The sequence below is a fragment of the Peromyscus maniculatus genome, chromosome 2 (assembly GCF_049852395.1).
Source record: "Peromyscus maniculatus bairdii isolate BWxNUB_F1_BW_parent chromosome 2, HU_Pman_BW_mat_3.1, whole genome shotgun sequence".
NCBI lineage: Eukaryota > Metazoa > Chordata > Mammalia > Rodentia > Cricetidae > Peromyscus > Peromyscus maniculatus.
This window is the reverse complement of record NC_134853.1, coordinates 76798783-77071631: the sequence shown is the minus strand read 5'-3', so window position 1 is coordinate 77071631 and position 272849 is coordinate 76798783. Positions and strand designations below refer to the sequence as shown.

The 272849-nt window shown below is 42.5% G+C and overlaps 4 protein-coding genes, 1 long non-coding RNA gene and 1 pseudogene across 8 annotated transcripts; 3 read left to right on the top strand and 3 right to left on the bottom strand.

Annotated features, from left to right (window-relative positions):
- The first annotated feature begins 50053 nt into the window (after positions 1–50053).
- On the top strand, positions 50054–176253 carry Abca1 (ATP binding cassette subfamily A member 1). 2 transcript variants are annotated; one of them, XM_006995104.4, is made up of 50 exons: positions 50054–50364; positions 67208–67373; positions 79048–79141; positions 82204–82345; positions 83378–83496; positions 103670–103791; positions 105985–106161; positions 117718–117807; positions 120525–120765; positions 122931–123070; positions 123430–123546; positions 126925–127122; positions 127810–128015; positions 128564–128740; positions 129193–129415; positions 130850–131071; positions 132027–132231; positions 133319–133432; positions 136952–137123; positions 138044–138175; positions 138783–138925; positions 139114–139251; positions 139772–139992; positions 141290–141362; positions 142259–142461; positions 143909–143957; positions 144149–144262; positions 145228–145376; positions 146936–147060; positions 148202–148300; positions 151702–151891; positions 152705–152799; positions 153872–153904; positions 154934–155039; positions 156468–156542; positions 157028–157197; positions 158402–158579; positions 161151–161266; positions 161376–161520; positions 163142–163265; positions 164635–164764; positions 165014–165134; positions 165852–165914; positions 166599–166705; positions 168933–169074; positions 169364–169498; positions 170706–170809; positions 171329–171421; positions 172069–172312; positions 172937–176253. In XM_006995104.4, the coding sequence occupies exons 2-50, from the start codon at positions 67308–67310 to the stop codon at positions 173075–173077; spliced, it is 6783 nt and encodes a 2260-aa protein (XP_006995166.1). In that variant the 5' UTR covers positions 50054–50364; positions 67208–67307; the 3' UTR covers positions 173078–176253. The 2 variants fall into 2 exon arrangements, with proteins under 2 accessions (XP_006995166.1, XP_042127115.1); XM_042271181.2 differs by lacking the exon at positions 141290–141362 and adding an exon at positions 141390–141468 and having other exon boundaries at positions 50135–50364.
- A 9970-nt stretch (positions 176254–186223) lies between these two features.
- Positions 186224–198432, bottom strand: LOC102903480 (protein NipSnap homolog 3B). The gene is made up of 6 exons (XM_006995103.4): positions 198278–198432; positions 193610–193820; positions 191627–191785; positions 188290–188439; positions 187119–187205; positions 186224–187033 (listed from the first exon to the last, which is right to left on the bottom strand). Exons 1-6 carry the CDS (start codon positions 198335–198337, stop codon positions 186957–186959), a joined length of 744 nt encoding a protein of 247 aa, XP_006995165.1. The 5' UTR covers positions 198338–198432; the 3' UTR covers positions 186224–186956.
- A 3546-nt stretch (positions 198433–201978) lies between these two features.
- Positions 201979–222915, bottom strand: LOC102903170 (protein NipSnap homolog 3A). Of its 3 annotated transcripts, none has more exons than XR_013049108.1 (7): positions 222701–222913; positions 220279–220489; positions 218366–218524; positions 216404–216553; positions 214506–214592; positions 214245–214418; positions 201979–202344 (listed from the first exon to the last, which is right to left on the bottom strand). XR_013049108.1 is itself a non-coding variant. In XM_076564210.1 (6 exons), exons 1-6 carry the CDS (start codon positions 222758–222760, stop codon positions 214342–214344), a joined length of 744 nt encoding a protein of 247 aa, XP_076420325.1. In that variant the 5' UTR covers positions 222761–222913; the 3' UTR covers positions 213700–214341. The 3 variants fall into 3 exon arrangements, 1 of the variants encoding a protein (XP_076420325.1); XR_013049107.1 differs by lacking the exon at positions 201979–202344 and adding an exon at positions 213700–213798 and having other exon boundaries at positions 222701–222915; XM_076564210.1 differs by lacking the exon at positions 201979–202344 and having other exon boundaries at positions 213700–214418.
- LOC121827232 (uncharacterized) lies at positions 212327–219052 on the top strand. Its single transcript, XR_006069395.2, has 2 exons — positions 212327–212647; positions 218602–219052. It is a non-coding gene; the product is annotated as an uncharacterized LOC121827232 (long non-coding RNA).
- A 7868-nt stretch (positions 222916–230783) lies between the features above and the next one.
- LOC121827776 (U6atac minor spliceosomal RNA) lies at positions 230784–230883 on the top strand (annotated as a pseudogene).
- A 12807-nt stretch (positions 230884–243690) lies between these two features.
- Positions 243691–244706, bottom strand: Or13d1 (olfactory receptor family 13 subfamily D member 1). The gene has a single exon (XM_006995101.4). It carries the CDS (start codon positions 244704–244706, stop codon positions 243768–243770), a length of 939 nt encoding a protein of 312 aa, XP_006995163.1. The 3' UTR covers positions 243691–243767.
- Positions 244707–272849: the final 28143 nt, after the last annotated feature.

Below are 272849 nucleotides of genomic sequence, written 5' to 3'. Positions count from 1 at the left end.
GTGCTGGCCACTTCACTGTGGCATTTGGCTGTCAAGATGCACACTGCTTCTCTCAAACCAACACGGAAATGTGAATTCCCTTCAACAACATTTGCCTTTGTACTTTAGTACTTTTGGGCAAAAGCAAAGACAATTATTCCATGTGAGCTGGAAACACGAATAAATGAATACTTCGAAAATAGACAGCTAGATCTTAAATGTCCCTCATAGGCCCTTGGTGTTCCTGGGATGTGAAGGAACTTTGGGAGGTAGGGCCAAGTAGGAGTTAAGTCCTTGTTGGTGTGCAGGATCCTAAAGGGGACATGAACTCAGGTCCTTTCTCTTCCCATCTTCTGCGCTGGGCCTCTCCACTTTCTGTACTTCTGTCCAGATCAGGATTTTGTCCTGATCCAGCAAACTCCCATCTGTCCTTCAGATCTTAACTCTAGTGACTCTTGACCTCTCGAGGAGCTATGGTTGATCCTCAGACCCTCTATGACATAGAGGACCTTGTCTGTGTCAGTATTCACTTTCAGGGACCACGCAGCTCACTTTGTCATTCTGTTTATAGACTCTGTCACAGAAAAACCATTGATCTTTATAGTGAGACACTATAGTGATGAAATTAAACAATGACAAATAAGTTTTGTCATTTGTAAGACCTAGATTCAAATGTGTCCCCCAGTTATTGGTTCTGTGGCCTTGGGCAATTTCTTAAATCTATGGTTTGTTACTTTTCTCCTTTTCTAGGTTTTGCTTGTTTGATATGAGCTCTCACTCTATAGTCTAGGTTAGCTTTGAGCTCATGTTCCTCTTGCCTCCGTCTCCCAAATATGGGGTTGCATCATATTTTAAGTGAAAATATGACATCCCCATCTCAGAGTTGTCACAAGGGTTATGAGAACTGATGAATCACTTAGAAGAATGCACTGAGCATGTAGTCGATGTACAATAAAGATGTGCAGAAGGAAAGGCAGGAAGGGGAAAAAGAGAAAAGGAAAGAGAGAAAGGAGGAGTGAATGATTCCCCGTGGGAAAAAGCAAACAGAACATCTCCACGACTGTTAAGGGATTTTGATCTAAAGACTGCTCCTTTCTATGTGGCTATGGCTGAACCAGAAGGATCTTGATGTTCTGCAGTTGAAAGGCGTATGTTTAGACTTGATGTCTCCTGGTGCCTGGAGAAGACCCTGAGCTGGCTCCCCACTCTCCTCATGGGTTTTCATCTCCCTGCTGCTCTGTACTGTCTTTGGGCTTATTACCCTTGGTGGGTTTCATCAACTTTATTAATTTGAAAATATGCACTGCATATCTACTGGTACAGAACACGATAGCCAACATAAACATGAAATGTTTTAGGATGTTTTCAAGTCTGTCTTCCTGTCATTTGGAAGTGAGTACCATTAAGCACATACAAAGCAATTCTAGGTGTGATGAGATGCTGGATGTGGAGGTCATGTGAGTGGACATCTCATCACTGGAGTGAGGGATCTGGATGATGTATAGTTTTGGCTGCCCTCAGGGAGCTGAATGCCAAATATGGAAGACTGGACAATGAGATATGTACAACCTAGAGATAAGGACAGAGAAGACAATAAGGAAGTGCCTGAGGTTTCAAAGTTGTAAATGATAGAGCAGATTGGAAACATTGTGGAGTACATTGGTGCCATTATCAGGCACTATACCAGCAATTAGGAATAAGATACAATGAGCCAGTTTCCTAACCTCAAAGACTTAATAAAAAAGGCAGAAGGGACATAAGTGTAAAGAAACAATATAATCCATCCATTCAACGCTTCTTGAGTATCTATTAGGTTCCAAGTTAAAGGGTAAAATGAAAGGAAAGAAGGACGGACTGTGGTAGAAGAATCTTAAGTTCAAGGGATCAATGAATAAACAAACCTTTCAATAGAAGGTATTAAATGTCAAAGTAGGTAAAGTTTACATTTCCAGAGTGCTGTGGGATGTTCTGTATGGCAAATGTGTTGCTCTGATTGGTTAATAAATAAAACACTGATTGGCCAGTAGCTAGGCAGGAAGTATAGGCGGGACTAACAGAGAAGAGAATTGAGGGAACAGGAAGGCATAGGGAGAGACCTGCCAGTCGCTGCCATGACAAGCGAGATGTTAGGTACCAGTAAGCCACGAGCCACGTGGCAACTTATAGATTAATAGAAATGGGTTAATTTAAGATAGAAGAAGTAGATAACAGGAAGCCTGCCACAGCCATACAGTTTATAAGTAATATAAGAGACTGTGTGTTTATTTTATAAGTGGGCTACAGGACTGCTAGGGCTTGGTGGGACCTGGAGGGAAGCTCTCCAGCTACATCAGAGTTAAAGATGGAGGGTAAAGGGGCAATAAATTCTTTCTGCAGTCAAGGAGGCTTCTGAAGGGGACGGACACACACACACACACACACACACACACACACACACACACACACACAGAAGCTTTTCAAATAAAACTAAGAGGTGGAAGGAAGAGTTTTTGAGGCAGGCTGCATGGTACAGCTGGGCACAGCTGGAATAAGAAGCAAGTGTAGAGATGCTCTGGAGATGAAGGTGCCTTGGTGGAGGGCTTTAAGCCCTGTGACTGACAGCACAACTGTAAAGCTGCTAAGGCCATGGTGGGGAACAGATGAACATCCAAATACACCCGGATGTGGAAGGAATGCAGGGAGAGGCTCGCGGGAAGCAGGTGTCTAAGAGTCTGGAATGATGGATAGGAATTAACAGAAAGATGAAAAGCATTTAATTCAGGGGCAGAAGCATTGTCTTCAGGGACAATGACCCTCTCCTTTCACCTTGTAGGTGAAAACAATGGAGAGAAGGAATTCCGGAAAGAGAAAACAGCTTGCATCAGAGACAGCCAGCTCACATCCAGGTAGTCAGGAGGAGTTAGTTCTGGAAGCTCTTGTGTGTCTCATGTCATGACTCTTTGGCTATCCTGACTACCCACTGTACAGACTAAGAGAGGTGTCTTCCAGACAGCCCTTTCTCTCTCCAAGGCTGGCTCTAGGGTATTGTCTTAGTTAGGGTTTCTACTGCTGTGAAGAGACACCATGGCCATGGCAACTCTTATAAAGGAAAACGCTTAATTGTGGTGGTGCACTTACAGTTTAGAGATTCAGTCCATTATCATCATGGTGGGACATGGTGGTGTACAGGCAGACATGGTGCTGGAGAATGAGCTGCTACATCTTGATTTGCAGGCAACAGGAAGTAGACTGAGACACTGGGCAGTATCTTGAGCATATATGAGACCTCAAAGCCTGCCTCCAATGACACATTTCCTATAAGACCACACCTACTCCAAAAAGTTCATACCTCCTAATAGTGACACTACCTTTGGGGGATATTTTCTTTCAAACCACCACAGCTATCCGGACCTTTTTGAGTTTGGGAGACTGTACTTATTTTTAAGCCCTCTAAAGCAGTAGTGGCTGCTTCAGGTCCTGTGACAGAAACATCCTGGGGCTCTGCCCTACTTTGCTTTCTATTGCTGTGATAAACACCATGACCAGAAGCAACTTGAGGGAGGGCTTATTGGCTTTCGCATCCCAGGTCATGGTCCATCACTGAGGGAAGTAAGGAACCTAGAAGCAGAAACTGAAGCAGAGACTGTAGGGAAATACTTCTTACTGGCTTGCTCCTCCTGGCTTATTCAGCCTGCTTTCTTATACAACTCAAGACCAGGGGTGGCACCACCCAAGTGGGCTGGACCCTCCCACATCAGAGTCAATCAAGAAAACAACCCACAGGCTTGCCCACCAGCCAATCTGATGGGGTATTTTCCAGTTGACCTTTTCAGAGGACCTCAGCTCCTGTGGAGTTGACAAACACTAACCAGTGCCGGCTCCCATTTAGTGATGACCCCAGACCCAGCGCTCCTTCTAGACTGACCCACCTCAAGATTTTCTTCCCTGGCTTGGGATGGGATGGAGAGGCCAAAGCAAAACAACAACAACAACAAAGCAGTCTGTTTTCTCTTTCAGAGTTTGGAGTTTGCTGAGAGGTAAAGCCAGACAGCAGGCCAATAAAGGTCAACATTTCAATTTTACTTATTGATGAAGCTGACCTGGACACTCCAGCTTGATCTGGAGCCAAACAGATTTTCTGAAAGCCCTCCCCAATCTTTGATTACCCTGCAAAACCTCTGGCTTCCCTACATAAAACAAAAGCTGCATGGTCTCTCATTATGGAGCAGAAACAATGCCAGCGACCTATGGCCAGGTGACTCCATAAGTGACAGAGAAAGGAAGGGCAGGGTCAAGGTCACTGGTCAGGCTTCCACCCGTAGTGGGAGAGGCTCCATGCTTCTGCCTTTCAGGAGAGCAGAAATTCCCTCTCATTATGGAGCATGAAAACCAGGGAATGCTTCCCACCCCACCCCCACCCCCACCCCTTCTGCTTCCTTGCCTTGGGAGTTTTAGTTTTTAGCAAGTGACTAAGCACTCAGCCATTTGCTTCCTTAAGTGGGAAACCTTTATCTCAAGTTTGTATGCTCCTTAAGATTGAAGAGCATCATTCTGTACTTTTCTCTTCTCTCCCTCCTCTCACAGATGAGGAATGGAAAAAGAAGGCAAGGAGGAGGGAAGGGGGAAGAGGGGAGAAGGAGGAACAAAGAGCATAGGTACACATTTCACCTGAGCAGACCCGAAACACCAAAAGTTACTGTTCATCTAGGTCCACAGCAGCAGACCTTGACACGGAAACAGAGCCCAGGATTGGCTGATGTCCACTATTTTTCAGAGACTAAAAAACAAAAGACACATACAAAACAAGACTGTATCATGATAATGAGTGCTTTTATGCCTCCAAACACAATGGTTGATAATGAAAAAGGCTGAAAAATGTATTGATATTTGTTCTATTTTCAGGACAATTACCTACTAAAGAGAATATATGTAGATAGAGGAATATGATTGAGAACCAAGGTGCACATTTTAGGTCGCTACCTTAAAAACATAAGATGTGCATAATGCTTACATACTACTTTATAGTTTCTTTTATTTTATGTGTTTGATCATTTGCCTGCATGTGTGTATGTGCACTCTGTGTGTCTGGTGCCCTCAGAAGCCAGAAGAGGGTATGGGATCCCAGAAACTGGAGTTAAAGACAGTTGCAAACCACCTTGTGGTATACCACCTGGGTCATCTGCAAGAGCAGCATGTGCCCTTGACTGCTGAACCATCTCTCCCGTCCTGCATAATGCTTTTTTAAATCAGATTAAACGTTATTTCCTCAAACATTTGCCATTGATTATGATGAAAACTTTCATATGCTTTTCTTTGAGATTTAGCTTGTTGAGATCAGATCTTACTCTGTAGTCCAGGCTGGCATGGAACTCACTGTGTAGCCCAAGATGGACATGAATTCATGGCAATCATCCTCTCTCAGCCTTCCAAGTGCTCAGATTGTACGCATGTGCCACCATGCCCAGATCTCTTCTAATAGTCACTACCTACACTGGTCCTGCTGTGCAACAGTACCCAACAACTACCCGCTCCTATTTAACTGTAACTAAGTAACCATGGACCAGTGTTTCCTAAATCATTTTATTTAAAAAATCGCATGCTAAAATATGAATCTAAAAAAAAATTAACCATATTTATCAATGGAATCAATACCAACAAACATTTATCCTTAGAAAAATTGTTTAAGCTTTCAGGGGGGAGAGAGTGGGAATGAACCCACAGCCATCAGGTAGCTCCTAAGCTATTCCCCAACTTCGGAAGGTCACCAGAGTCCTGTCTTCTATGGCTAATGGCAGAGTCGTTAGTGCAGGCTCAATCCTGAAGACAGCCTCTGCCCCTAACAGCATTCTGCTGCCCCTTCCAGACTCCCTCTTATTCCTCAACCCTTTGTACCACGCTGTGCACAGGAGGGGAGTGTGTATCTCTGTGACCTTCAAGGCCAGCAGAGGGACAACCCCGGGGAGGCAAGAAGGCAGCTTGGTTCAACATAGCTAAGTAGCTGGTCGTCGGTTCAAACATCAGGAGGCTGACCCCAAGTAATTTATTTCAGGCATATTTAAGCACAGCACAGTTTGGTCAAAACTTTTCAGGTGATAATGAACCCAATCCCATGTGCACAATAAAGCACATATAAATGTCTTTGAGGAACAAAATAAGCTAAGTAAAGATCAGACATGACTGCTCTTTGTGAAGTACACGTGACATCTTCCATAAGGGTTCTATAGATTGACTACATATGACACCTCCATAATGAGAGGGAATTTCTGCTCTCCTGAATGGCAGAAGCATGGAGCCTCTCCCACTACCGGTGGAAGCCTGACCAGTGACCTTGACCCTGCCCTTCCTTTCTCTGTCACTTATGGAGTCACCTGGCCAGAGGTCGCTGGCATTTTGACTGAGAAAAACAAGCTTAGGATAAGGGTCTGGGAAGAGGGTCTCACGCAGCACACAGACAGTCCCTGGGCTAGAACACCCATCTGCTCCCAGCCTTCTGGGCGGATACCAGGTAGTGCATTCGTTGGCTTGGAGGAACCAACCCTGTGTGCTACTCTTCCTGGTTCTCCTAGTGCTTATCTGTGAGCACAAGGACCTCTGTGCCTCCTACAATTCTGAACAAGTCCCTCTGCTGTTTGAGCCTCTCTGCCTTCCCTCTCTGATTAGGCCTGCTTGATGTCTCTAGACTCCTCGTTCCAATACCAGGATGCTGATGTCTGTGATCAGGCACATCAGTCCTAAATCATCCAAATGAAGATTGACATTTGAGAGAGTCACCTGGGAAAGCTGAATTACCTGCTTGGCCAAGGGATGTTTGATTTTCAAAAGCAAGCTGTTGTTTCCTGAATCTTCTCTGCTTGGATTTTATGGGATTAAAGAGTGTGCAGGATAGTTTTATGTCAACTCCACACAAGCTAAAATCATCTGAGAGGATGTCTCCATAAAATCATTGGGAGGCATGCTCTTTTCTGAAAGGAAATGGAGGAGCAGTGGATCTGGGGGCAGGGAACTGGGAGCAGCGGAGGGGAGGAAGGCTGGGGTTGGGATGTATTGTGTGAGAGAATAGAAAAACATCAGGCTGCAGGCAAGCCTGTAGAGCATTTTATTAATTAGTGATTGATGGGGGAGGGCCCAGTCCATTGCGGGTGGGGTCATCCCTGGGCTAGTGGTCCTCCACTCTATAAGAAAGCAGGCTGAACAAATCATGAGGAATAAACCAGCAGGCAGCACTCCTCCATGACCTCTGCCTCATCTCCTGCCTCCAGATTCCTGCCCTGTTTGAGTTCCTGTCCTGACTTCCTTCAATGATGGACTACAATCTGGAAGCATAAGCCAAATAAACCCTTTCCTCCTCAGCTTGCTTTTTGGTCATGGCGTTCCCGTCACAGCAATAGAAACCTAACTAAAACCTAGAGCAACTCAGTGTTGGAGACACAACTCACCCACCCAGTTTGCATGTAAGGACATGGAAGTTTTGGGAGTTCTGGAAACCACTGTGACCACACATCAAATTACAGGTGAAACTACAACCTGCGCTCTGCACTCCTGACCCCTGCTCTCTTGACCCGTGACTTCTCTCCACCACCCACAGAAAAAGGACCTTATATCATTGACTTTTTTGAGTTGTAGAATCACTGGGAGATTACAACATCAGCTAAAAACATAACCCCCCAAAAACGTTACACCCAGAATCTCCACGCTCCAAGGTGAGAAGCCCTGCCTTTCATTCACACCCCAAAGCATCTCTCAGATTTCACCAGCAGCGATTCTGTAGCATGATAGTTTTCCTTGTCTTCCAAACGTGCATCCAAATGACTTCTGGCTGTTTCCAAGTATCAATCCCTGAAGGAACAAGATGTTCCAGTGCAGAAGAGGCTCAAAAGAATGTGCCGTGTACTCAAAAGGCATTTTCACAGAGCGTTCCACAGATGTTTCCAGAAAGCCAGGGTCTCTGAGCAGTGCGGTTTCAACAGGTGACCACCGGGGAGAAGGGAGCATTGTGTGCCCATGGCAGACTAAGTAACCAGCCCCTATTCCTCTCAGGCAGAGCTCATGTGGGGCTTTGAGATGGGGGACACCTTTCTTTTCTGCTGATAAAAGAAGGTACAATTCCAAGCTCAGCAGAAGTTCCGCATAGCAAATACTGCTTCACACACAGATTTCTGAGACCCCCTCCAACCAGCTTGGTACTCCTTGTCCCCCAATTTTGCATAATCTATGCCTCTGTTTTCATCTCCCTATTTCCCGACACACACTATGTGCAACCTGAAGGGATAGCTACAGAATTCCTGCACTTCATTTTCTTTCTTGTTTGAGACAGCTTCTCATTTTCAGCCCTGGCTGACCTGGAACTCATTATACACACCAAGCCAACTTGGAACTTGGAGATCTATTTGCCTGCCTCCCCAGTGCTGAGATTAAAGGTATGGGCTACAGGCCCAGGCCATTTCACCACTTAGATGCCGATTTGACGTTTATATTAGCATTGCTGATACCAGGAAGAAGGAAGAGCCGCTGAAGAATGGGAAAGAGCAGACAAGGTGTGGCTCACTCTTCCCTTCGAGAAATAAAGGACACTTTAGAGCAAAACCTGGTCTGCAGCGAGGTGTTACTCCCTTAGTTAAAAATCTGATGATTATCTTTCCACCCTCTGGCACTACGTATTGGCTCAATCTTAAGCATCTCTCTAGGCAAAACCCTCTGTGTTTGCTGGAAGGAGTCACTCACCAAAGGGCAATTGCTCAATAATTGAAGGGTGGCTGTGGTCTAGACTGGCCATTCAGAAAGGCAGCTAACATCAGGTACAGCTGGTCACCTTTACTTCTGTCTATGTGGACACGATGGAAAAGCAACTTTAGAACTCCTCCTATAGCTCTCAGTTCGAGGGTTCTGGCCCTGACTACAGTAGTCATAGATTCTCACCTGTCCTTTTGTATAATGATGCCACCTCAAAGAGCACAAGAAGCTATGAAAGGCCCTTTAAGAATCAAGGACGTCTAATATGTATCTAATCTACCTGGCCGGTTTGCAGTTTGCAGTTTGCCGGAGGAGGAGTCAGGGTAATCGCGACTCTGGAGATCTGACAGTAGCACCTCCTGTGGAGCCAGCGCCCGGAGCCTTTTGCTGCCTGGAATGACCTAGAGCTGGCAAGAAGGGGCAGTTTGAATTCCAGGCAGGCTCAAAGGCCTTGGCTGAGGAGCTCTAGTGGATTTCACAACGGCAGGGAAAGCCTTCCCACGGAGAGATGAAGGGGTGGGGTATGGGGAAAACTGCAATTCTGCAAACTGGGAGAAGAGAGGAGGTGGGGTTGTCCTGGAAGTCAGGATGGGGTGCAAGAAAACTTCCTGACCACCGTCTGCCTTTGTCGGTTAACTTCGCGACCTACTAACCATATTATCACAAACTTGTACCACAGGGCCTAAGGCCCCTGCACCACAGCTCTGGGAGAATCACAGGCGGAGCTGCGGCCCCTCAAAGGCACCCAGGCGCATGCGTTTCGCTTGCTCTCCCTCCAAACTCTTTCTAAGCATCATCCGCGGTGCCCAGATCCTCCGATTAAAGAAAATGTCTCTCAGTTTATACCTTGAAGTCATCAATGCTCAATCTGCAGCGGTTTCAGAGTCTGTGGTCTGCTGGGCGGCAGTGAAAAGGGGGTGGGGGTGGGGGGACGAGTCATGAGGTGCTACGGCCTGGAACTACAACTCCCGGCAGACCTCGCGCGGTCGGGCCTTCTGGTGGGCGGGCCCAAGGCCTTAAAGCGGCGAGAGCTCCTGGGCCAGATCTCCGCAGAGTTTGGCAGCCAGGTTCTCGGTTCAGCTCAGGGAGGCCTGGGAACAGAGTCCTTCTGAGTTGTGTTGTCAATGAACTAGCAATCAGCGTAATGGAAAGGACACTATTTAAGCACTCCAGGCCTATTCTGAAGTTCATCACTTCCTTCCTTCAGCTCCACAAATCCTAACTTGTCCATTCAACAAATGAGATCCTGGAAAATACCATCGTAAAATGGGTTATTTACCCCATGGTGTCAAAACAATTGTTTTTCTGTTACTAGGAGGTGCTTAGTGCCACTTACTAAGACTGTGCAACACACAAAGCGGAAGTCTTTAAAGAGACCCCGCAGTCAATTATGCTGATACAGTAAAAACTTGGTTTAAAATTTTGCTTTAGTCTTTACTTACTTTAATGGAGTGTCTTTAAAATATACTTGAAACTCCCTATTAAATTGTAGATTTTTTAAATGGTTTAAATTGTAATGTACCCTTTGAATAGAATGCATTTGGGCAGGGGCTTTAAACTGTTTTGCTTCTTGTTGTAGGGAAACCACAACAAAAATGTTCTCGGGCAGCGTATTGTAGAAGGTGCCACTGGTTCTAACAAAGCAATGATAGTTTCCTTGAGCTGGGTAGTCACTGTAATAAGAGCCTTCTTGGCATTTTAGTGCCTCAAGGCACTAAAAGTGAAGACACCCCCCCCCAGCTCTCTATCCACTCCAGCACCTAACCCTGATTTCTTACTGCTACCCACAAACAACCTCTCCACGCTGCTGAGTGCCCCCTTTTAATTTTGCAGACAAAATGTAAGGACCCCAAAGGGAACCAGTCTAGGACCTGAATGCAGAATAGTTTTAGAATTGCACTTTCTGCTTCGCATCTGGATTTCTCGCTCCAGTCTGCTGCATTTGATGACCGTGTGTACATTTATTTGTTCTGTTCAGTGTGACATTTGTGAATAATATGAAATTGGCCAACTGTGCCCAAAATTAATAAGATCTATATTATTTTTGACTTGTCCTTTGTGAGCAGCAGCCCAGCCATAGGCACGCTGGGAAATGGAAATAATAAGTGATGTATAGTGATTTTCGAGATGACTAGAAATGCCTATTGTGCTCAAAACAAACCCTCCATACATTCTGAATCAGGCGAAAGCAAACCTCGTTGTATTTGGTAACACTTAGCTTTTCCCAAAATTCTTAAATATTCTCTTTATAGTCTCAGACAGAGGCGGTTTTTCGGCTACCAACTTTTCTATTAAACATTCATTTTATCCAATCCCAGCTAGCATAGCAAAATAAGAACAGAAGATAAAAGACAATGTTGTTGGGCATAGGAAAATTGCAAGGAAATGTATAATCAGGAAAAAGACAGGAGAAGTAAGTGAAAAGCACAGCAATTAACTTTTCCTTCTATCACCAGCAGCCAAAGACATACATTAACTGGACAAAAGATACTACTTACAGTAGAACAAAAAAATAATTAGGAATGCAGAATAAATCTTTGAAAAAAAAAGACCTTTATGGAGAGTGGCATAAAGCTTTATTGAAAGACACTGAGAAAGCCTTTAAATACATTGAAGAATACATTATGTTCCCGATAAAGTGGCTGTGTTTCATATGGCGTTCTAACTTGACCTTTGCACATTCCCTGCAACAAGACTCAAATGGTCACAGTGGCACGTGCATGCGTCCACAGAAGGCCTATCTCTCACACTATGTAGGTAATCTGTCGAGAAGAAGCACATGTTGCCAGAGTGAGATATGAGTCCTCTGAGATGGCCGTCAGCATGACAATGTGGTATTGTTCCTGAGGGTAAGGAGAGCACACAGCTGGGGGGTACACTGCAGGAATTTACGTCCTTGGGAAGAGGTAGACTGTGCAGTCAAAGGTGCTAGAACAATCGACTAAACACTTCAAAACATCACAGACAATGAGTAAATTGATAAAAATTCGATTTGATTTACAACATTTTAGGTTGGTGTGTAGATTTCTTTGAGCTTGATCTTAGGAAAGCTCTCCTTTCCCCTTATCTGTCCATTGTTTTTCTCCTTTTTGAGACCAGGTCCTTCTTTATAGTCCAGGCACTCATCGAATTTGCTGTGAGTCCAGGCTGTCCTAGAACTCATGATCACGCAGCTTCAGCCTCAGGGATTCTGGGATTGCAGGCATGCACCATGCCTGGCCAGAGGTTTCGGTGTTATGTTTTGTTTTCAGCCTCAGAAGCATTGGTTAAACAGGCATTTAAAGCTCAAATTATGGAAGAAAAGATAAGTGACCCTGGCCACCCTGAGAACAAGCAAGTACTTAAACAAATAAATAAGTCAAAGGCAAGGCCCGGGATGGGAAGGCATGTATGACACAGAGAGACACAGCATTAGTATTCTTTCCTTAGAACACTTAATTCCTACTAATCAGTAAAACAAAAACAAATGATGTAATGTAATAACACAATATAAAACGAACCAGATATGACATGGTAATTCCCAGAAGATGAAAAGTGAATAGTTAATAGGGAAAAGATGTTCAGTCTTGTGGATAATCAGGGAAATGCCAATTAAAACAACAAAGAGACACTGTTTCTCAACTTACCTGATTGGAAAGGTTTTAAAAGCCTACACTAGTCAGTGGTGGTGAGCAGCAGAGATTCTCAAATACTGCTGATGTCAGTGAAAGTCAGCCAGCTAGGCAGGGCCATGAGGAAAGCAAAGATTATGAAGCGAACACACTCTTGACATACACTCCAGTGAACGGCTCCTATCTATGCACACAGGACCTGTCAAAATACACTGGACAGCATTGATGCCAGCCTAAAATGGAAAAGAATGTCAAGGTCCCTCAAAGGAATGGTTAATTAATTGGCTGATTCAATGGAACACAACAAAACTATAACAATAAACAAGACCGTCATTTATGCAAATCTCAAAAACAGTTTGTACAAGTATAAGCTACAAATTGATGCGTCATTACCAGTATGATTCTACTTAAAGTTTGAGGTATATAAACCTGCACTGTTACTAATGTTCATAAGTAGAGAAAGCATACAAAACACACATGGCACCAATCAACACCAAATGAAGGAAGAATAAAGAGAGGGAATAGAGAAAGATTCAAATGTATCCATAAGATTAATTTAATTTCTTGCAAGTGTCCATTGTTGGTGTGTAGTGCAAATAATAATTGGTCTTAATAATAAAAACCTGGGGTCAGATATCAGGGTGAAAGCTGAAAGATCAGAGAAGCAAAGTAGCCAGCCACTAGTTCTTACCTCTGCAGAAGTCTCAGCCAAAAGGGCCTGTGCTCCTGTCTCCTCCTGCTTTATAATCCTCCCTCTGCCCAGCCATATCACTTCCTGTTTCCTCCTCCCTAATGCTGGGATTAGAGGCATGAGATCCTGAGTGCTGGGATCAAAGGTGTATGCCACCACTGCCTGGCTCTGCTTTCTCGTTTAGACTGAAATCAGTCTTGTGTAGCGCAGTGTGGCCTTGAACTCACAGAGATCCACCTGCCTCTGCCTCCCGAGTGCTGGGATTAAAGGTGTGCGCCATCACGGCCTGGCCTCTATGGCTAACTAGTGGCTTAGGTCCACACTCTGATCTTCAGGCAAGCTTTATTTGTTAGACCATAAACAAAATACCACCACGTTGGTAAGTATGGTGATGTTCCTTTGTTAACCCATCCACTCAGGCCTGAAGCCAGAGAATGAGTATGTGGAGCCAGCCTGAGCTGGTTAGAAGTTCCAGGCCCAGAGTAGCTACAAAATGAGGGAATGGGGATAGGGAGGGGGCAGAGAGAGGGAGCAGGAGGGAAGGGAAGGAGAGGGGAGGGGAGGCAAAGAGGGTAGAAGAGGAGAGGGGAGGGGATGGAAGGAAAAGAGGGAAGGGGGAAGGGAAGGGAGTTGTTCACTAAAAAGAAAAGCCAGTGATTGGCTGACTGGGAACTGAGGGTGCACTTACATGTCTAATACCTCCCCTTATAATTTAGTCCAGTGAGCCATCACTCTAAGACCTGGTTGGCATGGAGCTCTCAGGCATGTAGATGCTTGCCGACGGCCATCTGCCTGACTTTCCATCTCCATATCCCTGCAGCCCAGTGGTGCTGGTGCAGATAGCATGGTTAGCTGGCACCAAGGAGTCCAAACCGGGCCAAGAATCCTCGCTCTAATAGCAGGGCAGGTGCAGGCGAGAGTATGACTCTCCACCGCTGATTTGGGTGGGTACCGAAAGAAGGTACAGTTATAAGCATCTCTCCTATCTGTTAGCATCTTCCAATCAAAGTGAGTAGATTGTTCAATCCGAGTCCCACATACTAGTGGGTTGGCAGTTGCTCCACGTCTTGGAATATGGGTCTTTTACTGCTTGTGCAGTCAGTTTAGTGTGAGCACATTTTATTTAAGGATTGGAACAGCAAGAAATTCACCTGCAGAGACCACATTTGGCTTTATTAATGATATTTAATTGAAGCCCAGCATGATGGTACATGTTTGTAATCCCACCACTGAAGAGGCTGAGGCAGGGGAATTGGGAATTTGAAGTCTGGGTTACCTGCTGAGAAACAAACAAAACAAAGACATTAGTTGTAAAAATAAACTAATTCTGCTGAAAATTCTTCATTTTTATTTTCTTATTATTTTGTGGCACACCATCATGATTATAACTGGCTATTGAAAAAATGTCTGATTTTTTTTTCCATAACAAAGACACACAGGGCTACTGATGCTTTGCCACCGTAAACTTTATACCTTGACTCACAGGTCCTGCTGGATTCCCCAGTGATGTGTGTGTGGCCTTGGAGTGTCTTCCTGCTTATCAGCAGAGCTGATTGGTTGGGCAACCATGATGACACATTGATCATCTAACAAAGACACTTTAAAAAGACGCCATCCTTGGTCAACAGAGCGTTGGTACTGTATGGGTGTTTCTGGTCTTTGGCTACAGCATCATTGGTACCCCTGTATGGGTGTTTGTGGTCTCTGGCTACAGCATCATTGGCTACCCTTTTTTTTTTTTATAATCCTCAGAGGATGGGAGGACTGTTGTCCTCTGTGTGGTAAGTGTTCATTTTGTGCTTTGGCTGAAGATGGTAGGAAAGGGTTTCTCTGTCCCTACAGAGCATCTATGAAGCTGTTGCCATGGGTAACTGGCTTTCTACCTGGCTGAAATGAGCAGTTTTCCATGAGGCAAAGACAGATAGAGCCTGTCTCAGTTGGCTGCCCCTAAGGAAGGTTGAGTAGGCCAAGCTTAGGCCACAGTATACAACTCCAGCAAGCAAACTCTCCAAGGCACTGCCAGTAGTTAATAACACCCCTACACACACACACACACACACACACACACACACACACACACACACACACGAATCTGTTTTATGGGACCTACTCCCATCAGCAAAGCCAAAAACACTCACCTGTATAAACATGATAAATGTCTACTGCCTTGTCACTGGCAATAAATAGTAGCAGGTGAGAAAAAAACTATTAACTGAAAGAACTATGATCAACAGAGGTCAGTGTGAACAGAATTGAATTCCATTTCTACCAAGAGCAGTGATTTAACAATTGTGTTTCTCTCTTGAAACGTGTCATTTTAGCCTGTGTATCCCTTCACAAGCCAGGCTGCCTCTGTCTTGGTAGCATGATTTTTTTTTGGTTTTTCGAGACAGGGTTTCAGACTTCAGGCAGGTGAAAACTTAGTCTCCGGAAGAAAAGATCTGGGAGGATTTCTAATTTGAAAGATCAGGAAATTGGGTACTTGTTCCTGGGGAGGGTCACAGTGATTCACTCTGTCGTAGATGTGAGGGTTTTACAGAGACGCTTGTGCAAGGGGAATGAGGGGGGTTCTCAGTAAAAGGCTACTGGTGTCTCATTGCCTTCCCAAAGGACCATGGGAGAATTCATTTTGTTTCTCTACCTTTGGTTGAAGGCTATTGCTTTTTTAAAGATTTATATATGTATGTATGACTATTTTACCTGCATGCACGCATGTGCACCATGTGCATGCTTGACACTGACAAAGGCCAGAAGAGGGTATCAGATCCTCCGAAAACTGGAATGACCAATGGTTGTGAACTGCCATGGGGGCACTGGGAACCAAACTCAGGTCCTCTGCAAAAGCAGCTAAGTCCTCTTAACTGCTGAGCTGTTGCTCCAGCCCAGGAGGATATTAAATACTGCTAATCATCAAATATTGACTATCCTTATGAATAGTGGGATGCTTGGGGATTTGGGGAGGGGAGAGTTTATTGTTTGGCTTCACTCTCCCACCCAAATAGTCATGTATTTAAATTCTTCAGAGCATGTCATTTCTGATTTGTAAGTGCTCTGCCCACAGAATATTAAAAATGACTACACGATCATTTCTTTTCTTTCTTATTTCCATTCTCTTCTTTCTTCTCTCTCCAACTTCCTTTCCATCCATCTACCCTCCCAATGTTTACTGAGTAGTTTTTATGGTCAAAATCCAAAGGCTACTGACTGTGGTCCAGGAATGAAGAGGCATCCTGGTTAGTTTTAGTTTTATTGTCAACTTGACCCAACCAAGAGTCACCTGGGAAGAGGGAATCTCAGATGAGGAACCGTCAAGGTTAGATTAGCCGTTGACAATGTCTCTGAAGAATTGTCTTGATTGTTGATTGACAGGGGAAAGTCCAGGCTGTGGTGGCTGGTGCCACCACCGGGCACGTGGGCCTTGGTTGTATAAGAAAGCCGACTGAGCGTGAGCCAGTAAAGAGTGTTCCTCCATGATTTTGTTCCTGTTTGAGTTCCTGCCCTACCCTTCCTCAAGGATGAACGGTTACCTGGAAGTACAAGTCGAAGAGACCCTTTCCTTTCTCAAGTTGCTTTGGTCATGGTGTTTATCACAGAAACACAAAAGGAAAGCCAAACAAGAGGGTCGAAGTGTGCTTGCAGGGATAGCAAGGACGGGACTAGAGACAAGGCAAAGAAAAACCGGGTCTGCCGTCAGTAGGCGATGGGTGCCTTGAGAGGGAGAAGCCAAGCAGAATTTCTGGGCAAAGGCTTTTTTTCTTGCACTTGTAGAGGTCTACAGTCTTTGTCAGAAACTTTGAAACTTGAGTTCCACCCAAACAAAGAAAAAAAATGTGATCAGTTCTCGCTATACACTTAAAATTTTCAGGTGTCTTATTGCAAGGTTCTTCCAGGGAATTTTTGCTGGATAACTGTAGTCAGTCAAATGCCACCATCCAGTAATACTTACCCCTTTTCATAACTATGTTAGAAAACTTTAAATAGCTTAACTATGCAAATGAACCCAAATACCATAAGAAATATAATAGAGTGTAGAAGAATCAGACAGTCCACAAGGACTGTTATGAAGTCAGGGGAAAACAATGATGAAGGAGAATAGGAATTAGAGGTGAGATATAGGAAAACACCCTGATCCTAATCATATATGAATGCTGAGGGTAAATTGTGAACAGATCTGAAAAGCAGAAGGTACTAATTAGATTCCTCTCTTGCTGTGACAAAACACTGACCAAAGCCAACGGGAAGGAAAGGGTTTATTTCATCCTACATCTCTCAGGTCACACTCCATCACTGAGGGAAGTTAGGGCAGAAACTTCAAGCAGGAACCTGGGGGCAGGAACTGAAGCAGAGGCCAAGAGGGAATGTTGCTTCTTAGCCTGTTTTCTACGGCTTGCTCAGTGTGCTTTCTGATACAACCCAAGACCTCCTGCCTAGAATGGCACACTCCAAGTGGGCTGGCCCTTCCCCATCAACCATTAATAAGAAAGTGCCTCACAGAGGGACTTGAAGAGGTCAGTCGGATAGAGGTAATTCCTCAATTGAAGTTCCCTCTTCCTAGGTGACTCTAGTTAGTATAAAGTTGGCAAAGTTTACTAGTATTCAGAATGAATACTTTTTTTTTTTTGGTTTTTCGAGACGGGGTTTCTCTGTGTAGCTTTGCGCCTTTCCTGGAACTCACTTGGTAGCCCAGGCTGGCCTCGAACTCACAGAGATCCGCCTGACTCTGCCTCCCGAGTGCTGGGATTAAAGGCGTGCACCACCACCGCCCGGCCAGAATGAATACTTTTATATTAAAAGCATCCGGTACATGATGAGGATGCATGAGCTACACAATTGGAGGGTTCCCCTTGATGCACTGTTGGAAACACCTATTCCTGCATGCAGGCTGTTTATAGGGGCAGAGCTGAGAGCTGGAGGTGATTTGTACAGGAGGATAACTCACCATTGACATTTCTGTGTTACAGAATCCTGTCATAGAATCATCTGTTACTTTTTCAAGACCTTGATTATTGCATTTATTAGGTGAATCTAAGAATTTAACTGTTAAATTTACTTATCATGAAATGTATGAATAAGTAAATGCACCAAGACATTAATAATACCCATTAAAATACAAATTTTTGGATATTGGTACCAGGGCATGCTAGAAAAGGGGAAGTATTCATCTGGCTTATAGCTCTGTGTTCTGAAATGTTCCACTGAGATCTCAAGGACATTGAAACATGGGAGGGATGACATTTGCCCCCCACACACAAAAAGGGGGATTCTAATTCCTAAGGCAACTGCACATTTTACAATGGTTTTTGATAACTGAATTAAAAGCCAAAATAATGCTTACCAGTAACGCTAGGAAGAAAAACGGAGTTGGCAGAGAAGGCAGTCAGGTCACCAGAGCACCACCTTCAGACATCACATTAAAAATTTTAAGCCGGGCGGTGGTGGCGCACGCCTTTAATCCCAGCACTCGGGAGGCAGAGCCAGGCGGATCTCTGTAAGTTCGAGGCCAGCCTGGGCTACCAAGTGAGTTCCAGGAAAGGCGCAAAGCTACACAGAAAAACCCTGTCTCGAAAAACCAAAAAATAAAAAAATAAATAAATAAAAAATAAATAAAAATTTTAAAATTTATTATAGGAAAATTACCCTTTTCAGTATAAAGTTCCATTGATGTAATTACCACCAAAATTCAGTTGCTTAATAGTTATATCAACCAAAACAAAACAAAACAAAACAGAAATCAACCCTTTGAGGCCATGTGTGCCTGTCACCCTCGGCTCCTGGACATGGCTATTGTCTGCCTCTCCAGCTTGGCCTTTTTTCCAGTAATATAAAAACAGAATCATACAGCCACACAGGAACTCTTTAGTTAAGGAATTCAAAACAAAAACAAACAGAGGGAAACAAAAGACAGAGTTCATTTCCTAAGCATTTAAGAGATGTGAAATCTACCATGTCAAATTCTTCACAACTTCCTAATGCTTCTGTTTCCTGATCAAGGTGTCTTTGGCATTCCTTTCGTCAGTGCTCACCCCAGATTGCTAAAAACACTGAAGGATAACCGCACTTGCTTCCTGTGTGGACACGAAGGAAGCCTGCACTTAGGATATTGCTTTGTGGTATACTGTCTGGGAGAGAGCCACTGTGGTGTTTTCCTAGCAATTTTTGTAAATATAATCCAAACCAAACAGGAGAAAGCGTTCTATGGGGTTCAATTAGGATTTGTGTGAGGAGAGCATATAAATCACAGAGCTCCGAAGACCTCCTATTGGAAGGTCAGCTTCCTGCAGACAGGAATCTAAAACTCCTGAAGCACAAAACACAAGCTACACAAGAGAAAACCAAAGCTGTGACAGTGTTGTGAGGTGAACAGACCTGTCCTAGACACTTTGCCATTCCCTTTTGGTCCTTGTCTTCAAAATCTGAAGCCCACTCCTGAGCCTCCTGCTTCCATTTCCCAATAGCTGGGATCACAGATGCGTGGGTTGGAATACAGGCAGCTCCTGGCACTCCACGCCTTCCTGCTGATGTCTGTTAGGCACCCATGCCAGACTAGAATAGTTGCTATCTGGCTCTAGTCTATCTTGATGTATTTTCTTTCTAGATGGTCACCATCCTCGTTTGTCTTTTGCTGGGACCACAGAACACCGCAGATTGAATAATTTATAAAGAATGTCTTCTCTGACCCAGGAGGCCAGAAACCACAAGAGTATGGTGCTGGAACCTAGCAAGGTCTTTTGTGCAATGTCTTGGTGTGGCCGAAAGGCAAGTGGGTGCATAGAAATACAGAGAGAGGAAATTGAGCATAGTTATGGTTTTATCAGAAGCCCACAAGCAGGTCACAGTGTTAATCCACTCATGAGACCAGAGTCCTCGCTATTTAACCATCCCTTCGCAGTTCCACCTCTCAATACTGTTGCGCTTGGGATTCAGTGTTCAGGACACAGACTTGGGAGACATCTTCAAACCATATCACTCATCTAGCTTTTCCTTACAATGCATGACCCATTTGCATCAAGCCCCCGAGTGCGACTGATGTTTTGGACTCTGCCTTGGTGCTTATCACCCATGTTAGGAGTAAGGATGTCAAGGGAAATATCATCAAACACAGTGATGGACACATGGCGTAGTGGCCCTGAGATAACATCCTCATGTTTTCTTACTTCTCAAGTTACGGTCCAATCAGAGCCCTGGCAAACCATAAACATTTGTTGTTTTTGATTTAGATCATGTTTTATGTAGCTTAGGCTATGTAAACTTGAATTCCCGATTCTCTTGCCTCTACCTGCCAAGTGTTGGGATCACTACCAGAGTGCGTGCCACCATGGCCAGTTTAAACATGTGTATTTATTGATGGGTGCATCCATATTCAAAGATCTGCCAGAACCTATCATGCATTATTAATAAAAATAAAAGAAAGTTTATTTCCCCATGCAATAAATCTGATTTGTTCAAAGGTAAGAAGTAAATTCTCAAAACTGGTGAGCATGGTGTTTTAGCCTTGGCATTGGGGGAGGAACAGATGGCTCAGACACCTCTCAAGGCAAACAGAGTGGCTTTGCTGACAGCAAGCAGTGCTGAGCTAACCTTGTTTCCTTACGACAGGATTGGCATGGGCAGGGAAGGGAGTTCTTAAAATCACAGTGTCTTGATTTCAGTCTGTTTAAAGTGCTTCCATGGGGACAAGGTGGATAACTGCAACTGAACGGTGGTGTGACAGATTTTCTGCTGGTGGAACAAGTGGTTAATGCATGCATGTGGGGACCAGAGGCTGACACTGATGTCTTCCTCAACCACTGCTCCACCTTATATTTTGAGATGGCGTTTCTCACTGAACCTGGAGCTTCGAAATCTGGATAAACTGGCTTGCCAGCAAGCTTCTACCTCCTCAGTGCTGGGGTCCCAGATACACTGCAGGGCCCTTTTTATCATGGTGTTAAAAATCCGAGTTAAGGTCCTCATACTTATACAGCAAGCACTTTACACCCTGAGCCATTTCTCCAGCTCCCCAAGTTAACGTGTGTGTGTGTGTGTGTGTGTGTGTGTGTGTGTGTGTGTGAGATGTATGCACGTGCATGTGCAAGTGCTCATCATGTACATTTCCATGCAGAGGCCAGAGCTGGATATTGGGTGTCTTCTCCTCTCATGCCCCCACCTTATTGCCTTGAGACAGAGTCTCTCACTGAGCTGAGTGCAGGCCATTTCAGCAGGGCTAAACAAACGGCCAACAAGCTCTGGGGATTTGCTTGTTTCTGACTTCCAATGCTGAGGTGGCAGGCACATACAGCTATGCTCCACTTTTTACATGTGTGCTTGTAGAACATGAGCTCCAGCCCCAAGCCGACAGTTTAATTAATCCCTTTCTGTATGTCTGTGTCTGTGTGTGGTGTGAGTATCACAGCGCACACGTGGAGATCAGAAGGTAACTGGAGTCAGTTCTTTGTTTTCACAATGTGGGTTGTGAGGATCCAACCCAGGGCCTCTCAGGCTTGGTGGGAAGTGCTAAGCCATCTCACCAGCCCCAACTTACATCTTCTAAAGAAGAACAAATAATACCATGCTAGAGTACCACTAATTTTTGGTGAAGACATACAAACTTTTGGTGGACTGTACAACATCAAGCCTGTACTTTTTTTTTTTAATGTGCAAGTCTAGTACAAGGGAAAATTCACTTCATACTAGTTCATGGAAGAAGATGAAGACATTTTGATCAGTTTCATCAGTAATGAGTAAACTGTGTAACACTGTTCCTGGGTAGTTGTAGCGATAATGCCCACGCTACCATCACCGGTTCACAATGTCGGAGCCAGGGGCTGTGGATCGAAAAACAGAGACAAAGACAGCGGGTCACTCCCCTCAGCAGAATGCCGTTTATTGAAAGAGGGAGGAAACCTTAAATACAGGCTTATAGCACAATGGGAGAATCCCAGAGGGCAGAAGTTGCTACTGATGTTTACAATCTTGCATCTAAGCTGTTAATGCCCAATATGCAGGATACACAAACAAGGAACATCCCTTAAGCACTCAGGAGGGTGGATACTGGCAGGGAATTAGCATAGGGGGGACATCTGGTCAAGGTCAGCAAGCAGGCAATGGCTTTACTCAATATGGGAGGAGACCAGGGCCCTACAGGTAGTTAGTGCTATCCTTACCAGGTGGAAATCCCTGTTCACTTTCTCTACTCACAGTAGTACTGTTTTTAGCACCATGGGTCTGGCTTTAGGAAAGACATTAGCAAACTGGAGCAGATCTGCAGAAATCGAATCAAGTTAGTGAAGGCATAAGAGTTCACCGTGCGAAGAGTGGGGAAGGCAGCTATGGGTATGTGGTGGTCTGACTAAAAACAGCCCCCTTAGGCTCAGGTATTTGAATACTTGGCCATCAGGGAGTGGTACTACTTGAGAGGGATTAAGAAGTGTGGCCTTGTTGGAGGAAGTGTGCCCCTGGGGATGGGCTTTGGGCTTTCAACAGCCCAAGCCAGTCAGTATCTCCCTTTCTTTTCCTGCTGCTTGCAGATCCGTTTGTAGAACTCTCAGCTACTCCAGCACCATATCTGCCTGTGTGCCACCACGCTCCCTGCCATGATAACGAACTAAGCCTCTGAAACTCTAATCAAGCCTCAATTAAGTGCTTTCCTTTTAAGAGTTGCCGTGGTCATGGTGTCTTTTTTCAGTAATAGCACATTGACTAAGATAGTCTCATGCCCATTTTGAGCATGAGAGAGGAGAAAAGGCCAGGAATAGGAGGGAGGATGGAGTAAGAAGAGGTCAGCTGCCAGGGGTCTGAACAAGTAAATGTAGAAGGGGCCCGAGAACTCAAGATGTGAAGGGTAGACTGTTCTACACTATAGCTAGTGTTCTTGCCCAGAGTAAGGGTAAGGTGTGTGTGTGTGTGTGTGTGTGTGTGTGTGTGTGTGTGTGTGTGTACATACTTTCATACATATGCACTTATATGTATGTGTCCAGAAAAGAATGCAGTGAGAAGGTGGCCACAATGAACTTTCCTAACCCACTAATCAGAGTAACTTCTCTCAAGGAAGAGGGAGCTCTATGATGTCTATTCTTGTCTCCTACTTTAGACCAGTCCTTGTGGCCAGAATTGGAGGCACAAGGTTGAATAGATCTAAACTATACGCAGAGACAGCTCACAGCCTAGAGGGGTAAGCAGTCATTGTGGCACAGGTTAGCTCTCGGAGAACTTGAGATGTGAAGTGCCAAGTCCAGTTACTTAGACATAAGTGAAGTGAATAGACTTTTGTCTACTTTCAGAGAGGGAGAGAATTACTTTTACAGAGATTTATTTGTGTATTTGCATTTTATTAGTTCCTTAAGAATTTCACACGATGTGTTTTGATCATATTCACACACCCCCCAACAATTCCTCCCAGATCCATACCCTTCCCTACCCACCTAACTGTTCTTTTTTAAAATCCATCAAGTCTAATTTGTGCTATTCATATGCTCTTAGATGTGTGGCCTTCCACTGGACTGTGGTTGGCTCAACAGGGGCCACATCATTAAATAAAACAGATGCCATCTCTTTCCCAATAGCAATCCATTTCCAATAGCTCTTCAGCTAGTGGTGGGACTTCATTCCCATATCCAGGTTCCTTGGGGGGATTTTGTCTGGCTGGGGCTTGCATAGGTCTTGTGCATGCTACACATTGTTTGAGTTTATATGTGTTGATGCCCTACTGTATCTGGAAGGCACGGTTTTCTTGTCGTCCATCACCCTTGGCTCTTAGAATATTTCTTCCCCCTTTCCACAATGACTCCTAAGCCTTGAGAAGAAAGGGTGTGATACAGATATCTTGTTTAGGGCTGAACATTCCACATTCTCTTATTCTCTGCACTTTGACCAAGTGTAGGACTCTGTGTTAATCATCATCTAACGAATAAAGATGATTCTCTGCTGAGGGTTGAGAGATGCATTGATCTATGCAAATAACTATAAATCATTAGGAGTTATTTTAACTCTGTATTCATCTGGCAGAATAATAATTCCAGGTTCTCCCTTTGGGTCTATGACCTGTCCAGTCACAGGTTCTTGGACCAGTTACAGTGACAGGTGTGAATTTCATCTTGTGGAGAAGGCTTTATTTAAATTGAGTCAGAAAGTGGTTGGTCACTCCCATGACAGCTGTACCACTACTGCCCCAGTGGGCATATCTTGCTGGCCAGACACTTGCAGCTCTCAGAGGTCACATCTGGGTAAGACTGATGATTACTTTTGTTCTCTGCTATCTCACATAGCACTTTCCAGCACCATGATAACCAAGCTTCTAGGTGAGTACCAGCTTGCTTATCCCTCCTTGAATTCCCTCTATTACCTTGCCCTTCTTTGTCAATTTTGGGTACCACTTAGTACAAGGTTTTCAAATAGTGCCTTGTGCAAACCCAGAATATTTGCAAAGCTTCCTTATGGAGTGCTGTGGGGCCTCTGGGACACATCAAATCAAAAGGCATCTGGGATCTTTTTCTGCTCTGCTTCCCTCCCTATGACTTGTTCCTTATAATTGTAATTATGAAAATTAGCTTGAAGGTGATGTCCTGCTACTGCTTAGTACTGAGTCACAATGATGAATGTCATGGAGGAGACTGAACAGTGGCTAAAAGACACTGTGTTTTGTCTGAGTTGGTTCAAGAAATATTATTTGCTTGTTCCTGAATGTATTCATTAAGGACTATGAAATCCATTCATTTTGTAATTTATTAAAATATTAAATAAACAAAAAAGAAATTCCATATGCTTTCTCACCATTTCATCCTAACTTTCCTTCAGATGTTTAACATTTTCAAACTTCCCAAGGATGAGAACTTTGTCCTGGTCATTTTTATTCCTCGGGGTTCAGCACAGGGCTCATGTGTATCAGCTTTTCAAATGGTTGCAGAATATGTTAATAAGGAAGAAAAAATCAAAACTCACCGACCCAGGACCTATCTTTTGATTGATTAGGAAAAATCAAATAACCTTACTAACCCAGTAAGCTGAAGATGGAGACTATAGATATCCATGTACAGTCATGTGTCACTTACTGATGAGGATGCATTGTAAAACATGCCTAATTGCACAAGTTGGTCATTATGTGACTATCATAGAGGGAACATGAGTGGTATAGGTCAATCACTAGATGTTGCCTCTTGAGCAAATCAAGAGATATGCTACATATAAAAATGTACAGGGCTACTGCTGGCTTCACCTGGAGTACAGAATGTGGCAGGCATAAATAAAGTGGTAGTAGAAACTCTGTCTTAGGGTTGTCATTGCTGTGACAAAATACAATGACCAAAGAACTTGGGGAGGAAAGGCTTTATTCAGCTAATGCTACCACAGCACTGTTCATCATTGAAGGGAGTAAGGACAGGAACTCAAACAAAGTAGGAACCCGGAGGCAGGAGCTGATGCAGAGGCCATGGAGGAGTGCTACTTACTGGCTTGCTCCTCAAGCCTTGCTCAACCTGCTTTCTTATGGAGCCCAGAGCTACCAGCCCAGAGTTGGTACTACTCAACAACGGCTGGCCCTCCCCCATTGATCACTAATTAAGAAAATGCCAGAAGATCCACACAGGTGGCCTCCCTGAAGTAGGCTGACCAACTCAGCTGCCATCGGGTCCCTGCACTCCCAGTAGGTCCACCCTAACATCTACAAGCTCCTGAAGCGCATGGAGGAGCTGCTGCTGCAGAACCAGATCCGGGAGCATGTGATCGACATCAAAGATGAAAACCTGAAGCACAGCTATGATCAAAGATGGCAGTGGCCACAGGCACCTGCAGAGCGGCTCTGAGGAGCCTGAGAGACCCATGGAGCCTCTGAGAGGAGACCAGCAGGTGGTGGTGGAGGAGGAGTCTGCTGAGCCCCAGGGTGATGTGCAGCAGCCTGGAGCTGGCACAGGCTCTGCCCCTGAACATGTCGCCCCACCACACACGATTGCCCTGTCTTGGAACAGTGACAGGGTATCTGAGAGGGAGAATAGTCTATTTTCTGGACTGGGCCTCCTTGAAAGCCTTCTATGGTCCATGCTGCCCCTGGAGGCCATGCTGGTATCCACGATCCATGCTACAGCCAGGGGAAATGCTGGTGTTTATAGTCCCTGCTGCCTCCCAGGTGGTGCTGATACCCAAGATCCACGTAGATGTGCACGGTCTGTGCTGCTGCAGGAGCCAAGTCAATGTCTACGGTCAGTGCTGCTGCTTCGGGCAACGTTAGTGTCTGTGGCTCATGTTGCCACTGGAGACCATGTTGATGCCCATGCCCATGGCCCAAGTTGCCACTGAAGGCCATGGGGATATTTGTGGTCTGTGTTGCCACCTGAAGCCATGTTGATGTCCATGGGCTGTGTTGGTGACTGAGACCATGTTGATGTCCTGGGTCTGTGCTGCTGCTGGAAGCCATGTTGAAATCTATGACCCGTGTTCCTGCTGACAATAAAAGTCAAGGGAGCTTCTTTTTCAGTGGTATTGGTGACTATAGACTCACAGCTGAGAATAAGAGACATGGAAGGCTTCTGTGACAACTCTCCACATACCCTACCCCCACCCCAATAAAAGGAACAGTCTAGATAAGAAGCCATTGGAGAGAACTTTAAAAATAATGATAGGGATGCTGAAATGTATTTTTTTCACAGTTGATGGCTTCTGGTGGGAGTGGCGGTGGGAGCCCACAGAGGTTTCCTTGTGAGGTCTGAGCTTGCTTTACCAGCAGGGTTTCATAAGAAGATTATTGGACTACAGGTCTGAGTACCAGGTGCTTGGAAGGGTCTATACTTGGCTGTATCTAGCAATAGGGAGGTCTTTTGCCCCCTTGGCATTGCTATAAAAATCCTTTTGAATAAAGTTCTGGGCCACTGGGTATTGACCCAGGTCCTCCCAAGGCTATTCTGTGTTTCTGTCTTTCTGCTTCTCGGCTAGGCCTATCATTCTATCTATCTATTCCTCTCTCCTCCTCGTAGGAACTCTGGAAAAGGTGGGGGCTAGCTCCCCACAGGTGGGTGTGGGGAAGGACTCAGTTTTCTTTAAGGGGCTGGCCACTGGGCTTTGGTCATGCTTCAATGAGTATATGGGCAACACAAACTGGGCTTGGTATTTCTTTTTTCTTTTTTCTTTCTTATTTCTTTTTCTTCTTTTGTTTTGGGGGAGGTCACAAGGGTGAAGGGTGAGTCTGTGAGGGCTGGGAAATGAATCTGATCAGGGTACATTATGTGAAATTTCCAAATAATTAATAAAAATATTATGTTTTAAAAGAAAATACCTTACAGCCAGATCTTGCGGAGGTATTTTTTCACCTCAGGCTCCCTCCTCATTGATGACTCTAGCTTGTGTCAAGTGAACATCAGACTAGCTAGTATAAACTCTAAAATAATTTTGCAAAGTATAGTTTGGTTGTCTTAGTTACTGTTCTGTTGCCAAAATGAACCACCATGACCAAGGTAACTTTTTTAAAAAATCATTTAGTTGAGGGCTTGCTTATAATTTTGAAGGGTTAGTCCATGACCATCATCATATGGACTGTGCAGCAGGCAGCCAGACAGGCATGGTGCTAGCAGAGCCACTGAGAGCTTTCATCTCAACCTGCAGGCAGCAGGTAGAGAGACCCTGGGCTTGGAATGGGCTTTTGAAACCTCAAAGCCCACCTCCAGTGGTGTACCTCCTCCAACAACACCATACCTTTTAATCCTTCCCAAATAGTTCTACTAACTGGTGATAAGGCATTCAAATATATGAACCTATGGGGGCCATTCGTTCAAAACACCACAATAGTAAATGAATTATCCAATAACGGTCATTTTTTTTTCTTCATCAAGTGTTATGTTCTGTTTTAAAAGAAGAAAATACCTCACAGCCAGATGTGATTGTGATCATGTGAGAAGTGATTCTGTATCACCGGTGGCACGGTAAGTATGACATCATCACCACAAACAGATGAGTCATGCCTTGTGCGATGCTGTTTGCCATCCTCTAAGGGGAAACCGCTCTTTGCAAACACTCGTGATAACAATAGCAATCAAATCATATATTGATTGGTGCTGAAGAGCTGAACACTTGGCTCTGATGCAGTGTTATTTCTTCCACGCACAAACACCTCAGTCTCCCATCCCTCCTCAGCGGATCCTGGAATCTGACTCATAAATGATGATAGAATTCTGCCAAAGATAATTCTCGGAGGAGGGGTAAGCAGCCCCCCCTTCCTTCCCTGCACTGACTCACTGAACAGCTACCCTCATGAATTCCAATTAGCAACATTTCTTTTCTTCTTAGTCTTCCAGACAAAGCTCTAGCTTTAGGAGTCCTTTGCTAGCCATTTCTAGATATGGAAGGAGGCACAGACACCCCCCACCCCCACCCCAGCATCATTCAATAACTAATCCATGACTGTCTGGATTGGACTTGAGCCCATTGCAAACCAGGCCTTGTGACTCTCCCTAGAGATGGTGTTTTTGTTTGTGTGATGAAAGCAATAGAAATATATACTGCACCAAGAAGGTGTGATTTTAGTTTTATTGAAAGTACTGACTTGTACTTACTCCACCTGAACACATATACAGATAACCCCTGACATAACCACTAGAAACAGTCTTTGGTAAAAAATGGAAGCAAATATTTTATATACTAGGGCAGGTGATGGGTAATATTCTTGGAAAGGGGTTGACAAAGAAAAGCTATAAATTAACTTGCCAAAGCAAAGCAAGGACCCAGAAAGCTATAAGAGTGGTTAGGGATCTTGCTTTTGATTAGCAAGATGTAGTTCTTAATTTTCATAGTCCATAAACGGTGCCCCCGCCCCTGCCTTAGCTAAGATAAATTGTGAAAAGAAAAGCATTGCAAAGTATTCCTCAGATCCAAGTTTGTTCATATTGACACCACAAGTTTAAAGGAAGGTGTGATTGTTTTCACTATGGCCAACTGAATTCAGTGGGTAAGGACACTGAGAAAAGCTCTTGATCATTATCACTACTGGACATTTATTTCCTCTCCCATGAATGTCAAAGGGTTCAGTAGGCAAAGGCTGCTGTTGGCTATGTGATTATGCAGTTCATCCCACTGGAGGATGCAATTGCAAGGTGCCATCTTGGGAGCAAGGAGGAACCCTCAGCAGACAACTAGCCAACTAATGTCTGGGATAAGAGGCTTTTCTGCCTCCATTTCCTCACAAACAAGGGCTTTTGTATTCATGTGGAGAAAGGAAGACAGGACTCTCTAAGTTCAGGCATACTACAGGCTAAGAGGGAGGTGGCGGGGATACAGCAGACCTCAGCTCTCCAGCAGAGCTCAGCCTTCCTGAGCTGGACCTCATCTGTCTCCACTCCCCACTGAGTGACCTTCCTGAGCTACAGCCACAGTAAGCAGTGTGGCCTGTGCTCTCCTTGTTTTCCTTGCTTTTCTGCCTTCACACTTCCTGGAGAGTACTTCTAAGTTTGGAAAAACTCTCAGTGGCCTAGGCTGAGCACACTGTCAGCTTCTTCTTGGGATGCTCTCAGACCTTTCGGGTGTGTGTGTGTGTGTGTGTGTGTGTGTGTGTGTGTGTGTGTACAGGCTCCATGGTAGCTTGATTCAGCTAACAGTAATGTTCTTTCTGTCCTCATGTGGCAAAAGGAACAGAAAGCATGCAAAGGGACAAGCTTCTTGCCAAGCACTCTCACAATGGTATTAATCCTTGCACGAGGGCAGGGCCTTCATTGCTTAAGTCCTCGCCTTACAGCATTGTCACACTGGGGATTGAGTTTCCAACACGTGTGTTTGTGGACATTCAGACCACAGCGATGGCTGTTACTGGTGTTTTGACTCTTCTCGCCTCACCTACTCCTTCACTGGTCCATTCTAGAGTCACCGTTCCATATAATCATACCTGCTCCTTTTCAGTTCCTGCTTCTGGGAGGCTCCAAAGTAAGGCACGTACTGCTTAGAGATTATATGGCCCCAGCCCCAAAGCACATGGCAGAGATTTACATGAGCCCATCATACTGCAGGTCATGGTTCAAACAGTTGTGAAGACTGGAGCTCAGGGACTCAAGGTGCTCAGGTTTTTGTAATTTTTCTTCCCAAAGACATCTTTTTGCAAGTTCAGACATGTGTCTGTGGGTATTTGGGGGGTTGTGAGCAAGGAATAAGATATTAATTAAGTGCTACTCTCTCTCTCTCTCTCTCTGGTGTGTGTGTGTGTGTGTGTGTGTGTGTGTGTGTGTGTGTGTGTACATCTGGGGTGGTGTGAGAAGAAATGGAGATCATTGGAGGGTAGGAAGGCAAGGCTCATTGAGATAGTTGTTCCAAGCTTTCCCATTGCATGCTTACTTCAGGACTCAGGGTCTGGTTGTGAATCTCTATGGAAATGGTACCAGGCGAGTAACAGAGGTGTGGTGTTCATGAGAGCTAGGGAATATTAGAAAGTCCTGCCTCAAGATCAACATGGCCGAAGGCAACACTGGGTGAATGACAGGTGCTCTGTGCCCTCCTCCTATCCTATCCCAACCTCTGCCCGGCTCCGCACACCAGAGCGCTTGTCTAGTTCAGAGCCCATGGCAAGAACATGCAGGGCTTGGTGATGTCTCAGGGAGACTCAGCAGGACTGCACTGTCAGCAAGAAAGGAAGGGCAGCTTGGCTGAAGGGATCTGCACCTGCCCTCTGAGCTCTTGGCTGCAGATGTCTCTGAAGAGGACAAAACAGGAGGCTCCAGGGAAGGAAGTCTTTAAGATGGGAGAAATTTCTTAGTAAAGGAATTTCCTGAGGAGGTAGAGGCACAGAACTAACTTTTCATAACCTGTAGCCTCAGGCCTATGAGCCTGGGCTGCTGAACAAGGCACCCGTTGCTTGTGGGCATTAGCATGACTTGATAATCCTGTTGGGCAGAAGGCTTGGCAGCCAAGTGTTCTGGGCTCTCTCTACCTGTCGCTGACAGGAATCTTGGACTCGTCACTTAGCTGCTCTCTGCCTCAGTTTCCTTCATCTTAATCATGTTCTCACTGTGCAAGGTGAGAGTCAAGGCTCTTTTTGATGCCAGAGTTCTTTCTCCAGCAAGTGATTTAGGGGAGCACGGAGCCAGGGAAGGCTCCATTGTTATCCCATGGGCCTGAGATCATCTTTAAAATCACTTTTAAAAACTGCTGGAGGGTGGCATGTCCAGTGATGGCCAGACACTGTGGAATCCTAGGAGAAGCACTAGTGACAGCCATTCTATGACTTTATCGTAAACACATGAGTGACAGCTCTTGGTTCATTGCTTTATTGTCCTTGAGCCACGATGCCTTTACTAGGTTCACTCTAAGTCATACATTTGACCATTAAACACTTTGCCAAATTGGCAGCTAACCACCCCCGTTTGTGGTTAGTTTGGAAGGAACTTGAAAGTGTCTCTCGCAGCTGTCTGCTCACTCCCTGCCTGGTCTCTGATTTCTCTCCCAGGATTTACGACTGGCACCTTTTTATTATTTTCGCTCCACACACACAGCTGGCACATGGCTGTGTCGGAAGGTTTAACAGAATGCCTCCCGGGCAGGTGTGATGTTAGGGTGGCCAGCTTTCTGGAGTGGGATAGTCTAGCCCTGGGCTGGCCTTCTCTGGGAGCCTTAGCGCTGACTCCTGGTGCCCAGCCGGACTGGCTGCGAGCTGTACACTCGTTTCTGAATAGTAGCCAGCCTGGATGAAAATCACTCAACTCCAACCAGACAATGCTTCTCTGCTTCAGGAATAATTTTTTTGTTTGTTTGTTTTTGTTTTTGTTTTTCGAGACAAGGTTTCTCTGTGTAGCTTTGGTGCCTGTCCTGGATCTCCCTCTGTAGACCAGGCTGGCCTCAAACTCACAGAGATCCGCCTGGCTCTGCCTCCCAAGTGCTGGGATTTCTCTCCCAGGATTTATGACTGGCACCTTTTTATTATTTTTACTCCACACACAGCTGGCACATGGCTGTGTCGGAAGGTTTAACAGAATGCCTCCAGGGCAGGTGTGATGTTAGGTGTGCACCACCACCTGACCAGGAATAATTTTTAAGGAAGGACATTGTCTTCCAGAGAAAGGAAAACAGAAATCTCACGTGGCGAAAGCAGAGAACCAGTGGGAAAAGAACATGATGAAAAAGAAATTCTATGTAAAAAACAAGTTACTACTTTTTTTTAGTATGTGCATATACCATGGCCAACATATGGAGGTCAGAGAACAACTTGAAGGACTCAGTTCTCTCTTCCCATCATCATGGGGCCCCAGCGCGGAGGTAAGTGTATAACATGCAGAAGCCAGTTGCTTCCTTCCACCTCCTGGTCCTGGGTATTGAACTCAGGTCATCAGGTTTGACAGCAGGCACCTTTATCCACTGAGCCACCTCCCCAGCCTTATATAAAAACTTTTAAAATTATCTTATCAATTTTGGGATATTCTAATACTCTATGATAAGATCTAATACTTAATTGATTGCTAACTACTTCTCAGCCATGAGCTAAGTCTTTCTACATATGTTAGGTAGATAATCCTTAACATACAGCTATGGGGCAAGTGCTATTATTATCTTTGCATTCTGAATGGGAAAACTGAGAAAGAGATGGTAAATAGATTGTCCAGAGTCGTTCAGCTTAAAGGTCAGGATCGGGATCAGAAACACGACCACCCGATTTCAGATTGCTCACACTTAGCTACTCCACTGCTTCATAAACAAAGGATTCCACTCTTGTGAGAAAGGAAGACCGGACTCTGAGTTCAGGCACTTTGCAGACTAAGGGGGAAGAGGCGGGGACACAGTAGCTCTCAGATCTCCAGCATGGCTCTTCGGCATTCCTGAGCTGGACCTCATCTGTCTCCACTTCCCACTGAGTGACCTTCCTGAGCTACAGCCTCAGTAAACAACGTGGCCTCTGACCACCTTGCTTTATCTTTGCTTCTCCGCCTTCACACTTCTTAGAAAGGCGCTTCCAGGTTTGGAAAAATTATCAGCTGCCTAGCCTGCACACATGTCAGCACATTTGAATGTTCTCAGACCTTTCAGGTTAAGTTGTTGCTCAGCTGTGCTTCCTGGATACACGTGCAGGCTACATGGCAGCTTGGATCTGGTAACAGTCTATCTTGATTTCTTTCAGGCACCTCCAAGCTGTGAGTCACCTCAAATCATATTTTAGATCTAGCACTATTTCCAGCACATTATTGGGTCCCTATCAATGCTTTCTGGGAAAAATAAATATCCATTAGAGAATTCTAAACACTCATAGATTTTTACTTCAAACTTAGGTAAATAATTTGACTTTGGCTATAAATATGCTGATAATTTTCTTAATCCTTTTGTTTATCTTGGCTATTTAAAACTTTTCAGTACTTAATAAATACTTCATTATTTTCATTGACAACAATAACAATAGCATATGAATTAAGCACCCATTATGAAGATAATAATACGGCTAAGTCCTAGGCTACACTTTTATTGTCAAGACCACGGACTCCTCCATGTAACTTCTTCCTGGTAGGCTAGTGTGTAGAGGGAGACTATGAAAAAAATATGATTCTCATTCCTCTCAGGAGCACGACAGGAGTTTGGAAATTTTCATGTCTGGTACTCTTACGAGTCTTTAAAATTGGAATAGGTTTGGAAATACTGATTTATGACAGATAGACAGCCAACTAGCTGATTTTACTAAAGAGTTACAATTGTGAAGCACATTTCCTACAGCCTCATCTCTCCTTTAAGAGCTGACGGAGTGAAGGCATCAGCTTCTTTTTCTTCCTTCTTTGTCATGTGGGGTCATCATCTCTTACTGCAGTGAATTAACATTCAGTCATTTTCTTTGTAGAACATTCTTTCTCACTCAGAGTGTTTTGCTCCCTACGGTGTGTGTGTGTGTGTAGGTGTACATGTGTGAATGTGAGTATGGAAGTCAGAGGTCAACCTTGGATGAGGTTCCTCAGGAACCTTCCACATCGTTGCTTGAGACACTGTTTTATTGGCCTTTAAGCCCACAAGCCTTAGAGATCCACAGGGTCAGTCTGTCTCCACCTGCTCAGTGCCGGGATACCAAGCACTAGCTGTCACACCACACTTTTTCACACAGGTGCTGGGGGTAGACCCAGGTCCTCATACTTGCTCGGCAACAGGACACTAGCTGAGCCGTCCCCCCAGTTCTCATTGTCTCTGTACTCTGCTCTTGGTCTCTTGTGTTGTGCCCCATCTTGTGTGTTAGAATTTGGTTTGTCATTAATTTCCTTGTTCTTCCCCACACTCACCCTCCTTGTGGAGCATCTCCGTCTCCTCCTTTGTCCTGAAGATCACTTTGGGTCCAGTCTCCACTTAGCTCAGCATTTTTACCGTTTACTCACTCAAACTGGTTTTGGGATATATGATGTCATTTGCTTATTGGAAAGGCCATTTTCTTCCTCCCTTGGGGTGAGGGGATAAAATCCTTGGCAGTACTTCTCACCACTACCCTTAATCCTTCCCAGGATGCACAGGAACAGTCTCCCTACCCATGATGTATCTTAGTTCTTCATATCTCTGCAGCTCATTTTGGATGATGTTTTGGTGTGGTATGTGAAGCAATGCCTATTATAGGAAAACAGTTTGAAAAAGGTTTTCACCAGCAGTGAGTACAGCCAAGCACACAAATGCTAGCTAGGGTGAGGGCAGGCAACTGGCAATAATAATGTAGAACGTTGAATCATTGTTGTAAGTTCTTGAAGCAAACTTGTCAAATATTTCTATAATCTTGAAATGTAGATGGAATCTGTTAACATCAAAGCCAACAACCCTGAAGGAAGAGATTTTTAGATTAATAACAAAATGACAATCTGGGGAAACTATTTGTACCATATGCAAAAGTCAAGAACTGAAATGCTTGGCTTAACAAGAGCTTTAAACAACAAAAGGATGAGTACTGGATTAAAAGCAGCATTGCAAAGATGCTCGATCTCACTGGAAGTGGAAGGAAAATGAATCAAAATGATTATAATTCTATTAGACATAATTTAAAGACTAATGAGAACAATGATAGAGGGATGAGGACCCAGGGATACATCTATATATATCTACTAGAATGACCAAACAGGAAAATAATGAACAAACAAACAAACCAACAAATGCTGAGGGGGATGGATAGCATTTGAAATCTCCGACACAACCACCAAGACTACAAAATGGCACAACCACCTGGAAATTGCTTGTAGAGTTAAACACACACTTCCCATATGATCCTGTGGTCACTCTCCTGGGTATTTGCGCTAGAAAAATGAAAATTTGTTTCTACACTCAAAATATACACATGTGAATATTTATAGCTGGTCTTTTTGTAACTGCCAGACACTTAGGGGGAAACGTCCTTTAGTGGGTGAATGTGTAAACTCTAGTACATTCATACAGTGAAATAAAAAATTGACACAAAAACTATCACACCAACCCCAGAACTATTGAGATATGTGATAATGTGGATGAATTTCAAAGCCTGAGCTGAGTGGAAGAAACTAATGTCAAAGTGTTCTGACCATGTGTCTCCATCTATTTAATAGTCCCGAAAAACAACAACAACGATGATGAGGGTAGATAATGTTAGTTATTATGCAGCCCTGTGTTATTCATTAAGCCATGCTGTTTGCTGTGCAAGAAGCGAGAAAAGCCACGAGGCACACCAAAACCCACTATAAGAGTTTATTAGGGGGAGGGGAGCAGAAGGGATGTGCTTAGGCCTATTGAAAGATTGTACAGGAAGAGAGGGGAGGGATATGTAGGGACTGGCTTTTATGGATTCCCACACCATGCATGTACATATGGCCTTACGTAGCTACGCCATGCATGTACATAGATTAAGTGACCACACAGCGCACGGATTATGGATCACATAGGACATAAAGCCTTAAGTGTCTTGCCAGTGTATGCACGGTCATGGGGGAGTGTCTAGGAATTTACAGAATTTGAGGTGTGTAGAACACATGACCGTAAGGGGCGATAGCACAGAGACTTTTTTGAAAGGTGACAGTCTGTATCTTGATTGTGGTGACGACAGCACAAATATTTACATGTTAAGATGCACAGAACAGTGTGCCACAGGAGAAGAAGGATATCTATTCTAGAACAGTCGAATCTCTCTTCTACATGCCCCTCCCCAAATGCAGCCTTTCTTACACTCTGTGTATGAGAGGACACACTGATGCCAACTTTCACGGAGGATAATTTAGCTCTATGTCTCAAATGTAAAGTTTAAAGCGTCTTTGGTAAAGGAAGGTGCTCTGCCCGCTACCAAAGGAAAAAAACGTAAATACCAGCCCAGCTACAAACCCTTTGATCTACAATGGTGAGCTGCCTGAAAGATTGCTAGTGCACTGGTGGCACAGAGCTTGTGGGAGTCACCAATCATTGTCTGCTTCAACCAAACCCATCTATACTCGACACTGCTTGGGTGACCAAGAACCTGAGACTAGACAGCCCAGGGACTGACGGTAAAACAGTAAAAATACTACTGTTTTAAACAACAACAACAAAACATAGTAATTAGGAAAAAAAAAAAAAACTCCTAAGGAGCTGAGCTGTGGTGGTGCACGCCTTTAATCCCAGCACTCAGGAGGCAGAGGCAGGCGGATCTCTGAGTCTGAGGACAGTTTAGACTACAGAGTGAGTTCCCGGACAATCAGAGCTATTCAGAGAAGCCCTTTCTCAAAGTAAACAAACAAATACATAAATAAGTGAAATGAAATGAAAAACAACAAACAACAACACACACACACACACACACACACACACACACACACACACACACACACACACCACCACCACCACCACCACCAAGAAAAAACTCCCAAGGACATGCTGCTACTCAAGGATCAGTGCCTTGCTCAGCCACCAGGGAAGCTTCCTTCTGCAGCAGCAGATGGGAACAAATAAAGAGAGTCACAGCCAGACACTGCAGAGAGTGAGAGAGGCACCATGGAACACTCAGCCCTAAATGGGATGTCTCTATCAAACACCTCCCCTCAGGGCTCAGGGAACTCTGAGGAAGAGGAGGCAGAAAGAGTGTAAGAACCAGAGGGATTGGAGGGCACCAAGAAAACCAGACCCTCTAAATTAACAGGATGGAAGCACATAGGAACTCCCAGAGACAGAGGCAGCATGCATAGGGCAGGTCTGCACCACGTGAGGTCCCAGAGCTGAAAAGAGGAGATACCCCCTCCCCATCCCTAACCCAGAAGCTATTTCCAATTGATAACCACTTGCAAATGAAAATTTTGTTTTCTCCAAGGGAGTATAATTGGGAAAACAAACTACTTTTAAGGATAGGCTGCCGTGCCCAGCAAAAACAAACAAACAAAAAAAAACTCTCAATGACATCTTTGGAGGTTCCTTGTCTCATAATGTATTGCCAGGAATTAAAAAAAAAATCTTATTTTTAATTTTTGTTTTATTTATACATACTTTTTCTCCCACTTTTTTTCTCCTACTTTTTTCTCTTTTGGGTATATATTATGACTTCCAGTTTAGTGTTTTTATGGGATTGCTCAGTATACAAGCTAGAGGGTCTCTGTGTCTATATCTGTTTCTTGGTCTCTTTTTCTTCTGTTTGTTTTGTACTATCCTGATGTGTTTGTTTCTGTTTTATCTTATTTTTTAAAAAAATTATTTGTCCTTTCTTTCTGTTTTATCTTATTTTTTAAATTATTTGTCCTTTCTTCTTCCTTCCTTCTTTCCTTCCTTTTTCTCTCCCTCTCTTTCTTTCCTTCTTTCTTTCTCTCTGTCTCTTTTTCTTTCTTTCTAAGATAACTATTTATTTTCTAATGAGAACAACAACAGGTGTTGATTTGGGTGGGTGGGGAGGTGGGAAAGATCTGGGAGGAGAAGAGTGAAGAGAAACCGTAACCAGACTATATCGTATGCAAAGTAAATCTGTATTCAGTAAAAACACAAAGGTAAGAGTACTGGACTAAGAAAAAAATAAATGTCAAGTTCATCTATTCAACTGTTTAGCAATATCACTCTTCAAAAATATTTTAATGACTCTTTGACTATGTGTGTGAAAATTAGACCATGTCTGCATTTTCAGGAGTGTATGAGAAAAGACACAAACTATAGGGTGTGCCCTATGGCATGATACATATTTAAAAGAACGACAGAAATTTGGATTTGTTTGCATAGAAAAAAGTTGATATATTATACAAGAAAGAAAAAACTTATGTAGCATAGATGCCAAAAGAAGAATATTTCCAAGTACATACATTTTATTCCAGGAAAAACTCTGAAGGAATGGACACCAGAGACTGGCATAAGTCATTGCTGGATAGGGCCTAGAAATGATTCCTTTTTCTTATTTTTTTAAAATTAATCATTTTACTTTGTGCCTTTGTTATAATCTGGACATTTGACCATGAGCATCTAGTACTTATGTGTATTTAAAGCCTACTTCTGCTTGGGGAGATGACTCAGTGGATAAAGGCTCCCATTGCTGAGCCTGATGGTCTGAGTTCGAGCCTTCGAACCCATGTAGTAGAGGGAGAGAACTGACTTCCAGAAATTGTCTTCTGACCTCCACATACGTACTGTGGTGTGTACATGCCCCCCCCACAGATAAACAAACAAACAAACAAATAAATAAATAAATAAATGTGTGAAGAGAACCTTAAAGTTTTATTTCCATTTTCACAAGACTCATGTAAGTTTGAAGACTTGATTTTTAGTCTATGTTAAAATTTTCCTGAGTCAAAATAGATTAATTTAAATGTCATGCCACTCTAAAAATGTCCTGCCTGAATATACTACAAAATATCACTTTAGCTACATACTCTAACACTACTTAATCAAATATTAATTCTGTTTAACTATTTAACTTTCCACCTTTTAATGTGTGAGGATTATAGACACAATAGAAGCATATTTTTAAGTAATTGCCTTTGATAAGCAAGATGCAAATTCTTGGGTTGGAGAAAAATAACCGCAAAATGTTTATGTGGTTGAAAATTAAATATTGCTAAGTATAAAGTATAACTTTATGTATAGGGTGACTGAGAGAATCTTCTTGAGAAGGCTATTTCTTCCTCAATTTAGAAATTATGTCTGGATAAGTTGATGGTTGACTTAAAAAAATTTCTTTTCAAGCATCCATTTTTACAATTAAGTTACTATAATCTGTAGTTCCATTGAAATCTCATTCTCTCATCTGGGTTTGCCATTGCATGGTTTTAAGAAAATGAAGAATGTGAAGCTTCAAGTTTGGTCTTCATTGTATTGTATTGTATTGTATTGTATTGTATTGTATTGTATTGTATTGTATTGTATTGTATTGTATTGTATTGCATTGCATTGCATTGTATACGTATAGCACACTGGTCACTTCTCAGAACATCAGATGATACATTGTCTGAAGAACAAATGATTACTCTATCTCATGGACTCTCAAGTCACTGAAAATGCTCTCAGTCACACACTGAGGGTTCATTCACCCAGGGACTCTTTGTCTCCCTAGCAGCCCACACGTTTTCCACCTTCACCTCCTTGTCCCCCACCCCCACCCTCCCCTTCTAGTATTGTTTTTCATCTTGAATCTTTTACCTCCAGGCTTCAGTTCAATTAACCAAGTGACTTAGATCAAACTTTGGGCTCTTATGAGTTGTGTTCTTTGGTCTTATTTTCGGTGCCTGAAACAGAGGGTTGTTTCTGATCTCTCTGACTCCTCCTTGCTGATTTTACTAGGCCTTTGATGCTGCTGAAAAGTAGAGATTTTTTTAAGACATTGTCTTTTGCTGCTTTGTGACTTAAGTTGGGTTCAGTACCAAGCCTAACCGTGTATGCCTATAAAACTCAAGCTCAAGCTAGCCTCACTAGAAACCCAGAGCTCTGTAGGATGTTCAAGGGAAGATGAGTGCCTGATTATTAATGTAGTAATCAAAATGAACTTATAATGTAGGATTCTCGGCCAGATTCAGCGCAGTGAAGATGTAGGGTAATTCACTATCTGCCATACTCACACTCCCAGGATGTTCTCAGAATGGAAGATACACTGCCGAATGCCATCTTGCTTCCACTCCCCGTTCTACCCCCTAAGAGCTTCTAGTCTAAGGGACTACCAATGCAGAAGGCTGTAGAGGTCAAGCATGTGGGTCAAATGCATACTGCTGTGATTTAGAGAGGGTTTGGGAGTGTAGAAAGAGCATCTCTATTGAGAGAACCCTTGTCAGCACCAGCCCTTGTTGACAGTGTTATCACATTTTTCACCTTTTCAACAGAAGTGATAAATAGAGACTTTTGGTTGACATTTCCATTTGTGTTAACTATTTCAGATAAAATTTCAATACTCTTCTGCCCTAACCTTGTGTCAAAAGGCTGGGTGTAGTCAGGGGACCCTCAGCATTGAACCACTAATAGAAACTGAAGTGCTACACTATTAAGAGGCGCAATAAAGGGTGTTCTGTTGTTAGGATTAGTGTGGACTTCATTGCCAAAAGTGACAAGGGTATGTGGGGCTTGGTTGAGCCAGTCTTTAGTCATGCTGTTTTGTAAAAGTTGTAACACAAGTCACTAAAAGTATGGCCAACAGCCTAACCTTTCTAAATCTCTAGCACCACAGAGCTTTATACAGGCGGTGTTGAGTGGGAAGAGGAGCATCTCAAGATACTGGACTTCCTACTAACAGACAAGTATATGAATGACTAAAAAAGTTAAAAATGATCACGTTTGTTCCTCAGGTTGATGAGTAGTGCACGTCATACTGACTCATTTGATGGAAAACATCATTTTTTTTTAAATCTATACATAGAAATTTAGACGGAGCCATATTAAACAAGTTCTTGGATATTGAGGAACATTTACATTATATTTTAACACGATAATAACGTTGATGGAACTCAGTGGCAGCAACAATAACAACTCTGATTTATTGAACAGGACATATTCCAAGAAGTTCCCCAAACTTACACGAACAACTCATAAATACCCAGAGCAGATGCATAAACAGAAACACAGACATGGATACACAAGACACAAAGATAGGCTTTACAAATATGAGGGAAGACATTAGAAGACCAGCTTAAGTTAAAAAAAAAAAAAAAGGCTTAACATGTTTGGTTGATATCCCTAGAAAGCCTGTCCTTTTCTGAAGGGAAAGGAGGAGGGAGGGGAATATATGAGAGAAGAATTTTTTAAAAAGGCTTAGGTATACTGGGCTCTCCCACAAATTATCTATCTATCTATCTATCTATCTATCTATCTATCTATCTATCTATTTAATGTTCACTGCATGCATGTCTGTATGAGGTGTTGGCTCTCTGGAACTAGCTGTGAACTGCCATGTGGGTGCTGGGAATTGAACCCAGGTCCTCTGAAAGAGCAGCCAATGCTCTTAACCACTGAGCCATCTCTCAAGTCCCTGGGCTTTTCATTTACCTAATAGAGGCCTAGGATTAACTCAAAATCCCTATATACTTTCACAACTCATAAACCCACCCACCAAAGATATCTAGCTATCTTATGTAACAAGTCTTTTTCTACCCTGCCAGCCAGCTCCCATACAATGACATGGAGACTTCTTATTAATTATGAAAGCTCATCCTTAGCTTAGGCTTGTTCCTAACTAGTTCTTATAACTTAAATTAATCCATTATATTAATCTACATTCTATCATGTGGCATTATCTCTCTTCCATCTTATACTTCCTGTGTTTCCTCTCTGTGTTTCCTCACTTCTCCAGCATGCCTACATTCCTCCTCCTCTTCCTTTCTCTCCTGGAAATCCTGCCTATACCTCCTGCTTAGCTATTGGCCATTCAGCTTTTTATTACACCAATCACAGCAAATACATCTTCACATGGTGTACAAATATCCCACAACAGTCTTAACCATCTTTATCTCTTCAGATTCTCTCCTGCTTTTTGTCAGTGTACACACATGCTTATAAAATATGCTAGGATGACTGTTTCCATGTGGTAAATTACAGTTTTTCCTTCTGAAGTTGTGAATTCTCTCTTCCCACTACTTACCTACAAACTGTTTTTCATAGTGTTTTTTCTTAGCTAAAAATTGTACATGCTTATCCCAGAAAAACTGAAAACTACAGATATGTGTGAAAATATTACTCATAGTCTTACCACCCACAGAAAACGGCTGCTAACAGCTAGGTAGGAGTTTCCAGTGTTTTCTATGAAAACATGTTCAATGAAAAAACAGTAAATATATTAAAAATCTTCTAAATATGAGTCACATATACATACAACTATAGCTTTGTCTTTACAATTAACATTTACTATAAACAGTTTCCTGTGTCAGTAATCTTTGAACAGAATTTTAATTTCTCATGGATGTCCAATATTCTATCATGCGAATTTAGCAGAGTTTATGTAGAATTTTTGTAAAGTTAGATGATTAAATAGTTTTGAAATGTTCACTCTTATAAGAAATAAGTGAAAAATATTCTTGAAGAAGTCCTGAATCATACATATTTTTTAATTCACTAATTTTTGGAGTGTGTGTGTGTGTGTGTGTGTGTGTGTGTGTGTGTGTGTGTGTGTAGACTCACAGAAGTTTCCCAGTGAGAACTTACTCAGGGTCAGAGAATCTGGGCTCGCTTTACCCAGCAGGGCTGCATAATGGGATGATTTGACCACAGCCGTGTTTACCAGGTGTTTGGAAGGGTCTCTACTTGGCTGTACGGTGTGTTTTGATCTTGTAAGAGGGAGGTCTTTTGCCTCTCCCCTTGGCATATTATAAAAAGCCCTTTTCAATAAATGACGAGGCTGTTGGGTATTGATCCAGGCCCTCCCGAAGCTATCCTGTGTTTCTTTCTTCTCCTCGGCTAGGTCTCTCTTTCTACCAATTATTTCTTATCCCCCTCTCCTTCTCCTAAGAACCCTAGAAAAAGTGGGAAAAGTAGGAGCTGGACTCCCATATTCTCCAACAGGTATGCACATGCATAGACTTTAGAGGAGAACGGCTTCATCTATCACTCTCCACCTTTTTTTTTTTTTTTTAGGTAAGGACTCTCACTGGACCTAGAGACAAGCTTCATTGACCCTCTACTCTCTATCTATCCCTAACCCCAGCTACCCCTAGCTTTTCATGTGGCTGCTGGGAGGTCCTCATGCTCGAGCGGCAAATAGTCTGAGCCATATCTCCAGTCCCTTCATTGTATTTTTTTTTTTACATTCTTTTATGACAAATTTCTCCCAGTAAATTAGTGGGTCTGAGTCTCCTGGTCCAAGCTGCCTGGCTGACGGTCACCTTGCAGCCTCCTGTTTCACACCATCATCGTACCACCTTCCCCTTGCTTTTAACCTATGCTTTTTAGATGTCGCGACTCCTCCATTTTGTTTTCTTTTCTCCTTTAGGCACCAAGTCAAGGCTTGTCTAACCCCAATGTGAAGCAGACAGACTTCCTGCTGAGTTGAGATGGGTCCAGTCAAGAAATGATTATGTGAGATTGGCATTAGTGTAAGTTTTGCATCAGGCCCAGAAGAACGGAGTACGTTCCCTTCTGATGTACAATCTGGGACCAGCTAAACATAGGACCCAAGTTCCACATTCCAACTCACTGGAAGCATGACCACAGAGGTGGACCCAGGAGGGGTCCCAGCACTGTTGGACATTTGGTCTTTCAATAGCATGAATGTTGGTTCTGTCTAAAGAATTGCTGAGAATCCATGTAGGGTCCACAAGGAAGGGGCCAAAATAACCATGAAGACAACAAATGCCAGCCTGGAAGGAATGGTCCCCAGGGTCCACAAAAGGGAAGGGAAAAGAGACTTGTTTCTTCAGAAGCTAGGAAAGGGGATCTGGAACATTTCTTAGGATTTATCTTTTAACGACTTATTCTTTTGTGTCCCAGAGAAGGACAACTCTTGGCAAAGGCATAAAACCTTCCCTCATCTCCAAAATCACTGCCAGGAATGTGGATTCCTCAGTGTCCGGAAAGGACTCTGAATAAGGGAAAAAATGCAGATACAAGAATTCTGCCATAATAAAGGCCTGGTTTCCTTTAATCTCCCAAGTCCAATTATTTTCTTCTCACACATAAAGGCTATTTATGTGTAAGTGTCCTCGGTCAATCTGTGGAGAGGCATGTTGGTAGATTTGAGTTGGGGATAAATTTGATTTACGATTTGGATACTTTAAAGGTTTCCCTCTTAACTACTCTTAATGCTATGACTGACTACTTCTTCTATATTCTGGGGTAACAGTGGAATAGGACAGTTGAGGTAGAGATGATGGAAAGGGTTTCCAAACCCTGGGGAAGCAGATGATTCAGTCTGGGGGGTGGCAGCAGGTAGCTGTAGACTGGAAGGGGAGGATGAAGTCAGAAGCAGGACTTACAGTCAGCTCCAAAGGCCTGCAAAAGGTTCAAAACACTTCCTAGCTCATCTTAAGGAACTGGAGTGCAGTTTGTTTGTTTGTTTGTTTTTTGGAAGCTAAGGCCAACAATACCTAGTGTGTATGTTTCTTTTTTTTTAAGATGAAAGAGATTTAAAGGGAAGCTAAGAAATTTTGAGTTTTCTTGTGTGTGTGTTTTGGTGGCAGTTTGTAACTTGCAGAATGTCCTCATCATTTTGTGCTGATAAATGTTAATTAGTGGTTTTCTTAAGGAAAACAAAACAAAATAAAATCAAAGCTAGGAGGAATGACCAAGAAAAATCAAGCAAACAAGTTCTGATTTATAATTTCCAATGGTATAAATCTTCATGACACTGATCATTTCAAGTTAGACACAGGGATACCAATTGCTGAGTTCCTGAAGGGCACAACTGGCCCTTCTGAGCTGGTATGAACTGGCTGCTGCACATCCAGACAGGGTTCAAGTGAAAGCAAGGAGTGGAGAATGGCCCTGAGATCCTGTCTCTGCCTACTTTTTATTCCTGTCTCCACCTCCCTAGTGTAGCTGAAAGTTTCCTGTGTCCCACCCGGTCTGCAGCTGCTCAGACCTAAGTAAACACACAGAGGCTTATATTAATTAAAACTGCTCAGCCATTAACTCAGGCTTACTGCTGACTACCTCTTACACTTAAACTCAGCCCATTTCTGTTAAACTGTATGTTGCCATATGTTCCGTGGCTTTACCTGTGTGTCATTACATGTTGCTCCTTGGGTGGTTTGCTGGTGTCTCCTGACTCAGCCTTCCTCTTCCCAGAATTCCCCTTGTCTGCTTATTGAACCTACATTTCCTGCCTGGCTACTGGCCAATCAGCATTTTATTAAACCAGTGTACAAAAGCATTATTCCATAGCACCCTAGTGCTGGGATTAAAGTTGTGCACCACTTGGCTCTGTTTCTCTTTTAGACAGATTCAATCTCATGTATCCCAGGGTGGCTTTGAACTCCCCATCTTCCCGTTTCCTCCTCCCACATGCTGGGATTAAAGTTATGTGCCACCATTGCTTGGCCTCTATGTTAATCTAGTGGCCGGCTTTGCCCACTGATCTTCAGGCAAGCTTTATTTGTTAGAGCATACACAAAATATCAGCACAGAGAATCTGCTTAGAGGAAGATGTAGAAACACAGGGAAGAAAACCTGTGAGTGTGTGCATGTTGGGTGTTCAAGTGCCTGTGCAAGAATGTGTGCATGAGAGAGAGAGAGACAGAGACAGAGACAGAGACAGAGAGACAGAGAGACACAGAGAGAGAGATTAGATAAAGTATGGTTAAAGTAGCAGAACAGCCAGAAGAGAACCAGATTCATGCAACTTAAGAACTAGCTACAGGAAGGCAGATGTGGCCAGCAGTGTCAAATACCAGAGATCAAATAGTCTAGGGACCTAAAAGAGGTCATCAACATTACCAGTTACAAAATGTCTGTCTGAGTTTCTGGAGCTTTTCTGTGTATTTTCTGCAATTTTTTTTTTATAATAACAAGAGATATTCTTAATTCTTTGCATCACTAACTTTGACAGAACAGCACTGTGGAGAAGTTAATGAAACACAAGAAATAGGCATCAAAGTTTTCTTGTAGTGTTAGTGGAAGGGAGGTTTGGAGGAAGGCAGGCTGAAACCGTGTCCCCCTTCCTCAACCCCAAGGCAGGGTTTCTCTGTTTAACAGTCCTGGAATTAGCTCTGTAGACCAGGCTGGCCTTGAACTTACACAGATCTGCCTGCCTCTGTCTTCTGAGTGCTGGGATTAAAGGTGTTCACTACCACTGTCCAACAGAACTGCGGCTTTAAGGGAAAAAAAAGCAAAAAAACCCCACATTTTTTACTGATATTCAGAGAATATATTTGTTTACAAATTGGCCTCGCTGGTTGACCTGAACAAAAACCTCAAACAAATCTTTCTCAAGGCCAGAAGTAGTAACAGTTTTGCATCTTGCCTGGGTGTTAATAGAATTCACGTTAATACAGAAGAGATCTCATTGGTCCATTTAAAAAGAATCACTGCATTCAAAGTCTACATGGTTTAGGGCCTGTTCCACCCATAGTCATTTGATCACTGATGGCTTGAGGGTTTGTTTCTGTGTCTACACATGGATTGGAATTAAGCCGAGTCAAATTTGAACTGAAAGTCTTTTCATCTATCCTTATTAAAGATGGTTTACTAATCTTTTGGGAAGAAAAGTTGTGTGGGTGTAGTGTGTGTATGTGTGTGTATGTGTCTCGGTGTGTGTGTGTGTCTATAATGTATGTGTGTGCATGTAGTGTGTGTGTGTATGTGTGTGCATGTGTATGTGTGTATAATGTGTGTGTATGTAGTGTGTGTATGCATGAGTGTTGTGTGTATGTAGTGTTTGTGTGTGTGTGTGTGTGTGTGTGTGTGTGCATGCATTTGAAAGCTAGAGATCACCATCAGATTTCTACCTCAATTGCACTCCACCTTATTTATTTGAGGCAGAGTCTCTCACTGATCTGAGCTCACTGATTCTGTTAGACTGGCTGGCCAGTCGGTTCCACCCATCTTCCATCCCTATCTCTCTAATGCTGGGATTATATTTGTACACCACACCTGCCTTTCTGTGTGTCTTCGGGGGATGTGAACTCAAGCCCTCAGGTTTACATGCTAATTTCTGTACCGACTAAACCATCTCTAGTCCTCTTCTTGAAAATCTGAACTGTGTTTCGTTTTCTAATATTCTGACCAGTAGGTTTTTCTTAATCACTACCAATTCTTGAAAGATCATTTTGTTTATGTTTTTAGAAATTCTTCACTGAATTTCTGCAATAATCTATTTTATTTTATTTTTTTTAGCTGCTGGGAATCAAATAGTAGGTGTACCAGTCAAGAAACACATGTGGTGAAAATCATCCTATTCTTTAAAAGTCTCTTTTAAATAAGGTGTATATAGGCTGGCTGCTAGAAATGTATTAAAGGTATCCTCCAAGCACTGCCTTTCAGGGAATCTTGATTTAAAAGCCTCCATGGAATGATAAAATTGAGCTTCTTGTATCTCTATGACCTCTAAAAAGGTCTGCCCAGCCACAGCTGCCTGAAGGTCATGTCCGTAATTAGAAGATCCCAGGGTCATCTCAGAATAGAACGTCAAGCCACCCAGGGTCAGGCCACCCAGGGCACATTTACGGAATCTACTATTTCAGAGCAACAGCAAGAGAGAGAGACCTTCCCGTTTATGCAGACAGAGCTTCCTAGGAGAAGGTGTGGGGTTTTGGTGAAAGTGTTCAAGGTTTCAGAAGATGTGGTGGGGAAAGCTCTTGGAAGCGTGCTCAGGAGCAAACCAACCAGAGACACTCAAAGGCGGGAAGAGAGAGATTCCTGCTTTGGAATTTCTCTCAGAAGTGTGATCTCCTCAAAGTTCTGATTGCTGAAACCCAGCAGTTGTGTTCTATGATGCTGCCCCACTGGCAGAGCGTGCCACGTGGTCCCAACAGACGAATGCCGAGTGTAACTTGGATGAAACATAGGATCTCTGTAGGGGTTGAAGGATGGAGAGTTACAAATTGTGTATGTACACAGAGTCTCAACATTGCAGTGTGTTTGCGTACTCACTGTGGTCAAGGCTGAGTGTGTGTGTTTGGGGCGGGGTGCAGATTCTGAACCCCACAGGGGTTCTTAGTTAAAGGGATTGAGTTCGGCTTCAGAGCCTTTGCCTTCACATAGTGAGCATCCTGGGATGCTCTGCCTGGGGCTTTCTTTCTAGTCTTTCTTCTTTCTCCAGCACTCTAACTGCCGGATGTGTGCAGTGCCTAACTGTGGCCGACTCCCTAGTAGAGAGCCCCAGGAGGTTAGCTTTTATTTTTAAGACCAAGAAAGGATTTGTGTACATGAGTGTTTTGCCTGTATGCATGTGTGTGTACCAATACATGTCTGGTGCCTGTGTGGGCAGGAAGATGGTGTCAGAGCTCCTGGAACTGGACTTACAGAGGGTTGTGAGCCCCTATGTGGGTGTCAGAAACCGAATTTCAGAGGAGTACTGTTGGGAACCATGCCCTTTAAAGTACAAAAAGAATAATGGTGTTAGGTGATGTGTTAGGATTTAAACGTCGTAAGGTATTAAGGAAGTGGGAAAAGAGACAGATCTACTCTCTTCATAAAATTGTGTGAAGAATGATAGCTATTCCCTTAGGCATTTTTCTTTGTACACAGATGGCCACAGACATTATTTTAAATTCATTGCTAGTACTGGACTTTTGAAAGTCTGTCACAGGAAATAGTTTATAGGCTGTGGATGTCGCTAAAAAATGCCACTGATGCTCAGTCAGGAAGATTCTGTTTATGGTGCCCTTCTTCCAAGGACTTCAAAGGTTTCAACAAATTCATTTTTCAGAAAACTCCTCAGAGACAAAGAGAACATTCTCTCTTCTTGAAAGATGAGGAAACACAAGGACTGAGGATGTGGCTCAGTGGGCCCAGTGCTGGCCTAGCATGCGAGAACCTGGGCTCATCTCCCTGCACTGTACAAATTGGGTGTGGTACCCGGCTCCTGTAATTTTAGGCCTAGGGAGGTGGAGGCAAGAGGATCAGGAATTCAAGGTTACTGAGTTTATGACCAGACTACATGAGACTCTAACTCAATTAAAATAAATAAAATAAAATAGAGGCAGAAAAACTTCACCTAACTTTGGTACAGTTTGACATGGAAACCCACTCTTGTGACCACAGCTGTCCTTTTTTGTGGCTTACAAGTACCTATTGTCAGTGGAGGGAGGGTGTGTGTGTGTGTGTGTGTGTGTGTGTGTGTGTGTGTGTGTGTCTTTCTGCAGGCATCGCAGTTCTGGAATGTGATGGAGCTTGGGCTGAGAAGAGAATGGGGTTAGTAGCGGATCTTTTACTCCACCCCATTCCTACCCAGGTTCCGATCAAACTGAGGAGTTGAAGTATAAACCTGCTTTTTGATGCGCTGTCTTTGTCAAGGAAGGAGATATTTATTTGTTTGTTAGCTTAATGTAGGATGCACCATGTAGGCTTGTAGTGTGAAGCCTCTTACCTCCGTCAGTCTGCTGTGTGGGGCAGTCTGTTACCTGATTGCCCATGGAAATAACTAAGAGAGAAGCTGACGACAAGCTGGATTGGTTATATAATTTTCCAAGGCAGTCGAAAAATCCTTATGAGTTAAAATCCAAGCCCTGTGCATTATAATGAAAACAAAGCCCCCTCCAATTTAGAAAGAGATGAAGCAAGAAACTCTTCAAAGATCTTCTGAGGGATCTGTCTTTCTGACCCCCGCTCCCCGTGTGTGTGTGTGTGTGTGTGTGTGTGTGTGTGTGTGTGTGTGACTCTGTCTACCCCCCACCCCCACCTAGGACTTTGCAAGAAAGAGACAGAAGATGATAGGCATCTGGACATCTGGACGGGTCAGCCTTCCTTCCCAACCTGGGGGCCTAGTAAACTAACAAAAGGAGGGTGAGGGAGGGAGGGAGGGGTGTATGTGTGTTGAGGGGGAACAAAAAACCCCACCCCTCAACCGACCAACTAATCAACCAAAAATCCCAAACTATTGCAGAAAGCAAGAGTTTACAGGAAGCGTTTTTTCCCCAATCCCTCCATTGCTGGGAACGCGGGGTCCTTGGTGCACCTCAAGCCGGGAGTTTCCGGTTCGCCCGAGGCTAGCAGGTCAGGTCCGGGCGACGGAACCGGACCCCGCGAAGCCTGCACGGTGCGCCCCCGGTGCTCGCCGCGGCGCACTGTCGCCCGTTTAAGGGGCGGGCCGCGGCTCCACGTGCTTTCTACTGAGTGACTGAACTACATAAACAGAGGCCGGGAAGGGGGCGGGGGAAGAGGGAGAGAACAGCATTTGACCGGTAGTAACCCCGGCGCTCGGCACAGCCGAATCTATAAAAGGAACTAGTCGCGGCAAAAACCAGTAATTCCGAGGGCGAGCGAGCGGGCCGCGACCGGCCAAGCCCACATCTCTCTCCGCAGCGCAGGGCTGGGCAGGGGCGCCGCGGGACCCGCTCAGTCACAGCCGGTTTGGGGCGCTCCTCTGCTCCCTGGTCCCCCCACTTTTTTCCCCCTCCCCCTTTCTGGAAGGGTTTGTGCAAGGTGGGAGAACACAGACACAAACACCAAACTGGAAAACAGGTAAGAGGTTCTTCAGTGACTTGGGTATTTTGTTTCGGGGCCAAGGAAGCTTTGGGAAGCTCTCCGTTTCCTGGACTTGGGTCCTTGAACCCCCATATTTCCTACTTCTAGGGATGCAAATAGGACAGGGGCAGCATAAATTGGGGGAGGATGTCTGGGAAGGGCCGTGGGAACCCTGGGATGCAGAACTGCAGCTCTCGGGTCTCCCCAGCCGGAGACCCGGGAGAGCATCTCTGGCCTGGGAGACCCGCCTCGGGAGCAGTGGGAACCAGGGTTCTCGGGCGCCCTAGGGGCGCAGTCACTGGAATGGGGAGACGAGGATCGTCTGTGCAGCGTCTCCCTTTGTCTAGCACCGGGTCGGCCGTCGCCCACAAGTGTCACATCAGAGTCCCCACTCCTTTATTAAAGTGGTCTGTGTTGGCCTCTGACTTGGAGACTCGGGACTGGGGCGGCGTGTCCTTGTTTCCAAAGAACTCGAGTAGGAAGTGTCCCAAACGGAATCTTTTGTGTCTTTGCGTGCTCGAGGGCTCGCGGCTTTGTTTGTGGGTCCTACCCACAGGCTTGCTGCGCTCCAGAGAGCTGCAGCCCCTGGCGCAAAGTGGGAGACGAGTGTTGTTCCCTCTAAAGACAGAAAACTTGAGAGAGCCTGCAGAAACTCCAAACTGAGGTGTCCATTTTCCCCTCACCCTCTGACCCATCTTCCTGCTTTTTGCTGCCCGTCCCTTGGGGCGGCTTGGGGCCGAACACCGATAGAGAAGCTGGGGCTAGGTAGTGCAGCCGAATGACCGCGAGTAACCCCGGCGGGCGGCGCAGAACTCGGGGCTCGGGTGCTGGGCCGGGCTCTGCCGCCAGGGGGTGGGGGCTGGGCGGCCTGCGGGTGGCCCCTGGAGACTAGCCCGCAGCGCCTCCTGGCCGGGTGGCCTAGGTATGGCCCGGTGATGCTAGACAGTCTGTAGTCCTTCCGCTTCACTGTGAATCTGGTCAGAACTGGTGCTTCCAAACTGGGAGTAACCCTGGGGGCCCGGGAAGCCAATTTTTTTTTTCTTTTTTGTCATTGCGTTTCCTGACTCCTGGGCCTTTACAAAATGAAGCAAGGTTCTTGAGGGTGCTCGCTGGTGACAGGCTTGTGGGTAAATGTTTTTTTTTCTGCACTTACCGGAAAGGAGAGAAATACTATTGCTATTGAACTTTTTTTTTTTTTTTTTCTTTTTTTTTTTTAGGGGAAAAAGTATCTGGCACTGAAAATAATTGGTTTCCCTCATTTGCTGCATTGGTATTCAACAATTTAAAAAACAAACTAACCCAATACTTGTTCAATGACATCCTCAAAGGGCGTGGGCAGAATAGATATACAACAGACTGCTATTTAAACAAAAGGAAAACTTCTTGGCTTAGGATATAGGTCAGTGGTAGAGTGTTTATCTAGCTTGTACAAGACCTTGGGTTCTAGCCCCACTCCAGCAGAAGCAAAACAAAGCATAAACACAAAGCTTCCTTGAACAGATTGGTACATCACTTTCAGTGTCTCAATCCTCGCCTCCCACAAAGCACACCTGACACACGCCCCCGGGCTCAAAATCACACCCTTACTAGTGCTGTTATAGTCATACCTTTTGACCAGGACCCAAGTATCGATACCCTACAGGACATAAATGTCAATCAAAAAGAACTTGGTTTCTCATCTCCCCTTTTCCTTCAGCCCGGGTTTTCATAGTCTGACTACAAACCTAAGGACAACGTAGTAGTTTTGTTCCTATCTTTGCAAAAACTTCTCCCACATTAAAGAAAGTATGACAGCACAGAGAATATTTCTGAGTTGATAGTATACACAAAATAATAAAGATAAATTTTACTTTCTTTTGTAAGCATGTTTTTTTCCCTCAATGCTGTCATAAGTCATTAAAGTAGGTAGGGATATTTTTTAGAAAACATGTGATGCCCAGAGTTAATTATTATTTATGTGAGAACAGGTTGAATCAGAGGGGCCAGGGAAAAAAATTTACAGCCAACATAATGCTCATAGTCCCTTTTTGGAGCAAAATTTGCTGCCAGAGAATAATTCATGTGACCCTTGTAAAAGTCACTGATGTTCTGAACTGACTCACTGGTGGTGACTTGGAGATCTGATGTGTGTCTCTGTGCAGATGAGTATTTGAAATCCAGCCGCTTCTAAGTATTTCTGTTAGTACCTAAAGGCAGGCCTGTAGTGGACCCTGGGTGTATCTTGATTTGGAACGTGCTGTGTTTTGTGGGAGACGGAGACAGACAGCATTGGTCTGGAATTGGAAAAGGGTGATTAGGGCTTGTTAGTTTTCCGCCTTTGCTCATGGAAGCCCCAATGCAAACACTGTTAATAATGAATGACACTTAGCACCTCAGCTGTGTGCTATCTTACCCTATTTGGAGAGGAGTTGGAATATTTTTACACTTGAATGTTTTCTTTTTAGGCTTTGTTTTTCCACTTCATAAACCAGGATGCTTATGTCTGTATTGTAGTGATTGAAAATGGTTAGATCTTTGCTTTTTTCCCCCAAGTTATTTTTAGTTTCTAAGATAGTTAAATGGGCATTTCTTTAAACCCTTAAATTAGGACCTTTCTGGATTTTTAGAAAATACCAAAAGCACATGTTGCTTTGGCATTTCTAAAATATGTCTTTATGTATGGTCTAGATATTAAATAAGTAATGGGATTATAATGGTCAGTCATTCTGGCATCAAGTTTAAAAGATCATTCTGAATATTTGTTTGATTTAGTTGCATTGGGAGAGTGTCTGCACTAAAAATAAATTAGAGACTGCCTTTACATATGCAAATGAAACATCTTGAATACCAAAGTTATAGCAGGGTTTGTGCCTTAATAATAGACACATGGTGCTGTATGCCAAGTGCTTTTCCAATGTTTCCCCAACACCGAGTTAATCTTCAAAACAAGATTATTTTTTGTATCTACTCTGCAGATTAAGAAGGTAGGAGGCTACCCGGGCTTTGGCTCTCCAGTTTTCCAGCTAAAAGTAGCTGGTTTTAGATTTGAATTCAGTTCCAGAAGTCTTTAACTGTCCACATTAAGGGAGACACTGGTACAATTTCAGATGCGGTGAAATGGAATTTTCTGTGTATTCATTTGCTGACATTCTTATCAGAAACTCTAATCGTGTTTCTGTTGTTGCTGGGGGGTAGTCAGCCAAATTCCCTCCTCGAAGAGACCTTGGTTGCAATGCAATGCAGAAAACCGGCAGTAACATTTGCTCATCTCCCTCTCATTTTTTTTTTTTAAAAGAAAACTTGGTTTTAAATGAACACAATACTCTTGCCTCAGTCAGTTATTTGTGAATAGTGTGTGACCTCAGAGTAGTTTTCTGTAGCTCTTGGGGCCAGGCAGTACGTTTTAAAAGTACAAGAAGTCAGAAAGTTAGTCTCAGAACTAAAATGGCTTTCACAGGCAGCTCTTCAGTTACACCACATTCTGCATAAAAAAAGCAGTGTGTTTGTGTTTATTGTTGGCAGTTGTGGAGCATCGAATTTGTTTTCTAAAACAAAGAGGAAAAGAAGAGTTTGAAATCCTATTTTACTTTTATCTATCCATTTTGGAAAATAAATACAAAACCCTCTAGATTTGTAAGCCGCCTTGAAGACTGACAGGAAGAAAAGTCCCCTTCCTCAGGAGTCACCTGGACCCACAACTCCCTCCCATTCCGCCCTCCATAGGAGCTGATATCCTTGCTCATCCTTGTCATGTACGTTGTGTAGTTTCCAAAATTATAATTAAACATCGGTCTTCTTGTGGCACACATGCCTTTCTAAAGAGAGGTCGCTGACTCAGTTTCCCCCTAGCACTGGTCACCATCTCTCTAATACCGAAATTGACAAATACTGACTAGAAGCGCTCAGGTAAGGGGCTGGGTGCTGCTTGCTTCCCTGTGTTCTAAAATGGCCCAAACAAATGAGACATTCTCAGAAAAGTGTTAGCGAATAATATGGCAGTGAACATTGATAAATTTTGTACGTGTTTACATTATTTAAGTCAAGCAAACTCAGTAGAACGAAGAGTTCTCCGCACCCAGTTCCATTTCCCCTTTTGAGGAAGCTGTGATTTGAGACAGTAGTCTGTGATGGTCCACATTCGAATTAAATCAGGCTTTAATTTATTTTTATGGATAAGAATACTTCATTAGGTGATTTAGATGTTTAAACACTTTAAAAAGTTACAGTAGCCTCTTATGCATTATTTCTGTTTTCCACGCTTTTTTTGGTGCTTTGTGCGTCATTTCCAAGGCTCTGAGGACACACAGTAGTCAGGAATGGGATCAGTCCAGGTGTTAACAGCTGACTAGAGGAAGGAAGGGGAAAGGTACCCCGGCCCTCTTTGGGGACCTATGGAACTGCTAGGCCAGGCTCTGCATCACATCTGTCCCACTACCTCCTAATTACAACACTCTGTGACTGAACCTTTAACTCATGGGCCTTTAAAAAGACATTCAAGACCGCCAACACAACAACATTTTTCTTGCTGTCTCCTCCGGGACATTGTTCCTTGAAACTGTTAGGAAACCCACTCTCCTGTGCTCCTGCTCCTAGAAGCATTTTGATATTAATTCCCAAAGTGAACGCTGTGCACCCTTTCTCAGTGTATGAGGAAGCAGACCACCCTTTTTTTTTTTTATACGTTGGGAGTAGGGGTAGTGCCGTGATTTCTCAAGCTGGTTAGATTGCATTTTCTATGGCTTCTGGGTATTTCAGGCCCTGGCAATGTTGTTTTGCTTTGTTGTTTATTTTTTAAATCTTTATTAACTTTTTTAATTAGATTTATTCATTTTATGTGTGTTTTGCCTGCATATATGTCTGTGTACCAAGTGAATGCTTGGTGAGGTCGGAAGAGGGCATTGGATCTTGTGGAATTATGGATGGTTGTGAGCCACTGTGTGGGTTCTGGGAATTGAACCCAGGTTCTCTGCAAGAGCAACAAGTGCTCTTAACCATGGAGCCATCTCTCCAGCCTCATTTTGTTTTTAACATCTTCTGTTCTAGTCTCTTCATAATAAAGATCTGTCTTTTGTTTTGTGTCCCAAAGTGGTAGGACGCCTTGCCTCAGTTCACTCTCTAAACAGTCATTCATGGGAAATTAAATTGTTAGTCTGTTGCTTCTTTAATCCTGCTTCTTTATCCTCTGTCAGAATTTGGAGAGTCACAGTGCCCTTTAGGAGAGAAAAGAGGAATTGTGTACAGAAAAGGCTAAATGCATGGCTTAAATGGACACTGGATTCCTAATATTGGCCTGCCTCGTTTGTTTGTGGTCTCTGTCGGGCCAGTTTTAATCATAAGGAGTTTCCCACCTGGAACTCTCCTTGTTCTCTCAAATACAAAGTGTCCTTTAGCTCTAAGTTCAAATGAGAAGGAAATTTCTACAGAAATCCTTGAGGGTTTTCTGGGCGCTGTTTTCTTTATGCAAAAGTACAAATCCTGACACTAATTTTGGTTGGTTAGTGTTAATTGTTATTTGAGGCAGGTGTATTTTTTTTGAAAAATGTTAATGATGGTGTTAATTGTAGTAAGATTTTGAATTAAAAATAAAGTAAGCCTTTGGTCACATTGTATTTATTCAGTTGTCAGTCTTAGGGGATTTGCAAATTTAATGGCAACATTGCCTTTTCCCTGTTTGCAGCGCTGGCCACATTTCACGTGATCAGAGCGTGGCTCTGTCCCCTGCTGAGGAGTGGACTTGGTGGCTTTCATTAAGGGGAGTGAGTGGATGTGCCTGCAGAGACCAACGGGGCTCTCTGTCCTCAACAGCTCCATTTGGGGACTCTGGCTCTCACCTGATGGAGCCACTTAGTACGCTGTTGGCTTGGAGACTGGAGTGTGTGAATTTTTTTTTTTTTTTTTTTTTTTTTTTTTGGTTTTTCGAGACAGGGTTTCTCTGTGTAGCTTTGCGCCTTTCCTGGAACTCACTTGGTAGACCAGGCTGGCCTCGAACTCACAGAGATCCGCCTGGCTCTGCCTCCCGAGTGCTGGGATTAAAGGCGTGCGCCACCACCGCCCGGCGAGTGTGTGAATTTTTAAAAGGCACATAAAATCACAGTTTCTTCTCCCGCCCACCCCCGTGGGGTGTGTGTGTGTGTCTAAAGCAGGCTAGCTGAAGTCCCACCCAGTTGTTTAGTTCCATTTCCCCTGCATACTTTTCTTTTGGTACACTGAATATTTGATGTGTGGAATCTTGTTACTTTTCAAGAAAAATGCATAGAGTCTTGATAATACTGGGCTCAATTGAGATGGATTTCTTTTTGCAGGATCCTCCCAAACCTCAAATAACAGTGTTTGCGTGGTCAATACTAACAAATAAAAACGTGAACACACCCATAAGGTTTTGTTTTTCAGAATCAATTGCAGACTTACTCCTTTTTCTACTCTTCCTCTAATTAGGTAGCCAGCAAAGCGGCTTGTTTGGCCTTCTGTGGAGAAGGTGTCTGTATGTTTGGAGGGAAGGAGTGTGCCTCTGTGCCTGAGCCGGCGACCCCATGGAATTCTCACTTATCTAGTTAGTTGGCGCTTGTTGTGCTATGGAACTGACGTGTTTGGGACACATTGCATCTGTTTACACTGCTTCAGGAGCCGGCTGGGGAAAAGGCAGTCTGGAGAAGGGTCCTGGTGTCCGTCACCTGCTCTCCAAACTGGCCGTGGATAAATAAAAGCTCAGTTTGGATGCCAGACGGGTGGTGGCGCACGCCTTTAATCCTAGCACTGGGGCAGAGACAGGTGGATCTATGAGTTTGAGGCCAGCCTGGTCTACAGAGTGAGTTCCAGGATAAGAAGGGCTACACAGAGAAACCCTGTCTTGAAAAAAACCAAACCAAACTGAACCAAAATCAATCAAACAAAAAGCTTAGTTTGGTAGAAGTGGAAAAGCTGTGTCCAGCTGTTGAAAGGATTCCTTAACCTGTGGGCTTAAAGCTCCAGGGTCCTGAGCAGTTCTGAATGTTTTATGTTTGGGGATGAGCTCCTAGGAAAAGCATCCTTTTTAGCTGGTATGTTCACATGGGTCCTAGAACATCACCCTGGCCAGTTGCAGACTGTATTGCTTTTTTGAGAGGGACGGAATTCCTAATAAATGAGAGACACATTGAGGAAAATCAAGTGAAATGCTATCCCATTTGAACTTAGTTTTGTTGTTGTTGTTGTTGTTGTTTTAAACACAGATGGCAGTATTGCTGTGACTTAGGGGCATTTAAACAACTTATCATTCAGCAGGACCCACTTGATAAGTCCATCCTGGAGAAGACCGTGGGGAGATCTGAAAAGAGATACAGGGTAGGCCCAGATTTCTAATGTAATTGATTTAGAGGCTGGAGAAAATGGGGCAGAGGAAGCCCTGGGCAGGACCCAAGCAAGACTTGACGGAAAGCAGCAGTAGTCTATATAGAAAAACAGCTGAATGATGGGACAGTGTGGAGAGAGTAGAGACCCCATAAGGGGATTTTATAGCAAAATGTTGGTATCCTGAAGTGTCACCAGGGATACCAAGGTAAGTTTAATTTCTTCCAATGCTCTGGGCACTGGAGAGAGCTCCAGTGTGCTCTGGAAAGGCCCTGGAAGGAAGTGGTACACTCTCTGTGGACCAAGAGAGGAGAGAGATTCCTTTAATGGCCTGCCCACTCTCAGCCCCACCCTGGATGAAAGCTGCACTCTGTGAAGTGAGTAGCGCTCATCATTATAACAACAATGCGTACTGTACTTACTTTGTTCCAGGAACTGGATAAATGTTTTATATACATTGTTAGCACTGTTTTATGCAGAGGATGCAGGGCCTCAGAGTCTCTAGGGTACCAGAGTCAGTGAATGTTCTCAGACTCCAGCACCAGAGCATCCTTCAGAGATACAAGCCAGATACAGTGATTGTTGCTAATATGCCACTGAACCACACCTCCCGAGATGTTCTTGGAAAACCTTCTTAGAGCAACAGGGAGCATGATCCAGTCAAATTTGTCTGCAAGCTTGCAGGTAGCTTGTAGATGAAAGTTAAGGACTGCAATGCTCTCTTGCATTATGATCTAGTTTTTACCCTTCTCCTTATGACGAATCAGTCATGCTGATATGTTGAGCTCTTGACTAAGAGAAGGTTCATCTCCCTATGTGCTACCTACCCCTGACCAGGGAAAAAGCAAATACTGTATTATTTGCTAAATTCTTCCTTTGAAGTTTGCTCTGTTTTTTTTTTTTTTTGAATCAGTGGGAGGTGAGGGGCGATCTCTAACATTTGGTTAGAATTTTGCTTTAATTTTACCACAGGGAAACAAGGATTTGGGTTTGATTCAGATCTGCTTCCAGAAGAACCTGGCTTTTAAGTGTTTGAAAAAGTCCTGAGATCGTTTGTTTAGCTGGTAGCAACACTGGAATACTGAGGGTGATAAATAGGGCCATTGACTGTCTAACTTCCAGTGACGTGATGGGGGTAGCTTTAGACATTTAGGGTCTCTTGTAGAATAGAAATGTCAACATCATGAGGAATTGCTTCTCAAAGGCGCCTTACAGATTGGCACACCATTCAAGCCTTTCTTACTTCAGCTTTTAGTTTTCATTTTTTATTTCATAGCTCTTGTACTGTAAATTAGGCTGTTAGCAAATAGTTTTGTCTTGGAACTTGGATGTGTGTTCCAGGTTGGAAAAAGAAATGTGTGCAGCTGTTTATAATCTTATTGTTATGAATAAGGAAGTACCCATGATGCATTGGTTACTCTGAGCCCTTCTACCTCCCTAGTTATAATTACTAGGGTTGATAGCATTCCATTGAATCTGTATTTTTAATTGGGTGGCCTCCTGTGAAATAGTGAAGCTTTCCTGGAATGACAGGATGAATTTATTTGGACGTTGATTTTTGGTTTGAGGACCTCTTGCGCATTTTGTTTTCACAAATTTCAGTGTTAAAATATTACCTTTAGGTAGCAACATCATTTCTGGCGTAGCTGAGTGCCAGCTTGTGGTCCATCTGTAGGTCTCTGTTACTCAGACCTGTTCCATGGGGACTCTATGATATGGTTGGAGGGTTCAGGATGGGGGCAGCATTTAAGGGACCACTAAGGAGGATGGCTTTAGAGGGAGTGAGTCAGTGACTGGAGGCCAGGAAAGCTACATCAAGGCAGTCGGCTTAGCTTCAGGCATGTAGTAAACTGGGGGGTCACCCTTGGAGAAATTTATAGGATGTCTCACAATCCCTCCCACTCCACAGCAGCCTTGATTTAAGTCTGGTCTTAAATCATGGGTGCAGCGAGCCTGTGCATGCAGGGTCTCCTGGCTTTTAATAACCTCATTAGGCTTCTCCCTGAACATGGCTACTGATCCAGAGACAGAGGCTCAGAGAGGCTATTAGAGAATAGGCCTTTTCTAAAGCAAGCACACTCTGTTGGACTTTCCGGGTTTCACACCCGATATTACAGGACCTTGCACAACTCCCTGGGGATGGGGCACGAGCCTGGTCTGTGCCTCTTGTTTTTGCATCAGTACCGCATGAATGGGCAATCAGTTGAGCTTGGCCCCTTTGCAGATCTGCTACGGTCGGGCCTACCTGCTACTTTGGAGTTGACTGCCTCACCATTTCATGATACAGAACACCACAGATATGCAGTCTTTATTTGCCCCTTTTACCTCATCTAAGAAAAGGAAATTTACAGACCATTGTATTAAGACGTGCCTGCAGCTATGGTGATAAATTTCACCGTGCATTTTGTTTCTGCAAACTGTGGTGGTGGTGGTGGTGATCTGTTTTAAGAAAGCAGAACATACATGCACAGAGAAGCATACTCATTTATTTATCGAACGTTTGGGAGACTAACTCATATAACAATTGTTCCCCCCAAATGACAATCAGTTGCTAGGTGTGCATCCTGAGTTGATTAACCGTTTGGATGGAACTGGTAAGAGAAATACATTCAGAAGACTAAACAGAGTCATAAGAGAAACAGCTTAGTGGGGAAAGGCATGTGACTGTCCTCAAAAAGGTGATTGAAGAGCCGCCTGAGTGCCAGCTCACAAGTGTAGGTTAGGCATTTGCTTCTGGGGGTCCTTAACATCTCCGCCTGTAAGGTTGCAGGAGAATATGATGCGGTTGTCTCCTAAATCCCAAGGCATTCAGTCTACAAGTACAGAGATCAAATGTAACACAGACTTAGGAGCCCTCACTCTTTTTTTTTTAATATATATATTTTATTTTACAATACCATTCAGTTCTACATATCAGCCATGGGTTCCCCTATTCTCCCCCCTCTCACCCTCTCCCCTTACCCCCAGCCTACCCTGCATTCCCACCTCCTCCAGGACAAGTCCTCCCCCGAGGACTGCGATCAACCTGGTAGACTCAGTCCAGAGCCCTCACTCTTTTCCTGTCCCAAAGGACCGACTTCTCAGTGCCATGACCTGACACTTGTGGTTACCGCTGGGGGACTTTTGCGACTGGGAAACAGGCACTAGCGAAGGCATTGCCGGGCGTGGGATGAGTGACTCCCTCTGATGGAGCCTAGCACCGGACTCCTGACTGTATTCTTGCCAGAAGGAACAGGACAGGCCCAACCTTTGTTCCCATACAGCAGTGTTTTCTAGTAACAGTGTGTCCACACACACTTCCTCACCTGCATTTCCCTTAAGAGCCTGAATGCTTCAGGGTAGAGGTGGTCTTGGGAAGGAGTTCTTGTTTTTCTTTGGACTGTGCCAGCTGAGGGGGAGGAATTCTTCTACTTTGCCCTTTATTACATTTCTTCCTTCTGCTCTTTGGTAGTTATCTGGTCTCATCTCTCTTTGAGGTACACATGTCAAGTTCAAAAGGTCAAAATGTCCTGGTCAGAAAGGGGGTGGCAAGCAGAGTACAGAGTGATGAGGATCGTCGTTTTCCCTTCCCATCAAGTTTCCTATGAAGTTCATTCTCATTCTCTCTCTGTCTCTGTCTCTGTCTCTCTCTCTCTCTCTGTCTCTCTCTCTCTCTCTCTCTCTCTGTCTCTCTCTCTCTCTCTCTCTCTCTCTCTCTCTCTCTCTCTCTCTCTCGTGTGTTTCCTTTTGCTAGAGTCTTATCTTTCCAGTTTGTTTTAGGGAAAAGTGAAAAAAATTTGTCATGGCTCATTAATACTTACGTGACCCTTGGTGGCAGCGGAAGGTCGGCTCAGTCTCTCACTTTTTCATTCTAGAGATGCTTCATCAGCGGGGACCTCCCTCCCATGCTGCCTTTCCCACTTTCTCTCGTAAAATAGAGGGGTCCTGAGAACAGGATCTATGCTATTCAGGATCTGGAGCAGCACATGACCTGTGATAGGCACCCACTAAATATTTGTTGCGGTTAATGGGAGCCTGGCAGAGTTGCGGTTGAGGTTGACTGGCAGAATTATTAAGTAATGACTGCATATTTACCGACAGTACCCCCTCTCAGGGAATCCATAATCAGGCTTCATATTATTCAGTCCTTAGATCTAAGGCATAGTTGGACTCGTGGGGTATGCTAGCTATTATAATAGAAAGATTGTCTGATGTTGGGTTTATTGATGTATGATTTACATTCTGTAAAATGTACCCCTTTAAAGTATGCAGTTGGATTTTTCACAGATGTACACAATGGTGTAACTCCAGCCACTTTCCCAATATCGAATAGTTCATGCTCCTTTGTGGTCTTATCTCCTCGCCACCTATAACCTCTGACCCCAGAGACCTGGTTTCAGTCTCATTTTTTTTCATAGTGTTTTTTTTCTTTCTTTCTTTTCTGAAACAAGTTTCTCAGTGTAGCCCTGGTTGTCCTGGAACTAGCTCTGTAGATTCATCTCAAACTCAGAGATCTGCCTGCCTCTCGAATACTGGGATTGAAGGCATGGGCCACCACGTCCGGCTCCATGTGTCTAATAAATCAAATCAGATAGTGTGTCATTGTTTTCTGTGTCTGCTTTATTTCTCTAAGAGTATAGCTGTTGAGATTTGTCTGTGTTGTTGCGTGTGCCAGTGATTTACTAATTTTTGTTGTTCAGTAATACTCTGTTTACATTTATTCTTGTTAATGGACATATGGTGTTTTCAACTGGCTTTTCTGTATAAGGCTTCGATAAATATTTGCATATGTCTTTGTGTGGACTTTGGCTCTCATTTCTTTGGCGTAAAATACCTAGGGAGGGATGGTTGGATCATTTTAGAACTGAATGCATAACTTTATAAGAAACTGCCAAACTTTTCCAAAGTGGCACTTGCGTCTAATGTTCCTGAAGTTGGTGTACTGCGTTTGATGACTTCACATACTTGCTAGTGCTTTTAAGTTTAGTGTGTGCATAGGGATATCTCATTGTGTTTTTAATTTGCATTTTCCTATAAGTAATGCTGTAAGTATCTTTGCATATTTAGGAAGGTTATGTTTAGCAGACTTTTTTTTTTTTTTTTTTTTTTTTTTTTGGTTTTTCGAGACAGGGTTCTCTGTATAGCTTTGCGCCTTTCCTGGAACTTGCTTTGGAGACCAGGCAGGCCTCAAACTCACAGAAATCCACCTGCCTCTGCCTCCCGAGTGCTGGGATTAAAGGCATGCACCACCACCGCCCGGCATATTCTATTGATTCTAAAAACTTGAAAATGCCAGAGGCATTTGAAGTGAAAATTGCTAAACAAATTAGTGAAAGGCTAGAGCAGTCACTTTGTCCAGATCTATCTTGGACAAATCAGAGTGGGGATGTGGAAATTACCAGACTGGTAAGTGGACTAATGATGAGAACTGGAGAGATTGCTCCAAAGACTTGATCATGAGGCTTGGCAGGAAGCCAATTCTGTGACTCCGGTGGTCTTGGGAGATCTCCTTGGTTCTTAGCTAACCCTTACGTTTATGCAAAAGTAGACTTAGACTCACTGTTGTTTCCCAGGATGCCTGAGGAGTCACCAGGGAAGCTCTGCAGTCCTTTGTGAACTTCTTGAGTATGCCAGGGAAGCAACTGAACACAGGACTCCCTCTCTGGGGACAGTTTGCCTGAATCAGTTAATCAAGCTCGAGAAATCAGTTACCACAGGCCCAAGAATGCCACCACCCTTAAATTCTGAGACCCTGTTTCTCATGGCCATCTTTTTAAAAATTAATTGAGGCCATATCTCTGGAGTGCTCGCAACAAGCCAGTACTGATTTTATTTGCATACCAGAGATAACAGAGATGAAGGACCAGGAATACCCCTGTCCTGACCCAGAAGGGGACAGACCCTGCAAGGGAAAGCACTGGAGACACTCTTCTCATTCAGATGTGGGTGGAGAGAGGCGATCAGGAAGGATTCCTGAGCTCGTAGCAGCTAGTGGAGGCCCAGAATCGTGGAGGAGTTAGGAAGGCACACAGTGCTGGAGAAAGTGTTCCAGGCAAAGCAGCACAACAGTGAGGTCCCAGGATAGGCGAGATTGCCTCGTGTTCCTAGCCTGCGAGTCCTCCAGGGCGTTGCCAAGCAGGCGAGGGGAGGCGACAGCTGTGGGAGGCCCACCACGGAGGTTGGGTAAACCTTGGTGAGGACTCCATCCAGGGTGGTGGGAAGCAGGTGGAGGGGAGGCAAGTGCCATGTTTATTTGGCTTAGTCAAGTGCTCTGGGTGCTCTGTATCAAAGAGGAGGAGAATGGGGCGAGCCTGGAGCTAAGGAAGCTAGTTGGAGTTTCTACCTGTAGGCATACAGGATCAAGACAGGAGCGGCCTATTGAATGGCAAAGATTTTAAAGTGGGATCTTTTCCAGCCAGTGCCTGGAAATTCGTGCAGGGGCAGGAGCAAGTGTGCTGTGCTTTGAAACATTGAGAAATCCACTGCATCCGCTCGCCTTTTTTTTTTTTTTTGGTAGTGTTTGTGGTTTGTTCACTTCCTTGGAAAATTGATGTGGAAATGTCCCATTGCCTTTTGGCTTTTGTTACCTGGGCAGAAGGGCTTAGGCACTGCTCACCTCCCTTTGGGTAAAGTTGCCCTCAGCATCGATCTCTGTGTTCTGAGATCGAGGCATGGGTGAGAATTATGCAGGTGTCCAGGAAGTGCTGAGGTGGGCGGGAGGGGCTGGGCTGGAATGTCGCCTGTTTGCATATTGCACAACCAGAGAAGAATGGTTCCTCTAGCCTCATGACATCCTTCCGGTGTCCCTGGGGAGCCTGGGGTCCAAACTGGTTTCAGAGACTCAGAAACTCTCAACTGTTTTTTTCTTCTCTGATCTCACAGGCACCCTATGGGGCTGGGTTCTCTTCTCTCATCTCCTAAGCCTTGTGGAGGGCAGTGCTTTCTCCTCTTATGGCGTGAGTGTTGTGTAAGGCTCTGCTCTCTTCTCTTTCTCTGAACAGCTCTGCTCGGGGGTCAGGAAACAATTCCAGACATGGATTTGGCCCCATAGACCAATGCTAAGCTATTCAGAGGTTGTCTTTCCTGCTTTACCCACCCCTTACCATTCCAGAAACTAGAAATAACAGAATGTGCTCTTTGGATAAGATATAGCCATTTCTCTGCTGAAGGGTACCAGGAAAATCAAGAGTGGGAGTGTCTTAGTTTGGGTTTTATTGCTGTGAAGAGACACCATGACCATGGCAATTCATAGAGAAAGCATTTAATTGAGGGGGCTCACTTATACTTCAGTCCATCATCATCAAGATGGAGAGCATGGCAGTGTGCAGGCAGACATGGTACTGGTTACATCTTGGCTTGCAGGCAACAGGAAGTTGACTGAACACTAGGCGACATCCTGAGCATTGGAAACATCAAAGCCTGCCCCAAAGTAACATACTTCCTCCAACAAGGTCATACCCACTCCAACAAAGCCACACCTCCTAATAGTGACATTCCCCCTGAGCTTATGGGGGCCAATTACATTCAAACTACCACAGTGTGAGTCCTACTGATGAAAAACCGGAGTTTCTTTGGCATTTGAATTACACCTTGTACTGCATTCTGAACTTATTTCTATCACCTCGTTTAATACTTAGAATACCATAGAAGGTAGATACCCTTGTTAGAACAGCACCCCCTCGTTAGAACAAGGAACTTGGTGCTCAGAGAGCATAAATCTTGTTGCTTGTTGCGTTGACACAGCAGGCCTTTGGGAGTGAGTGCCTATCAGGGTCTTCCTGAGGGTTAGTTTTCCTTTTGTTACAGTGTATTGTATTCCAGCTTTTCCTCCATTTTACAGTGGGCTCTGAAAAACATTTCTGAACCCTATACCTCAGCTAAGTGATTCCTGGAGAGTGGCTCTAACAGGAGAAAAATCCAGTTAATTCTTGACTTCAGTATTTTAAGTGCCACTTAAAAATAATTTGGTCATCGGTCTGTCAGTGCTGTGAGTCCAGTTGGCATCTTTCAACAGGGAACTGCAAGCCAACTGGTACTGGCTAGGGCTTCTTCTTGATATTGGCATAAGTTGTCTTCTCTTTGCAGGGAGGAACTGTGGGTAGTCTGTGCCCTTTTTGGGTTTGCCGAGCAACAATAATGAAGGCTTTAAGGTTTAACGGTCTCAGAATTTCCAGTGAATTGTATCACTAATAAATGAATTGAATTAACCATTATAGGGCATCCATTTTTTCTGGACATGGTGATTTCTCCAACTATCTTTTTGTTTTTGTTTTCCCTAGAAATGTTTAATCTGAGTCTTTGTGTATTAGGGAACAAAAGGGTATCAGAAGGAACCACAGTGCTATCAGAAACCTTTGCACTGATCAAGATTGGAGGGCAGCTTTTGGTTGTCTCCAGGAATGGTTCTTGTATTCTTAGCACTTGATGCCAGATTTCCCACCTATTCACACTAGAAGGACACTAGAAGCCACAGTCATTGACAGTCATTTCCTAATAATGGCTTCTGCTGATGGCTTGTGACTGCCAACTGTTGACAGGTCCCTGCTTTAATAACCTGTGTGCCCCTCTTCCTTCCAGTACACCTCACTTTCCATCTATTCCTTAGCTTGCTTTAGCTGAATTCTTTGGAATTTCCCCAGCATTAAATAAATACATCTGGATAGTGGGTAGCTAGGACACATTGACTGTTGTACTGCCTGTTCGTGAAAACCCCTAATATGGTGAAACGGTCCTCCAGGGAGGCCTTTGGGACACTTGAGTAGAAGTGGCCATGTGCTCAGGTGTAGGTAGAGCATGGCACCCGTGTGCTGCGTATGTCCCCACCGTGGGAGCCTCCCATTTCACAGATGCCATGCCACCCTCAGGCCTTGGCTGGCTCTCTTCTCTGTGGGATACTGTTTTCTTTCTGCAGAGACGCATCATGAGGTTTGTCCTCATCACCTGGGAGCCAGGTGTTGGTGGCATTTCTTCCGTGCGTACTCACATCATCTAAGACAGTCCTCAGCTTTCCACCCTGGGAAACTGCCTTGCTAATGATGCCATTCATCACTTGAAGGACCCAGCTTTGTGGCCAGATGAAAACATTGTCCGTAGTGAATCTTAGGAAATGGTGTAAGTCACTCCAGGCTTGAGGGAGAATTTGTAGATGCTGCTGACATTTCCTGGTAGGATACATATGTTCGTAGGGAAGGGACTCAGGCCTCTGGGATTCCAGGATGCCATTTCTGGCCTCTCATTTGGCTGGCAGTAGTTGCTCTTTCAAATCTGTTGTCACAAACACATTTTTCATTCTTAAATGATCACATCAGTGGCACCCACGTGATGAGGACCATTGCATCTAGCTCCCAGCCTATAGCCAATAAGCTTCCTGGAAGCTCTGTCTGCCAGAGATTCTGGAGGTTAGCAGTCTAGTGTAACTCATGACCCTTTGACGAGGATCCAGGGCATAGTTCTGGGTGTTACAGGTGCCTGGTGAGAGGGCTGGAGCCACAGCTCCCCCAGGCATAGGGTTTCAGAGCCGTGACTGACATCTCTCTCCTCCTGCTTTATCTTTCAGTTAATGACCAGCCACAGCGTCACTGCTGTGTGCTCTGGCTGCTTCCTCCAGGGCTCGCGAGCCACACACACAGGTCGCTGTGGCTGCCAGCGGAGGTAACATGGCTTGTTGGCCTCAGTTAAGGTTGCTGCTGTGGAAGAACCTGACGTTCCGAAGACGACAAACAGTAAGCATGGGTTTCTCTATGGGGTTCTTGTTGCTTCCTCCATGGGGCTCATAGGGCTGGGGGTTGGAGGGGCGGGGGAGGAGGAAGGGTGTGCTCTTGGTTTTCACATGGTGGTTATGAATGAGTCTGGCACTTGTGGACTGTGTGGTTATGATGTGGTCCCATGGCTTAACATGGAGAGGTGTTTAACCAGGCAGAACTATTAGCTTGGGTTTCTGTTCCTGGGCATGAATTCTGACCTCTGCTATCTGGCAGATAATGACCCCCGATCACCTGATTGCCCCCCCCCCCCTTTTTGGTTTTTCGAGACAGGGTTTCTCTGTGTAGCTTTGGTGCCTGTCCTGGATCTCGCTTTGTAGATCAGGCTGGCCTCGAACTCACAGAGATCCGCCTGGCTCTGCCTCCTGAGTGCTGAGATTAAAGGCGTGTGCCACCATCGCCCGGCATGATTGTCTCCTTTTACTGAAGTTCTGGTAGCTACCTGGAGCCACCACCCACAAGCACCCTGTGGGCCCCCGTGTTTCTGTGAAGTGAGGTACTGAAGCAGCCCTAGAGATGTGCCTGGAGATCTCAGCATTAGGCTGGACTGCCTCCTTCAGCTTCGAAAGCAGCCTGGAAGGTTATAGTAACTGAGACCTGTCCTTGCTGTGGAGGTAGCCAAGCCACTCACTTCCCACGTGGGCCAGCATTTTTTGGAGTACTCGGACAAGCCCGCCATTGCTTTGTGGCGGGTGAATGTCCTTTGTCCATGGAGGAATGTGAAGCCTGTAGGGCAAGGTGAGCTCCCTGCGGTCAGCCTTCCCTGTGGTGCCTTTATCTCCCACCATTCTTTCCGAGTCTTCTCTTCTAGCCCTCTTGGCTTAACTACTTCTCTTTAGCTCACTTCTAAACCTGTTTCCTGTCTTGTACTTTTCTCGGACCCCAAGCCTTCATCCCCACTTGCCTATCTTTTTTTTTTTTTTTTTTTTTTTGAGACAGGGTTTCTCTGTGTAGCTTTGCGCCTTTCCTGGAGCTCACTTGGTAGCCCAGGCTGGCCTCGAACTCACAGAGATCCGCCTGGCTCTGCCTCCCGAGTGCTGGGATTAAAGGCGTGCGCCACCACCGCCCGGCTCCACTTGCCTATCTTAATGACGTCCAACCTGTCCATAACCAAACCAACCTTCTGAAACCTCCAAGACCTGTGGTGAACCTCAGTCAGTGATTCTGAACGTAGACTACTCAGTGTCACTGGAAGTTCTTTTTTAAGAGAACATACCAAGGTATCCTTTTTTACTAATGTTTTGATTAGAAAGTGACTTAATTATGTAAGTAAAAATAGATTTAAACCCTGATGAGAGAACCGTCGTTTCCCATATAGATTTACAAATCAAGTGCAAACAAAATTGAGGACAACAGTGTTGCAATGCAAATTATCACCACAAGTATAGTAAGAACACTGACTTTGTTTAGCTGAAATCCAAACTATGAGTTGTCACATGAACTATGGTGGTGGATGATGCAATGCTGGTCATTTTGAATTTGGCCAGTCTATATGACTTTGTGCTAATGATTTAATTCTTAGTCAACGTTCTTCTTCGGCAACACTCATTGGTACGATTTGGTTTTCCTTTAGTTCGATGCTATCAGGAGCCTGTTACAGTCGGACAGTTGCGTACACTAATACAAACCCGAGCTTTGACGCCTTGTGCCAGAACTTATGCTAAAATAAGTAAATCCACATAAGTGTACCAGAATTTGTTCAGACTATCATTGAAATTGGAAACACTGAAAATGTAAAGGGTTTATGGAGAACCCAAGCATAAGCCTTCAAATGCTCACGTGAACCCCCTCCGAGAGAGAGAGAGAGAGAGAGAGAGAGAGAGAGAGAGAGAGAGAGAGAGAGAGAGAACTTCCAGTTTTAGAAAAGTTTTTGTTCAGCTTTTCATGTTACAAATGGGGAACTTGAACTTAAGGTCACTAGTGAGAGAACATGACTAGAATCTATATGTCTTTTCTTCTTAGGAATAATAGCAAAATATAATGCACATTACTATAGTACTACAATAAAAGAACATGATTAGAAGGTGCTTCTGTGAACTAGGCACGAAGTGTGGTATTTATTTATCTAGATTGCTGCAGGTTGACCCAGGCCTTGCACAGGCTAGGCCAGAGCTCTATCACGGAACGAATAGAGCTTATTAGTTGTATTAGTTATTCTTAAACCCCATGAGGTCCTGTTTCTTCTTATGGAACAGGTAGCAAATAGAGGTTGAGCAGTTTTCCAGAGGTCTGCATTGCTAGACTACAGGTAATTTGACGCCAGTAGTAGTATGTTAGACCGCCATTTATATGTTTTTTTGAGACCAGGTTTCAGGTAGTCAGGCTGACCTGAAACTCACTATGTAGCCAAGGCTGCCTTTGAACTCCTGATCCTCCTGGCTCTGCCTCCTGAGTGCTGAGATTACAGGTGTGTGTGCACCACCATACCCAGCCTTCTATTACCTTTTAATGGTATCATTTAATAAAAAAATTCTCTATCAAAAAATCTTGCCATTTCTGACTTGTCCGTTTCCTGACTCCCACACCTTGCAGTTCCTAGGTCCTGATGTTCCTAAGTCAGTTCCATTTGCTTTGATGCTTTGGCCCACATTCCCTGCCTTTCCTCAGCATGTCAACTTCCTACCTGGTGGGAAATTGTCTCTGCCTTGATGTGTCCATTAGCGAGTCACAGAAAGAAGCACCACTTTAGCAGTGAAGAGTGGGTCTTGAGGGTAACCTGTTCCAAACATCAGACTTTACAGGTAGAGAAACTGAGGCAAAGAGTGTGGAAGAGATCCTCAAGATCCATCAAGCAGAAGCCGATCTGGGACCAGAGGCTAAGCCCTTCTTCCTTACTCCAGTTCTCAGGGGCTCTTCTTCCCCTCTCCCAGTCCTTCAAAGACAGCAGCACCCAGTTTAGGGAAGGAAGAAGTGGCAGGGAGTGGGTTTCTGTGCCCAGGCAAGAAGGAGTCAGGAGCACACTGTCCAGGAACACAAGATGCAGGGTAGGGTCATTTCCCCTGAGCCAGTCTTTGCTGGATTCGAGCTTGTGGCTTCTTGCTCAGTGCTGTTTATACATTTAAAAATATTAGCATTAGAGAGATAGGCAGACTTAGTCTAAGGCAATTTAGGGAAGAGTTCTTGCTGAAGTAGGAAGTATGGACACGGTCCTGCACAGATGGCCTTTGTAATACACTACACCACTTCCTACCAGCCATCTGAGTCATCTCCCTTCCCGATTTCTAAAGTAAATCCATTCTGAGGAATCGGAAAGAAAAGCAGTTGATTTCAAGTCACAGATACTTAATGAGCAGAGCGGGTGCCAAGATCTGGCCTGCCTCTTGTACAGTTGATGGAGCCGGGGCTCTGATGGACACAGGGTCAGTCCTGAAGGTAACACAGGAACCCATCTCCTGGTGTCCTCACAGGCCGAACCTCTTAAAGCAGAGTTTTCTTTATCCTCAGCAACGGCTATGTGTAGCTACTGTCTAGTCCACCTGGTTATGCTGTTTAGGAATGGAAACTGTGTGGGTCTTTTTGGTACCATTTTCTTAACTCACAGAATTAGAACCATCCCGACCATTATGAAGGGGGTGGGGGAGTGTTAGAAGCCCTTGATAGCCTCAGTGCTTGGAAATGCATTGCATATTCCCCTGCTCCTGAGAGCATCTATATACATGGCCCAAAGCCCAGGACAGAGCCTGGCACTTATGACATGCATAATAAGAATTTGCCTGATGAGTGAGTGCTAAATGTATTTGCTGGTCTGTTATTTAAAAGTCTTGGAGCATCTAGGAGGGATAGAAAGATTATGTGAAAGTCTGGAGCTGAGCAGTGAACCCCAATGTAATCCCAGCTAAAGGTAGCTTCACCCTTGCGTCCTTGTTGCAGATGACTGTCATGGACCATCTCTGTCCTCTTAGTGTGCAGACTCATGGGGTCCATCAACCAGAGTTAGTTTTCCGGTGTTTCTATTGAGCAAAGAATACATCGAATTGAGTTGCAAAAGGGTACAAAGCTCAGTTTGGGTCCAAAGTGCTCAGCAGCTTGTGTGGGCAACAGTTATTCTATGCAAACAGGGACAGGAAAGGGGGTGGACTTCAGGATATCAGGATCTTCCTCTGACTTTGGGCTTGATCCAGAGGCCAAGGTCTCCACGAAACAGAGGGGACAAAGTGGGGTGACCAAGTGGACTCTTTGGTTTTTGCCTTTTAAGAGAAATAGCATACTCTAACTTTTAAATAACTTATCGAGTACTACCACTGGGGTAGTCAGGAATGAAAAGGAATAAACATGAAAACAATTAGAACTCCTCCATCCTGTGCAGCTCTTAGAGAAGTTCACAGAGCGTGTGGGAACTTCACCTCCCTCTCCTCTTTCCAGTGCCAAGGACATTTCTTCCCTGTCCCTAGTCCTGGCTCAGGAACCACAGTCATGGTTCTTATCCCAGCTTGGCCAGCCCTGTGCCTCGGTGGCTGTGGTCTTCTGTTCTATAGATGACATAAACTAGAACAAGTCCCTGTTGATTGTTTCACTTAGATAAATGTTTGCTTACCATCCATGACTTGTGGGGTATTGTGATGGATATGTAGTGGTAAACTAGGCAGGCTCCATATCTGTCCTTGTGGAGGTCAGAGTTTATTGAGGGAAGAGGATATGAAACGTACCAGCACACAACTGTCGTTACAACATCCATGTCAGGAGTAAAGCGGTGAACTGTTGCACTCAGGCATTGAGTAGGCACTTCATTTAGAATGGGAGGTCATGGCTTTCAAGCCTAGAGCCCCAGAACGGAAGCAGCTGTGTTAGCATGCGAAGATCAGGGGCTCAGACCTCAGAGGCCTTTTATCCTGGGCGGAGAGACTGGGCAGGAATGTGTTTCTCGCTTAAGGAGCAGAAAGAAGCCAGAGGCACTGGCTCACTGAAGGAGGACTGGCTGGAGATGAGTTGGGGGTAGACAGGGTCCAATCATACAGCTAAGGAAGACCAGTTGAGTTTAATTTTGTATCTGAAAGGAGCCCCTCGGGAGGGCACGACATGGCTAATGAGGCTCATCTTCTGGGTCTTGATGCTGAGGTAACTTGAGTGTTGGAAACACCAGGAGGCATTTGTCATTCTGTGCAGACACCAGCTGCTGCTCCCTGTTCTTGTACTTAGCATTGTTTGAGTTACATGTTCTCCTATTTGTAAATAATCTTTATAGTGAAGAGTTCTGATGTGTAGGCTGCACTTGGTAGCTTTGAAAGTACTTTTCTATCTATTATGCCTCCATTTTCACAATAATTCTGTGAAATCTGTTTCACAGATGAAGAAAGTATCATTAGTAAGTTAGTAAGAGGGACGTCAGACGTTCTGGTTGTCAGTCTATCATGAAATGATGGCATTGACCTCCCAGAGGGCTGCGTGTTAAGTCGACAGTGCAGGTCTGCAAGCTCACACCTTGTTGACAGCACTTAGTTTGCTCCTAGTGTTTTCTGTCTCAAAGGAATTCCTCTGAGGATTTTATGCATGTAGCTTCTTCTCACTTTTGTGTTATTTTCTTAGGCCAGGATCTCAGGAGCAGGAATACTGGGCCAAAGTGAAATGGCCCTTGACGTGTGTGACCGATGTCCTTCCCAAGGATGGGACCAGTTTTAACAGTCATTATGAGGGTTCTCAGGGTTTTGCATCAGGCTGACATGGGTAGTAATCATAGAGTTAGTTACCTGGTTAATTTCCTCCGTGTTTCTAATCCAGTCAAGCTGACATGGGTAGTAACCATCGAGTTAGTTACCTGGTATTAACATAGTACACAGTGCTCTCCTTAGATGAGCAGTCTGATGTTGGGGGGTGGGGCGGACATGGGACGGGACAGGACGACACATTGTCCTACCTTCCTTCTTAGCTTTTGAAAAATGTTCTTTGGTGTTTTCATCTCTTTCTTTTTCTCATTCTATCTTACTACTGAAGTTCCCTAAAGTGCCCTAATCATTAAGTAAAATTGTGTTACATCTATAAATTAACCTGGTTAACTTGAATGCTGCTCAGTGTTCTGATCAAGAAGCACAGCTTACCTGTTATTAATATGAGTTCTCTAAAGATGTGTTGTTTTCTGCAGTGGAAGAATTACATATTTGGCATTAAATTAATACCTATGTTTTAAAAATCATTTTAAAGATTTATTTATTTGATACATATGTTTTGCCTTCTGTTGTTGGAGGGCTTCTCTCCAGGTTCCACCAAGCCCCGAAGTCCCACAATCCACTTATAAAATAATCACTCAGACGCTTATATCACTTATAAACTGTACGGCCGTGGCAGGCTTCTTGCTAACTGTTCTTATATCTTAAATTAACCCATTTCTATAAATCTATACCTTGCCATGTCGCTTGTGGTTTAACAGCGTCTTTACATGCTGCTTGTCCTGGCGGTGGCTGCCGTCTCTCCTCCTTCTTCCTGTTTCCCCAATCTCCTCTCTCCTTGTCCCGCCTATACTTCCTGTCTGGTCACTGGCCATCAGTGTTTTATTTAGAGAGATATCCACAACAGCCTTCATTGTGTATATGTGTCCCATGGAGTTCAGAAGAGTGTGGTCCATTCCCTGGAACTGGAATTAGGGATGGTTGTGGGTCACGTGTGGGTGCTGGAAACTGAATCCAGATCCTGTTCTGCAAGAGCATCAGGTCCCCTTAACTGCTGAGCCGTCTCTCCAACCCCAAATAGTACTTTATGTTTTATTTATTTATTTATTTTGAGACCAGGTCTTTCTATGTACCTCTGGCTGTCCTGAAACATGATAAATAGACCAGGCTGGCCTCGAACTCACAGAGATCCCCTTGCCTCTGCCTCCTAGAGTGCTGAGATTAAAGGAATGTAACATCACATCAGCCATTACCTAAAAGTTTTATTTTCTTTAGATGTATGCTCTTACTGTCAATGCTTTTGATTTGCTTCACATTGTATCCACTGTTCATTCAGTGATTATTACAGGTGCATACATCACTGTTGTTAGAAGTCTTTCCCTTGGCTCTGATGAATTCACCACATTTTCAGTTCACTTGGCTTAATTCTGCCTTGTTTCCTAGCTTAGTGACTGTGCTGGAGACAGAAAGCATGTCTTCTTCCCTCTGTCTTGGTGTCTTTCTCTTTGACTCCTTGTCTGTGCCCCATTGCAGTCTCAGGCACCTTCAGCTCAGTGGTGAGAAACAGTCACTTCTTTTTTCAAATATGTATTTTTTGATGGATATTATTCAGAAGATCTTTTCCCAGGGCCAAATTTTATTCCATTGATTTTTGTGTGTGTGTGTGTTCGTTAAACACAGCCCTTGAACCACCCTAGCCTTGAATTAATAAGGATAAATCTTGCATGTAAGAGCACCACTGCTGTGTCCTTAGGCTAGGCAGCTAAACGCACTCATGCAGTGACTAGGCTGTGGTGTATTAGCTTCTGCAACCAAGAACAAAAGTTAGACAGGAATACCCAAGCGGACAGGGAACACTGTGGTGTGTGCAGTTTGGCACAGGCCTAAATGAAACTGCAAACATGGTTTGGGGCTTGTGGAATCTCCTGACGACAGCAGCCCTATTGAGCTAGGTTTACGCTGCATCTTTACAAGAAGCAATACTTGTTCCTTCCAAGTAGAGCAGCAACTCTCAACTGTGGACAGAGCCCTTCTCCCATCCTGGGCCATTTGGTTGGCACAATCCTGAGTGTGCCTGTGCTGCTGGGATCTAGAGGTAGAGGGCAGAGGTGCTGCTAAACACAGCGTAGTTTGTAGGAAACTATCCTATAACTAGTGTCTGCCCTCAAAGCCAAAGGTACCGTTGTTGAGATGTCCTACTGCAGAGGTGCCTGCTCCTGATCCCCGAGAAGGGAAGGACGGAGTGTGCTGTGGGGTTCCCCAGGGCAGCTGTGACCGTGGAGACTCACTTCTTGAAAACGACATTCCCCATCATTGTCACTCTGTGGAGGGAAGGTACGGAGTTGGTGTACCCTCGAGAGATTTTGACGAGTTTTCTGTAGGAGCTTCTAATGGTACAAGCAGAGTCTCTTTTCCTAAGCTGTTTTCCTCGAGCCTTATGCTTAGGACAGATGGCATGGTTAGAGACGGAGGAGAGAGCTGACTTTGACGAATCGCATTCCTGAAGAAGTCAAGTTCAGTTTCTAGAGGGAGGGTACGTGGAAAAGAAAGACATGGAGAGTTCTGAGCTTGGACGTGGGTTTGATGTTTAGAGACAGAAATACTTTTGAAGGTACAGGGTACAGAGACATAATTAAATTATAGCTTTCATGAGTTATATGATTTTGGTGGTGTGAATGTTGTGAGCAGTGTCTCATTCATTCATTCATTCATTCATTCATTCATTCATTCATATTAGTGTCTCAGCTCAGTAGATACTCTGAAAGATCAGGAGTTCTCTGCAGGTTCTACATGGTGAGGGAAAAGGGCTACAGGAAATTGGTGTGTATAGAGAGGCCCTTAAGTTAGATTGGCTTTGAGTCTAAGCTCTCTCATATACCAGTACTCTTGGGTAGTTTATTAATCAGCCCTAGTTTTCTCATATGTAAAGTCAGTACTACAATAATAATACTAATTTGGTTGTCTGACTATGAATATATATATAATGCATATATGAAATAGATAAAATTTAGATGAGTGTTGGCTATCATAATTGTCACGGTCTGTTTCCTTCATACCCTGATCTGGTCGCACACATTGGCTTCACCTCCTGAAAGTGATGTATAAGATTTTCTTTGTGTGCTTTGCTACCAGAACTGTATTCTGATTCATTCTTCCAGTTGCCAACATAATCTGAGCACCTGCCACTTTGTAGGTCCTAAGAGTGAGGCTGCAGAGGTGTCCAGAATCACAAGGCTTGCTTTATTGGGCCAGTTCAGTGTCCTGCAGAGCTGGTCCGTGCTAGCCTCCACCTAAGGGCATAGGATGTTAGGTGTATGTCTCCAGTACAGCTCTGTGAAAGGCAGCTGGGCAGGTACTGCACAGATGTACACAGGGAGATTTGAGTTCCAGCAGCTCATACTTTGTCTGAACCTCTGTTCTTCACTTATAAATTAGTATCCTTGTAGCCTGTATGACAGGGTCACTGTGAACTAACTCCTGGGGATGAGAGGCACACAAATCCCTAAGTGTGCTGTAGACATCCAATATTAGCTGTAACTGTTAAACATCTCCAGGGTGTGGGTTCATCTTGTGTCTGTGGGACCTGTAGACAGTTTTAGTTCATGCTGCATAGGGGAGCTGTGTTGTTTCCTACTGGAGATGCCTGACAGGTCAAACAGAATTTCGTGTGACCTCTGGAATCAAGTACGGCTGGCCACTGGTCTCAGTTCTGCTGCTGACTAGTTCCTTGACTCGAGCTTCCTTAAAGGCTTTTCAGTGTAAAAATGGAAACAGTAATGGTTCTAGCTCCACAGTGATGTTCTGAGGATTAAAGGAAGTGAAGGCTATAAAGTGAGCCTGGTACATATTGGACTGTCCATAAATGATAGCTGCTATTTATCCTGAAAGTTGAAACAATGGCTCCAGAGCCTCAAGATAAATGGCTGCTTGTCTACGTTCTGTTTAATTTTTCAGGCCTCATTATTATTCTTTAATTTATTTGCAGTCATGCCATTTTTAAAAGCTTGAGTTCTGTTTGCTAAGTAATATGTGCGAGTGCTTTTGTAATGCTGCAGGCTTAGAATGCAATGGTGCTGCATCCTGTGTTCTTGGTTGGCGATATCTGTGTTTCATAAACATTATTATAACGACCATGTAATATACTGCCCACTAGATATGCAGTAATGTAATCATTTTCCCTTTGCCATACAATTAAGTTATTTATTTACAATATTTTATAGTTATAGCATTTCAGTGAATGAATATGTTCATGTATGCAGCTTTTTGAGTTTTGCTTTTTATTTTTTTTTTTATGCTTTGCTTCTTCGGATGAATTCCCAGGAATATTACTTGGTCAAAGGGGATAAACATGCCTTTTGAATGCATATTGCCAAACTGCTTTCCCAGAGGGATCAACTGATTTTTGTTTCCCTCTTTCTGATTTTACAAGCTTCAGTTCACTCTCTTACCCAATGAATGCTGACCACGTTTAGCCCTTACATATTGCAGACTAACTGAGAAGACAGTGGCAGAGCGGGACACTCGTATGTAAATACATTCTTGCTGTACCAATGCTGCTAAGGACACAGAGTACCTGGGAACTCAGAGGGAGGGCTCCAGCCTCCCTGGTAGAGAAGTGATTTTCAGTGTCCAGGGAGTCCAGGCTGGGTTCTCTGGTAGAAAGTCATGCCTCCCCCGGCCCCCAGCTTACTGAGGTATAGGTACCAAATAAAAATTGTACAGGGTGATGATTTGCTGTCCCGAAGAGAAAGGACTGAATGTCATGTGCAAACTTGGAGGTCCTGTTGCTTCTGTGGGATTATTGACAGACATCGCTGTTCTTAGCGACCCGTTTTCAGTATGGCTCTTCCATGGTTCTTGCCATCTCTGTCCCGGTATGCTGTTTGTGTAAACTGCTTTTTATAGTTTGTGGTAGCAGGGGTTTGTTATGGAAAGTTAAAAGAACATAGGAAAGCATAAACATGGAATGGTTTTTGTTCTGGAACATTTACAGCTATCATCTTGTTTCAGTTCCTTCCTGAAGATTAAAAAATGAGCTTGGTTGCCGGGCGGTGGTGGCGCACGCCTTTAATCCCAGCACTTGGGAGGCAGAGCCAGGCGGATCTCTGTGAGTTCGAGGCCAGCCTGGGTTACCAAGTGAGTTCCAGGAAAGGCGCAAAGCTACACAGAGAAACCCTGTCTTGAAAAAACAAAAAAAAACAAAAAAAAAATGAGCTTGGTATGAAGAAGCCATACCAAAGTTCTTAGAAAATTATAAGCTACTTTTTTTTTTTTTTTTTTTTTTTTTTTTTTTTTTGGTTTTTTGAAACAGGGTTTCTCTGTGTAGCTTTGCGCCTTTCCTGGAACTCGCTTTGGAGACCAGGCTGGCCTCGAACTCACAGAGATCTGCCTGCCTCTGCCTCCCGAATGCTGGGATTAAAGGCGTGTGCCACCACTGCCTGGCTAAGCTACTTATTTAAGCTAGGGGCAAAAAAAAAAACAGGGTAAAAACCAAAATGCCCCCAACACTCCAAAGTACCAGTCATCCTGAGATTTACTTATGGTCTCTTCATAGAAGGGGATATCAAGGGGCCATGACAAACCGTGGTTTAAATGAACGTATTCTACAATGAAAAGTGCTCCCAGTGAGATGTCAAGGGAGCAGTGTGGAAGCCAGTGATTGACACAGATCATCTCCAGGGCTTGGGGAGATGTGCTGAGGAAGGGTTCGGGTTCCTGGGGGTGTGGGCTCAGGAGAAGGGCTTCTTAGCTCAGACTGAAGGTGTAATGGCTGAGCCTTGAAGACTGGGTAGAAAGGAGCCTGAAGAAGCAGGCAGGAATCATTTTTTCTGCCTTAAAGAAGACATAGGTACAGAATGGGATGTCATAGGGTGGGGTGGTCACGCACAGTTTAATGTAAAAGCTCAGAGTGAGGGAGAGGCTCAAGAAGTCAGTCAATTGTTGAATTTCTCTGTGGATTTCTCAGCCCAATAGCAGTTGGCCACCATGTTGCCTTTAAAAAAAATTCACCCTATTGTGTCTTATTTTCTATTCAGTGTCAGCTGTTACTGGAAGTGGCCTGGCCTCTCTTTATCTTCCTGATCCTGATCTCCGTCCGCCTGAGCTACCCGCCCTATGAACAACATGAGTGTGAGTATCTATGGATCAAGCCCGAGATTCATTGATGGCCGGCGAAATGTAGGGAGTGAATGTGCCCTCAGCAGAACCTTTTCCAGAGATGCCGTCTTCAGGAAAAACACCACAAATGGCTTGGGACAGAAAATCTGGACTTTACATTTTTTTTGGATAGGGCATGAACTCTGGAGATATTTGTAGTCCCAGTAAATGATGATGACAGTAATGATAATAATAGCTAACATCTGTTTCACACATTTTTAAATCATGATAATAAAATAACCTTAGTCAGAGTTCAGAAAGTGATGATTAAAAATCACCCTTAAGGCAGCGATTCAAATTGCTAGTATGTGGTTCCCGGTGGTCCTTTCGTTTGCACTGTCTTTTAATCACGTGGTTGAAAATCATGGAACACATATTGGAACATAAACTTTCTAAAGATTTAATAAAGTACACGTATGTGTCTGTGTGTGGGTATGTGCACATGAGTGCAGGCACCTGAGGAGGCCGAAGGTGTCAGAGCCCCTGGAGCTGGAGTCCCCGGCAGTTGTGAGCCATCTGATGTGAGTTATGGGAACCTCACTCAGGTCCTCTGCAAGAGGGCCTCTCCAGCTCCTAGAGCATGCACCGCCTTTGTGTATAACATCTCAGTTTGACTAACATGATTGGATTTCATTTGGTTCGTGACAGTCTTGTATAATAGACTTAATTATCATTTGCTTTAGTTTCTTGGTGACTAAATTGAGAGTCATGCACCTATAATGACTTGTCCAAAGTCACATACATATCTGGTAGAGGTGGAATAGAATTCAGGTCATCTGGCGCTCACTCATGTGTTTTGATGACAGCTTTGACAGTGAGCATTGAAATACAGTAATGACTGGAAACATGGTTATATGGGTATGGCTCCTGGCTTCAGTGTTCTCCACGTGTGTCACCATGATCAAGTGATTTTAGCTTCTGTATAAAGGTGAACAGTGACACCCAACAGTTCTTGCACTGTTGTTACCTCAGTTACCATTTTACAGTCAGGCTGTGCTTGGTGGATGGATGGAACAACACTCTAAAAAGTCCCAAATCTGAAGCATTTGTGTAGGAGTTTTGGCTGGGACCAAAGGCTTTCCGTTCCACACACCTTTCCTACCACTCACCAGCTCCAGCAGACCCTTCTGATTGGTTTCTTCGTCTCCTTCCCAGCTCTTACAAAGCGTGTAACTTTCACATTCAGCAGGCACTTCCATACTAGTTTGCTAACAGACATTCTATAGATTCAGGTTACACCCACACGCCTCGAGTACATTTCCTCTGGACTTTCTGATTTCATTCGTTGGAATAGCAGAGCAGCAAGCTAAGGTGAAGCTTGCAGCTATGTTTGCACTCTGGAACAGAGGACTAGTGTGAAATTCTTCCCGTCAATCTTTGTAGTTCAGGTCAGAGTCATCAAGATCCTAAGGACTCCTCTGGCTCCTTGGCGTCCATTCCGTTCTTTGACTGACATCCTGGACACCAATGTCTAATCCTCATCCTGTTCTTATTTGCACGTAAGATGGGGTCCAGCAGACGAGGAAGGGTCTTCGCTGAAATGCCTTCCCCATCTCTGCCTTTGACCTGCACTATCCTGTGCCTTTGGCCGGTATCTCTGCAATTTGAAAGAGGCAAATCCTGTGGTCCTTGGAGTATTATTTGGTTGGGTTACATAAGTCGCCACTGAATGAGGAGCAGCAGCTCATTAGGCAAGGGGCCTTGTTTGGTTTTCCTTGAACTGTTAACGGGGAGATAAAGAGATTAGCTGAGTAAATGTTCAACAGGCCAGAGTCCCTACAGAGACTGGCCATCGGGATCAGGTCTTGTCACATCTCCCGTGTTGCCTCTTTGAAAAGATTGAAAAGTTCCCAGGACTGATCTGTAAAGTGAGGCACAACTTGGCCTTTGCTCTACTTCTACAGAGCCTCTGTTAGCATATTTACATGAAAATAGACCGGTGAAGGAGGAAGGTGAGCACTGCGAGATGGAAAGAGTGTTCTGAATGGACAGTAGCAAAGGAGCACTGTTGTAGGTGAGCTGCAATGGCTCAGAAGTACTGATTGGACCAGTCATGAGCTTTTGCCTTTTGCTGGGCACTCTGGGAAAGTGTTCAGCCTTCTAAGCCAGCCTGGGCTACAGAGTGAAACCTTGTCTCTTAAAAACAAAAATGAAACCACGAGATGCTTTGCCGATAAGAGCTCATGTAACACCACATGCATGTCGATTTTACAGGTGAGAAGGCAAGGCTTTGGAGATTGGCTGGACTGTGCCTCGCACATGGCAAGGACTGGGTGTAAATCTCAGTTGGTTTGACTCCAAAGTCTATGGCAATACAAGCTAGTCACCACCCGGGGCCATGGTTCTTAGTGCTTGCCAAGTCTTCAGATAACACTGAGAATATGATGAGAGCCGGAGCCAAGACCTGTTTGTCCCAACATGAACAGGCTTCTGGATTAAGAACCCCTGACCGAGAGCACATTTATCTTGATTCACATAGGCAACACTTGTACATCCTTGCCACAGACCTTCCCGAGCCTTTGGAGGCTCTGACCTCACCCAGACATGCCTAGTCATTGTTTGTGAGGAACTACTAGATGTAGGAAAAAGAAGTGAGCTTGAGCTGGGATCATGGTGATGAAGTTTCTAACCGAAGCCATGTGCGATGCTAAGTTCTTCATCAGCTGCGGTGTGAAGGTCACTGCATCAGGTCACTGCCGAGGCCCTTCTCTGTCTCCTAGAGATGAGGCTCGAGGCAGAGATTCAGCAAATGGGGACCAAGCACTTGCTGCTTGCCAAGCACTTTGTGCCCATGGCCTGATGTACCCCGTTTATTACTTTCCCAAGGTTGGTGTCACGAGTCCCAATCTACAGGCAATACCAAATAGAACCATTGTCACCTTTATTTGGTGTCAGACTCTTAACTCAGGGCCAGTCACTTCAGAGGAGGCAGGTCTTCTACGACATGGTAAAGGAGACAGATGTGAGAAGGACTGTGTCAGGAATCACTTCAAAGAACTAATATTTTCCCTGTATCTTCTTCTCGATTTCAACAGGCCACTTTCCAAATAAAGCCATGCCTTCTGCAGGAACCCTTCCGTGGGTGCAGGGGATTATCTGTAATGCCAACAACCCTTGCTTCCGTTACCCGACTCCCGGTGAGGCTCCCGGTGTTGTTGGAAACTTTAACAAGTCCATGTAAGTACCAGATCGGGTTTTCTTACCCAAACTTGTCAGTTAATACTTATCCTTCCCCTCTTGCAGAGGTTTGCATGAGAAGTCTACAGAATGAATGAAGGGGGAATTGCCACCAGGATTTAAGACTGTGGGATTTAAGAGTCATTGTGATTATTGTGTCCCAAAGTTGTGTACTCAGAGTCAATGGCTCTGGGAGACAACAGCAAGCTCACTCCATCTGATCTACTCTGAACATTGACTGTACCTTTGACATGGCCGGTTCTAGAAGCCTGGGTCACCGAGCTGGAAGGGTCTAGGCTCCCCAGCAGCTTAGAGCCCCGGCCAGGAGAATTGTGTCCTCAGCTCCGCTCTCAGGTCACTGCTCTGACGTCTGAGATGACTGCAGTGCCACTGCTGTTTACAGGTCTTTCTCTCCGAGCAGGAGTTGCCTGAGAGCATGATGCTGCTTTCTTAGTATTTGTGTTCCTGGCTCCTGCTCAGATGCTGTGTGTGATACGCATCTGCCAGATGAGATGGTGATCCCTCAGATGTGCAGAGTCAGACTTAGAGTGGATCAGGGACTGTAGGATGTGCTGCAGGAGAGATGGTGCTGTAGTTGGCACAGGCAGGGCCACATTTATAATGTCCATGGGTAGGTTGGGGAGCCTTTGTGGGCCCTTTCAGACATAACACAAATATTGAGAGTTATTGGTGGACAGATGCGTATAATCGAGGGCAAATTCATTACTGTACATGTATTCATATTTGTTTTCAATTCATATTTGTAATCAATGAAAACATTTTCATGGATCATTAAGCATATTTTGGCTATAGGCACTAGGTTTATTGTGGGCAATAGGTAGCCGTGTGTGTGTGTGTGTGTGTGTGTGTGTGTGTGTTTGTGCACACACTGGCTTTGGTGGGTAAACTGGGCCTGGACACATGGGTGGACACTTGAGGCTGGAATAATGGCTAGGTAGGAGGGGCAGCCAGGCTGGGGAGAGGCAGCTGGCCTAACCAAGTCTTTTTGACGTTTTCTTGTTCCCTTTATAGTGTGTCTCGCCTGTTCTCAGATGCTCGGAGGCTTCTTCTATACAGCCAAAAGGACACCAGCATTAAGGACATCCACAAGGTCTTACGAACGTTACGACAGATCAAGCATTCCAACTCAAGTAAGCAAAACACTCTTCCTGTTCATGCATCTCGAAGGGGACATTTCCCTGTCTGTGTGTCCTGGACTTGTTCTCAAGCTTGCCCTAGAGCGGTTTCTTTTTCAGTGGCTGGGTGGTTGGTCTCCTCTGAAGGAAGCATTGGCAACAAAACTCGAAAAGCTGGTTGCTATAGACAGTGGCTCTGGGGACACAGATCCCTGACAGGAAAGGCACAGGCTTGCCATGAAGGCCAGCAGGAGCACAGATGACTGCCAAGGGCATTTTTGAGCTGCCCATAGGATTTCTATGGATAGACAGATTTATAAATGAGGTATTTCTGTTTATGTGAGAGCAGCTAGAGTTCTAACTTAGTATGGATAAATAAAAGTTAGGCACATTTTTTGGAGGGGGAGGGGGCAATTATTTCTAAAGGGAAACTCATTTTTCTTCCTCGGAACTAGCCATTTGGATTAGTCTGACAGGCATTTGAATTCTGATCTTGAAGCAGTGAAGTCTTTACCTTAGATCTGCTAAGTGCCCAGGCCGTGAGTTCCTGGCATGCCTCTGAGAATGTGTCTGAGGAACATACAGTTTGCTGACCATGACATTGGCTGCATTGACCACAGCCTGTCAAGGGGGTGGGGGCAGTGTTTGATGTCATGGTGCAGGTCAGACTGGTGTGCACAGTGAGGACTGAGAAGCAGCCAGGAAGCCTTCAGAAAGCTGGTCTTGTCACCATGTGCAGCTGTCCTGAACTACGTCAGTGATGAAGTGCTCCTCCCATCATGGGCCAACAGTGGCCACTGCTCCGAGAAAGTCCTTTTTACCCACTTTGACATTTGAGGAGGGAGTGGATTGGTCTAGCCTTTCTTGAGAGGCCTCCCTCCCAGTTTGTGATCCATTTGGCATGAGAAGAAATGGTGTAAAATGTTAGCGTTTAGATGGATTGGGTGGGAGCTCGTTCGTGAGGATGCAGAACTATGGTTTCCTTGGGTAGCAGAAGAGGCGTTTGGGGGTGCTGGAGAGCTCAGAAGTGACCCGTGCATGGTGCCTTTCCAGAGGACCCAAGTTCAGTTCCCAGCCCCCACCTTGGGTGGCTCACAACTGCCTATATCTCCACCTCCAGGGAGTCTGATGGTTTCTGGCCTCTGAGAGCATTGCACTTACATGCACCCCCGCCCCCCCACCTCCACACACACAAACCAAAAAAGTTTTTAAAAAGAGGTGTTGCTGTAGGGGACTCCTCCATGACAAGGAGGGTCAGAGCTGATTGGGGTGGCACAGAGTGGGTGTGTGGCATCAGCAGAGAGGCATGGGCATGCTCTGGTCCCTGAGTCACCTGTGAGGCACTTGCAGCTGGTCTGTTCCTGGATGTGCAGCCAGATTGTCTTGAGTTCTCTTTTCTGTCATGGAGGCCTCTGGTCAAGGCCAGGCTTTTCTGTCATGGAGGGCCCCTGTTAGGTTGTCTTGCAGCAGCAGAACTGGGTTATTTTTTCTACCTCCAGGAGATGGTGCATTGTAGAGGAAAAGTGCCAGTGCATTACTGTGTGACTTTGTGAATAACCCGTGGTCCCTTGGGGGTTATCTCTTCTTATGGAAAAATGGGTACAGCGCTAAAACAGTATTTGATACCTAAGAAACATTTAAGGAATACGAACCATGATTATTTTCCTAAAAATTACTTTTAGATTTATTTATTTTGTTCTATGTGTATGGGTATTTTGCCTGCATGTTTGTATGTACGTCGTATGTGTCCCTGATGTGCATGAGACCAGAAGAGAGCATCAGAGTCCCTGGAACTGGAGTTAAGGTGGTGAGCTGCCATGTGAGTGTTGGGACTAGAACCTGGGCCCTCTGTAAGAACATCCAGTGCTCGTAACCACTGAACCATCTCTCTAGCCTTGCTTATGATGATTTATTTTCAAGCCTGGACAGCTCAGACAAAACGTTTAACATGTCTGAGACTTAATTTCCTGAGTTATTTAATGTAAATAATATTACATTATTATGTACAGTATAATGATATACTATTATATCATTAGTACGGTAATACCTAAGATGCAAAGTCTAACACAAGGTCCGGCACATAGTAGGTGCTTTAGAAACAGAAGCTAGTGCTGTCCTCACACGACATTGTTGCATTTCTGACCATCAGACCTTGTTCGTCTGCCTCTTCATGTGTGAGGCTGGCAACATGGACGGGAGGCATTTCCAGTTCTTAGTGAAGGCTGCCTAGAAAGGAGGGTCTTCTTTTAACAGCTGGTGTTGTGAAGCAGGATGGGCAAAGAAACCAAGAGTGTGTGCACAGCTCTTGAGAAGGAAGCTGGCTTCCAGTTTTCAGTGCCCCCTTTGCCCAGCAGCTAGTTTTGCTTGGTTTTAATCTGTGGTCCTGTGCTGCAGATGAGACCCAGGAACTCGCACAAGCTAGGCAGGCACTGAGCCATTGAGCTACATCTCCAGCCCCAGCTAGTCCTTGAATCGCTGTCATTTTTCTTCGTTTATCCTGAAGTAGAAAGCCAGGCCACAGTTATAGAGGAAGTGCAGAGAAACGCTGCTTCCTTCTCTAGGAAGTGGTAGCCTTTTGCCGGTTTTGGAACCGCTATTGGAACCTTTTGCTGATTTTGAAAAACACCCCACTGGTCTGAACTGGAGGCTGGGAATGTCACTGTTGTTCCCTACCAAGATACCTGTAGTATCCTTCTACTTCCGCTTCTCAGGAGGTAGCTCATCTTGGGTGTTGATAGCTCGAACTGTCGGGAAGTATTTGCCACCATGCTGTACTTTGGAGGGAATCAGTCTAATTCTGAGACCCTTGACAGTCTGAGGACAGTTCTTGTGTCTCTTCCTGGATTCTTTTGTTTTTCTCATCTCAGTGGCCTCCAGTTCTCTTATGCAATGCTTTCCTCCTGACTTCTGCCTCGGCTGGTTGCTTCTCAGGGCGTTTGTGTCATTCCCAAAGTTTACCAGAAGTTACAAAAGGGTTTTAGCGTAGAGGAGAAAGGGACTTTTGCCTGTTTGAGTGCCGTATTTCTGTCTGTGCAGTCTGAGATTGCATGAGGCTTTTGATGTGCTTATCCTGTTGACTCATCATCCATGTGCAGCCAACTCAAACTGCAGGTCTTACGAATACGCAGAACTGCAAGTAACTTCTCTTTCCCCTAATTCTACCCCTGGCTTTCCGAGCCAAAGGGAACATGTCCGTCTCTTCTAATATACGTTATTAAATCCCCTTTCCTTCCTTATCTTACTCTAGCCACCTCAGATCCCGATTCTGCTGTGTTTATATAGCTGCTGCTTGTTGCTAGGGGTTCAGTGACTCTCCTTTGGTGTTCCAGACAGTGATCCCTATGAGAACAAGGCTTGAGGCTGCGATTGGTCCCTCAGAGACTGCCCACTCCTTAGGGTCTTAGAGAGCTACTTGCCTGTGTGGTCATTGCTGGAACCACTGGGTCCTGCTTTGGAATCCACTTGGAGAATTCATTTTGTTCCTTCCTCAGTGTACCTCTGCTAAAGCCGTTGGCCTGTCCACAGGGACTCTGTAGATACAGGAGTCTACTCAAATACTCTCGTCTTGCCTCAAAGTGTCCCGGGCTACAACATTGGTTTGTTGTTTAGAAACTGTTTAGTTCGGGTGTAGATTCATGGGGCAGGCTACCTCTGTTAGTCAACTCTGTGCCAACCATGCTTTCGTAGGTGCTGAGATGGGGGGCAGGGGAATTCGGGGTCGGTCTTCCTAGAGGGAATCTGATGCTGAAAGTGGAGGTGACTCCTTCAAGTTGATGCAGTCATGGGAGTGATATCCTAGGAATGAGGCACAGCCAACCCTAGCTCCCCTGTTCAAGTCTTTCTCCAGAGTACCATCTCATGCTGTTTTAGTGTTGTTCCAACTTTAAAAGTTAAGTCACGGATACCTCCTCTATTTATCACTGAATCCATCCGGATGAGAAGTCCCAGGATGAAGCCTTACAGGTCTGCCTCACCCCGTTTTCATATTGCTGGAACATTTTGGTCACTTCATTGGTTCTTCTCTAAGCCAGGGTATAACCAGCAGGTTGAGTGGTGGCTGAATCAGTTTGGGGGAGTTAGTGTGGGAGCTCATTCTGTCTTTGCTATCGTGATCACAGCTCAAAGGCAGTATCAACGTTGGCTAAAGTCCCAGAAACCCCAGAAAAAGTGACATGTCAAGATTCTAACCCCGTGACATGTAAACTTGGAAGGACATTGCTTTTGAGTTTGATGTGGTATTTGAGATGATTTCTGATACTACAGCAATGACAACTTCTTTCTGACCCACGTCAAGTTGCGGTTTCATGAGTGTGATTGCTCAAGTGGCTATTAAGAAAGACAAGATAAAGTTAAGGAAGGCATTGTTTCATGTGGCTGTGGTGAAATCTTGGAGAGCAGTTGGTAAATGACTGAAGATTGGAAGATGCTGGTGGAGGAGAAAGGCTTGAGGCTGTGTGGAGACCGTTTGGGTCACGCTCTCAGGTTCTCGCTCCCCTTAACTGTGACCGTTGGGTAACTTTTGATTCTTCCTGGCCCGCTACTCATTAGAAATTGGACACTAGCTACCCTGTGGGTCATTGAGCATTCAGTGATGTGCTTCCTGTGGGTTTCCAACAGTGAACATGAGCACAAGGGCGACACGCAGAGAGTCAGAAATGCTTCCCTTCCTTTGTATTCCAGGGAGTTTGACATTTGCCGACTTGTTCACCTTTTCTGGGCCTTACATTTTGTTGTCTGACACTTGAGATTTGGTTAAGTGACTTGAAGGTGCTTCATCTTAGAGTCTGGGTTGGCCCGAGGATGGTGATACCTGTGTGACAGAGGTGGTGTGGGTCACTAGGTTGCAGCCTGTTCAGGGCGGGATGAGGCCACGTGGGTGGTTCTGCTCGGAGCAGCAACACATTAGTGATGCATGGGAGCCCTGAGGGCGTCTTCAGAGGATGAAATGAGAGCAACTCTAATACCTGCCCTTTCTCCTCACGTGACACCGTCAACTCAAGTGAAACTGCTCTGGACGACATCAAAGCCAGCGCAGGCCACTGTAGAACCACTTCCGTTGTGTAAACCAGGCCCCAAAGGAAGTCAGTCTAGATTTTCTTTTACGAAATTTACCTCCCACAATTTCACTGGAAGGGCTCACCTGAGTCCAGGGGTATAACATGTTCTGGAAAGGTAGATTCTCACTTCCATGGAGGGCCCTCTTGAGGAGGCCTTAGCAGTGGGCTTACTCCCAGGTATGTTTTTGTAAAATCTGCAAAGGTTAGATAGAGTCTTAAAAAAAAAATGCAGCCCCTGCCCCTGCCCAGTAGGAAGCCCCTTCATGCCCTCAGCCTCCTCTCTGGCCCTGTCTGTCCTCCAGCCTCACTAACGGCTCCTGCTTCTCTTGGCCCCGGTCTCGTGCCTCTGGCCTTTTCTCTAGGGATGGTGAGAGGAGCCCCAGGGAAGCCCTTCCTGGCGTTGTGTTGCCGGTAGTGAGGACAGGTTAGAGAATAAGGTGACCAGCCTTTTGCTGCTGCTGGTGTCCTCGCTGCTTCCCTTTCTGGCTTTTAGCTCCTCAAGATGATTTGCGTAGTGACCATGAACGAACACGCTCAAAGCCGCTTCCCACCGAGCCTGTCTCCTCCGGTATCTGCCTTTTCCCAGTGCCTGCTCCTTGTCCCCTCCACCATGGACGCAAGTTCCTGTGACAGGTCAGGGCTTCCTACTGGGCATGGAATCCGTGCAGTGCTTATTTGTGCAGGGGGCTGAGGCGTGTGGCCTTTCCAGGGGAGACCATCCTCAAAGCCTAAGAACATGCACATGAAACACACACATACCACCTTGCCACAGTTAGCTCAGCCCTTGTCCAGGGAATTCACTACGGGCTCCTGGAGTCTCACCATTCCTTATGTTGATCTAGGGACAGTTCCCCTGTTTGGCTTGTATGGGTTCTGTAGCGGTTCTGCATTCTTTACAACTGTGTATGACCCAAGTGGTGTGGCTAGGGCTATCAGTTCCTGTGGTGTGGCTGGATGCCAGACAGCTGATCTCCTGTGTGCATGGGACTCAGCCAAGATCCCAGCTCTTAGCCCTTAGCTCTCTAGGTGTCTGGCCCTGTGCCAGTTTATAGCCACACTGGCATGCTTTAAGTACAGAAGTCCAGAGGGTACTTTGGGGACCACAGAAGACTATTTTCTGGTCCTTTGTGTTTGCTCCAGGAAAGGCAGCAGGGACAGCTGAGGGGTGACCTCAAAGCTCTGCCTGTGTGTGCATGTGCTCCATGGTCCATGGGAGTGACACTCTCCATGAGAACTGTGCTCTTCCAGGTCAGGCACTAGCCACCCCACTGGGCTCTCTGCTGTGGCCTTGTGTTTTCTTCAGCTTCCAGTGATGAAGACTATGGTGATAGCTCACAACCCCTCCTCCTGCCCTGTCTCTGATTCAGGGGCTTTTCAGATGCAGAAGCCCCTGAAGCTCCTCAAAACTTTGCCAGCAAAGAACCAGGGTGCCTATTGTGCATGTTGGCACTGGACTGGAGATGTCTCCAGGTTATGGAGGTTGAGACTGAGGGTGATCCAGGGCAGTGGTGGACATGTCATTGTCCTCAGTGAAGTCTGCTTGTCTCTGTCCCTTCAGCTACGTGTCATGTTGAGGTAATAGCATGGCTGCCATTTTTCGTCCTATTCAAAATGCAGGGCTGGTTCGGCCTCTCCATTGTGGCTTGGATCAATGCGTCTGTGCATTTCTGTCTGCAAGCTGTGCTGGACTTTGCTTAGGGAAAACGGCCATACCGTCTTTGCCTGTCTGGTGATACTGACAAGACCTGATAGGAATCTTTGATTCTGAGTTAATCTTTAAAAGTCAAAAAGAGCTGAGCTCGGGGCGGGAGGGGACAGAATGGTTGTAGGGACATGGCAAGGAAGTTGGCTGAGGCAAGGATTTAAGGATAGGTCTTAGCCGGGCGTTGGTGGCGCACGCCTTTAATCCCAGCACTCGGGAGGCAGAGGCAGGCGGATCTCTGTGAGTTCGAGGCCAGCCTGGGCTACCAAGTGAGCTCCAGGAAAGGCGCAAAGCTACACAGAGAAACCCTGTCTCGAAAAACCAAAAAAAAAAAAAAAAAAAAAAAAAAAAGGATAGGTCTTGATGAACAGTGAACAATTTTTAAATAACCCCCTGAACCGGACAGTCAGAATAGTTGAGTTCAAATCCTGCCTCTGCTGCTGCTCAGTTGTACCCATGCCTAATTATATACCACCCTGTGCCTCGCTTTCCCCCAAATGGGCTAACAAGAGCACCTCCTCAGGGATGGTATAGCAGTGAAATGAACCAGTGAGAACAAGGCATTCCATACTGACCTAAAACACAGTAGGTAGCAGACCTCGTCTCTTGTCTGCTGTGTTTTCACTGTTATCGCGGGAGGTAGGGCATTTCTCTTTGCCTGTGCACATGAAGTTCAGAGAGGCTGATTACCTTGCCTGAGAAACCACAGTTGGTGACAGGTGACAAGACTAGACTTTCAGTCTTTCGTACTCGGTTGCTGTCACATTCTAGAGAGAGCTGCCCTCGACACCTGTAAGGCCCCTGTGGTCCCTGCACAGGCACAGACAGGCTGAGAAGAGAAAGGATAAGAAGGCATCTGAGATACGTGCCAGATTCCTTCACTTCCAAGCTTCATATGCAACAGGCACCAGGGGACTTTTCCCCCCCGAGGCCTATCTCTGAAGACCATCTTGTGACTCACAGCTACTTCTCCTTTTTCGCCTGAAGTTCTGCCTTCTGTTTCACTGGGGCGGTTGCTCAAGTTGGGTTTAAAGCCCCAAATGTCTGGCTTTCTGCCCTTACACCTGACATGCGCATGTCATCTTATTGGGAGATCTGAGGACATGTGTCAGCATGTCATCAAAATGGAAAGCCTGTAAAATCTTTGGGGGATGGTGATTCATGTCCTGTGTGGGCTTGTCTAACGTGTTGATTTGAGGCTTTAGAGTTCCGCAGTTTGAAACCTTTCTACCTCCATGAACATTTCCCCAGACCTGTCAAAGCCACACTGTGTCCCAGAGCCCAGTCTGTTGGTTGCCATCCAGGGCAGAGGCCTGGCTCCAGCTGAGTGGTGGTCAGGGGACGCAGAGCTCCAGTGCAATGTTGAAATATTGCTTGAGCTAAATCACACCAAAGGTCAGCTTTCCCAGACAAGCATAGAAAACACAATTGCATTCAATTACAGAATGCCATGTAATCCCACAATATCAGGCTGCTTTTTGAAAAGCTTGAAATGTGACCATCAAACAATAGTGCTGTATGTCTCCTGCCTTTCCTGTGTAAGATTTGTTTACCCTGTGGGTGGTAAAGAGCAGCTTGGGAATAGTCTTATCGAAAACTTCGTGCTTCTAACCCTCAAAGACCTCTGTTGCATGGAGGTGCTGAAAGGCAATGTTAAATTTACTCTGTCTACAGACAAGGTCGTACAAGGTCGTGATGACATTTTGCAATAAAAGATTGTAATGCATAGTATATATTCATTACATGGTCTCAGGTCATATAGGGGTATACTCACATAGGTATGCTTTGTATGTTTGTTGCTGTGTCATGGAAGGGTGTACTAACATAAATAGGCACTGTATGTTCGGTCCCATATCATATAAGGGTCTACTCAGGTATGCACTGTGTGTTCCATCCCGTGTCACACAAGAATATACTCACATAGGTATGAATGCATTGTATGTTTGGTCCTGCATCATAGAAGGGTGTATTCACATAGATGTGCACGGTATGTTGAGGACGCTCCTCCCGTACCCTTTCCTCTTCTTTTGCTCAGCTCTCCCTCTCATTAATTCTCTTTATTTTCCTAAACAACTCTGCTTCTACTTTTATGTCATACATACATGGTTCTGTTACATACATGGTCCTAAGTATCTGTATCAAATCCAGAGAAAAACACAGACTGTCTGTCTTTCCGAGACTAACTTAATTTGATTAGTATGATTATCTCCGGTTGTTTCCATTTTCTCCAAAAGCCATAGCTTTGTTCTTTGTGGCTGAAAATGTTCCACCTCTTCCTCTGTTGTTGGACACCCAGGTTGGTTCTATAACTTAGCTATTATGCATAGAGCTTCAGTGAATGTTGATGTGTATGTCTGTCAGTGTGGAATTTTACATTTTGCATGGACTCTGGAATTTGGTTTTTTTGAAGCAGCATTAGCAGATCAGTACTGTCCCCATTTGATTGATGAGAAAACTGAGTCTGAAAAGGTTGTGCTGTTGCTTGGTGCCACAGAGTTGGAACTTGGGTCTGGGTCTGTGAGACTTGAAGTTCCACATCTTTGTACCACACAGTGATGCCAGGTTGCCGCACTTCAATGTGAGGAAGCGTGGGTGACATCACAGCTTTTGATTTTAGAGAGTAGAACAATGCATGCAGTTGCCACTAGAGTGGAAAGAACTGGAGTTGTGAAATCAGTGTGGTTTTACACTGTGACCTTGAGCCAACTGCTCCCTTCTCCTATCTGTTTCCTGGTTTGGAAAAACGAGGATAACAACAATGCCTTTCTCGGAAGCTGTTTTCAGAGGTTCTGGAAATTGATCTGCATAATGTGTCTGAGGCTTTGTAAATACAACTCGGTGTTTCCTGCCACAAAGTGCCACTACGTCCTGGTAAATTTATTAATTTTAGACGTTAGAAGAAATCAGGCGATGGACGCATCATGTCTACCCATAGTTCTCCCTAAACCCGCCTGGAGAGAATCCCACCTCAGTGTCTGACTTGTGTGCTCATCTTCCTCTCCTTCTCTTGTTCCTAGTCTGTCTGTCTTTCTCTCTGTGTCTCTCTGTCTCGGTTTTTCCATCTTTCTCTCTGTGTGTGAATTGTGGAGGCTAGAAGTTGATGTCGGCAGGGGTCATCCATGCTCTCCACCTCATAAATTGAATTGTGCTCCCTCACTTAAACATAAGTTGAATGGTGCTCCCTCACTTAAACATAAGTTGAATGGTGCTCCCTCACTTAAACCCAGGACTCACCTGTTTGGCTAACTTATCTACCCCGCTTGCTCTAGGGACCCTGTCTCTGTCTCTAGTGTACCTCCTGAGCTACCTCCCCAACCCCTATTCTCTGTGATTTTCAAGTCCCCACAAACTGATTCTAGACCTGCATCCTGTCTGGTCTCAGTCAGTTAGAGACAAGTCATGCTTGATAACTGGGTGGTTTTAACTCTCCCCTCCCCACAGACCTCCTCACCTCTGCCCCTTCTGCTGCGTGATTCAGTCTTTCCTGTCTCTAAATCATATTTTCCTGGTTGGACCTTTCTCTCCTTTCTCCTTCTGTCTTTGGAGCACCTTTTCTGCTTTGCACCCCTCTGGTATTCACAAAAGACTCCCTAGGAAGTGTTTTCTTATCAGCTGTTTTCATGGTTTCCCTGATACTGGCTTCCCATTTCTTGTTTCTTTTTAGATTCAGAACTCTTCTGGGCCAATGTTAGCAACTCAGCATTACCTTTCATTTTCTTCTGAGCTGCCTCTGCCAGCCTGCATGTGGTCACCACCTGCTGGCCAGGGAGAGCCACAGCCTACTTTGGCTCCTTGTTACCATTCAGACACTTACTAGATGACGACCAGTCCTCATTCCAGGGGCTTCTAGCAGCTTCTCCCACTTCCTTCTTGTTAGTAAGACATGCATATTGGTTTAGTCCATTCTAGCTTCCATAAGAACATACCCACGGCTCAGTAGTTTTACACAATAGAAATTGTTTCTAAGGAGCCTGCAAGTCCGAGGTTGGGGTGTCGCAGTGTCATCTCTTGTGGGCTCCCCTCTTCTGGATGGGGAATCCCTTTACTCTAACTTGGTAGAAGGGACGTAGAGGAATGAGTCCACCCTTCAAGATCTACAAATAAATAAATAAATAAAATTATATTATTATTTTTACTTTTCATGTATATGAGCATTTGCCTGCATCTATGTATGTGCATCATCTGTGTATGTGTGTCTTCAAGCTTTTTTAAAAAAGTACTTCAACGACAGTCATAATCCCATCCAAGAGGACTCTGCTCTGATGACTGCTTTACCTCATAGGCCTCTAATTTCCCAGCATCTTATCCTGTCAGGAGAGCTACTGCCTTAGTGCGTGGATCTGGGGAAAGATGTTCCCTTCTCATCTTATCTGATTCTCTATTAGTAGACAGGGCTGCTCTGCCCCCATACTCTGTACACATCTCCTCTTAGATGGCAAGGGCAGGGATTACATTGTGTAATATCTCTTTTGTTCCTGCCTTTGGGACACACTGAATAGTTTTATTCTTTTGAATTTAGCGCTGGTATTTTGGTACAGTAGACATTTAACTAATGCACATTTACTAACACCAAATACTTTACAAAACACAAAGTGTCTAAAGTTTCACTACTTCTGTTGGTGCAGAGAGAAGATTCTGGCATTGCTACTGTTTGTCCCAAACAGTTCAAGGTGTATAGCCATGAATAGTCAGGTCTCTAGGGAACTGTTCACCTAACTGCCATGACGATTTTATCAGCATGCATTTAGAACATATTTATTTAGTCTCCAGTTTGTATTATATCTGAATACATTTTTTCTTATGCATTATATCTGTATCATGCTTAGTGCCATTAGTGCTTGCTCGACCCACACTGGAAGGTAGACTTTTGTTTACAAAATACAGAGGCTCAGAGGACCTGAAAAGTGAGTTCCAAAGTCCACAGAACTAGAAAATCCTGGAACTGCAATATGGCACACTTCGTAAAATTCCAAAGCTGAGCTTTCTAAAGTTTCTTGGAATTCTCCAGAAAGCAGAGAAACTTCTTCAGGGCCCTATGACTGACAGTGAGGTCTTAAGGTGTGTGTACCCCACAATCTGGCCCACCCTCGTCCACACTAGCTGTTACCCCACGGTCTAACCACCCAGCTGCCTCTCCTCTCCAGAGTACCTCACAAAGCCTTCTGGAGACATCTCACCCCTGAAGAAAGCACAGCCCTGCATCACTAAAGAAACCCAAGAAACAGATTCCCTAACGCTGGGCATGGTGGCATGCCTGTAAATGCCTGCACTTGGGAGGCAGAAGCAGGAGAGTGAGGAGTTCAAAGCCAGCCTTGGCTACACGAGACTCATTCTCAACAAAGGAACCAAGTAACCAACCACCCGAGAAACAGGTGTGATTGTTTCCAGCCCCTTGGTTGCTGAAAATATTTCAGTCTTGTTTATAAGACTGATCACATAGGCTAAGTAAACCACAAGAATGCCATCCAGCCCCCCTCACCCCCACTTCAAGCCTTTGCTCATTTGGTAGAGCCGGGGCGAGGAGACCCCCACCCCACCCCACCTCTCCCCTCCCCTGCTGCCACCCCAGGGGGTCCGTTTGAGAAGAGTGTGCAGGCCAGGGATGCTGGTGTGTCTTTTGTCTACTTCTCCTTTTCCTCTTTGGCCGCCTCCACCCACTTCTCAAGCTGCTGATTGCTGTGGTTCCTTTTTGTGGAGAGCACAAGACTGCAGAGATCTTGAAACTGAAGCTGGGGCTTGGAGAGGGCACTGACCGAGAGTAACCCCAGCGGCTGGTGCCAGGGCTTCCCTCCTCCTCCTTCTCCTTCCTTCTCCTCCCTCCTCCTTCCCCCTCCTCCTCTGCTCCCAAGCCTGGGGTCCAGCAGGCAGGCTGGAGAGAAGGGAGGGAACACTTCTTTGGCCCGGAAGACCCCCAGGGTTAGGGCTTCTCTTTACCACCCGCCTCTCTCTGCCTGTGATGCTTCCTTAGCTTGGGCGCAGAGGCCTGACCCAGATGACTAACTAGCAAGAAACCCAGGATTGTGTCTCACTCTTTCCCAGCCCACGGACGCAGCTCATCTGTTTGTTCCCTTTAGACGCCAACCTCTGATTTTGTTTTCCCTTTCACTCCCCCTTTGCCCTGCTTCACTGTGCCCAAAGCTCCAGGGACAGGGTAGGTGGCTGTTTGCCTCTCAGGCCAATCAGGAAGCTGGGCTCAGCAGCTCAGGTGCTTTGGTCCATGCTGAAGGGATGGCAATGAGAGAACTCCTGTGGCCTTTTATTGCATACAGCTTTGTGTCATATTCTGTGAAGGTTATCACACCTTCTCATGTAAATACTCTGAGCTAGTCGGCTCTTGATCTTGTGTGACTGTGTGTGTGTGTACATACTAGGCCAGAGGTCAGCTATGAATTTAGGGTCTCTCTCTGAACCTGGGGCTCACTGATTTGGATATACCAGCTGGTCAACAAGCCTCAGGTATCGGCCTATCTCCACCTTCCCAACACTGGGATTGCAGGCGTGTTCCACGGTGCATGACATTTTACATGGGTGTTGGGGGCGGGAGTTCAGTTCCTTGCGCTGGCCCAATAGGTATTTTATTGAGTGGGCCATCTTCCCAGCCCCCCTGTCAAGTTTACATTCTTAATCTTTGCTTTCCACACCAACCTCTGAATGTCATTAGTTCCATTTTATTTTAAAAACATTTTTGCACTTGATGTATCTGTTTTGTGTGTGTTGGGATGGGATGTGACGGGAGAGGACAACTTGTACAAGTCACCCCACGTGGGTCCCAGGATTGAGATTGGGTGGCCCGGCTTGGTGGCAGGTGCTTTCCCTGCTAAGCCATCTCGTTGGCTCCATTTGATGTCTAAGAAAACCGAGGCCAGGAGAGACCAAGGAAAGGAGCCAAGTGAGGTTCATAGGCGCCGAGGTGGAGAGTGGCCGAGCTGGTGTTTGAGTCTGGCCTTTCTGAAGTTCACAGTCACAGAGCCAGTGTTTGACCCCAGCCTTTCAGATATCTATCTCTGGTGCTGGATCTCTTGGGCCCTGTGTTCCTCTCAGAAACATGGAAAATAGTTTTTCAGAGAACATTTTCCCCAACCACATATTCTACAGAAGCCAGGCCCACGTCAACTCATTTGGTTAAGAGTTAAATGACTGGGTGGGTGACTGTCTTTCCCAGCAAGTGTTCTTTGTCTTCCCGAGAATTCCTGCTGTGCTGCTATTGGTCATCTACTTGTGTCTAGCCTCCATTGTCTGGCCACACTGTGATCCTTCTTGTTGATTCTCTAGAAAATGTTAGGTTTATTATGTTTGTATTTTTCACCATCCTCATCCTCCTTCCTTCTCTCTCCTTTTTTTTTTGTAGTACCGAGGATTGAAGGGGGAGGGGGGCGTGGGGGGTGGGGGGGTCTTTACACGTGAGAAAAATGTTCTACCCCTGAGCTATTTCCCCTGCCCATTTCCCCCTTTTCTTTGTGAGACAAAGAGTTGTTAAGTTGCTGAAGCTGGCTTTGTACTTGTCATCCTCCTGCCCCAGAGCCCCAGATAGCTGGGTTATAATGGGCCCGTGCCATCAGGCCGGGCTTTTATTCATTTTTTTCATGAAGTTCTGAATAGACACTTGAGTGAGCCTTGACCTTTCCTTGCACGCAGTATCAGCAGAGGCAAAAAAAAAAAAAAAAAAAAAAAAAGGGAAAAATAGTTCTGTTCCTCCTGGGAACTCAGCCAGGCAAATGCAGAATGCACACATAACTCTGTGTGCACACACATGTGCTCACACAGAGGCATCTTCTTATCAGCCATGAACTTGGCATCCCGATGTTCTTGGCAAGTCCCTTCTCTCTTCTTATCTATTCTGAACACAGCAGCTCAGCTCATGAGAACGGCGGACCAGGATCATATGAGCAGCTCTTTAGGGAATAGTTCACTCAGCACAGGCATTCCGCCGGCTTGCCCGCACCTCTCTCACTAAACCCTCACTGTCCATCCGGGGAGGTGGATGCTATCGTCATCTTTGTTGTTTGTTTGTTCACGTATTTGTTTACTTTCTTATTCTGGTACTGGGGATGGACCTCAGACTTTATGCCTGCTAGGTAAGTGCTCTAACCACGGAGACACACCCACAGCCTTTTAAAATTTTTATTTTGAGACAGGGTGTCTCTCACTGGGTTGCCCAGGCTGGCCTTGAGCTCATATTGTGGACCAAGAAGACCTTGACTTTGTGGTCCTCCTATTTCAGCCTCCTGAATAGTTGGGATTGCAAGGGTGAGCCACTGTGTCTGGCTGTGTTTCATCATTTAATTAACTTGGCCTCCCTCTGTGTTATTTTGCTGTGCTTCCAGCTGCTGTCTCCCAGATGCTTCTCCTCCTCCCTTGGGCTGATGAAAGCAAGTGGGTTTTCGGGACACTCTCGCCATCTTGACTCCATTTGCTTCACTGTCATGTCCTGATTGGTCTTTCCCCTTCCCTCTACAAGATGAATTTATCTCTTTAAAACTGGCCATTTCCCAGGTCACATCAGCTTATTTTACATTCATGCATTTGTATCCATCTACCAACCCATCCATCCATCTACTCATCCATCTGTCTGTACCCATCCATCTACCCCCCACCCATCTATCTCCTTCCATCCATCCATCTACCCCCACCCATCCATCTCTCCTTCCATCCATCCATCTACCCCTACCCATCCATCTCTCCATCCTGTCATCCATGCAGCCATGCAGCCATGCAGCCATGCATCCATCCATCCATCCATCCATCCATCCATCCATCCACCCACCCATCCAGTATCTTCACACAGAAAGAATAGCTGTTTCTGTCATCTGGCTTGGTCCGTTATTTTTATTTCCTTACCCACCTAGCTGCATAATGAAGACAGAGACCAGCAAGGACAAAACCACTCTACTTCATCCTTAATACTGTTTCTTTCCCACCTCTCTTTTTTTTCCTCCCACTTTTCAGATCTGGAGTTTTGTGGAATTTGTTCTCTCTCTCTCTTTGTTCATAGACATACTGAGAATTTACTGTGTATATAACCCCCTGAGTACAGAATTTCTGGGTGCCTGCCATCATGAGAGGGATTGTCTTCATCCTACTAAATTCTAGGGGTGGTTGATTTGTGGTCTTTTCTACAACCGTAACGTGATTTCCTCCATGATATTCTTGCAGATAATTTCATCTTCTTCTGACTGCTTTTAAGGACTGTCTTCCTCTACCGGCTTTCTCCCCCTTTCTTCTGTTTTCTGTAACTTGTGCGCCTCTTCATCCCTCTTACTAATAACCAAGAAAACCCCTTGAGGGCAGAGCTGTGTTCTCATTTTTTTCTGCATGTTGCATGTAGTGTAGCAAAGCCAGGTAAAAGAGCTGTTCTAATGACCATGAATCTGTTACCATTGATAAGCACTGGTCACAAGTCAGTTACTCATTGCTCTGGATTATAAACATCTCTAGTCTCCAGGTCTTCAAAATGTAGGTTCTGCTATCCTCCTTTATAGATAATACTTGGCTTCACTAAGACACGGTGAACCTTCTTATGGCCACACAGCTAACTTATAGCAGGACACACTGCTACATTTGGGGTTTTGTGGTTCCAAACTCCTTTTTGCTCATATAATTTTGTTTCTGAGTTATGATCTGTCTGTGTAACCATGGCTGAAACTTACTTTGTAGCCCAGGCTGGCCACTATTTTGCAGTCCTCTACCTCCCACATACTGAGACTACAGGTGTGCACTGTAGCAGGAGACTTAACAGGTCTTATTAATAAAATCAAACCTGAAGCCAGTTATTGGGGTGAATGCTGGAAGATCAGAGAAGCAGAACAAGCCACAGCCACCTCACCTCACCAATTCCTCAGCTGATCCTGTTTCCTCAGACTGGAAGCTTCTGAGTCCTCATCCAGAAAGAATCTCAGCTGAACTGTGCTACTCAAAGCCTAAAAGCTTAACCAGCCAAATGCTTCTAGTTTCTGGTCTTCACGCCTTATATATCTTCCTGTTTTAGCCATCACTCCCTGGGATTAGACGCTCACTTCTTGGGATTGAAGGCGTGTGTCACCATGCCTGGCTGTTTCCTATGTGGCCTTGAACTCACAGAGATCCAGAGGGATTTCTACCTCTGGAATGCTAGGATTAAAGGTGTGAATGCCACCATTTTCTAGCCTTTGTATCTAGTGTCTGTTCTGTCTCTGACCCCAGATAAAACAGTTTATTAGGGTGCACAATATTTTGGGGAACACAATACCACCACAATGCACCACTACATCCACTTATTTTTTTCTAACGGCTGGAAAATTTTGTTTTTGTGTTAATGTCTGAGACCCAATCCCTATCCCCAGCCATTCTGGTTCATTGCTCTGGGGTGCGGTCTAGGCTTTCTGAGTTTTTTAAAGCTCCCGAGTGGGTCTAGCAGCATCCAAGGTTGAGAACCAGCATACCACACGCTTTTGCCTTCCTGTGTGTGTATGAGTTCCAGCTGTTGGTGGTGATGTGACAGTAGAAGATAATGTGTGTATAGCCACGTGACCGGACTGTAAGTTTGAGTTGTTTGGAGCCAGGGATCTTTGGCCCTCCCGGCAGCTTCCCCACCCAGCTCGTCTGCCACACCATCCTCCTGCACTGCCAAGGGCAGTTGACTGTTTAACCGGCTTCTTGGTTTCTGTGTCTCGTCCAGGGGATAGGCAGTTAGACTTTGACCACATCCAGCTGTTTTTTTTTTTTTTTAAATCTCTAGAGCCTGTTGTATCCTCCAGTCCTGTTGACATAACAGGAGCGTCTTATAAACATGCCAAGCACATTTGCTGGTCTCCAGAGTGTTGCTGGGTGACTGAGACCCATTGAAAGTGCAGCCTGGGTCAGCCTCCCACACTTCTGCTGCCCCAAAGGGAGGGAGCCGCTCTCAAGTGTCTAAATAGGATGCTGTGTACCGCTGTGGCTTTGCTTAGGAGGAATTTGTGTTCAACTGTTTGATCCGAGTGTTAGTTCAGAATTTATTGTGTTCTACCAAGGGTTCCAGAGGCCTCTTTTGACCCTCATTTTATAGGGAAGGTCATGGAAGTTTAAGTAGGTCAAACAATCTGGTAAATAAATGGATGTAGAACCCAGGTTTTGGATTCCCAGTATGAGTGAGTGAGTGTGTGTGTGTGTGTGTGTGTGTGTGTGTGTGTGTGTGTTATAGGGTCTTGCACATACTGAGCCCCAGTTCTCCTTTTTTTTATTTAGTTATAAGTGTGTCTGCCTTTCCTTAAGCTTCAGCTGAAGCTCTCTGCCTTCCTTCCTCCTTCCCTCCCTCCTTCCCTCCCTCTCTTCCTTCCTCCTTTCCTCTTTCTCTCCCTCCCTTCCTTCTTCCTTTCCTTCTCTCTGTCATGAGAACGCTGGGGTGTTCAAGATGTTATTGTCCTTGGGAACACAATTCTAGTGGTCAGAGTTCTTATTTACTCCTGGGCTGTGGTTTAGGGATGATCCTGACATCTTTAGCCTCTTCCTGGACCCACTAAGCGGAAAGATACTTCTGGAATCTTTCTGGTAATCTCAACTAGTACTTATTCAACTGTCATTAATAGCAGTAATTCTGTGTCAGGCCTAGTTCTACTTATTTGGAACACTGAGATAAAAGGCATTTTGTATTCTTATAGGCAGAGTTTAATACAGGCAGTATTTAAGTAAAATAACATGTCATAATTTATGGGTCCTAGACCTAGTATACTGGAAGTGTCAAGACTGCTTTATTAAAATGAAGGTTTGTGAATGGTCTCCCTGAGAACCACTGGTTTAGGATCTGAAGGGATGAGACCTGGAGGCTAGTTTTGCATGCTTCCTCAGTGAGTCTTAGGAGCTCTGAGGCTTGGCAACCACAGACTTGGATTCAGTGGTACTAGTGTGTGTCTTGTATGATGGAAAGAGCAGGCAGATGACAGCTTGCTGGAGTGCTGATTTCAAGAAGGGGCACTCACAGGCCTATGACCAGCTTCTGGGTGTCATGAGGAACCGTAGGAACCAACCACAGAGGCGTTGAGGAGAACCACTTCTTATCTATTCATTCTGGAGCTCCCTGAACTTTGCTCAAGGCAAAGTCGCTCAGGCATCTTCTGATGCCTGGGTCATTTAGTTCTTTTGAGGGCGTGCTTGGGCTGTTTTTTCTCCATGTTGGGAGACCCTTTGAGATCCCAGGATAAACCCCAGTTCATATCAGTACGCCCTGTATTTTTGTTTTCAGATGAAGCCTCTTTTTCTTTGGGTAAGTGATTTGTAAAGTTTGCCCTCTAGTGGTCAGATTGTGTGTGGGCCTGTGGGCTCAAGTCTGCAAATACAAATTGCAAAAAAAAAAAAAAAAAAAAAAAAAAAAAAGAATTCAGGTTATTAGAAGTTTAGAGTGGAAAGAGAAGAGAAATATAGTCAATAAAATAAGGCAGGAAAATGATGGTGTTGTGGAGAGGGTCCCACCCAGCATCCACTCAGAATTCCCTTGCTTCAGAGCTGAAGAACTTGAGGCTCAGAAAGATGTTAGAAATATTCAAATGGTACCATCCTATGTTGCTTCCACCAGAGACTAAAATTCTGAATTCTTGGACAGTGCTTTTTCTATTTCATGACACTGGGCTGAAACCTTTCCTGAATGCACTTGGAGAGCTAATTGCTTAATGAGAGTCAGTGTGAAAGCTTTCAGAAGTCAATGCATTTAGGGTGTTTTTTTTTAAACATGTTTACATATTTTTCTCAGTGTTTGGAGGAATTGGGGTTTGCATCTCTGTATCCCATGGCCAACCATGTCTGTAAAAACACCTGGATATGCATCAGAGGTCACCCCAGTGATTCTTGAAAGTGTGGTCCCCATCCTGGCAGCATCAGCACCACCTGAGAGCTTGCAAGATGTGCAGATGCTCCAGCTGTGCCACAAGCCGCCCGAATCAGATGCTCTGGGGCTGGTGTGCAGCAGTCTAGGTGAAGCAGCCCATCAAGCGATTCCGAGCCACAGGAAAGTTAGAGAACCGTTGCCTGCTGATTCAGGAGCTTAGCCCCTGTGGCTTGTGGAAATAAGGCTTTCAGTATTTTCAGTTCTAGCTACGTGGCAGGGCACTGGGGCGTCAGGAGCAGCAGGGATCGTGTCACAAATTTCAGGGAGGATGGATGAGATCATTTTAAAGGTTTGGATTTTCAGTTGTAAACAAGGAAAGACCGTGTGTGTAACAGCACTGTTATGCCGTTGCAGTGTAAGAACACACACTGAGTGTGGCTCAACATGTCACCAGAAAGTAATCTTTCCATGTCTTTCCCAGTGAGACAAGCGCCTGCAACTCACTTCTCAGTGTATGTAAGCCAGAAGCCTGTGGTCACCCATCCGTTTAAAATGAAGCGATCAATATTCTATTCTTCTCCACCTGCCCCATAGTGGTTGTCCCCCCCCCCTTTTTTTGCTATTAACTGTAAACAAAACACCATTTTTCAATAGACTTGAAGCTCCAGGATTTCCTGGTGGACAATGAAACCTTCTCTGGATTCCTTCATCACAACCTGTCCCTCCCAAGGCCCACTGTGGAGAGCCTGCTGCAGGCTGATGTCAGTCTCCAGAAGGTAAGCTGCCACCCTCAGTTACATCACTGGGCCTGAGCACTATTGTATTGTTGGCTTGGAAAACAAATAAACCCCTGTCTTTGAAACAGCTATGTAGAAAGTATTAGAGCTCACATCTATTTTTGCCTCACTTTATATGACCTGCTCTGGTTGGCATGGACAAACCCTGCAGTGAGGGGAATGTGTCGCCCAGCATCGGGGCAGGCCAGCTTGTTGAAATGAAGTTGATTTTGTGTCTGCCCTTTGGCATTGTAATGACTTCCTCCTAAAGGGGTTATATTATGTTAAGGTGAATTAAGCTTTTTTTTTTTTTTTTTTTTTTTTTTTAAATGTAGTTCGGAAATAAGAGCCAAAGGTGTGGATTCTTTTTTTTTTTTTTTTTTTTTTTTTTTTTTGGTTTTTCGAGACAGGGTTTCTCTGTGTAGCTTTGCGCCTTTCCTGGAACTCACTTGGTAGCCCAGGCTGGCCTCGAACTCACAGAGATCCGCCTGCCTCTGCCTCCCGAGAAAGGTGTGGATTCTTGAACTAGAATCTATCACAAAAGATTAAACAAAACACCCAGTGCTTCATTTTAAAGATAGGGAAGATGTGTAAGGAGAATTCTATTAAAAATTTAAGTGTAATATTAGTGTTTACATAGAATTTTCATTTTAGGGTCCTAGAGAACTTCCTGGCATCATTTATTTTCATACATCTCCTGGGCAGAGTGCATAGCTATAATTTTTTTCAAAGCTTTTTCTTCACTTGGTTCTCTAGCAGAAAAGAGAATTGACCCCACACATGGCCTTATGCCTCTAAACTGGCTTGACTTTACAGTAAGCAGAAGTAGTGGGAGTGTTGATGCTTGAAGAGATCTCTGCTTCACATGGCTGAGAATTTTTAAAATTAGAAAAATGTGCTTGCTGCATGCTCTTATGAAACTAGGAAAATATGCCTTGTGTTTACCAATTGTGTGGTTGGGAGGTGGGCCAGAGGCAGCAGGCTTTTGAAATCGTTGCGTTTAGCATAATTTCCATTGTCCCCTGCCAATTTCATATCTGTTACATGCCATCAACTTAAAATAAGAGGCATCCTGGGCAGGTCTTTGCATGGTAATTAGAGTTTCTGTGTTGTCAGGGTTCTTCATCACAGCATGGCAACAGGGACTAAAGACAGGAGTAAGCCTGAAGTGTACTTGAGTATCTGGCAGAAGGTGAAAATTGAGTGGACACCGTGGAGGGTCAGATACTCTGCAGTGTTTACAATCTGCGTGGGTGCTGAGAGGCACTGGGTTCATCACTCATGTTCCTCTACAGGGCTGCTCTGTGACCAGGGTGGACTGTATTCATTAAAGCTGATAGAGGGGTTGGTGATGCTGTAATAAGAAGCCCAAATCATTCATTCGTCCTTACAACGAATGCTGTTCTAGTGATACGAGTGCAAATATGAGCCCCATAAACAAAGGCAGCTCCATCTTATTCCACAGCATTCTGTTGGCTGGATAGTGAGGCTCACATCTGTACCTGGAAAGGCTAACTAGGTAGAGGTGTATGGCCAGAGAGAGGTTCCCTGCTGGGTTTGCTATAGAACAGGCAGGAATGACTTAGAACTGGTCTACCAAAGAGTTGATAGGGGCCTGCTTTTCCATGTTCAGTTTTTGGGCAAGTAAAATGAAATATTCCTGATCCCGGCATTCCTTGAACATAGTTCTATGGATTTGTTAAATACCTATACAGATTTAGGGTGTGTGTATATATATATATATATATATATATATATATATATATATATATATATATATATATATATATATATTTGTGATTCAGCCAAATTTCAGTGTCCAGTGTCATAAATTCCAGAATAGTTAGGATGACTTTAATGGTTCCAGGGGTTTAGACTCTGGGGTTCCATTAGCTGAATCATGTGTTCCAGTCACATTGCAAGAAAAGACTTGCATTAAGAATTTCCCTGTGCTAGAGGGGACAACAGCGTGGAGATACTGAGTCATGATTTCAATTTTGAAACGTGTAGCAGATTGTGCCTTGATTCATTCCCTGGTTTGGTAAAGAGACTTCACCCCTGGGGTGACTGTGATGGTGATCTGCTTAAGATCTTCCAAGCTGTGTTGATGTAGGTTTCCCCCCAAGGCTCCCAGGACCCAGCTTTCAGTCCTGATAATCTATTCTCCTCTCTCTTTACATGAAACCCTTCCAGGTATTTTTGCAAGGCTACCAGTTACATTTGGCCAGCTTGTGTAATGGATCAAAATTAGAAGACATCGTTCGGCTTGGTGAGCCGGCAGTTTCTGCCCTTTGTGGTTTACCAAGGGAGAAGCTGGATGCAGCAGAAAGAATGCTGCGTTACAACATGGACATCCTGAAGCCGGTCGTGGTGAGTGGACATGCTCTGTGCAGAGGCTTCAAGCACCGCTGCCTCGGAGATGTGAAATCTTTTCCTGGGCAACATGACTTGTTTTTGTAGAAGCTTGGGGCTGGATGGGACTTGGTGATATAATTTAGCCCAGTTGTATTCTGAGTGTTCTTTCAAATTTCAGTCCGTTTCCCAAGGGGTGAGTTGGAGAAGAATGTTCTGGGTGTGGCTGAGTCCAGGCCCATGGTCTCTTGTGCCTGTTGCAACTAGAGAAGACCCATCGTTCATGTTTTTAATACTGTATTTCTGAGGATGAGTCCATTTGAAGAAACACACACACACACACACACACACACAGTTAAGAAAAGAAAAAGTCTTGAAATAATTAATAGTCGATGACTACCAACAGAAGGGGGAGATTGTGGTTAGATAGTGAAACATTGGGATTGGGCAAGACCACATAAAATTAATTAGCTCATATAATGACAAAAATGTATTAGAAAAAAAAAAACACTCAAAACAAACCATAACCAAAGAATGCAAGTGAGCCAGTCTTCAGGGTTATGTCTATAGAAATTCTAGAATAAATATTTCTGTGAGTTTTCTGAGATCTCTGGCAAAATGCTTCCAATCATATTCTGCAACATCCAGCACTCTTGTTTATTAGTTTACCAGAGAAAGCTATTGTGTCAATAGGTCCTCTGAAAAGACATGTTCTTTTTATTATGATGTAATCATGTTGAACTCTGTGAAGCTGGATTGCTTTATAGAGAACTCTGCCTTCTTAGGGAGTCCTAAGATGATCAGTTTCTGTCAGGATCCTGAGCCTACTCCATACCTTGGAGTGTGCTTTAGAAATAGCTCAATGTAGACTTTCTGAACTGTAAAGAATTTCTTGCATATGGCTCAATTCTGTGACTCTAGCTGTTGCCTGAGGCATAGTTGGTAGCAAAACTATGCATTTTTTCTAGGTGCTTCTATGGTGTGTATACATGCCAGCTGTTGTCAACAGCTTAATGTTTCCATACTCCTGAAGTAGTTAATTCTTTTTCAGGGTTTTAAAAGCTATCAAGTGCTTGCTTCGGTGGTGTGTGATTCCATTGGTTATTGCTTCGATCACTATAATTTCCAGCAAGATGTATTTCTTTATTGGAGACGTTTGTAAATACTCCAAGCAATAGCCCTCCATAGTTAGATAAATGTACTGCTGCAGATCTTGGCAGACTGTTGACATTTTGTGAGACCTAGAGGGTCAAGGTCATTACAAATGGTGTGAAAGGTTTGATATGAAATCATGCTGGGAGCTGCTTTACTTTACTATAAGATATGGAGGTAAGCATTTGGCCTTCAAATTTAGGGATGATGAGTTATTTTAGAAGACACAGTAATCGATTCTGGTGCCAATCCATTTGCTTTCTCTTCAGTTTACTCACTGAACACCTGTAGTGTTTACATCCTAGTAAAATCCCTCCTCTCTTAGAGTGTTGGGACTATTTTTAAAATAGAATGACACCGTGGCCCTTATCATCTGTTCATGAACAGCTCAGGTTTCAACTTGAAATTGTCTGCATTTGGGTGGGTTTGCAACACCATGGAGATTCAGACCTGTCAGCTTGTGACATCCTCTTTTGTTACGTCCTTGTAGATTAGTAGGTTCATGAACCAGTGTTGATTAAGATGGCTTCAGTGTGTCTCCTGCATGTTTTCTGGAATTCTGCTTCTGCCCCATGGCTTCTGCTGAAATCAAAACATGGGGCTCTTAAAGTAGACTCTAGTGAGTGATCAGGATTGTGCTGTGTGTGAAAATGTTTTGGAAGATGCCTCTGGGATGGAATGGCTTTTAGACATTTGTGATGTTGTTTATTGAATTAATCAATGCCTTAATTGGAACACCAGGACTGATACTTGCGTTGTAATAAGTACACTTTTTCTTTTGCTACTTGGCTGAAATTTAAACATTTCTGATGGTCAGTATAGGCAACCTGTGCTGTTAATTGTGCCAGTGAGCAGTTAATTGTGCCAAGAACTACAGTGAGGACAACAGCCAGATGCATTACACAGTATCGTGGAGCAAGACTGTTTTGTTAATATGCATTTCTGTACCAAAAGTGGCTCATCAGAAAATACATGTTTTGAAATATTTTTCCCTCATGTGAATATTAGCTTTGGTGTAGATATTTCCCTATTTTTCAGCCAAAATATTCTGACTCTTTTTCCTGGGTCTGCTGTAGGCTATGGGTGATTGGACAACATGGGGCAGTGTTGCAGAGTTAGAAGGGCCTGGCTAGAGATCATTGAGGTCTGGTTTCGAATATTGGTTTAGCTTTTTTATACATGTCATTGACTTTGGAAAAATTATCTTAAGCTCTACAAGCTTCCACCACTTCTTATTTTATATGGAGGTAATATAGTGTACCATTTATTATGATTATTTGTTTTATATATTTCTGAACGGATATATATCAAGGGATTGGCACATACTAGATGCTCAACAAATCAACATTGATCATTTAATTGACACAGGAATACAAGTTGCATACTGAAAACAGTGACTGAAATTTAAATGTTTATGGTGGTTAGTTTATGGTTTATTCTGGTAAGACAGATGTTTCCTTCTAAAGATCAGTATTAGGAATCAGAGACAGAATAAACAAAGCAATCCTGAAGAATATGTCAATGAACAATGACATCGTTGGTCCAGATATTGCCAAAACCCCAAAACAAAACCACCAATCTCCAGACTTACTCATTTACTGAACAGCATTTATTAAGTGTGTCTTATGTCAGAATTGTTCTGGGTACCCTACTTACAAGGATGGATTGATGCATGGAACTCTGTCTGTAGGGTGAACTCATAGAGGTCATGAACATAATAACAATAGTGAGTGTCCATAGTGTCTGGACTGTCAAGATAATAACCCTTAGGACCACCTGGCAACAACTTGGTTTGTGTCCCTGGTCATCGGGGTGGATTTGGCTGTGCATGTGGGCGAGGTGGAGCAGGTAAACTTTCTTTCACCTTCTCTGAACTTTTCTGAAGGTCCTTCCTGCACTTCTCCCAGAGAGAGGACGGAAGCGTATGTGGGGATCTGTCTGCCTCCTCACTCCAGCCTCCACTTCCCTTAGCACTGTCGGAGAGAGCCATGGTATTGGAGCAGCAGAGTTGGCCAGAAGAATTTCTTTGCCTCAGTTGTCAGGGTCCCTGCTGTTGCATTGGCTTTGTTTTTCCTGTTGCTTCTGTGACAAGGTACCTTATACACAGGAGCTCAACAGTGCATGCATTTATTAACTCACAGTCCTGAAGGTCAGAAGTCTGGATCCCTTGAGAGTGCATCTAGGCTGAAGCCAAGGTATTGGCAGGGTTGGGCTTCTGTTCAGAGACTCTGAAGACAGATGCCCTTTGGGGCTTATTGAGGGTATCAGCTGAGTTCAGCTCCCCACAGTTGTGGGCCTGAAGTCCCTCTTCTGGCTTTCGGCCTGGGCATGAGTTTTTGCTTTTAGAGGCAGTGCAGTCTCTCTCATCCTTTTCACACATCTCTGTTGAGCGCCTGGGCTCTCTTTCGAAGTTTAAGTCTCTGACTTTTACCACATCTCTTTGTCTCCAGGCAGAGAAAGTTCTGTGCTTTTCAGGGCTGCCGCCATTAGATCTGCTCATCCAAGTAATACAAGATGATTTCCTTGTTTTGAGCTCCACATACCGAATTACCTCTACAAAGCACATGTTGTCCTATTATGTAATGTATTCAGGGATCCCAGAGAGTAGGGTGTGACCATCATTAGGGAGTAATGCACCTGCCACAACTACCTCTGATTGGAGAGCATCTTTCATTGTTTCTTTGTAATGCTCTCTAAGTGCCCTGTTGTTTTTATTGATCCCTCGTTAGGTCACTGCTTTTTCTCACTCATGCTCTGATGCATGATAAACAGTATCCATCTAGGGTTCCGATGCACAGGGGGAAGCAGAGCTTCTCTTTTTGAAACATCCATCCAATAAGATCTGACTGTTTATTGAATGTCTGCTCTCTACGTTGCACTTGGTTTAGGCACTGCAGTCCACTCGTGTGCAAGGCAGATGATATGCCTGTGGAGTTTTCATTCTGGTAGGCTTTGAGGACCAATTTCAAATGCTGAGTCATAATACTTGAGAACTTTGTGGGTTCTGTAAGTGTGGCTAAAGTGAGGCTTGTCCTAGATAGTTTGGGGCTCCAGTCCTGGTTCACTATAGTCTTAGTGATGTGGGAATGGTGTCTGGTTCTTGAGGTTGGAAGGTAAAGCCCACAGATTTATCTCATGCCAACGGTACCTTGGATACTGCACACATGACTGTGGGTGGATGGTCTTGACCTCTGAGAATACCTTCTGCCTAAAAGGGAGAATTCTGTTTCTGTGGAATGAAGGACTTTCTTCAAATGCCTTGTGGTTCATGCTACATCTTCCCACCAGGGCAGAACTTGTTTCAAATGTTAGGTTGCTTCAAGGTTCCCAGAAGACCAGTGACCTCACAACTGTGTTGTCTACTTTCCAAGGTACAGATGAATAATGGGTGAGCGAAGCTTCCTTGTCCTGAAGATCTGAAGGGTCTTTGTTGGGTCTATTCTTGACTTTTGTAGACAAAGACTGACAAGTACAGATGGAGCTTGGTATTATCTTTAGATCTGTGACTTTTCTCCCTTTTGGCTGTGTGCTCATATGTGTGTGTGTGTGTGTGTGTGTGTGTGTGCGTGTGTGCGCGCGCGCGGGTACATGTGTACATGTGTAGGCATACATGCATGTGTATATGGAGGCCGGATATAGATGTTGGGAATCATTCTCTTGCACTTTTCCCAGTGAAGAAGGGTCTGTCATTTTGGCTAGTCTCACTAGATAGCCTACTCTAGCGGGGCACTTGGCTATCCCTTCCAAGACTGTAATGACAGGCAGGATGTCACACCGACCTGATATTTATGTGAGTTCTGGGGATCTGAACTCTAGTTCTCATGCTTCTATCATGGGCTCTTTAACCACTGAGCCGTCTCCTCAGCCCTATTTGTGATTGTTCAGGGTGCAGCACTCCACCATGTCCCATGTAGCATTTGGCTTAAGGCATTTCCACAGGTTTTTGTAGAGGAGAATTTATGTAGTTTTTTTTTGTAGGGGAGAATTCTTGCTTTTCCTTTCCCTTTGCCTGAAAGATTCAGACATTTGTGGAAAGTACTAGATTTTATGAACTTGGTTTGATTTTTACCATCCACCTGTTTACACACTGTGCTTTTTGTCTTTAAGCAACTGCGGTCGTCATCATTTGGTATTTGGTACAGTGACGTGCTGTGATGATTTTGTTCTCAGACTGTATGTTTATCTGCACAGAACTGAGGGATAAGTTGAATTTAGTGTTACTAAATATGACTGCTCAACTCGTTTTGCCCAAACATGTGTGCCTTAATTCTACCATGTTTGTTCTTGAGAAGTACTGTAGTTTCTAAGGTAAAGGCTTGCTATTAAATTATACTAGTAAGTGTTTTGAACTGTGTTTAGAAGCAGCATACACATGAAACATTTTAATGCATGAGACACATTTAATATAAAAGTTAACATTTAAATTGTTAAATTATTTTTAATAGATTAGTATCTTCTTCAGACATGAGGCTGGTCATTCCCTGTTTTAGTAAAAATATTAAAATGTCCCTCAAAGGAAAGCTTTGCTGTCATGGAAATAATAGACCGTGTTGGGCACGTTCAGGGTAGTATGGCCGTAGATGTCATGGGAATATTAGAGCTGACTGGTTTTCAATTCAAAGCTTTTTTCAGATTCTATTTTGTGTGTATGAATGTTTTGCCTGTATGCATGCCTGTCCACCACGTGCATACCAGATGCCCATAGAGGCCGGAAGAGAGGAGGACATTGGATCCTCTGGGACTGGAGTTACACAGGGTTATAGCTGCTGTGCTGGTACTGTAGGCCCTCTGGATGAGCAGTAAGTGCTCTTAACCACTGAATCATCACTCCAGCCCCACGTTTAAAGCTTATTAATTCTTAATCTAGGGTCACATAAGGGGTGGGGGAGTTAGAGTTACATCTACTTTTAAGGGAACGGTTGTTATTGTTAGGATAGCATCTTGATAGATACTCCAGATTGGTCTTGATCTTGTGACCCTCTTCCTTCAGAGCTGGGATTATAGACAGCTGCTACAATGCACAGCTCTGAAGGCAAGTCAGGCATGTGCCAGGGATCATCTTGTAACACGCATTTACAAGAGACATACAAAATTGCATACTATCTTTAAAAACACCATTCATGTGTAAGTACATTTATATTAATGATAGAGTCCCTGAAAATTTTGAATGTCAGATTTCTGTAAATTGAAGATAGTTTTCAATCGCATTTTAGTTGGAGGGTCTGTCCTGTATTCTTATTTGATGATAATTTAGGATGCATTGGTGATAAATAATATTTTCCACTTCATTTTATATAGTCATTATATACAAAAAAATTGATTCCGCCAGTATTTACTGAGCTGAATCAGTACTATGAGCAGGGACAGGGAGGCAGTAGTGTGGAAGGTGCATTGCTCTCTGAATTTCTGTTCTGGAAGAGAGGAAGGGGCGGGATGAGTCAGGAAAGGTGCAGTTGCTGTGTAGCAACAACAGATGCTAGGTGCTTTGAAGGTCGTGATGACCATCTAACCCAGGTTAGGTTCAGTAGGTTAAAATGTCTTCAATTTAGAGGCCTAAACAATGGATGTTGGCCAGATAAAGAATAGGGAATGTTGCCAAAAGAAAATATGATATCTGCAGGGTCTGGAGGGGAATGGGAAGAAAAGGTGATATATGGGGAACTGTGCATCACTGAGATCACTCAGGGTGGGCTGGACTACTGCTGGGGTCATTGACAGGAGGAGCAGTGATGAGATGTGATGTTGGGGAAGGAGACAAAGTCGATCAGAGGCAGACTGTCAGCCATGTCAGGGCACTGAATGTCATCTGTAGATCAAGGGTAACCATGGCAGGTTCCAGAGGTTAGTGAGGGGATGCACAGCAGAGCACTTCTGGGGATTTGCATGGCTTTTGAGGTAGGATTACACCGGCTCGCTTCTCTCCTCTGAGATGTGTCTCTTCCCCTTTAAGCTTTTCTTCTGGAAACATCTACCGAGTGCCTCATTGTGATATGCTAACAAGTGTGCACTACCCTGTGTTGGAAAAAAAAGAAAGAAAGAAACAGCTCAGAAATGAAAGCCAAGTGGGCTTTGTTAGGTTCATAACTGTGAAGCTAGCTCGTAGAAGAAGTGATGATGTTGTCAGTGAGACTCTGAAAGGAAGGGGACAAAATAGCCTTTGCCATTTGGGGGCTTTTAGGAAATATTGCCCTGATATAATTAACACGTGTTACAGAAAATGGGTGGAAGTCTTTGAGTAATAAGGTAAGAATTTGTGAATAATGTTCTATGATATTATGGTATTTAGTTATGTTCTAAATATATCGAACAATACATGAATTCCCGTTAGACTAAATAATAGAAAGTACAGTCCTTAGTTAAATGTTTTATTTTTCTGTACTCCTTTCTTTACTCCATGCAAGAAAATACTTTTCTTACTGTGTACAATAGGGACTTACTTGAATTCATAGTCAAGAGGATGTCCCCAGTCAAGAAAAAAAAAACAATAGGAATTCCGAGCTGTGCATTCCTGAGTACTTTGAGTACATTCCTGGAGATTTTTGGAGCACTGTTGTGGCAAACTTGGCCTTCATCAAGGAAGTGTGAGCAGGAGGTCACAGTCAATGGCAGATGAGGACACCATTCTGTGTTCAAGTTTCAAGGCCTGATTTATTCCTTTGGTTAACTGTATTTAATGGAGTTAGCTGCCTTTTAGATCTGCCGTGCATTCCACCCTTCTTTATCCCCACTCTGTCAGACTTCCCCTTTATTGTAATTGTATTGAATTAAAGAGAAAATGAGGAAAAAGGAATAACAGAAACATCACCAGTGGGTCACTAGCCGTCATTCAGCCAGACTTACTTCAGATTGTAGTCAAGACTTAAACTGTAGATGCCATGGCTGCCACCCAGTTTCCTCAAAGGCACCCCATTCCGAAGTTGTGTGTTTTTATACGTTATACTGTATATGTTTAAATTCTGTCAACAGCGGTGCGCAGTATAGGCTTGCATGTGTTCACTTGTATATATATGTTTGTGTGTGCAGAGCTGTCCCTGTTCTTTCTCGTGAAGCCCTGTGTTTTTGGAGATGTATCAGTGTTGATGCATGTGGATCTAATTCATATTAACTGCTATCTGGTATTCCATTTTATACTAAAATAAAAAAAAAACATTATTCTAGTCTTTGACTTAATTTTTTAAGGTCATTTGTGGTATCATTTAATACACAGATCTTAAATTTAAAATGTAGATCCCCTTTCTTCTTTTTGGTTGGATCCTTTTTTTGTTTTGTTTTGTTTTTTGATACAGGGTTTCTTTGTGTAGCTTTGCGCCTTTCCTGGATCTTGCTCTGTAGACTAGGCTGGCCTTGAACTCACAGAGATCTGCCTGGCTCTGCCTCCCAAGTGCTGGTGGGATTAAAGGCGTGCGCCACCACCGCCCGGCTGGATCCTTTTTTATATTAAAATTCTTCCTTACCTCAAATTCATAAATAATATTTTCTCCAATTTGTTTTAAACTTTCATTTTTCTTTCAGCTCTTTCATCTGCTGAGGATTTATTTATAAATAATGAGGTGAGGTGGAAAACATGACTATCTAACAGATCCAGGAGGAGTTATCAAATGGCTTATCTTTTTGACTGTCAATATGAAACATGTCCTTCTGCTGATTTCCATCAGCACCGTCTCTGTATCCTGTAATATCCAAGCAGAGAAAAGTAGAATGAAGTTTGGAGCAAAAAAATATTTAGATAACCCAAGCTTGGGACTGATGCTGAATTTGAATTGTATGCATGTATTTTAATTAGCTCTATCACATCCGTCTGTGCCTCCAACACCAGTTTGTATCAACTGCAGGTCGCTGATACTGTTAAAGTATACTGAACATCTGTTTAAAAATTATTTTAAAATTACATTTTATTTATGTGTGGCATTCACTTGCCATGGCATACGCGTGGAGACCATAGGACAGTTTGTGGGAGGCGGTTCTCTCCTTCCACTGTGTAAGTCCTGGTGGTTAGATTCAGGTCATGAGACTTGGCAATAAGCTCCTTCGCTCATCTCATCAGCCCTGAGTTGTTTTTAAAAAACAACTGTTGTGAAAAAGTCTGCACATTGACATTGACAACTATACCTTATTATGTATGGATCGGTTTAGCCAATAGGAGGCCAGGACCCCAGTGCATCTGTTAAGTCAACAGACCAAAGTACTGACTATTGACAGTCACATTGTCTCCTAAGGTCCAGTGCTTATGGCAGAGGTAACCAGGGTCTTGTGTTTGCATCTCATTCCACTCAAGGGTTACGTAGGCAGGTGGAAGCTTCATACCTACAGTCTTGAACTGTTGAAAAACAAGGAGAGTAAGTTTACCCCAAACTGTCCGAATTAAAAACCAGATAGAGGGAAAATCACCACTTATAAAGATGCCAATTTGTTTAGATGCAGAAGCCACATAGGGCTGACTGCTCACTATGCCACTGAGGGTAGAAATAGCTCTTGCACTTGGTGTCTTGTGGACCTGATTGATTGACACAGGGCAAAGCACAGAGGCAGGGCTGCTGTCATCTCGAGCTCTAGGAAACTGTCTGCATTCAGGAACAGCTGGCAGTAAGATTTGAAGGAAGGAAAGAAGGGGGAGATGAACTTGTTTATGCTTGTGAGGGCTTACCGTGTGGCAAGCTCTGCTCAGAGAACTTAGAAGGTGTCTTTTCAGTGTTTATGAAACACTGTGATGTGCAGATATTACTCCTCTGTGGCAGAATAGCCAAGGGTATGGGGACATGGGGGATTTGAGTTACTTGCCTAGGGTTCTGTAGACCTCAAAAGAGAAATGTACCCACCTACATTTCAGATTTTAGAAATGCATATAAGGTTGGCAATTTTGTTTTGTCCAGTTTGTTTTTGCTTTATAGTCCTGAACGTCACTTATCATGAGGGTAGGCCACGTTGAACACAAAACCAGTTTACTGCCCATCGTTTCTGATTGGGACCTATCAGTATGTAAGCATTTCCTTGACTGTGGAAAACCACAGGTTCAACTTCTGCTGGGCTGATCTTCAGTTATAAAGTGAACCTGAAGAGAGATAGTGAAAACAGCTGCCCACTGTTCCTAGGCTCCCGAGTTCCTCTCTCATCATTGCCATGATCTGGGAGGTGTATCACAGACATCCCTGAGTATGGCGTTTACGGGTGACCACAGGTCCCTGGGAAGACTGAGCGTGGGAACTCTGGGACTTGACTTTTGATAAGCCTTCCCAGGAGAGCCCGTGTGTCCAGCTGCAGCCTGGTCTTTCATAGGCAGATTTTCTTAGTAATGCGCTTCCAGGACTGTGTCAGCCACTGAGATTACGATGATCATAACTCAATACTCTGTATTTGGAATTCACTTTAAAATAACACATCCAAAAATACAGGTAGAGGAATATCTCCAAGGCTGTTCCTTACAGTTAGTCCTGTCCACCTCTGACCCTTTCTGTGTAGCTTCAGTGTTACAATTTCACAGCAGTCCCTGACCTGACAAGTGTTGTCAAAACAGTCTGGAACTCTCTAGGTGTTTGTTACAATGTTGAATAAAACAAAACAGAATCTGTAAAAAAAAAAAAAAAAAAAAAACCCTGAGAAACGCTGTATTTCCCCCTGGACGTTTTCTTCCTGGTCCTTCCTTCCTAGTCATGGAATTGAAGTTGGACCTCCTTCTGCAGCTATTCTGGTTTCAGAGTTTGTGGGTTTCCTCCCTTAAGTTTTCTGTCATCATTTATCTTTCCTTTAGGTCTAATTAACTATTTTCTCATGTTTGCGGTGCAGCTAGGTTATATATCACAACAACTAAATACATTAATTAGTAAATACAAGGTGTTGACTAACACTTAATATAAAAAGTGTTCTGTGTTAAATTTTCAGTGTTCAAAACAGTGAAAATAGTGCTGACTCAACAGAGCAAAAAAGATAATTCTTCTCTTGCTTTGGTTATTGTTGAATTTTTTCCTTTCCTTCCTTCCTTTTTTTTTTTTTTTTTTTTTTTACAAGCCATCAAAGACTTTTTTTTTTTTCTTAAAGCCATGTCTATTAAAATGTGGCTTGCAGAAATGTAGATAGAGTTGGGACTTTCTGGTCAGAACTGAATACACGTGCATGTGCATGTACACACACAAGTGTGTGCACCACGTGAGATATTTTTTGTATGTTGTCTGCTCCACTAGCTTTGAATTTGTATTTCTGCAATCACTCATCAAAGAGAAATCCTTATCTGAAGAAAAATAAACATGCAGGCATGCAGTTAGAGTAATTGTACAGTGTTCTCTATTTTGGTTAGAACTTGGTTTCTTGTTTTTTTTTTAAATTCAAGATTGGGAATGGTTTTGATTTACTTGTTTATTTTCTATTTAGAGATTTCAGCCTTGTATCTGAGCTCAGAGACAAAGGATTTTTTTCCTCCTCTCTTTCCAGACAAGCCTAAACTCCACATCTCTCCCGACCCACCACCTGGCTGAAGCCACCAAAACATTGCTGGACAGCCTAGCGGGGCTGGCCCAAGAGGTGAGTTGTGTCCTTTCAGCCAAGTGAGCAGACTAGCTGCTGCTGTTTTCTTTAGTTAGTTCTGAGTCTGGCTAACATGGCCCTTTCACTTTGAACATCATATGCTGTGCTGTTAAATTTTAGAAGCACAAGTCATCTAAAAATTATTTTGGTTTCCATTGGAGAAGAAGAAATTAAGACGCATCAGTGTTGCAGAGGTAGTTAGTGGCTTAGGGCCCCACGTCTAGACTAGACTTTTCTCTGTGAGCTTCTGCCCCTGCGCCACTGCGCATTTCTGAAGAGGAGAATCCTCTCTCATGCCACCTCCTACCCTGTGTGTTGACTTTGCTTGACAGCAGCTTCTGCGTGAGGTTTTCAACCAGGCCATGCATTCTGCCATTGTATCAAAACAACAGGAATGGTGTGGCTTTCCTCACCCTGCCTTTTTGCCTTGTGAAATCTGGCCTTTGAGGTTGAACCTCGGGAAAATGGTCTCCTAGTGAACGCTGAGCGGCTTTGGCCTTTAGGCTACATGTTGTCACGTGTCAGAGTGGACATTGTCCTGACATCACCTTTTCCACCAATCCCAGCCACTGTCTGTTCCAGCTGTCATACACAAAGCAGACTACAGTGTTTCAGTACACTGGAACACAGTAATTCATGGGGGAAATTTTCTCAGATTTGGTCCAGCCTTTGATCCTTTCGCTCATTTCCCATGCTTATATCATCCTTTTCCCTCCAAATATCAAAAGATACTTGGTTTTCTGACAATAGAAGTATTTCACGGTGGTCGTGGAACAAACAACACATTTGGGGAGTTCTGAAAACCCTGGGATTGAGCACAATGCATCACTGTGTATCTTTCTCTCTTGTTTTAACTGTGTTCATGCGTCTTTGACAGAGGGGCTGGCTCTCGTGCCCACTTTAGGAGCAGACCTTTGTCAGCCTATTATTTGTTCCTCTGGTTCTGAGGGCAAGTGACCTTTGGATAGGTGGAGAAGGTGGACCAGTTGGGGTTCTGCCAGAAGACAGAAAGAGAAACTGCCCTACAAGTCCCTTAGGGCCCTGTGAGTTGACATTGACATGTGTGCACTGCTCTGGAAGGTCTGTCCCTTCCTTGTCCCATTGCCTGCTGCTCATTTCTGGCCTTGGAGAAAGCAAAGCAGGAGTAGTGATGGCCGGGTGGCTCAGGGGTGGGGGCGATGTCTCTAAGCTCAAGGTTTGTTCCAGCTTTTTTCTCTTCTATCATTGTCTCTGCTTTTATTGTGGGGTAAAACAAAATAATTAAAAGGGCATGATGTGCTCCATGGTTGATGTGATGGAAAATGTCCATCTGAATTGTGTACATTATTTTTGCCTGTCTCTTGGAGTCCAGTTACTCCTGGTCAAGTATCAGCAATGGGTGTCCACTTCTCCTGTCAGATCACGCTCATGTCACTTTGGTCACATGTCACTTAATTGCTTTTCCTGAGTAATGATGAGGAAATACATTTTCTTGGTCCATGTTTAGAGAGAAAGTGAGTTGCTATGTTCAAAGCCCAAGTGTTGACAGGAAATGACAAGGACACCACAGGTGGATTATGGTACTGGGACTTCATTTGCCTGCATTATCCACAGGACACAGTGAGGTACCTCTTGTTGTGCCCATTTCACAGATGGCACTGTGGATCACAGAAGTTAGGTGCTGTGCCCACAGTCATCGAGGAGAGAGTTCATTGGTCAGAGTGGAACTTGAACTTGGGGACCTATAAACTCTGAGGCCTATGTTCTGGTTTGTTCCATCCAAGAAGTCATCACAAACTCCTATGATGACTGCAATAGGCTAGAGACCCTCAAAAAACATAGCCAACTGGGCAGTGGGGATATGAGATGAGTGAGAGCTGACGTGAATGTCTTTTCTGGGTCAGAGGGAAGGTATACCGGACAAGGCCGAGAAAACAGGTGGTATCGCAGACACTCACACCGCACAGGCGAGGCTCTTGGCCTTGCCAGTTATTACAACTCAGCAGTGAGCACAGTAACCTCACTGTGTCGTTTGCTCACGTAAGGGTAGACATCAGAGATAAACAGGTCAGCTGATGCGACAGCATGGGTCTGTGCAGCGGAGAAAACAAGAGACCATGCAAGGAGGGCACAGAGTGATGAGATGCCATTTTGAAGGGAGTGGGATAAGTCGCCTCCCAAGACAGTGCTGGTGTATTCCTAGAGAAGTCAGGACACTCCTAGCAGGAAGAACAGCAGGTGTAAAGCACTGATGCTAGGCCATGCTTGAAGACGTGCTTAAGATCCATGAAGGAAGCCAGAGGAACTAGAGCAAGGGAGGTAATGTGGCCTCATGTTTGCAGAGTGTCTCCACAGACTGTTGGACCGAGGAAGAGACTGCAGTGAGGGTGAGGGAAGGTGAGGAACATTGAGACAGATGGAGAATGCAAGGTGCGGGTCCATCCGTTCACTCCGGTGATCTCAAGTACAGCCACCCTTCTTGGGCTAGAAGATTCGGTAGTTACCCTCTCCTGTGAGCCAGGCGGGTGCTGGGGAGAGCCCCGAGTTTGGGATAACTCCGTAACCAAGTGCTGTAGGTCCCAGATGGAGGAGAGACGACGACGGCAGCTGACCGCCACAGGGCTTCACAGTGATGTCAGACACGGTGTGCTCTGGGACGTAGCTTTTGGGTTAAGAAAATGAAGTGTTGGCTTCTCTTCTCTTTCCTCTCCTTTCTCTGGCCGCACCCCCGACAGCTGTTCAGTACAAAGAGCTGGAGTGACATGCGACAGGAGGTGATGTTTCTGACCAACGTGAACGGCTCCGGCTCCTCCACCCAGATCTACCAGGCTGTGTCCCGCATCGTCTGTGGTCACCCAGAGGGCGGGGGGCTGAAGATCAAGTCACTCAACTGGTACGAGGATAACAACTACAAAGCCCTCTTTGGAGGCAACAGCACTGAGGAGGACATGGACACCTTCTATGACAACTCCACAAGTGAGTGTCTGTGCACACCGAAGCCTTGTCCCCATCCCCAGCTTATCCCGGCTCGCTTGTGTCATGCTTTTCTTCATTCTGTGGAGTAGCAGAGACGCCGTCCTCTCTGTTCTCATGACATGGCAGAGTCCTCGATGAGTGAATCATTCTCAGTTCTCTGACTGGGGGGGCTGGAACATCTCAGGTGTTCAGTAGCATTATCAAAAAGATGAGCAGGGTGATTGCTAGCCAGTCTCCCCAGTTTTCCTCATCTGTGAACTCACTCATAATGTGGAAACAAAAAGAAAAAATAAACTCCACAAAGCTAGTAAGAAGAGAGGTTGCTGGGGGCTGAGTGGGTGATGGAGAGATGGGATGTTAGGTCAGAGCGTATAAAGTTTCAGTCGTGTGAAATGAATGCCCTCTGGAGAGGAAGTGGGTAGTGTAGTGAGTGTTGGGTAGCACTGTGCTATCCTTTAAACTTGGCTGAGAGTTAATCTTAATGTTACTGCACAGACAGAGCAGATGTCTGCAGGAAGTGATGGATGTATCAGTTGATTGGGTTGTGGTAGTCACTTCCCAGTGGATTCATGTCTCAGTGTTCTATTGTATACTTCAAATAGATATAATTTTTATTTTTCAGTTAAATCTCAGAAAAGTCAGAAAAGTTTCTAAAAATGAGATGTTGATTTTTTAAACAAAAAGTATTATTAGTATTACTATTGAGATAAGCTTTAGAATAAACACCTAAAAGTGGGTGACATTAATAATAGTAATTACAACAGCTATAAGAAAATCTAACATTAAGGCAGATTTTCCTCTGTGTAGTGAGTTCTGTTTAAATTACCCTATTTCATTCTCACAATAATCCTGCAAGGAAGGTTCTGGAACCTCACATTTCATTGGATCAGAGGTTAAGTGTCTTGGTTAAAGCTGCATTCCTAGGTAATCCCCACGAGCTGGGATTCAAGCCCAAATGCTCCTGGCTTTTTCTGGTAAACTCTCTTGTTAATGGTAGCGTGTGTGCACCATCACACTCAGACACTTGATCTCCTGCTTGTTTGGCATTCTGGGCCACGAGACAGCATTAGAGAACCCTGAAACTCTATATCCACTTCCCACACTTGGTCCATTCTGTGTGGATGTGTGTCCTGTGCCTGGCGACAGCAGGGATCGGTGTTAGAGTTCTGACAACGCCGTGTTGTCCTTGAAAACACTGCACAGCTGAGCCGTTCTCTATTTCCAAGTGCAGCCGTGAGACAGCTTCTCGTGAGTGGCTGTAACACAAGAGCCTTGTGTTTGCTGGCGGACAGCGCTGCCGACCTTTACAAGTTGCTCTCCACGCCTGAGGAAGATGGTGGTGTAGGCAGTTTTCTGAAGCCATCTGCTCTTCTCCAGTGTGCAGATCCATCCAGGGGCATCCCATTCACACAACAGATCTACTTGAGGCCAGGTCTTCTTTAAAAGCCAAACTTCTGGCTCTGGAGATACAATACAACCAGGGGTACTTGCATACCATGAGGGAGGCCCTGGTCTGATCCCTAGGATGCCCCCCATTCCTATTATCCTTATTACTATTATTATATCGTCTATTTATCAAGAAGCTTACAGACGTTCCATGGTATCTAAAGCAAAGCCCCCTTGTTCGTTTGAACTTTGAATATTTCAGTTTTGAATTTTTATTAAGTATAAATACATTTGTGATAACATCTATTAATTATTAAGGAAATATTTGGCTTTCTCTTGAAACTAAAGTCTAAACGCAGCCCTCTGGCTTCCCTAATAAGAGTCCCATTTGTTTTCAGTGGAAACAGGTGTGAGGGCTGGCATGCGGGTATGGAGCTTGAGTTAGGTTGGTGTGTGCACAGTCAGAATGTTCTTCTAGATCAGCTCAGCTATGAGTCTTAGGAAGGGCCTGGTTATTTCAAGTATGGAGTGCTTTAGAGACCTCACAGGAAATACCTCAGCTAATCCTCTTCACAGCTCTGCCAAGTAGCTGTTATAAACTTTTCTTTTTACAGTGGGGCAAACTGAGGCTCAGATAAGGGAAGTTATCTGCTGCATGACTGTTAGACGGTGGACTGGGGATTTGAACCGTGCACTGGCCGGGTGGCTCCAACTTCTCAGTTCCTGTTGTTATCTGGCCATGTATATAAGCGAGTGTCTGTCTTCCGTGTTCTTTGTAGCTCCTTATTGCAATGATTTGATGAAGAACTTGGAGTCCAGTCCTCTTTCTCGAATTATTTGGAAGGCACTCAAGCCGCTGCTTGTTGGAAAGATTCTGTATACACCTGACACTCCAGCTACGAGGCAGGTCATGGCTGAGGTAAGCTGTCTAGGCTTAGGACTCTGTCCCCAGAACCGCCCCCCCTCCCATCTCCCCAGAATTAGAGGCAGGAAGTAAAGGCTGCTTCAGATACAGTGTGTTGAGTATACTCATGGCCTTTATGAGACTTTTAAATAGTCAGAAAACCCACATGTAACCTTGGGAGCCAGCTCTCTAGTTCTGAGTGTTTGAATTTTAGCTATAAGAGGGATTTCCTGAGGAAGGGAAAGGACTGAGCAGGGGTTTCTGTGATGGGTAATTTTTTTTTTTTTTTTTTTTGGTTGGGAGGGTCCTTGGAATGCTCATTGCCTCTTCCTCTCTTCCCTTTGTACGGAATCTGGTTCCCTACCTGACTCCAGGTGAACAAGACCTTCCAGGAGCTGGCTGTGTTCCATGACCTGGAGGGTATGTGGGAAGAACTCAGCCCCCAAATCTGGACCTTCATGGAGAGCAGCCAAGAGATGGACCTTGTTCGGGTGAGTGTTTCCCTGCTCACTTTACTTGCTTGATCTAGAAGAGCTTTCTGGACATCTTCCCAGAAATGCCTGAGATCATAATTCTGTGAGTTAAACCAATTGAGATGCAGTAAGATTAACTGAAGCCACAGAGCCACCACCTCCGTAGAAGCCAAGACCAAGGTGCAGTGACAGGCCTGAGTATGTCAGCATTAGTGCCTCTCATGGCCCAGTAGCAGTTTTTGCACAAAACCAGGTCAAGACCAGAAACTGGAAGTAGAGTTTGGTGATTGCAGGACACTGAGTATCTTCATTTTGGCTCCAGCCACTAAGGTAGGCACAGTATCTTCTGTAGCTTGCCCGCATCTCGGTAGATCTTAGAAGGAGGTATGGGGACAGAAGCGTGATCTGGCATGCAGACAGGTCAGAGGCACTGGCTCCCTAGGCACAGGGTGAATGCAGCATTGCTGTCATGGAGTGGAGAGAATGGCAAGTACCATGTCAGGGCCACTTGAAAAGGACGAGTGCTCCAGAGACAATCAGGATCCAGAGGAGAGCAGTCTGAGAATGCCATGTCTCCTTTGTGTCAGCATGAGAGCCATTTAATCACATCATCCCTGCCTCAGCCTCAGTCGGGGATCATTAGACAACTTCCTATTGCCATGGTGAGGGAGGCCATTTCCTTTCCTTTCTTCTGCTGTCAAGAAGCAAGGGAGGATTTTTGCCAGGTTTCTGGTCTTGAACCTTTGTGACCTGAGGATGGTGGGTTTTAGAGACCGTACCCATCTTGAGGGAGCTCTTTGGAAGTTTAGGAGTGCTCTGGGTCCCCTGGGGGACAGGCTACTGATCTGAAGAAGCCAGAGTCTTTTTTGATCTATCAGTGCTGTTACAACTGTGCAGAATTCTCAACTTGGAGCTTTTATACACAGGGCACTTGGGTGAGAAAATCAAGAGCAACAATCTTATGTGTTGATGCCGAGTCATGGCACTAGGTCACACTCTGGTGCATGCGTCTCCCTTCAGCTCGGGTCTTTCTCTTCTAAGGGATTCGTGTGATTCTCCCACAGGAAACCCTGTAAACTGCAGCGTGTGCCCCAGGCTTCTTTCCCTGATCTTTTTCTTGGGATTGATCAACACTTCTACTGTTTAGGATTGTTCTCTGAGAGCGCAGGGATTTAGAGAATTTTAACTGAATTTGGGCATACATAGATGTTTCCCTACTCAAAAAAAAAACCAAAACAAAATAAACAAACCCCCCCCCCCAAATACCCCAAACAAGGTCTCACAGTATAGCTCAGACTTGCCTGCAACTTGCTATGTAGCCCAGGATGACCTCAAATTCATGGCAATCCTCCTATTTCAGCTTCCCCCAGTGCTGGAATTACAGGCATGAACCACAAGCCTGGCCTTCCCTGCTCTTAAATCAAGAGCATCTTTGGAGACCGTGGCTGCTCATAAACTCTCAGTTCTTAAGGGATAAGTCCTTATAAACCTGTGGTAGTGTTCACTTGGGATTTATCTCGGCGAATCCTGGGTGTGGAATAGGAAGGAACGAAGCAGAGATGGGAAAGAAAGGCATGACAGGCCTTGGGGGGCCTCTGTATTGAGCTGAGGACCTTTAACTTTGGAGGAGGGCCTTAGATGGTTTTTAGTGGAGATGTAGATGCGTTACTGTAGGAGACAAATAGGTGCGAGGTAGAGATCGCATGAGTGAGCAGCAGCTGGCTCTATCTGCTCCTGTTGTACATCCTGTGGACCTGAGACACTTTTCTGTTGAGCCTAAGAACCCTCTGACCTAACCTGAGTGGTTTTTTTTTTTTCTTAATTGTTCTGAACTGGACATGGTCCTTCATCTCCAGGCCCTACTTCTTCTCTATCTAGTATTTCATGTGAAATGCCAGGTCTTCTATTCCTTTCAGGCTCTCTGGAGATGCCATAGGGTCAGTGACCTCACTGGGTATGGATGTCCTCTTGGTCTAGAAGTCCTCTTGCCATACTGCTTAGAACTTATACTGGGCAGGGCTCAGCCAAGTGCCACCATCCCATCTCTCTGTTCCTATTTGTTCATTCACTTCCAGGTATCCAAATAAAGTCGTTTCAGAGTCGATAACCCATGCCTCTGTGGACTTTTGTGAGGTACACTTGTGCGTCTGTTAACAAAAAAATTACACGGGTACCTCACCGGGGACAGGGTGCATGGTTATTCCCTTGTGGAAAGCAATTTGAAGTGGAAGTTTCAAAATCCACAAAGAATGAATTGTGTGCTATAGCTTTATTCCACGCCCCCCCCCCATGCATCCTATGGCAGTAATTTTAAAGAAGTCCTCATGGGAGAGAAAATGTTATTACTGTAATTGTTATTGTGAGAAATTGGAGATAGACTCAATGCTATGCAGTACAGGAATGGTTAATGAGATTATAGTAGATACACTCTGTAAAATCATTATGTTCCCATTAAAACAACAAGGAAGAAGCCACCCAGGGGAAGAGCTTGCCAGGTTAGTGAAAAGAAGACTGATTAAGGAAGGTACTCTTAAGGCTTTTTTCCAGCTCAGCAGAGCAAGGGCCTCCTGCTTCCCCTGGAACCTGGTAAATGAGCATGGCAGCTGTTTGCATTTCGCCCAGTCAGCAGTTGCCCCGTTTTCCTGGCAAGGCTTCTGTACAGGCTTTGCCCCAGTCCCCCTGGACTGGCTGGTTGAGGACCAGAATGGCTTACCTGTGACCTTTTTCACATTGACAAGTGAAGGGAAACAGGCCTCCTTTTCATCATGATCATATGTTCTGGCGTTGGGAAAGACCATCTTTTACTAATACTTGGATTAACCAGCAGTATTTCTTCCCTGAATTAAGCCTTAAGAGTGGGCTCGGCCTAGAGATAGGGTTTTTATCTGGCATCATCTGACCATGTCTCAAAAGAGAGGGGAGATCTGATGTAGTGGGTGTTCTGGAATCAGGGAGCCTGTGTTTTCCAGCCTGGCTTTCCTGTTCGTTAGCTACATTAACATCCTTGAAGTTCTGTTTTCCTGTGTGTGAAATGGGCAGTATCAAAGCTACACCCTCATGGAGTTGTGTGAGTTATGATGCCAATAGATCCCTCAGCACACTACTACTACTGTTGTTAGAGTTAAAACGGTTAACCACTGTCTGGTACAGTGGGGAGCCTGTGGACTGTGAGTTCAGAGGTCTGACTTTGTGTCTCAGCTCATCAGTTTGCCTTGGCCAATATCGATCAACTTCAGTCTTCTTCTTTGTCAAATAGAAGCCTTGTAATGTGTCTTACAAGTTACTGTGAAGATACACAAACACAGACCGAGCAGGTGAAAAAGGGTGTGGTGTGTGATATAGTGCCTTACCATGAACTTGATGTTTCCTATCCCCACGTTCTTCCTGGAATGACAGACGCTGTTAGACAGCAGAGGCAATGACCAGTTTTGGGAACAGAAGTTGGATGGATTAGATTGGACCGCCCAAGACATCATGGCATTTCTGGCCAAGAACCCAGAGAATGGTCAGTCCCCAAATGGCTCTGTGTATACGTGGAGAGAAGCTTTCAATGAAACCAGCCAGGCAATCCGGACGATATCTCGCTTCATGGAGGTGAGGGCCTGCTGTGCACATCCTTTAGCAAAGACTAAGAGCGTTTTCCTTTGAGATGTTAAAATAAAGTTAAAAGCAGAAGGAGGACTTAGAATGAATGTGTGGTGTCACAGACAGCTATATCCTGCAGGCCTGGTAGACAAGATAAACGCTAGATGAACGGCTTCATGAGAAAATAAACTTACTTCCAGCTTTACTTCAAATAGACTCCATGTTCTATCCATTATCTTCTAGGTTTTTCCATGTTTCGATATTCTAGATTCTAATAGTAATAAATTGCTGTCTTATGAGGGCATTCTTTATGAAACTTATCTAATCTAATTTGGGACAGATAAAGCTTTAAAACTTTAATCCTAAAAATGATGGAAAGGAAAAAGGCTGACTAGAATTTTTCCTTATCGATTTAATTGGTTAGTTGCCGTGACTCAGCATTGCTAAGAAAACAGAATAGAATAAAATAGGATTATTTCTCCTCACACAAAACAACAGAGGTAATGCTCAGTATTTCACATAAATCTCAGTTCTAAGCTTGGTTGAAACCTGGAAAACTACTTTAGAGAGGACTAGGTGGTGGAGATTGAGAAGTTCGGGCAGCCAGTTCCTGCCTCTCAAAGGAGTCTGAGATCTGGCCACCACTTGTCTTCATGGCCACCAGTGTCATAATGAGACTGTCCTTCTTTCTGTCAGTGTGTCAACCTGAACAAGCTGGAGCCCGTTCCAACAGAAGTCCGCCTCATCAACAAGTCCATGGAGCTGCTGGATGAGAGGAAGTTCTGGGCTGGTATCGTGTTCACAGGAATCACTCCTGGCAGTGTGGAACTGCCCCATCACGTTAAGTACAAGATCCGAATGGACATTGACAACGTGGAGAGGACCAATAAGATCAAGGATGGGTAAGCTGGATGCCATCACACAAGCCCAATCTTACCAAGGTCAAGAACATAATTTGGATGACTTTTATGACTGCACTCTATTAGCAATTTGGAAGGAATTTCAACACCAAATCAGCAGCAGCATGACTTTGCTAAAACTTCATTGCTGGGGACTGTTAATCAAAGGCCATAAAATTTTAGTCTTTCTCTTTCAGCATTCCTATTCAAAAGATTAACTCAAAGGACTTAAAAGTCAGGAGAAAGCCTTTAGGGGGTCTCCACACTAGCCAGACACATTTTTATGAAAAGAGGCAGACAACCAATAAAAGGGAGTAAGGTTGAGGAAATTTTAGTATGCCCATCTGGTGCAATGTTAGGTCACCAATAAAAGGGAAAGAAAAATAGACCCCTAAGGAGTGTTTTCACTGTGATTATTCCTATTCAAGAATCTGTGTACTTGTCAGCTGAGAAATAGAGAAATCGGAAGAGTAGCCAAGGGAAAGTGGGGAACTGTGGGTAATTTCCAGTGTGCTTGTAGGAATGTTTGATCACATGTTGTTTGGTTTTAGGTACTGGGACCCCGGTCCCCGGGCTGACCCCTTTGAGGATATGCGCTACGTCTGGGGGGGCTTTGCCTACTTGCAGGATGTGGTGGAGCAGGCGATCATCAGAGTGCTGACGGGAACCGAGAAGAAAACGGGCGTCTATGTGCAACAGATGCCCTACCCCTGTTATGTCGATGACATGTGAGTGTACCAACAAGCCAACGTCTTTGTTAAATAAGCAGTTCCGTGTGGAGTGCAGGTGTACATGCGTGTTCCTGCGCAGTGTGAGAGTGAAAGCCAGTCAATAGGAGATGGTCTTAGAGACACTGACCTTCGTGAGAGACCAAATGGGACTCTGCCCCCACCCTTCGTATTTAGTTCTTAGTAAAGTAACTTTCGTTTTATTTTAATATTACCCCCAATTCCTAGTTATTAAAGTGATCCCCTAAAGAAATTTTGGATGGCTATACTCTGTCAGCCAAGGATCTCATCTCTGTCTACTGCTAATGAAACATTTGGTCATTTGAGAGTCCAGTGGGCCTTCCCTAGGTGACCCAAATGTAGTTTTTCCTCCAACATGCAAGGCCTTGGATCTTAGCCTGGCTGACACATGCCTCTTTCATTTTTTCCCATGCTCTTATCTGTGCCTCCAGTTTCCTGAGGGTAATGAGCCGGTCCATGCCTCTCTTCATGACCTTGGCCTGGATTTACTCTGTGGCTGTGATCATCAAGGGCATTGTGTATGAGAAGGAGGCGCGCTTGAAGGAGACCATGCGGATCATGGGTCTGGACAATGGCATTCTCTGGTTTAGCTGGTTCATCAGCAGCCTCATCCCTCTGCTCGTGAGTGCTGGCCTGCTGGTTGTCATCTTGAAGGTAAGCTGGCCCCACTCCTTCCAGAAAAGCACACATTTACCTGTACCCCACTGTGTACTTAAGGTTTGATCCTTAGGAGTATTGGGTGGAGATTATTTCCAAGTTTGTAAAAGCAGTAGTCCAAAGTTATATGATAGTACAGGTTTGGATATCTGGAGGAAGAGGCTGAGGCAGACTTTGATGTATGGATACAGTAGGGATCACTATCTGGAGGGATGGAGCACATGCTGGGTCATGCAGAGAGAGGAGGGAAACATGATTAAGCAACCCAGTGGAGTGCTCTGGAGAGTATACAGCTTGTCCAAGAGTTTCCCACATTGAGCTGAGAAGTCCAAATTCTTATACCCTCCTTCCCATTTTGTCAATCGTTGGATGGGGTCTCACCAGGGAAAGGGGTGTTTCAGGGCCTGGTAGCTCTCCTGGCTATGACAACAGAGATGCTAACATCTGGATGTCTTTTACCTATAGCCAGGTAAGCCCTCCCTTAAAGTGGAGTCTGGGCAGTGAAGTTTTTGTCTCATACACGAATCTACTCTTCAGTTCTCTTGCCTCAACAGTTATTTCATATAAAGATGCCTCTTATAAAAGTTAGTGTTTTCTAGGAGAGAGACAGAGAACAAAGTCAAAGGATGTAGCATTCATCTCAACACTAGCTACTATATTTTACTACTCTTGAGCACTCGTGGATGCCAAGTACTGTGTAGAGTATGTGCTGTGGACTGCCTCAGTGTATCCTACCTATGGTGACCCATTGAGTGCTCAAGGCAGGCCAGAGCATCACTAAAGCACCCCAGGATGACAGAACCAAGATGCATTTGCATGCAGTTCTGGAACAACCCTTTTTCTCACGCTCTGGTATATGAGGGCAGTGACCTAAGCCTTGTGACAAGGGTATGGGTCCTCCGGCCAGTGTGTGGGAGCTGGTTAAGATAACTTCGTATTCACAGGGCCTGCTTCACTGTCTGCAGTCCCTCCAGGTGAACTCAGGACTCAGAATATTCACGAGTATTTAGATGAGTGCGTGAATGAAGACTTTGTAGCTAACAGGGAAAGGTTAAGGTTATCTGGCCTTTTTCTATGTTTTTGGAGAGAAAGGATGCATGGGCTGTTGTCTTATACAACTTTTTCTTAGAGGCAGTAGTTGTCCTTAGACAGGGAGAAGCCAGGTGAGAAACAGAGCAAAATTATTAACTGAGATCAAGTAGAAGGTCCTAGACTTTGCACTTACTATTATTCTGCTGTGATTTTTTTTTCATGTGTAATCTCGAATAAGTTATTTCTCCTGGGTTTGGATTTCCGCATCAGAAAATTGAGCAGCATGGTTCCCCTACATTATCTCTGAAAGAGTTAGGAGTAAAAACCAGCATTATGATCACATGAACGAGTGACTGGGCTTGCCGAGGCTCCACATTCATCCAGACTCTTCCTCTCCAGCTAGGAAACCTGCTGCCCTACAGTGACCCCAGCGTGGTGTTTGTCTTCCTGTCTGTGTTTGCCGTGGTGACCATCCTACAGTGCTTCCTCATTAGCACGCTCTTCTCCCGGGCCAACCTGGCCGCAGCCTGTGGAGGCATCATCTACTTCACACTGTACCTGCCCTACGTCCTGTGCGTAGCCTGGCAGGACTATGTGGGCTTCTCCATTAAGATCTTTGCTGTGAGTAATTCTGTGAGGGTTGTAGTCCTGACCCCTCACCACTGACCCCTGAACTCTGGAGTTGGATGTTCACTCTGTACTCCTCTCTTACTAAATTGTTTCTCCTTTGCCCTTATAATGATCACTGGTTGGATTTGATTTTTGTCAGAGATCAGATTGTACCTTGAACTGGTTGGATATAAATAACATTAGGGAATGCATCTAGTGTAGGCAACAGATACCATGTCTGCACTAGCTCTTTGGCCATAATAAGCTCACAGCAAAATCATGGCCATGGATAGCTTGAGGCTACAAGTGGTTCATTCATGACCCTTGCTTGTCTTTCTTATATCCTTTTGGTACTTGGACTTGGGTAATAATTTCTGAACTGAACAAGACAGAACATGACTTACCCTCCCACAGATACCTGCTCAGGACATTTTTTTCTCACTTTGTGCAGTGTAGGTGTGGTCTTTGAGCATGTGAGAATACCAGTGAGAGCCACTCACTAGCTGCCCCCCTGGGTCACTGATAAGATATTAATAGGCTCTCAGCATACTGCAAGTACCTCTGGCTGAGTCTCATAGATGTCAAGCCTTAAAGTGGCTCCTCTGATCCTGAATATTCAATGACTGATCAGTGAAAAAGTTCTTTGATGAATGTCAGTATGAGGCTGAATGGGGGACAGGATTGTTGAGTCTTGGAATATCTTGGGAAGCATACAGTTCTAAAAGTCTCACCTGCTCTCATGCATGCATTTCTGAAATGTGTGTGCATAATGAGTGCTTGCAAATGAAATCATTTTATATGCTGCAAGAGAGTCCGCTTCTTCAAAGGGACTCTAGGAGACCGCTTACATGCCTTATGATTGATGTAATTTGCAAATTCAAATTTCTCAAGGTGGAATTTACATTAGAAGAGATAAATGAGAGCAAAAGGACAGAGACCCATTACTTTTGCCTCTTTCTTCTCTCAGAGCCTTCTGTCTCCCGTGGCTTTTGGATTTGGCTGTGAATACTTTGCCCTTTTTGAGGAGCAAGGCATCGGGGTACAGTGGGACAATCTCTTTGAGAGCCCGGTGGAGGAAGACGGCTTTAATCTCACCACCGCAGTGTCCATGATGCTGTTTGACACTTTCCTCTATGGAGTGATGACATGGTACATCGAAGCCGTCTTTCCAGGTACCCCAAGCTTCCAGACTGCCTTGGCTAACTGATATAGGAAGACCCTTTCTGTCTCTAGACCTTTCTTTTCTTTGTGTTGCAATTGCTGAAGGATGAGGGGGCTCCCCAGGAAATGGCTTGGGCTTTAAACCTGTGAAAGACAAATAGTACAGGGAAAGTCACTTGTGCTGAAAGCACACCTCTTCCTACCGCCATGTCACCCCTGCTTGAGCCCAGGGTGCCAGGTACCATGCAAAGCACTTTACATCCTCTGATTCGGAAGATCGCCGTGGGGTGTTTGCCATGGTAAACAGCTTCCAAATGAGAGATCTAACTGGGAATTTAAGTGACTTATCTGAGGTCACATGACCGTTAAGTGTTGGTGCTTGGGGATGACCCCAGTTGGACCACACCGGGTCAGAGCCCAGTAGATTCCTCTCAGTGCTGACTGGGTTCTGGAGTTCTATGTCCCCAGAGATGGAAGCCCTGTGAGAGCTTCTGGTTCTTAATTACAGGTTATGAATAATATACTATATTGGATCTCAGCACTTACCATGGTTTAGTCAAATTAGTATTCAGTAACAATTAATTTTGATGCTTCCCTTAGCCTTCTTTGCCAAGTGTAACAGTAACCCTCTTTGATACATTTACATACAAGATCAGATTTTAGGAGGTGAACTTAGGCTCTTGTTCACTCTGACTCCCCTCTGAGGAAGCCAGTAAGTAGAGGAAGCCTATATGCAATGTTCTTTTTAACCTGAGCTTCCTCCACTGAATATACAGTTTGCATCATAGAGATTGAGATTCAAATTCTAAGTCGGTAATTACTGGGTAAGTGACCTTGGGTAGACTCTGTGTCCTTCACTTTGCTCATCTCTAAAGTGAGGATGGTGTTGCCATCTGGGGTTGTTGGGAAGCTGTGGAGATGTTTAGAGTACATGATCTACATCGCAGGTTTGGGCAAAAGTTAGTGGTCCACCTCCATCTCAGTTCCGGTCTATTCTTTCCCCTAAAGATCATGTCAAGGAGAAAGAGGGTGTGGCTAGAAAATGCCAGAAATGCTGAGATGGCATTAGCTTGGATCATGCCTGTGCTTTGCTTTCAGGACAGTATGGGATTCCCAGGCCCTGGTATTTTCCTTGTACCAAGTCCTACTGGTTTGGTGAGGAAAGTGATGAGAAGAGCCACCTTGGTTCCAGCCAGAAAGGAGTATCAGAAAGTAAGTACTGCTGACATGCACTCTCCTGTACTTGATGCTACTGTCCCTTCCAGGGAAGGGCATCCCTCTCACATTGAAAAATACTCTAAATCCACAGTAGAGGCAGAAAAATCCCATGCAATACCTCCTTTCCAAATATACCATGCCGTTGCTGTCCCGTGCACTGACTTAGTGGGAATCCTGTAGGGCTCCTGAGGAACCCCTCCTTCGTCTCCACCACATCGAGGAAAGTATGGTATATTCAGTATACCCTTATCTCCCCATTCTTGGACAGTTGTGCTAGTCTATGAAGCCAGGAGGAATAAGTAGTTAGCCATGATTGTGGACCAATCTTTCCGCCTGCCTTGCTGTCGTGGTCTCTGCCAGGGATTCTGTAGGTGGCCGCTGGGTGGCTGCTATAGGCTGAGCTTTATAACTTCTCACCCTTCCTTACCCAGGGCCCTAATCCTCTCCTAGTTCCTGACTACAGGTAAAGCTGCCTCAGTTCTTTTCAGGTTTTGTGTTTGTGTCTTTGTGCTCAGTGTGGCTTCCTTCTACACTGTCTGTCAGTGTAGACCCGCTCCCTTCCTATGCTGTCAGTAGACCCGCTCCCTTCTACACTGTCAGTCAGTAGACCCGCTCCCTTCACACTGTCAGTAGACCTGCTCCCTTCACACTGTCAGTAGACCTGCTCCCTTCACACTGTCAGTAGACCCGCTCCCTTCACACTGTCAGTAGACCCGCTTCCTTCACACTGTCTGTAGACCCGCTCCCTTCACACTGTCAGTAGACCCGCTTCCTTCCTATGCTGTCAGTAGACCTGCTCCCTTCACACTGTCAGTAGACCCGCTCCCTTCACACTGTCAGTAGACCCGCTTCCTTCACACTGTCTGTAGACCCGCTCCCTTCACACTGTCAGTAGACCCGCTTCCTTCCTATGCTGTCAGTAGACCGGCTTCCTTCACACTGTCAGTAGACCCGCTCCCTTCACACTGTCAGTAGACCCGCTTCCTTCACACTGTCAGTAGACCCGCTCCCTTCACACTGTCAGTAGACCCGCTTCCTTCACACTGTCTGTCAGTAGACCTGTTCCCTTCACACTGTCAGTAGACCCGCTTCCTTCACACTGTCTGTCAGTAGACCCGCTTCCTTCACACTGTCAGTAGACCCACTTCCTTCACACTGTCAGTAGACCCGCTTCCTTCACACTGTCAGTAGACCTGCTTCCTTCTACACTGTCTGTCAGTAGACCCGCTTCCTTCACACTGTCAGTAGACCTGCTCCCTTCACACTGTCAGTAGACCCGCTTCCTTCACACTGTCTGTCAGTAGACCCGCTTCCTTCTACACTGTCAGTAGACCCGCTCCCTTCACACTGTCAGTAGACCCGCTTCCTTCCTATGCTCTCAGTAGACCTGCTCCCTTCACACTGTCAGTAGACCCGCTTCCTTCCTATGCTGTCAGTAGACCTGCTCCCTTCACACTGTCAGTAGACCCGCTTCCTTCACACTGTCAGTAGACCCGCTCCCTTCACACTGTCTGTAGACCCGCTTCCTTCACACTGTCAGTAGACCCGCTCCCTTCACACTGTCAGTAGACCCGCTTCCTTCACACCCGCTTCCTTCACACTGTCAGTAGACCCTCTTCCTTCACACTGTGAGTAGACCCGCTCCCTTCACACTGTCAGTAGACCCGCCTCCTTCACACTGTCAGTAGACCCGCCTCCTTCACACTGTCAGTAGACCCGCCTCCTTCACACTGTCAGTAGACCCACTTCCTTCACACTGTCAGTAGACCCACTTCCTTCACACTGTCAGTAGACCCGCTTCCTTCTACACTGTCTGTCAGTAGACCCGCTTCCTTCACACCCGCTTCCTTCACACTGTCAGTAGACCCGCTTCCTTCACACTGTCAGTAGACCCGCTCCCTTCACACTGTCAGTAGACCCGCTTCCTTCACACTGTCAGTAGACCCGCTTCCTTCTACACTGTCTGTCAGTAGACCCGCTTCCTTCACACCCGCTTCCTTCACACTGTCAGTAGACCCGCTTCCTTCACACTGTCAGTAGACCCGCTCCCTTCACACTGTCAGTAGACCCGCTTCCTTCACACTGTCAGTAGACCCGCTTCCTTCACACTGTCAGTAGACCCGCTCCCTTCACACTGTCAGTAGACCCGCTTCCTTCACACCATCAGTAGACCCGCTCCCTTCACACCATCAGTAGACCCGCTTCCTTCACACCATCAGTAGACCCGCTCCCTTTACACTGTCAGTAGACCCGCTCCCTTCACACTGTCAGTAGACCTGCTTCCTTCTACACTGTCTGTCAGTAGACCCGCTTCCTTCTACACTGTCTGTCTGTAGACCCGCTCCCTTCACACTGTCAGTAGACCTGCTTCCTTCACACTGTCAGTAGACCTGCTTCCTTCACACTGTCAGTAGACCCGCTCCCTTCCTGTGCTGTCAGTAGGTCTCTCTTTTGTGCCCTTCTTTGGCTCTCCAAAGGTTAAAGAAGTATGGTGTCCTTAGTGTGACGCCCACATGCACTGTCCTGCTACTTTCCCATTCTTCTCCCTCAGTACCTCTCACTGTGTGGGCTGGACTATGTTATGTCCGTCCACACATCCAGACCTTTGTCTCCAGTGTTTCCTCCTCCAGTGCTGCCTTTTCTCCCACTTGCCTGCCTTCCAGACTCTTCCTTTCTTGCTCCTCAGCCTGGCTCAGCATCTGCTTCCCAGAGCTGCCTGTGTTGATTCTCAGCAGTCAGTTGCTCCCTCCCCTGAACAACCACCCAATCACACAAAGGACTCTGCTTGGTTTAGAGTAACAGATTCACAAGGAGCTGCCTGACAAGTGTATGAGGAGGCTCCTTTGTACTTACTCATCATGGATTCCCCCAACCTAGTAACACCATGCATAACTAAAGTGTAGTTCCCAAACCTAAAACTGAAGTATAGTTTAAAACTGGCATTGGTACAGTTCACAGACCATTAGATTCCTTATTCCACACTCATTTTGTTTGATCTGGGAAATTTTATCATGTATCATGTATTATCTCGTCACTCATCTGTTCGTAATTCTTGCAATTTTGTTATTTTCTGAATATTTTGGAAATGGAACTGGATAATAGGCAATTTTTTTTGATAGTAGATCTTTTCCACAGTATAATTCTTTTGAGATCCATTCAAATTGTGATGTATTTTTATAGTTTATTGCTTTTCCTTGCTGAGTCTGGTAGGAGCATTCATGACACCTTTAGATATGTTTTTTAAATGACAGTTGGCATCTTGTATTGTAATTGTTTGTGCAGCACTTTTTCATGAACAGACTAGTGTTCCATTATAAGCACATCCCTGATATCAGCACACATGTCCCAAAGGGCTTAAATTACTTTTCTTCTGTTTGTCTGCAACATTAAAGGTTGATCATGGAAAGAGGCTAGCTCTCAAGATCTAAGCACATAACTTTCGTATTTATACACTCTGCTGGTCAGGTCAGTATTTCCTGTCGGGTCACCTCTGTCTCTTTTCTTTTGTCACAGTCTGCATGGAAGAAGAACCCACTCACCTGAGGCTGGGTGTGTCCATTCAGAACCTGGTGAAGGTTTACCGAGATGGCATGAAGGTGGCTGTGGATGGCTTGGCGCTAAATTTTTATGAGGGCCAGATCACCTCCTTCCTGGGTCACAATGGAGCAGGGAAAACCACCACCATGTAAGAAGAGGGTGTGGCTCCCACAAGATCTGCCACGGGAAACCCCTGCTTAGAAATGCAGAACTAAGGAAATTGAATTGGTCACTGGGCTAAGAGTGGAGCATGATGGGAGGAAATGTCTCACCTAATCATAAGCATGCTTTCTGAGGTGTAGATTTTTCTAGGTGTTTTTCTTGTAGCCTAAAACAGGCAGGGACCTTTTGATGACCTTTCCCATGCATTGCTCAGAATTCCTTGACTTTCTTAGAGTTTGAGGTGGTCTGTTTCTGAGTGAGTTGGTTTAGAGCTGCGAAGCAAGAGACTGGAAGGAAATAAAGATCAAACAGGTTAGAGAAAGAAGGATATTTCCAGGAAGTCTATCTCTAAGCAGATGAGAGAAGGGTAGCTTTCTCCTTCTCCTTTCTTTGGGACCTGTGAGGACCAAGAAAGTGCTAGAGAATACCAGTTAATTATAGTTTATAGTGTGCCCACTACCCCCCACCCCATTCCAGAGTTTGATCTTTGGGGGTGACCAATTTTCACTGTTATTCAACATAAAACCAGTACTTTATGATCATGACGAAGACACTTAGAAATTCTACCACGAAACACAAACATTTCTATCTTTTAATAGTATGTTCTTGATTTTTCATGTACAAGATGTTAAGCATATAAAATATGTTCTAAAGAGCACATCCTGTTATAAATTAGGAGGATAGTTTTTCAGGTGCTCTTACCAGAACTTCCATTTCTAAGATACAGGCTTGTGCTCAGCTGTTCACTAAAGCAAATGGCCTTTTCAGTCTCTGGGCATCTACTAGATTCCAATCGGAAGGAATAGAGTGTCCACGGTATGATCTGCTCTCCCTGCCCTGGCTCTGCAGCACTGAGAGGTGATGCTGGGTCTGCCTGATTCTTGAATTTGTTACTCTTCTCCTCAGGTCGATACTCACTGGGTTGTTCCCCCCAACTTCCGGCACTGCCTACATCCTGGGGAAGGACATTCGCTCCGAAATGAGCTCCATCCGGCAGAACCTGGGAGTCTGTCCTCAGCATAACGTGTTGTTTGACATGTGAGTAGCAGAAGCATACAGAGAGGAGCCAGTGCCTCCCCTGCCCCGTTTGTGACCTGGGAGTCATGGTGTTCTGAGTATAGTGGTACTAAAGAATTCCCCTTCTTTGGGTGCAGGGTGGTGGGTCTTATCTCTCCTGGGCCACGGTGACCAAGTTGCTTTTTGATTTCAGGGTAAAAAGGAGGTGAAGTTGTCTTAGTGTTCTCTTATCTAAATTCAGTAACTTGGGCTTCTGGGCCTCCCTATCCTTAGACTTAGGGCTTGAGACCCATTGAGGTTCATTGACTCTGAGTGAATGCTGAGCCAACTTGGTGAATAGAACAGTGATGTGAGAACTATCTGAAAACCTGGAATTTAAAGTTTTAACTGTCTGAAGCCCTGTGACCAGGCCTGCAGGGAAACGATCCATTATATTTCAGCTTTCATATCCCAAGAAGCTCCTATTGTGGCTCATTATTTGAGTACCCTAAATTCTTCCTTCTGGTTACCTTTTTTAGAAACGGATTATTTTTCAAAGGCAAGAACGATGCGGAAGAGAAGAAAAATGAGTCCAGGTGCATCCATCCTGCAGAGCCCAGAACTGACCTGCCCCTCTCTCCCCCCCTAGGCTGACAGTCGAAGAACACATTTGGTTCTACGCCCGCCTGAAGGGGCTCTCGGAGAAGCATGTGAAAGCAGAGATGGAACAGATGGCCCTGGATGTTGGCCTACCCCCCAGCAAACTGAAAAGCAAAACAAGCCAGCTCTCAGGTGAGTCCCAGGACCGGCCTTCTCCATCTTCCGTTCGTTCCTCCTCCAGAAAAACACCCCAGAGTCCGAGACTGGGTGGTTGGTCACAGAGGCCTGTCCCCCTCTGTCTCCAGGGGGCACCTCCAGTCATCTCTCACCACTTCCACCTCCACTCACCATTTGAAGTTGTTCATTGCTCTGTCCTGTAGGTGGGATGCAGAGGAAGCTGTCTGTGGCCTTGGCTTTTGTGGGTGGATCCAAGGTCGTCATTCTGGATGAGCCCACAGCAGGTGTGGACCCTTACTCTCGCAGGGGAATATGGGAGCTCCTGCTGAAATATCGACAAGGTACATGTTGTTACTTATTTCAAGTTATGACCTGGGGTAGAGGATGGCTCTTGAGAATTGTGGCTGTTTTTTGTTAGGGTAACAGAATTGCTGCTCAAGAAAAGTGTGGAGCCTTCATACTCAGTGCCTCTCCTGTGTGAGGGAGGAGGCCTGATTTGCAAGATACTTAAAGCTTATGTTTATTATTTAGAAAAGCAGAAAGGGCAGAGTTACGTGGCACTGTAGTCTCAGATTATGAGTATAGAGGCTGGGTTGTTGTTCATTTTGGCCCTGACTATTGGGAATGCCTATAAACCTCTTAGCCCACTCCCTGGAGCAGGTTACCAGATAAATACTGCCCTCCTTTCTGTAACAATGCAACAGCTGTCCCCCAAGATTTGCCATCCTGGAGTCATGTCTATGGAGGTTAAAGACTTCCCCTGGTCTTTCTCATATGTGACATCTCTGTTGTCCCTGCCACTCTGGTCAATGAGAATTGACAGGTCCCACTGTCACATCTGCTTGTGTTTGTGCCTGGCAGGCCGCACCATTATTCTGTCTACACACCACATGGATGAAGCAGACATCCTGGGGGACCGAATTGCCATCATTTCCCACGGGAAGCTGTGCTGTGTGGGCTCCTCCCTGTTTCTGAAAAACCAGCTGGGAACCGGTTACTACCTGACCTTGGTCAAGAAAGACGTGGAATCGTCTCTCAGTTCCTGCAGAAACAGCAGCAGCACTGTGTCATGTCTGAAGAAGGTGAGCAGCAGTCTTGGGGCTGGGCTGGTTGTGGGGACTAGGCAGCCAGGGCTTGTTGGCTTAGATGGCTTGTACACCCACGCCCCGGGTTGTGAAGATGGGGCGACATTCCCCTTGCTTTGAGGGCCTGTTGTAGTTCATCACAGCCTCTGTGTGGAAGGCCTAAGAGACCTCTGTTCCAACCATGCTAGTTCCATTCCAGCCCATTTTATTTCCCTTCTAAAGGGCCCTGAGTGATGGAGAAAGTCCTTTGAGGGCTTTATTCTATCCAAGAAAAGAGACTTGGCAAGAGGGAAGAAGAGCCTTAGCCACAAAATCCTCGCCATTCCTGCTTACTGCCTTTAAATCTCATCGACCTTCACTTTGAAACCGTGAAACATCAAATATTTATTATATGCGGCTTTACCCCGTGTACTACCTGTGGGTTTAAAAGAAAGTAATGGTGATAGACCATTTTTGTTCTGTTTATAATATTTTTTACATTTTTTCATCTCAAAGTGTAATACGACCCAGGGAAGACGGTATTATGTTTATAGTCTCAGATGAAGGAAGTGAGGATTGTAGGGATTTGTAGTGTATTCAAGGTCTCCCATCAAGTACATCACCACTGGGACCAGAACCCTGGATCTCTGTTTGCTTGTCTTTTACATGTCTGACATTTATTTGTGTGGTCAAACCATACCACCTACCTGCCCCCTGCCCCCAGCTTTGAACTCCTGTCTACTTATTCCCTTCTAACTGGAGCCTCCTTATTCAAGTGTGGTCTGAGGACTGGCAACATCAGGCCCAATTGGGAATTTGTTGGAAACGTGGTGACTTGGGCCCAGTTCAGACCCACTGAATCCATATCTGCATGTTAATAAGGTACCGGAGTAACTGAGTGCATATTACCATCTGGAAAGCATTAAACTAGAAAAGCAGTGAGGTCAATCCCATGCTGGGACTTGTTGGCAAATGTCCCAAGGCAGCATTGATCTCAGGCCACAGTTCTGTTGACAGTCACTCACTTTGCTGACCTCTCTCACCCCAGGCAGTGAGGCCATCCACATAGAAAACACACACACACACACACACACACACACACACACACACACACACACACACACACACACACACACACGGGGGTGCAGTGGCCTCTGAAGCCATGGGTGCCAGCTGCATACTTCCCAGAACAAGCTTTCTGCTCTGGCTTTATATATATTCAGTAGAACTTCCTGGATGCCCTCTCCATCAAAGGTGGTGGTGTCTATACCCGGCTCGAGCCCTGACCCGTTCTCACCTCCTTCTTTGCCATCAGGAGGACAGTGTTTCTCAGAGCAGTTCTGATGCTGGCCTGGGCAGCGACCATGAAAGTGACACGCTGACCATCGGTAAGGACTCTGGGGTTTCTTATTCAGGTGGTGCCTGAGCTCCCCGCAGCTGGGCAGAGTGGAGGCAGAGGAGGAGAGGTGCAGAGGCTGGTGGCGCTGACTCAAGGTTTGCTGCTGGGCTGGGCTGGTCCGGGTGGCCGAGGGAGTGAATGCAGCTTGGTGGTGGCTTGGCCTAACGCTTGCTGGGGAGCATGGGGTTTGGTCTTGGGGCTGGAAGGGCAGTATCCCAGAGGACAGATGTGACTGGGAGTCTGGGGAATGCCTTGGGGGGAGTGGCTCCTGGATGTGATGTTGGAGGGCCAAGCCAGCAGGAAGGGAGTTGAATTCAGCATACAAGAATGAGAGCCTAGGAGATGAGGAGTAGTATTTTAATTTCCTTTGAGCAGTGCCTAGGAGAAGCCAGTATCGCCAGTGGCATATGGAATAAAAATGTCGAGCTGGCTGTCTCTACCCAGCCCCAACAGCTGGCTTTATGCAGGAAGATTTCTGCTCCCACAAACTGATAATCCATCTTTGGAGGTAAATGAAGAATAGCATTATCTCAAAGTTTACAGAAGGGCTGAGCACTTTAAGGTTTCCAAGCTCCTCTCCCATCAAAGAGTTCTGGTACATACACATTAGACACAAGGTTTCAGTCTTAGCAAATCATCTACCCATCATATACCTAGAACCTACAAGTGCAGCTAGCTTTGATGACATAAGGGTAGTCTTTTAGAGGCAGTCTTTGCTCTTTTGGAGTTTTCAGGCCAGAGATGAAAAGGCCAGTAGGTTTTGGTATCTTAGGACAGACGGTGTGTAAGTAGTGCTTTGGCAAAGAGAGACGGTATGATGGACTGCCAGCTCTTGCTGTGGAGTATCTGAGATGACTGAGCACCTTCACACTCTGGTCCCCGCAGATGTCTCTGCCATCTCCAACCTCATCAGGAAGCATGTATCTGAAGCCCGGCTGGTGGAAGACATTGGCCATGAACTGACTTACGTGCTGCCGTATGAAGCTGCTAAGGAGGGAGCTTTCGTGGAACTCTTCCACGAGATTGATGATCGGCTCTCAGACTTGGGCATCTCCAGTTACGGCATCTCAGAGACCACCCTAGAAGAAGTAAGCTCCATGGCTGTCAGTGTACAAAGACCCAACAATCCCAAGGCCAGAGAGGCAGCCTATGTGGGAATGAGATTGCTATAGCGTTGATTACCAAGATTTTAAGTCACTGACATTTGGGTAATGCTAGCCCCAGTGAAATATTTCAGAGTATAGTGGGAGATAGCAGAGTATAGAGGTATTAGGATTGCTGCCTGGTGTGAATAGTGTTGTGGCCTAGTGTCAACACTCATATATAGTAAATGACTAATATTTATGGACAGTCCACTGGAGCCAGGTGCTGAACTTGATGATTTTTTTTTTAATTTTTGAGATTGTAATTTACTTACAGTGTTTCTCCCTTCCTTTTCCTCCCTCCAAATCTTCCCCTATATTTCTCTCTGCTCTCCTTCAAATTCATGGCCTCTTTTATTTTATTGTTTGTACTTTATTTTTTTAAATGAAGTTTTTACTTACTCCTTGAGAATATAATATATTTTAGACATATTAATTCTACCTTTCCAATTCCTTCTAGACCCCCTCCCTACCTCTCTACCCATCCAACTTCATATTCTCTCTCTGGGGAAAAAAAAAGCCCATGGGATCCATTTGCATTAGCAGACTTTCTGGGTGTGGGCATGCCTGGTATGTGGTCAACAAACCAATGTCAGACCACTGGTGGTGTTTGGTTTTAAACATTGAAAGCTCATTTCATGATCATAGCAGGATGAGAATTAATAGTGAAGGACATTGATCTGGGATTACGAATCAGGGGTTTGGAGCTTCATAGCTCAGATGACCTTTGCTATCTAGCAATGCTTCTCTTTAGAGATGTGAGGTCACAAGCCTCGAGGCCTGGAAGGGGTGTGAACATTGTCCAGCTTGGCTGGCACCTGGGGTGATTGTGCAGCAAACTCATCTATGCTGACAGTGAAGTTTCAAAAGCTCCTGTCTGTGCCTTTGAATCAGGATTTCTGGAGACACGCATGACTTTGTACTTCTGTTGCATGCTTCCTGCAGAATGGTCTGTAGACAGGTTTTGGAAATCAATGACCTCATTCATTTCCTCTGCTCTAGTGTTTATTTCTGTAGGAAAAGGAACCCATTCCCTTTTGGCCATCATGTCTTGGATAAGTCATCACAATGTGGTCCTGCTCAGAGGTCTGGAACCACAGACCTGATAAAAGTGACGTGCCTCATTCTCTATAGGTTCAGAACAAACTTCTGTCATGTAATGTTGTTTGATTTTGGGAAGAATTGTCTGCATCGAGAGCTATCACACCTGAAGGCATGTTTTCTGCCCTGGACAGCTTCTCTCAGAAGTGGCTCTGATAAAATTGTTGTTGATAAATGTGACCTCCACCTTCTTTGTCTTAAGGGCCTGATGTGGGATTCCTTAATGTGATCTGAAGTGATAAGTTCTTTCATGAAGTAGGTGCTCACATTGTCTTCTGCTCTGATTTTTCAGATATTCCTCAAAGTGGCTGAAGAGAGTGGGGTGGATGCAGAGACCTCAGGTAACCCGGCTGAGTGGGCTGCACACTCTCGGGGTAGGCTTTCTGCGGGGTGTTGAAGCTGTCTCTCCCCTGTTTTCACCCTTCCCTCTGCATCAGTCTGGTGCAGTCTCGTTCTCAGCATATGCGTTTGCTGTGGGAAGGTTTGTTGTGTTACACAAACAAACTGTGGGATTCCTCCCTTTTCCCTCTAGATGGCACTTTGCCAGCGAGACGAAACAGACGGGCCTTCGGGGACAAGCAGAGCTGTCTGCGCCCGTTTACTGAAGACGATGCTATTGATCCAAATGACTCTGACATAGACCCAGGTTCGAACGGGCAAGATCTTTGTTCTGTTGTTTGAACTTGAATTTGTCTTTTATCTGTTTCTCGGCTATGTCTTTGATGGCTCTTGGCTAGGATCACAGATCCCAACAGGATCCAAAGAAAAGTGGAAAAAAAAACTGAGATAGCCCCTTTTCAATGTGGCATGTCTGGTCAAACCTGAAGAAGCCCACCATCATCACTGCATGCAATAGAACATTTTCATAGATGGGTATGGGAAGATGGCCTCCATTCTCTGAGCCCATTTCCTCCTTGTCATTTCTGTAGGGTTCCAGTTTCTTGCACACCTTGGGTGTTTGAGTCATTGAATGAAAATTACTGAATGGACAGTTGACTTTGAAGGAATCAGAGGGGGAGGTTGTGTTCTTAAACATACATACTTTGGATGACTGTGTCCATATATGTTTGAGATAGAGATGAAATGAAACAAATTTGTAGACTAAGTGTCTCAGGAGTCATTAGTTTCAGACAAGGATAAACTATTTTTAGGAGCAGGTAGTAACCTGGTTCTCCTGTCTGGCTAAATAGTTCTGGCTTTTTGTTCTTATTTCATGTTTCATTGTCAGGACTTGGATGTTTTCAATTTGTCCACTTTTTATCAAGCATATAAAAGATAGGAGACTAATTACAGTGTGTGTCAGTCTACATGACCACTTCATTGAATATAAGAATTAAATGATGACCTGTTCCATCGGAAGAGCTTGCCACTCTGTTATTTGTGAGCACATCTTTGCTTGCCTCAAGACACCTTCATTTTTCTGTGCTCCTCAGATGAGGACTGAACATATTCGTTGAGGACTATAACTTTGAGCTAGAACTTCTTCTTAAATGTGGCTTTTTCATGAAAACCCTTTTCTTTGGTGATACACTGAAAGCTGCAAATTCTAGTTGCCAAGATCAGTCCTATATAGGTAAGATTGTAGGTGACCCTCTTTATTTTCTCTCACAGAATCCAGGGAGACAGACCTGCTCAGTGGGATGGATGGCAAAGGCTCCTACCAGCTGAAAGGCTGGAAACTCACCCAACAACAGTTTGTGGCCCTTTTGTGGAAAAGGCTGCTGATAGCCAGACGGAGCAGGAAGGGGTTCTTTGCTCAGGTGAGATGTGCTGGTGTCTGCCTTCATGGACCAGTGAAGGTGGGGTAGGACTGTGGCCGAGGTGTAGATAGTGGGACCCGATTAACTCTATGTCCATACTAGTTCTGCTTCTTGCTATTTGTTCATCTGCCAGCCAGTGATTTCCTTGAGCTTCAATTTCTTCATCTGGAAATGAGGCCTGATATGTGATTGTTAGCAGAATAAAATGAATTTATTTATAATGGAGTTTGATCTGGGGGGTCATTTAGAGGAGACCATAAAAGGTGATACAGTTTTAGAAAAACTGGTTGGGCAAATTTGACTCTCATAACACAAGAGCTGCTATGCTGAGATGTACTTGACAGTGCACTTACTATTAGAAATCCAGTGTTTTTTCTTTAATTATGGCTAACTGCTGTGAAGGATACCAGAGTGCTAAGAATAGAGCTGGCACACAGATCCTGCATGCCATGGTTTGTTTGCATGGTGACTTGATCAGTTGGAGTGGAATACATTTGTTTTCACTTATAATATGAAGAACTATAGAGAACATGTCCGTAGAGTTTTCCCTGCAGGTCACCTTGGCAGCACTAATTTAGAGCATGGGTTTGAAGACTGCAGACCCGGATTTCCATTGATCACTGACTGACTTTTCTCTGATTCATAAAGCTCTCGTTTGTGGATGGTGATAGTAACACCATAAATAACCACAAAATAGGATATTAAAAAGGCTAATTCTCACTACAGTACTTTCCAGTGGAATTATTCATTCAGTGATAATTTTCTATATTGAAACCCAGGAATAGTAAAACCAGAGTTATCGTTTGATTTCTTACGGCACTGGGGATGGAGTCCAGGAATGTGCACATACTAGAAAAGTTCCCTACTACTGAGCTACCCTCACAGCCAGGGTTACCATTAAATCACTGGAGTTTTAAAGGGTAAATTTCTCAGAAATGAATGCAAAGATCTTTTGGTTGGATCTTAAGTTGTTTTCAGAAGAAGGATATATAAAGTTTGGGGAATTTCAAGGAAGGATTTAAAGAAGTATGCTTTTTCATGGTGCACATAGGAGAGACAGTGACTGCCACTACTTCTGGTAGGAGAGGGCACTACTATAGAGCTGGTTCCTTGTTCTCAGTCCTCAGATTTACAGATGTCACATGGGACCCCCTGTAGTACAGACAGAACCAGGATTCAGGTCTTCTGTAGCCTGGTCCAGGGCTGTGTCTCTCAGCCTTCTACCTGAGTCTATGACCCAGACTGGTTTTTCTCAGTCTTTAGAGGCACAAAGGGTGGGGCTTAACATTGAGTCACTCTGACTCTTGACTCAGTGACCATAGCCTTCAATTTTGTGCTGTTTCAGCTTCAGGAGATGCCTTGGGAGGAAAAGGATTCATTTTCAGACTCCTTTACCTAGCGCTGCCAAAATTACATTGGTAGAATTCAGCCATGGGCCTTGCCTGTACCCCTCATTCCTATGTTGCTAGTCGGGGGCGCTGGCTGGATTCTCAGGGGTTTTGGCCCTAGACTTCTAACCGTTTTCCTGTGGTCCCTCCCCCTCCAATGCCTGTTTGTAGATTGTCCTGCCGGCTGTCTTCGTTTGCATTGCCCTGGTGTTCAGCCTGATCGTGCCACCCTTTGGCAAGTACCCCAGCCTGGAACTCCAGCCCTGGATGTACAATGAGCAGTATACATTTGTCAGGTACGTGCTTGTGTTCTGTGCCTCGGGTCAGAGGCGGGTTCACACAGACACACGGGTTCACGCAGTGTTTGCTGTACCGAGAGCTGAGGAGTCAAGAGTCCACAGTTCCACAGTGGGATGGGTTTTCTCATGATGGTCCAGGCTCCTACAGAGCCACAAACGCAGCAAAGAACGTAGTAAATGATTCCTGAGAAAACAGGCGGAGCTGTGTTGCGTATTTCATCCTGTGTGTTAGACTGTTGTTGTCAGGAGTGACCAAATGTGTTTTAGCTCAGTAATCACTAAATCCTTCAAGTTTAGGGTATTAGCTAAGTGTGCATCTTTAGACGAGGATGCTTGCTCCTCCATAGTGAGCCTATTGAAAAAAACAAGAAGATAGGGACTTTCTAGACCTTGTTTACTACGGGTTTTCTTCAGTTCTACTGCACTGGTAGGTCTGTAGAGGACAGTGTCTGTGTATAGAGGGAAGTTTCAAAGGGGTTTAAAAAGGCACTCTGTCTCTTTCTGGGGTGTGTGTGTGTGCGTGTGTGTGTGTGTGTGTGTGTGTGTGTGTGTGTGTGTGTGTGTACGATATGTATGTATCATATATAAATAATGAATTAGTCTCTTTTTCTCCAGCTCACTTTCATTTTCTATGGTTAAAAATGTGTTTGATCCCTTTCTAATTAATGACCTAGTATTGCCCATAGCTATAGATCATGGCATGGGTTTGTGACATAGACCCATTATTTCTTGGACTTTCTAATTGTTCATACAAATAATCAGTAAATTTTACCTTTCTGTTTTTGGAAGGCCCTGGCTGTTTGTGTCAAATGGATAATTTTCAAAGTAGTTTTGAAATACTGATCAGTAATGAAGTGCGTGTGTGTGTGTGTGTGTGTGTGTGTGTGTGTGTGTGTGTATACACACACACATTCATATGTAACCTCTTTGTACATGCTTCCTTGGAGGTACCGTATGTTACCCTGATGTCATATGTATGAAGTTCCTTGCAGGTGGCTTCTGTGTTTTATTTGTTTTAGTTTTAAAAGCCTGTTCCCTGAGAAGTGCTTAGTAGAGATTTTTCTGTAGAAAATTTTTCCTACTTTCAAATGCTTCATTGGATGGACTACTGATCTGCATGTCTCTCATGTACCTGCAGTAATGACGCTCCAGAGGACACAGGCACCCAGGAACTCCTGAATGCTCTAACCAAAGACCCAGGCTTTGGGACCCGATGTATGGAAGGAAACCCAATCCCGTGAGTAACACTTCAGCCACAAGCTGGCCTAGTTTTCCTTCTGATGCTATTGCCTGCTACATGGTCACCATCATCATTTTGCCTTTTCGTCAGTTTTTATTTTAAAAGGCCACGGAATAACCTGAGAACTTAGGAACAAATAGAATCTCCTAACATCCTTCATAACAAATCATCACCAACATTTGTTTACTCTTCTACAGCGGGAAAGTTGAGTACCAGAGTAGACGGGCGGAGTGTGCAGTTTATAGCTTTGCTTATCAGTTTCTTCCTTTTAACCTGAAAAGATGACATAGTGATTTTTTTTTTTATAACAGCAGACACTTGCGTTTTGTACAGCTGCATGTTTTTATCAGACGTTCAGGACAAGTTTTGAATAGTGGGTAAATAAACTCAGTGGTATGCCCAGTTAGCTGTGTGTATAGAAGAAGCAAATCATGAGGATGCTGTGTTGAAGCCAGTGGAGAGGTGATGGGGAGAGGGCTGGGGCTGGTGGAGGTAACTTCAAGTTTGCAGGGCCAAACAGAATTTGTGCCTGGGGTCATAGAGCCACACACAGTGATAGCTAAGGAACCGGGAGAGTTGGTAAGGCACTAGAGAACTAGAGAAAGGAAATTTGAATCCCAAGCCACAAAGGGGAAGCTAGCAATCTTGTGTCAGAGCACTGAACATGATGGCTATGTATGCAAGACCCAGCAGATTTCCAGATGAATGGTTTCTGGGTATTTGTCAGCTCTTAAATAGTATTTGTCTTAGTGACTTTTCTGTTGCTGTGATAAAACACCATGATTAAAACAATTTATGGTAGGAAGGGATTTGGGGGGTGGGCTTTCAGTTCCAGAAGAATAAAGGAGTCTGTGACTACCATAGTGAGGAGAGCTGTAAGCAGGCAAGGGTATGCAGGAGCAGCAGTTGAGAGTTCATATCCTCATCCACAAATAGGAAGTCTTTTGAATGGCATGAATCTTTTGAAATCTGAAAGCCCTCCCCCAATGACACACCTCCTCCAGCAAGGCCATACCTCCTAATCCTTCCCAAATAGTTCTGCCAATTGGGGAATCAAATATTCAAACACGAGAGCCCATGGGGCCATTCTCAGTCAAACCACCACAGTGTTAGATGATATGTGAGACAGTGTTCTGTCATGAGAAAACCAACTTCAAAGGAGCAAAGATTTATTGATGATTTGTGGGTTCAGAGTTTTTAGTCCATGGTTGATTGGCTATGTTGTTTTGGGGCCTTTGGGGGCTCTGGTGGGATAGAGCATCATGGTGGGCACTGCGTGTGGCACACAGCTGCTCACATCATAGAAACCAAGCCAGGAAGCAAAAGGAGGGAAGGATGGGCTGGGCCCCAATCTTTTCTTTTAATATGTCTTCCCAATGACCTCACTTCTTTCTTTTGGGCCCTGTGACTTAAAGGCTCTGCTAACTTCCAATAGCACCACAATCTGAGGGCCAAGCCTTTATAACATATGAGCCTTTGGAAGACATCGAAGACTCAAACCATAGCAGATAGTTACTAAATAGTCTTGGTACTTCATAGTTAGTTCTGACTGACTGGTAAACCCAGCAGCCAATATTGGTTACAACTAAAAAGATGCTAAGGGTGGAGAAGGCCACAGATTCTTCTTGAATTCACAATACCTTTGGGATTCTATGTGAAGATTTTGTTGGAAGAAAGGATGAGGTGAGGTAATGATGTGGTTAGCTGGATCCTTTGCTGGTAAACTGAACCACTGTGTGGATTCATGAATTGATTCCAGCAGAGGCTGTATCTGTAGGAGAGAGAATTGATCAGACAGCTGGCCTACAGAGATAAAAGAAATGCCCATGGCCTCAGAGGGTTGCTGTGCTGTCCGAGCACCATAGACTCTCTGAAGCAGTCTGAAAGAAGGGCTTCACCCTGCCAGCTCACACTGAAATTTAAATTTTAGGTTTTTGGAAAGTGTTAGGACGGAAGGAGATCTGAGTAGAATGCTTTTTCAATGGTCTTTTGTGTGTCTCGGCCTTTTAATGGTCTCATGTGTGAGATGATAGATGTCGTAGTTAAGAGCCCTAAAAGAGGAAATGATAAATCATTTGGAAAAACTGTTCACTTGTGGGCATATTTATAAACACACACGCGTGTACACACACACACACACACACACACACACACACACACACACATACATACACACACACGAGATAGATTGTAACTCTATTTTAAATTGTAGAATCTTGAAAATTGGAAATCTAGAAGAAAGACTAGAGATGACAAGTCCTTTTATACCCTTATTTTACCAGTAGGAAAAAAATGAACCCTAAGATGCAAGAGACTGGTGATGCGTGCCAAACAATCAGTGCTCTAGGCAGAGATTAGGGCCTTGCCTTGTCTCTGAGGATGCTTGTAGCCAACCTCACTGCCCATCCATAGAGCATTCCTACTCCACTCAGCCCAATGTTCTACTCATTGTAGAACATAAATTGGATTTTGCCATTCTCTACAAGATTCCAGCATGCTGAACATCAAATTCAAGCTCCTACCTATCCCTGTCACATGGCTCCTGCCTCCCTCCCTCCTCATTCATCAGCCTGTCTTACATCTCCTCACACCATCTTCCTGTTGTTCATCATCTATGTCCAATAGACTCATTTCTTCACAGGACCTTTGTACCCGACTTCCCACTGCTTCTGCATGGAGTATTCATTCTCCCCAATTCTTTTTAAATTACATTTATTTATTTTAGTGTCTGCATGCATGCCATGGTAACATGGGTAGAGGTCAGAGTGTAACTTGTGGGAGTTGGTCCTTTCTTTCTACCACATGGGGCCTACGGATTGAACTCAGGTTTGGCTGTAGGTACCTGTACCTACTGAGCCATCTCGCCAGCTCGTCACCCCAATTCTGTAACTAGCTTATTGTTTGTGTTTTGGCTGACGTTGTGTCTTTAGCATCAACGATCTGTTTTCTTCACGTCCTCTCCTGTTGTTTTTGCTTTATCGGGGACTGTGTAAAACTGGATTTCTTGATTTGTTGTCCAACACTTTCTGGTCTTGCAGAATCCGTGAAAGCAAAGAGTTTGGATTGCTTACACCAGACTCTCAAAGATGCAGAACTCTGTGTCGCTCATAGTGGACACATCACGTGTGCTGTGCCAACAGATGTTGGTCAGCTGGGTTGAACAGAGCTCACTCAGTGAGCATCTGGAGCCTGTTGATGTTGTATTGCCCGTGCCTTCTGTCGCTCCCCAGCTTCCCAGGATGCCGTGAGAGCAAATATAATGAAGTCGTAGTCTTGTTTCAGATGGTAGGGCTGAGCACATGGGCCCTTACTGAAGAGCAAACCTGTGCTCTCAAGGCAGCAGGGCAACTCAGGCCCCTTGCAGGGGAGCCTACAACCCTTGGTGTCTCCTTTTACAGAGATACCCCTTGCTTGGTGGGGGAGGAGGACTGGACCACTGCCCCAGTCCCCCAGACCATCGTGGATCTCTTTCAAAATGGGAACTGGACGATGAAGAACCCCTCACCTGCCTGCCAGTGTAGCAGTGACAAAATCAAGAAGATGCTGCCTGTGTGTCCCCCGGGGGCCGGGGGCCTGCCGCCTCCTCAGGTGAGTCTCTGTCGGTGTGACTGAGAAGTGGCTCGGGGTGGGGCTGGGAGCATCTGTGGGGCAGCAGGAATGAGTGAGGTGTGATGCTTGATGCTGATCAAGGTGCATCAGCCTTGATCTTACTTGAGAAACGTGAGTGGGCTGTGAGAGAGGGGTCTGAACTACATTGTGCCCGTGCCTGCCACACTGTTCTCACAGGGCCAGCTTCCTCCCCTGCTTCTGCCTCAGCTGAGCTGGTGGCTGTGTTTCCTCCTTGGGCCAGTTTTTTTTTTTTTTTTTTTTTTTCACTTCAGCATAAGGAAGTGAACTGCAAAAGTTAGGTGTATCTTTTCAACTCTGACATTCTTTGGGGCTCTGAGTTTGGGAGGGAGATCTGAGTTCTTTTTTGCTTTTTTTAACCTGAAATTTTCAGCTCAATGTGATATCTCCCTGCTATTTCATCAGAATCCAGGTTGGAGGGTAGGGATGGGTGATTTTTAGTGGGTGTACAAACTTAAAAGAACTCTTGCTTGCCACCCTAAAATCACCTGATCCAGTCACCAACATAGCTCCAAAGTACAAAAGAATTCACTGGGCACTTTGTCATGCTGTTTCCTAAATATTCTGGTGATGTGGGGAGTCCCACCCCGATATCCAGAATACTTCCTGGGGGTACTCTTGGCTTGACAGGGGCTGATGGCAGTGTGGACCAGGTCTTGGTGGTGGGTGGCTAAGTCTCTTGCCTGGGTCCCGGGGTCCCTGTTGTTGTCGTCTGTTTGCTGCCCTGGTTCTTGTCTGTAAAGCCACATGAGCTTGGTTTCTATGTGATGGCAGAGAAAACAGAACACGGCAGACATCCTTCAGAACCTGACGGGAAGAAACATTTCCGATTACCTGGTGAAGACGTATGTGCAGATCATAGCGAAAAGGTATCTCCCGTTGAAACCCGGCTTGCTCCCTGCCATCGCTGAGCAGAGAAATCAAAGGCTAGGGATATAGGCTTGAGTGGTGGGGAAATGGAAGATGGGGGTTCTGTGGGAAAGTTAGCACATGACATCACTGAGACAGGATGATGTGGGGTGTTGTGACCCTTAAAAGTTCAACTGAGAGGGAGGAGGCTGCTGCTCTAGAATGAAAGTAAATGATGAATGTCCACTCAGATTTGAATCCTGACCCCCAGTAGCTGCCTGACCGGGTTCAGCCCATGAGTCTTGTGAAGTCTTAGCTTATGTAAAATGTGATATGAGTGTCACATTCTTAACTGTTGGGAGAGCTAAGTGAAATGACGTAAGCAAAGAGCTTTAGGTCCTCTCTCCTGGGTCGCTCCATAAACACGGGGTGTTCTGAAGCAAGGTCAGGGTAGACACAGTAGCTTTTCTTGCCTATGGAGCCTTTAAAGAGACTGGTAGATGCCTGGGGCATGACGGCACAGTGCCCAATGTTTAGTCAGTGCTCAGAAAATGTGTTCCCTTCCTATCAATGTGGTCAGGTGGCATGTCCCTGCTTGAAGTGACTTTAAATGACAAGGGTGTGCTAGAATGTGAGTAGACCATGCTTTTCCCAGAGCTGTCAACTTTCCACCTGGGATTTACAAATGAAATTAATTAATTAATTAATTTTAGGCAGGGTTTCACTATGTAGTCCTGGCTGGCCTGCAACTCTCTCTGTGTAGACCAGGCTGACCTCAAACTCATCGAGATCCACCTGCCTCTGCCTCCTGAATGCTGGGATTAAAGGCGTGTGTCACCATGCCTGCCTATAAGGTGGATTTTAGATTTGGTTAATTTACTGTGTGATCCTCACGTGAGTAAGGTTTCAGGGACAGCCGACAGGACATGATGAGAGTGGCCTTCCTTACGGGGGTGTGGCATGCCAACGCTGGTCATAGGATTGCTCGAGTCTCTGTACTTCGTCCTCAGGCAGATAATTGATTACCTTTGCATCATCAATATGATCTGCGCTTTCTGGACCTGATTTTTGGTTTGTCTTTTCTTTCTGCAGCTTAAAGAACAAGATCTGGGTGAATGAGTTCCGGTAAGTTGATCCCTTCTTTCCATCTTCCCTGTCAGCTTGAGTCTCAGGAGAATGATTTTGATGTAGGAGTCTTGGATCAAGACAAAGTTGTAGGTTTGGGGACGGTTTGCCCTGGGCACACGCTTAGTGTTATGTCACCGTGGGGGCAGGGTACAAGGTGCTGCAGGCTGTGGAACGCAGAGGCTACAGCCAGAGTTGTAGTAGACTCACTGTGGGATTTGGGTAGTGCACTATTCATGGTACATCCCTCCGGAAGCCTCTGAAATACCTGGCATAGTGATTTCCTTAAGGAGATTCAGAAATCTCTTGCAGTCCTCTAGAGACTTAAGAAAGTAAAATGTCATGAGGGGAAAACCTATCCTAGCTGTATTTTCCCCAAACACATCCCCAACGGTGCCTAGGAACTCAAGGAAAAACTGTTCAGGCCTTTCATATGACACAAGGTCTCAGAGGAAATGAAAGGCATCCAAACCATTTATTTCCAGTGTATTTCCACCTATATCCCCCCCCCCCCCCGAATTTTGAAGGAGCATGTGAAAGTGGGGAAGGAAGCATTCTTAAAGTCAGCTTGCAGTGTGGGAAAATGAGTAGCCCATGTGGCTGCTCAAGAGACCTCAAAGGCTCTGTTCTTGAGTTCCAGTTTTCCTCTCTGCCTTTTCTCCGGGGTTCAGAGCCCCTGAAACCCTGGGCAGAGCTGTCACAGACCCACATGGTGGTTCCCATACTGGGGAAGACAAGGCCTGTCTGTAGTCCCTACTTGGCTTTCAAGACTGTGCCTGTCACCACTAGCCTTGACGTCCTGTGTGTAACGTGGATGCCTTACTCTGTGTCATTAGCTCCAGGCTCTCCCTGCTGGGCAGCAATCTTGAGAATTAAGATGGCTGCATTTCACAAAAGGAGGCAACATGTTACTGTCCTTAGCCAAACTTTGATCCTAGTTTGAATAAGAACCTTGTGTGTTGTGGTGTCTGCTGCTGAGTATCAGCTTGGGCTCACTACCCGAGTTTTAATGGCAAGCCTTTCATTTAGGTATGGTGGATTTTCCCTGGGCGTCAGTAATTCTCAAGCACTTCCTCCGAGTCAAGAAGTAAATGATGCTATCAAGCAAGTGAAGAAACTCTTGAAGCTGACCAAGGTACAGCATCCATCCTGAGACATGTCAGAAAAATGGCACTGGAACTGCTGGGACACGGGAGTAATGGCAGGGACTCAGTGTTCTGAACATGTTTGTATACAAAGCAGTTTCAGATAGACCAGACTACTCGTACCAAACACAAACACGCACATACATGCACATGCACACACTTCTGAAAGTGTAGGTCAAACATGAACTCAAGAGATTAAAAACTCTTACAACAGCCGTGTTCATGAAGTTAGGCAGTGGGTAAATGAGTTGGGTTTCAGACACTTTTCTAAAACAGTCATTGATTGACTAAACTGGAAATAGGAAAAATGAATTAATTTACTTTTTAGGCTGGTGGGCTAGTCTTCAAGACCCGCTAAGCCCACATTCATTTCTCTCTATCTCAGGTTTCCCAAGTTGAAGTGACAGATGAATTGGTCAGGTGACATGGATTCTGGGGTCTTGGATAGTAGTGCTAGGCCTACAGTACTGTCTTAGTTAGGATTTCTATTGTTGTGAAGAGACACTATGACCACAATACTTCTTATAAAGGAAAAACATTTAATTGGGGTGGCTTACATTTTCAGAGTTTAGTCTATTATCATCATGATGCAGCATGGTTGCATGCAGGCAGACATGGTGCTGGAGAAGTAGCTGAGAGTCCTACATCTTGGCTAGCAGGCAACAGGAAGTGGTCTGTCCCATTTGGTGTGACTTGAGCTTATATGAGACCTCAAAGCCACATCTACAGTGACATACTTCTTCTAACAAGACCACACCTACTCCAAAAAGGCCACACCTTCTAAAAGTGCCACTCCATTTGGGGGTCATTTTCTTTTAAACCACCACAAATATGCAGCTTTCCTTTAAGCCCTAGGATGCATCTGCATGTACTGTGGGTTTTAGTTCTGGGATGATGCTGAGAGACTAAAGAGTCTTGAAAATTTAATACCTTATTTTTACTTATGTGTATGGGTGGTTTACTTACATGCATGTCTTTGTGCCATGTGTATGCCTGGTGCCCACAGAGTCCAGAAGAGAACATTGGCTCCCTTGGGACTGGTGTTACAGATGGTTGTGAGCCCCCACTTGGGTTCTGAGAATTGAACCTGAGTCCTCTCGAAGAACAGATGGTACTCTTAACCTCTGATCCATCTCTGCATCTCTCCAGCCCCAGAATCTTGGAGGTTTAAGTTATGGGATTTTTTTTTTTTTTTTTTTTTTTTTTGGTGATGCTTTTATGATGTGGCACCATGGCAACTCTAGTGCTGTGGATTCTGGTTACGTGGTTCTCAGGAATCTTGTATACAGTGACTTTAGATTTAATTTCAGTGAATGAAGTGGTGATGGTCTTGGTTTACACATGGCTGCCCGATTGCTTACTATAGCCCCTTATCTGTGCAAACAAACACCACTGAGGCAGGATTCTGTTGTTTACAGGACAGTTCTGCAGATCGGTTTCTCAGCAGTTTGGGAAGGTTCATGACAGGACTGGATACCAAAAACAATGTCAAGGTATGCTCTGGCCTGTGTTCTGCTAGCTTCTTACTAAGCAATAGTCTTCTGTCCCTTGAAGTCTCATGGTCAAGTTGCTAAGGACATTCCTAGCAGAAAAGAGCAAACTGTTAACCTTACTAGGGAAATGATACTGTATAGTGATTAAGAGAATTTTTTTTGCCCCCAAACTTAACATGTGAACTGATGTGATCTGTGCCTTAAGCTACTTAACCTGTTTAAGTGTCAGTTTCCTAGTTAGCAGGCAGACAGTAACCATGCGATCTTTAACACTGTGTGGGTAACTGGTTGAAAGTGTAAGGTCTTCATATAGTGCCGGTCCCATGGCCAGTGGTCAGTGGATCCTTACGTCTGTAATATTTTTTGTTTGGTGTGACTAAGTGGAATTCCTGTCCACAGTTTCTGTGCATGTTTTACGTACACACTCTCACTTCTGGGAGCATGGCTTGGCAACATTACCTTGAAGTTGGTCTGTTTTCCTTCAGGTGTGGTTCAATAACAAGGGCTGGCACGCTATCAGCTCTTTCCTGAATGTCATCAACAATGCCATTCTCCGGGCCAACCTACAGAAGGGAGAGAATCCAAGCCAGTATGGGATTACTGCTTTCAACCATCCCCTGAATCTCACCAAGCAGCAGCTCTCAGAGGTGGCCCTGTAAGTGCGTCTTGTGTCTAAATGGCTGGGTGTGGAGGTGGTAGGGGTGTGAAGGCACCAGAGGAAAGCTGGTCGTAACAGCTGGAGATAATTGTATTGGGTAAGCCTGGGTCGATCCAGAGTCTGGGCGGAAAATGATTGCTTTACAGATCGTCTGGCAGTCTTTCTTGACTTGAAGAAGGAAGATCAGAGCTGTGAAAATTATGACATTTGGTGAACACACATAAACTGAATTAAAAATTGTTAATACAGTCCTAAAGTAATTAACTCATTAATATTTCATTTGCTTGAAAATTAGTTTTTTTTAATTCAGTGAAATATGCATTTAATGGTTTATTTCCTGAAATGTGTGTGTTAGAGTGGCACACATACATGCATGGGTATGCTCCTGTACATGTGCATGAATCTGGAGGTCAGTAGAATCTTTGGAGTGAATGAATCTGGATTTGAATTTGGTGCTAAGCTTTCTAGGATATAATATTAAATGAGGTAATTTGTATAAGTTGCTAAAGCCAGCGCCCAGGACAGAGTTGGCAGTCAGCACATTACCTTCCCCTCTCATAAGTGGGGAGCGGTACATTACTGTGTAACTACAGTAGAGTATTAATGTAATATTAATGGTACATTATTGTATAACTACTGTAGTGTATTAGTGTAATGTTAATGGTACATTACTGTATAACTACTGCAGAATACTAATCTTTACAAGACTCTGTACAATGGGTTTTTTGTATGTGTTAGACTGATATATATGACTTTTTATATGTGTAGCCTGATATATGCATCCTATTGTTTTCCACTTACTTAGAGCCATGTGACTATCTTGTATGAGTAGCTTCCTAATAAGATTGCTTGCTCTTTTGAAATACTTCTCAAGCCACACTAACTTCTGTATATGGAAGTTTTCAACTCACTTCTGTAAGGTTAGAAACTGGAGAGAAGTGAACACCATTAGACCACGCCCATATTTTTTTTGTTATGGGAGTAGACTCATTTTAACATTATGGAAACAAGTTTTACATTTAAATTGTTGGGTTTTTTTTTTAAATGTTACTTGAATGTAGTTAGAGGGAATCCTGAGACAGAATGTTTGCTGAACATGTGTTTGTCCCTCCACGCATTGGCTATGTTTATGTCTAATTGTTTACCATGTCCCCAGCTGCATCAAAGGTTCCTCTGATCTTTACTGCCTCTTTTCTTCTAGGATGACCACATCTGTCGACGTCCTTGTGTCTATTTGTGTCATCTTTGCGATGTCCTTTGTCCCAGCCAGCTTTGTTGTGTTCCTGATCCAGGAGCGGGTCAGCAAAGCGAAGCACCTGCAGTTCATCAGCGGGGTGAAGCCTGTCATCTACTGGCTCTCCAATTTTGTGTGGGATATGGTGAGGACACAGGGCTGTCTGTCTCTGTCTGAATCTCAATGGGGACTGTAGACTCCTGGGGGGTGAAGAAAATACCCTGTCACTAACATTAGGAAGTGCCCCATTTAGTCTAAACTAATATAAAATAGGACAAAGGAGAAGCAGATGAATGCTTCCAGGATACCAGATATATAAAACTAATTGCACATCGTGGGACCATCTGACCACTGTGACTACAGTCACTACCAACTATCACCTCACATTTCTTATGTGAAAACTCTCACACACAAAAAAAAGAGCATTTGTGCTCTTGCAGAGAACCTGAGTTTACTTCCCTGCACCACATTGGGCTCCAGAAGATTTGACACCCTGTTCTGGTCTCTGTGGCCATCTGCACACATATATGCAGATATTCACATATATAAAAATAACCCTTTATCTTAGGGTTACTATTGCTGATGAAACACCATGACCAAAGCAACTTGGGGGGAAAAGGGTTTATTTGGCTTACACTTCCACATCACAGTTCACCATCAAAGGAAGTCAGGACAGGAACTCAAACAGGGCTAGAATCTGGAGGCAGGGGCTGATGCAGAGGCCGTGGAGGAATGCTGCTTACTGGCTTACTGCCTCCTGGCTTGCTCAGCCTACTTTCTTATAGAACCCAGGACCACAAGCCCAGGGATGGCCCCACCCACAATGGCCTGGACCCTCCCCTATCAATCACTAATTAAGAAAATGCCCTACAGCCAGGTCTTATGGGGGCATTTGTGGTGATACTGTTTTTTAATAAGACTGTTACATCTACAGGCATTTTATCAATTGAGGTTTCCTCCTTTCAGATGACTCTAGCTTGTGTCAAGTTGACAGAAGACTAGCCGGCACACTCTAAAAGTGAGAATAGAACTGAAAGAACTGTATTAAAACCCCCAAGCCAGTGCCTCTAACTTACCTGATAGGTTTTAACTTAGAGTAGGGTGGTTTTTTTTGCCTTAGTAGGAAGCCACTTGCCACTGAAAACTCCACAGACTGTGTCAGCATCTTGTCCGTCCATTGCAGTGTATTTTTGTATTGGCTATACTGTATTGTTTTTGTTTGGATCAATATGAAGGGCTTCATAGGACTCTGAAGTTCCAGTGATTGGTTAACGAGCTTGAGCTATATTCCCCTATAGTCTTTATTAATTATAAGCTACCCAAAGCAGATCTAATTCTTTTCCCAACCCACATTTCCTCAGACGTTTAAAGGCCACTCTCATTTAACAAATTCTCGCAGACGAGATGATATATGAGAATACACACGGTCTCTAAGATGCTGTACAGATGTGAGTGATGATGATGGAGATAATGAGATTACATATGCTAATTACACCAGGTTTCTGAGACCTGTCACTCTTCTGATCTGATTGCCCTTCCATGGCCATGCTCCAGTTATTAATATTCCTTTTGAAAAGGCAAGCCCAGAATTAACCTGGTGTTCAGGCCATGGTCTGAATGGTTACGAGGCTAGAGAAAGCTAATCTTTATATCATAGTTTTCACTGTAGCTCAGGGTATGGCACTTAGAAGTAGCACTGACTTATTTCAACTTGGTAATAAACTGAAACCTATTTTGTCTGAATTATTGTTAATTGGGGTCTTGTTCATTCTATGCTAATGCACAGAATCGACTGTTTTGAACTTGAGCATTTTTGTAACTGCTGTTAGACTGCATCTTGTCAGCATTCATTTGCTTTCTCCTGATCCAGCAGTTCCTTCATTTAAAATACACCGAGGGCTTACTGCATGTCTGAAGGTGTCTGGCTGTGCCAGGCAGAGGTCATTCAGAGATGAAAGAGCAAGTCCTTGACCTCAGGGACATCACTTGTGCTCTCATGTATTTTCTGTCCTTCCCGCCTGAGATCCCGGAATCCGCTGCAAGCGTGTCTTATTTGAGTTGTTGATGAACACATTGAGTAGGATGGGACTGGGGCGGTCTGAAGCTGCCATTCTTCTATTATCTGCCAACCCACCATCACTTCTGTGCCTGTGCCCCCCCCATTTCTCTTTCTCTCTGTCAGCTATGAATTTTCATAATTGTCCCTGGGTCAAGTCTTTATTTCTTCATTTTAATGCTTGAAGCACTGTCAGGACAGACTGTAAAATTATTCTCGGTGTGATGAAACAATTTTGACATTCATGTTATGAGTGCTTATCTCACAAATAGATTACATGTGAGATTGAACTTGGGCAGACCATAATACACATTAATGATGAAACAGACACAATCATCTCTGGGTAGAATAATGGAGGCTCATTTGCCTCCTGTGAAATTGAAATGACTCTGCCTGAGAATCCATCCTTCAGTAAGTTTACTGAGCGTGACACCTTGGCTTAGCTGTAGGAAAGACAGAAAGGGCATGCAGTTTATAAAATCAGCCAAGGGTAAAATGCTTGTCAAACTGTATTGTCCAGAATTTTGATTAATAGTTTATGTGGCTTCATTAATTCAGAGTTACTCTCCAACATGTTTATTTGTCCTTTCTTGTCCCATGATGGTGAAGACTTAGAATGTGTGTTAGGGGTCAACTTTATTTTCTTCTTTTCTCTTCTAGTGCAATTATGTGGTTCCTGCTACACTGGTCATTATCATCTTCATCTGCTTCCAGCAGAAGTCCTATGTGTCCTCCACCAACCTGCCTGTCCTAGCCCTTCTGCTTTTGCTGTATGGGTAAGGCAGCTGTGGGTGGAGGGTTCTCCCGGTGGGCAGGGCATATGGTACCCACTGCTCGAGGAAGGGCAGAAGACTCCAATGGATGTTTGCATTTGTGCCTTCCCAGGTGGTCGATCACACCTCTCATGTACCCAGCCTCCTTCGTGTTCAAAATCCCCAGCACTGCCTACGTGGTCCTCACCAGTGTGAACCTCTTCATCGGCATCAATGGCAGTGTGGCCACTTTCGTACTGGAGCTCTTTACCAACAATGTGAGTGCCGCAGACAGAGCACCTCCAGCTGGCTTGCACTCCGGGTGCCAGAGGATGGTGGTTAACCTTGACCTTATTCCACTTGTCTGTAACACTGACACCACTGACCACTCTGCTTTTGCAGCGTCTGCCTTCTCTAGTTTATATAAATCTATTTCTGTCCTGCTACGCCTTGTATTTCTCTGGTCACGTATTTTCTGTTTCCTTTGATGATTTTTTTTTATATATACTTCTTTCTCCTTCAGGGTCACTTTGGCAAAGACTGAACAGTCTGGCTTTGCTTTCCTATTTAGACACCATTTCTGGGTGATGCCATTCAATCTTAAGGCTTTTTACTGCCGCTGCGGTATCTTGTTTTTATCTCTCAGATCTGTGCCTTCGTTGTTTCCTGGAACTCCGGTCCTCACTGCCTAGTGGATGACTCCATTTACATGAATTTGCAGCTACTGCACACTAGACATGCTGTTACAGTCTTTCCCATGAGAACCCATTTCCCTCGTCATCCCTGATGTACTTGAAGGCATCGCTGCCATTGCTCATGATGCCTTTCTTGGACCCATCCTAGATGCTTTTCTGTTTATTTCCATATTCATCTGAGTCCTTCCAGGTTCAAATCTCTATATCTCAAAAGACTCTTGCTTTTGCTCTGAAACCTTAGCTCAGCACACAGTGCCTTTTGTAGGTGTACAGCCCTTGTTGGCCCTTCCAATGCTCAGTAATGTCAGCTGAGTTTCCTCTTAAACCACCATATCCCTGGAGGCCTGCCCTAAAATGTCCCTCCTCTATCACAGGGCTTGGGAGTGTTTACCGTATCTTTAAGTTTTAACTCTAATGTGATGTTTGTTCATTTGCCCAAGGGGGTTCTGCTTTCTTTTCTGGACTGTCCGAACCCTCAGATCTTCAGCACACATTTGGTTATGCCAGCATTTTCTGTTCACAAGCTTCTTTTCCTCTGAGCGAGACAGATTATGAACATTTGCATCCTCCATGCCCTTGTTCAATACACGCAGCAAATAACAACTCACTCTACTGCTGGATTTCTTTCTCTTTTTATTTTATGTGTGTGGGTGTTTTGCCTGGATGTGTGTCTGTGTACCCTATGTGTGTAGTGCTCAAAGAGGCCAGACAAAGGAGTTGGGTCCCCTGGAATTAGAGTTATGGCTCGTTGTGAGCCCTTCTGTGGGTGCAGGGTACCAAGCCCTGGTCCTCTAGCCACTGAGCCATCCCTCCAGCACCAATGGCTTGATAGTTAACCAACCTTGTCTTATGGGGTCATAATACATTCTGATGTAATTGAGAAGATGTTTTTGAAATTTCAACAAAATACTGAAACTCAAATATTGACCTAGATGTAGATGGTTTGCTTTTAAAATGCTAAGCTGATGTTTTGTTGTGGATTTGTGTCTGATTAAAAATAGCCAGAAGTTAAAAGTTTATTTACTTTCACATACTCGGCATCACTCCAGATTTTCTGAACAAAATGCCTGCTGCTGTTTATTGGTATTTGAATTCAAAGATCCAGGGAATTGGATGCTTTTCTTCATATCTGTATTTCAGCTTTGATAAAATTTTAGCGTAGACTATGAATGATATGTTTCTCTCCCTTCCTTCTCATCTTCAGAAGCTGAATAACATCAATGACATCCTGAAGTCTGTGTTCCTGATCTTCCCACATTTTTGCCTGGGACGAGGGCTCATTGACATGGTGAAAAACCAGGCCATGGCTGACGCCCTGGAGAGGTTTGGTGAGTGAGGCGGTAGCTGCAGCACTAGCCTTGATGGAGGGGGTGGTTTGCATGGGCCTTAGCACTCTCTGATCACTGCTTTAGGAAGAGGGTGTGACTGGGCACAGGGTGTCTGTCCCCATGACACCCCTCCAAGGCTAATACCAACACAGCTGGTCTGTCATGAGTCTCATCCTATAGCCATTTATCTGTGCCTCTGATAGCATTGCCATAAATTACCAAACAAACCAACTTTGGGAGCAGAAAAATGTTGGCGTTTGTTTGAAACTAATAAAATACCTGCTGCCACACGTCAGTCTGTCAGATCACTGGGAAAAGCAAGCACAGCTTTGCAATTAGATAAGGCCAGAGATCCAAGAGGAAAGATGTACACTTTGATTCTCCCAAGAACCATAGGCCTTCTGTTGTGTTTCACTTGTCTGTAAGGAGATAATTTATTGAAGCTCTTCTCTAGTTTTCTAATGGTTAAAATGTCTCCTGTCGTTATGTGGTTATTATTCATTTGCTGGTTAATTTGGTTAGAAGGGTCATGCTACTTAATAAACATAGAAGTGGGACCTTTTCAGTTTAGTGATACAAGGGAGACATATGAAGAATTCAGGGATAGTTTTCTAAATCCTGCTAACCAGTCACTAGGTTACATTAAATGCTGCAGAAATGGACATCTTTTGAATGTGTTTTTCTAATACTTGTTACTTTCAAAACTTAGAACTAAAAAAATCTGACCCCAAGAATTACCCGGGATTTTTGGCCTTATTAGACATGACTGGTTTTTTTGCAGGGGTGGAAGTGGGGGTAGGGGGGCGTGTCTCATTAAAAAGGGAATCTTAGCAATCCTAATGAAGTTGCGAATCTAATGCAAATTGGCTCTGAAATTCTGACCGATGCCAGGTTGTATAATTCTCCAAATCAAAGTTCAAAAGTAGACACTCTTGTTATTCTTTTTCTTCTTGTCATGGGTGGTGGCCATTGATGTTTCTAGAAAATTACATGAAATTGAGCCCAATGCTGAGGAAGGACTCTCTCTCTCTCTCTCTGTCTCTCTCTCTCTCTCTCTCCTCCTTCCCTCCTCCCTCTCTCCCCCTTCCTCCCTTCCTTTTCTTTCTTTCTTTAATATAAAGGGAGCCCTTTAATTTTTCAAGTGTTTAAACAAATTTTACACTTAAATTAGCCTCACAGGTTAAGCATAATATTTACTAATTTAAATGAAAAACAAACAACAACAGAAAGCACCCACAACTCAAGTGCACTCTTTGTGCATAGCATTATTCTAGGTGCCCTGAAAGGGAATCTTCACTTCAGAAACAGGAAGTAGGGCCATGACTTCTGATGCCTCCCCCTGACCAGATGTCTGCATTGTGTCTCACAGGGGAGAATCGCTTTGTGTCTCCACTCTCTTGGGACTTGGTAGGACGAAACCTTTTTGCCATGGCCGTGGAAGGGGTGGTGTTCTTCCTCATTACTGTTCTGATCCAGTACAGGTTTTTCATCAGGCCCAGGTGAGCTTTTTCCCAGCACTCTTGCAGTAACTGGATGGGGGCCAAGGGGGAACATGTCCTGGGTGGCTGCACTGAGCTGTGCTCACACAGTTAAAGGGGTTCTCCTGTTGTGAGCATCCTCAGTTCCCAGCTCTGTCAACCCTAGGAATGGTGGCAAGTGGGCTTGGTAAGGTTGCTTTAGAGACATGAAAGTTGCCTTGGAAAGTAGCTGAAATGTTTGATTTTTTTCTTGAAAATGTTTCTCCTAAGACCTGTAAAGGCGAAGCTTCCTCCTTTGAATGATGAAGATGAGGATGTGAGACGGGAGAGACAGAGAATTCTGGATGGTGGAGGACAGAATGACATCCTGGAAATCAAGGAGCTGACTAAGGTGAGGTTGCGAGGATAGACTGGAATAGCTTGTCTTCAGTCTTCTTCAATTCATCTGCTGACTTGCATTTTGCTGACTTGCTTAATTAAGAAAAAAAAAATGCTTCCCCCAATGTGCATCTATATCAAGTTTAGTCAGTTTTATGTAAAATACACCATGGAGACTTCTTAATTTAAAAAAAAAAAAATCCTACCGAGAATACTTTTATAATGCAATTCCCACTCTTGGATTTATTTATTTTGCATATTTACATTCATGTTAGTTATTAAAACATACTAACACTGTGTGTTTAGCCAAGGTTCAGAGAACAATTGATTTTGAGTTTCATGGCCCAAAAGCAGCTCTACCTCCATTGCTCAGAAAGACAAGGTCTGCTTCAACCCTTTCCAAATTCCATGACCCTTCGATTTTGCTTTATTGTGTTTAAGACATTTTATCATAGACTTCTACCTTATATAATTTAATTTTAAGATATATCACTGTTTTTTTTTTAAACAGACTCATGTTAGAAATAAAAAAGAAATTCAATTTTGAGTTTCAGAGTCAGTTAAAAACGACAGAGTGAGGCTCTTGGCACATCCACTGTGTGGCATAGCCATTTGATGAGTTGTGTTTTGTGATGTGTGTGGGTCAGAGTCCTGTGGGTTAGTTGTCCACAGTTGTGGGAGAGCCCCGAGTCACTGAGATGCATGGATTTCTGTGTTTCCTTGCTTGCAGATCTACAGGAGGAAGCGGAAGCCTGCCGTGGACAGGATTTGTGTAGGCATTCCTCCTGGGGAGGTAAATGCACTGTGTCTGTGTTGTGTTTTGTCTCTATTAATTCAGACTGTATCTACCAAATCAAACAACAGTTGTCTGTGACTATATAACATGGCTTTTAAAGGTTTCTTTATTTGTGTCTGTGAGAAATAGTCATAGAGAGAATGAGAACCTCTGTGTCAAAATAGAACAATTTTGGACATTTTCAGGCAGGGTAAGAAAGCAAGCACATCTAGATCTTGCTTTGGGGATCCATTGAGAGGGTGAAATTCAAACAGGGTAAATAAAATAGATTTTTCATCTTTCATATTTTTTGACTTTTTTTTAAAAAAAATGTTTTTAGTGTAGTTGGTAGGTAGTGAGTTGTGACCAGTTGGATTTCTTTACTGTTCTTCACAGACTGACCTTGGTTCCAAATTGATGACTCAGTATTTATAAGTGTACCCACATACAACTAGGCTCATACATAAACACATTCTCTCCTCTACTCTCTTTCTCTCCCCAAACACACACAGACACATATATGCATGCACGTAGGCATGCACAAACACATGATGTCTGAATATTGAACTTCTCATTGATTCTTAGAAACGATGCTTTGGGATCAATGGCAAATCAAATCCCAGCCAGGAGGCTATTTTATCAGGCCATTCAGACTGAGGTTTAGAAGTTTGTTCGTGCAGCTCACCTAGTCTTGTTTTTCAGTGCTTTGGACTCCTGGGAGTTAATGGTGCTGGGAAGTCATCAACTTTCAAGATGCTGACTGGAGACACCACTGTGACCAGAGGGGATGCTTTTCTTAACAAAAACAGGTGAGAAAAGAAGCAGCCTGTGTTTGCTGTGGAGAGGTTCTTTCTTCAGCTTTAAGAAATACACTGTTCCTGGCTATCCCAGTACTAACTATAGTATTTACAAACTAGTGAAAAACATTGAAATTACTTAGGTCAAAAGCTCTTAAAATACCTCTAATTCACTACCTGGAAATAAACACTGTTTTTATATTTTCTTGCAGTTTTACTCTTCCCTAAAACTTTATTTAGGTATAATTTGCATACATATAATTTACTTGTTCTGAGAGAACAGATCTGTGATTTTTTTAAAGTATATTCATAGAATGCAATCATGACTGAGTCTTAGAACTTTTCCATTGGCTTAGACCCTTTTGATACATGTAAATGTGTCATGACAGAACACCACTCTATATAGATTTTGAGATTCTATCATTAACATGTTTATAATGAAGACTTCCAAATGGATTACATAGTCTAAAATCTAGAAACTCCACTAAGTAAATATCTTTATTTGATCAGTTCCTTATAAGCATTTGGCATGAATTAGTTTCTATTTTTCACTGTGTAAATATATCCTTGTAGATAAATTCTGTTATTTCCTTGGAAAATTCACTACATGGCAAAAGGGCATATATACCTGTCTAATTGCCCTCTGTAAAGTGTATGCCAATTGATAAAGCCACTGTTAAGCCATTTTCTAATTTTTGTGGATAAAGCTACACAGAGACCTGTTAGGTGGTATTTTCCTTGAGTATTCTAAAGATGTGGGGCTTCTCTGGTCTCTATATGAATAAATGCATATTATGTGCCTTCTGAACTCTTCTGCTCATGGCCATGTAGAAAGTACATTTTATGTTTCAATGTAGTACATATACACAGACACATAGGCACATGGGCATATACACTAATGAAAAGTTCATTAAAATGGCGTCTACTGTGTACCCTAATCGTTCATATTCTAGTCTGTGTCATGCCATTTAAAAATTGCTGGCTGTGACCTACTAAATTTATTTCACAATCCAGTACTGGGAGGTTGCTCATAGTTCAGAAACACTGGGTAGAGGTACAGTCAGTATTATTGTAGAGTCAGGAACATAATGAACTTATCCATCTCCTCCCATCTCTTTTTTTTTTCTTTTTATTATTTTTATTTTACTTTTTTCTTCTTTTTATTATTTTATTTTACAATACTATTCAGTTCTATATAACAGCCACAGATTCCCTTGTTCTCCTCCTTCCTGCCCCCCTCCCCTTCCCCCCAGCCGACCCCCCATTCCCACCTCCTCCAGATCTCTTGCTGATTTTTTTTTTTTTTTCATCTAAAGGACCCTTAAAAGAATAGAAGTTCTGGGACTAGTGATGACTTCCCAGTCTTGTTCTAGTAGCAAGTTCCTGGAACATAAAAAGATGACAGTAACTGGCATACCCTAATGTTTATTTCAGCTACTGATTATACAACTGCCTTGGGCAACGTAGCTGTGAGAGCCAGGCACAATGACCATGGGTACCTAAGTTATAAGTCCTGAGGTGGCTGACCCAAGAGTACTAAAGAAGCAGAGAGGACTGTGCCTATGTGTCAAGTTCATGGCTGGCTGGAAGTGGCTGAAAGGCAACCATCAGCCTGGGATATGAATGCCCAAATTTTCACATAATAGCAACTGTTAGCTTGACTTGCTTTATAGAACCTACAGGTTCTATAGGTATAAGTAAAATTATCTATATGTGTATTTTTTTCCTGTTACCATATGTTAGAGGGTCTATAATAAAATAAACAAATAGAGGAATAAATGGGTCTACTTTTTGTCTTGTGGCTCTATTACTTTTACTCTGTACTGCCCATGCTGCTTCCTCTTCTGGCTAGAGACTCTCTCCGTCTCTGCCCTTCTTCTTCCCAGCATCCTTTCTGCCCTGAAGATCCTGCCTAGCTATTGGCCATGCAGCTTTTTTATTAAACTAGTCCGAGTGACGAATCTTCACAGTGTACAAAAAGATTAGTCCACCACAGAGACTTGTTTGGAAACTGGACCAAGCTTGCGGTTGAAGTACTCATGAGCTAACATGACCTAGCCAGGGCAGAGAGAAAGACCTTACTGCTCACAGGAATTGGCATCAGGGACTGAAAGGCTTCAGAAGCATGTGTAGGTTGTGTTCTGTACAAGCATATTTCTTTTAGGAATGTCAGGCCAGATTGTCCCATCAGAATATCTCCGGAGACTGAACACCTGACTGGGTCTCTCTTCCTTTCCAGCATCTTATCAGATATCCATGAAGTCCATCAGAACATGGGCTACTGCCCTCAGTTTGATGCCATCACAGAGCTGCTGACTGGGAGAGAGCACGTGGAGTTCTTTGCCCTCTTGAGGGGAGTCCCAGAAAAAGAAGTTGGCAAGGTATTGTGGGAACCAGAAGGCCAGACTGTCTTCTTTTGACACCTGGGTGATGGCGACCTGAGACCTTTTCCTTGCTTGTGCTTCAGTCCGTCTCTGCACCCACTCTCATGGTGGGAGATGGGAGGGTAGGCGAAACACAGGCTAGGGGGCAAGGAGCGGGTGCAGGTCCTGCCACAGGAGTCTCTTCTCCCTCCTCTGGGTCCTCAGAGGGAGCTGAGACCTGAGTCCCACTCAAGCGTGATGCCAGTACTGCACCGGACAAAAATCTAAGTGCTTTTTCTCTCTCTAGGTTGGTGAATGGGCAATTCGCAAACTGGGCCTTGTAAAGTATGGAGAAAAATATGCCAGTAACTACAGTGGAGGTAACAAACGAAAGCTCTCCACAGCCATGGCTTTGATCGGTGGGCCTCCTGTGGTGTTTCTGGTGAGTGTGTAGAAGGTGGAAGCTACTCTTCTGTCTTGAATGAGCATGGTTTATCTGAAGTCACATATGGGCCCTTGCATATCCTGGCATGGTGACGGCACGTCAGTCTGCCACTGACTGCTTGGAGAAGCAGAGCGAAGCTTCTCCCACAGAGCACACTGGATGACCCTCCTGGACCTTCACAGGCTCCCAATAGATATGCTCCAGGCACTTTTGTTTCCTTGCCTTGGGTAATCCCTACAAGTATGGCTGAAGCTGAATGTGTGATTTGATCTTCCTCTGGAACATTCGTCATGACTCATGACTGCATGCTCATCCTCCAAATGTAGAGAGTGAGGACACTGATTCAAGGTGACCACAGTAGCCACTGAACCATAGTTCCGTCTATACAGATAAATAAAAACCACATCAGACTGGGCAATGGCCCTTGACCCTCATTTTGTAGAAAGCACTGGAGATGTGGGAAGAAGCCCGAGTTGAGGCTTTAATGTTAACTTGACCATGTGAATATGAGATTTCCATAAGATTAGCAAGTATAAGAGAACAAGGAGTGATTTAGGAAAAACTACGAGTAACAGTTTTACCTAAACCTTACTCTTCAAAAACAGTTTTAGACAAAAAAGGTTTTTTTTTTTGTTGTTTTTTTTGTTTTTTTTGTTTTTTTCGAGACAGGGTTTCTCTGTGTAGCTTTGCGCCTTTCCTGGGACTCACTTGGTAGCCCAGGCTGGCCTCAAACTCACAGAAATCCGCCTGGCTCTGCCTCCCGAGTGCTGGGATTAAAGGCGTGCGCCACCACCGCCCAGCTTTGTTTTGTTTTGTTTTTTTTGAGATTGGGTTTCACTTATGTAGCCCTGGCTGGCCTGGAACTCATATGTAGACTAGGCTGTCCTTGAACTCACAGAGATCCACATGCTTTTGTCTCCCCAATGCTAGGATTAAAGGTGTGTGCCACCACACTAGGCATGATCTTTAGCATTAAAAAAAAATTGTCTGGGCTGGAGAGATGGCTCAGAGGTTAAGAGCACCGACTGCTCTTCCAGAAGTCCTGAGTTCAATTCCCAGCAACCACATGGTGGCTCACAACCATCTGTAATGAGATCTGGTGCCCTCTTCTGTATACATAATAAATAAATAAATCTTTAAAAAAAAATTGTCTTTGGTATTTTTTTCCCAGCAAATAATTGAACTTGTTTTATTCTAATTATAGGATGAACCAACCACAGGCATGGATCCCAAAGCTCGGAGATTCTTGTGGAATTGTGCCCTAAGCATTGTTAAGGAGGGGAGATCCGTGGTCCTTACATCTCATAGGTCTGTACTATGTAGTCTCGGCTTTTGCAGTGTGTGATTATATTTGGTCATTTTATAAAAATCAGGAAATAAAGGCAAAGACTGAAATAGTTATCACCTAGAATTTTTCCACTTCAAGATAACTATTATTATCATTTGTCTGTATATGTTTCAGAGTTTTCTTCTGCAAAGCTGTAAACATTTAAGTATTTTACAAACAAAAAAATGTAACTATAATGTGTGTACTGAGAACATTATTTCAAGTCATAAAATTTAGGTGTGCCATCATTTTTTATAGCTGGATTTCATGAAGATCTACTTTAATTTATGTAACTTTTCTTTGCGCAAACATTGGGATTATTTCTACATTTTCACAATTGTAAGGCACATGACAGAGGAGAACATCATTTCTGTATCTTGGCAAGAGATGCCCTAGGATAATGGGGATCTGTTTCTTTAAAGTACCAGGTGTCATGGTGATGTTCCAATGCTTAAGGGAGCATCTCTCTGAAAGGAAAACCTCATTCTGTTTTCTCATAGTATGGAAGAATGTGAAGCTCTTTGCACAAGGATGGCCATTATGGTCAATGGGAGGTTCAGGTGCCTTGGCAGTGTCCAACATCTGAAAAACAGGTAACAGAGATAATTTTTCTTTGGGACAGCACCCAGTGAAATGATTGATTTTTATTCTTTGTTGAGTGTATATATGGTGGCTTAAAATAAAAACAAAAGAGCATAGTGAAAAGCACATGGACTTTGAAGTCTAAATGGGCAGTAGTCCAATTCTGACTTTACCCATGTACTGGTTGTGTGATTTGTAGGCAAGTTCCTTAACCTCTCTGAGAGGAGGTTTCCTGGGACTCTTCTGAATTTTGTTATATAAATTGAATTTAATAATTCATATGTGATATTATGATAATAAGCACACACTGTGGAGTTAACAGAAATGGGTTCACATCCTTGCCCTACCATAACTCAGGAGTTAAGTTTAGGACATGGGCAGGTGCCTAAATTTCTTGGGCTTCTGTTTGCCTGTGTGTCAGACTTCATGGGTCCACATTGAGGATTTAATGGAATCTTGTCTTCAAGGTTCTGAGCTTGGCACCAAGCATGATTTGGTATTTGGTCAATAAAATAGGTTCCTTCTCTCAGAAACTGCTCTGTAGGTCTGCCAGAGATCTCCCTTTCTCAGTACAAGTTGGGTTTCTGGGGTTAAGTATCCTCTTGAGAAGTTGTCTGGGAATGCTCCATTTGGATGTATTTTTTTTTCCGGCCTTCAGGTTTGGAGATGGTTACACAATTGTTGTACGAATAGCAGGGTCCAACCCTGACCTGAAGCCTGTCCAGGAGTTCTTTGGACTCGCCTTTCCAGGAAGTGTCCTAAAAGAGAAACACCGAAACATGCTACAGTACCAGCTTCCATCCTCCTTGTCATCTCTGGCCAGGATATTCAGCATCCTCTCCCAGAGCAAAAAACGACTCCACATAGAAGACTACTCTGTCTCCCAGACAACACTTGACCAAGTAAGCCTTCAGTCAAAAGTACTTTAGCTGCAGGGTTAGGATGCCTGGTCCTTTCTTCCCACCGTGAGCCTGAGAGAAGGTCAGCCTGTCTGTGCTTTGATTCCTTCTCTGTTATTATTGCCTATTCTGTATAAATCTCTATGAGCGCATGCAAAATGGTGATGCTTTATTGTATATGTAGTTATCGTGACTGTTGTAGCAGCAGTCATAATAACTACCATTTATTGCTTATCAACCATGAGCCAGACATTTTGCCAGGTGCCTTATTTCTACTAAATAACAAAATATACCAGAATTGGTAGTTAATAGGTATCCAGGAAGTATTTTTTTTTTCTTTTTAAACAAGCCTAAATAATGCCAAAGTGATGGTTGATAAGTAGATGACTGAGCAGTTGGTGGTATGGGGATAATGTAGAAAATAATTTTTAAGTGCTTTTGATGTTTTTTTAAGTATTCTCCCCTTCACACAGCATTTTCTAGTTCAACTACTTACTCAATTCTATGTTCTACCTGACCTAATTTCAACACAAGGGAAAAAAATGCAACCATAAATAAAAAATGATACTACAATAACAAAAGAGCAAGCCATGAGGTATTCATGAATTTCCATCTTCCTTTTGACAGGTATTTGTGAACTTTGCCAAGGACCAAAGTGATGATGACCACTTAAAGGACCTGTCATTACACAAAAATCAGACAGTTGTGGATGTGTCTGTTCTAACATCTTTTTTGCAAGATGAGAAAGTGAAAGAAAGTTATGTATGAGGAGTCCTGCTCATACAGGGTGAATGAAAGGAAGGGAGAGCTAGATCTTCCTCCGCACTGTGTCGAGTGTTCCAGAAGAAAGAGTCCTGCGTTTCTGCAGAGAAAAACCAACTGGATACTGTACTGACACTATTCAATGCAATGCAATTCAATGCAACGAGAACTCACAATTCCATTACAGGGGCAGTGCCTTTGTAGCCTATGTCTTGTATGGCTCTCTAGAGAAAATGACTTGAAGTTAGTTCATTACCTTATACAGATGTGAAACTCTGGTATGGAACCAAGCGAACTACGGGTTTGGATTCATACTCTTTTGTTCCTGTGTATTCTCACTGGGATTGCAACAACAATCCATCAAATAGTCATGGCCAGTTGTAATCAAAGTCAAAGGCACCCATTAAGCCATGCTGAACCACAAAAAATGGTTTCCTAGTGACACATCCATTGCTGGCAATGAGTGTGCCAGAATTACTAGTGCCAAGTTGCTTAGAAGGTCTGAAGCACTGAGGTGTGTCACACACACTTTTGTGAAAGCTCCCCCTTGCTGTCTGTCAACATCATTAAATATCAGGTGACAAAATGGTGCCATGTGTGACTAAAGCCCTGCTTTGGTTCTTTCTTTGATGAGCTGCTGTTGTGGCTATTACATGCAAAATGTGGATCTCTCTAACTACAGGAGACTTGGTTCTGTTGTTCGGTCTTGCCGGTGCCTGGAGTCATGGGGCACCAGGTCATCTTTCTGAGAAGGTTTCAGACATATTAGATCAGCGATATTAGAAACAGATCAGCACCCAACTACTGGGGCTGCAGGCTGCCAAGTTCAGGGTGTAGCATGAAAGAGCTGGTGCATTTACACGTGGGAGGTCTGGGTCTGTTTGTCCTGACTGTCTGTTAACACAACACGGTACGCTGCATCTCAAGATCCTTTATTATTTGACACAAATGTAGTATTATTGCTAGTATAATTTCTAACTGTTTTAATTAACCTAGAAAATGAAAAGGTGGAATTTTGACAAAAATCTTTGCACTATTAATATTATTTGGACTCTTAAGTTTTACCAGTGGCTTCTGGAACCTTGAACCATATGTATAGACGTTGGTGGCATAAAGGAACATGGCCACACTGCCTCATACCTTATTTTCCATGGTAAATTTGCAGATGGAATGTATAACTAGTGCCTGGTGACCAGAAACCAACATGGTAGTCAACATCTCATGCCACATTTTAAGATCCTGGAGAATACTATTCATTTTGGTTTGTTGATTAAGTATTTTTGGAGTGTAGTCAATGTGTAGATATGTGGATAGGAGTGAGGGATGTGACTAGCAGATTTTCTGTGCCATGTATTCAGCTGACTGATTTACAGATATAGGTGGTATTGTTGAATCCACTGAAAGAATATGGTCACACTCCCTTGCCCACTTGATACAAAAGCTAAGAAGGGTGAGTTAACCACGAACTCTCTTAAGGAGAAAACACCTAGCTTGAAATTTCTTGGATACCACTTGTGCTTGTGACCTTTGGGACTTTCAAAATAATTGGCTTTGCAGGATCCTAGACACCCACTTAAACCTCTGACAATCTCAAATATTTCATCTCTTCAATCTAACCAATCATAAAAATCAATGAACTATTCCACATGGAATATTTTTTCAGACTTTTCTAACCCAAGTTTTAATGTTTTCATTGGCAAGCTATGTAAAACATATTATTTCCCTAATGCTCGATGTCATGTGTCTCCATACAAAACAAAAATTTGAGTGAATTCCTGCATGGCAGAGTTCAAGTGAGCTTTCACGGTCACCCATTTCTTCAACTTACTCTAAAATTTAAACAATACATTTGGAAGTGTAAGAGTTCAGATCTATTTCAAATTAGATAAGTTTATAGACTATTGTTATGTAACTCATTGCTTGAAAAGAAAAATGACTATTTTGATACTAATGTCAACATAGCTTTCTAAAATGACAATGAAAATATTTCCAGTAATTATTGGCATACCCCTGTATTTATGTATCAAAGATAAAAAAATTCAAAGAAAAAAATCTTTGTTTTTCAAAATCAACCTTTTATTGGCTTTCTCAGTCCACTATTATCATATGCTAACTTTTCATTACACTACAGCCCTGAGCAAATCATTGTTTTAATAACTCTGATTTTGAGGCCATAGTAAAAACAAAAAACAAATAACAACAAAAAGCATAAAACACTGTGAACCATTTTGAAAAAAAAAAACTAATTCAATGTAGATTTAAAATCTTTTCTAAAGCTAGAAACAATCTGTAGGCATTGTTTACCTTTTACACTATCTAAACAGCAATCTTTAATTTCCTTGTGTAAATGTAGTTATTTTAGAGATTTTAAAATCCTATCTTCAAATAAAATTTCCTTATATTCCCTATGGTGATGTACCATGTGAGTTTAGAAATTCTCAAGCGCATACACTTCTGATTTACTTTTTTCTTTCTTTTTAATCTTGGAAAACTTACTAACTGTGAATATGAGAAAGACAAAAGAAAGTGAGTCCTCTCTCTCTACATCCCCAGCGCAATTCATCATGAAACCAACAAACCTCAAACTGCTGTATTGAGACGTCTGTACTGAAAGCATAAGCCTCATGCCTACTAAATGTTACACATCATTTGCTCTCTGTATAGTAGTCATTGACCTAAAGGGATTGTCTGCTGTCTTCTCACGGTTGTATAGATCAGGTAAAATTGTTCCAAAGAGCCATGTGTTGTGTACTGGGGAACCACTTTGATACTGAAATACTAATTTGTACTCTTGTTACTATTTACTGGTAGTAGTGTAATACCACGGTAATACTGTTCTGATTCAAAATGGTTGCATCCCTTTTTATAGAGCATTTCTATTTCCATATGGATTCGGTATGGTCTTTTCCCTTGGGCCCTAGGATGAAGCTGTTTTTGTGCTTTTTCTTTATCATCGGCCCTTATTCCAAGCACTTTATGCTGTCTGTAATGGATCTATTTTTGCACTGGAGTATCTGAGAATTGCAAAACTAGACAAAAGTTTCAGAGCAGATTTCTAAGTTAAATCATTTTCATTAAAAGAAAAAAAAACTGAAAAAAATTGTATTGTCAATAACTTTATATGAAGTGTTTTTAAAAGCCTGTTTCTATGTTATGAGTCACAAAATAAAGCTGTGACAGTCCTGCTGGTCTACACAAATTTACTTGTGTGCGTTCGTAGCACCATCTGCTGTTAGTGTGTTATAAAGCCTGGAGGGTAAGTTGTTTTAGTTAATTGTGTAAGTTGTAGGAAAAGTTCCAACACTCTGTTGAAAGAACTCAGGATACTGCTTCAGAATAAAAGAGTACTGCGTGCTTTCAGATTCAGTTAAGGCTGAAGAGCTGCTATAAAATAATGTTTAAGGGGGTTTTCTAGATGGACTGATGATTACTATGACTGAAGAGAAAACACTCCAGATAGACTTCCTTAATGAAAACAACTGATTTTGAGGAGGCTACAGAAAGGTAGCCTTTGGTGCTTACTCAACCAAAACTACAAGGACACAACATCATTCATACTGGAAGATGCGGGGGTGGGGGAGGGATGGCAAGGGTCACCATGCCCAAAGAGCAGAAATGTGGGAAGAGAAATGGTACTGGGAGGTCCTGGGGTTGGTTTCCACACCCTCCCTGCTTCCAGATCAGTGCTAAGTAGTACATACACACATGGTGCTCTGGTGAGACAGTGTGGATGTATTTTCCATGGCTCATAAAGACTCAGTCTCAGCCTAGGATAGGACCAAATACCACTGGAGGAAAAAAAATGTCAATGTAATGATGCTATATGCATAGACTGGTTCCTAGCTCAACTGTCACTTCATCCAGCAACTGATGAAAACATGCAGAGACACACAGCCAAACATTAGGCTGAGCTCAGGAAATCCTGCTAAAGAGAGGGAGGAAGAATTGTAGGAGCCAGAGGGGTCAAGGACATCATAAGAAGACCCACAGAATTGACTAACCTGAGAGTACCAGGGCTCACAGAGACTGAACCAACAACCAGGGAGCCTGCATAGGACTGACCTAGGCCCTCTGCATATATGTGACAGCTGTGTAACTTGGTCTTCTTGTGGGACTCCTAATAGTGGGGCCAGGGGATGTCTTTGACTCTTGCTGGCTTTGGGACCCTATGCCTCATACTGGGTTACCATGCCCAGCCTTAATACAAGGGGAGATGCTTAGTGTTAATGCAACCTGGTTTCCTGTATTTTGTTGACGTCCACGGGAGGCCTTCCCTTTTCTGACTAGAAATGGAGGAGAGGACTGTGGAGGGGGCAGAGGGGAGGTGGAGGAGAGGGACTGGGAGGAGGGGAGGGAGGGGAAACTGGTCAAGATGTAAAATAAATAAATTTTTAAAAGTCAGTCTCAGAAAAAAAGATATATACTTAGCTTGCAACTTGAAAAACCCCAGTGGGTCTTGATTCTATAGTGACTGCCTCAGAATGGCTGGAACAATGTGCAGTAAGTGGTCCTTTATCCAGGGCACAGGTGGGAGCTGTGGGGGCAGGGTCTTGGCTTTTGAGCAGGGCTAGAGTCCTGCTCAGTATCTGCCACACAACTGTATCTTCTCCTAAAGTTATCATGAAGGGATTTGAATGAAATAACAAAACTTTCTGTGAAAATTCACAATGGGGAAAGTAAAAAAAATAATACTAATAGTATTTGTATTGTGAAAAGGCAGTGAACAGTTAATCTAGATGAAAATACAAGTTACCCATAAGACTTGACCAAAACATTCTAGAGAAAAGCCTCTCTGAAGACCCACTCTGGACCTTATGGACAGTGCTACTATTGCATGTATTAAGTTTGAAAAATCACAGGAGAAAATTAGCGACTATTTTCAAGTGTTTTGGTTTTTTGGCTTTTTTTTTTTTTTTTTTTTTTGGACTTGTCAGATACTGGTAACCTTCCCAATGAGGTAAGACAGGCTATTTTACATGTTAAATAAATGATACCTCAGAGAAATTTGCTCCAAGATACAGTGCTAATTAAACGACAAATGTTTTTCCTTTGGAGTTAGGTGTCAGTTAAAGTTGTCCTTGGTAAATCCTCTAAGCATTGTTATTTATTGATCTAACAACTACGTACTGAGCTTTATGTGCCCGGCATCCTTCTGGGTACTGGGGATACAGAGTTGAGGGAAATGGAATTTCTTGATGCATCAGTGAAAGGCAAGTAATGGTGGACAAACACACCTGGCACAGCAGGTGCTTTGACGAATAGGAAACATGGTGACAGGTTAACATGGGGAGGAGTCAGAAACGGCCTGTCTGAGGGGTGACATTTAAGTTCAGAGCTCAACAAGATGAGCAGGGCGCGGCACTGGAAGGTGGGCAGTAAGAACACATCGGAAACATGTAATACCAAAACACACCCGGGAAAAATCTTGACTGCTAGGGAGGAAAAGGAATCCAGGGTCTTGGGGAAGAGAAGTGGCGGATGGCATCAGGGTCTTGCAGCCTCATCAGGGTATTTGTCTTTTATTGGTGGGAGAGTGAGGAGCCATGAGGTTTTCAACAGGGTGTTAGGTCCTGTGTGATCTAATTCCTGTTTAAGCAAGTGTGGACTTTGACAGGAGGAGAGGGCAGTGGAGAGGACAGAGGAGAGGATATGATGGCCGCAACAGACGGGGAAGAAGGGGAACATTCAGTGTCCTCTTCAGAGCCAGCAGCACTTGATCACAGGCTATAGGAAGGGGTTGAGGGAAAGAGAATTCAAAAATGGCTTCTAGTATGTGAACTTGGTAGATGCTTATGGTGAAACAACATGCCGTTGGTATTCCAGTCTGGAGCTCAGAGGCAATGACAGAAGATAAAAATGGGCATATAACAGTGCAACACACACACACACACACACACACACACACACACACACACACACATACACACACCACACTCCACATAGTTTGTAAGTTGTGGGACTTGGATGAGCTTCCTTATCTAAAGAGAATGGAAGTTTGAGCCCCGAGATTTCGAAGGCAGCAAAGAAAACTGGGAGGCAATGGACAGCAAGAAGGAAAAAGAGAGAGCAAACACATATGGGGTGTGCCAACACTGGAATTTAGAGGACGGCGTATTCCTGGAAGGCAGAAATTACTGGTGTCTGAAACTGCCACGATGAGCAAGGTAATTGTGTGAATGGCCATTGCGCTTCATAAGATGGTTCCTGGGGAACCTCCAAAGTCAGTGGATTGACTAGGGAGAATGAGAGGTAAAGAGGCAGAATATGCACAAATCTACAGGGCATTGTGCTCTGAAAGGAAACAGACAAATAGAGCTAGATTACAAAGCTTGCATTTGGATTTCTCTGACCTGTAGACTACAGCTGACACCCCTCTTTTCCTTTATAAGTGGTTTTAAATCCTTTAGTTATTTATACTGTCAGAAGCCTTTCTCCACTAACTTCTCTTATCTCAGGGTCTTTGGGCCAATTAGCTGAAACTAAAGAAATCAAACCCTGTTCTTGTTGGAGAATATTGTTTTAAGGTGTGTTATTTTTGTTTATGTTGCATTTGTTTAACTCTGTGAAGCTGTGTTACTGTGTCTGCCTAAAATACCTAATGGTCTAACAAAGAACTGAACAGCCAATAGCAAGGCAGGAAAAAGATAGGTGGGGCTGGCAGGCACAGAGAATATATGGAAGGAGAAATCTGGGAGGACAGAAAGAAGTAGTCAAAGATGGAGGAGGACTCCAGGGGCCAGCCACCCAGCCACATAGCCAGCCATGGAATAAGAGTGAAAGTAAGATTACAGAAGGAAGAAAAGGAAAAAGTCCTTAGGCAAAAGGTAGAAGGGGCAATTCACAGTTAAGGAAAGCTGGCTAGCAACAAGCCAAGCTAAGGCCATTCATTCATAATTAAGAAAAAGCCTCTATGTATGATTTATTTGGGAGCTGGGTGGTGGGTCCCCAAAGAGACAAAGACTAGAAAACATCAACAACATGTTCTGGAAGAACATGCTTCTTTTTACAATGCTGAGTAGAGAGAGGTCATTGCAAGTAACAGAGTTTATGAAGAAAGTCTCTCTAATGAATGCTAGGATTCTTTCAACATAATTCATAACTCCTTTAATGACTGAAAGTACTACAACTTCAGTTTCTACAGTGTTTAAGTGTCTGGGCTCTGTTCAGTAGGAGTCGGTGCTGGGAATGAAGTTCAAATTGTGAGTCTACAAGCACTATTTCTTATCCTTTGTAAGATTTTTTGTTTTTTAGGAGGAATTAGACTCAATGTAGTTGGTTGTTTTTCATTCTTTGCTCTTTGTGGGCTCACCACCCAGCTACCAAATAAATACACAGAGACATGTTCTTTCTTATAAATGCCTGGCCTTAGCTTGGCTTATTTCTTCTAGCAAGCTTTTCTTAACTTATCCCCATCTAAATTTTGCCTATGGGATTTTACCTTTCTCTATTTCTGTATATCTTTTCTTTCCTTCTTATTCCATATGTGGCTGTGTGCCTGGCCCCTGGCATCCTCCTCTCCTCCTTTTCTTGCTCCCCCTCTTCTCTTTCTCTCCTTCTATTTATTCTCTCTACCTGCCAGTCCCACCTATCCTTTCTCCTGCCTACCTATTGGCCATTCAGCTCTTTATTAGGCCAATCAAGTGTTTTAGATAGGCAAAGTAATGCAGTTTCACAGTTAAACAAATGCAACATAAAAGAATGCAATACATCTTGGCGTCATTGAACAAATATTCCACAGCATAAGAGAATGTAACACATCTTTAACAAATATTCCACAATACTTAATTGGTCATGTATCTGTTTCTCTTCCTATAAATAAAATTGCTGTACTTTTGTAATCTAGAAAGGCATCTCATAACCAGTATGCAATAGTATCTTTTCTATTTCTTGATTGCATTCATATTGAGAATTTCTACTGTGTCATTCACTGTATCTTTCATGGTTAATTTCCAAACAAGGTGGTGAGGAACCTTCAATAATTCATTGATAATAGTGGATAATATGAAGTATGAGGAATGATGCCCTATTTTTTTTTCAGAGTTGAGGACCGAACCCAGGGCCTTACGCTTGCTAGGCAAGCGCTTTACCACTGAGCTAAATCCCCAACCCCTGATGCACTATTTTTTTTAAGCAAAACTCTTGTACTCATCTGTTTTCTGTTGCCATAACAAAATATCTGAGCCTTGATAGTGTGTGTGTGTGAAGAGAGAGAGAGAGAGAGAGAGAGAGAGAGAGAGAGAGAGAGAGAGAGAAAGGAAGAGAGAGATTAATTTAGTTCAAAACTTTACAACTTTGGAGGTCGAAAATCCAAGAGTAGGTGGTCTCATTTGAGCCTCATGGAAGATGGCATCATAGTAGTAGCATGTGCAAAATAGAGAGGCCACACACCAAGAGAGACCTCCAAAGAGATCCAGGGGATTATAAACAACTTCCTATTAACAATTAATGGAGTGAACTGTTCCCCACATGCTCATGAGTTTGAACACATGGTCCTCAACTGGTGATATTGTTTTGGGAGAATATTAAACCTTTGTGGGTTATCGTCTGGCTTCACTTTCTGTCCAGGTCTCTGATTCATGATCTATCCAGATGTAAGGAATTCCAGACATACACTTCTACCTCCATGAACTGTTACGTCTTCCCTGCCACAGTGGAATGTCCCACTTAAAACCATGTACCAAAATAAACCCTTCCTTCCTTCCTTCCTTCCTTCCTTCCTTCCTTCCTTCCTTCCTTCCTTCCTTCCTTCCTTATTGCTGACAGGTATCTTGACATAGCAATGAACAAAGTAACCAATATAACACACCTTCAAGAGAACCAACATGGAAACAGAAATTTTACATTAACCCTTTCCAGAACTGGTACCACCAATGGCCTAACCATTTTCCACTGAGCATCATCAGGTTCCATCATCATTGTTAATGATCAAACTCCAGCACACAAATCTTTGGAAGGGGGGGGCAGTCACATGCAAACTATAATTAAGATATAGCACATTTCATATGTTCATATAATCAACAAGTGCTTGCAGATGAGTTAGCATGCGCCAGGAACTGATTGGTGACACTGCAGTAATTAAAACAAAACCCCATGGTATCATGGAATTTAGTTTCCAGTGGAAGGAGAAATATAATAAAAAAAAATACATACTAAAGTACTAAAATGTTAGTTATACTGGTAAATGACATACTGCTGTGTGGCTTAAATAACAAACATTTATTTCTCACCATTCTGGAGGTTGGGAAATCTGAGGTGAGGATGCCAACATGATGAGAGCCCAGGAAGCACTGCAATTGTGTTGAGGATCCTTTATCCCCTTAGAAGGACACTAACTCTATCAAGGAGCTCTATCCCCTCACCTAAGCCCAATTACCTCATGTGGTGGTTTGGATAAAAATGGCCCCCATGGGCTCATAGATTTGAATGCTTGGACACCAGGGAGTGACACTATTTGAAAGGCTTAGGAGGTGTGGTCTTGTTGGAGGAAGTGTGTCACTGGGGGTGGGCTTTGAGGTTTCAAGGGCCCATTCCAAATACAAAGTCTTTTCCTGCTGCCTGGAGATCCAGATGTAGAACTCAGCTACTTCCCCAGCATCATGTAGCTTGTGTGCTGCCATGCTTCCCACCATGATGACAATGGACGAAACCTCTGACACTGTAAGCCAGCCCACTTAATTAACTGCTTTCCCTTGCAAGAGTTGCTGTGCTCAAGGTGACTCTTCACAGCAATAGAACACGGATTAAGACACTTCATAAGGTCTCCACCTCTAAACATCATCTTAGGGTTTCAGTATGTGAATCTGAAAGGTAAAAACATTCATTCCATAGCAACACAAGGACTTCAATTTTAAATGGGGCTATCAGGGAGGGCTGCTCTGGGGTAAAAATCCCAAGAAGGTATGGAAATGATCCATGAAGATTCCTGTTCAGGGAAGAAGATTCTAGGTAGGGGGAATAGACTAAGGCAAGATAATGCTTAGTGAGTCAAAGAAAAGAGCCGTTAGGTCAGCCTGGAACTGAGGGAACAGAATGACACTAAGAGAGATAATAGGGACAGGTCATGTAAGGGCTTGTAGGTCACACTGAAGGGCTTTGGACACTGACTCGGAGAGAGGAAGCTATTGAAGGCATGGGGGTGTTGAGAAATGAGGTAATGTGGTTTACGTTTTATATTCTGGCCGCTATGTTGAAAACGGAGTAGGACGGGAGCAGATCAGTTAAGAGCTTTCTCTTTAGATCCCAATAACGATGTGTAACATGAATTTTAAACAGTCTTATTAATAAAAATCTCAGGAGCCAGATGTTGGGGTGAACACTGAAAGATCAGAGAAACAGAACAAGCCTCACCTCACCAATTCCACAGCTAATCTTGTTTCCTCAAATTGGAAGCCTCTGTCTGTGTCCTCATCTGAATGAATTTCAGCTGAACTGCTGCTAAAAGCCAAAAATTTCAAAGGCTCTAGTTCCTGGTTCTCATGCCTTATATACCTTTCTGCTTCCTATCATCACTTCCTGGGATTAAAGGCGTGTGTCACCATGCTTGGCTGTTTTCAGTGTGGCTTTGAACTCACAGAGATCTGCATGGATCTCTGCCTCCAGAATGCTAGGATTAAAGCTGTGTGTGCCACCATTTTCTGGCCTATATGTCTGTCTTGTGGCTGTTCTGTTCTCTGACCCCATAAGTTTATTAGGGTGCAAAATATATTGGGGAACACAATATCACCCCAACAATGGGCTTGCATCAGAATAGTGACTGCAGGGATATGAAACAATCAAATTCTGGATTTTTGGGATTTGCTATTGGATACGTAATGGGGTTAATGACCTGAGCAAATGGACAGGATGGGAGGTGTCATTCAGTAAGACAGGGGTGCTCAGTAAAGACTAAGAGCTCAGCTTTAGGCAGGCTGGTGTGAAGTTTCTAATATAATCAGCCAGAGGTGTTAAGACTGGCAGTTGGATAAGGCTCGAGTCTAGAGAATGCATGTATACTGCATTGACTGCATACAGGTGGCAGTTGGAGACTTAAGACTGAGACATAATTCAGGAAGTGAGCTCAGGACAGGAAAGAAGGCTAAGGAATCAGCTGGAATGTGACACCACTGGAGGTCGGGAGACCAGGTGGAGACTCGAAGGCATTAATGAGGAAAGAAGACTAAGCAGCTACGGTTCATGGGAATGAAGACAACATTTCTGGAACAAAGAAGAGGTCAACTGCTAGGAGCCCACTAAAATGAGGACTGGAGAATGAGTTTGATGAGAGCTATTTGGTTAGTGGGGTAGTGGGACATTTAAGAGAGAATTAATAGAGGCTGGAAGCATGACACTTCTTTTGTATTACTATAGGGGGAAATTGAGGCAGGATGGGTTTTGTTTGCTTGTTTTCTTCTCCCTCCCTCCCTCCCTCTCTCCCTCCCTCCCTCCCTCCCTCCCCCCCCTCTCTCTCTGCCTCTCTCTCTCTCTCTCTCTGGAACTCGCTCTGTAGACCAGACTGGCCTTGAATTCAGAGATCCACCTGCCTCTGGCTCCCCAGTGCTGGGATTAGAGATGTGTGCCACCACTGCCTGGCTGCTTTCCTTTTTTAAAGATGGGATAAGTAGCAGCATATTTGTATCCTGAGAAGGAATGAGATTCAGAAAAACTAGCGACAGGAGACAGAAAGTGATGGAGCCAAATCCTTCGGCTAGGCTCCTAAGTTTACAGGTGGATGAACTGGTCTTCACACAGGAGGAGGAGAAAAAGTCCCCAGGGGAGCCTGCCGCAGACAGTGACGGGGAGTGTCAGTCTGCACAGTCTCTTCCGATTACTTCTTAAATTTTCCAGTGAAGGAATGAATATGGGGAGCAGGTACTGGGAACAACCTAAGAGAACAGAAGAAAACCAAATTGCAGAAAATCAATGCTACTATGTGAACCTGTGCATATTAATCACTTTCCTCTTCAAACTGATTAGAAGGCACATCTCTGTCGTCTTAAATTTTGTAGAAACTGAAAATGCAGTTGGTGAGAAATACAAATAAGGTATATATGACTTAAACCAAGTGAATAAAGCATATAATTTAAATTAAGGAGAACCTTTAGGATGCTTAGTGTATCCACCAAGAAGATCCAATTGTCAGCTTTTTTTTATTTTTTATTAAATTAAAAAAATTATTAAGAATTTTTCTATTCATTTTACATACCAACCACAGATCCCCTCTCCTCCCTCCTCCTGCTCCCCAGCCTTCCCCCACAACCCCCCCCCCCATTCCCACCTCTTCCAAGGCAAGGTCTCCCGTGGACCATTCAGCTGAGGCAGACCCAAGCCCCTCCCTCCTGCATCAAGGCAGCTCAAGGTGTCGCAACATAGGCCCTGGGCTCTTTTCTTACCTTTTCCTCTACTACAGAAACGGTCCAAGAAGACTGATGCTCAAAGAGCTAACGAAGCAAAATGCTAAATTACTTTTAACATTTTATAATGAACTTTAAATTTTTAATTAAATTTAAAATTTTTGTTTATAATCACTTGGATTTTTAACAATTAAAAAATTCATTGTATATATTCACTGCACATGGTACTTGTGCTACCTAAGGAAATGTTCACGCAAGCACACATTATACATTGAGTTGTGCTCCCCTCCTCCGAGCCTCCCTCCCCCTTCCACCCCTCTCTGCTCTCACTGTCCCTCTGTAACCATGGGCAGTTTTGCTTTTACTTTCATTTCATACAGACATACATGACTGTATGTATATAAAAGATCCAGGAACCACATATGAGAAAAAAACATGGTATCTGTCTTTTTGAGACCTGAAACTATCTGAGACTGGTTTAATTTCATCTTTTAATGGTCACTCTATGTTTCTGTGAAGCACACACCCAGTTCCAGTTATGTTATATAAACGTGAACCACGTTACAGTGAACGCTGCCTGAAGAGTACTGAGATGCACGTCTGTGAAAGCTGCACAGCTTGCCTTCCTGAGCCCCACCTCACAGCCCAGACAGTCAAGACGGCAGTCTACAGATGTCCGCCTTCAGAGTCACCAGCATAGTCTAGTAACTGAACGCTCACGATGAAGCTGCCACATTGGTGTGGTGCCATTACCCTATGCAGCATTGGAAGAGCTCCAGAGAAGAGGATATAAGTAGACAAGACACAGCTGAGAAAATCAGAATGGATGAGAAGGCTTTTATTAGGTCAAAGATTTCCATAATTATAAAGATTTCATTGAAATAAATAAGTGTCTTACAATCTTTGTGAGTGATTCAAGGTAAAGTTCAAAGCAGTAAAAGTTAATTAAAAACGAACATGCTAAAACCATACTATCCAGCAATAAGTCTCAAGGATATATTATTTTCCAACTTTGACTTAATAATTAATGTGAAATCATAATGAATACAGAAGACATGATACTGTACTTTTCTAAAGAATAAAGAAATACTAGATTTAATGTTTCTATGAGTCCCATTTGATATCACAAAGCAAACATTACTGGGTAAAAAATATTTTTAAAATTCAGGAAAAATGAATGTGACAAAAATATAGATACTGTATTTAACTAATTTAAAAATATTTCCAGGCAAAAAATTTCAAAATCATTATTTGAATATAAGATAGCAATGAGTCATAAAATTACAGAAGACAAGATATTGTGGAACAATAAAGTACCAGGGTCATAGAGTAACAGAACTCCTTCTCATGTGTGGTAGACATGAAATGGCATGGCGAAAATGAACCGAAGTTTTTACTGGTAGTCATGGACACAGCCTTAAGATGCAGAGGGCACAGTGAGGTTAACTCACCACCTCCTTCAGACAACAAAGACAATGATTCTCTCGGGAGAAATGAGCACCCACTGCAGACACTTCTCACATCAGTGACTGGGATGTCTGACGTCAGGTTGGAAACTACTTCAGTGGTGAAAAGGATGCTGGGATCAGGAACATATTCTGCTGAGACTCGAGGTAGTTGACACTTTCCCGAACTGCAAAGACATTTTATAAGACAATGAAGCTATCGGGTGAATCAAATTTGTTCTAAAAATAACTCACGCCTAATGATCAGCTCACCAGCAGCCACGACTCTGGGATCCTCATGAGACCAATGTCTCCCAGCTGCGCGACTATCTGCACTCTCGTTCCACCAGAGAACATGGACTGCAGAAGTAAATCAGAAGTTAGCTGTAATTCTCGTTAACAGGTACTTTTTTTCTTTTATTTTGAGATTGTAACATAATTACATAATTTCTTTCTTCCCTTTCCTTCCTCCAAAACCTCCCATACAACCTCCTTTGCTCTCTCAAATTTGTGCCCTCTATTTTCATTAATTGTTGTTACCTGCGTATATGTACATGTACATATGTTTATATGCACTATATTTTAAATATAACCGTATAGCAGATATTTTTAAAAATGTGTGTGGTACTAGGCATAAGGGCCTTTAGAATGGATGCTGGGTAAGTACTCTACATCTGATCTATATCCTTGACCTTGATTGTGTATGTGTATGTCTGCGTGGGTGTGGATGTGCATGCATGTGGGTGTCAGTGGTCAATGTCAGGCATCCTCTTCAATTTCTCTCTTCCTTATTGTTTTGATACAGGTCTCTCTGAACTTGGAACTTAACTAGACTAGCTGGCCAGGCTCCTATTTCCATCTTCCCAGGACCGACATAGTAGTTGGTATGTGCCAATGGAGCCTGCTTTGATATGGGTGCTAGGAATAAACTTGGGTCATCATCCACTGCAGTCATCTACCCATTCGAGAGCACTAGGGAGCTATCACCAGCCAGGCACAGACATTGTTTCTAGACCTTTTATATCTAATAAGTCTTTAGTCCTGGCATCCCTTTGTCATTTATGGAACACTGTTACTTCAATAATGAGAAATAGGTAATTTTTTTTGGCTTTGTCCATAAATTTTGCCTTTATAAAATATATATATTTACATTTTCATTCAGAAACAACCTCTTTACTCCAATGATGTTATTTTGAAAAAAAAATCATAACAAGATGTTTAGAAAAAAAGATGAAAAGAATTAATATTTTCTTAAAGATTTTTCCAGTTTCTAGGCAACAGTTAGCCTGTGGAAAAGCTCCACAAGGTATCAGCAATTGCAATAAAAAAAAAAGTGTTTTCATACCTTACAATTAGAAAAAAACTCTCAAAATTAAAAAAAAATCCAAGAAACATAGGTGATCAGCAACATTCATCACAGTCTCACAGAAATAGACAGCTGTACCTCTGTTGAGGGCTCCATATTCAGTGTGGAAAACACCAACTAGTGTAGAGTAGCCGAGATCAACGTGGGCGTTTACTGCCCTTTTGAATGCGTTACCCCACAGAGCTGGGCCCCCAGGTTTCATCTGAAAAGTAGCCAATTCATAGACTCCTAGAATTGACAAAAAAATTAAATTTAACAGACATTATTGTTGTAGTCTACTAGGTTCCTAGTGGCTGTACCCAGCAGGACTGCATAAGAGGTTGATTGGACCACGGGCCTGAGTATCAGGTGTTTGTAAGCATCTACATTTGACTGTAACTAGCAAGAGGGAGGTCTTTTGCGCCACCCCTTGGCACTGTTATAAATAGACCTTGGGAATAAAGTTGTGGGCCGGTGGATAAGGTTCCAGGCCCATTGGAGTCTATCCTGTGTTTTCTGTTTCTCTCCCCTCTATTTCTAACTAAGTCTCTTACTCCTCATTCCTCAAGAGTCCCTGGGGTAAATAATGATGGGGGCTGGTCTACCACACATAATTTAGTAGACATTCAAGGAATTTGCTTTGTTTGACTCTAGAGTGGGAGGCGACCCTATGTATAAGTGTTTGAAGGGTCACCTGCATATGCAGATTTATGCAGACACAATTGTTAATTCTTTGCTTAATTTTTCTTTGTTTTTATGTTTAGATATTCTTGTCTACATTTAAAGTTAACCTTAATAACTGAGGGGAAATCAAAACTATATATAAACAATTACATTAAATATTTTTAATCTGGGAACTTTATCAACATACCAGATATTGATACTTTATTGTGAAATAAGATTTTAAGCTGTTTACGTCTATGAGAAAAGAAATAAGTATCTTTTGATGTCCTACTTTTTCCTCTTTTTTTCAGTTTTGAGAGGGGAGATATTTTTCTTTGTGTAATTTCCTCCTTTTAGAGTCTGTTCCTAACAAGCAGAGCAAGAAAACATGGCCTGAAGTCCTACCTGACTTTCTAAAGAAAAATAACTTCAGCAGGGGTTTATTGTTCTTAAATATCCAAGTATTGCTTGAGAGGCTTTTTACTTCTAATCAGAAATATAAATCAGAGGTGAGAAACTGGAGGATAGGTAGGTCTGATAGAAAAAGAAAAAAAATGTACAAGGTCACTAAGGAATTAGAAAAAATATAGTGAAATGTGGTGATATTTTGTTTGTGATATAACAAATAAATCTTGCCTGAAGATCAGAGTATGGTGCTAAGCCACTAGTTAGCCATAGAGGCCAGACAGTGGTGGCTACACACCTTTAATCCCAGTACTCAGAAGGCAGAAGCAGATGGATCTCTGTGAGTACAAGGCTACCCTGGGCTATGCAAGACTGATCCAGTATAAAAGAGAAACAGAGCCAAGTAGTGGTGGCACACACCTTTAGTCCCAGCACTAGGGAGGTGGAGACAGGAAGTGATATGGTTGGACGGAGACAGGAATATAAGGCCTGAAGAAACAGGAACTCACTCTCCTTTAGGCTGAGGAGTTGGTAAAGTGAGAGGTGTCTGTTGCTTATTCTTTTGTCTCTCTGATCTTTCAGCATTTATCCCGATATCTGGCTCTGGGTTTTTATTAAGACCAACTAGGATTCATGCTACAGTGGAAAATAAGATTTAAGCCCAGTGAGATGGCTCAGTGTGTAAAAAAAAAAAAAAAAAAAAAAAAATGCTTGTTGCCAAGCCTGACAGAGTTCAATCCTTGGAACACACAAAATGTAAGGAAGGAACCAGCTCCCTCAAGCTGTTCTGACCTCCATGTATGCACTACCGCATAAATATACACTACATAAATAAATAAATGTAAAAAGTGTAAAAAAAAAAATCAAGATTTGGCATTTCAAGAGATAGCAAATATGTTTGGATAATGCTGAGAGCAAAGGGCACATGCCTTGCGGTTTGGGTCCCAGAACCCAGGCTAGAGACGGCAAGGAAATGAAGAAAAGACAGACAAACAGACATACAGATGCACATACAATGAAGCTGGGATCATGTGGGACTCTGTAACATTATCACTTCCATCACCATCTGAAACCTTGGCTTTTTTATTAGGAGTATCATGCGGGCAGGGTTAGCTAGTCTAGGAGGTCTCTGTAGGTGAGCAGTCCCAGGCTCTAAACACCCAGAAGGAGGAAGCTGTAGCTAATGTCTACACACAAGGATCAATCATTCATAAACACTCATAGCTGACTCCTGAGAAAAGCTTCGCCATTTCTCTTGAGCCTGGCTTGTATGAGTAATGGCTTTGCCAACTGTCCCATGGGTCTGAGGCCTTGTGCATCCTCGACAGGCTCTTGCCCATGTTAAACATACTCACTCAGGACTTCATTCACCCAGGTAAAAGTCTCAACAAGACTTCAAATTTCTTGTACTCTAAAATATATTATAGAGTCAGGAACAATGGGAAATAAAGAAAAAATTAAAATGTTGTTTTTATAATCTGACTTTGCTTAAAACTGGATTTTATAACAGTTCTTTAAATCAGCAAGAAGACAAAGGAATTATTTCCAAACTGAGAAAGAAGCAAAAAGACAGAAAAGCTAGCTACAGTGTATACCTCGGCAATGTCAGGTAACTCCTTCCCTCCAGACAGTCCATTTCATAAGTAAAGACGTACTTAATCTAAACTACTGTAGTCTGTGGAAAGTATTTTATATTTAAATATTTATATTATTTAAATAAGTATGGTAGTAAACATCTATAACCTCTCCATTTGGGAGTCTAAGGGTTGAGAATTGTGAGTTGTATGTCAACCTGGGCTATATTGTGAGACCTTGTCTCAACCCTAAAAATGAGTAAGTGAATAAAAGTTTGTATTACTTTAGTATTATATGGACTTTTTCTATATTGTAGCTAAGTTTTAACCCATAAAACTTAGTTTGGAAGGGCTTGAGAGATGGCTCAGTAGTCAAGAGCACTTGTTACTCTAGCAGAAAACCTGGCTTCAATTCCCAGTACCCATATGACAGTTCACAACTGTCTTTAATTCCAGTTCCATGAGGATCTGATACCTTGTTTTGGCCTCCACAGGTACCAGGTATGCCAGTGATGTACAGATAGACATATAGACAAACACACATATGCATATACATATATATGCACATATACACACACATACATACATATTTATATCTTAGTTTGGAAAAATACTTCATTAATTCTCATTTTTTAAGGATAAACTAAGATCAGTTTTTATCTCAATAGTCAGTGTCATTCCTATATAAAATAAATCATTTTTTCTTTTCCCATGACATTTTTTTTTTTTTTTAAATCACGTAACATTTGTACTACTTCAGTCATGAAAACTCACAGTGGCTAAGACAGACTCACCTTCCTTGGGAGGTGTTCCTATTTTGCACCATGGTACCAGGTAGGTAATCTCAACTTCTTGTTTATCAATGAAAGCCAAATTTGGAATGAGGAATCGTTCTTGCCATTCTTTATCATTAGCCAAGGCTTTGCGAACTGCAGTTCGATGAGCAAAATTATCTATGGTAGAAAAAAAAATGGAGAAGAATTTAAATTGTTTTGTTTAAAATGATCTATTCCTCCTTGGATTTCACCCAGATGAGCAAACATTTTATCCACAGCACACAAGAACACTGTGTTACGGCTTTGGGAACACCCACTTGCAAAGACGTGACATTGGCATCAAGTCTCTCAATAGTCTTCAGGGTAAAAGAAATGGAACAACTCCTGTTATCTCACTGAACAGGCTTCACAGGCTCTACCAAGCAGCAGTGTACAGGAGTTAATAAGTTACTGTGTGTTTCTGTGTGTGGGGTACAGGACTAATGTAACCTCCAGGTTTGGGGTGAGGATTACAGGAACCCATGAAGAGCACTTAGAGGAGACTTCAGCACTTGGTGCACAGTCTATGTGCTCTTCTCTTCAACTGCAGCTCAGAACTGACAGTCCCAGTTAAGAGGAAAGTACTTTGGGAGTGATGGTAGGTGGTCAAGTCAATGTATACCCTGAACAAGCTTCCAAATAAGTGAAATAAAATGCACTCTGTAAACAAAAATAGATTGATCAGGTGTCGATTCTCTAACTCTTGTTAGTTCTCTTAATGGGTCATGATTGCACTGTACCCTATCTGAAGCAGATATTAATTTTAATGAGGCTTGATCTATTATAATATGGAAAAGCCCCAAACTGTGCTGTATTAGGTACAGAATGGACAATTTTCATAGTGAAGCATTTTTTGAAAATTAATTTGGATATTGATGGACAAACCCCACTGTGGGATGTCCTTCTGTACTTTGTGAATATGTGTTTCTCTCATTGGTTGATAATAAGGTTGTTTTGGCCTATAGCCAGGGGAGTACGGATGGGCAGGAAAGCCCAACAGAGATACAGGGAGAAGAGGTGTGGGGTTGAGGCAGATGCCAGCCAGCCAGCTGCTGAGGAAGCAAGATGTATAAAAAATGAGATAACAAGCCACGAACCACATGGCAAAGCATAGATAAGAAATATGGATTAACTTAATTGTAAGAGCTAGCTAGTAATAAGCCTGAGCTATCGGCCAAATATTTGTAAGCCGCTGATGATTAATTGGACATGGCTGCGGGACAGGGTGGGACAGAGAAAAGCCTCTGTTTACAAAACCCAATAGGAAATGATTAAGAATTCTTTGGGCACCCTCAGGCCCTGCTGCAGACTGTGAAGACCAGACACAGGCGTAAGAAACTTCACAGATTCTTGTAACGTGTTCTCCTTTCTGTGCTATGTCAACTTCAGTGTGAGAAGACCTTTCTTCAGTTCCTCTGCCTTCAACTCCATTATGGAACAAGACAGTGAATTCTTTGAAATTGTGAAGAACTTAAACAAAAGTGATTGCTAAATATAACAAAATCATTAAATCTTAGAGTTCTTAAAAGTTGATGGTTGAATGCCCTCTCAAAGGCTCTAAACGTGAAAATTATTAAAATAATAAGAACTAAAATGCTGATATCCAGTTCTATCTATTAATAAGGCACTTTCATTTTATACTCTCCACTACCTGGACTTTTGTAAGCACAGATTTTAATTTTACAAAAGATATTTTTTCCAACAAACCATTCTAAAACTTTGAGAATTAAAGTCAGTTCATCAAATTAGGGCTTAATATGAGACAGTTATTTCCCAGAAATGTTAACCTCAGAGTCTAAGCAAGTGGTCGATGCAAAGGGACCACTTAGTATCTTAGCTGGCTTTGTTACTGTATTGCTTTCAGATGTTTTCTTTAACCTGTGTGTACGTATAGTCATAAAGACCGAAGAACCAAGCTTCACGATGAGTGTCTGTATGAAACGAAAGCTGTGTGATTCATACCATACTTCCAAATATGGAATACTTTGTTTGTTTGGCCTCCAAATTCTACACTCCAATATCCAATCATTTCAGAGTGAGCTGTTCGAAGGTGAACACTTTTCTTAAAATTTTCCAGGAACTCATTTGTCTTTGAAGGCTTGAGAAAATAGGTGCGGAATTCATATAACGTCCCATCGCTTTGCCTGGGACCTGTAGCAAAAGGTGAACATACCTGAAAAAGACAGGGGACATTTAAATATTTTGGAAAAGATATGATTGTAACGAAGTGATAAATCTTATATTTGAGCCTGGAAACAAAGGACATACAGTAGACTCATAATTTGTATTTCTATTTTTCCTCTTAACTGTTTATAGACAGACATGTTTATGTAGAGATGCCAATAAAGGTAGCAGCTGTTAAGTATGCTGAGTGCAGAGTTACTCTTTCCTAGCTGGAGGCCACCGTTAAGCACATTTTCATGTAAAGTTGCTGATAAACTATCATCAAGGTTGTAATCATGTTTCCCAGGGAACTATGATCAGGAGCTTTATCACTTTGGAGTTTTTTCTTTTTTAGTCAAAATCAATAGTCAACAGTAACTAGAGTCAAACAGTCAAACAACAATGTTTAAAAGAAGCTTGCACATTCTGTATGTGTGTCTTTTCAACAGACATAATGAAAATGTTTATTAGCAGAAGACTTTTTGGGTTTGTTGTTGGGGTCCAACCCTGACCTGCTGAAGGGTCCTTGAAGAGAGGAGTGAGGAATTGAAAAATGGTAGATAGGAAAAAATACAGACACAGATGAAGAAAAAGACAGAAGACACAGGGTAGCTTCGGGAGGGCTCTAGGCCAATACCACAGACTCCTCGAGTTTATTCGTAATGGGCCTTTTATACACCTGCAAAGGGAGAGGCAAAAGATCTCCCCCTTTCAAGGTCAAGGTATAAAGTACAAACAAATGTAGACCCTTCCTTAATTTTCAAAACACCTGGTAACTATATCTTATGGCAAAGCATCTTGTAATTAGGCCTTGAAGTATAAGACACCTGGTAACCATGCCTTTGGCCAAAATAACCTATTATGTAGCCTTGTGAGGCAAAGCAAGCTCAGACTCTCTGACCCTGAGTCAAAATGGAATAAGGCCTCACTATGATGGATTCTCTGTAGGCTACCACAGTCCCCCTGCCCTCCCCCAAAGTATTATTTAGCTCTAAACTTTTAAAAAATACTCAGTGAAGTAAATTACTGGTCAGAAAAATGATGCTATGAATCAATTGTTTGCAATATAGTGGATAGCTGTATGAAAGCTGAAAGGGGAAAATTCAAGGACACAGACATGCTCTGAAACAGTTTCACGTTGGGGGCACAGAGGTCCTTGCACCCATAGAGCACTAGGGAACTGGGAATGTAAAACACACAGTGGCCTCTCCTCAATGGAGGAGATAAAATGTTTTCTTCTCAGAAGGCTGGGAGTGAATATTGGTAATGACGTGGTGACCTTTTTGCTATCTGTGGAGGCAGACCTTATCCAGATTCCCCAGAATGATTATCCCAGACCATTCTCTCTCTGGACTATAATTTTTAGCTCTAGTTAAGCCCATCCTTAGGGGAGATGTCACATGTACTTTATGGCCTGCTGACCTCTATGCTACTGTTGAGAGGCCACACTCGATTCTATTCCCTTTAGCTATAGAACCCACCCACATGGTCACACGTACTTTGCAAAGGAGTTCCTATGCAATCACACCTTAAGCTTTATTGTGCACCTGGAATTGGAATGATTGTTGCCTGGAAACTTTTCCCCTAATCGTACTGTGTTTTAAATATGCCCACAATGAACATCCTGGCATTATACTCCCCAAAGTCTGATCCAGGTTAGCTAAGTCAAAATTTGAAACGAGTTTTCATTCTCATCTCTTTAAAGGTTCGCTTCCCTGCCTGGATACCTGCAGGGTCCCCCTCAGTTTCAAAAGATAGACGCAATGTGAAGTAGTACGTTTAATGCATCCAGTTATATCAATCAGGCTGATGGGAATATCCTTTTTTTTTTTTTTTTTTTTTTTTTTTTTTTTTTTTTTGGTTTTTCGAGTCAGGGTTTCTCTGTGTAGCTTTGCGCCTTTCCTGGAACTCGCTTTGGAGACCAGGCTGGCCTCGAACTCACAGAGATCCGCCTGCCTCTGCCTCCCGAGTGCTGGGATTAAAGGCGTGCGCCACCACCGCCCGGCTGGGAATATCCTTTAATAGTCATATGATTTATATGAAAATCTTCTGTTAAAACAATTTTCGACCAAATTTGAAGCAAGCTTTAATTAATACTGCCCAGAAGGATGGGCTCTGACCAGGACCATTCTATGGTTCCCAGGAAATGATGATGAGCTACATTTTGTAGATGCTTAAAAAGGCAATCCATAAGACCACTGTATTTCCCAGCAGGTCCAATCAGGGGCAAACATATATCCTAATGCACTTCCTGCTTGCGTACCTCCAACCTACATCCAATCTGGGCAAGTATACATCCTGATGTATTTCCTGCCTATGTACCACTCACCTATGATCGAGCACATCCCACCTGTATGTGATCAAGCATGTCCGGTGCAGTTGAATCAAACAAACTTGTTTAGGGGAGTGAAAACATGTGGTTTGTTATTTCCCATAAATAACAGCATTTCAGGAAGTTATCTTGTCCTTGGTAAGTGGAGCTTACAGGTTAACTTTGGCCCTCACACTTTATGTGATGGTTTAATAACTGCTAGGAAGCTCCTTGCCGTAAACTGCCCTGCGTATGGCTACACACACAAACAGAGCATTCTAGTTTATAGCACCATCTTAAGTAGGTTGAATTAGCATGTGTCCATTTCCTGAAAGTAATTAGACCAGAAAAATATACAAAATCACTTTGGTAAGTAGAACTACAACCAAATTAGGGTTTACCTTGATCACTTACATGACTAATGAAAGCAATAGGCCTTAACTCTAATTTTGTTTACAAGACATAATAGTATATGAATTTTGCTTGTATACAGGGGCTCATTTTATTTATTATTATGAGGTACGTTTCCATTATCCCAAATAACTAAGCTTGTCATAAAAAATACTGCAGGTGCTCCTGTGTGGTAGAAATGCTTTTTGTGTTTGTAACCACACTCTGTGTTATACTTGTATTTAAAAATATGTAATAAAAGCTGGAGAGTTGGCTCAGGAGTTAAGAGTACTTGTTGCTTTTGCAGAGAACCCAGGTTCCATTTCCGGTACCCACGCGGTGGCTCTCAATGGTATGTAACACTAGTCCTAGGGGATCCATTGCCCTCTTCGGACCCCCTCAAGCACCAGATACACTTGCAACAATCTTTTAAGAGTGATTCAAGAAATTTCTATTTGTAGAATAGAAATTATTGATGAAAGACACTTTTACGACAGTCTTTCACACAAGACAGTATACATTAAAGAAATCTGCATTGAAAAGATGTGTGTTAAGAGGTGAGGTCATTTAGTGTTGCAGGGCTGGACCAAACTGTGTCGCGGCCTAAATCTGCTTGATGTTCCGTGATCTCAAAATTGGGACTTATTCTCAACCATACTAGGAAGATAGTGAGGGCAGAGGCCTCATTTGTATTATAGTCTTCTTTAGTGTGCACCACAAGGTCTGTCTCTAGACCAGGTTAACGCTCTTCCTAAGCGCAGGAAGTCAAGAACCTCTGGGTTCAAGTCACAAAGAGCCCCGATGAACCCCTGAGGCTAGCTCCATTCCAAGCACATCCCATCTCAGGCACAACCAGCTTCACGAGGTTCCAGAGCCTTGCTCGGCTTGGGGACTCCTGGAACCAGATCTGCAGGGTGTCCTGTTCAAGTTTCTCCACAAAGCGCCCGCGTTTGAACTGGGTGGTGGCTGTAAAATCTCAGAGTGGCAGTCACTCTGGTGGTGGCTGCAAGAACACAATGGTCAGGGTTTCAGGGATGACCCCGGGCCAGAAAAAGCCCTCTGTCCAGTGTCTGGAGAGGTGATCCGACAAGAGGGTACCTCTTTTTTTTTTTTTTTTTTTTTTTGGTTTTTCGAGACAGGGTTTCTCTGCGTAGCTTTGCGCCTTTCCTGGAGCTCACTTGGTAGCCCAGGCTGGCCTCGAACTCACGGAGATCCGCCTGGCTCTGCCTCCCGAGTGCTGGGATTAAAGGCGTGCGCCACCACCGCCCGGCCGAGGGTACCTCTTAAAGCGTTGGGTGCCTTGGACTCCTGAGATCTTGGCTCCTGATACAACAGGGACACTGGCTAGACATACCTTGGCTGTGCCAGACAGAGGGCGTGTACTCGCGCAGCAGACCCCGCCCACTACGCAGCGTTGGCCCCTCCACCCCCCACAGACCCGCCCACCTACGGAGCATAGCTCTCCCCACAGACGCCGCCCACCTCCCAAAGCCGCGAGCGCGCACCACAGGCCCCGCCCACCTCCCTTAACAGGTCTGTCCCACAGACCCCGCCCACCTCGCAAGCGCCGTCTTCGCGTGCGCCACAAGCCCCGCCCACCTCCCCATAGCCGCGTGCGCGCGCCCCAGGCTCCGCCCACCTCCCTGAGCAAACCTTATTCTCCCCGCAGACCGCGCCCACTTCCCTGAGCCCCGTTAGTTCACGACTTAAGAGACGGGGTGTCTACCTCCCTGCGCGCGACTTGAGTGCGTCCCCGCGTCCCCTACCTGAGGCGCCAGCGCCCGCAGGGCCAGCGCCTTCCTCAGGCCGCTTCGGAGCGCGAGCATGGCCCGTCTGGAGCGCGCAGAAGGACCGCCGCCAGCGCTTGGACTCGCGCTCTCCCCACTTCCTGGCGCGCGCGCCCGCTCGCTTAGGCCCGCGCTGGACTGGGCGGGGCTTGGCGGCGCAGCCCCGCCCCTCCCCTCTGTAGACACTTGGCTTGGCTTTTGTGCTACTTAGGTTCTGGTTCCTGGGGTGGTTGCTGAGAGCTGAAGGCTGAGCTTAGTGCTATTCTGCGTCCTGAGCCACCCGCCCCCCTCTCCCCCCCTCGTGGGGCGCTAACACTTCAAAATGTAGGGCGTAGCATGGGTGCTTTAAAATCTGGTCGTGGGAATGACCTCGTGGCAACCACCATCGAGCCTTCATCTTTATGGCGATGTACTCAGCATCCCAGTGTGCCTCCCATCCCCCCGCCCCCGCCCGCCCCAAGCATGGCCTGGTAGACTCCAAATAAAGATGGGTTAATTTTCCTGGAGCCCAGAACAGTGAGCCCGCGGGCCTGAAATCACACGTGGAGACTAAAAGTAAGTAATTTTATGTGACAAAGCAGACCCCTGATGACCTCTGATTTTTGGCCCTCAGAAAAACTTCATTTACCATTTGTATTTTTCTAGTGCGTGTTTTTGTTCTTCGTTGAGCATATTGGAGGGTTTTCCAACTATATTCACTTGGAAGATTAGGATTTAGAAACCTCTCATTCTCAGGTACACCGCCTTCATTGGGTCTACAGTTCACATTAAATGGCTAATTGATCCCCAAATCTTGAATAATTTCTCTGATGAAAATAGCCTCTTGGCTACCTTACTAATGTACACTAGGCTACATTATTTACTGGTCATCAGGGGTTAAAAATCTTTTTAGTGTCAAACTTTTGGAAATCTTGTGAGCCTTTAAACCCCTAATGATTTTATGCTTAGCAAATACATATAGCTCTAAAAACAAATTACACTGACTGAATGTCATCAAAATATAAAGGTAAGTTACCGAAAAACATACATGCTTCTTTATATAGGTAGTAAATAACAATCTAAGGTATAAGACAAGCATTTTAAGTAGTGATGAGCATAAAAGGAGTTTTGACACTTGCAACAACTGTAAATATATATGACTTTTATTGATTAAAATATCACAAGTCCTGATAATACTGTGCTTTAGGTTGGGGTCCAGAGAAGTCCCACAAAAGACCACCATCCATGTGTGCAATCAACAAGAGCATTCTTTATTCCAGCATGCTGGGGCCGACCATCCCACACAAATGCAAAATGGCAACCCAGAGAGGAGCTCACAGGCTCCCTTTAAGCATAGCCAATGGGGAGGTCCTAGACCAGTTAGGTCATTTTAGATATGATTGGCTTCAGCACATGGCAATCATATCCGTACATTCTAATTGGCTAGGGCTAGTCAGGGGCTGATTAAGACTACAGCTCTTCCATCTTTGGGCAGGCCTAAACAAGTCCCAAGCTTTGTCCTTATTTGGTTGTCTGCTGACTGTAGCTCAGGCCTGGCCTGCATGTATGGGGCCTCCTTGTCCTTGCTGTTGGGGGTGTTGGACATTGTCCTTTGTGGCCCTTTCAGAAGCTGCTTGTTCAGTCTCAGGAAACTGAGTTGAGGCCTGATCTCTGAGAGGAGACTGAGCAGCCTGTTATGATGTCTGCTCCATCCTTTCACTTTATTCCCTTCTTTCATGACGAAAGGGGATGCAGTTGGTTACAGCTGAGATACAACTTTTACCCGTCCTAGTTACCAGACACTCTGAGTGCTGTCAACAGATTGCTTTGGACTCACACACCACTGCTCTAGAGTGTTAGGTGTCAAAGAAACCTGGAGCAAATGGCTGAGGTGCCTATTAACATGTCACTTCTCATCCCACCCCCACTCCACCCCCTCAACCTCTTCAGCTCCTGAACCCCCCCCCCCCCAGCCTCTCTTTCCTATATAAGTTCGTCCATTTGGCCACACGTTCCCTTAGTCCTCCCATTGGTCCTCTCTTCATCTATTTGCCCTCTTCTCCTCTTCCCTCTCCTTTCTCTTCCTCCCTCACTCTCCCCCCTCTTTCTCCCCTCTCCTGGCCCTGTCTATTCTACTGGCCATGTTCAGTCTGGACCCTTCCAGATGCCTTTGGCTGTTCTCTTCCTCATATCTACAATAAAAAACCTTCTCAACCATGCTAAGGAATGGTCATGTCCTCATCTTCATTTCAGAGCACATACCTGCTGAATTGCTGACCCTGTGGTGTGCATAAAATGCCCCAGGATGCACCCATTGAGTTGCTGACCTCTAAGTTATGTGTATATTAATCTTAACTAAGTACTATCAAAATATTTTATATATTGATACTTTTCTACCAGTGTGTAAGGCTTTTCTGACCATGTTTTTATTATTTTTCATCTAGTTAAGATGTAACAAATTTGACTTTCGTGAAAGTACATTTGTACACCTCAAATAAGTAGGTGTAAGTTTCAGGATGGTTGACCTATGATACTGGCAAGCAGGACAATGTCCTTGGTGGCATTCCTGCTTGATTTTGTTCAAAGGTTAGACTTGTGCAACTGTGCAGTTGGAAGCAAGTGTGGTGGATCTTCTGCTAGCCCAGTCGGTAGGAGGCCAGGTACATGTAGGACTCTGGATGCTTACCTTCTGGATCCATATTCCTTGGAGAAGTTTCTCTTTTCAGAACTATATTCTAAGGCCACTAGATGGTGACATAGTTTTACTTTTCTTTCTTTAGGCATAGCCCCACCTCCTGCCCCCATCCTCCCATTGGGGATTGAACCCAGGGTTTCTAGGATGTCAGGCAAGTGTACAATAAACTGAGTTGTATTTCCAGCTCCTATTTTTTTTTTTTTTTGAGTTCTTGTAAGTTAAACTGTAAGTATTTAGAGTGGAATTAATTGTGTGTGTGTGTGTGTGTGTGTGTGTGTGTGTGTGTGTTTATGGTGTGTAATGCTTGTTTAATTTCAGTAAAGGCAAATTACTATCACGGTGTTTATGAGTTGCTTTATTGTATTTAAAAGAAGCTTTTTTTTGTAACAGAAGTAAAAGTCAGTTTCATTCAATGCCCCTTAACAAGTTTATGAATTGCTATATTACTGAGGGGTGTGTAGTAAAGATAAAAATCAATTTTCATTAATAAGTGTCCTGCTTATATCACCAAAGTATCTTTTGTGTGTTGAACATTGAATGAAGTGCTGTGTGGAAGGAAACAGACTAAGGCTCTAGTCTTCAACTGCCAACAGGTGTTCATATTTCTATATCTATTTGCTGATATCTTTATATATTTAATGATAGCATAAGTTTATCATTCCTATTAAAGAATTTTATTACTAAAACACATGAAAATGTGTACTTACTATGTCTTTTTATATATGTTTAAAATACCCCTTTGGCTTTCTTTTGGATTTGGATTAAAAGTGAATATTAGTGCCAGTGACATTTTGAGACCCGTCAGCCATAAATGCAGCAATTGCCCAAGGCTCAGCATGCTGACTCTTTCACACTCTTTTTCCTTTGGGAAAAAGACTTTGGGAAGAATTTTCTACTTTATATTTTTATCATTAAATATAGCTTGTATTGTTTTTTAGTCTATTTAGATTGACTTGGCTTTCACTGATTGTGATTTTATCATACCTTTGGAATGAATTTGTTAGTTTATTTTCAGGATTGTATTGAAGGGTGGAACATTAATGTAATGGGTAATCAAACCAGAGAGGCCTGTTGTAATCTTTTCCATTCTCAGGAGCTAAAGGATGCTGCCTTGGATTTCTCCACATATTCTAAGTTCAGACTTCTCTATGTCTTTTATGAGAGTTGACACAGTATATCAGAACTTTGCAGATTAAACTTTGTGCTGAAAAATGTTCCCAGTAATAGTTCCAGTGTAGCTTTATAGTGCTGCTTCCTAATCTGGACTGTTTTCTTCACATATCAAGACACTTGGTGTAAAGAAAAACAGTTTTTGGTTTTTATCATCCCCTGGAGTTTTCTGAAGCTCCTCCCACTTCACACAACATAGAAACTGAAAAACAGGTGGAAGGCAAAGCTTTAGAGACTTGAGAATAATTCAAATTTCATACTATTTTCCACTGGAAAATTAGTCTGTTGTGTTTGGAATGAGATGTATTGGTTAATACATCTTAGTAGCCTTATGTAGTGTTTTTATGATGTTGTCTTAGGGTTTTTATTGTTGTGAAGAGACACCATGACCATGAAAACTCTTATAAAGAAAACATTTAATTGAGGTGGCTCGCTTAGAGTTTCAGAGGTTCAGTCCATTATCATCTTGGTAGGGAGCATGGCAGTGTGCAGAAGACATGATACTGGAGTAATAGCTGAGAGTCCTACATTTTGCAGGTAACAGGAAGTCAACTGAGATACTGGGTGGTATCCTGAGCATAGGAAACCTCAAAGCCTGTTCCCACAGTGACATCACTTCCTCCAAGAAGGCCACACCCACTCCAACAAAACCACACCTCCTAATAGTGCCACTCCCTATGAGATTATGGGATTATGAGGGCCAGTTTTATTCAAACTACCTCAGATGTCTTTTTTCCCCCTTCTGATTTTTCAAGACAGGGTTCGCCCTGGAACTCTCTTTGTATACCAGGCTGGCCTTGAACTTAGAGTTTCACCTATTTCTCCTAGGATTGAAGGTGTGAACCCCACCACCAGACTTTATGATGACTTCTTAAATGAGAGCTTTATTTGATACCACCTTTGTCTCTATTTAGCTACCCTTCTATGTGTTGTTTTTAATTCTCAAGTCACATACTATATCCTTATGTTTTTCTCTAAGATAATGCCAATGATTCATAGTTCTTAGACAATGGATTGTCCCATTCTAATGTGCCTGATACTGTGTAATTACTGAATGTATCATATGGATTAGACATGAAGTATCTCCTGAAGGCTGTGGTGCTAAAGGCCTGGTGTGATGAATAGTTTGTCAGCTTAACACCAACTGGAGTTGTAGGGAAAAGGGGCTGGCTAAAGAAACTCAGTGAGATCAGAGCCATCTCTGCCCCTGGCCAACTGACCAGTGAAACCAACCAATCACAGAGCAGGAAAGTAGCTTACTGGAGTCCAGAACCAGGGAAATAAACACAGCCTGGGTTAGGACCTGAGCCAGAGAAATGAACACTTTATTCCGAAACCCAGGACCAAGGAAACATGCCCTGACTCTGAAACCAGTACCAAAGAAACACTCTTGGTCCCCAAAATCAGAGTCAGTGAAAGAAATGTGCCCTGGCCTTAGAATTAGTGTCAAAAAGCTAAGAAAGGCCAGTGAAAGAAACACAGTTTGGCTCTGAAATCAGGGCCATCTCTGCCCCTAGCCCACAAAACTGACCAATCCCTGGGCAGAAAAAAACTAACCAATCCCTGGTTGACTCCACCCCCAAGAGATCCTATATAAACCAGCCTGCCTGGTCAGTTGTGGGCTGTTCTCTCCACCCTGGTAGAGGCAGGTACTCTCCTGGACTCCTCCTTCCTAAATAAATCTCTTTCTCAAAAGAGTTTTGGGTATGAAGATCTTCATTTACTGGCTCAGAGAAGAACCTTGTTGAGACGTCCCATAGTGGACTGAGCAAAGGGAAGCTGAAAAGAAAAACCGTGCTGAGACATCCCTCAGTGGACAGAGTAAGGGGGAGCTGAAAAAGTTTAACACTTTTCTTCTGAGCCAGAGGAGATCGCTACATTTCTGCAGGGGTTTCCCCTTTGCAGAGTGAAGCCAAGGAAGCAACATCTTAGGCCTGAGAAGCAGAGCTCTGCTAGGAAGCCCCCTTAAGTGGGGGCTGAGCAAAGCTCAGTTGTAGTGGCTCTCTAGGAGAGGAGCAGAATTGCTATGTCCTGTGGGGAGACCATCCCCCACCACACCAGGTATAGCCTGACTCCTGAGCAGTCAGGATACCCTTCCCTACTGAGCTGTCCTAGCAGCTCCAGGCCTGACTCTCCCAAGCAGTCAGAATACCTTCCTGTCCAGGGCTGAGCTGTCTCATTGCAGCTCTAATCATTAGAGCTGTCCTAGCAGCTCCAGGTATCCAGGATACCTCCAGGGCTGAACTGTCCTAGCAGCTCCCTGTATCTGGGATACCTTGCTTTCCAGGGCTGAACTGTCCTAGCAGCTCCAGCCATCAGAGCTGTCTTAGTAGCTCAAGGTGTTGCCTGACTTCCCAAGTAGTCAGGATACCTTTCCCCCAGGGTTCTAAACTCACAGGAGTCACCTGTGAAAGAGTGTCTCAGGGGGGCAGGGGACTGTATAGGTCAGGGTGGATCATGAGGGCTTTCTTACTAAGAGAGTAGTCGCTGATGATTGGGCTATGGGAGAGTGTGACTGGAGGAAACAGTCACTGAGACAATACCTTTAGCAAGGTTATCTTGTCCCTGGCCTTTTCTCTCTCTCTTTGCTTACTGGCTGCTATGAGGTAAGCAGTCTACTGTACCACATGCTTCTCCTGCTATAACATGCTGCCTTATCATAGTCCCATACCAACAGAGTCAACTGCTAACTCTGAGAAATCCCTGAAGCTGTGAACCAAAATAAATCTTTCCTCTCTTACACTGTTTATTTTGTCCCAGCCAAAGGATCTAACAATAATGTCTGTGACACTTTCTGCTTTATCCATTTTCTCTGCTCTAATTTTGCCTGGAGAAGCTGGTATTACCATTCTACACTGTAAAAAATGAACCAAGACCTTCAAAGAAGTTAAGTGCTCTCTAAAGACAACAAATTAAGCAAGTTAGGTCTGGTTCACTCATTTCTGTCTACTCTTCCAGTGAGTTTTTCAAAAACTTTATTTCTTTCCGATGAGTCATTTTCATATATTTATTTTATAATGTTCACTGAACAATAATTCAAGTCTCTTTTTATTCACCTAAAAGTGAAATTACTGAGTCAACTTCATTGGATACTTCTTTTCTACATTATCCACTCATCTTATAGGAAGAGAATGCTGTTCCTACCAATTTTTCTACTATGTGATATGGTGATATTTTATTTGTATTAAAATGTTATTTGTATGTTAATAAATAAAGTTGCCTGGGGGTCAGAGCTATCAGCAAGCCCTAGGAAAGCAGGGCGGTGGTGGCATATGCTTGTAATCCCAGCACTTGGTAGGCAGAGCTAGGTAAGTCTCTGTGTGTTCAGGGATACAGCCAGCATTGGATACACATTGGATGCCTTTAATCTCAATACCAACCATAGACCTGGAGGTCTATACAGACAGGCCGTGACAAGGCGGTCATGTGGTTGGGTTTACAACCAATGAGAAGGCAGAACAGAAACTCTATATAAAGACTTTAAAACAGGAAATAGCTCTGGTTCGGAGAGGTAGGACCACCACAGGAGGAAGGGTAACGTTTTAGCTCTTACCTCTTACCTCTTGGCTTTCTTCTTTGCATTGGTTCTGTGTTTTTCTTATTTAATAAGATGGTTGGTTACATCTACAATGTGATTTTACTATTTGTCTCAAATTAAGTTGAAGTGTCTCAATTTAAATTCTGTTTCTCTGATTTCTTGTGAAGTGACCATTTTGTGACAGCTGTGTCATTTTTATTTTTTAAGGTCCTAGTTTATTACATTTGTTCAGTTTTCAGTCATTTTTTGGTTTTTTGTTTGTTTTATTTTTCTTACTGATTTGAAGACTTACTGAAGATGCTGGAAGGAGAAACAGGGCAACTACAGAAATACTTAAGATAACAATGACCTTCAGTGTTGACTTCTTGTATAATTTCCAGACAGACATGTTCAGTGGGGCAGATGGGCAGAGGATCATGTTGAATGAAGGTCTAGAAATTCACACAGCAATAGTTTGTATGTGTGTGGGTGAGATGTACTGTTTTATGCTATCTATGATACAGGGTTATTACAAGAATAAAAACAAACATTTAGAATGAGGACTGATACTGGATTGTGGTTTCACTTTAAACTTTCACAATATGACAGATGTTATGCCAGATGTACTTGACATATGAATTTACTCGAAAATTGATTTTTTTTCTAAGTTGAAGTTTAACTCAAACTGGTAAGCCAAAATAGATTAGAAAACACTTGGCCAACAGAAAAGACTCATTCATTATATTATTGCCCACAAGTCGATTTGTGCTTGCTAACTCACTTGAATAGAAGGAAGAATATTTTACCCTCTAAAGGAAGAATATTTTACCCTATAAAATTCAGAAAGATAAAGTCTACAGACAGTCTTCTCTGCAGAATGTATGAGTAATCTGAAGAACATGGTTTTAGAGCATGCATTCCTGAATTTGAATTCTACTTTTGAAACTTAATAGTTGTATGACTTAATAAGTTACAAATTATTTTCTCTCTGGTTTTCAGCATGATTGTTATTGGTGAGAATGATACTGTCACTTAAGGTGATGGTGATAATAAAATAATTTTCATTACCTTATTTTCTCTATAGAATTACAACCATGTATCATTTAATGATGACATTCTAAGATTGTTGAGATTTTTATACTTGCATGATCATAGAATGTACTTACAAACTAAAATCACTATTTTATTAGACTGTGTAGTTTATCGGATTTCTGTATTCTATGCAGTCCACTGTAGCTAGAGTTTTCCTGCCTTGCCCACAGTCAGGACAAATCTTTGTCACCCGCCAGTCCCACAGCCGCTCAGACCCAAACAAGTAAACAGAGACTTATATTGCATACAAACTGTATGGCCGTGGCAGGCTTCTTGCTAACTATTCTTATATCTTAAATTAACCCATTTTTATAAATCTATACCTTGCCACGTGGCTGGTGGCTTACTGGCATCTTTACATGCTGCTTCTCCTGGCGGTGGCTGCAGTGTCTCTCTCTCTTCTTCCTGTTTCCCCAATTCTCCTCTCTCCTTGTCCCGCCTATACTTCCTGCCTGGTCACTGGCCATCAGTGTTTTATTTATATAGAGTGATATCCATAGCACTTCCCCTTTTCTTCTTCTTTTTTTTTTTAAAAAAAAGGAAGGTTTTAACTTTAACATGGTAAAATTACATATAACAAAACAATTATCTAGCATGAATTACAGTTACAATATTAAAGAAGATGTCCTGTCTATCTTATATTTGTGAGTTTAAGGTTTTATATCTAACTTATCTTTTATCATAACTGAGGAAATTACAACTATCTAGTCTTTAACCACATCAAAGACCTGAGAAGGAACATAATGGTACCTGAGAAATGGTAGATGGATGCAAGCAACTTTCGGGAATCTTGCAAGAGTAGACCAAGACAGCTGGCAGCCTGGACAGTCACCTAATGTTTCTCAGTATTGTTGGTGCATTCAAATTAGCTACAGGCCTAGAGTATATGACAGACCATTTTTATAAGCAGGAATTCTGAAAGACCATCTTACCCTGTCTTGGCAGAGTACAGTGGTCGCTTTCCTTGTGTCCCACTTGTCCAGAAAGGACAGCATTGTATTTGTACTGTCAGCCATCAAGGCAAGGGCAGTTCTTTGCCCAGTAGGCCACTTTGTGCCAAGAAGACAAACTTCCAAATGGAAATGTCTTAGAAGCCCAACATTCTCTTGGGATCAAATTGGCGCAGCCAGGAGCAATTGTGTCTCATGTCAACAGAATTCTAAGTTATTTAAAAGCCATATTCTCTAGGTCTATGAAGTGTTTGAAGATTACCTATCTATCTGAAATATATCTATGTATACCTAGAAGACTTAACTAACATGGCTACAAATATGATTATCATAGATGACTAATTATTAATCTATTTTTTAATTATCCATTACAATTTTAAATGAGTTACATAAACATACCACAAACAAGAATAGAAATGTATATAACAAAATTAACTTTAAGTTTGTATCAATAAACTAAAATTTATACCAATGTAAAACATTTTTTTTTTTTGTTTTTTTTTTTTTTGTTTTTTTGAGACAGGGTTTCTCTGTGTAGCTTTGTGCCTTTCCTGGAACTCACTTGGTAGCCCAGGCTGGCCTCGAACTCACAGAAACCTGCCTGGCTCTGCCTCCCGAGTGCTGGGATTAAAGGCGTGCACCACCACTGCCCGGCACCAATGTAAAACATTTTAAACATGAACTAAAATTTTACCAATGTAAAACATTTTAAACAAGTTGTTCTTTAAAAGTAGGTTCATTAATTTACCCTTTTATCTTCATCTCTATATCCTATATATCTATATCATATCCCCTTTTCTTTTTTAGAAAGAGATCACATTTATAATCAACCTGTTTTAAATAAAAATATTGGTTTTTCTCTGTCCCACACCAGAGGGCTCTTCTGATTTGGGACAGAAGAATCTCAACCATTTTTTTTTTTTTTTAAAATATGTCTGGGTTTAGAGGGGGAGTGAGCCAATTCCACCTCTAAAGCCAGCTTGGTATATTTGGGAATTTGGGCGTAGTATCTCTTACTACTTCCTGCTGGAGGGGGGGGGCTGTATCTTATGGGGACGCAAAGAAAATTATAGGCCTATGGGGTAGTCCGTGAGGCTGTATTGTGTGAACCAGTTGCCTTGAAACCACTCTGGATGTTAGATCATCTGGGCCATGGTGTCATCGGAGACCTTTCAGGGGGTCTTGGCTGGTGAAACCTGATGTATCTTAATCTGGAACAAATCCACAGCCTCTGGCTTTCTGTGGAAACAAAAGCAGAACCTCTTTTCCAAAGCAACATATCCTTAAATCCAAATTTTGAATTCAAGGTACCTTTAAAATATACATTTTGGTATAACTCAACAGCTTTTGCAATCAAATGTTTTTCTTCAGTTACGAATATCAAAGAGAACATAATCCAGATTCTCTGTGTGGTAGCCATCTTTACGTGGCTTATGTTTTATATTACCTTGAGGCTATTGCTTTAAACTGCACCATTCTAAGACTGAAAAGGCGCTGTGGCTGCTGGCTCCGCCCACTTCAGCTTCCCAACATGGCGGTGGTACGTTTCCCGCCAGCTTTGGGAGCCATCAATTCTCAGAAATAGTGGGTCTATGGTTTTTATCAAAGCAGCGTGTAGCCCAGAAACCTCTTTTTGTTTTGTACTAGCAAAGGCTAAATCCACCATGCAGCTTAATGTGCCACTTGCAGAGGCCTCATTCCTGCCATACTGCAGGTCGAGCGCACACACCAGGAACCCGCCATAGTTCAAACCTGAGTTTTGTGGTATCTAGCTGCCCTTATGAGACATAAAGCAGGAACCTGGTTTTGGTTCTGTTTAGAATTGGTTATTAAATATTCTCAGGTTTAAGGTGGAAACTTGAGCCGTTGGGCGCCATTTGTAGCTAGAGTTTTCCTGCCTTGCCCACAGTCAGGACAAATCTTTGTCACCCGCCAGTCCCACAGCCGCTCAGACCCAAACAAGTAAACAGAGACTTATATTGCATACAAACTGTATGGCCGTGGCAGGCTTCTTGCTAACTGTTCTTATATCTTAAATTAACCCATTTTTATAAATCTATACCTTGCCACGTGGCTGGTGGCTTACCGGTGTCTTCACATGCTGCTTCTCCTGGCGGTGGCTGCAGTGTCTCTCCCCCTTCTTCCTGTTTCCCCAATTCTCCTCTCTCCTTGTCCCACCTATACTTCCTGCCTGGTCACTGGCCATCAGTGTTTTATTTATACAGAGTGATATCCACAGCAGTCCACAACTAACCAAAACATTATATGTTATGTGACTGTATTCACTTGATACGTTTCTACACTGATATTATAGAATAATAGAACTAAGGGCATCAATTAAATATCCATGCCTTTAGGGAACAAGTTTGTCAGCAACACAGGGAAAGGCCTTGGGTTTACTTGTAAAGTATGTGTACCTCATTATTTTGAGAGCAGGTAGAGTGTGAGACGTTTCAAATAGGGATTTAGATAATCATGCTTTCTGAATTGATCATGGGAGACAATGACTGCTGTTGTCTCTGCATGTAGCCATTGCTGGGGAGGTGGTTCTATGAGTGTGGGGTCTGAACATGTTCTAATTCTTAGATTACAACCAAGGAAACAGAGTCTAAAGGGGTAAGTGATGTCACATCGACACATTTGTAGTAGAGTCAGAACCAGGATTCAGATCTTCTGGTTTCTGGTCCAGGCTTTGTTCCCTCAGCCTTCATCTATGCCAGTGGTTCTCAACCTTCCTAATGATGTAACCCTTTAATACAGTTCCTCATGTTGTAGTAACCCCCAACCATAAAAGTTATTTTTGTTGCTACTTCCTAACTGTAATTTTGCTACTGTTGTGAATGTTAATGTAAATATTTGATATGCAGGATATCTGATATTGTGACCCCTGTGAAAGAGGGTCATTTGACCTCCAAAGGGGTAGTGATCCATAGGTTGAGAACCACTGCTCCGTGCTAAGCTGGACTCAGTGTCTCTGCCACTGCATTTATCAGCACCACTGTCCTTTGAATCACTTCATTTTGAAAAAGCTAATACAGTAACCCAGAGAGTGTAAGGAGCAAACATTTAGAGGACTTAACATCCTCAGAAAAAAAATTCATTACAGAATCTTATTTTTTTTTTTTTTTTAAATTAGGATTTAGGGGCTGGAGAAGTGGCTCAGGGGTTAAGAGCACATACTGTTCTTACAGAGGACCTAAGTTCAGCTCCCAGTATCCGCGTTAGATTGCTCACAGTTACTTGTACCTCCAGCTCTCAGAGATCCAGCACCCTCTTCTGGCCTCCAATGGTACACACACACACACACACACACACACACACACACAATTAAAAAAAATATGTATCTTGCTAAACACCACAGCAGTTTTCAGCACATTGAGCAGAAAATCCAAACTCCTTCCCAGGTCTGTGTGAGTCGGCTCCTACCTCTCTTTCTTCACTTCACTCTTCCTCTTAGCTCACTACATTCTTGCCCACTGCCTTCCTGTTAGTTGTTGAGCATTGAAACTCATTTCTTCTGAGAACTTCTGTCCGTACACATTCTGGCACCCTTGCTTGCAGCATTCTTTCTCTCTAAGTCCTCCTGGCTTGATCTTTCTCATTGTTGAGATTCTTGGTAGATAATCATCTCAGAGAGATTACCTCTAGATAAAATGGACCCTTGTTACCCCACTCACTGCCCTCCTCTTTTGCTCTATTTTTAGCCAAGGTTATGCTATTTAACTTGTATGTCTTATATAATTCTTCAGGAATACTGACTACATGAAAGCAGGTACTTTGTCTTGTTAACTATGGACTTTCAATATATAGTGTCTTGAATACAGATCAGTGAATATCTTTTGTATGCAAATGCTGGTTCTGATTAGATTGAAGAAAGTTCAATCTTTAGAGATTTCATTTTTGTTTTTTGAGGCAGGTTTTTTTTTGTGTGTGTGTGTGTGTGTGTGTGTGTGTGTGTGTGTGTGTGTGTGTGTGTATGTGTGTGTGTGTAGCCTTGGCTGTCCTGGAACTCTCTCTGCAGGCTGGTCTCAAACTCACAAAGATCTGACTATCTCTGCCTCTATGATGGTACAGGCCTGTAATTCCAACATTTAGGAAGCTGTCCTACTTAGGGCTACTATCACTGTAATGAAACACCATAACCAAAAGTAAGTTGGGGAAGAAGGGGTTCATTTGGTTTATACTTCACATCATAGTCCATCATTGAAGGAAGCCCGGACAAAAACTCAAATGGGATAAGAACCTGGAGACAGGAGCTGATGCAGAGGCCATGGAGGGGTGCTGTTTACTGGCTTGATCTCCCATGGCTTGCTTGGCCTGCTTTCTTATAGAACCCAGGACTATCAGCACAGAGATGGCCCTCCCACATCATTCACTTAAATGAGAAAATGCCCTACAGGCTTACTTATAGTCTGATCTTATGGAGGTATTTTCTCAGTTGTCATTCCCTCTTCTCAGATGACTATAGATTGTGTCAAGTTGACATAAAACTAGTCAGCACAGAAGTGGGGAGAGGAAGATAGGAGCTTGAGGAAATCATAGCCAGACAGTGAGTTCTAGACTACCCTAGACTGTACAATGAGATCACTTTTCAAGACAAACACAAACAAACCTGAAGACCCAAACAAAGATAAACAAATGAGACTGTGTTCATCTTTTCCAGATTATTCTGTGCTCCTAGTGCATCCAGACAGTCCAGGCCCTCCTAGGTGATGCTACTATGTCCTTCAGGCACAAGACCTGAATGATTGGAGAAGAGAAGTGTACCACAACCTTAGTTCCCCAGACCATCATGGATCTCTTCCAAATGGGAACCAAGGTATACAGAACTCTTCACCTACCTGCCAGTACAACAGAAACAAAACCAAGACACTGCCTGTCCTCCCTGCCTAGTGGGTTGGGCTGCTATGTCCAAAAGTGAGACTCATGTCAATCCTTTCCAAATGGTGAGAGATAAACATGTTTGTAGCTGTAATGCAACGATCCTACAGTCTTGATGGAACAGGAAAGGCCTGGCTATGACAAAATACCTGTGAACAATAAAGTTAGAAGAAGAAAGGTTTATTTTGTTTTATGTTTTTAGGGACTTTAGGAATGGGTGCTTAGCACAGCTGCTTTTTGGACTACTCTGAGGTAGTACATTATGTTGGGAAAAAGCTGCTCACTTTGTGGCAACCAGGAAACAGAGACAGAGGAAGGGGTTCCAATATACCTTTCAAGGGCCCAAGACCAGAGATGTATTTTCTTCATCTAGACCCTACCTCTTAAGCTTTTTACCACCTCCTACTGTTGCTGCTACTAGTTGACTAAGTCAACTGATGAGATTGGGGGAGGGGCGCTATTCTATATCCAAACCGTAACAAGTAGCATGATGTTTCCTTAATGTATGCATAGTTACAATAAGGACAATAAATTATTCCTTTCTCCTCATTACATCAATTCCAAAGAGGATGACAAAAATATAAAACCTAGTAAAAAGCACCAGAATATATAGGTAATTTTTTTGTTTTGTTTTGTTTTGTTTTGTTTTTCGAGACAGGGTTTCTCTGTGTAGCTTTGCGCCTTTCCTGGGACTCACTTGGTAGCCCAGGCTGGCCTCGAACTCACAGAGATCCGCCTGGCTCTACCTCCCAAGTGCTGGGATTAAAGGCGTGTGCCACCACCGCCCGGCTGGTAATTTTTTTAATTAGGGCAAATGTTTCCACATCTATAATGATGACATTTAAATAAAGATATTTCAAACATCTCTGTTAAGTAGGATAAAAAATGAAATAAATATTAGTTAAATTAATTATAAATAACATTTCAGCATATAAAGTAGAGTCATCTAAACTTTTAGTATGCTGACCTATTATTTTCTAAGTGAGTGACTGACAATACAGACAACACAGATGATTATACAGTTTTTCATATGAAAAAAGTTTAATATTTTCATGAATTCCATTTTATATTACAAAATCAGCTACTGGAGCAAAACATTTCAGGCATAAAGACAAAATTTACAAGGTTCACATATTTATTAATAATTTAAAAATATGGTTACAAGCTTGGAAATGTGATCTCATTTGAACAAGGGGTTGTCCTACAGAAGACTATTCTGAAACAAATGAAAAACAAAGATCTTGATATAGTGACCAAGTATCTTTGTTAGAAAGCATATGAATGAAGTAAATATTAGTAAAATTATTAATAAGACATTTCAGCTTATAAACCAAAGAACATTCAAAGATTTTACTGGGACCAAATGACATTATTTTTAAAATAGTTTTTTTTTTTTTGATTTTCGAGATAAGGTTTCTCTGTGTAGTTTTGGAGCCCGTCCTGGATCTCACTCTGTAGACCAGGCTGGTCTCAAACTCACAGAGATCCGCCTGGCTCTGCCTCCGAGTGCTGGGATTAAAGGCATGTGCCACTGCCATAATGCATGTCAGATAATGAAGTGGCATGGGGAAAAATGAATTCTATTTCCCATGTATAGATGGGTTTAATAAAAGGGACCTAGATGGGCTTAAAAAATGCAAGGGACATAGTAAATTAACTTACCACTTCCTTCAAATAAAAAGTAGAAATTCAGTTGAGAGAATTGAAACACCGTCTACTGGCACACATCACATCAGGTACTGAAACCGTCGGTAGAAAACTATTTCAACGGTGAAAACGACTCAGGAATTAGGAGCATATTCTGCTGTATATCTAGGTAATTGACACTTTCCCGAACTGGAAAGACATTGCATAAGACATATAAAGTTATAAGCTGAATCAAATTGTTTCAAAAAATAACACATACCCAATGAAACAGCTCACCAGCAGCCACGACTCTGGGATCCTCGTGAGACCGATGTCTCCCAGCTGCTCGACTGTCCGCGTTCTCGCACCACCACAGAACATGGACTGCAGAAGTAAATCAGAAAGGCATTTACACACATATACAGAGAAATTAAGTAAAGAAAAAAATCCAATTACTTTAAGTTAAAAGACTGATACTAAATATTTCAGTGATAAGATTTCAGAGGAGTCAGAGACTTGGAAAAAAAAATTATAGATTAATTAATCCAACTGGTTTTATAGATGAAGAAATGAAACTGGCTTATAGCTAAAGGAACTCAAGATCCAGACTGTATGACTTCCTACTATATTTTATAGTACTTTATTTTTGCATCTTAAGTTGGCAGCTGTAAGGGTCACCCAGGTGGTACTGGTTTTGAAGGCATACAGGTGTCATGCAGAGCAGACTTGGTACTGTGTAGCAGGGTTGGAGTCTCTGAAGAGAGACCAGGAAAGGTCACTGGTGAGGATGCAGCCTTAGCTGCAGCAGAGGACTCAGCACATTGGAGATGCCAGGATAGTGAGAGACTGCAGCTGTGGAGCAGAGCAGGCTGAGTCTAGGAGGCAACCTGTGGGTTCTGAGGTTGGGCAAAACTTGAGAAGTGGAGCCTCCATGGCCCTTTGAAGTCCAGACAATCGATCCAAGAGTAGATCACAGATGTCAGGCACTGAACTTTTTTATACAATTGAATTTTGGGTTTGCTTTGAATTTGATACAGTGCTCTGGATCTTCCATCTTGGAATAAGATTTTACAAGAGCTTACAGTTAAGAGACTTTGGATATTTTAAAGAGATTGAACTTTTTTTTTTTTTTTTTTTTTTTTTTGGTTTTTCGAGACAGGGTTTCTCTGTGTAGCTTTGCGCCTTTCCTGGAACTCACTTGGTAGCCCAGGCTGGCCTCGAACTCACAGAGATCCGCCTGGCTCTGCCTCCCGAGTGCTGGGATTAAAGGCGTGCGCCACCACCGCCCGGCTTAAGAGATTGAACTTTTAAAGATGGTATGACTTTTAAAGTTATACTACATTTTATACTGTGATAATATTAACATGGCATCTTGGGGACAAACAAGGGAAAGTTTATACTTTAATCATGATGTGTTTATATGTCAAGCTGACAATGGTTAAATTGTATTAGTTTTTTGTTACCTTGACACAAAAGCTTATTTATCTGAGAAGAGAGAGCTTCAGCGAGAAAATGTGCTCTATAAGATAGATTGGGGCAAGAGTGTGGAGCATTTTTCTTGATTAATGATTGGTGTGGAAGAGATGAGCCAACTGGGGCTGGTGTCACTCCTGGCTCGGGAATGTATACCTGGGTCATATAAAAAGCAGATTCAGAAAATCAGGGGCAGAAGACCAGTAAACAACATTCCTCTCTGGCTTCTGCTTCAGTTCCTGCCTCCAGGTTCCTGCCTTGAGTTCCTGCCCAACTTTTCTTCATGGTGGACTACTAACAGGGAGAATAAGCTGAAATAAACCCTTACCTCCCCAAGTTGTTTTTGGTTGTGGTGTGCTATCACAGCAATAGAAACCTAATTAGGACAGGGGATATAGTTCAGTCTAGCATGCATAAGGCCCTGGGTTCAATCCCTAGCACTGATAATATATTTAAAGGAATAAAAAGATTATAAAAGAAATACACTATTTCTTGAGGTTCTTATGGTTATTAAAATTTGTTCATTTTATGTGCCAGGGAACAGAAGTTTAGCATTTCAAAATAGTTTTGGTAGGTGTTAAATTCTAAATAGGAAAGAGACAAGTTATCAACTCTTTAAAATGATAAAAGTACAATAATATATGAACTTTAACTAAAGGATCCTAGCAGATAAATAGGTCACTAATATACACAGAAATTTTAAAATAAATGGACATCTGTACCTCTGTTGAGTTTTCCATATTCTGTATGAAACACACCAATTAGTTCAGTGTAGCCTTGTTTGGCATGGGCAGTTATTGCTCTTTCAAATGGGTCACCCCATAGAGCTGGGCCACCAGGTTTCATAAGAAAAGTAGCAAGTTCATAGACTCCTAGAATAAGGAAAAAGTAATTTAAATAATGATAGTCAATGAAATTTTACTCATATTCATATTCACTTGGCTTCAGTAGAAGCCTGGTCTAAATGTACATATTTGAAGGATTGTATGTATATACATTTATATAGCTCCATTAATTACATTTGCATTATTTCCCTTAATTTTATGCTTAGAAATCCATTGTCCATGTTTAACTTATTTATGCTATTACATTTAATTCTACAGATGACAAAAAGTAGGGGGCCAGTGAGGGCTGGAGAGATAGTTCTGTAGTTATGAGCATGAACTGCTTCTGCGGAGGACCAAGGTTCAGTTCCCAGCACCCATGTCAGGAGCTTGCAACTGCCTTTAACTAGTTAGTGTATCTCACACTTCTGGTTTCCACAGCAGGTATCTACATTCACTGCATACACACACACACACACACACACACACACACACACACACACACACACACACAGAGACAGAGAGACAGAGAGACAGAATGAATTAAAATGGTTTTAAGAGAAGAACTAGAAACTATATATAAATTATTATCTGAAATATTTTAGTGTGAAAACTTGTTACTAAAGTAGATATTGAGAAATTGGTAGGGTAAGATATTTTGAATGGCCTAAATGTATACTTTTAGGAAAGAACTTAATCAAATAATTTTCTGTGGATTTGGAGAGGTGGCTCAGTGACAGAGCACTTGCCATGAATGTATAAAATCAGAGGTTAACAGCAAAATAAAATAAAGTTTTTCTGCAATGCCTATGTTTTTACTTTCAACTTCCACCATTTTTCTTTGTGTATTTTGCCACTGTAAATTTTCATATCCAATAGGAAGAGAAATCTAACAATGTAGCAGAAATGATATTTATATTTCCATATTTTGGCAAAACAAACCAACCTATAGATATAATTTTATTGTTCCTAAATATTTTATCTACATATTTGAAATGCATTTTATCTCTCCATAGAAGTGTAGAATCAGCAGAGGCAAAGAACTAGGTGACAAGTAGACCTAATGGAGAAGACAACTATTTTATTTAGATGTGCTGAGAGCTTCTAGGAGACCTATAGGGGCAGGAGCCACATAAGGCTTTTCAGGTTTCTTTGGGGTGTCATCTAAAACATGCTACAAAGCTGAGAACAACAAAGAAAAATAAATTTCTAATTAGTTTATGCTTTTCTAATCTGACTCCTTATAAAAATTAGACTTAGCAAATAGTTTCTTTAAACACACAAGAAGTAAAATCAGCAAGAAGACAAAGAATTCTTTTCAAACTGAAAGTAAGGAAGAGGAACACAAAAGTTATTATGGTAATAGAGCTTGGCTATTCCACTTAATCAATACCCCCAAATGGTCTGTTTTGTAGGAAAAACATAGACAGTGATTTAAAATTGAGTGTAACTTATACACATATTTAATATAATAAACATATCTACATTTGTATAGGGATATATAAAATATAGTTATATTTAAATATTAATATTGTTTTAAAATGATGATAGAATATATGAGTGCTCACCACCCCACCAATGGTCTCCTGGCTCTCAATATGCAGTGTTCAACCTTTATTGACCATGGAAATTTTCTATAACATAGCTAAGGTTTACAAATCCAGAAACCTTCAAGTAGGAAGAATTTTTCATTGGTCCTCACTTTTTAAGGCTAAGCAAAGAGCTGCACTTTACTTTTATCTTAATGATTACTTATGTCCATACATAAAAGGCAGGCTCCCCCTGGTCTCAAAGTACGTAAGAATTTAACATCTGTACCATTTCAGTCATGAAAACTCACAGAGGCAAAGAGAGACACACCTTCCTTGGGAGGCGTTCCCATTTTGCACCATGGTACCAGATAGACAATTTCACTCTCTTGTTTATCAATGGAAGCCAAATTTGGAATGAGGAATCGTTCATGCCATTCTGGATCACTGGCCAAGGCTTTGAAAACTGCAGTTCGATGAGCAAAATTATCTACGGTAGAAAAGAATGGAGAAATTTTTTTTTTAAAAAAATGGGTTTAAAACCATCGATGCTTCTTTGTATTACAGCCAGATCATTAATCATTCATCTGGAGCACACAAGAACACTGTGTTTGTGGATTTGGGAACAGCTATGTGAAGAAATGTCATATCTGCATCAAGTTGCTCCTGGTTTTCAGGGCTAAAGAAATGAAAACAACCGATGTGATCTCATTGAATGGGCTTCACAGGTCTTATCTCTTCAAAGGTAGCTGTGTACAGGAGTTAAGCTACTGTATGTTCATCTGCCTTGTTTCTGAGTCTGTGAAACAAGTAAATAATGTCACATCAACCCCAGGTCTGTGGTGAGGATTACATGAATAAAGAGGACTTACAATAGTGTTGAACGCTCACATGTGGACTGTTCCTACTATTCAATTAAGGCATTCAACTGACAGTGTCAGCTGAAAGACAAACTTTATTTCAGTGTGTTGATAGGTAGTCAAGTCTTACCTTGAATAAATTTTAACATTAAATGAAATTTGAATGTACTTGGCATTGGTTCCTTTGTACAAATAACTTCCAAAGAAATAGTGCTGATTCTCATACTATTGTCAGCCATTGTTACCCTCCAGCACTCTCTGCTTTCTTAGTTACTGAAGTAGGTAGACACGTTTAACTATGTATGGCCTAGTACTATATTTATCGTAAAGGCCTTATGAGACTAAGGTAAAATATTTATGTAGTTTATGCTAGGAATAGGAATAACATATGCCTAAAGTGAGGTAAATTAAGACTTCATTACTTTCCTCAGTGGGCCATGACTTAAAATGAACCATGTGCGAAGCCTAAGTTGTGCTAACAGTGTTTGTTGTCTTTTAAAACTGAAAAAAAAACCACAACAAAACAAAGCATACCCATGTCATCTACAGAATCTTTTCTCACTAAAGAATTTTTGTGAATGTTAATTGAACATAGATGACCAAATACTAAATGCAATTAATTGTTAAGAGTTTGCTGAACATATGCTCAAATCCTGGTGAAGGCTATTTTAAGGTTAGACTTTTAAAAAGTTAACAAGCATTCTGAATAATTCTGTGATGTTCTCCTTTTTCAAGGCAGTGCAGCTTCAGTATGAGGACTCTTAGTAATGTATTTCCCTTAACTTCTTAGAGTAATATGGCAGCAAATTCATTAACTCTGGGATGTAGAAATGATCTGAAAGTAGTCTCTAAATGCAATGGAATCAATAAGCTTCAGGGTAGGGGGAAGATCAAAAGTTGACTGCCATCATCTCTCACCCTTCATTTATCCAAAATCCAGAATGTGTAAACTGCTTCCACTAAGACAGGGATATCTAGGTCTAGCGTCAGATACCTCTTTTATTCTGTGATCTTAACCTACTTAGACTTGTGTAAATAGTTTTAAATTTTGCATTAAAACCATTTTTCAATAAGTCACTATTTTTTTTGAGAATTGTAGTCTACAATTTAATGAATGGTTGAGAACTCATAATTTCCCAGTTACGTTAGACTTTGGGAAAGTTTATTAAAGGTGGACCAAGAAGAGTGGTCACTGAATTTACTTTTTTAGTTCTGCATTGCTTTAAAAAAAGTTCTCCTCAATCTATATCTATATCTATATCTATCTATCTATCTATCTATCTATCTATCTATCTATCTATCTATCTATCCATCCATCCAAGACTTCTGTAGCATCTACCAGAATAGAAATCTATACTGAACATTTGAACTGGGCAACTCATACCATACTTCCAAATATGGAATACTCTGTTTATTCTGCCTCCAAGTTCTACACTCCAATATCCAACCAATTCCGAGTGAGCTGTCCGAAGATGAACATTTTTCTTAAAATTTTTCATGAACTCTTTCATCTTTGAAGGTTTAAGATAATAAGTACAAAACTCATAGAATGTTCCTTCAGTTTGTCTGCGGCCAGTAGCAAAAGATGAGCACACCTGAAGAAAGAGAAATCAAATCTCAATATTTGAGGGAGCACAGAATGTGTGTTATCGTCCAACCAAATCTGGGTCTGGTGACAGGGGACACAATAGCCGAGTCCCAAGTCCTGTTGCCATTTTTCTCGTCAACTCTCCATAAACATATTTTAGTAGATTTTGAAGATAACTATGGTTAAACATGTGGATTCTCCTTAAGCCACCCTTTCATAGAAAGTTGCCCCAAACTAAGGCAGTGCTACCTTAGAGATGCTCCTCTGCTAGAGAGCTACAGTTAGGAGTCACATACATTTTGTTTTTCCCTTATATTCTTATAATCTGTAGTATGTGTGACTACAGTTACATATCTGAGAGAACTCCATAGACTGTATGTCTTTGGACATACACAACAAACATGTTTACTAAAAGAAAACTTTTTTAAAAAAGAGAAATTGCCATTCAGGTCGAAGAAATCTTCCTACATTCAACAGGAATAGAACTGGAATGTAGGCAGTGCGTTATAATGCTATCACTATCCAACTGCATTACAAAGTCTGGTAATAGACCGGGGTCCTCAACCTTCCTAATACTGCAATCCTTAATACAGTTTCTTATGCTATGGTGACCCTCAACCATAACATTACTTCTTTCACTACTTCATAACTGTAACTTCGCTATTGTTATGAATTGTAATGTAAATATCTGATATGCAGGATATCTGATATGTCACCCTAAAGGGGTTGACTTACAGGCTGAGAACCACTGTAATAGACCATGGATGCTAAAAAAGACAATTGCCAGAATTACTATTAATTTCTAATGAGAAACACAAAGTGAAGATGAACTTTAATGCATCTAGTTGTACCAATGTGGTTCCGCCTCTCAGGTATTATCATTTTAAAAATAATCATATTTACTATGTAAGTTTCTACTTCTTGATCTGAGAGCACTTTTCCCTGGGAAATTCCTTGTCAGAAATTACCTTGTGTATGTCTGTACATATGCACATATATGTGTGTACACACATTGTATGACATTGTACTATAAAAACACATCTTATTTTCAAGTTGGGGTATCATGTACCCATTTCATGAAGCTAATAATACCAGAAAATTCTGTTAAAACAGATCAGATGAATATAAAAGTATGGAAAAATCACTGTACACATGGACAACTTAGTATGGATAGAAGAAGCAATCTATTCCCTCCCAATAAATTTTTTCTTAAAAACACTTTATTTTACATAAAGCTTAATATAATTTTCTACTTTTAGTTCATTCCATTAATGTCTGCTCTGAACTGTGTTCTTACTGTGCAAATCAGTAAACTTCCTATAAAAATCTGCAGCTGTCTCTGCGTATGATGGACTGTGTGTGTGTGTGTGTGTGTGTGTGTGTGTGTGTGTGTGTGTGTGTTTAACCAAAATCTACAAATGGGTATAGTAGAACTGCTTATTATCTATAGTTTAAAAATTAATGAGACATCAGAAAGTAAGTCAATGGCATTCACAATACTTTATAGGTTGATTCAAAGAGTGAGTGTGCATTTGGAGTATGAAATATTTGTCACAGGCACAAACTTTCATTATTATTTCCAGGACATAATATATAGGAGGGAACCTACAGAGAGGTGTGTGAGTGACTAGATAGAAACGGTTTTCAAGGTTTTTGTTGTAGGGTCAGAATTACGCTGAAATTACAGGAGGAATCATGGGCTTCGTTTTCTGCAACTTAGACTTGTTCTTGCCAGCACCGACTCATTAAAGAGAACGTTGGTAAAACAAACAAACAAACAAAAAATAAAAGTTCAGTAAAAAACTGTTAGGAAATAATTGGTGGCGTTGCCTGGGCAACGCTGGGTGAGCAGTCATGCAGTCACTAGTCTCTGCCTCAAGGTTTACCCGGCTCTAGACTAGTTTAACATGATTCCTCTCCCTCCATTTGGGTTAGGTCAAATTCCCCACCCGAAGGAACTATTTATTCCCAGGATAAGCCGGTGCTCAACAGCAAGGGCTGGGCATTGGGCTCCCCTTGGTCCTCATCTCTTCTGTCCTAGTCGAATTTCCCGTGATCCCAGTCCCGCCCTAACTGATGGTCGCTGCTGGGCAGGGTTGTCCCAGGCCGAGACTCTCAGATGCCAGGGAACCGAGACACCCCCTTAGCACCAAGCCTCACCAAGAGTGCCTGCGCCCCACACAGCTCCGCCCACCTCCCTGCTGGCCGCGGCCGGTACCTGAGGCGCCAGCGCCCACGGAGCCAGCACCTTCCTCAGGCCGCTTCGGAGTGCGAGCATGGCTCCTCTGGAGCACGCAGAACGAGCAGAACCACTGTTGCTGGTGCTGGGATCGCGCTCTCCCCACTTCCCGGCGCGCTCGCCTGCTGGGTTAGGCTCTGCACCTCTCCTTTCCCATCTGTAGTGTCAACTCCGACCCTTTGCTCGGCCTTTGTTCTACAAAATTCGGGCTCTGACGTCAGAGGTGATGTTGCAATGAGCAGAACCCTGAGCTCTGTGGAGTTCCACACCCTGGGCCACCACTTTAAGTCCCCTAGGGTATAACACTCCAAAATGTAGAGCCTGGAGTATATGTACGTGGGTGCTTTAAAATCTCCGGGTGGGGTGACCTGGGACACGAACCAGAGCCTTCATCTTTACCGCAGAGTACTCAAGTGTTGACACCAAGCATGGCCTGGGAGGTTCTGAATAACGATGGGTTAATTTTCCTGGTGCTCAGAACAGTGGGGTCACAGGCCTGAAATGAGACCTTCACAGTCATATGCAGAGGGATCAAAAGTAAATTGCTCTCTGCTACTTAAAACAGCTGACCTCTTAGGTACTCCTTGTTTGGTTGTTGGTGGCCAGGATAACTTCATCTAACATGTTACAGCTGTTTTTTTCCCCATGGTTGTCTCTGTTAGGAATATTCTGGTGTTCAGTAGTTTTCTATTTACAGATAATGTCCATTTACTAGAAAAATGAGAATTTAGATCACATCGTAGCACTTGCCTTCTGGCATCTCCAAGTGTTTAAAATAATTACCACATTAATCTACATTATAATTTATGACTCTTCTTGTTAATAGCTACTGCATGCATTTCAGTAACATTCCTTATATCGTTAGAGACTAGGAAGAATAATAAATAGGCTTATCAGGTATGGTTTTATTGGGGTGCCTTGTGGAAGGAGTTTTGCTTAGATGAGGGAGTTTTTTTTTTTTTAAATTAGTAATTCTGGCAGAATTTAGCCTTTTTTCCTGAAGACATTATTTCCTAAACCAGCAAATTTAAGCAAAGCATCATTTGTGTAAAGACAGCATCTACTTGATTAAAATCTGTCAGACTGTTTTTTCAGCCCTGAGTTAACAGTTCATTTACTTACTCAATTAATGCTTATTTCTTTTATGCTGCAAGGCACTTTCCTAGAAACTATGGAAGTGGGAAAAAAAGAAGTAGTTCTTTCCCCATTAGAGTTTACAATTTGTACAGAACATGATGGAAGAGAAAATACAGTCAGCTCCATGTAGCTGAGGTGAGCATATGTGGATTTAACCAGAGAGAGCAGACTAGTGGGGGAAATTATCCGTTCTGGATATGTCCAGAGGTTTCTCTTGTATTATGGACACAATAGAGTATATAGCAAGTATTTACATGGCCTAGGTACCTAGGAAGCTGAATGTGTGTTATGTGCAAATGCTGTAGAAGAGACTTGAGCACATATGGATTTTGATGTCTTTTTCACTGGGCCCTGGATCCATTGCTGTTAATGAGAGAATTAGTAAACACTATGAATGAACACTATACCTGGAGGAAGAGAACAAAGACTGTGTGTGTGTGTGTGTCAGTATCCATTCATCCATTTGGCCTGGAAAACAAAATCAGTACTAGAAAACTTAGCTTGCTGTGGTCACGGGGCAGTCTTCACCCCCGGGAAATGCCAGCCCATTGATGTAAATGACCGAAAGGAGGAGGGGAAGCCAGCTTGTTGCCTTTATCTCTTCCCAGTGTCTGCTTGGTGGAATGTGGCTTGAGTAGGTTGTTGGATTAGAAGGCATGGATGAATGTGGTGGGGGGAAAGGGACGTGCCTCAGGTTTCTGAACCCGGGGCAAACCACACCAGAAATCCTGCCTTACCCTCTCACAGGGCTTCTTTTACATCATCCGCTAATTTCAGCCTCCACCAGTTGGCTTAATCTTAGTAGGAGATTCTTTTCCTTCTTGCATGAATTGATATGGTTTTCTTTCTTCCTGACCGGGATCCCCAGATTCTAGAGGTACAAAATTCCTCTTGACAAGATTAATCCTTTTATCAGTTTCATCTTCCATTTGCCAAATTTCATTTCTTTGAGTACCCTTTGGGTTATTTCCTGCCGATAGTGGAGTTTGGTTATACCAAGAACAAGTAGGACATTTTCTTATAATTTCTTTGGCTTGTTAATAAGTGGTAGAAAAATCTTTTTTCAAACCTTCGCTATTAACATAGTGTTTCTTATGAAATTCTGAGGCTTCTTGTACATTTTTTTTAAATCAATAGATGATCAATTTCATCATCACCTTGTGCCAGAGGGCCTGGTAGACCCGTATTGGATCTGAAATGTGCTATATATACAAGGGGTGATTTATATTTCTGATTATTTCTTGTAATTGAATAAATGACAAAGTTAATTCTGAATCATCTGGAATAAGTTCAGCAATTTCAATATGTTAAATAACTTTCTGCATATTGAGAGTAACTATATTAAGAGGTTCTGGAAAAGTCCAATAATACCATGAGAATAGCATATAATTCTGACTTTTGAACAGAATCATAAGGGCTTTGAGCCACTTTACTTAAATTTCCTGACTTATAGCCTGCCTTTCCTGATTTTTTTTGCAAAAGTATAGAATGTAGGGGCTTCAGAAATTAGTGTTCCCTGTACAATGTGAAGAAGAATCTAATTAGTTCTCTTTATAAGAGAAGTCTCTTACATTTGGGATATTTGTTGCTAATCTCTTCCAAAAAAATTACTGCAAGCTCTTTGCCAATGTTCATTTTCTTTTAATGAGGGAATTTCAGCATTAATAAAAGTTGCCACAATTTCTGATGATCTCTCGCTCCTCATTGATGAAGTCTCAATTTTCCTTTCAGAATCAATTCAAGAACCTTTTCTACATAGGTATTTAATTTTTTTTACTCTGTTTGTGTGGCTAAAAATATCCATTCTAAAATATTATCTTTTCTCTGCATAAGAATTCCTACAAGAGAATGCATAGAAGGTAAAATAACCAGAATACAATCAAGCTCTGGATCCAGATGATCCTCATGTGCATCTTGTAATTTCTTTTCTACCAAAGCCAATTCTCTCTCAGATTCAGCTGATAATTTTCTCAGACTATGTAAATCCTTATCACCTTGTAAGTTTTGGTATAAATTACTTAGTTCTTGAGTTGTCAATCCAGTTGTAGGCCATAGCTAGTTAATATCACCCAGCAATTTTGAAAATCATTGTGAGTTCATCTTTACCAAATAGTACCAAAATGCTTTATAAATTTATACTCTTTATAGCAGCATATGGGGGTTTTCTGACTATCTCTTTATTATCTTTTTTGTAATGATAATAAATGCCTGTAAATGATAATAAATTCATGTAAATGCCTCATATAACAAATAGGACCATTTACAGGGTGATAAAATTTGAGGCCGGTTAAGAGAAAAACAGATTCGGTGTTATTCCTGCTTGATTTTGTTGAACTCATGAAACTGTGCAAAAGGAAGCAGTCAAGGTTGCAACCTTAGCCAGATAGGAGGACAGTTACACGTTAGATGCTTGTCTCCTGGATCTACATCTCTGGGCAAATGTATTCTGCACTTACCTCCTTGGGTGAGCACTTTTGTGCATCTGTGCTATATTCTGTAGCCACTAGATGGTGGCATAAACCAACTTTTGCATGGTTTTGTGTGTGTGTGTGTGTGTGTGTGTGTGTGTGTGTGTGTGTGTGTGTGTGTGATTTTTAAGTGTTTAAACTGAAGGTATTTAGAATAACTTAGCTTTCAGGGTACTTTCGTTTTGTCTTGAATTTGTTTTGTGTTTATGTGTCTTGTGATGGCTTATTTCATAAAGAGAAAAATGTTAACATTTATGGATTGCATTATTACTCCTATCAACAATATGAAGAATTAAAAATATTATCAATAAAAGCAAGAATTAAAAACAAAAAACAACTTTCATGCCACCTTATTAAAAAGAGCCTTAATCATGTCATTGAATATTTGTTAAGAAACTGTGTGCATTATGTTGTACATTGCTTTAGGGAGGGATAAAGAATTTAAAATATTCTAAGGGGAATTAAAAAACCAACTACTGCATATTTCTTTTGCTTATTAATATATCTTGGCGTTTCTATATTAGACTATTTGCTGGTATCCTTATCAGAGTAAGTAGCAGAAAAATTGTGAACAGCTCAATATTTAACTGTAGCAAGCACTTATTTAATGATTGTATTAATAATACAAATTTGTATGTATCATGTCATTTGTAGATATCCTAAGGAGTTAGCTGACCTTAAAGTTTACATAGGAAGATGGATTTGGTACCTCTTAAATTGCTTCTCTGGAACCCAGGATAAATATCACATAGACAGTATTTCTGGATGCTTTTTTGCTTTTTGGTTTTTTTTCCTTTCCTTGTTATTAGTTAAGACACCTTTTAGCTCTATGTACTCATCTGCATCCTGGTATTTTCTCATGAACATCAAATGCACAATCCTTGTTCAGTGCTCCGGTATTCTAGATACCTACTGGGTTATGAATTGGCTTTTTAACCTAATTTTACTTGAATCTCACCAATTGATATTAAAGTATTTTACAGTTTGTTGTGTTTTGTTTTTTGACAATATTGTGTTGAAGATTGGAATATTAGCACAAGAACCTGCAGGCTGTGTTCAAACAAGAGGGCCGCATTGTCTCCCCCCTTGTTAGATGTTTCAGCATACTGCCTAGGATACTTACACACATTCTAAGATCTAAGTTCGGATGCCCTTCTGTGTCTTTTGAAAGTGTGCAAATGGTTTATGGGAAATCTGAACTCGTTGCCTTAAGAGTTCCTTTCAGAAACATGTCACATTAGCTCTGCAAGATAGACTGATGATGCCATAGGACACAGGTCTCCCTTGGCTAGGCCTTCCCTCAGGACTGAGCTTCAGTCTTTTGTGCACTCATTCCTTGGCAGCCTCTGCCATGCTTAGCTGCATCCTGGTGTGGACCCTACTGCTGAGTTTCCATCAGATACCTTGTCACAGTTGAGGTGCCTGGATTGTAGGAGAGAACCTGTAGAGTTCCTGAGTAGAATTGTGCTTTAGCAGTCAATGGAACAGAAATGATGTTCTGCCTTCAATTTTTCTTTTTAATTGTGTTAAGGAAAAATAGTGCTTGAATGTCCAGTAGAATGGACAGAGTAGCTCCCAGAGTGATTGCCCGCCTCACTTGAACACTAGAGCTTCTGAAATAGCCATTTGCTGCAATGGAGAAAAACTAGCTGTCAGTCTGAGCAGTACTATATTTGGAGAAGAAAATAATTTGAAATAATTTGAATAAAAAACCAAAGATTGGATATGGAGTTGATCACATTGTCCAGAAGAATCTCCCCACCCTAAAGAGTTCATTTTAACCCAAAGCATGCACCTACTTTCAGCATGAGCAACACAAGGTATGGCAGAAAGGACACCTCCTTAGCAGAATTTTAAAGATTTTCTTCTGTTTCCATTGTTCTTGTCTATTGGCTATTGTATTTGGACTCTATATTAAAAGATTCCTGACAGACGCAGGCCAGGGAAGCAGGTATGCTAACTCCAGATCTTTACCTCCTCTTCCATTCCTCCAAGTCCTACCCCAAGGCACACCCCCAGCTCTGTAGCAGACCACTTGCTGCAGCCTCCCTTCTCCCTCCACCCCCATCTCGAGTGGATCGCACAGACCTTCCCCTCCTATCTTTCTTTTTTGTACTCATCACATTCTCTCATCCCCCAACTCCAACAGGCATTCCCTGGTAACCAGCAGGCTGCTCAGGCCAGGGAAGCAGGTAGGCAAGCTTCATATCTTCACTATAACTCTGCTCCTCTATATCTTCACTATCACTCTGTTCCTCCATATCCAACCTCCCAGTCTCATCCCCAGCTCTGTAGCAGACCACCTGTTACTTTGTCTCACTCTTTGCTCTTGTTCCCAGAGCATTAAGCAGATTATAATAAAGCAAGCATCATGCTTTCCTCTCTCTTGTGGACCCTTTAGCATCCCCTTCTTATTCCCTTCCCATCTCCATTCTTAATATTCAGCTCCCAATACCTAGAAACACATTTTACCAGGAAACCCTGGTGGCCACACCTATCAGGATCCCAGAAGGACTTCCTACCAGACACTGCACTATTCTGAGAACCAGAGAGGGCAACAGAAAGCAAGGAACAAAACACCCACCCAACAAAGACAAGACCATTATCAGTACCTAGAATTATAATCTTTCCAAGACACGATGCAAGCACAAAAACACAATAACAGCCAGGACAATGTGTCTCCATTAGATCCCAGCAACCCTGCTACAGTAGGCCCAGAATATTGCAGCACAGCTGAAGCACTAGACAAAGATACTTAAAACAGCCTCTATGGATAAGATAGAGGTTCTTAGAGGGAATAAAAGAAAATCCCATAAAGAAACCAATGAGAGAGAGAGAGAGCACAAGCAAACAGTGGAACGAAATGGATAAAACAGTTCATGACTGGAAAGTAGAAATAGAATCCACAGAGAAAATACAAACTGAGGGAAATCTGGAAATGAAAAATTTAAGAACTTGAACAGGCACCCCAGAGGCACACCTCACCAACAGAAGACAAGAGGTGGAAAAGAGAGTCACAGGCACTGAAGACACAATAGAAGAAATGGGTATCTAAGTCAAAGAAAATGTTAAATCTTAAAAAAAATCTGTCCCCAACCACTCAGAAAATTTGGGACACTATGACAGTATCAAATCTAAAATAATATGAATAGGGGAAGGAGAAGAAACCCCGGTGAAAGGTAAAGAAAACATTTTCAACAAAATCATAGAAGAAAATTTCCCAAACCTAAAGAAGGAGATGAGAACAAATACAGACCCTTAAAGCCAGGCATTATGCAAAAGGTGAGAAACCTTGGAACTCTCAGCCCTAAAACAAATGTCTTCATCAAATCTCTCCTCTCAGATATCAGGGAACCCCATGGAATAGGAGACAGAAAGAGTCAGAGGGGATGGAGAACACCAATAAAACAATGTTCTCTAAATCAATAGGCTTGATGCACATATGAACTCACATAGACTGAGGCAGCATGCACAAGACCTGCATCAATGTGCACCATCTAGAGTCCTAGAGCTGAAAGAAGAAGTGGACACCTTTCCCCATCCTTAACCCAGGAACAATCTTCAATTGATGACCACTTACAAATGAAAATTTAGTTTGCTCCAAGAGAGTCTCACTGGGAAAACAAACTACTGTTAAGCATAGGCTGTTTGCCCAGCAGTAGATGGCCAACACAAAATGAACTCAATGGCATCTTTGATAAGATAAAATTGAAAAAAATATATATTCTCTCTCTTTTTACATCATAAGTCCTTTGTGTATATGTCTTCCAGTTTAGTGTTTTTTGGAATTCTTGTGTGTGAATGAGTGGACCTCTCTCTGTTTTTTGTGCCTTCTCTTGGACTCTTTTCCTGCTGTTCATATACTAATATGATATGTGTAGTTTCAAAAATATAACTTAAATTCATTCAAACACATAAGATTTCAAAAGAATGAAAAACATTGATATTAAAACCACTACTACATTAAAATCAGGAGTTTGTGCAAAATGCTATCATGACCTTATAATCACACAATTGTAGGAAATATTTACATAGGTGTACAAAGTTGCCTATTAAGACAACTTATGCAAATTATTTAAATAATGAATGGAAAACAAGACACATCTACAAATCCCACTGTATAGCTGGTACCCTAAATAGCTCTTGCTTTTGCAGTGTAAGGATGCCAGTCTTTGGATGACATATCACCATGGCTATCGTCTTCTTTTGAAAGCACCTGCTCTTTTACTATTCATTACTGTGGGGATGCTAGGTTTAATCTTATCATTTATGCTCATGTGTGTTTATAATCAGCTTCACTGTAAGTAAATTTGTGTCAACATTAAAAGACTGGAAGTATGAAAAAAATCTTTCTCAAAGTCTTCCAATGACATGGGTCTGGAGAGAAGTGAGCTTCATTTTCCAAATTGTTTTCTTTACCTAAAAAGGCAATTCATTGTTTTAAAAATATAAATCTTGTGTTTTATGCAAGGAGAGAAAAACAGCACTCCCCTCGACAAAGAAGGGCCTAACAACAGGGCCTGTGGTTAAGGCAGTGCCATGTGATGACTGTTTTTTATTTTTTTTATTTTTTTTTATTTTTTGATTTTTCAAGACAGGGTTTCTCTGTGTAGCTTTGCACCTTTCCTGGGACTCACTTGGTAGCCCAGGCTGGCCTCGAACTCACAGAGATCCGCCTGGCTCTGCCTCCCGAGTGCTGGGATTAAAGGCGTGCGCCACCACCGCCCGGCGTGATGACTGTTTTTAAACTCTTGTTTCTATTTCCTAGTTTCCCTAACTTTGGAGACTACATCAGTGTAATGAGTCTTTCTCCATCCCACCAACCAGGTCTCAAATAAGACTTCTTATTAATCATGAAAGCTTGCCTATAGCTTGGACGTTTTCCTAACTAGCTCTTATAACTAACCTATTTATATTAATCTACATTCCATCATGTGGCATTACCTCTCTTCAATCTTGCAACTCCTGTTTCCTCTTCATGTCCCTGGCATCTCCTTTATGCCTAGATTCCTCCTCCTCTTCTTTTCTCTCCCCAGAAATCCCACCCATATCTCCTGCCTAGCTATTGGCCATTCAGTTTTTTATTACACCAATCAAAACAAATGCATCTTCACACTGTGTACAATATCCCACAACATTTTCCCCTTTTTTGGTCAAAATAAAAAGGAAAGGTTTTAACTATATTATAGTAAAACTATATACAATAAGACAATTACCAAGTAAGAATTATATTCACAATGTTTAGTCCATATGTATTTGTCAAATTCGGATAAAGTATTATCTATCCTATCTTAGTGAGTCCAAAGTTTTATACCTAAAACATTTTATATTATAACTTGTATTACCATCCTAAAAATATCTTTTTAGAAATAAAAACATCTTATTAGAAGAGCAACTTAAGCTTTCATGTTTCTCAACCTTATAAACTTTGTCTCTTAAGGAATTTTTTTTCTTGAATTTGGTAATAAGGAAAACTGTATACTATTTAATCTTCAATCCCCATCAGAAACCCAAGAAGGATAAAATATTACTTGAGTAAACAGGAAGCACAGAGCAAGCAATTTCCAAAATTATAGAAATGACACAAACAGCTGGCTGCCTGGACAGTCACCGGAGGTTCCTCTGCAATGTTGGGGCAGCTGTCTTCAGTGTTCAGGCTTAGAATATCTGACAGGCATTTTTGCGAAGCATGAAATTTTTGAAGGACTCTCCTACTTTGTCTTGGCAATGTTTGGCAGTCACTTTCTTTTGTGTTCTGCTTGTCCAATTTGGACAGCATTCTGTCAGCAGTTGAGACAAGGGCAGTTTCTTGCCCAGTGTCTAACTTTGCCACAATAAAAGCAAACTCCTCATGGAGGTTCTTCGATGCCCATCATCCCTTTTTTGAAGTAAATTGGTGCTGGAAGAACAGACATGTCTCACTGTCATAAAAAGCCTTAGGTTATTAAAACATCTTAAATGCCATATTCTGTAGGTTTCTGAAGTGTTTGAAGACCATCTTTCTATAGAAAATATATCTGTTTGACCTTGAAAACATACCTAACATGGCCACAAATTTGATTGTTGGCCGACTAACTACTAACCTGCATTTCTTAATTATCCTGAATAGTTTGTAACAAAAAACTTTCAAGGACTAGAAATTTACATTACGCTGCTAAATGAGCTGCATAGATACAATACCTTAAATAAGAAAAGAAACATATGTATAGTATAACAAAATAACTTTAATTTTGTATCAATATACAAAAATTCATACCAATGTAAAGTATTTGAGATTAATGGCTTCCTTTTAGTTTAAAGTAGATTCAATAATCTACCCTTTTACCCTATCATTTCTATATCCTTTTTTTCTTTTCAGAAAGAGGTCCTTGAATCTAACTTTTGTGTAGTTTTCTCCCTTACCATGACCAGTAACAATATGCAATCAACCCCACTAAATTATGATAAACACCCATAATCCATTAAATGATCAAAAACATTCACACTACCTCTTGGGAATGTGGTTATCATGTTCTCTAGACTTCTTCCTGTTGTCTGGGGGTGATGGCATCTTTAGGGGACACTGAGAAAATTTAGATAATGATCAAGTTTTGGGGGAAATAGCAATATTATTTTTTGTCTAGTCTCTGTGTGATGGGAAAGTATAGAGCTTATCTGATGTCTTGGCTGGACAGTCTGTGAGACTGCACCGTTTTAGCTAGCAACTTTGAAGTTGTTCTGAATACAGAATTTTGAGGAAACTGTAAGAAAGGAATTTTGAGAGGCTGAATCACCTGGGCTACTTGTCTTTAATGACATCTGGTCCTTTTTTTCTTAAGACACATAAACTTTTAAAGGTAACACATATATCTGTATTAACACAAGTATGGAATGTACAGTGTGAAAAAGTCAGTTAAAGATGATTTTTTTTTTGTTTTATGTTTTAGAAGGTAAAACCATATGTTAACTTTATAACTTTATACAGTTTGGACTGTATAACCAAGCCTCTGTCCATGCCATATGGAAGGATGGAATGTAATAATAAGTCATGAGGACTCTGTAGCCAACAAGATTTATCATGTTTCATCCAGTCATAGAGTTGTTACTGTAGTAGAGGGATCAGCATATACATCACCTTACCTGTAGTATTTATTGATTTCTTTTTTTATGTCTGTAGCCAAGATTTTCAGGAGATCTCCCTCAATCAAATCTGATCTTTATTAATTTTGAAGAGAACTATAACTTTTTGTTTCCTGTGAAAACAAACCTCTCCCCTAATGCAACATATTTCCGACTTCCATTTTGAAGTTAAGACATTCTTAAAATACACAGGTTGGTTTAATTTAGCAGTTTCCAAAATCCAAATGCCTCTCAGCAGCATTTATTGTTTTTCATAAATTAGCATTTAAACAATTCAAAGCCAACAAAGCACCATACAGGATCTGGACACCCTGTGTATTTCCCATCTTGACATGGTTTATTCTTTTTATATTACTTTATTCTTTCTTCAAATACTTTATTATTTTAAACTATTTTTCTATGACTGTATGTACCCATTTTGTTTTCTGTCTTTAGCACATGTTTAAACGTACTATATCTGTTCAGAGGATTTCTCAATCTAGACCTGACTTTATTAAGCACCTGCAGCCATGCACTTGCAGTGGTCTCTGCTATGTGAGCCAAACCTTAAACTGCCATGTCAGCCACCACACATCTCAGTTTAGTGTATGACACTGGCACATGGCACTGGCAGTTGGCTCCAGGCCTCAGGCAGTGACCATTAGCTGACTCTGTATGCTGAGTACCAGCCCATCTGAGAGACTGCAAGACTAGGAAGCCATGTCTGGCTCCTTGTCCAGAACTTTTTTTTTTTTTTTAGCTTTCTCAGGTCCTATGTTTGGATATTTAAGCCTCTACATTGGATGTCGTATATAGTAGATTTTTCTTTGGGCTGCCAGCTCACAAATAATGACACAGAGACTTGTTATTAAGTGTGAAAGATTGGCCAATAGCTTAGGCTTGTTCCAAACTAGCTCTTATAACTTAAATCAACCCATTTATATTAATCTACATTCTATCACTTGTTGTTACCTCCCTTCCATTTTGTATCTCCTGTTTCCTCTCCATGTCTTCTGGCTTCTCCCATGTGCCTAGATTCTTCTTCCTCTTCCTTTCTCTCCCTGGAAATCCTGCCTCTACCTCCTGCCTAGCTGTTGACCATTCATCTTTTTATTATACCAGTCACAACAAGAGATATTCACATAGAGTACAAATATTTCATAACATGTCAATGCCATTCCTATTTGATACCTTTTTTGTTGTTGTTGGAATCAATTGTCACTGAGTCTGATTTTTGAAAGAGGCATATCCATGCTACTAGAGCCTTCTCTAATACTACCCTACTTGACAGGTTAATCCTCATATCTATGTAGCTTCCCTTCTCATTTAAAAGAGGTTTCACAATTTCTACTTTATATTCTTAAATGTTTTAATAGTACCTAACTCATGTTCCTAAACTAACTCCCTCTTTCCTCTTTCACTCTTAGGGAGTGTCCCCAATATTGTTTCACACAGCGGGACCATCACACTCTATTTGCTTATTTGGTACATAGTGTCCTATATTCCGGGTTTTTGGTGTTGCTTTCTTACTCATATTCATGTTCCTTTGTAATGATGATGTTTAAATGTTACTAATTAAAACAAAAACAGCCAACAAGAATCTCAAAGAAATGGACTCACTGAAGGGAACAAAGAAAATAATTTAGAGCGGGCTGGTTTGTTTCCATCATTTTCTTGTAACCTGTGTATGCCTGTCTTGTGGCTTACTCCTTCCTCTCTCATTCTGCAGTACTTCCATACATTTATTCTATAGATGATGCTTTGGAGAGGAACTTCACCAACAGCTTCTCACTGTGGAATCACTGCATCAACATTGTGTTTTTCTGTTCATAGTATCCATTCAGTGAAGGGAGTTCAGTCTCTACCAGAGAAATAAATAATAAAAATCTGGATTCTAATGCATTTTGGGCTTTTTGTATAAGTGAAAATACTATTTGTGTCATGTTTTGAACTCTCTTAGCAGTATATTTTTCCATATAAATGTTTTTAAATTAAATTTTTAGGGTTTTTTCTCATGTTTTGTTATGCCCTCCTTGCCTTATATAAGGTACACATTTCCTTTCCCTGTGTTTGGAGTATTCATTTATATTTTCCTTTGGCTGATTGTAGTTCCCTCTTAGGTTACATACTATTTCACTTAGCATATGAACTGCCATATATCCCAGGATACTTCTGTTCTCTGTAGTCTAAGGTATTTATAATACCTGTTTCTGTTTCTTTAGGAAAGAAAGCAAGCCTATTTATTTATTTATTGAATCATGAGTTACATTGTTAGGCATGCCATTCTTTTTTTAAATTGAAAATAGATTCTTTTCTCATATAATATATCCTGACTATAGTTTGCCCTCTTACAGTCTCTGTAAGCTCATATGTGACTGGCTTAGTTGATTCAGAGGGCCTTCTTCTCCTGGTGTCCTCCATCCCCTCTGGCTCTTACAGTCTTTCTGCCTTCTTAGGAAACAATATTTTAGTGTCAAAGAACCAACATAATTCAGACTACTTTCTGCAGTCATGATGCAGCAGCCTATAAATCCATATTAAAAAGAACAAGTCCAAAATTTAGTTTAAACATGGAATCTTAAAAAAATGCAGTGCTACCCACTACAAAAATACTTCTAAACAGTTCTCAGATTACAAATATCACAATGAAAAAGTCAAAATATTCATAAACTAAGGATAACATATTTGCTATCAAAAGGAATAATGTATAAAGGAATTTTATGGTTCAATACATATACTGAGAAATAAACACTGTCAATACACAGGGATCTCAAGGAGCTAGAAAAAGAAAAGAAATCTAATGACATTTAGGGACAAAGTATGATATTTTATAAGGCAACTACAACATAAGTACACAAGTAATTAAAAATGGACAAAGAACTAAATAGGAGTAACCCTCCAAAGAGGTCCTGTAGATGGCCTTTCCTGTGACTCCTCAGTCTTATCAACATTGTCTACTATTTGAGCACAAATTCATTTTAATATAAAGTTGTTTTCATCTACTTGTCTGATTGGTAGTAATTTCATTTGTTACTGTCTCTGACATGCATTTTTTCTCTTTCAAAATGCCTTGAATTTTAAAACTTTTGTTTAGAAACATAAAATTTAAACTGAGTAGGTACATGGCTAGTAATAGCAGTGTTAGTTGTATTAAGTGAAATTTTGTAACTTTATAAATACATAATGGTAATGAAGCTTCCAGATTAATACTTATAATCATCTGAATCATTGTTATAACACAGCTGCTATGCAGTTATGTTGTTTTCAACCAATAGTAACTGACATTTATTTTGCCCTTCATCTGATGTGAGAAGGTACAGGGAGGAACCAACTCTGATAATTTATAGATTGCTTGGTTTAAACTTTAACTTAATGTTTATTAAGTTTCCATATCAGAAAGGCTCTGGGGAAATGTGTGTGATTATGAAACTTCATTGTTTTAATAATAGCAGCATTATACAATATATAGGTAATTGTGTAGATATATAGGTGTTATGAATACCTTCCTGGCTTTAATTATATTAGTTGTTGAGTAAAAATTGTAAGAAAAACCATCTCTTCTTTGTTTGCTAAGGTTCACACAGCCTAACATGCCTGAGAAAATAGTATTCTTATTAGAAAAAGCTAAAACCACAAGGAAGAATGTTGAACACAGGGCATCGTGCCAACTTGATTCTGATAAACCTGATGTATTTCTTCTCTTTCTTTTTATTCCCCTGTACTAATCCCCTGGGAATAACAAGTAAAACTCTGTCAAGGCTGTGCATAGTAAATTAAGTTTCACAGGGACCATTAAACTTTATTTTTAATTTCTCACTTGCAAGAGTTGTAAGTACCTATTAAGTTTTGCTTTTAAAATAACAGAACTTTTTTTTAAGGTGAGAGAACTTGCTATAAAGTTTTCACAGGAACTATTAAATTTATTTTAAGATTTTTCTCTTGTAAGAGTTGTAAATAGCCTAATTAAAAAGTTTTGACTGTTGAAAAATAGTTGAAACTTTTTCCCAAGTTAAGTTTAAGAAGATTTGTAGTCTGCTGCAGAGTGAAGCTTCTCTGCTGATAGCTGAGCAAGACAGTGATCTATGGGTATAGCAGAATGTCCTTAGGAGTCATTTTATTGCTGTGTGTGTTCCTTTAGCAGACAGGTAGTATTTGGTTTTCCCCTAGGTCCATGGCCTATCTAGTCTCAGGATCTTGGCCAGCCAAGCAGTATGGTTTCCATCTCATGGAGTGGGCTTTAGCTCAAGTCAGATATTGGTTGGTTACTCCCACAAACTTTGTGGTACTATTGCACCAGCATATCTTGCTGGCAGGTCACCATTGTAGATTGAAGGGTTTGTAACTGGGGTGGTGTTTACCTTTCTCCTTTGATAGTATTCAAAATACCATGAACACTAGTCTGTAAGGGTGAAGGCTCCAGATAGGCACCAGCTCAACTTTTCTGTGTTCAATGAGTTGTGTAGGTGCTGTCTTCAGCAGTGGGATCTTACCATCAGTTTGTAGAGAGCCACCAATAACCTTGGCAATATCCTAGCTTGTTTAGGGCTTCCCATGGGATTCCTTTGACCAAGAATTTGATTAGTTGTGACCCATTCTCAGTACTGGAAGCTTCCTTTGGTGACAGTTGGGGCTCTCTCTCCCCTGTTACTTAGTGATTTCATTTAGATCAGCTTTGTATTTGTGTATCTTTTAGGAATCTTCTTCTGTATTGGGTTTCCATACCATTTTTCAAAGGACCTTTAGTTTTATCTGTCCCTCACCATGTTTCCTCCCTAGTTCCTCCTTCCCCACTCCTATTTTATCCTCCCATTCCAGTCCTTCCCTTTCCCATCTATAACTACTTTATTTCCCCTTCCTAGGGAGATGTGAACTCACAGAGATCCATAGCCAGACAATATCCAGAGAGGGGGAGACCTTGGAACATTCATCCCTAAAAAGGATTTCTTCATCAAATCTACCCCCCGAAGTTCAGGAAACTCTGAGGAAGAAGAGGCAGAAAGAGTGTAAGAACCAGAGGGGACTGAGGATTCCAAGGAATCAAAGCCTTCTAAATACAGCACATATGAATTCATAGAGTTACTGGCAGAATTCATAGGGCCTGTGTGGATCTGCATCCGATGGGTCCTACAGCTAAAAGGAAAGTGGACACATGCCCCATCCCTAATCTAGAATACCCAATAGGCAGTCACTTGCAAGTGAAAAATTTTTTTTTCTCCAAGGGAGTCTCACTGGGGAAAAACTATTCTTAAGGGTAGGCTGCATGCCTAGCAGTTGATGGCCAACACAATGAACTCAATAGCATCTTTGGAAGTTCTTTGTTTCCCAATGTTAGGGCATTTTTTTTTTTTTACATTACAGGTCTATGTGTATATATTATGGCTTTTGGTTTTGTGTTTTTGTGGGATTCTTGTGGGTGTGAATGTATGTGTATCAGCTTATAATATGCATTTCATGTGCTTTTTCTTTGGCTCTTTTTCTTGCTTAGTTGTTATATCCTATTCTAATTTGCTTTTGCTTTACTTTATTTTATTCTTTAGATGCCTTTTTTTCTAAGGAGATACAGAAAGGGTGTGGATCTGGGTGCAAGAGGAGGTGAGGAAGAGTAGGGGGAGGGGAAAGTAATCAAAACATTGTATGAAAAAAATCTATTTTCAATAAAAGAAAAAAATAAGATTTATAATTATATCATTTAGGATTCAATTTCTACCTTTCACTCAGTCAGAGATAAATTCTTGTAAGGACCGTATACCTCACAAATTTTATATATTTCTTCAATAAAATCACATGCATTCTAAAACTTTCACAAATAAGGGGAGCAGAGAAAAGATAATGCTGAGCATCATGTACCTGCCATCCAGGTTCTGACTTTCATATTTTACTATATTTATTTAGAGTGGATGAGTCTGTTCTCTGTTCCTCCTTTATGTGTGAGTCATGTTTTGGATGTATTTTAAAGGAAGCTGTAGATGTCATTACCTTTTTTTCTCATAAGTACTTCATTGTGTCATTCATTACAGTTAAATATTTATAGTTTTCATTTCAATTAGAAATTTACAGGGAAGTGGATATGATCCACCAGCCCTGACCAATAAGGAATCTCCAATTGACAACTGCTTGCAAAGAAAAAATTAATTTTCTTCAATGGAGTTTCACTGAATATATAAACCACACTTAAGGATAGGCTCCATACCCAGCAGTTGATGGCCAACACAGAATCAACTCAATGGTGTTTTGTAGGTTTTTTTTGTTTTTGTTTTTTTGTGTGTAATATTGATTTGTTTGGATATTTTTATCTTACTAGTCTTATGCTTGCATATTATGGATTTTGATTTTGTGTTTTTAGGGTTGTTTGTTTGTGTGTATGTATGTATGTATGTATGTATGTATGTATGTGTATGTATCATTGTTAAGTTGCAGGTTCAGTAAGCTAGTTCAGGGATTATATCTGTATATAACTAGGCTGGGTAGGCTCTGTCTATCTGTTAGAATCTTCCAATGTCCAGAATGAAGAAAACCATATATACAATGAGGGAATATCATTTTAACTCATGATATTGCTAGTAGTTGCATGTATTACATATATTACAGTGACACTCTGCACACTTAAAAAATAAATTTTCTTAAAAGACAAATATGGGCCAACAGGATGGCTTAGTGAGTACAGATGCTTGCCACCAACACTGATGGCTTGAGTTCCAAACCTAGGAAGGAGAGAACTGACTAATGAAAATTATCTCCTGACCACCACACCTGTGCGCGCGTGCGCGCGCACACACACACACACACACACACACACACACACACACACACACACAAATAAGTGTAATAAAATTATTTCTTAAAAAACAAATAGACCATATAAAAAAGTAAAATAGTGATTCAATGAATCATCTGATAGAAGTCCACTTTGTTATAATCGGTAGGGGTTCCAAAGCCCAATAATTCACAGCTCTTCCCCCACTGAACTTTCAATAAACCAACAGCTGTGTGTGTAGTCAAAGAGAACACGATCTTTGCACAGTAAGTACTTCAGCTTAACTACATAGCTGTAGAGTTTAAGTGGAGGGAATCAAGGGAAGATGATGAGAACTCAGAGGAGACACTTGGAGAGGCGTGGAGAGTTTGTAGAGACAGGCCAGAGTGAAGGAGTTTTAGAATGACAGCTGTCAGGATTGCTCAGGCAATGGAAAAACCTTATTTTCTTCAGTACAAGAAAGTCAGTCACATGTCAGTTCATCCACTCATCTAGCACACACTGTAGCTGGTTTCTTTTCATTCTTTATTCTTTGGGGGTTCAGCCACCTAGATCTCAAATAAATACAAGGAGACTTATTCTTACTTATGAATGCCCAGCCCTAGCTTGGCTTGTGCCTAGCCAGATTTTCTTTACTTAAATTGTACCACCTACCTTTTGCCTCTGGCCTTTTACCTTTCTCTCTTCTGTGTGTCTTTCTTTATTTCTTACTCTGTTGCTGGCTAAGTGGCTATGTGGTTGGCCCCTGACATCCTCCTCTTCTTTTCTCACTCCTCCCTCCCCTCTTCCTTTTATTATTTCTGCCTGCCAGTCCTCTTATTTATTTCTCTTGCCTAGCTATTGGCTGTTCATTTCTTTATTAGACCAGTCAGGTATTTTAGACAGGCACAGTAACACAGCTTCACAGAGTTAAACAAATGCAACATAAAGGAATGCAACACATCTTTGCATCATTAAAAAAAATATTCCACAGCATAAATGAATGTAACATCTTAAACTAATATTCCACAACAACACACTTTTTTTTTTTAATGGGAGAAAGGGTTTATTTTGGCTCACAGTTCTAGGGTATAACCCACCATGGGAAATCATGGCAATAGCAGCTTACAGCAGCTAGTTACCATTGTCCTCAGTCAGAAAGATGAATGCTCATTCTCAGCTCACTTTCTCCTTTTGATGCAGCCCAGAGATACTACCACTGTTCAAGACAATCCCCTAAAGCATTTGTGGAGGCTCTTATCTCCCAGGTGATTTCCCTCTCTCTGGATACTGATTATTTTGTTCTTGTTTATTTTTGTGACAGGTAGTGCAGGGTGACATTGAAGTTAAGATTTGCTTTGACAAATAATATTGGAGGGCAAAAATTTCTTGTGCATGTGAATGAGGTGTGTGCATATTTGGTGTATGTGCATGCGTGTGCATTCTCCTGTGCACACGTGTAGGCCACAGGAGGACATGAGGCATCTTGCTCTCTCTCTTTTTTTCCATCTTAGTAATTTGAGATAGGGTATCTCATGGAACCTGGAACTAGGCTGGAAGCTAGCAAGGTCCACTAATCACTTGTCTCCACAGCACTGGGATTATAGGCTCCTGTGAGGCCATGTCTGGCTTTTTAAATGAGTGTTGGCATCGGAACTCCGGTCCATGTGTATTCATGTGGCAAGCACTCTCTTCCACTGAGCTGTCTCTAGCTCTTAGGGAAAAAAAAATGCTTACCTTGAGAGTTTTCACAGCCCTTCTTCCATAACAGGCCCAGATTTCTCAACTTCTTTAAAACCCATCTTTCTCTAAATTCATTGCCTTTGCAGGATAGCTTATTTTGCATGAAAAAGATTACCATGATTAAGGAAGGAGCAGAGGAGAGGTTGAAAACTGTAGGATGATTGGGCAATATGAAATGTTGGAAAGATGTTTTAAAGCAGCTGTGAACTAAAATGCAATAGGGCTTTTATAAGTACTGCTGTGGTATAGCAGTTTTAAAGAAACTCAAGTAGGGATGTTAAAAGTGTTTTTGTTTGATTCCAATCATGGTTCTTTCTTTGGTAAGAAGGAACCATGTTAATGCTGGTTTTGTCAGGGTTGTGATGTACTCATAACAAGAGGGAGACAATGGGCTGTGTTCTTTCTTTATTTGGCTTTGTATTATATGAGCACAAATTCTAAGTGTACAGCATGATGCACTTTTCTAACACAGCATACCACTCAAGTTTGTAGACTGACTTTTAAAATACATCACATCAGTCAAGGTGTTTGTAAATTGGCTTTCAATATTTTAAAATGCTTGCTGGTGAGGAAAAGCCAAAATGAAAACTAGATTCCAGGAAAATATAAATATCCGTCAGCAAGTTTTGGGGAGGTGAGTGGACTACTTACATGTATGTGCATGGTCAATGGAGATCAGATTATTACGCTGAAGTTATTGAAGGAAATGTGGGCTGGTGAGGTGGCTCAGCAGGTAAACTTACTTGCTACCAAGACTGATGGCCTGAATTTGATCCCTAGCACCCACATGGTGGGAAAGAGAGAACTGACTCCTACAAGTTGTTTTCTGACCTCTACACTTGCTTTGTGGCATGCAAGTACACACATACAGAATGAATAAATAAATGTGTTTTTAAAAACCCATGGATGCTGGAATCTTGGGACTAATTTAAATCTTTTAACTTTTTCCTCAAAAATAAGAATGGGGAAAGATAGGAACAAGGAGTTGGCAAGGGGATATTTAGTCAGGAATATACGATTGTAAACAGCAAGAATCCAATTAAGAATTGGGTAGATTATTGGCTCATAACCAAAAGAATAATTGTGAATTTTTCTTTAGCCATAGCTGGATCAAGGAGTTAAAGTAACAGCACCAGATGCCTTCTCTTTCCCTCAAACACGTTCCCTTGCCTTTCACTTAGGCCTCTTCTGGGTTCTGGTAGAGAACTGGCCTCAGATTCTGTTTCTTCACCAACCTTAGCAGGAAGAATGCTGCTTTCTCAACCTGAAGCAGCATTTGGGACTGAGTGTGATCTGCCTGATGTAGCTGACTTGCTGTGTGGAATGGACTCACTAGAGTAGAGACACTCACTGAATTGGCTAGGCCTATGCTCAGTGCTTACCGCTATTTCCAGAAGGTGAGGCCAGCCTTTCCCAACACCACATGGGCTCAAAGGAAAATCTAGTAAGTTGTAAGAAGAAAGGATATTTTCTTTTACCATTAGAGGGGATTCTAGACCATAAAATAATGGGTGTTGAGTTAAAAAGTGAATGAAAAGGAGACTTAAAAAAAGAAGTAGATGATGGATGAAGGGAAACACAGGAAAGAAATGGCACAGAGAAAAGGAAGACAAAAATGAGAGAAAAAAGAAATAGAGGATGAAATGGAGATAGAAGAAATGAGAAAGATTGAGTTATTGAAAAACTACAAGGGCTTGGTGAGAAGAGCTGCATACAGCTAGAGAGTCTGCAAATGCTATACTATTCAGAAGGTTTACTTGACATATGTCAAAAAGAATGAGAGTTTCATCCTTGGCCTTTCAAGCAGACTTTAAAAACACAGCATCTTATTTGATCCCAGGCTGAGTATCATATGCCTCAAGGCGTTTCATATTTTCTGTAGATACAAATGTTTACTCAAAATTTTCTTCACAGCTTCTTTTACCTCCTTATTCCTCAAGCTGTAGATGATGGGGTTTAGCATTGGCGTCACCACTCCATAAGACAGTCCAATGATTTCATCAGATGCTTTGGTGAGCTTTGACTTGGGTTTCATATACATAAAAAGGGCCGAACCATAGAATAAGATGACCACAGTTAGGTGGGCGGAACAGGTAGAAAAGGCTTTCTTTCTTCCTTCAGCAGAGTTAATTCTCAGGATGGAAGAAAGGATAAAAATATAGGATACAAAAATTAACAGCAGAGGAATAATCAACAAAGCAATACTGGCCACAGTCATAATAAGCACATTCATGGTGATATCTGAGCATACGAGTTTAAGAAGAGCCAGGATCTCACAGGTAAGGTGATCAATGACATTATTACCACAGAAAGGTAACACCATTGTCAAGACTGTTTGCACTAGAGAGTTCAGACAGCCTATGACCCAGGACCACACAGCCATGTGCACATATAACACCTTGTTCATGATTATAGGGTACCTCAATGGATTGCAAATGGCTGCATACCTATCATAGGCCATCACAGCCAGGAGGACACATTCTGTGGAGCCCAAGCCAAGAGAGATAACCATTTGCAGAGCACACCCAAGGAAGGAGATGGACTTTCTCTCTGACATAAACATGATAAGCATTTGAGGAATGGATGAAGATGTGTAACAGATGTCCAAAAAAGAGAGGTTCCCGAGAAAGAAGTACATGGGGGTGTGGAGTCGGGAGTCCAGGACACTAATGATAATGAGGAGACTGTTTCCCAGAAGGATTATCAAGTACATGATGAGACAGAGCACAAAGAGGAAAAGCTGGAGTTCTGGATACTGGGAAAGCCCCACAAGAAAGAATTCCGTCACTGCAGAATAATTTCCCATCTTCACATACTTACCTCACCTATAGAATTCATACAAGGATGTGACTCAAGGAAACCTAGGATTTTGATAGAGATTCATAGGTAACTTTCAAATCCATTATCTTCTTTTTCTTAGAAAAGTTCCTAGAATCAGCAATGGCAGAGTTATTATATTTTCCACTAATAATGAAAGAGTCAAAGATAGGTAATATTGCTTAGCATCAAATGGCAGCAGAGATATATAATTGTGCCAGGAAGTGAATGTAATCTCAATTTCAAGTGTGGCCACATAAGTATTTTATTAATGAATATTTTGAAATAAAGCTATATCCTTTTTTTTTTTTTTGAGACAGTTTTTTTTTTTTTGAGACAGTAGTCTTGGCTGTCCTTGAACTTGCTCTGTAGACCAGGCTGACCTCAAACTCCATCTGCCTCTGCCTCCCAAGTGCTGGATTTAAGGCATGTGCCTCCATGACCAATTAAGTTGTGTCCTATTAAAGCTGTGTTTAAAAGTATTATACCTTGCCACCAATTTAGACTATAACCCATTTAAATCACTTCACTTTTTAGAGTTGCAACTAGCTAGGCTAATGTCAGCTAAAGAAATGAGTGAAGCAAGAATGTTTTGGTAGTTTCTTTTGTGTATTAAATTAGATGGAATCTACTTGATGACATAGTACGGAGTTGCAATATGTCATTATAAATGAATATAGTATAATAAAATACATATTAAAACAATTTAAATATATGTTCATATTTAATAAATTATATTTTTAAGTCTAGTTGACTAAGAAGGAAAAATTGATTTAACTAAAAAATTTTAGAGGGCCTATATGTGGTGGTACACACATTTAATCTTAGCACTTTGTAGTCAGAGGTGGTTGATTTCTGTGAGTTTGAGGCCTGCCTGGCATACATATCAATTTCCAAACCAGTCAGGGCTACATAGTGAGACCCTGTCTCAAAAAATTCTTATTTTAGAAATTAGGGATTAAAGTTATAACAGGAGTATTTTTCTTAGAACATCTAAACAGTGAGGAGTCTGGGAACCATGAAGTTGGTTCTCAGGAACTTCCAAGCACTGTGTACAGTTTTGCTCAGCCTGGAATTCTCTCTCCTTTAATTGAAATCACCAAGAATTACATTTTTTCCTTTTACAACTTTTCAGTTACCTCAAATTCTCTATTTTTCTCTTCCATTTATTTCCTAGATACACATTTTTTGCTTTGCCAGATAAGTCAAAATAGCTTTATAAGTACTTAATATATATATTTCATTTCAATTTTTATATTTTGTGCTTTAAATGACATCCCAAAATATTCCATAGTAGTTTTGTTTTGGTCTATGAGGCTTTTGTGTGTGATGAAACTAATAGCTAATTTTGAGCACTTTGTTGTAACCTAATTACACTTTCACAAGCTCATTGAATGCCTTAACTCATTAAGTCCAGCTATAGAGTCAGCCGTCTGAGCCAGCAGACCAGACCGTCTCTCACATACTCCTATACTAATTCTCAGCAAGAGACAATTATTAGGAAGAAGTTTCTTCTTGCTGTGTTAAACTTAATAGCAAGCTCCACTTGTTTTACTATTAATTATAAGTGTGATATAGAAGAAAACTCTGAAGGCTAGATTATAGCCTCCTTCTGTAACAGTTTCGCAGTTATTGGAATTAGTATCATCAAGGACAATGATGTGAGAATCCTCCCTATCTCATTTGCCTCTATCAACCATGTACCTGGAATCCTACAGCCTCAGTTTTTACTCTGCAAATCAATATACACTTTAGAGTCTTAAGTGCCTTGTTCTTGCTTTTTCTTCCATTTCCATGTGGCTTATCTTTCTGTTCTGTTCTGTTTACTTATAGTTGTAGCCCTACATCATTAAAACTCAACCTTGTTCCATCTCCCCCATATTCATTTTCTTGGGTGTCTAAACGTGATTACAGACTAATTATAGAAAGGATTGTCCCTGTCACATGTCTTCACTATCACAGCTTCTGTTTTCTGGGCTGTGGCAGAATGGAGGTTTTTCTTCTTCATCTGATCATATCCTTACCCCATATTACACATTTTTCTTTGGCTGCCTTGTATCCAAAGAGCTCAAAGACCTGGATGGAGGGCTTCCTGCATGGCTGATTGAAGGCTAGGGCACTCTTCTTTTCTTAGATGGAGCAGGACAGGACAAATGTTTCCTCTCCATTTCCTTTCCACATCAGTTGTCTTTCTCCTGAGAATATCACCTGGACAGTGGTTCTGGCAAAGGTTAAAACAGAAATGATGGCAACCATGTCTTATCACATTAGGAAATACTCTTTTCTCCCTGTATGTAACTTTGCTATCTAGATGCATTGGCCACAAGGACTGACTCCCATAAAGGAACGAGTCCAGGCTGACTTTTTGATTTTTGGAATATAGTTGTGAAGTAAGACGAGAAAAGGGAAAAAAAAAGGAGAATAAAGAAAGACTGAATACTTACAATTTAAAGAAAGTGTGTGAACAGAGCATGCGTATCATGGCAGTGGGGCTGTTGAGGAGAAAAGGATGAAGGGGCCGTGGCATCTTTTCTCTGTTCAAAAATGGATGCAGGCAAGGCAAGCTATTATTTTCAGGTAAAGGATGAGCCAGAGAAATGAAAATCAGCAATCTCACAGAACACACTAAAAATTTACCCCAAGCACACAAAAGCCCATTTTGGTTCCTCACTGGCCTCCCCTCCTCCCACTTCTGCAATTTCACTCTGCTGTGATGGAGCCAAGGAAGGAGTTCATGGGTAGTGTTTTCCCCATCTAGTGATTTTCATCAGTTTCTCTAAATAGAAATAAAGTCTCTTTGTCTTTTGTTGTTGATGTTTTGTTTTTTCAAGACAGGGTTTCTCTGTGTAACAACTCTGCCTGTTCTGGAACTAGCTTTGTAGACCAGACTGATTTCCAATTCACAGAGATCTGCCTGCTTCTGTCTCCTGAGTACTGGAGTTAAAGGTGTGCACCACCACTGCCCAGCAGAGATAAAGTCTTAGAAATACATTGTATATGCTACATCATGCAACTCCAAGGCTGTCTTTAGCCCATGCACCAATCACACTTGTCTTACATCCCTTGAACTTAAAAACTCTGAAATCATGACTGTTATTCTTAGTACTTTGCAAAGACTGTATTTTGTCTTGTCTTTGTATTTTTAATTACTAACGTTTCTTTATGCACGTGCACATGCTTTTACTAAGATAGAAAACTTTCAGCTCAAGCTGCTTTTTAAGAGCATCTTCATCTCCCATTGTGAATGTGATGCCCTTGCTATGTGCTCTCTTACTCAACACAAACTATGCCACACACACTAGGATTCATAATAGGGTTCTACACAAACTATGTCACATACACTAGGATTCATAATAGGCTTGTGTTTGTCAGTATTTGACATTCAAAATGGACACAGGGTTCAAAATGCTTATGGTAGATATTTATACTTTTAAGAAAAAAGTAATTTATATGCTATGTACTATATATTCATATGAAAACATTATAGCTTATTAAACTAAAATAGCCTTTACCTAAATCTGTCAGAGCAGAGACAATTTAATTTGAAGATACACATACAAAGAATACAGGGGACATTAAACCATAGGTTAAAATGATGTCATTTATTTGTATTAATTCACAGAATTCCACATTTACTATTATATATGAAACAAACAGCTAAAACCCCCGAATGGATTGCTATCTAAGTAGGTATCAAAGATTATTTGGTGACCTACAACATCCTTTTTTGATGAAAACTTTTGGTAATCTTGATCTAGGAAGACAATCATTAAGATGTTCAAGATGACTTTTATCAAACTGCTAGTCACCAGAATTTCAAATGATTAGATGCTGGAGGTGTGTTCCTAATATTAATTAGAATTTTGTTATTAATTAACATTTCTACCAAAACATCTAATAATAGAATAAACAAAAATAGATAAAATGCATGTGCAATTATTATTTTAAGTTAAACTATATTTTAGTAACTGGTATAAATTTTCCTTCAGGATACAGAGTTCTTTCAGGTGAAGGTCATGGTGTGACAAGCAAAAAGACATAGTGTCACGTACATCACCCATGAAAATTGTCATCTTAGGGGCTGGAGAGTTGGCTCAGTGGTTGGGAATGCTGGCTGCTTGTCCAAGTCCCAGCACCCACATGGCAGCTCACAACTGTCTATAACTCCTGTTCCAGGAGATCTGACACCCTCTCACAGATATGCATGCAGCCAGAACACCAATGTACATAAAATACAAATAAATAAATTATTTTTTAAAAAGAAAATTGTCGTCTTAGATGAGAGTTAAAGACAATGGAGGATAAATAAAGATTAAACTTCCTGACACTATACATGATGATGATTTCATATACATGTCTAGAGAAGTTGATATTTTTTATCTATAATGTAGGCCTTGAGGTGTTGATAATCTAATCTTATTTTCCAAGTAAATTTTAGTAAACCTTATTTTACTATTATAAACATCAGAAAGGCCAGTTTCAAATTTCCTCAGAGGAAACTCCAGAACACTGATGTGAGTTTTCTCTAAAGGCCAAGTAGAAAACAAACCAGAAAAGTGGGAGGAAACTGGAGGAAGACTCTATGCTACTTCTTATAATGTAGATGAATACAATGCCTTTTGATGTTCTGATTTTGGTTGATAAAACTCATATAAATACCACTACCAACAGACAGATCTATACAGCTTCAATTAGTTTAGCAGTGCAGCAAAGCTACACTGTAACCACCCAACGGTCACACACACACACACACACACACACACACACACACACACACACACACACAGAGACAGACAGACAGAGACAGAGAGACAGAGACAGAGAGACAGGGGTTAGGAAGGAGTTTGGGGTAACACCCAGGGCATTGTTACCTCTGCTTGTCTTGCTCTTCTTTCTGTTGTAGGTAACATTTTGGTTCCTGGTCCTTCTGGCTGTGTTGATCTGCCTCTATAGGTTTGGTGGGAGATTGGTCCGTATTATTGTGCATCAGCAAAGGAAGAAAAACAAAATGAGGATCAGGAAACACTCCCCTACCACCCCGCCGCCTTTTTACCATCAAGAAAGAGCAGCGCATTGTTTGTAAAGGATACTGTTCACTCAGGTTCTGACTGTAGCCCAAGAAAGGAATCACTGAACAATTTTACCACCCACTTGCCCTGGACGGTTTCTTTAGGAGAACATCTGCAGTACTGATGATGACATTTGTATCCTTCTTCATCTAGTTTTCCAACTATTTAGAAAGTGCCCTTGTTCTTGACAAGAAAGATGTTTGTCTAAACAAAGAGTTCTAAGAGCTCTAAAAGGAGTTGAAAGTAAACAGCACCGGGGAAGGTAAAATTAAATGTTGGTTTCTTTTTTACAGAATTATTCTACTCTTCTCACTACCGCCATCACGTGGATACAGAGTGAATTCTTGCATCGCTCAGAATGCAGTGGAAGCTTAATTCACCTACCTTCTGGGCTCTTCCTCTGAGTAAGGGCTTAGTTGTAGGATTGGTTAGAACAAGCAGTCCCTCAAATTACTTCTAGGCTGCAGCCATAGCAGCTACTGTGACTAGTATTCTTACCTCCTGTTCTGTTGATAAGATGTAAGATGTTTTTATGGAGTACTCTGTTGCTCAAGAGGAGTTGTTTTTGGGACAAGAGATTTTAAGTGTTGACTCTAGCTTCTCAGCTGCATAAACCTTGCACAGCACTTAACTCATGCATCATGTAGAGAGAATAACAGTGCCTAAATTGTAGGGTTATCATGAGGATACACAACACCCAAAAGATCTTGATAGAGGGGGTGTACAATATATAGTATGTTCAATTCCTAGGCTACCATCCTTTCATCTTCTAAAGTAAGCAGAAGCAAATTTAAAATTATATTCATAAGTAACAAGGCCATTTGCTTCATGAATTAATTTCCTATTTCGTTAACAATTCTTTTTCAAATAAAATAAATTATTCTGAATTCTGATTTCCTATATCATCTGTACTTTTGTGAAAAGAACTCTTTACAACTCTGTTCTAATCTGCCTAATTTAAGTATCTATGTAGGGTTCTTAGGTTATTCACATGTAATAGATTACATGGTTGATTGGTACTACAACCTTCAATTAAGGAAGACATCATAGATATGAGCATAGACATTCTGTCCAATATACACTTTTTCTAGTGCATCATTAAAATGTTCTTTACATCCTAAATTATGACAGCATGGTGGCTGTATACTGAGGCATGAAAACAAGTATGAAATCACGATGACTGTTCTTAGTCACACAGATTGAACTAGAGTTATCTTCTCTCTGAGCTACAGTTAGTTGCTAGAACCCTGGCATAAGTAATCAATAACCCCAAACGACTGGTAGGGGTGTGTGTGTGTGTGTGTGTGTGTGTGTGTGTGTGTGTGTGTGTGTGTGTTGGACTGCCAAAATAAAGCTCCTACCCCCAGAAAAACTTCCTATTGAAAATTTGAGTCAATGTGTCAATCTGCCACCTATCTACTCTCTAACCTCTGGGCACTAGGTATTTCCAGGGGACCTCGCTGTGCCTCTGGAAGCCAATTTAAATACACCTTTGTTTCTTCTAAGAGATCCTATAATCCCACAAGTGATTTAAAGTTGAGTATTTCATCTTCCTACAGGTAACAACTTTTAGAATATTAAGGACAATGTCTCCAAGACCTAATTTATCTACCCCATTAAATAGCAGTTTTTCTTTTTTCTTTCAATGTTTTTCTTTGATTATAGAGATAATTTTCTTTATTGTCAAATATTGCAACATTCAGGAAAGGACAAAGCAGGAGATGAAAGATAGAGTGAAAAATTCTATAATTTCTGATAAAGCTATTGACATTTTGGTAGATTTTCATGTGTATACTTCATATAGTAGCTGGCTTCCTAATCCTAAGACAAAATAGAGGTGGAAATCATTCTAAAGGAGGAAAGACTTTTCATGGCTCAGAGTTTGGGAGTGTTTTCTGTAAAGAGTGTCAAACCTTGGGCCTTGGGTTCAATTACTTCTGGCCTGAGGTGAGGCTGGACATCATGGTGGGAAGCAAAAGCAGAACATAGATGCTCACCTCATGGTAGCTGAGAAAGAGGAGAGAGAGAGAGAGAGAGAGAGAGAGAGAGAGAGAGAGAGAGAGAGAGAGAGACAGAGACAGAGACAGAGACAGAGACAGAGAGAGTCTTAAGAGACTCTTCAAAGGCTCCTCTTTAGTGACCTACTTCCTCCAACTAGGCTCTCGTTCCTTATGGCCCATTCAACTGTGAACCCACCAGCACACTAATGAAGTTTGCACTCTCATTAGTCCAGCCCATCGCAGTAACCCTATCAGTCAGGCACTAGGATGTCAACACTTGAGACTTAGGGGACATTTTATATCCAAACAGGTCCTGGACTGGAGAGATAGTCCAGTGTCTAAGACCACTCCCTGTTTTTGCAGAGAGCCTGTGATTGGTCTCCAGTACCCACATAGTAGCTCATAACCTTAATTCCAGTTTCTGGGAAGCCAGTGCCTTCTTCTGTGCTCCATGAGAAGTAGGCATGCATAGGGTGCATTTACATACATGCAGGCTAAACACTCATACACATAAAATAAATAAATCTAAAAGTTAAAAGAAATGCATAGGCCCTGAACAGGTACTGACTTTTGTCTTGTCATTGTTTCCTACATAATACAGTGTAACAACATACATAGCATCTACATTATATAAACTATACAAGTAACCCAGAAGTAATTTCATGCTTATGTGAGGATGTGCATAGGCTATATGCAATTTCCACAACATTTTATATAAAGGATACAAACAGATTTTGGTATCTGCTTGGTGTTTTGGAACCAATAGCTATTCTTATAATTTCTTATTTATATAAAAAGGGTGTAACTCAGGAATGGTAGGTAGAAGAGATGCGTAGGAAAGGTGTGAGGGAAGGGCACCTTGGGACATTCATGAACTTTTTTGTAGGTATGTCACATTCCATATGTTCATCCACTCAGAATTTCTCCAAAGCCTGTCCTTTGGGTTTTTATGGAGGCTTGATTGTATAGGAGTCCTTTATTAAAGAATTGGCTGTTAAACAGCTCTGAACTATAGCTTACTTTTCCTGGTTTGGTCTGACAGAATGATTGAATGCTTTTGTACAAAAATCAGAGCCTTAAAAACAAGGATTTGGTGAGATTGTAAAATGGTGTGCCACTTTGGCAAAACAGTCTGGTGGTTGGTCAAAATGCAAAACATTGTTACTCTGTTACTCAACAATTCTACCCTTAGGAATATAACCTCAAAATACTGAAAATGTGCACCTATGAAACATGTACATGAAGGTTTACAGCAGTGTGTTGCTAATAGTAAAAAAGTTAAAACAACTCAAATAGCTATCAAATACTGGAGAGAAATAAAATGTGGCTTATTCATACAATAGAATATTATTAAGACATAAAAATGACTGAGAAACTGACAGATTAAATGACTTTGGTGAACCTTCATAATTTCATTTGTAGATCTTTCCATTTCTAATTTATAAATACATTTGGGGTTATAAATTATAAATGTACTGCCTCCTGTCAACATTGTATACTTCTATTTGATGATTTCTGTGTCAAATATTATATGGAAATGTTTCCAAGTATTTTCTGTATTAACTGTGAATGAATAGAACAAAATAAATTGCCTGTGATGGAAAAATAAATAAATAAATAAAAAAAAAAGAATTGGCTGTTAAAACACATGTACTGTGGACCAGTAGCTGAAAAGCCCCCATGGTACTGGACTAGGCCCTCTGGATAAGTGAGATAGTTGTTTAGCTTAAACTGTTTAGGGGGTCCCCAGGCAGTGGGATCAGAACCCTTTCCTAGTGCACGAGTTGGCTTTTTGGAGCCTAGTGCCTATGGTGAGACACTTTGCGCAGCCTTGGTGGAGGGAAGAGGGGCTTGGACCTGCCTTAACTGAATGTACCAGGCTCTGCTGACTCCCCATGGGAGACCTTGCCTTGGAGGAGGTGGGAATGGGGGGTGGGTTGGGAGAAAGGCTGGGGGGGTGGGAGGAAGGAGGATAGAAAAATCTGTGGTTAGTATGCAAAATGAATAGAAAATTTCTTAATAATAATAATAATAAAATAAAAAAGAATTGGCTATTGATGATCAACCCAATTCCCAGCTCCTCTTTCTTTCCCAAAGACACAGAGCAGAGAGATGACAGTGTGGGAATGGAAGATCTGACCTTGAGCCTTGTTCTCTTACTAGTGCAAACATACTGATATGTAGTTATTGGGTTTTGGCCGCATCTCTGACCTTTCTACTCCCCGACTTCAGTAATATTTCACTTGGACTTTAATTATGTAGTCCCAGCTTTCTTATGTTTATTGATTTATCTTGTGTTAAGTCTGTGCCCATACAAATGCCATGGGCACCTGTGGAGATCAGAGGATAACCTGTGATATTCAGTTCTCTCCTGTAAATCCATGTGTTTTAGGGATAGAACTTAGGTCATGAGGGTTTGTGGCAAACACCTTTACTGAATGAGTCATCTCGCTGGCCCTGATCCCAGTTTCATGTCTCTGTTCCAGTCATTACATCATGGTTTTTACCTTTACTTGCTATCCCTTTGATCCATACAAAAATCTGCTTGTTAGAGGAACAGGCTACAAGCAGGAAAAAGTGTTGATGAGGCGGTGGGAGACAGGACAACAGAATGGATACATTGATGATTGTAGCTCTATTATGTAACCATAGTGACCACATTGATAACCTTTAGCCTGAGTAGACAGATGAGCTTCTCTCTCCATTCAATGATAGTTTAAGAAGCCCATATCTGATTTCAAGGTGATGAAACACATTTTTCTAGGCTCATCATGAAGCTAATAATTCAGATTAAAGATAGCTGTATTTTAATATAGCAAATCATTTTAGGGAATAGAAGAGGCTTGAACGAAGTTAAGTGCCTTGTACTTAACTATATCATTAGCTAGCCTGTACAAGGATCAAAATGGACAGAAACACACATTTCCTGGTAGAAGGATAAGAAAGTGGTATTTGAATGACATTTATCTAAGAGATGGAGCAGGGCCTAGGAGTCAGGCAATGTGAGCAGTGTGTGCACATCTCTCAAGGGAAAACCGGGGACTGATGTGTGAGAGCTCAGCCTGAGGCAGAGTGACAAAAAAGAGAAGCCAGGGCAAGCTCCATTGTGTGGAGCGTTGACACTGGCAGAGCGGGTCTTGACACTAAAACCTTAGGCATTGATCTGCCGTATTAACAGTAGGCTGTAACACCTGCCAGAGAGCTAAAGTAAACCCTGGGGTCTGTGGGAGAAACGGGAAGAGTTCCTGGAAAAACAGTGGCTTCCATTAGTTAATAAAACCAGAAAGAGAGAAGAGGAGATGGTAGATTAGAACTCGGAAACATTGAAGGCTTGCACTCGGTCATTAACCAAAGTCATCTGAATTGTTTCTTCTTGCCATTTTTGAAAAGACTGGAAGATCATAGCCCACAGGTGATATTTATGTGATGGCTAGGCACATTTCAGACAAAGTTATAGTTCTGTATTTAGCAGACCAGTTTAGGGAAATACACTGCTCCACAGATTGAAATGAACAAGTCTCCTCCAAATTCATAAATTGAAATCTTAACCACAGAGTGATGGCTGTAAGAGGCAGGGTATTTTTTTTAATGTGATAAATCCACAAAGTGAAGCTTCAAAACTTTTATTGATATTTTAACCTGCAGCAAGATTTCCTTAGGCAAAATAACCCCCCCCACACACATAAAAAAAAAACAACAAACCAGCCGGGCGGTGGTGGCGCACGCCTTTAATCCCAGCACTCGGGAGGCAGAGCCAGGCGGATCTCTGTGAGTTCGAGGCCAGCCTGGGCTACCAAGTGAGTCCCAGGAAAGGCGCAAAGCTACACAGAGAAACCCTGTCTCAAAAAAACCAAAAAAAAAAAAAAAAATAAATAAAAAAAAAATAAAAAAAAAAAAAAAAAAAAACAACAAACCAAACCAAAACCCAAAAACATTTATCTGGATGTGTTGGAAGCAATCTATCATTGTCCAATATATTTTTCCTTTTATTGAAAACAGGAGGCATGGTTTTTAGGAAGGTATTAGATCATGAAGATGGAGCTCTTAAGAATGAGATTGGTGCCCTTACCATGGAGATCCCAGGAAGAGCCCCCACCTTCTTCTGTGTGAGGCAGCAGTGAGAAGAGGCCTGTGGGGAAGTGGGCATGCATCCCTATCGTTGAATCTACCCCTCTCTTCATGTTGGTCTCTTCAGCCTCCAGAATCTGGAGGAATTAATTTCTGCCTTTTATGAACTACTCAGTGTCTTAGGTATTTTGTTATAGTAGCTCATGTGTACTAGAAAGTCAATGTTTCCTCTTCCTCATTTGGAGTTTCTGAAGAAGTACTCTCTGGCTATATTGTTATGAGTAACTCTGCCCAGTGACCTGGGCCCCAAACTCTTTCCAGTATATGGAGGTGGGTGGAGCTGGAAAAGAAGCTGGGTAGCACAAATTAGGCTTTGGCTGAATTCTGTGTGAGTATTGGTTAGGGTTATGGTTTAGCAAATGGGAAGTTAGTGTTACTAGTTTAGCTAAAGTACACTATGATGGCTTAAATGAGAATGGTCCCCCACTAGGCTAATTTATTTGAATACTCAGTCAGTTCCAAATTTGTGTAACTGTTTGGGGAGGACTAGAAGGGGGGACTGTTAGAGGTGTGTCACTGAGTGCAGACTTTGAGATTTCTGAATCCCTGAGATGCCTCCTTCTGCCTTGTGCTCATGGATCAAGATGCACGCTCTCAGCTACTGCTCCAGCACCATGCCTGCAAGGTGTTTCTGGCCATGATGGTCATGGACTCTAACCAGAGAAACCATAAGCCCCCAATAAACTTTCTTCTATAAATTGTCTTGCTCATGGTGTCTTATCACATAAATAGAAAAGTAATCAAGATATACCATTCATACTCAGTTAAATTTACTTATCTCACATTTCTAGATAGCACTCATAACTTACTTTTTAACTTCTCTGAAATAAATTATATTATACCATCTCTTTAATTGTATTTCTATATTTATTTGACTTACTTAGTACATCTTTCTTTTACAGATTTGCTCTTAAAAATCTTTGGTTTTGTTCTCTTTTATTTATTGTGAAACATAGCTTCTATAGTGACTACACCCAACTTACCCAATTCTTTTGTTCATTGAACATTTTTATTGTGATATAACATACCACCTCTGTCCTCACATGAAGTTGACAACTAAAAATTCCTCCTCAAGTTTGATTTGTTGAAGCAAATAATACCATCTTTCACTTACACATTGCTTTCTTATGTTGCAGCTCTTGCTGAATGAGATTTAAAAATATTGTCCACTGACAAAAATGAGCTCTGCTGTCAAGTTGTATTTCCTTGGTTTTAATACTGTGGATACAGATGCGCTTGTCTCCATGCTGGATGAACATTATATCACATTTATGTTAAAACATTGAAAGGAAGAGGGAAATGATATAATTATATTACAACCTTAAAAATAATTTTAAAAAGTTAAATTCTGTACAAGTTTATATTAATTTCAACAGATTGTCACAACAAATATTGTAATAATGATTTCAAGTCAGAATTTGTTTTCCTGTTCACAAGCAAAGCCTGGCTTGCTCAGTCGTGGAAATGATCACATTATCTGACACTTCTGCTGTGCTAGTGTATGCATGGCTGCTCTCCTCTGAAGCCCAGCTAGAGGAGTCGGGTTGTCAGGAAGCTTCCGTTTACATGCTAGGCTCAGCAAACAGAGCCATTCCTCACATAGTCAGGGTTTGCTGAGATCAGCAGAATCCCTGAGAGTGGGAAGATGGAGTGTGCTTACGGTTTTTAGCTGTCATATGCTGCACAGTCACTTCTGATGTTGTGACAGTAGGTGGCACTCTAAGCCCAGATTTGTGCTCTAGACTGACCTAAGGCACAAGGCATATGGTGACGCTGGGTGAATGGAACCCTCAGTGTCCTAAGTAGCTCCTGTTGAAAACTCCTTTTACATATCAGGCTGGAGTTGATGCGTCGTTCTTTGGGATGTTGATGTCATTCCAGCTTGGAGGCCAACAGTTCTTTTATAGCTTCTAGAAAACACTCAACAAAGATTGAAGGACATTCTAGATGAGGCTGGATAGAGGCATGCATGAACAGAGTTGAAATAACTGTGCGTATGGTTATATTGTTTGAAGAGGCCTAGACACCAGAATGATGCTGGTGGACTCTGGTACTCCATGACAAAACACCCAAATAAATGTGATTTTCAGTTAATATGTAAAGAACAAAGTATTTTGAGCAGCCACAGATTTCCATTATATGCCTCTATCAGAGATAGTCCATGTTTTATTTCCACACCTCCATCATTTTACATGAGAGGCAGCCTGACACTTGCTTTTCCCAGAGTGTAAATTTCAGGGAAATAAGCTATTTTGTGAGTTCATATACTTAAATTGTATTAGCAATTTTGTTTTAATTGTTTCTGGGGGCATTTATCTCACAATTATTAAAATGTTTCTAAATTGTATTTAATTTACATTGTAAACTTAAAAACTGTTTAAAAGATTACATCACTCCCAAGGCAACACAAACACTTTAACACTTTAAACATGGACCACTTTGGTGGTCCATGGGCTGGTCCTTTCAAAGCTTCCCTTTAAAAAAATTTTTTTTCCCTTTTAAAAAATTGATGAAGTTTTTTTTTTAAAAAAAAAACAACCACCCAGCCTTCACAGTAACTCAACATTATGCTTATTTTGCCATCAATTTTTTTCTGGCAGCAATGGCAGCTACTTGGCTTTTATGAAAACTGAGAAGAATATTTCTTTTATTTATCCTAATAAACTTATGCAAAAACCAACATCAAAAAAGAGTAGGATCTCTAGTTCCAGTGTTTTGATGCTGAAACACCCTGTATTCAGTGCAGTGGGGATATAAAGAAATGTAGCAAATAGCTACATTTAAGAAATTTGAGTGACTTATCCTGCTTCTCATGGATATTTCTGAATACACACTGAAGATGACCAGCAACCCCAGGACAAAGGAAGCTGGCTGGTGTCCATGCAAAGGAAGAGGGTCTGTGTTTTCACATACACGTAAGAGTCTAGTTGCTGACATTTTGTGGTTCATACTTTATTTATGGTTAGCTTGTACCTAGACACTTGGCCAGTAGTGTCTCTCATTCATTATATGTGTCAGGCAGGACAGTAGAGTGGCCCAGAGATACTTGCTAAACTGCACTAAAAAAGATGAAGAACCTTCTTACCTGAAATATTCCCTTTTCCTTTTACAAATGTCACTAGTGGTGTAGTTGATAGTCTTATGATGTTGCCTATATGCTCATTTCACTGCCTATTGGAAGTAACCAAACACATTTTTTTCTTTAAAAACGCATCTTTTCTATTATTCTTTATAGAAGAAGTCTTCTGAAACTGTGGTTAAGTTCCTATTGTAGCAGGATTTATGTATACTACATTTTATTTTAGCAACTGAAGAACGATGATATTTGTTAATGACAGCATATTAGTTTAGGAGAAAAATTAGGCTATGATACATGCAATGCTTGAAATGATTAAATACCTATTAACCAATATTATTTTGTATACTTCATGCTTGTTCTATATTGTTTGCTTGAATTATCGTGCTAAAATAATTCCAAATTCATAATGCAAATAGATACATAATTCTAATCCAGTTATGTATATTCTTAATCAACTCTCTAACAAGGACATACATTTTAGAAGGTAAAGCCATCACGAGATCAGAAAAATCTAACTAATCTTAACTTAGAGGACTGGAACACATTCTTGTATTATTTATGTGTCCAATTATAGACCTTTTTTTGCTAATGGAAGCCACTTAAGAATGCAACTGATGGTTACAGACACTGCGGTAAGAGCCCTTCAAGCATGAGAACCCCTGGAGAGTTGTTTAGCGGTGTTTTAGCTGCGTTCCTCCTTGCTGTGACAAAATAGCTAACAAAAACCACAAAGGAAGGGCTTATTTAGGCTCACGGTTTTGGGTTCAGTCCATCATGGTGGGGAAGGCACGGTGAGGAGAGTGAGGCTGCTTCTCACGCGGTGCAGTTAGGAAGCATGTTCAGTGCACTTTTTCTTTCTCTCTTTCTTTCTTTCTTTCTTTCTTTCTTTCTTTCTTTCTTTCTTTCTTTCTTTCTTTCTTTCTTTCTTTCTTTCTTTCTTTCTTTCTTCCTTCCTTCCTTCCTTCCTTCCTTCCTTCCTTCCTTCCTTCCTTTCTTTCTTTCTTTCTTTCTTTCTTTCTTTTTTTGGTTTTTCGAGCCCGGCTCACTTTTTCATGTAGCCCCAGACACTAGTTCATGGACTGGCGCTGCCTACATTTGGGGTGGGTCTAACCTTTCAGTTAACTCAACTTAGGAACTCCCTCATGGACTCGCCCAGAGGCGTGGCTTCTCCGTGATTCTAGCTCCTGTTAAGGGGACAGCAAAACCCATCACAGATGGGGGAATTCTGATCAGTTATCTGTGAGAGAATGTGTCCTGCTCGGGTTTTCTGGACACCCAGAGCCTGAGGCCATTTACCTTGTCCCGATTCTATGCATGTATCTGGTGGGAATAAAGTCATCACCTCCTTCAGTTTCTAGAACTCCTATTGCACACTGCCATGTACACCATCCCCCAGTAACTTACGTTGGGACATCTGCTATACTGATTTTTTATTTTACAGTTTCTTAGAAGATTCTAGCACGAAAGAAATCCACTTTTCCCCTTTGGATATGAAATATGAATGTTTCTCTTCTTTGCTAAGGGAGTCACATAATGTGTCTTTTAAAGTATGATGACATTTAACCACTATGAGGCTATTTGTACCCTCTGAGATCCCCTATCATCACGAGCAGGGCTTCCTATATCTATATAGGTGCAGGATTGCAGAAAGTTCCAATTTTCTTGAAAAATGTTTAAATTTCTTTTAAACAAGGTTAGCTTTTTGTGGGGATAATTTTGTGTGGGGATGTTGAGGCCAAAGGTTGACTTCAGGTGTCCTCCTCTGTTGGTCTTCTGTAGCCAGAAGTTTTCTCCAGTCCTGTGGAATCTCTCCCACCCATGTCCTGCAGCCATTTGGTTCCAAATAAGCACACACAGGCTTATATTATTTTTAAACTATGGCCATGGCAGGCTTCTCACTAGCTAGCGCTTACATCTTAAATTAACCCATTTCTATAAATCTATACTTTGCCACATGGCTCGTGGCTTACCGGTACCTTACATCTTGCTTCTGATGGTGGCTACCAGCGTCTCCTCTGCTCTGTCTTTCTCCTTCCTTCCTCTCTAGTTAGAATGTCCTGCCTAACCTTATTCTGCCTCACCATTAGCCAAACAGCTTTATTTATCAACCAATCAGAGCAACACATTCACAGCATACAGAACTGACATCACCCATCAGTCTTCATCTTATTTTTTGAGAGAAGGTCTCTCATTGAACCTGAAACTCACTGCTTTGATTAGACTGGGTGTCCAGAGAGTCTCAAGTATCTACTCATCTTTCACAGCACTGGGATTACAAGCATGCTGCACCACCACATCAGTCCTTTTGTGAATGTTGGGGAGCAGAACCAAGGCTCTCATGCTTGTACAGAAAGCAAGGTGTTGGCTGAGCCATCTCCCCAAACCCGTACCTTTTTCTTTATTTGTTTATTTTCTTTTCATTCCTAAGAATTCCTTACAGAAAGGGGATGTAAACCTTTCAGGCTGTGGTCCAATTAGCCCAACAATGGCTGCCTATCAATGGAAGGTTCAAGAATTCAGTAGTTATACAGTACATGAAGCCAGTTATCTTAACTGGTCTTCAGTATATGCCAGAATCTGAAGAAGTAGGCTCTAATGCAAGTGAAGGAATGAACTTGTCAGTGAGAGTCAGAGCAATCAGAGAAAGAGAGCAAGTTCCTTCTTTCATATTTTTTTTATAGGCTGCCAGCAGGAGGTGTGGTCCAGATTAAAGGTGGGCTTTCATACCACAAAAGATCTGGATTAAAGGTATAACTTCCCATCTCAAAAGACCTGGATTAAAAGTGAGTCTTCACACTTGAAATGATTTAATTAAGAAAAATAATCCTTTGCAGGTGTACCCAGCCACTTGGGTTTTAGTCAATTCTGAAAGTAGACAACCAAGAATATCCATCACAAGTCCAACCCTTGTCAACTTGACACACACCATCTCTCCTTATGTCATGATTAATTTCCAAATGAAAGCAATAATAAATTCATAATAATGCCTAAGCATGGCATAATTATCCCACATACAATTGTAAATACATTATATATTAACCAGGTCACACTGAAGCCTAACATGACATAACTATCCTTCCTTCAACCACAAACACATTATAAATTTTAGAATAGGTGGCAATGTCTCTTGAGGGACATTCTTTTAGTATCTCAGCTTAAATATGATAGCCACCAATATTCTCTTAATTGATGTTACATTGCATGATAAAGGAATTGAGATAAGAAAACACAAATATCTATACAAATACACTCTTAACAAAATATGGAAGAAAAACTCATGTCAATTATAATCCCCGTTTCTGTAATCAGCCACATGGCCTCAGCTAGTATTCATAACTACCTTCCTTTACTACCTATTCTGTATCTCCTTCACCCTCAGCAAGAATCTCAGCAGGTCTTGGCTCCTTTCCTGGAGGAGTGAGCCACACCTTCATTCCTGAAGGGTCCCTGCCCTTTGTCATCCTGCCTGTATTAGGTTGTTGCAGTTTTCCATTGACTTTAATCACAGGACATGGTAGCACCAAGAGATGCCCTAGAGGATCTCCTGCACTCTAGACATAATCTTTCTTATCTCCATTGTGGACAGGTAACCCAATTTTCCCGTGGTAATCTGGATCTATCACCCCTCCTAACACTGTTATTTGTTTCTTAGCCTGTTGCCTTACAGGCATCAGAAGCCCAAGGTGGCCAGGAGAATGTCTGAACTTTCAGTTCAATGGAATGTTTGTAGTGGCTCCTGGCAGAAGTGCTCCCCACTTAGGTTCACTTCTGGGCCAGTAGAACCTAAGGTTGTGGGAACAGGAAGCAAAACATTTCTTAGTAGGTCACTAGGGGTGGTAGTGAGTGGAACTATTCACCCCCTATTTCCTAGACTTGTTGATGCAGGCTATCAGAGAAACCATACCATATATTGGATGCTGATTCAAAGCATACATTCCCTTTTGGAGAATGCTGCCCCAGTCCTGTTGTCACCTAATTAGTGTTGTAACTGTGTCTTCAGAAGGCCATTCATCTTTCTATCAGGCTGCTGCTTCAGGATGGTGGAAACATGGTAAGACCAGTGAATTCCATGATCATGGGTCCACTATTACACTTCTCTGGCTGAGAAGTGAGTTCCTTTTTCAGAAGCAAAACAGTGTGGAACACCATGACGGTAGATCATGCATTCTGTAAGTCTACAGAAGGTGGTTTGGCAGAAGCATTCCATGCAGGAAAGTAAAATCCATAACCAGAATAACTGTCTACTGCAGTAAGGACAAAGTGTTGTCCTTTCTATGGAGCAAGTGGTCCAATGTAGTCAATCTGCCACTAGGTTGCTGGCTGATCATCCTGGGGAATGGTGCCATATCTGGGCCTCAGTGTTGGTCTCTGCTATTGGCAGATCAGGCACTCAGCAGCACCTGTAGCCAGATCAGCTTTGGTGAGTGAAAGTCCATGTCATTGAGTCTGTGTATAACCCTCATCTCTGCCACCATGTCCACTTTGTTCATTGTTTTGACAAATTGGAAATCACATTCCAGATAATTAGAAAATTTATCCTTATACTTCTGTTGCTCGAAAACAAGTTCTGGAACTCAAATCTGCATTGATTAAGGTCCTCCAGAGGAACAGAATTTATAGAATGAATATATGTATATTACATATTAATATGTATTGCATATATAAATACATATTACATATATAAAGGGGACTTATTGAATGGCTTATAGGCTGTGGTCCAACTAGTTCAACAATGGCTGTCAACCAATGAGAAGTCCAAGAATCTAGTAGTTGTTCAATCCATGAGACTGGATGTCTCAGCTGGTCTTCAGTACACACAAGAATCTGGAGGAAGTAGGTTCTAACGTCTGTGAATGAATGGATCTTCTTACCTTAAAAGATCTGGATTAAAGTGTATTTTTCATCTCAGAATTCCTCAGCTCAAAACACCCACCAGATTAAAAGTGGAGCTTTCCACTTCAAATGATACAATAATAATAATAATAAAATCCCTCATATATGTACCCAGATGCCTGGGGTTAGTTCATTCCATGTGAAGTAAAATTGACAACTAAGGATAGCCATCACAGTTAGAGTGCAATATAAACACAACATTAAGAATTCAGAGTGGGCTGGGTGGTGGTGGCACACGCCTTTAATTCCAGCACTTGGGAGGTGGAGCCAGGTGGATCTCTGTGAGTTCGAGGCCAGCCTGGGCTACCAAGTGAGTTCCAGGAAAGGTGCAAAGTTACACAGAGAAACCTTGTCTTGAAAAACAAAAAACAAAAAACAAAAAAAAAGAAAGAAAAAAAAAAGAATTCAGAGTGGTATCATATAGAGGTGGCAAAGAATATCTGAGAGCTTTAGGTATATGACCTAGTATGCCATAGATAGAGAAGAAATAGAAAAATGAAGTGGTTTCCCCTGAGGATCTATTCCTTTTAGTTGGCAATGTTCTTATGCATAGAATGAAGCTTTGTAGAGACAGCCCAGCTGAGGGGAATTGGTTCTAACTTGTTTCAATACATGATTGTGGTCAATATGTGATTATGGTCTCTTTGAGTGAAAACTTGTTACTGTCAAATTGGCCATAAAGTGATTTGGTTTTTCTATGAACACAATGATAATAGGCTTACTGTGCAGCATATTACCTATTTTTGTCCCAATACATGAATTTCCTGTAAGTTGTAAGCTTTCCAATCATTCATTTATTTAGTCACTTGTTGCTTATTCAATTCCATAACCCATCAATATTTGTTGAACACTGACTTTGCCTCAGGCATTGTGCTAATTATTTATGAAGTATTAAACATAAATAAAATGGAAAAATCCCAAATATGGTCAAGGAGCACATGGTGTTATGAAATATAGGGCTAGAAATGATGGCTCAGGTCAAGTCTGTAATTCTAGCTCTTGGGAGGTTGAGGAAAGAGCATTGGTATTGGTTCTAGAGTTAGGTCATATGCCAAGCCCATATTGAAAGAACAGACAGAAAAGAAAAGAAGGAAGAGATGAAAAGAAAAGAAAGGCAAACAAGTAAACTGGGAACCAGAACATATTACAGCAACCTCGAATGGTCTTTATTTTCCTTCTCCAGCCTTGGAAGCTGTACTTATTATTGGGATTTGTTGGTCTGAGCACACAGTGATGAGCAGATTTGGAGTTTGTTTCTTTCTTTCTCCCTCCCTCTCTCTTTCCTTTTCTCTCTCCATTCCCTTGTAGTGCTTGAAATGAACTCACTGAGCTACATCCCCAGACCTTGCAATAGTAACTTAAACGTAATAAGATCATTTTCAGCTGGGCGGTGGTGGCGCACGCCTTTAATCCCAGCACTCGGGAGGCAGAGCCAGGTGGATCTCTGTGAGTTCGAGGCCAGCCTGGGCTACCAAGTGAGTTCCAGGAAAGGCGCAAAGCTACACAGAGAAACCCTGTCTCGAAAAACCAAAAAAAAAAAAAAAGATCATTTTCGTGTGAAAGGATCTGATCTAGTTTTCAGAAGCAAATAAAAGAGAATGATGAGAAAGAGGGGATCATGGAACAAGAAAGTATATCATACTGGAGATTTGAAGGTGGAAAAAGGAGATATTTAAGTATAAATACTCCAGAAATAGAATTAGAATATGAACTGCTTAATACAATCTGGGACAGTCCTAATGCCAGTTTTCTGTGGTTCCATTAAAGTGTCAGTGCACTTTAATCATCTCAGTGACAATGTACCATCACATTGGGGGTAAGTTCCATTTCTTTTAGCAGCATCATTGTTCTATGACTGGTAACTGATGAATGTAACCTAGCTAGTTCTCAGACTGAAATGGGCCATGATTACAACTGTAGGTGGATTTTTTTGTACTGCCAGGCAGCTCCCAAATAACCGCATGGAGACTTCTTATTTATGAAAGCTTGGCTGACAGCTTAGGCTTGTTTCTAACTAGCTCTTATAACTGAAATTAATCCATTTCTATTAATTTACGTGCTGCCACATGGCTCATTACCTCATCTCTCTACTACTCATGCTGCTTCCTCTGCATCTGGCTGGCGACTCCACCTTCTTTTTCCCAGCATCCTCTCTGCTCCCCAAATCCTGCTTAGCTACTGGCTAAGCTTTTTATTAAATGAACCCATTTAGCTTTTTGCTAAACCAACCACAGTGACATACCTTCACACAGTATAAAGGAATATTCCACAACATACAATTCAATGTATTACATGCTATTTAAGGAATGTAAATATGTAAAATTTGTAAAAATCTCCTTAGAAGCTGGAGTCACAAGAAAGGAAAGAGCAAGTTCTGCTTAGCTGAACTGAATAAAAACAATTCCAGCTATCTTTTGTGGAAGAATTTTCCAGACAAAGAAAAATAGCATGTGGCAAGATATATAATGACCTTAAGAGTTGGAATGATTGGAAGTTTAGTTATGTTGTTCACATTGTGACTGAGCAAAAGGTTGGAAAGACAATTTGGAGTCAAGTGAGGACTTCAGATGTTGAGACAAAAGGTCAATAGCTTTGTCTATTTCAGATGAGCATCCTTTGTTTTTTTGGAATCTAGAAGGGTAATTAAGGGGTACAACAATGGAGATCAAATTCTAAGGAGTTAGATCTAGGATACCTCTAAGCTCTGACCTGACTTTGCTGCTGTGTTATATGCTCTGAAGTTCTAAATCATTTATTATTTGGGAAAAAACTGTGAGTAATTGGTCCACTAAAGTTGCAACAAAGAGACTACTATTTTGGGGGTTGGTGCTTTCTAGAGGAAACTTGCTTCTGCATTGGTGTTGAAACGGTAAACCTCTTTCTGATAAAGTGTCAGGGTTGATCATCCATTACTATGGCCTTTTTAGCCATTAACACATTTCCTTTCTCCCTTCTTGTAGGCTTCAGAGCAGTGAGTACTTGCCTAGTTTTCTACGGCTTTTATTCCTTTCTTCAATGATTGTGCATTTCTCAATGCCATTTCTGACCTTTTGGCTTCACGTTTTCCTTTAATAAATTGAAGCAATTGAGAATATGAATGAGAACAACACTCACTTTTAGGGTCCACGTAGATCCTTGCCTTTGTTAGGAAATAAATGTATCCTTGGTATTGTGAATGTGGTTTTACAGAGACTCAGAGTTCTATTACATACTTTGGAGGAGTTTTGATGTTTTCAGTTTTGGAGAATCAGGTTGGCCTAAGCCTACAAACTTGATATTTTTGCTAGTAGTACATATCTCAGCTCAGTTCACTGTATGTATAATGTTTAGCTAACTTGTACTGTAACACGAATCTTGAATAATAAAAACAAACCCACAGCCAGGTATTGGGGTGAACACTGAAAGATCAGAGAAATAGAACCAGCCATAGCTAACCTCACCTCATCAATTCCTCAGCTGATCTTGTTTCCTCAAACTGGAAGTCTCTGTGTCCTCATCCGAATGGATCTCAGCTGAACTGCTGCTAAAAGCCTAAAAACTTAACCAGACCTCTTGTTCCTGGTACTCATGCCTTATATGCCTTTCTGCTTCCTGCCATCACTTCCTGGAATTATAGGAGTGTGTCACCATGCCTGGCTGTTTCCAGTGTGGCTTTGAACTCACAGAGATCCGGATGGATCTCCATCTCCAGAATGCTAGGATTAAAGGTGTGTGTGCTACCATTTTCTGGCCTCAATGTCTAGTGGCTGTTCTGTTCTCTGACCCCAGATAAGTTTATTAGGGTGCAAAATATATTGGGGGACACAATATATCACTACATTGTACATACATGGTACAGAAGACAGCTGTTTTACATGCATGGTACAGGAACCAACCAGAGAATGAGATCCAAAGTTTTAAGCAGAATTTAATGCTTTCTCTTCCGGCTTTCCTCCAACTGAAATTCCTCCCTTACTTCACAGTGGCTGTTTACCCAGGATTCTGCCATCTTGTCCAGAAAGCATTCCAGTTCACTCTAAGTTTTTATTACTTCATGTCATGCTTAGTTCAATCAGTAGCCATGAAAATGAAATTTATGCAAAACTCTTACTTCTTCCTAGTGATTAATTTCCTTCCCTATTTCCATCTTTCTTCCTTTCATCTTCTGTCCCTTCTTTCCTCCCCCTCTCTCCCTTCCTTCTTCACCACTTCTCTTCTTTTATACAGGACCTCATATCTCATGTAGCTTAGGCTGGTCTTGAACTTTCTGTGTAACAGAGGCTGATCTTGAATTTCTGCACCTCCTCCCGCCACCTTCCCAAGTTCTGATATTACAGGAGTGCACCACCATGACTGGCATCCAAGTGAAATGACTGTTTTCTTTTCTTTTTTTTTATTATTAAGAAAATTTCTATTCATGTTTCATACTAATTACAGATCCCCCTCTCCCCACTCCTCCTGCCCCCAGACTTTCCTTCGAACCTACCCCCCATTCTCTCCTCCACCAAGGCAAGGCCTCCCATGGGGAGTCAGCAGAGCCTGGTACATTCAGTTGAGGCAGTCCAAGCCCCTCTCCTGCACCAAGCCTGTGTAAGGTGTCCCACCATAGGCACTGGGCTCCAAAATGCCTGCTCATGCATCAGGGACAGGTCTTGATCCCACTGCCGGGGAGGCCCCCTACACAGTTGAAGCTAAATGACTGTCTCACCTATCCAGAGGGCCTAGTCCAGTCCCATGGGGGCTCCACAGCTATTGGTCCACAGTTCATGAGTTCCCACTAGTTTGATTTCATTGTGAAATGACTCTTTAAACATCTTTCCCTTTGCATGAAGCTCGTGTTTGTTACCTCTGAGATGTGTGAGTCTAGTATGAATTCACTTGGAACAATGGATGAAGCAGAAATCAGAGGTGCCCTCTTCATATTTGCTTCCTCCTTTCTCCGTGATAGCCTCATTCCTTATTCAATAACCTGAGCATACTAACATGATTTCTTAATATGCCTAAACAACAACAACAACAACAACAACAACAAAAAAGTGCTGAAAACCAATCCCCAAACCAAAGCCAAAACTAAACAGTGATAGGCTGAGTGGCTATATAGTAAGACCTTGTCTACACAAAACAAAACAAGACAAAACACCCCCAAACAAAAAATAAACTGTACCAATATTTGGAGTGGAGAATATTTATGATGTCAAAGGGATTAAAATCTCCCAGAGGCCAGAATTGAACATAACTTAAGGGTTAAATAATATAAAATAATTCAGTAGTTGTATTTTGAACATCTTTTTATCCATCGAAGGTTAAATGAGGCATTTTGTGAAAGCAGACAGTTCACAGGAGAGTCTTGTTTCATTTTATTTCTCCCTCCATGCAGTCTGGTTCTTCGGTCTCCCTCTTCTCTTGGTCCATCCCTTCCCCGACTAGGTAAAATGAAGGCTGCCTTTCAGAGTTTCTTTCTTTGAGCCATCCTTGGATTACTTTTGGCTAATGTTCCCTCTGCCCTGTGTTTTATTCAGATCACCCAGAAGCTATAATTAACTATCTTACTTTCCAGAACCCTGAAAGCAAATGAGGAAGATTAGAGAGGAGATAAAAACAGCATAGTTGGCTCTCCATATTTGCAGATTCCAGGCTCGGATTCAACCAACTGTTGGTTCTAAGTATGTGAAAAAAAATGCATCTGTACTGCTTATGTACAGGCATTCTTGTCATTTCATATAACAAATACACTATAATAACCATTTGTATAACATTTGCATTGTATTAAGTATTATAACCAATTTAGAGGTGGTTAAAATTCATTAGAAGTTATGGGTAGTCAGTTAAATGCAAATACTACATCATTTCCCATGATGGATTTGAACATTCTTTGATTATCTGTTTAGAGGTGGGGTGGGTCCTGGAATCAGTGTTTTGTGGATCCTGCTGTATGCATATATTTAAATAATGCATATTAAGTACCATTACATGTACTGGGTAACATATACATATTATGTGTTTCTTCTAAATCCCTTGTAATTTATTAAATCTGGTTGACAGCATAAAATATGATTTCCCCATTGCCTCATTCAGACACAGGCCCAAGAACCCCTGGGAAATGCTTGTATTTACAAGAATCAGAGGGCAGCCGAGGAAGACAATTGATGTACAACGTTACGTTACGTTACTTCAGCAATGCACAATATATTTCAAGATGTGCTAGCTGTCATGCAGTATATTTTAAAATCACTTTTATTAGTGTCAACAGTGCTAATGTATGTGCTGCCTTCATTTTTGTGCCCGTGTACCTCCACAGTCTTCAGGCTAGAGATGATGGGATTGAACATGGCCTGCTTACCCGTAACACAGAGAAGTCCATTAGACCTCTTGAAGTTATATGTTTGGACGTCACCTTTCTTATGTGATGAGGATTGTCTCACTCTCACATGGGCTTTGTGGGTTGAATTTTTTAGTCCTCAAGGAACACCTACCACATAGTACTGAGATTGTTGTTTATGATTGTGGGGATTCTCAGAGACTCACTGTTGGGTTTCAGGGTCACAGATCATCACTACCAATGTGAAAATGTCACGTGGAAGTGAGACCCTCGTGGTAGGTGATTTTCTTTTGTCGTTTAGATTTTAGGCATGGAAACAATCACAGAGGAACCTGTCCTCTAATTTCTGTGAAAGTCACTCTTCATTCACTTGTTGAATTTGCAGTCAGGAGTGAGCGTCATTTCCTAAGGAAGGCATTTGATTTTAGCCCAAGCCCCTGAGTTATGCATGAAAGATCAGGGACCAAATGACTTCTGTTAAAGCATATTAAACATTTTTGAGCCATCTTCCTGCCTTACAGTGCATGAGCTTCAAGATTAACATTTAAAAATAGCTTTATATCTCTGTGGTAGTCTACCTCAGCTGTCAAATACAACTCCAGATAAATAAATTAGCTGGTTGAATGGATGATTTATGACTCAAGTTTTGTTTCCAAACAATAGTTTGGGCTATGGTGTGGGATTTATCTGCACCAGTTACTTGTCAGTAGATGACTCTGCTTCTAAATTAGCCACTCATCCACATAAAATGTGTTTCTAGTGGTTTCGATTCTGAAAGGACTCTCATCAAGTTCAAGTTTCACTAAACTATATAAGCTTATAAATAGAGCCATAAAGCGCCAAAGCATACAGCTCTTGGTAGGGTTCATACCTAGAATTTGATTGAACATAGAGCATGGCCATCCTACTCTTAGTTGGCCGGCAAGTCTCTGATCAAGGCTGTCCAAGAGCCTCAACAGTCTGGTGTTGGTAGGGAAACTGTTCAGGAAGACAGGAATCCAGTAGAGTTTCTTTTCTTATCACTTCTCTGAAATGTTTGTTTCTATTCGAAACTGCTATCAGAAAACAGTTATTTTATGCAATGTTAAAGTTGTATATTTGGCTTCCCAACATTCTTGATGTGATTTCTGCCAAACAACTTTACTTTTATATGTTTTTATGGGATCCATTACTTTGGAATAAGGATAATATGCATGGAGGCTATTATTTGTATATTTTTGATGTGAGAATAATTCCTTTAAGGGAAGTGATTCCAAATGTTTGGTCCTTCAAAAGTGTGCGCTGTCAAATACCATTATGTTGGAAAGTTTTCTTGGACTGAAAGTTTTCTTGTATGCATGCTTTCTTCTCTAAGATAAAATCTCATTACTTGTCTCAGTGAAAAAAAACAGGTTTTGGACTATGAATAGGCCATACCCAATTATTTTCCTATAGGACTTGGTGTAATGGATAATTAACACATTATCTTTTGAAGCAGTACTTTTTTAATACTTACCTCTTTCAATGATTTATATGAAATCATTATAGTAGATCCCTTCAATGTATATCTAAAACTATAGCATTTTTAAGAATTTTCATTTATATAACAATATTCATGTTAATATAATTAAATAAAAGAAAAATGAAAACAATATCCAGCATTATTTACAAAATTAAAACTAAAACCAGAAGAACTTCTGCAGAAAAATTATTTAAAAATTAACCACAGCATCTTTTCTAAAATTTCCATATAAATATGAATTCATATGAATAAAACAAAAGCATAATTCAAAGAAGCGAAAAAATGTGTATGCAGGTGCCTATGGAGACCAGAAGAAGATATCAGAGCCCTGGAGCCAAAATTGTGAGCCACCTGACATGGGTGTTGGGACTAAAACTCTGAAAGAGAAGCAAGAGCTCTTAACCACTGAGCCACCCCACAGAGTTTTTTGTTGTTGTTGTTTGTTTTTGCAAGTAGTATTTCTAAAACAGACCATAATGCTTCAACACTATATTTTTTAGAATCAAGCTTAGCTATGTGTTTGCTGGAACTGACATAGAATCAATTTCGTGTGGTAAAAAATGGCCAGTGATCTTCACCGGCAGTAAGGGACACTCAGTTTTGACTTACTTCCTCCTCAGAGCTGTGATTTTTCTCTAATTCCACAAAGGTTTGGTTAAGTCTGTTTTACCTTGTTTTTGCCTGCAGTACTCACGTCATCAAATTGTGCTTATTATCTGGGTAAAGCAGCTCAAGGAAAAGGGAATACTATGTATAGCAGTGGTGGCTGACTGGTGGAGGTGTGGAACACCTGAAACACACAGACATGTATATGCCTCCTGGAGTGGGAATGAGAGATGCTTTGACACCTGCCAATCTCAGTGATACACTTCTGTTCAGATGAACTCTTTAGATATTCTGATAGTGCGAAATAGGATGGATTACAAATTTTCTTTCCTTTCTCTCTTTCTTTCTCTCCCTCCCTCCCTCCCTCCCTCCCTCCCTCCCTCCCTCCCTCCCTTCCTTCCTTCCTTCCTTTCTTTTCGAGGCAAGGTTTCTTTGTGTAGCTTTGGAGACTGTCCTGGAACTCACTTTGTAGACCAGGCTGATCTTGAACTCACAGAGATTCACTTGGCTCTACCTCCCAAATGCTGGGATTAAAGGCACGTGCCACCACCACCTGGC

Coding starts and splice junctions, on each gene's coding strand:
- LOC102903170 (XM_076564210.1), bottom strand. CDS start 222,760: ATGCTCGCACTCCGAAGCGGCCTGAGGAAGGTGCTGGCTCCGTGGGCG. Junction 220,490..222,700: donor CGTGGGCGCTGGCGCCTCAG/GTACCGGCCGCG, acceptor CTCTTTCTTCAG/GTGTGCTCATCTTTTGCTAC. Junction 216,554..218,365: donor GGGAACGCCTCCCAAGGAAG/GTGTGTCTCTCT, acceptor TCCTTATTCTAG/GAGTCTATGAACTTGCTACT.
- LOC102903480 (XM_006995103.4), bottom strand. CDS start 198,337: ATGCTCGCGCTCCGAAGCGGCCTGAGGAAGGCGCTGGCCCTGCGGGCG. Junction 191,786..193,609: donor ATTCCATATTTGGAAGTATG/GTATGAATCACA, acceptor TTTCTACCATAG/ATAATTTTGCTCATCGAACT. Junction 187,206..188,289: donor ATATGGAGCCCTCAACAGAG/GTACAGCTGTCT, acceptor TTACTTCTGCAG/TCCATGTTCTCTGGTGGAAC.
- Or13d1 (XM_006995101.4), bottom strand. CDS start 244,706: ATGGGAAATTATTCTGCAGTGACGGAATTCTTTCTTGTGGGGCTTTCC.
- Abca1 (XM_042271181.2), top strand. CDS start 67,308: ATGGCTTGTTGGCCTCAGTTAAGGTTGCTGCTGTGGAAGAACCTGACG. Junction 79,142..82,203: donor GCCCTATGAACAACATGAGT/GTGAGTATCTAT, acceptor CGATTTCAACAG/GCCACTTTCCAAATAAAGCC. Junction 148,301..151,701: donor ATGGAAGGAAACCCAATCCC/GTGAGTAACACT, acceptor CTCCTTTTACAG/AGATACCCCTTGCTTGGTGG.